The sequence below is a fragment of the Oryctolagus cuniculus genome, chromosome 20 (genome assembly GCF_964237555.1).
Source record: "Oryctolagus cuniculus chromosome 20, mOryCun1.1, whole genome shotgun sequence".
In the NCBI taxonomy this organism is placed as follows: Eukaryota; Metazoa; Chordata; class Mammalia; order Lagomorpha; family Leporidae; genus Oryctolagus; species Oryctolagus cuniculus.
In genome coordinates this window covers 36,353,025-36,639,223 of record NC_091451.1, presented here as the reverse complement: position 1 = coordinate 36,639,223, position 286,199 = coordinate 36,353,025, and the positions used below count along the sequence as shown (strand labels likewise).

The 286,199-nt window shown below is 48.9% G+C and overlaps 1 protein-coding gene, 1 long non-coding RNA gene and 1 other non-coding gene across 5 annotated transcripts; 1 reads left to right on the top strand and 2 right to left on the bottom strand.

Annotated features, from left to right (window-relative positions):
* Nucleotides 1-68,004: 68,004 nt before the first annotated feature.
* LOC138847230 (uncharacterized) lies at nucleotides 68,005-70,097 on the bottom strand. The gene is made up of 2 exons (XR_011384941.1): nucleotides 69,106-70,097; nucleotides 68,005-68,571 (listed from the first exon to the last, which is right to left on the bottom strand). It is a non-coding gene; the product is annotated as an uncharacterized lncRNA (long non-coding RNA).
* Nucleotides 70,098-87,767: 17,670 nt separating this feature from the next.
* LOC127484686 (small nucleolar RNA SNORD103/SNORD85) lies at nucleotides 87,768-87,840 on the bottom strand. Its single transcript, XR_007911851.2, has one exon. It is a non-coding gene; the product is annotated as a small nucleolar RNA SNORD103/SNORD85 (small nucleolar RNA).
* Nucleotides 87,841-111,626: 23,786 nt separating this feature from the next.
* Nucleotides 111,627-285,754, top strand: RPS6KA5 (ribosomal protein S6 kinase A5). Of its 3 annotated transcripts, none has more exons than XM_002719601.5 (17): nucleotides 111,627-112,011; nucleotides 169,152-169,223; nucleotides 201,126-201,344; nucleotides 226,585-226,700; nucleotides 230,262-230,369; nucleotides 244,591-244,674; nucleotides 247,941-248,044; nucleotides 261,386-261,536; nucleotides 264,877-265,038; nucleotides 265,932-266,057; nucleotides 266,430-266,563; nucleotides 267,862-267,955; nucleotides 271,124-271,294; nucleotides 275,582-275,773; nucleotides 280,180-280,339; nucleotides 282,227-282,390; nucleotides 284,114-285,754. In XM_002719601.5, exons 1-17 carry the CDS (start codon nucleotides 111,909-111,911, stop codon nucleotides 284,348-284,350), a joined length of 2,397 nt encoding a protein of 798 aa, XP_002719647.2. In that variant the 5' UTR covers nucleotides 111,627-111,908; the 3' UTR covers nucleotides 284,351-285,754. The 3 variants fall into 3 exon arrangements, with proteins under 3 accessions (XP_002719647.2, XP_051682093.2, XP_051682094.1); XM_051826134.2 differs by lacking the exon at nucleotides 111,627-112,011 and adding an exon at nucleotides 168,418-168,807; XM_051826133.2 differs by lacking the exon at nucleotides 169,152-169,223 and having other exon boundaries at nucleotides 111,639-112,011.
* Nucleotides 285,755-286,199: the final 445 nt, after the last annotated feature.

Genomic DNA, 286,199 nt, shown 5'->3' with positions numbered 1-286,199 from the left:
CTTTGGATCGGCACAGTGCGCCGGCCGCAGCGGCCATTGAGGGGTAAACCAACGGAAAAGGAAGACCTTTCTCTCTGTCTGTCTGTCTCACTGTCCACTCTGCCTGTAAAAAAAAAAAAAAAGTTCCGTGCAGATGAAGCCTTGGATTGAGTGCCATTTCACAGAGGTGGGCACGGCCCAGCATGTAGGTCAGCACCCTGACCCCAGGTCTCCCTGCGTCTCCCCGCACATCTTCAGGCGAGTTGAGAACAGCGAGGGAAGGTTCCGGCGTTTTAGGCGTGGGGTTAGGGACTGGCATTGCGGACCCTGCAGTTACGGCGCCCCTGGCTCTGGCCTAGGAGAGGTGCTTCAGTTGCCTCTGTGGTCTCCAGCCCACGTGTGAAGAGGCAAGTGTCCCCCGTCCGTGGGAGCCACGTGCTTGTAAAACACACGCAGCTGCTCCTGCCCCCAACTTTTGCACCACCCTGTACCACGGAGTCCTTTGGGAACTGTCTCAGCCAGCACCAGCAGGGCAAGCTGCGGTGAGAACAGGAACCAGGGTCCGAGACCCTCGAGCGCCCCTTCCTGGAGCCCCCTCCCCACCTCCCTCCTTGACCCCACCGGGGGCTTGGTTCATCAAGGTCACAGCTGCTCCTTCTTCCCTGCTAGAAATTGGACTGAGGACCCAGGACCCCAGTGGGAAGGGGCTCCCAGAGGCCAGGCAGGGCCCATGGTGGGTTCCAAGGTGGGGTGTACAGGAGGGCTCCTGCCAAGGAGCGGGGAGGGGCTCCCCCATGAGCGACAGAGGCGTGTCCCTGCCTTTCCTTCCGGGAAAGAGTTCCTAGGTGTCAGTGATAAACAGCACCGAAGCAATTTTCATTAAAAGGCCGAACTGCCTTCGCTGTCTTGGCTCAGAGGTAATGAAAGGACTGCGGCACCCAATGCAGCAAACCCCACCATCCGCCCGCTGTGTGGGCGAGACCCAGTTCCGAGGGAGGCCAGCGGGCGCCTCCCGGCCGAGCCGGCCACGCAACAGAGAGGGCAGAGCTACTTCTGGGAAAGCAGGCAGCTAAAAATATCCGTGCGCGCCGCGGGCAGGTGGAAGCGAGTGCTGGCCAGCCAGCCGTGTCCCTTCCTCCCCGCCTGCCTGGCCCACGGCTCCCCCCACCTCTCCTGGACCTAACATTGCGGGGGGGTGGGGAGGGCAGCATCCCCGGGTCCCAGCTGGTCCTTCGGCCCGTCTCCCTCCCTCCCGGTGAGCTCATCCAGGGTCTTGACTTTGGAGCCATCAATATGCCAGCAGCCGTCCCATCCGTCTTTCTGGGCCAGACTGCTCTGCTGACCCCGCCTCCCATATTTCACGGCCGTCTCGGCTTCTCCACTTAGGCTCAAACCTGCACTCGTTTAAAACGTTTTCTAATTGTGCCAAAAATACACATCCCACGGAATTATCATTTGTCATTCTTACAAGCACTGTGGCACTAAGTGTATATGCAGTCTTGTGCAGTCACCACCACCATCTACTTCTAGAACGTTCTCGCAGTCTCAAGCCAAACCTCTGCACCATTAAACAACACCTCTGCACGCCCCCTCTTTGCAGCCTGTCAATCACCAGCCTACTTGTGGGCCCTCTGAGGTTGCTGCCTTGGACAGGCTCCCACAGCGTCCGTCTTGGTGACTGGCTGACCTCACTTGGTGCAGTGTCCTCAAATGTCCTTGCTCTCTGAGGCCACGCTGTGTTCATCCATTGGTGTCAGTCAGGGTTTTGTCTGCGCAATGAAACACCTAAGACAAACCTCTCAGGAAGGGGAATGCGTATCCGGGCTCACGGTTTAGGAGGTTCGCAGTCCAGCGGTCCATTGGTCTGGCGTCTGAGGGTGGTAGACGCGGAACATGTGGGGAGGGGACCGCATGGCGGGCCAGGCAGCAGACAGACGGGAGGGAGTTGGTGCTCATTCTGCTCACCCATGTGGGCTCTCCTTGCAAAGCCCTGGTGACTCAGCCAGGGGCTCCCTCCTGATAACCTAAGCCCACCAAGTCGCCTTCCAAGGCCGCGCCTACAGACAACGTAATTGGACTGGGCCTCTATCCTGTGACTACACCCTCCCGCCCCAGGACTTTGGGACACGAGTTGGGGACCCAGGCCTGTCCAAGGGGCAGGAGGTTTGCCCTCCTCGGCCATCACGAATGGTGTTGCTGTGATCGCGGGTGTGAGAATCTCTCTCTGGTCACTGCCTGTGCTTTTCTGAGGTATGTACCGTGAAGTGGAATTGTGGGATCATACGGCAATTCTATTTAATTTTTTTGAGCAATCACCATGCTGCTTGACACAGCACCTGCACCATTTTACATTCCACCAACAGTGCACGAATGCCAAACGTGGGCTCTTGATCTACTCCCAGATCTGCTGCACCGCCGCCGCCCCTGTCCGTTAACAGCAACTCCGTCCTTGCAGTTCCTGGGGTTCAAAGCCCGAGAGCAATCCCCGATTCCATCTCGCGCTCACATCCAGGCCATCAGAGCTCACTCTGAGGACCTGCACGGTACGCAGAGCCATCTGGGTACCGCTCCCTGCAACCAGAGCCCGAGAACTGGGTGCAGGTGGTTCTGGGGAAATGGGTCCGGGCAGCAGGTGGGAGGGACGTGGAATCGTGGGGCTGGGGCAGGAGGGAAAGTGCGTCTCTAGGGACCAAGCGAGGGCTCGGTTCCTCTGGGAGCCGAGTGTCTCTGGAAAGGGGAGGCAGGGCACTTACCCTCTGGCGCCTGGCCCCTGTGGGCCGGGGGTGCCCCAGAGGCACTGGGCCCACGCTTGCTGATGGAGTGGGCTTTGCACAGCTCCAAGCACCCTGCACCAGGTCCTGCAGGTGCCGTGGCTCAGGACTTCACCCCCAGCTGAAGCTGAAATCAGAAGCGAGGCTGCAGGGGTGTGTCTTGGACACCCCCTCGCCAAACCACACTCACTCACCCCCACTTCAACCCCGTGCCCTGTCTCCTGGGAGCCCCCTCGACCCTACAGCAGCCTGCGGCCAAACCGAGCCCTCCGCTGCCAGGTCCTCTCATCTCACCCAGAAGAAACGTCCAGGACCCCCACCATGTCCCCAAGGCCCTGCTGCCTCCCGGTCCCCCTTCCTGGCCTCTCTCTTAGGCTGGTCAGCGAGCTTCCTGTCCTCTCCGGAGCTTTTGGGGCCCGTGCTCCACCCGATGGCCTCCATGCCCACATGGAGTGCAAGTCTGGGCTCAGTCACTGCCTTTGCCACAAGCACTTTCCTGACCACGCGTTTTTTTTTTTTTTTTTTTTTTTTTTGTGACAGGCAGAGTGGACAGTGAGAGAGAGAGACAGAGAGAAAGGTCTTCCTTTGCCGTTGGTTCACCCTCCAATGGCCGCCGCGGCCGGCGCGCTGCGGCCGGCGCACCGCACCGATCCAATGGCAGGAGCCAGGAGCCAGGTGCTTTTCCTGGTCTCCCATGGGGTGCAGGGCCCAAGCACCTGGGCCATCCTCCACTGCACTCCCGGGCCACAGCAGAGAGCTGGCCTGGAAGAGGGGCAACCGGGACAGAATCCGGCGCCCCGACCGGGACTAGAACCCGGTGTGCCGGCGCCGCTAGGCGGAGGATTAGCCTAGTGAGCCGCGGTGCCGGCCGACCACGCGGTCTTCTACTGCCCCTTCCTTACCTGCTCCGTAGCACCGCCACCTGCTGCTGCTCTGTCTACTCTGTCCTTGTGTGGTTCCCCGTCTGCTACGCGCCCCTGGAAGGTGGGCTCCAGGTTTGCTTGGGGACGGCTCTCCGGAGCTGACAACAGTGTCAGACACACAGTAGGTGCTCAGGACACGCGTGTTGCACGGAATGCACACACATGCACATGCACACACACAGCCTCTCTGAAACTTGTAACATAACGGGTGCACGGGGGAAAGGAAAGAACCTTCTCTGCAGAGTGAGTTTGAAAGACGTGGAGCAACAGGGGGAGGGAGCAGCTAAGAGCACCCTTCTCCCCCCAGCCTCCAGCTCACACCTAAGGATGGAGGAGCCGTGAGGACGCGAGCCCCAGGGGGAACTCAAGCTCGCATCCCCCAGCCCTTGTCACGTGCCATGGTGCCTTTGTCCCCACTCAGATCCTGACAGAGCTGTGTGCGGCTGAAGGCACGGGTGGGCTGGAGGCGCGTGGGAGGAGACCGACCGGCAGCCGAGGGGCCTGGCGAACACGGAGGGCAGAGCATGAGAACATCCAGTCTGGAACTTTCTGCTCCAGAGCTGACTCTCCAAGCTATGTGACCTTGGCCTCTTGCTTTGACCTCCCTGGGCCTCTGTTTTCCCACGTGGAGCATGGGGGTTATGGGAGGTGGTCCACGTGTAGGGGCTGTGGGGACACGGCCTCCACGTGCTGTGGCTGCTCCGTCCCGAGGGTGATTTGGGTCTTGGATTTCTGTACCACCACCACCCCCGGAGCCAGCAGCTCACATGTAGGATGTGGGGTTCCTAAGAAGGCACCGTGGGTCTGCACACCACTTCAGGCATGAGGCTGCGCCAGGTGCATGACGGGATTCTACGGGAACGTTAGCGAGGATGTTGTAGAAGACCGCCCGCTCGATGGCTGGACAGATGCCTGCAGTATATTCAAAAAGTGAGAAAAGCAAATTCTCAAATAGGATCCCAGGATTCCGGGGCCTCTCGACGTGCATGCAGAGGGTGGGGATGGAAGAAAAAACCTGAAGGGCGAACATCGACAGACTGTGCATAGCAGTTAATTGTGGAGGAATTCTGACTGCTTTTCCCTAGAGTTTTTGTTTCATTTACTTGAGAGGTGGAGAGATGCAGAGAAACACACATACACACACACACACACACACACACACAGAGAGAGAGAGAGAGAGAGAGAGAGAGAGAGAGAGAGAAGGGGAGGGGTTTTCCATCCACTGGCTCACTCCCCAGATGGCCACAGGTCCCGGGGCTGGGCCAGGCTGAAGCCAGGAGCTCAGCCCAGGTCTCCCACATGGTGGCAAGGACCCGAGGACTTGAGCCATCCCCTGCTGCCCCCCAGGGTGCCCAGCAGCAGGAAGCAGGGAGCAGAAGCAGAGTGGGGACTCAGACTCAGGCGCTCAGATGTTGGATGTGGGCGCCCAAGCAGTACCTGAACCACTGTGCCAAGGGCCTGCTTACTGCCTCTCCCCTCTCCCACGATATCTTCTGTTTCCATAAGAACACGAAGTCCTGTCAGCAGAAGGGAGATGTGCCCTGGTTCACATGGCCCGCTGGTGTGGGAGTGCTAGTGGGGTGGAGCGAGGAGAGAGCGTTTGCGAGCTGTGACTGGAGAACCGTAAAGCGGTATGGACGGGGGTGCTGCCAGACGTCTGTGGGAGATGACATCGATCGTGTTCACTTTGGTGTAAGAGTTTGGAAACCCAAGCATCGAGTGTGTGTGTGTGTGTGTGTGTGTGTGTGTATTTTTTATAATATGCATTTTCTGTGATGTTGCTGCAGATCCTTGCTCTTTCTACTGGGTTTATTTCCAGCGCACAGATCATTGCTAGAGACCCCATATCCCATTTCCTCCAGACACCCCAAAGCCAAGCCCACGTCCTCTAAGCAGCGATTGCGCGGCTCCGTCACCACGCCCACTGTCGTGAATCCCGCACCTGCCCATTCACTGCAGTGGGCTCCAAGTCCTGAGCTGTTCTGGAGGGTGAGAGACCCCTCACATACCCAGACACCAGAAATCCGTCTTCCCCGAGCCTCCTGCTTCAAGCCTGGACTCCCCGCCTCCAAGTAAGGCGAATGACCTCGGTGGTCATCTTTATCAAGCAATGGGTGCACCGTGTCTGCCACGAATTTCCTTCCCATTCCTCTTTTTATCTCAGCTAATGGCAGGTTCATGATGCATCGTTCCACGTGGTCCTGTGCTAAGTGGGAGAGCCAGTAGCCAGGATTAAAAACTGAGGGAGGAAGTATTGCAGAAATGTAAGCATATATATATGTATGTATGTATGTTAAATTTAAATGCTTTCGTTTCTGTAATACTATATATGTCTAAATATGTCTCTGTATCTATCCATCCATCCATCCCCAGGAAAGTGACCATGCTAAGGCTCTATGTATGCACGGCTGCGCACGTTTGTCCTCCAAGGTATACATGCAGTGGGCACAGAGCCCACATTCTCTGTGCCTTTAAGGAAACCCTCCTCTGCAGGATGAATGAACGCACAAATGAATTAACACTCTAGCAAAGAGCTGTGCCCGGTAGCTTAGCAGAAGCTTTGCTGTTGCAGACTCCACTGTTACCGGACACAACTTCCGCTCCCAGCCCCAGAGGGAGAAGCAGACGTTTCGAAGGCTGCTCTGCGCAGTCAGATTCTCGCCAGGAGGGGTCGGGCCCCCTGGCTGAGAGCTCTATGGCCCTGTCCAGGTGCTGTTCTCGTTAAACAGTCACTGGGATCAGCTCCATCTGGGCCTGGGGGTCGACCTCTCCGGGCTGGCCTTGACCTTCTGTGCTCCAAGGAGGTCTCCCACCAGGTTTCTGATTGGGAAGTGGGAGTCGGAAGGCCAGCGAGAGGTCACATCCGCCTTCCCCAGACATTCCAGGGGCAAAGACACCCTCGATTTAGTCACGCCCCATGAGACGGCACAGAAGGGGGAATGGGGTGAGCCAGGCTCGGCCGCTCTTCCGACTGCCCCGGTGAGACGTTCGACTCAGGTTCGAGGGTAGCCATGGCTCTGGAGTCAGCAGCGTGGCTTCGGGTTCTGCCCCGGCCGCCCACTGGATACGTGGACTTGGGCAAGGTTCTTCCCTGGATCCATCCTCATCTGCTCAGTGATGCCAAGAGCCGCCTTGCAGAGTCACCGGGAGAATCTGAGGAGCTGGAATTTGCTAAGCTTTCAGCAGAATGCCTGGCGCGCAGTAGGGCTCAGCAGGTGTCAGCCGTTGTCCTTGTCACCTGTCCCAATCCTGGGAGGGGGAGGCAACATTGCTATTCCTCATGCTACACTCATGAGGACACGGAGGTAAAATCTATACTGACAATATAGACCTGACAATATATGCAATAAAATTATACCTGACAATAAACAGAATTTAACATGTTTCATAGCGCTCCCTGCTGGGCACATGGGGTTAGAACTTTGTCTCCTAAATGTAGCTGCTGCTGGGAGTTCGTAGAGGTCTGGGTCCAAGCCCCAGCTCCTCTGCTTCCAATCCAGCTTCTTGCTAATGCACACCATGAGAGGCAGAGGTGATGGTTCAAGAACTTGAGGAGACGCCACCCATGTGGGAGACTGGATGGAGGCCTGGTGGGCATTTGGGGAGCAAACCAGTAGATGGAAAAAAAAATCTCTTTTCTCTCTTGACCCTTTAAAATAAAATGTGGATGGCCGGCGCCGCGGCTCACTAGGCTAATCCTCTGCCTTGCGGCGCCAGCACACCGGCTTCTAGTCCTGGTTGGGGCGCCGGATTCTATCCCGGTTGCCCCTCTTCTAGGCCAGCTCTCTGCTGTGGCCAGGGAGTGCAGTGGAGGATGGCCCAAGTGCTTGGGCCCTGCACCCCATGGGAGACCAGGATAAGTACCTGGCTCCTACCTTCAGATCAGCGCGATGCGCTGGCCGCAGGGCGCCAGCCACGGCGGCCACTGGAGGGTGAACCAACGGCAAAGGAAGACCTTTCTCTCTGTCTCTCTCTCACTGTCCACTCTGTCAAAAAAAAAATAATAAATAAAATAAAATGTGGAAAAATGGTCCCTCAACAAGCCCTCAGCAAACCTCTTCATTCAGCAGATGCCCAGTGGATCCACCAGCCCCAGCCCACAGCCAGAAAGTCAGCCGCGTGACAACTCAAAGGGACGTGGGAGACTCAGAAAAAATCTGTCTTCAGATTGGCCCAGCTCCGGCCATTGCAGCCATTTGGGGAGTGAACCAGTGGATGGAAGACCCTTCTCTGTCTCTCCCTCTCACTGTCTGTAACTCTACCTTTTAAATTAATTAATTAAAAACAAAAGAAAAAAAACTCAAAGGGGGTTCCCTTCCCCGTGATCACGTAGATTTGCTGCAAACAGCTGGGGGGCTGTAGCTCCAGGGTCCCCCAAGGAGGAGCAGCCAGCTTGCCCCCCCACCCCCGCACCCTTCCCCCTGCCTCTGATTTCTTACACGTGCCCAACTCCAGGGCAATGGCACAAAGAGGAAGATGAGAGACATCACAAAACACATGGGTAACTTTTCTAAAAAAAAAAAAAGCAAGATTTATTAGATTTATTTATTTGAAAGAATTACACAGAGATGTGACGAGACAGAAAGAGAGAGAGAGAGATCTTCCATCTTGTGGTTCACCCCCTAAATGGCTGCAATAGCTGGAGCTGAGTCAGACCAAAGTCAGGAGCCAGGCGCTTCCTCTAGGTCTCCCACGTGGGTGCAGGGGCCCGAGCACGTGGGCCATCCTTTGCTGCTTTCCCAGGCGCATTAGCAGGGAGCTGGATGGGAAGCGGAGTAACCGGGTCTTGAACTGGTGTCCACATGAGATGCCAGCATTGTAGGCAGCAGCTTAACCCACTCTGCTACAGTGCCGCCCCATGGACGACTTTGCAAACGTTTTTTAAATGGGGGCATTTCCTACCTAGGAACTAGACTTTTTGTTCTTACCTCCCTAAGCCCACTCGGCTCTGGATGAGAACGTGACAGCGAAGAGACTCCCCTCCCAAACCCCCACGTTCAGTGTCCAAGTGTACAACGATGATGACACCACAAGGAAGCAAACGAAAACGGCCCACAGCGTCGCTGCCCGGAGCCCAGCGCCCTCAGCGTCAGGTCCATGGGCTTCACGGCCTTCTGGGGCTCCTGCACAGCCTAAACCTTGGAGCATCCTGCCCTGCAGCCTCAGCCTGTGGCCAGCCCTCTCCCCTGCACGCCACGGTGGCGACGAGTTTCCCAGGCACTGAGGGGCAGGCTTCGCGTCTCACCTGGGTCCCTGGCGACCAGTCTCCACTTCTCCAATCTGAATGCATGTGGCAGACGTGGTGTGAGGATTTGGGAAGCGCCAATGGCTTTCTGGAGGCCTCTGGGGCGAGACAGCCAGCTGCAGCCTCCAGGCAGGTCCTCACCGCGCAGCCGTGTGCTGCAGATGGCCGCTGAGACACGCGCCAGGAGGGACGGAGCCCAGCCACCCCACTGGGTGCTGCCCCCCTCAGCCATCGCAGTGGGGAGGCAAGGTGGCGGCTCCACCTCCCTGTCCCGCTGGCTGGCTTACGGCTCAGGCAGGTGCCGGTCAACAGTGCCGTCCATGTTCAGCGAGGTGCAGAGAAGCCGAGTCTGGGGAAGGAAGAGGGGCACAGCCACAGTGCCAGGAGCTTCCACCAACTCAGCCCCTGGGTGTCGGGACGCCTCCAAGCTCCCGAAGGCGCGAAGCCATCTGGCCTTGCTTCCCAGCGGACGTGCGAGCCGGTGCCCTCTGCGAAGCTGGCTTCCGTTTCTCCCGTGGCTCCAACGTTTCGCGCTGTGCGCAGTTCATTCTTTACACCCCCTTCCCTCCCCAGCCTCCAGGCCGACGTGTGCCCAGTCACAACTGCTGAGAAGCGGCTTCCGTTCAGCAAATGCACTTGAATTTGAGCTGTGATTTTGTCCTCTCTGACCCATTAGCTCCTCCTGTGGTTGTTGCCAGAACCGGGAATGCAAAGAGCCTGGTACAGAGTCAGCACTCACCAAAGACGGCTCGTGTCGTTCAACTGGGTCCCGCTCCTTATGCATCCTTTGTCCTGTGCCCATCTTTTTTTTTTTTTTTTTTTTTTTTAAGATTTTATTAATTTGAGAGGTAGCGTTACAGTGAGAGGGAGTGACAGAGAGAGAGGTCTTCCATCTGCTGGTTCACTCCCCAAATGGCCACAATGGTTGGAGCTGTGCTGATCCGAAGCCAGGAGCTTCTTTCAGGTCTCCCACACAGGTGCAGGGGCCCAAGGGCTTGGGCCATCTTCTGCTGCTTCCCCAGGCCACAGCAGAGAGCTGGATGGGAAGAGGAGCAGCCAAGACTAGAACTGGCGCCCACAAGGGAGGATTAACCTAGTGTGCCACGGCGCCAGCCCCATGTGCCCGGCTTTCTAGGTCTTTCACAGCTACTCTGACTTCCACCTTCTCAGCGGTGTGGCTCTCCTCGACTGCTGTAACCCCACGCATCTGTGGGCCCTTGAGAAAAGGAACTGTTCCTCTCAGAACCCCTCCCACATAGTAAGTGTCCGATCAATGCCACATGAGTTGGATAAACAGAAATGCCTTGGATTTCACAATTTTTTTAGATGTAACAGAAAGCCAGGGTCAGCCAACACTCGGAGAGGAAAATCTACCGATTTACAGCCTTCGGTCGTGATGAGTCGGAAGAATGCAACCATTGTCCTCAGTGTTTTAGGAACCACCTGCAGTTGGTTGGCTGGGAGCGAGACAGCGCTTCGTGCCCATTGGCTGGGAGCTGTGCAGCAAGGAGTGTAGCGCTGAGACTTAAATGTTGACGGTTGAGAATGCTTCGGGGTTGTTGCTGGCGGTGGCCTGCTCGCAGCCACAGTGAAGTAGGCTATGCTGTTAGAACCAGAGGGCCGGCCTGAGCCCTCTGCTGCAGGGCGGCCCCTTCGCCCATGGTGGGAGAGCTGTGAGACCACCACGTAGGACGGTTACTGCCCCCATGTGCACGCCTAGATGCACACGGCCCCCAGAGACGACTGTGAACTCCTGGAAACCTCTGTCTGGACTCACACAGCCCAGCATTCCCGAGGCCTGGGCCTGTGCCTGGCACGTAGGAGGCGCTCAATCCAGGTGTGTCAGGTAGGCAAGTGGACAGAACCCATGGACTCTGGGAGCTAAGCCTCCTCGCCACGACTGACCTCGTCAGGGATAGTCTTTCCCTACCACGGAGCCACTGTGATAGCTACGTGCTCAGGAATGTGTTCAACACCAAGTATTACCCAATTCCATGCTTTAGAGTCCCAGAGGGGCTGACCACAGGCTGCACTAAGTGTCTGAACCGTCGGTCCTCCTGAGAGCTAGTGAGAGCGCCCTCGTGTGTCTCTTCCTTGTAATACCACCCTAGGCCTTTGAGACAGCACCGATGGCATTGAACACCATGAGAACCGGTTTGTTTAGTTGTGTTCCTTGGCTTTGTTTTTGAAGTCTTCCGGCTCCCAGATGGTTTCAAAAAGTCAGATTCACGGCTGGCCCTCGTTAGGACGCGCGGTGAGACTTCGGCACCGGGATGCGTGTGCAGTCAGCACTTCCTTGAGCGCTAAGACAGAACTGCTGTGGCGAGATGCAGGGTGGCGGTCAAAGGGGCAAACCTGGGGCTGGCGCTGTGGCGCAGCTGGTTAAGCTGCTGTCTGCGATGTCAGCATCCCAGGTTCAAGTCCTGGCTGTTCCGCTTGTGACCCAGCTCCCTGCTAATGCACCTGGGAAGGCAGCTGATGGCCTGAGTGCTGGGCCCCTGCACCCAGGTGGAGTTCCGGGCTTCTTGCTTCAACCTGGCCCAGCCCTTTGCTATTGCAACCGTGTGGGGACTAAACAAGTGGGTTGAAGTGCTCGCTTTCTCTCCCTCTAACTCTGCCTTTCAAATAAATGAAGGCAAAGAGATGTTCATTGAGGGTTGTAGGCCTGTTTGGTATTTTATGGCATCATTTTTTCTTTTTAAAAAAGATTTATTTTATTTGAGAGACAGAGACGAGAGAGAGAGAGAAAGAGAGAGAGAGAGAGAGAGAGAGAGAGAGAGAGAGAGAGACACTTTCCACCTGCCAATTCACTCCCCAAATGGCCACAAAGACCAGGGCTGGGCCAGGCTGAAGCCAGGAGCTCCATCCGGGTCTCCGACATGGGCACGGGGCAGCTTCATTTTTCCAGTCATCGTCCTGGGAGTTTGTGCTTTGAAGAACTCAAGGCCCACGGAACTCTTTGGTCTGAGTACTCACCCTTCACGCCCCAGGGCACTGCAGCTGCTGATGGCTTTGGGGCCAGAATGCAGGGACTACTCAGGCTGGCGCTCCACGCTGTCCCTGCAGACCCCTGTGGAGAGCTCTCTGGCGCCCGGGACTCCTGTGGGTGGCAAAGGAAAAGCAGGGTCCATGGCAGCCGCCATCTACAGAGAGCATATGGAGTGGATGCTTCTTTCTCCAATAGCAGCTCTGCTCATGGGATTACTTTAGATGGAGGAGGAGGAGGAGGGAGAGGAGGGGGAGGAGGAGGGGGGGGAGGCAGAGGACTGGAATCCAGGCTTTGGTAAGACTCAAGATGACTCATAGCTCACAGTCTGCGTGGATCGGTGGGGTCACCAGCCACTAGCTTGCCTCGGTTCCTTTCTGGTCTGGCAGCGTTCCCAGCCCATGGCAGGTGCAGCTGCAGAGTGGGCGGTCTTAGGTAGGCCCACCCTAACTGTGGCCCCTCCCCAGTCCCTGGTGCCTCATTGTCTGCCGGACGGTGGGACAGTTTCAGAGCCCGGAATCTCACATTCTGGGACATGATTTCTGGAGGGAGCCTTGGGTGCGTGGGACCAACACTCATTGCACAGACTACGAACAGAGCCTGCGTTTGTGAGCGTGCCTGGACACGGAGTCCTCTGACGTACCTGAGCCGGGCTACTTGGGGCTGACAGCATCCCTAGGCGATGGATGGCAGTGTGGATGCACTGGCCCCACCCGTGCCATGGGCGGTGACGAGGTCCTCAGACACCTTCCCAGGGCAGCGTCCTGGGTGCTCTGTATGACGAAGGCAGCTGGTGATGAGCGCGTTGGGATGGGAGGCGGAGTGTTGAGTGATTTGTTGTGCATCTGCGCGGGTTCAGATGCACTGAACTCTGGCTCACCCCTTGGGTCCAATTCCAAGCCTTCGGAGAGCTCCAAGTTCAGCCCTTCCTCCTTGGATCTGCTCCCTCACTGCCAGACGGAGCCGATGCCCTGGGGATCCGTGGATTTCAGTTCAAATCTACGGTGGGAACAAAGCCTTCTCCTGCTCGATTTCTCACTGGACAGCAGCCTGGATTAGAGCCCACTTGGAGGTCAACTCTTGGAGGAAGCCGCCCTGCCGCCTTCTGCTTCCCCCACCCCACGTTCACGTGAAGTCCACGGGAGTCTTACACTGCTCACCGGTGCCCAGTGGGGAGGCTGGCTATTCTGCACAGGGCAGCACCGTGACCCCTGACCGAGCCCCGACACTGTTGCTGGGGTTTCTGAGACTTGTCCAGGGCCCTGTCCCCTGAGACCCCTGGGAAAGAGGAAGACAAGCCATGGGAGTTTGTACAGCTCAGGCCCACGTCCAAGAAGCACCATCCGAATCATGAGTGAGAGGGCCCCAGAGCTGGTTGGCTTGTCCTGGCTCAAGCCCGCAGAGCCAGTGGCCTGCACCTGCCTTTTCCTGCTGCTCCTTGGGAATGGACCTCACTGTGGCCACCAGAGGGCAGCAAATGCCAGCAACGGTGGCACAAGGAACTGCTGTTGGACCAAATGAAGTGAAAAAATGCCAAAAAGATGGAATCCATGCAGATGCCAGCCCTGAGCACTGAGCGTTCGAGGCAGCTGGGTGTCGGGGAGGGCCTAGCAGCAGTGGTAAAAATGCACCGGCTGTGGGGATGGGGGGGCTTGCCGGGAAGGCTTAGCTCCAGGCAGGGAATCTTAGCTTTCTGTGTGCCACAGACCCTTGGTTAAAGCTACGCCCTTAACCACCTCAAGGCAAAGGCACAGGACTCCCAAGGAAACCAGGGATTCTGCAGAGTTACCAAATCACGGGAAAACGTGGCACAGCGACACACAAGCGTCCTCCCTGACGGCGCAAGGGGCAGGGGGAGACTGTTGAGCTGGCGCAAGGACTGTCACGGGACGCGGAGATGTTTGCGACTACTGGTGGCAGCCACGAGCCACACGGCCTGCTGATGCCATGCCGTCCGCGGCTCACGTACCTAACGGAAGGAGACGCTACACTTCACTCTACTGTGAGCACAGACATGATCCCCCCGCCCCGACTTCACAGACCCTCCGACTTTCCTCGCTGACCCGAGGTAGCCCAGGGACCCCAGGTGACGACCCTCTCGGGAATCAGGGGCGGGAGGAGCCGGCGGTTCCATGTGAGGGGTGGGGGCCTGTCCCTGGAGCCCCTGAGATCCCAGATGCCGCCCAGCTCCTGCCTCGGTGGGAGTCACCCACAGGTGGCCTTCACCGGTGTTGTGTTCCCCCAGGATGGTTTCTGGCTCCTGCAATGGGGCTCAGGGAAGAGCGAGGCCAAGGCCAGGGCCATGATCCACTAGGACAGCCTTGGCCGCCGCCGAGAGGGCTTGCCGTGACCTCGCTGGTGGCAGCCGGTGACACCCTGGATGAAGTGCCTGCCAGCGGCGCCTGCAGGCCAGCACTGGCGAGACGGCCGGGGTGATCGCCAGGGCCTGAGGGAGCCAGACAGCACTGCCAGAGGCTAAGTGCCTCCTGGTTTAGGGTGTGAGTAACCCAGCCAGGCTGCCCACGGGGTCCAGGTGACAGCCCGGCTGTCTCTCCCAGGGGCCCAGGGCCTAGGCGTTGATGGTCGGTAATGGCTGGGGTCACAGCCGTGCCGAGCGCACACTCAGGGCGCTGCCTTCCACCTGCACATCCTCTCATCGCGACTGCTCACGCTGGATGCTTCACAGACAGGAGCTGGCGCTCTGGCTCCCATCTGGCTTTGGGACGCAGGCCAGTCCCTTTCTCTCTCTGGTCATGGTTCCCTCTATAGAATTTATGCATGAGGAGCCAGCTCTCACCTGCTGCGAATGACAGTGTCTTCTTGGGCCCCCCAGCAGTGGTGCTCTGCTCAGCCCTTCCCCAGTGGAGAAGACATCACCCCCATGGACGGCAGCTCAGACTTGGGGGTTTGTTGCTAGCAGAGGCAGCTGGGGACCCCCAGGAGCCCCAACAGGACCCTGGATGAAATCTCCAATCTGCGTTCTAAGTACAGCAGCCCGGGGGCCTGGCCATTAGTGCTGGCTGACTACTGATGCAGCACAGAGCATTCTTGCACTTGACCAACAGGTGCCCAGGAAGGGGTGGACAAAGTGAAGGATGCTAGCTTTCGCCCCTCGATGAGTGATGGCTGGACGCAAGCCTGCAGGGCTCGGTAGGGAGGCAGCACCTAATGCAGGCATGTCCCGGGGGAGCCTGCTCTGCCTGAGTGACCCTAGCAACCGCCTCTGGTGGAGAGCACCACCCAGCCTTCCAGAGACACAACCCAGCGCCAGCGGCCTGGCCAGGACTCGGTGACAAATCCCCTGGCATTTACAGAGCCAGCCACGTCCTCCCAGAGGTCACGTTCACCCAAACCAGCGAAGACTCAAACATCTCAGAGGTACTCGAAATTAGAATAACCAAGTTCCAAACACAGCCACGTTGGGCCATGGAGAAGGGCCACAGCAGGTGCACCTGGTAGTGTTGGGCACGGGCAGGAGAGGGGCTGGTGCCAGCATCCCATGTAAGCACTGGTTGGAGTCCCAGCTGCTCCACTTCCAATGCAGCTCCCTGCTAATGGGATTGGGAAAGCAGCAGAAGATGGTCCAAGTGCTTGGGTCCCTGCACCCACATGGGAGCCTCTGATGGAGTTCCAGCCTCCTGGCTTTGGCTTTGCCCAGCCCTGGACATTACAGTTAATATTCCCCCATCATAGTTAAATAAAAGCAGATCCACATTTTCAGGCTGTTCTGAGTCCCTGCTACCAGCGGGGTCTCTGGGAGACCCCACCTTCCCCAAGAGCCCCTTCCAGGGAGAAGCTGCAGCCCAGGACAAAAGCTACCACATCCTCCACTGCTCCTGGTGCCCCTGCAGTGAGCTCTGGCTGCCTGTGCAAGCCCTATGCTTGTGTTTCTGGAATCAGGGGTGGCCCATCCTGGGGCCCAGGACACATGTACGGGCCCCTAGACTCTCAGCGTGGGCCCCACCAATGTACCTTTAAAAGGATGGGAGGAGAAGTGGGCAGGTGGTGTCACATTCCAGGCAGGCACTGGTACCAAGGTACAGAAGCAAGTCTTTGGGGCTGGCGCTGTGGCATGGTGGGCTAACCTGCCTGCAGAGCCGGCATCCCATATGGGCATCAGTTCTTGTCCTGGCTATTCCACTTCTGATGCAGCTCTCTGCTGTGGCCTGGGAAAGCAGCAGAAGATGGCCCAAGTCCTTGGGTCCCTGCACCCACATGGGAGACCTGGAAGAAGCTCCTGGCTCCTGGCTTAGGATAGACACAGCTCCAGCTATTGTGGCCAATTGGGGAATGAACCAGCTGATGGATGATATCTCTCTCTCTCTCTCTCTCTGCCTCTCCTTCTCTCCCTGTATAACTTTCAAATAAATAAATAAATCTTTCAAATAAATAAATAATCTTAAAAAAAAGAAGTCTTCAGCTGGGGCCTTGCTGGCATCTTCCAGACGTTACCCGATTGGAGTCTGTGAAATCATCATGTCTATGAGGGCACTTCAAAAAGGTCACTGGAAAATGCAATTTAAAGTTTTGGTGCGAAGGGATCCATGCATAGTTTTAAAGTAATACACGTTTTCTATGAACTTTTTGATGATCTTTCCTATGCATGAATTTTCAAAATTTTTTTGCACCAAGCTCATCTTTTAATTTCATTTTTCATGAACTTCAAAAATTTAGTTATTTTGATTTGAAAGAGAGAGAGAGAGACCGAGAGAGAGAGAGAGAGAGAGAGATGTGGCACCTGCTGGTTTACTCCCTAAATGGCGGCAGCACCAAGGCTGGGCCAAGCTGAAGCCAGGAGCCGGCACTCGATGTGGGTCTCCCACACGGTGGGGCAGGAGCTCAAGCGCTTGAGCCATCGCCTGCAGGAAGCGGGACTGGAAGCAGAGAAGTGAGGACTTGAACCAGGCACTCTGATACGGGATGTGGGTGTCCAAGCAAGCGAAGTGACTGCATGACAAATACCTTCCCCTCCACAAACTTTTTGAAGCCCCCTCAAATAATGTAGCTCCTGCCTCCGCCCCGGCATATTTCCTATAACCTCGTCCTGGGACCAGCAACAAGCAACCAGCGGCACCTTCTCTGCCATGACCACAAGCAAGGCAGAACTGCCTTATCTGGTGACAGGCGTATGCTTCACTCACTGCACAACTGACTTCGGACACTGGCCCAGCCCTGCGGAGCGTGGAGCAGGGGCTGCGTTGGAAACAGAAGCCTGCACACAGAGCAGTGGGTGTGTACAGCCTGGGCAGGGGCACTGAGGAGAAGGGAGAACACATTCCTGGTGCTGGGTCTTAAGGCACGAATAGGAGCTCAAAAGTCGGGCTAAGAGGAAGGCACATCTCAGCAGAGGGAGCAGGTGTGAGAGGCACGGTGCAGCGAGCACAGAGCTCATTGGAGGGTCTGTTCTAGGCGTCTCCAAGTTGGCAGTGCAGGAGGCTCCAGGGAAAAATACAAAGGAGCAACCTCGGGCCCAGGTGTGGTCTCCCAAGGCCGCACAACATGGTAACAGAATGTTCCCGGAGGGCTCTCCATCTGGTTGGGATCCATTCGAGTCTCAGGCGCCTGGGGAGAAACTGAGTGGAGGCCAGGTGGGGCCTTGAGATCAGGCGGGGGCCAGCGCCGCGGCTCACTTGGCTAATCCTCTGCCTGTGGCGCCAGCACACCGGGTTCTAGTCCCGGTTGGGGCACCCGATTCTGTCCTGGTTGCCCCTCTTTCAGTCCAGCTCTCTGCTGTGGCCTGGGAGTGCAGTGGAGGATGGCCTAGGTCCTTGGGCCCTGCACCTACATGGGAGATCAGGGGGAGGCACTTGGCTCCTGGCTTTGGATCAGCGCGGCGTCGCCAGCCGCAACACGCCAGCTGTAGCGGCCACTTGGAGGGTGAACCAACGGAAAAAGGAAGACCTTTCTCTCTCTCTCTAACTCTGCCTGTCAAAAAAAAAAAAAAAAAAAAAAAATCAGGCGCAAAGCTGTGAGCAGGCAGTGCTGGTTTACGTGGGGAGAGTCACGCAATCAGTTAGACTGAGAACTCACTCTGGTGGGAGCACAGAAGATGCAGGACCGGGGCAGAGCCCGTGAGACCTGGGCAACGGGACCAGGTGACACCCCTGGCTGTCCCGGCCCGGAAGCCGAGGCTGAGCTGGCGCAGAGGGTGTCGCTTCCTGGAGGGCCACCACGGAAGTGCACCCGGGGCCACTCATCAGCCGCGTTCTGCAACAGCTCCCCCTCCCCCCATCCAAGAAGGTAAGGTGCGATATTCCCAGGGGAAGCTGAAAGGCACTGGTTTTTCCTGCACGTGCACACCTACGCGGCAGTCTAGGGCGTAAATTAGGCACAGTAAGAGATGCATAGCAACCCATAGTAAGCTAGAACAGTTTTAACAATACACAGTCATCAAAGTTATCAAGGATTATGGAACTTTCCACGCAAGGTTTTCGGACCATGGTTAACCTCTGAAGCTACAGAAAGTGCGGCTGTGGGCCAGGGTGACGACTGTGGAGACCATATACCACGACACTGGTATGGCCACCTCTGGGTGTCGGGAATGCAAGTGGGGTTCTTTTCATTTTAATCCTGTGTGGGCAGCTCTCCGGCTTGGGTGATGAAGAGAGAGAAGGCAGAGCTGGTGGAATTACTCCAGGGCGGGCCCAGGGCAGGCACAGGGCTGGGGGTGGGGTAGGAGTGGGGATCTGGGGAGGACAGCTCATTGCTGGGCAGCAGTCAGGAGAGAGGCCCTGCTCCAGGCATGTGGGGTCCCTGAGGCTGGGCAGAGGAGTCTCTGAAGACAGCAGCATCTGGCTACAATCCCTGGCCACTTAGACCCCTGGAAACCCAGGCATTTGACCCAGGATCCAGGACAGCACCTAGGACAGGCAGCTTTGACTTTCCTGGCTCCTGGTAGCCCCTGTCAGCCTGGCAGAAGTTTCAAAGGCCAGAGCAAGGGACAGGTGTAGGACCTCATGCTGGTTGGAGCCCTGGGTTTGGGGAGAGAAGGGACAAATGCATGGGCAGTTGCTTTGTGGGAGACCCTTTTTAAAAAAAAAAAAAAACAAAAAAACAAAAAAACAAAAACCCTAGAGGTTGCAAGGAACCAGGAGCCAAAATCAATTCTTCCTGCCTTAAAGTACCTGGTCTCGGGTATTCTGTTCCTGCAACAGCAAACAAAGCCATGCAAAACCCATCTATTCTCCCACCTGTCACGTGGGCGTTTCTTCCCTGACAATCCTGAGAGCTGACGTTGACGGAGGGGCGCCAGCTGCAGGCTCCCTGTGTGAAGCCACTTACATTTGCTGTCACTTCTGTTTAGGGATGAGAATGTGGCTCTGATGGGGCCAGCGCCATGGTGCAGCCGCCGCCTGCAGCACTGGCATCCAGTATGGACACCGGTTTGAGTCCCAGCTCCTCCACGCCATCCAGCTCCCTGCTAATGCACCTGGGAAAGCAGTGGAAGATGGCCCAAGTGCTTGGGGACCTGCACCCATGTGGGAGACCTGGAAGAAGCTCCTGGCTTTTGCCCTGGGCACTTTCCGCATCACCAGAAAGGTCTTTTTAAATGTGAAATTTTGCTGGGACTCAGGATGGCGACAAATTTGCTCTTTCTTCTCCAGTTTCCTTCAGAGCTTTGGGTGGCACCCAGAAAGCATGACCAGTCAAAGGCAGGGGGAATGGGGTGAAATCAATCAGACTAAAATGCAGCTTGATCGGGGAAAGAGCTCATGGCTGGTTCTCCTTACGGAACCGAGGGGACCAAGCAGAACTGGGTGCTGCTGGGCCCCTGTGATGGGCTTTCCTGAGTCTGGTCCAAGGTACCAGCGACCAGGGCTCCTGTCGTTCATTCTGCTCGGCCCCAGAGGGAGGGGCTGAAGATGCAGAGGCCACCTCCTGGGCTGGTCCTGGGTCTGCCCTGGGCAGGGGTGGGGATGGGCGAGGGTGTGTGGAGCAAGTTCCGCTCCTGGTCACGCCTCGGATTCTAATGAGAAATTCCTAACGCTTGGTGGGCACTGCAAATGTCCTGCTGCTGGCCTGGGTGCCTCCCTCCCTCCCTGAAGGCCTTTCCTTCCCCCAGAACCAGCCAACAGCCTCCCGGGGCCTCCTGGCTCCCAGAGCGCCCTGTGAACCCCTTCCTTCCGGTCTGGAGTCACCGTGGCTGGATCGACTCAACTCTGCACTCCTTCCTCCCTGCCCCTCTATCCTCCCTCCCTCCCTCCCTCCCTCCCTCCCTTCCCTCTTATTTCCTTCCTTTTCCATTCCTTTTCCCTCTTTTAAATATAGATTCACTTACTTATGTATTTGCAAGACCCAGTGGGGGAGACACATCCATCTTCCATCCACTGGTTCACTGCCCAACAGCCAGAGTTGTGCCAGGCGGAAGCCAGGAACTAGGAACTCCACCGGGGTCTCCTACATAGTTGGAAGCGGCCCACATACCTGGGCCTCCTCCACTGCTTTCCCAGGCACCTGAGCAGGGAGCTGGATCAGAAGTGGAGCAGCTGGGACTTGAACCAGAACTCCGATATTGGAGGCTTAACCTGCTGCACCACCCAGCTGGCCCCTGAACGCGTTTCTCTCCCCATGCAGGGCCACTGCCTACACCTCCCCCTGGGCTAAATGCATACTTAGGACGGAATGAACAAATGAGTGAATCCTAACGGCGTCACAAGTGAAAAAGAGGCCAATCGCTTGTATGCATATGAGTTCTTTTACACTTATTTGAAAGAGACAGACACTTGCAGTTTATGCCGCGAATGACTGCGCTGCCGGTTCTGGGCCAGGTCAGGCAGGAACCGAGAATTCAAGTCTCCCACAAGGGTGGCAGAGACCCACCTGCTGAGCCATTGCTGCTGCCTCCAGGTGTGCGTTAGCGGGAAGCTGGAATCAAGAGTAGGGCTGGCGGCCACAGCGCGTTGTCCCCTGAGGCACTGCTGTGCCCTTTTCATCCAAATATACTCAGCTCCTCGAACAGTAGGAAGTGAGTCAGTGTTTGTCGAATGACTGGCTGACCACAGAATAGGTGAAAGCAGGATTCAAGATGATCTGTGTAGGGACAGTCCTGGCATTTTCCATGACTCTAATAGAAGACAAGAATCCCATGGGATTCAAAGCCACCAACACACATGTCAGCTCTAATCTTATAAATCGAAACACAGAGGGTTAAACATTTTGCCCTAGTGGCTAAGGGGCCTGCTGAGATGCCCGCATCCCACATTGGAGTGCCTGGGTTTCGGTGCTGGCCAGATTCTATTTTCTAGCTAATGCGCACCGTGGGAGGCTCAAATGGCTGGGTTCCTGCCGCCCTTGCGAGAGCCCTGGGTTGAGTTCCCAGCTTTGGCCTGGCCTGTGGTGGGCATCTGGGGAATAAACCAGCAGATGGGCACTGCTGGCCTCTCTCTGCTTCTCAAATAAAGAAAATACGGTTTTAAAAAAGCAAAACCAGTAACCCCCAGGGCCACTTTACGGGAGGATTTGAGCTGCATAAAATCCTCTGATAAACAAAGCAAGCTCCTGGCCTGGCCGGGGAGAGGAGCATTCAGGCCACAGCGAGTGCCGTAAGAGCTGCGGGAACAGAGGCCACAGAGGAGGGACGGTGCGTCCCTCGGGGCCGGGCGGGGCAGCGCGAGGGGTCAGCGGAGGCTGGATTTGAAACCCTGTGGAAGACGCTGAGGCCCGAGGCAGCTGCTCTGCGGGTCACGTCCTCGCTTGTCTGCTAGACTAAGGCAGCTGCCTTGGCCCGACAGGCCTGACCCCCTTGGCCGAGCAGCTGAGCCACCGGCTAAGGCCCTATGTCTGCATTCCTCGGGGTCACTGCCAAGGGCTTAGCACCTCTGCCTGCCACTCAGCAAAGGCCCCAGGGAGAAGCAGTCCGTGGCCCTGCAGGGTCAGACGCCAGACCGTCTGATGACTGTCCTCACTTCATGGAGGGAAGGCAGGCTACCCAGGCCCGCTGACATGAGATACCTACAGCTGCCCAGAGCTCCTGTCTTCCCCTAGAAGGCAGCAGGTGCAAGCTGGGAGCTGTTTGGCAAATAAATTGTAGCCAGAAGACCAACGTCTGAGGGTTTTTGCCTTGCCTTTCCCTTCCTTTCTTGCTTTAATATAAATGTCAGTGGGCTGCAGGTTGCTTTGCTGATCTGGAGCTAAATGAGTGTAGCTACAATTCCTGCCCCGTGAATTGCACTCTGGGAGTATACCAGGCCCCCGGATGTCGCCCACCAAGCACATCAGGAGGGGAAGGGTGGTGAGAACCCCTGCCTAAGGGTCAAACAGAGGGTGTGATCTGTGGCTCTTGTCAAAGATATGCCATTAATATACCAGAGACTGCCCACCATGGTGATGGCGCTCACCATGGTGCAGAGACCCACTGCGTGCCAGGCCCCATGAGAGGGTCTTCACATGCATCGTCACTGGTTCCGTACTGTAGCCCCAAAGAAAGGCACTGTTGATCTCACTGTAGACAAGATTCCGAGGCCTGGGAAGTCAAAGAAGTTACCTAAAGTTCCACAGGTAGTACGCAGAGCCCAAGTTCAACAGCAAGTCTAGGTTGATGGACATCTGTCTGTCTATATCTAGGTGTCTATGTATGTATTTATCCATCCATGATCCATCCACCACCCCTGCATGATGCATCCATGTTTACAGGAAGCATATCTTAAGTCTACCTTAGGCAATAACCACCCCCCACCTGCCAAAAGGTGGTTGGAGAGCCAGAGCCCCTGAGCCTGTGTGTTTCTTTGGGGACTGCATCCTGAACTTCTCAGACTTTCTGCTGGGGCCATCACAGTGGCCCAGGTGTCTCATTACCCTCACCGCCCGGGGTGGTATCCTTGCTTTAGGAGCAAGAAGAGACGAGACCCAGTCAGTGAGCCTGGCAGGAATCCAAGAAACACCCTTTCTGCTGTGTGCTCTCTTTCTCTTTGGAGAAAAGCAAAGCGTCAAACCCACAAATGTCGGTCCCCAACATCAAAGATACCAGAGAGGGACCCCACAGACAACTGACCCCTTAGCAGGATCTGACACGCTCCAAACTCCAATGTAGAAATATCCATACCTGTCACAAAGGACGGGAGCTCCACCATTTTAATGTCACTTCTCTGCTGTACCCGAGCAACGCTGCTGTGGACGTTTCCCACACACATGCTCAAAACGTGAGTGAATGGCCAGGGAGTGCAGTGGAGGATGGCCCAGGTGCTTGGGCCCTGCACCCCATGGGAGACCAGGAAAAGCACCTGGCTCCTGGCTCCTGCCATCGGATCAGCGCGGTGCGCCGGCCGCAGCGCGCCGGCCGCGGTGGCCATTGGAGGGTGAACCAACGGCAAAGGAAGACCTTTCTCTCTGTCTGTCTCTCTCACTGTCCACTCTGCCTGTCAAAAAAAAAAAAAAAAAAAAAAAAAAAAAAAAACGTGAGTGAAGTGTGAACACATGGCAGCCCCGTTTGTGAAAGAACCAATTGAGAAACAGTGCGATAGAGTGTGAGTAGATATACCGAGGGCAGGTTAAATAGGAGAGTCATCTAAATATGGAACATCCATGCCATATAGTGGGATACTATGTAGCTATCTTTTAAAGTAGCTCTATATATCTCATCTGAGAGAGTGTCCCAAAGACATGAGATGAACAGGCAAGGTGGAACATTCCCTAAGGGTTAATACACCCATGCTCCTTTAGGTCCATATAGACCAGGGCAGGGTTTAGCCTGGTGGTTATGATGGTTCTGTCCTACACAGAGTATCTAGGTTTGACTCCCAGCTGTAGCTCCTGACTCCAGCTTCCTGCCTACACAGACCATGGGAGGCGGCAATGATGGCTCAGGTCACTGGGTCTCTGCTACCCACGTGGGAGGCCTGGATTGGTTACAGAAACCTGGGGTGGAGATGGCGGAATAGAGAGGGAGGGAGCACAGCAAAGCTCTACTAAGGGAAGGTTCAAAGAGGGATGAAAATTTGTAGTTTTTAAGCCCTTCCTGAAACTGGGGTGATAGGGTGGACATGCGAGGAGGACGCGGACGCCTGAGACTCAGGACACCAGCAGGAGCGTGTACGCACCAGAGCTGGAAGCCGAGGTGAGACGGGGCGCTCGCCCAGCACTGCGGCACAGCTGCCACCGCCCCTCCCCCAACACACCCTGGGACGGACACTGAGACGTGCACAACTGAGTGGGGGAGGAAATAGAAAACGGAACAGAGTGAGTGGCGCCGGCGGAGAGAGTGCACGATTCAGGGATACTAATTGAGAGACTGAGTAAGCCAGTATCTCTTGGCGCCTCCCCGGAGCTCCAGTGGGCGGGAAGCAGCCATTTTGTTTGTTTACATTCGGGCTTAAAGGAGAACTATCTTTGCCTCCACACTAACCTTCGGAGGTGGAGCCCAAAGGTGGAGCTGAGGGTGCTCCAGGGAGGGCAGCCCAAAGCCCTGAGACCCGATACTCAAGTTACTGAATAGCGCCTCCTGGTGGGGAAAAAGCACAGGATCCAGAGCTGCAGTGGGCAGAGAGCAGCCATCCTGTCTATTTACCTGCGGGCTGTGTAGAGCAGCCTGGTTACACTGGATATTGGTAGAGACTCACAGCAGCCTATAGTAGAGGGAAATCAACCCGAAAAATCACCCAGACGGAATGCCAAAAAACAAAACCAAAAACCAAAAAAACATAGAAGATAATATAAATTTGCCAATGGAGCAGGCTAACCCAACCATAACAGAGGCAGAAGAAGAAGAAGTTGAAAACATGCCAGAAAAAGAATTCAGAAAATTAATAATCAGAATACTTAGAAATAATGAGAAACAGTGTCAAGAGCTGAATGAAAAACAAGCCCAAGGATTAGAGATCTTAAAGAGAAGCCAGAATGAGATACTAGAACTGAAAAACTCAATTGACCATATAAAAAACACCGTGGAATCCCTCGGAAATCGAACAGATGAAATAGAAGACTGAATATCAGAATTTGAAGACAAACTTCCAGAAATAATACAGTCAGTTCAATCGCAGGAAGAAGAAATTAAAAAATTAAAAAACACGGTCGGAGACCTACAAGATTCAATCAAACGGTGTAATGTTTGGATAATAGGAGTCCCTGAGGGGGTGGAAAGAGAATGGATTAGAAGGTGTCTTCAACGAAATAATATCAGAAAACTTTAAACAAAGGCAGCTGGATAACAACACACAAATACAACAGATAGCCAGGACTCCGAACAGAGTAGACCAGAAGAGAAATTCACCACGACACATTGTGGCAACACTCAGTTCAGTGACACACAAAGAACAAATCCTAAAATGTGCCAGAGAAAAGCGACAAATCACATTCAGGGGTAAGTCAATCAGACTCACCCCAGACTTCTTATCGCAAACACTACAGGCAAGGAGACAATGGCATGATATATTTCAAGTTTTAAAAGACAAACAATGCCAACCTAGAATACTATATCCTGCAAAGCTATCATTTATGAATGAAGGGGAAATAAAGATCTTCCACGACAAACAGAAACTGAAAGAATTTGTATCCACGCGTCCAACCCTACAACACTTGCTCAAAGACGTGCTACACACAGAAATACAAAAACAAGAACTTCACTGCAAAAAAAAGCGGATGTAGAGTAACCCATAAACAAAGTTCAAAATACTTAAACAGCTCGTTTCAGGAAACATGAAGGGGAAAAGACAGTACTTAACAGTAATCACATTGAATGTGAATGGTCTTAATTCCACGACAAAGAGACACAGACTAGCTGATTGGATAAAAAAAGAGGATCCAACTATATGCTGCCTTCAGGAGACACACCTCATCAGCAAAGATGCACACAGACTGAAAGTGAAAGGATGGAAAAAGATACTCCAAGCTAATGGAAATCAAAAAAGAGCTGGTGTGGCCATCCTAATATCAGACAAAATAGACTTTAACATAAAAACTACTAAAAGAGACAGAGAAGGGCACTATATAATGATTAAAGGATCTATCCAACAGGAAGACATTACTATTATAAATGTATACGCACCTAATTACAGGACGCCTGGCTACCTAAAAGAATTACTAAAGGATTTAAAGGGAGATATAGACTCAAATACAATAGTAACAGGGGACTTCAACACCCCACTCTCACCAATGGACAGATCAACCAGACAGAAATTCAACAAGGAAACAACTGAGCTGATTGACGCCATAGACCAAATAGACCTAATAGATATCTTCAGAACCCTCCAACCCACAGACACAGAGTTCACGTATTTCTCCCCAGTACATGGAACATTCTCTAGGATTGACCATATACTAGGCCATAAAGGGAGCTTCAACAAGTTCGAAAAAATTGAAACTATACCATGCAGCTTCTCAGACCATAGTGCAGTGAAACTTGAAATCAACAACCCAAGAATCTCTACACCATATGCAAATATATGGAGAATGGACAACATGATCCTAAATGAACAGTGGGTCATCGAAGAAATTAAAAGAGAAATCAAAAGATTTCTAGAAACAAATGAAAATGATAACACAACCTATCAAAACCTGTGGGACACAGCAAAAGCAGTGCTAAGAGGAAAGTTTATAGCAATTAGTGCCTACATCAAGAAGCTGGAAAGGAACCAAACAAATGAACTCTCCATGCACCTCAAGGAACTAGAAAAACAGCAGCAAATCAAGCCCAAATCCAAAAGGAGGAAAGAAATACTAAAGATCAGAGAAGAAATAAACAGAATTGAAACCAAAAAAAACAATACAAAAGATCAACAAAACCAGGAGCTGGTTCTTTGAAAAAATAAACAAAATCAACACACCATTGGCCCAACTAACCAAAAAAAGGAGAGAGAAGACCCAAATCTGTAAAATCAAAGATAGTAATGGAAATGTAACAACTGACACAATAGAAATAAAAAGAATCATCAGAAACTACTACAAAGAGATGTATGCTAACAAATTGGGGAACCTGGAAGAAATGGATAGATTCCTGGACAAATACAACCTTCCTAAACTGAGCCGTGAAGATACAGAAAATCTAAACAGACCCATAACCATGGAAGAAATTGAATCAGTAATAAACGCACTACCGAAAAAGAAGAGCCCAGGACCGGATGGCTTCACTGCCGAATTTTACCAGGCATTTAGAGAACAACTAACCCCAGTTCTTCTCAAATTATTCCAAACGATTGAAAGAGAGGGAATCCTCCCAAATTCCTTCTACGAAGCCAATATCACCTTAATTCCTAAGCCCGGAAAAGACACAGCAGAGAAAGAAAACTACATACCTATCTCCTTGATGAACATAGATGCAAAAATACTCAATAAAATTCTGGCAAACCGAATCCAACTACACATCAGAAAGATCATTCACCCGGACCAAGTGGGATTTATCCCTGGTATGCAGGGATGGTTCAATATTCGAAAGTCAATCAACGTAATCCAACACATTAACAAATTGAGAAACAAAAATCATATGGTTATCTCAATAGATGCAGAGAAAGCATTTGACAAAATACAACACCCCTTCATGATGAAAACCCTAAGCAAATTGGGGTTAGAAGGAACATTCCTCAACACAATTAAGGCAATCTATGACAAACCAAAGGCCAGCATCATATTGAATGGGGAAAAGTTGGAGGCATTTCCACTGAGAACTGGCACCAGACAGGGATGCCCACTCTCACCATTGCTATTCAATATAGTCCTAGAAGTCTTAGCCAGAGCCATCAGGCAAGAAAAAGAAATTAAAGGGATACAAATGGGAAAGGAGGAAGTTAAACTATCCCTGTTTGCAGATGACATGATACTATATATAGAGGACCCAATAAACTCCTATAAGAGGCTACTGAAACTCATAGAAGAGTTTGGTAAAGTAGCAGGATACAAAGTCAACGCTCAGAAATCAACAGCCTTTGTATACACAGACAATGCCAGGGCTGAGGAAGAACTACTAAGATCAATCCCATTCACGATAGCCACAAAAACAATAAAGTACCTTGGAATAAATTTAACCAAGGAGGTCAAAGACCTCTATGATGAAAATTACAAAACACTAAAGAAAGAAATAGAAGACGACACAAAAAAATGGAAAAACCTGCCATGCTCATGGATTGGAAGAATCAATATCATCAAAATGTCCATTCTCCCAAAAGCAATTTACAAGTTCAATGCAATACCAATCAAAATACCAAAGTCATTCTTCAAAGACCTAGAAAAAACGATGCTGAAATTCATATGGAGAAACAGGAGACCCAGAATAGCTAAAGCAATCCTTTACAATAAAAACAAGGCCGGAGGCATCACAATCCCAGACTTCAAAGCATACTACAGGGCAGTTATAATCAAAACAGCCTGGTACTGGTACAAAAACAGATGGATAGACCAATGGAACAGAATAGAAACACCGGAGATCAATCCAAACATCTATAACCAACTCATATTCGACAAAGGACCTAAAACCAACCCCTGGAACAAGGACAGCCTCTTCAACAAATGGTGCTGGGAAAATTGGATGTCCACATGCCGTAGTATGAAGCAAGACCCCTACCTTACACCTTATACAAAAATCCACTCAACATGGATCAAAGAACTAGAGATGCGCCACGACACCATGAAACTAATTGAGAGCATAGGGGAAACCTTCAAGACATTGGAACAGGCGAAGAATTCCTGGAGAAGACCCCACAGGCACGGGTAATCAAAGATAAAATAAACAAATGGGATTACCTAAAATTGAAGAGTTTCTTAACAGCAAAGGAAACAGTCAGGAAAGCGAAGAGGCAACCAACAGAATGGGAGACGTTATTCGCAAACCACACAACAGATAAAGGATTAACAACTAGAATCTACACAATGATCAAAAAACACCACAGAATCAAAACAAACAACCCAATAAAAAAATGGGCCAAGGACCTTAACAGACATTTTTCAAAAGAGGAAATCCAAATGGCCAACAGGCACATGAAAAAATGCTCAGGATCCCTAGCCATCAGAGAAATGCAGATCAAAACCACAAGGAGATACCACCTCACTCCGGTTAGATTGGCTTACATACAGAAATCAACCAACAACAGATGCTGGCGAGGATGTGGAGAAAAGGGGACACTAATCCACTGTTGGTGGGAATGCAAGCTGGTAAAGCCACTATGGAAGACAGTCTGGAGAGTCCTCAGAAACCTGAATATAGCACTACCACAGGACCCAGCCATCCCACTCCTTGGAATATACCCAAATGGAATTAAAGGGGTGAAAAAAGCCATTTGCACCTCAATATTTGTTGCAGCTCAATTCACAATAGCTAAGACATGGAATCAACCTAAATGTCCATCAACGGATGACTGGATAAAGAAACTATGGGATATGTACTCTATGGAACACTATACAGCAGTAAAAAACAATGAAATCTGGGCATTTACAACAAAATGGAGGAAGCTGGAAAACATCATGCTGAGTGAAATAAGCCAGTCCAAAGGGACAAATATCACATGTTCTCCCTGATCGATGGCAACTAAACGAGCACCTAAAATGATACCCATTGAAGTGAAATGGACACTATGAGAGACAATGACATGAGCAGCCCTTGTCTAGACTATTGAGGAACAACTTACTATTTTGTTCCTTTAGTATTTTTGTTGTTGTTGTTGTTGCTCGGTATGCTCTACACAAGACCACTGGTTGAACTCTGCAATCAATGCACAACCAATTTTAAGCGTTTAAAAATTAATAGGAAATTGATCTCTGTGGAACATGGGAGTGGGAATAAGAGAGGGAGGAGATATATAGGTTGGCACATACTCACTCAGACCTACCTCCAATGGTGGAACTGGAAATGTGCCAGGGGATTTCAACTCAATCTTACCAAGGAGGCAGGTACCAATGCCAGCACACTTGGTAAAGAGACAAATATAAATACACAACTGATCCAAAAGATAGGGTAAGTGTCGAAGAGATTACACAAATAAGACCAGTGTAAGCAAATAATGAAAGATAGAATCAAAAGGGTTGAGAATGATCCTGCGGGGGAAGCAGGCCACACAGCAGACTCATAGAATGGCAAATGCCCAAAACAGCACTCCTGCCTCAGAATCAACCCTTGGGACATTCGGATCTGACTAAAAGGTCCATGAGAGTCTCACAGGCATGGAAAGCCATGACACGGTGGCAAAAAACAATCTAAATGAAGGATCCTGGTGAACAACACCCCAGCAGAAGGATCAGCCCATCAAGGAGAGAGGCGCCTTTCTCTGAAGGGAGGAAGGAACCTCCACTGTGATATGGCCTTGACTAAACAAATTCAGAGTTGGTGAACTCAAGGGGCCTCCATAGCCTAGACAGCTCATAGCAAGAGTCTTGGGTGATTGCTGACGTCATAAATAAGAGTGCCAAGTGTTAAATCAACAACGGGAGTCACTGGGTTCATGCTCCCCATGCAGGATCTCTGTCCTTAATATGTTTATCTATGAAACTCAAAAACAACACTACTAGTCGAACAATACCCTATACCTGGTTTGGTTCTGTGAGTGCAGCCTGTTGAAATCCCTGCTTAGTATATACTAAATTGATCTTTGGTATATGAAGGTAACTGAAAATGAAACGTGATGAAGGGCGGGATGGGAGAGGGAGTGGGTGAGGGGAGGGCGACGGGAGGGAGGGAGGTAGGGGGGAAGCCACAACAATACAAAAGATGCATTTTATATTCTACTTAAAACTATTGGTTGAGCTCTGTAGTTAATACACAATTACTCTTAGGTGTTTAATCAATGCTATAACTAGTACTCAAATAGTATTTTACACTTGATGTTTCTGTGTGGGAGCAGAATGTGGTAATCTTTACTTAACATACGCTAAATTGATCTTCTGTATATAAAGATAATTGAAAATTAATCGTGATGTGAAGGGGGAGGGGAGAGGGAGTGGGAGAGGGGAGCGTTGTGGATGGGAGGGAAGACACGGTGGGGGGGGGGAGGAGGCTATTGTGGTCCATAAGCTGTACTTTGGAAATTTATGCTCATTAAATAAATTAAAAAAAAAATAAAAAAAAAAAGAAACCTGGGGTGAGAAAACGCAATTGTCCCAACAGGCACCAGAGACAGGGGAGGATCCAGAGCAGTTGCTTAACGCCAGCAGGCTCGTGGGGATCGTTCCTGAGAACTGAGCATCAAAGCCAAGTTCCTTCAGTTTTACAGGCTCATCAGCATCAGAGCCTAGCTGTTACAGCACTGGTGGGTTTAGCTGCCACCTGCGAGACTTAGGACCACACTTCCAGTGGTTGGTGGGTCTGGTACATTTATAAAAGAGATACCTGGGGCAGAATTCTAGGACAGATTTATGACTGGAGTTACAGAAGCAGAGCTTAGGACGTCTTCCCTCCCTGGACAAGGGAACTGCGCACAGCCGCTTCACCAGATAGCTGGGAGCAGCCACTTTTCAAGTGGCTGGGGGGAGGGGGCCACTTTCCTTCCTTCGTCTCTGGTTGCAGCCTTATTTCCTCTACAGATTGAGTCATCTTCTCCTGGTTTCGATCTGGCTCCATCTGCTGTTCATTCCCCACGTGCCCACAAGGGCCAGGACTGGGCGGGGTCGAAACCAGGAGTTGGGAACTCCATCCAAGTCTCCTACTTGGGTGGCAGAGACACAACTACTTGAGCCATTCCTGCTGCCTCCCCGGGGCCACAATGACAGGAAGCCAGAACTGGGAGCTGGAAGCTGGACTTGAAGCCAGGCACTCCAATACGGAACATGAGTGAGGGTCTTAACCAGCGTTTCAACCGCTAGGTCAAATGCCCACCCGACGGGGGAGTAGTTGGGCAGTCCCAGCGTGAAGGACTCACGGAGGGTGTAGGGTGAGTAGATCGGAGCTGCTCTCTGAAGAGGCAGGTGTACCTGTGATTGTGAGCAGCGTGGGGGGCCTGCAACTTCACGCACACCGTGATGGCCATCCCCTCGGAGACCATGGGCCGGGCTGCTTCTGCCTGCAGATGCAGACAGGGAAACAGCCAGAGAGGTCAAGCACGTGTGCGTGGCTGGGAGCCTGGATATGCGCTCCAGAGCTTTGAGGAAGGAGGGAGGGAGCCAGGCGCCGCTGATTTATGCCGTGGGGAGCCCTGGGCAAAAGGAGTGAACAGAGGAGACCAGATGTCTCCCCTCTGTGGCTCCTGGCCAGCGAGGGGGCCCATAACGGTGCAGACCCAAATAGAAAGCCGGCTCCCAGAAGACGGCGCCATGGGCCAGAGTGGAGGTATCAGAGGCGCCCTCCGTGTCACGGACGCCTGGGCCAGTTCCCACCTTGCTGTTTCCTTCAGCTGCAGGTCTGGTCTCAGATGTGAGCCAAGTAAACTTGGCCTCTTTGCAGCTTCAAACCCCAGGACCAGTGTTGCTGTGAGCTCTACTCCAGGAAGCACTAACCCGCCCTCCCCTGGAAGCCTCTGGGTCCCCGGGGTGGCTGTCCAGGCTCCCTCTGTGCAAGCATTGATCTCACTGCGGCCTCAGTTTCCCCATGTTGGCCTAACTCACCTGTCCTCCGGCCTCCACACCTGCCAGCAGCCTCCCTCTTGTCCTGAGACACTCGGGTCCCAGCATCCCCCACTCCCTCACGCCTATGTCCCCGGGGCTCTCGGAGCCTCTGTCCACAGTAAAACCACCCCCTCCACGCGGCCCTGGACAGTCAGGTTCACCCAGTTCTGCAGGAGGGGTCGCCCCTCCCCGCTCCCATAAGAATCCAGACTTCTCTGCCCACTGCTAAGACACTCCCCGCCCCCATTCTGGTCACTGCCCCACTGTTTTCTCAGAGGACACAGACTGGCCCCTCTACCTCCCTGCTCATTGCTGGGGCACTGAGGGAGGAGGGGAGGTGGCCTTGGTGTGTGCTCTGGAAGGGAGTGGGACTGGGAGGAGGGCTTGTACCACGTTTGAGGCCCAGTTCCAATCTCCCCCTCGCGCACCAACTATAATCACACTCCTGCTAAATTGCCAACCAGGAAACCAACCAGTGTCATCGAGGCACAATCCACCTGCACAACAACCCATCCATCCGCCCACCCCTTCATCCACCCAGCCACTCACCCATCCACCCATCCACTCACTCACCCATCCATCCATCCATCCACCTGCCCCCTCACCCACTCACCCACCCACCCACCCACCCACCCATCCATCCACCCGCCCCCTCACCCCCTCACCCACTCACCCATCCATCCACCCACCCATCCATCCATCCATCCATCCACCTGCCCCCTCACCCACTCACCCATCCATCATGCATCATGAAGAGCGGGGCTCAGGGACAGACTGCTTTCTAAACCTGACTACACTTGGGAGGCCCATTTTCTCATCCAAAACGGGGCTGCTGCTAAATGAGTTAACATGTGTAAAGGTCTTGGGCTCCTTCCTGGCCTGATCTGCAGTCAGTGCCAGGGAAGCGGTGCCCGTGTTTACCTCTCGTGCACAGTGTGGAGACCCATTGGTGACACGAGAGTCACCGTCCACACTCACAGGAGACAGATGCTACACGTGTCCTTCCCCCGTGTCTGCCTGGGGAAAGACAGGAAGTAAAGAGCGAACTGTGGCACCACGTGCTTGGTGCGCCTGGGTCTCACGGATTAGGAGAGGAGGAGAGGGGCTGAGTGTGATGGGGCAGGGAGGGGAGACCCTCTAAGCCCGGGGTAGGCAGGCAGGTGGGGGGTCAAGCTTTGTGGACTTCTGGAGCACATGATTGAAGGTGGGGGGAGGCAGGAGCTGGGGTGGGGCTGATAGGCAGAGACCAGCGTGTGCAGGGCCTTGTACCAGGCCACGGAACGTGGCTGTCCCTAGACAGCTGGGAATTCTCCCCAGGTTTTCAGCAGGTGAGAGATGCAGGGGATGCCCCTTCCGGCTGCAGAGGGAATGGACCGAAGGCTCGCAGATGAGGGGAGACCAGGCCAGACAGAGCGTCTCCCTCCCAGAGAGGAACCTTGCAGTGGGGGGGCGGCTGCTCAAGCCCTCCCCGTGCTCGGTGTGCCTGGGCGGAGCAGCCGAGGTTGTTCCTGTGAAGCGGGTGCGGGGAAACTCACACACAAGACATGATTCTCCTTTCTTAATTTAAGGGGCAGACAGCAAGGTCGCTCCCCAAAGGCCTGCAATGGTAAAGCCAGGAGCTGGAATCTCCCACATTAGCAGCAGGGACTGAAGTACTTAAGCCATCACCACCACCTCCTGGGGTGCGTATTGGCCGGAAGCTGGAGTCGGAGCCAAGACTTGAGGACTCTGGTCCCCTGGGTGGGGTGTGGGCATCTTAACCAGTGTCTTGACTGCCAGGCCAGACACCTGCCCTAGGGAACGACTTGTTATCTGTTATTCATCGCTGTGTCTCCAGCTCCTGCAGCAGTGCCTGGACGTGGACAGACCAGGAGGATGGGCAGGGCCCGTGGCTCCCACAGAGGCAGCTGAATTGAGGCAGCCACGGAGGGAGGTGGGACCCACCTGGCTCAGAAGTCACGGAAGCAAGCATCTCAAGGAGGCCTCGGTAGCTCCCGGAGGTCAAGATGACTGAGACCAAGCAGCACCCGTTGCACCATGGAACTCCTGCTCCTCCTCCCACAAGGCCATGGGGAACCGTGATGACTTGGCCAGCCAACAAGCACAGGGAGTGCCTTATTCCCATATGGGATTATATCCAGGACTCAGTGGGTCACAAAAAAAAAAAAAAAAAAAAAAAAAGAGTCCTTCCTTGGAGCTCATAGTCTAGCCAAGATCGTGTTATTCCCAAGAATGGACAAAGCCCAGCATTTCAGAAACGCCATCGTGGCTTCTGTGGATGTCCCTTGGATCGCTTCCCCCGAGTCCTACGACTCGATCCTGGCAGAGCGGAGTGAGCAGGTGTGCAGGCCTTGCGTCTGCACATTAGTTTTTGTGGTGGGAGTTGCTCGATGCTTGCCAAGAGCGTTGCTGGTGGTAGCCTAAATACAACTGCAAATTTGCAAAATAAATGTTGCCACGGGGAAGCAGGCATCCTAACTGTACAAATATTTCATAAAATAAATGTCATTACAAGCCCAGAGACAAAAGATTGGGGACGTGCTGGCAGTCGCAGTATGCGTTTGCTTTGTAGGTCAGATACCGGTGCAAAGGAATATTAGCAAAGCAAGGTTTCCAACCCAAGCAGATAGTGCGTCTTCAAAAACAGTCCCAGTCTCAAAGCCGCGGAGCGGGGGAGGCAGTGTAGGGCGTCCAAGCTATGAGCTGGGGAGCCGGAGCCACGGTGGCCCAAGGCAGGGGGCCAGAGCCCGGGTAGGGTGAGGAGGACAACCCCGGGCAGGATGGCTGGCCTGTGGTGTCGGAGCTGGGGGGTGGGTGTGCATGGGGCAGGCTGTGGGACGTGGCCTGGAGTGGACACAGCCCACGTGGAGCGAGGAGGGCAGCCGTGTGTGGCAGGCGGTGGCAGTGGAGACGGGAGGCTGGTTCTGCCCATGACCAGGTTGGTAAGTGCATTAAGGCTGAGAGAACTGTGTGAGCACATTCGCTGTCACCATAACCAATGTCTGAGGCTGGGTCATATGGAGACAAAGGAGACTGATCCAGCTCACAGTTTTGGAGACTTGAAAGGCCAGACAGCATGGCGCCAGCTCTAGCGAGGACCCCCTTGGCGGTATCACCTCATGTCACGTGAGAAGGGGAGACCCCAAGGGGAGACAGGAGACCAGAGCAGCCAGGGAGGGCAAACCTTGGTGTTTTATCCCTCTTGAAAGAACCTGCAGAAACTCATGTGCGAGTTATGTTAATCCCTTCCAAACACATCGCCTCTTTTTTTTTAAGATTTATTTATTTGAAAGGCAGAGTAACCTGGAGGAGGAGGGTTGGAGACAGAGACAGAGGTCTTCCATTTGCTGGGTCACTTCCCAAAGGGCTGGGTCAGGCTAAAGCCAAGAGTTTCATTCTGGTCTCCCACGTGGGTGCAGGGACACAAGCTCTGGAGCCATCTTCTACTGCGTTAGCAGGGAGCTGGGTCAAAAGTAGAGCAGCTGGGGCTGGCACTGTGGCGTAGTGGGTAAAGCCGCCACCTGCAGTGCCGGCCTCCCATGTGGGGTCTGGTTCGAGTCCTGGCTGCTCCACTTCCGATCCAACTCTCTACGATGGCCTTGGAAAGCAGTGGAAGATGGCCCAAGCACTTGGGCCCCTGCACCCATGCAGGAGAGCTGGAAAAGAAGCTCCTGGCTCCTGGCTTCGGGTTGGCTGGGCTCCAGCCGTTGAGGCCATTTGGGGAGTGAACCAGTGGATCGAAGATCTGACTATGCCTCTCTGTAACTCTGCCTTTCAAATAAATAAATATTTAAAAAACAAAATAAGGCCAGCATTGCGGCTCACTAGGCTAATCCTCCACCTTGTCGGGGTGCTGGATTCTGTCCTGGTTGCCCCTCTTCCAGGCCAGCTCTCTGCTGTGGCCAGGGAGTGCAGTGGAGGATGGCCCAAGTCCTTGGGCCCTGCACCTCATGGGAGACCAGGGTAAGTACCTGGCTCCTGCCACTGGATCAGCATGGTGCGCCGGCCACAGCGCGTCGGCCGCGGCGGCCATTGGAGGGTGAACCAACGGCAAAGGAAGACCTTTCTCTCTGTCTCTCTCTCTCACTGTCCACTCTGTCAAAAAAAAAAAAAAAAAAAAAAAAAAGTAGAGCAGCCAGGACTGGAACTGGTGCTCGTTCAGGCATTGCAGGAGGTGGCTTAACTCGCTGTGCCACAGCACAGCCCTAGGCCTCCCTGTCTTAAATGTCTCACCATCTCTTCGTGATACCCCCTGAGAACCAAGCTCCCAACATGTGAGCCTTTGGGGGACACCCTCCAATCACACCCCAAACATGGTGAGAACCCAGGTTTCTCCCTGTTAGAGAAGGGCTTCCCAGCTGGGGGAAGGAAGAAAAGCAGGCGTGCCCAGGGGGCGTGGAGTCAGGGTGAGTGCGAGATTTCAAGCAGAACTAGCCGTGTGGGCTCACGCACGTTTAGGGAAACTTAAGTTCCCAGCTCTGTCTGGGAGCAGCAGCCCTTCAGTAGGAAGGCGCACATCTACTGCCCAGCTCCGGGGTTCTAAATACCACGTTCTGTTAAAATGAATCAAGACTCCTCGGAGAAGCGGTTGATAGCACAGCTGCAGAGGAGAGAATCCGAGATGAGCCCAGAACATCTTGTCACGGCAGAGAGCGAGGCGCCGCTCCAAGAATGAAGAGGGCGTAGAGAAAAGACACAGATGGAAGGGGCGCTCGCTGATCAAATTGGAGAAATCCGAGGCTTAAAGGAAATCACGACACGGCGCCGGCCTTGTGGTGTAGCCGGTAAAGCTGTGGCCTGTGACGCTGCCATTCCGTGTGGGCACTGGTTCAGTTCCCGGCTGTTCCACTTCTGATCCAGCTCCCTGCTAATGTTCTGGGAAAGCAGTGGAAGGTGGCCCACGTGTTGGGCCCCTGCACCCATGTAGGAGACCCATAAGAAGCTGCTGGCTACTGGCTTTGGTCTGGCCCAGCCCAGCTATTGTAGCCATTTGAAGAATACACCAGCAAATGGAAGACCTCTCTCTCTCCCTCTCTTTCTGTAACTCGACTTTCAAATAAATAAATAAATAAATCTTTTTTAAAAATTACAGGAATGGATTACAATTCTCAGAAGAATCCACAGTTCATATAGATATGAAAAGTAATTACAAGTTGAGGAAGTACAGTTTTTATAAATTTGTTGCCACTTTGTAATTGCTTCAAATTTGTTTACAATGATAAACATATAAGCTGCAGAAAAAATCGAATGGTGGGTAAGTAAAATGTGGCATACACACACAGTGCGACATTATTCAGAAGAAATTCTGACACCTGGTATAACGTGGAGGAAATTTGAGGGCATTGTATTAACTGAAATAGGCCAGGCACAAGACGACAAAGACTCTGTGATTCCACGCTGGAGTGGCCAGATTCGCAGAGGCGGAACACAGCACGGGGCGGCCAGGGCTGGGGGAGGGGCAGCGTGGCGTCATCTTTCCACTGCGCAGTTTCCCTTTGGGAAGATGAAGAGGTTCTGGCGATGGATGGAGGCAATCACTGCACACAGTGTGGATGGACAAAGGCCATGGAATTGTATTGTAACATCACAAAAATGGTAAATAAGGGGTTGGCGCTGTGACATAGCAGGTTAAGTCTGCACCTGCAATGCCAGCATCCCATATGGGTGGCAGTTCAAGTCCCGGCCACTCGACTTCCAATCTAGTTCCCTACTGATGACCTGGGAAAGCAGTGGGAGATGGCCCAAGTCCTTGGGCCCCCTATACCCATGTGGGAGACCTGGAAGAAGCTCCTGGCTCCGGATAGGCCCAGTTCTGGCTGCTGTGGCCATTTAGGGAGTGAACCAGTGGATGGAAAATATCTCTGTCTCTCTGCCTCTCAAAGAAATATTTTTTAAGTGGTAAGTTATATTTTACCATAATAAAAAATTTAAGATTTTAATGAAAAGTTGGGGCTGCCACCTGTGATGGCAGCATCTCAAATGAGCAAGGGTTCAAGTCCTAGCTGGTCCACTTCTGATCTAGCTCCCTGGTAGAAGATGGCCTTAGTGTTTGAGTCCCTGAATCCACGTGAGAGACCCTGATGGCACGCTGGGCCCTGGCTTTGGCCTGGCCCAGCCCTGGCAGTTGCAGCCATATGGAGAGTGAACCAGCAGATGGAAGATCTCTGTTTCTCCCCGCTCTCCACAACTTTGCCTTTCAAATCAATCAATCATCTTTAACAAAAAATTTTAAAAGTAAATTGTGATTAGGATACATTTATATTCAACATTTAGTTTCCAATTGTTGGTATAAACAGTGACAACTGTTTATGTGTGTTTTTTTAAAGATTTTAAGATTTTTTAATTTTTATTTTAAAGAGTTAGAGGGAGAGACAGAGATTTTCCATCCACTGGTTCACTGTCCAAATGGCCATAATGGACAGGGCTGGGCCAGGTGCCAGGAGCTTCATCCAGGTCTCCCACTTGGGTGCAGGGGCTCCAGGTCTTGGGGTCACGTCCCCTGCTTTCCCAGGTCATCAGCAGGGAGCTGGATGAGAAGTGGAGCAGCCGGCACTTGAATCAGAGCCCGTGTGTGATGCTGGCGCCACAGGTAGTGGCTTAACTTGTTTTGCCACAATGCTGGCCCCATCAGCGTGTGTCTTGAACTGAATATCAAATAGTCTCTAAGCCCAGGGTTCCTGTTCCAGCTCCACAGACAGCAACATCTCCAGGAAAAGGCAGGCTTTGTGTGTCCACTGCACACGGCCAGCCCTTGACTTGACGACTCTGTGAAAATCTGGGAATCATTCCGACTGCCCGGCACGAATGTGAGCGCCCATTCTTAGAGAGTTCTCACATGTTTGAGAGCCTCGTTCTTCAAAGTGAATCTGCTTTTAGTTCCTTGGCCAAGTAAAGCAATCCAACCAAGTGGCAAATCTCCAAGGCATGACTGCTATGTGCAAGAAAAGCCAGCCCTCCTGTCGCCGATCGCCTGGCCTGTGAAAGCAGGACTGCATGTTTGCTCGCTGCATATAGAGTTTCTCCAACCGCTCAGTCAGGCCAAATTCCTGCAGCCACAAGACCCGCCCCATGAATCCACATCTGGGCTGAGTGCACAGGCTGCCGACTTCTAATGCTGACCAGAGCAAGCTTACTTCTCAATCATTTCTAATAACTTCGCAATTTTGCATTAAGCCAGGCAGTCGTCTTTATGCAGTAGGCTGCCCAGCCCAACCAACGGCATGACCTACATGCCTACTTCAAGGTCCCAGTGAGCTCCGCCCCCTGTTTTGACGGGTTGGAAGCCCTGTGGGTCTCGAGGGCTGAGTGGTATTGACCTGGAGATTCAGCCCGCGTGCATAGAACTCTCACTGCTCCTGCCTCGGCTTCTTCCTGGCAAATGCTACCCACGCCGGGACACAGGCTTCGTTGGCATCTTCCGGTTCTGTGATGTTCATAGTCTCCAATGACTTAACTCATTGTTTATGAGTTGGTAGTGTTATTGATCATCAAGCTTTTGTTGTTGTTTTAAAAAAAATTCATTTGTGCAGCCTGTGCTGTGGTCTAGCAGGTTAAGCTGCCATCTGCAACGCCGGCATCGCATGTGAGAGCCCGTTGGATTCCCGGCAGCCCCAATCCCCATCCAGTTCCCTGCTAATGCACCTGGACGAGCAGCAGAAAATGACTCAAGTGCTTGGGCCCCTGCACCCACGTGGGAGACCTGGAAGAAACTCCTGACTTCAGCCTGGCCCAGCTGCAGCCATTGTGGCCATTTGGGAATGTGAACCAGCAGGTGGAAAGTCTCTCTCCCTACTCTTTCAAATAAAAATAAATAAAAACTTTTTAAAAATTCATTTGTGAGGGATGTGCATGTGTGTGAATAAAATGAACTCCCATTGGTTATGCCGAGAGCCACCAGTCTCAGAGCCGTATGTCCATGCAGGGTTACACTTGACCTTCCTGGAAGAGGCACGCAGCCTGACAACACAGATGGATGGGAACAAACATGAACAGAAGAGCCCTAGAAGCAGACCTTGTGGGACACACAGGTTAGCATGGCCTTGATCTTGACCCTCTCCCGCTAGGCCTGGACAGGGCGGCTAGGGTTACAGGGTGCATGTGGTATGTATGAGTTGTGTTTCACAAGACCTATAACTGGTCTAAGCCCACCAAGATGAGCCATGCTCTGACAGGCACACGTGTACACCTCTGTCACAGCCTGGCAGAGACGCCCATGGGGGTGCCCTAAGGCTGGCTCGAGCTGCTGTTTCAAGGGGTCTCTCAGAAACAGCTGGGACTGGGCCTCCTCCTCTGCCGCCTGGGGCTTCACAAACCAAAACCTGCACTTGTGCCCCGCCCTGCTCAGTTTCCTGGGTTCGATCTTCCGGGATTTCAGATCACGAGTACACCTGAGCACCAAATGGCCTTGCCTCATCAATTCGTCATTACCCATGGCATGAGGCCAGTGACGGCCCCACACCCAGGCAGGTTGCGGGCTGTGAACCCCGAGTGTGGGGTAGGAAGCCGGGCAGGGCGAGTTTTGCGGCCACGGTTGGCTGAGGTATCTGCCGTGCTGGGCACGGGCAATGTTCCTCAGCAGAGTTCCCTGGGGGTCCGCAGAGACCCTGGACCGTCCCAGGCCGCCAGTGAGAAGCCCCTGGGGGCCGCATTCCAGGGGCCTGGAGCTGCTCACCCAGGTGCATTTCCATGGGAACGGCAGCCATCCATTTCTATGGCTCCCATCACCATGGAACCTACGTGCTCTGGAAAACACATCTAAAAACAGAACAGACAGCGCTGGGGGGCAGCAGCGTCCCCACGGGCACCTCCTCCTGCAGCTGCCCGCACACCCATGATGGCTCACATGGGCCTCTGCCGGTGCTCTGTGTCTGTGACCTTCAGAAAGGAGGACTTGCTCCTGCATCCCGGCTCGGGCAAGACCCATTCCAGCTGCTGCAGAAAACCCTTCCTCAGGGGAACCACAGTGGAAGGGGCTCCTCCGGGACTGGCTCAGAGCCTGCGGTCAGGCGTTCTGGGGAAGGGGCAAGAAGGGAGGCATAGGGCGGGGCCGGCACAGCAGTGTGCACAGAGGCCCCAAGAATGCACCTGCACTTAGTCCAACCAAGAGGCTCGTGGACTTTCCCGGGAGTGCACTGGCAATTCGATTCAGGGAATGATCACAAGGGCCCAGCCACTCCCCGAGAAGGTACCAGTTACCTTCTCAGAGAGCGCTCAGCCCAGGCTCTGCAGTCAGACAGGACGCGAGTTTGAATCCTGACTCAGCTGCTTGCTAGCCACGTGAGTTCATGGGCAACCTCTCAGAGGGCTGCAGCGCCCACCTCACAGGGACAAGCCACCAGCTGTGACCTCCGCCTTCGTGGCTGTGCCTTGGCTTTCTCATCTACAGCATGGGGAGAATAGGGTACCTGCCTCCAAGGGCTTTGTGATGGCTCCGGGATGTGATTTACGCAAAAACGTGGGGGAGTGACTGGCACACTGCGAAGGCTCAGGAGCTGCGAGAGGTGACAGCATGAGGCGAGGAGGCCACAGGCGACAGCTGGCGCCAGGGTTTGTGGCCTCCCGGGTTCTGACATGCTGTCTTTTGCAGTCTCATTCGTGAGTGGTCCCCTGCATCCGCCAGCGTCCCCTCCCATTGGAGACGAAGGTGAGGACACCTCGTGCTTCGAAGCAGGGGTCACCATGCAGAAAGAAGGGTCACCAGCCCAGACACTCGCTGTGACCTTCAGGACAGCAGAATTCTCACGTCTTAGAGAGAAATCCCGACACGGTCACCTGCCGTGGGCTTTGGGGGTCAGCGGCCCTGAGGGCTCAGGTCTCCCCTTTGCCTGTGCTTAGTCAAAGCCACTTCTCCTCCTTCCCCTTTGGTGAAACGGGGTAGAAAACACCTCTGTCCCAGCGGGAGGAGAGAAGCGGTTACAGACCCAGTGTGAGCAAAGCCTCCAGCCCAGAGCCGGCACACAGTGGGCCCTCAGGAACTGTGGGCTTCCTCCTCCCCTAGTCCCCACGCTGAATGTTTAAGGGCAGAGTAAATACCCCATTTGATGAATAAAGAGTGAGCCTTTATAATAGGAGGAAACAGGCCTGTTTCCTGAATTTGCAGCGAATGCTGGTAAACACGGCACTGACTGGCAGGCTCCCACAAGGCCATGGCAGAGCGAGGGCCCCTCACCGCCCTGGCTACTCCTCTGCACGTCCCATGTCTCACAACTCGCTCCTGAGAACATTCCACAGCGGCCAAACAAGTCTGCCATCCACAATCATACAAAACTACTCCCCCTGCCTTTTTATTTTTATGCCTTAAAACAGTTTGTAAGTTTGAGAGGCAGGAGGAGAAAGAGAGGCTAGCTCACGCCTCAAATGCCCACAACCGCCAGGGTAGGACCAGACTAAAGCCAGGAGCCCCCAACTCAATCTTGGTCTCCCACGTGCATGGCAAGGATCTAAGGACTTGTGGCATCACCTGCTACATCCCAGGGTGTGCATTAGCAATAGCAGGAACTGGGAGCAGAGCCCGGGGTTCAAATCCAGGCACTCTGATGTGGGGTGAGGGCAACCCCAGGGGAGACTTAACCACTGTGCCAAATGCTTGCGCCCTCACCCCATTTTCCCTCTTGTGATCAACGTGGCTGTTTTCCCCACTCCCACAGGAGCTCCCAGTTTCTGTTTGAGGGCCACGTGTTTCCAAGGAACTGGACTGTACGCCCAGGTGCTAGGAGTGCATCCCAGCGACAGGCTAAGCCCGTCAGCCGACTCCACCTCCTGCCTTGGGGACTGGCTCGTGTGATCTACGCTGGTCCAGTCACAATGACTCCAGGACTCTTCCTGGTAGTGAGGAACAAACAAACGGTGAGCACGGGGCACGGATATGAGGCCCGGGAGCGGCCCAGCCTTCTGTTAGGATAACTAAGTGAAGCCAGCACGCAGGCAACACTGGTGCATACATGAAAACCAACTAAAACAGCAGCAGCTGGAGCCGTGAAGATGTCAATTCCTAAACAGCATCTAGAACTTGCCATATCCCTGGATTTTTTGTTCTAGGAGTCAATAAACTCCGTTTCTTTTAAACCAATCTGAGCTGGGCTTTCTGTACCATCGGGACTGAAGCACCTGCAGTGGCCGGACCCTCCCACATTTACAGCTCAATTTCGACATCAGTTCTAGAAGGGACATCTGTTGCTTCCTTTACTTCTCCTATCCACACCCTCTAGCACGCAGGCGCCATTTACTGAGTATGAGCCAATTACCTAATCCTGATAACAAAAGCCACTGGCTTTCTGTCTTCCCAGGGAGGGTGTGGAGGCCCAGAAAGAGGTGACCTCCTTTCCTCCGAGCTACACAGTTAGAAGCTGGCAAGGTCAGGACTAGAACCCAGGCCCCTTTGTGATATGTAGGCTACTATGGAGTTTTTATTTCTTTTATTAAGATTATTAGGTTACTTCATTTTCCCAGTTGGCTTACACATTTCTTGCGTACAAGGCTACTGTTTGTTCCTGTTTTGACCATCGATTGTAGTGAGCTGGTAAGCGTTTGTTATCAAATGGTCTAGGGACCCTCCTGAGACTGGAAACGCCCCGTCCCAGGGCCCTGACAATGGTCCAAGTTCTGTTGAGCACTTAAAAAAAAAAAGGACCCTTTTACCAGGTTAAGTGCTTAACGTATGTAATCTCATTTTCAAAATCTGGTTCATTGTATTTGTTATTCTTGGACCCATGGGCTGTTAGCTTTTTGCCAGGGCCTGTGAATGGAAGCTGTTTGGATCAGAAGGGGATTTCTACAGAGAGCAGCAGCCCCTCCCCACGGCACGTGGCTGGACCGGAAGCACAGGGCCCTGGGTTCAACTGCTGGCTCCACCCCTATTACGCCAGTGCTTGTGGAGCGAGTTACTTTTCTCATCTGTCAAGTGAGGCACACATTCGAAAAGTAACTCGCTCCACAAGCACTCTGGGGCTGCTGAAATTACACCCCTGGGAGTCCAACCCCAAGTTCAGGGCCCGGCTGCACCTGGCTCCTTCCCGGCTGCCTTTCTCCTCTGCACAGACCCGCAGCTGGCCTCATGCATCAGTGTGCCCCCTGCCTTGTGGCTGGGAGCGAACCCAACCCAGGAGCCAAAGAACGAGAGAGAAGTCAGGGAAGCACTGGCCGCCAGGTGTGGAGAAGTTTCCATCCCGCTCCTCGCCAAGCATGGATTCGCTGCAGGGAAGCCAGTGCACACCAAGAGAGGCTCGCAGCCAGGGCCGCTTTGTTTCGGGCAAATTCACTGTGTTTCGATGATCACTAAGCCCTTTCCCTCTTGTCTCTGTGCAGCAAGCCATGCACACTTCAGGCCCGACAGCCAGAGCCCGAGTCTGACAGCCCGAGGAAGGGAAGGCGGTGCGCAGCTGGGCCAGGGGGTCCTTTACTGATGTGTAGTCGCTTTGCGGCTTCAGCACAGCTGCCGCTAGGTGCCTTCGAGTTCTCAAACAACCAGGAGCCGTTCCCGCAGGGTCTGTGTCAGCGAAGGCCAATGTCAAATCTTGCTGGACGGCTCAGTGTGGGTAGCGAGGCCCAAGGAACAGGAAGAGAGAGATGATATCGTTGCATTTGATCACCCTCTTCTAATCTTGTTCTCAAAGAAGGGTAACCCTGGCATTTTGTTCCACCCTGGACTGAGGCTCCTGGGGTTTGATGGTTTCACCCTCGTGTTGGGAGCACTGCTGCTTCTGTCGATGGGGCGCTGTGTTCTAGAAGCCTAACCGTCCAGGGCACCTGCATCCAAGGGCTGGAGTGCTGGTTATGAACACGGGTGCTGGCCCTACACCACTCCTGCTGATTTCAAATCTGCACAAGGGAGGGAGAACCTTGGGTGCTAGTTAAGACCACAAGGTTTTCGGTTTTTCATTTTATTTATTTCACTTAGAAAGACTATCTGCCATCTGAGAGTTCACACCCCAAATGCCTACAACAAACCAAGCCAGAACACAGAAACTCCATCCGGGTCTCCTGTGTGCAGGCAGGGACCCCCAGTTCTTGATGTGGGATACACACTGGCAGGAAGATGGACTGGAAGTGGAGCCAGGACTCGAGCCGGGCACTTGAACACGGACTGCGAACATCTCAGTCTACCCAGCAGACCAAGAGCCCAGGTTTTGGAGTTGGATAAATACAGACTGAACTCCAGCCTCCAGTTCTACTCCCTATGGCCTGCGGACCTTGGGCAGGTCACTGCAGCCCTCTGGTCCCCCTCTGTGCAGGGGGAATTGCTGAACAAAGGTTACGGAGGTCAAGCGATTGTTTTAAGGGGGATGAAATGACCCCTGTGCAGCAGCGCCTGGCCCTGTTCAAGACGTACAGGAGAGGACAACTCTTCCTCCTCTTGGGGAAGGTGCAGATTACCAGGACGTAGGCACCCATTTGTGATGCGCACATTCAGAGGAGTCCCAAAGACAAGACTGCAGGAAGGGCCAGACAACGACGGAGGCGTCCGACACCCTGAGTGCAGGAAGCAGAGGCTGGCGTTTTTGGGGGCAGTGGTGGGTGTTGCATGGGAGGAAATGCATGGTGAGCGAGAGTTGTCTTGGGGCCAGCACTGTGGGGTAGCGGGTAAAGCTGCTACCTGCAGTGCCAGCATCCCAGATGGGCGCCGGTTCTAGTCCTGGCTGTTCCACTTCCAATCCAGCTCTCTGCTATGGCCTGGGAAAGCAGTAGAAGATGGCCCAAGTCCTTGGGCCCCTGCACCCACATGGGAGACCTGGAAGAAGTGCCTGGCTCCTGGCTTCGGATCAGCACAACTCTGGCCGTTGCAGTAATCTGGGGATTGAACCAGAGGATGGAATTCCTCTCTCTCTGTCTCTAACTCTTTTAAATAAACAAAATCTTAAAACAAGCAAGCAAACAAACGAGTCATCCTGACTCTCAGTACAGCTTCTCTCGTGCGGTAAGGTCCTGGAGCAGGCCTCCCAGGCGGTGCTGCCAGGGACAAAGTCTCCTGCCACAGCGGATGGGGCTCCTGGGCGGAGACTCGGGACGATGGGTTCAGTCCTGGAGGACCTAAATCCTAAGGTACACAAGGGAACTTCAGAGGAAGCTCACCTGTTGGGGGTGAAGGTAGGAGAAAGACAGCACGAGATGGGAACACAGGAGGCCAGCGAGACCTTGGTTCCTCTTTAGTTCAAGTCACTCAGCACGCCAAATGCACCTTACTTTGGGGCACAATTTTCTGAGCCCCAACAATTACATGATAACACTTCTTTGTTATGTAATACTTATATTCAAAACGTTTCAGGACCGTGCATGAAGCCGCGAACTTGGCCATCACCCTGGCATCAAGATCCCTGCTAGTATGGTCCATTGCTACAGCTGTCAGCAAGTGTGCAGACCAGCAGTCAGGCCTGGGGGGCATAGGAGCCTCTGGCACTCCACCAGGATGCCCGTCTGACCTTCGGCCACAGGCCAGCCAGGAGAGGCTAGTGAGCGAGAGCCGGGGCCGCAGGTGGCTGTCCTAGCGCCACGCTAGGGGGTCTGGACAGCCTCTGGGTGTGTCTACGTTGGTCCTCATCTCAAAAGACACCAAACATGGGTGGGGGGAGAGGTCTGGAGGGCTGCATGGATGACCGAGGGGTGGTGACTGCTCATCAGACCCTTGACCGTCATGGGTGATCGACCAGGAAACCACAGGAGCATCAGTATATGGCAGGAAACTTCACTGAGCTGTAGATACGGCCCGTAGTGCAGAGCTGTGGTTAGTGAACTCTTGTAGGGCTTGTAAGCTAAGAACAGTTTTTACATTTTTTAAAGGTTGTCATGAACGAAGAGATGAGTATGGAATATGTGTGCTAGGCAGGTTTCTGTGTCGACTTGATGAGGTCACAGGGAAGCTGGTGATTGTGTTGGTAGAGATGGGCATGACAGAATCCAGGCGCGAGTCGGAGAGGAGCGGTCGGCAAGGTAGTGAGGTTTAAAGCAGGTAGGACGTCCGGTCAGAGCGCACAGGCACCTGCAGACGGGACCTGAGCGCCTGGCACCGAGGCTGGGGAAGCAAGGTGACACGGCTGGGTGGAGAGCACACACCTGACGGCGAGGTGGGCATTGCAGCAAAGGACTGATAGCCCAGAGATGCACCCGATGGGCCAGGCGGTCGGCCAGGAGGAGCCGAGCGCGCAGTCTGTGCAGGGAGTGGGGTCTGCCTCCCTGCATTTCTCCTTCCCTCCCTTTCTTCTCCTGGACAGAGGTTGGCTGGCTGTGAAACAGGTGAAACTCCTCCCTAGGTTTATTGCCTGATGCTATCAGACTGGGCAGCCCACGTGGCGCTGGGCAGAGGGGAGTCTCCTGGGTGCCTTCCCTGAGCTAAGCTTGGGCCACCGGGGAAGCTACTGGGGGTATGGGCGGGACCTCACAGTGTGAAATTCGGGACTGCTCGGGGCGGCTGCGCCCTTTGCACAGGTGCTTGGCTTTCCTCAGGCTCCTCCCACGCACTCATAGCTTCCTGACAACTGGTTGAACGTCACATCTGGATGTGTCTGCGGGGTGTTTGGGGGTGAGCTCAGTGTCTGCGTGAAGTGGATGGCCCTCCCGGTGGGGCTGGGCATCACCCAGGCAGGACGGGTGGAGGAAGGAGGAATCCACTCTCCGCCTGACTGACCAAGCTGGACGTTGGCCTTTCTCCCACCCTTGGGCTGGGACTTGCAGCGCGCGCACTCCTGGTGCTCTGGCCGGAGTCCCAGCCTAGAATCTCCATCAGCAGCTTTTCTGGGTCTCCAGCATATAGGTGGCGCATTGTGGAGTTCTCAGTCCCCAGAATCCCGTGAGCCAATTCCTCGTCATAAATCCCAGCGTCTCCATCTACTGCTCTTGTTTTCTGTAGTGCAGAGAGGTGGGCATATGACAGGGCCTCTGGCTCTTCCTGTCTGGTCTTTTCCTAAGAGTTTGCTGAGCCCTGGTCAAGGCGTCTCAGGAGCTGGCTGCTCGTGTGGTTCATTTGGTCTCTAAGGTCAAGATAATTCTTTTTTTTTAAAAGATTTATTGTATTTTATTTATTTGAAAGGCAGAGTTACACACAAAGGGAAGGAGGGAGGGAAGGAGAGAGGGGGAGGGAGAGAAGGAGGGGGAGGGAGAGATGGGGGAGGGGGGAGGGGGAGAGGGGGAGAGGGGAGAGGGGGAGGGGGAGGGGGAGAGGGGGAGGGGGAGGGGGAGAGGGGGAGGGGGAGAGGGGGAGGGGGGAGGGGAGAGGGGAGAGGGGAGAGGGGAGAGGGGAGAGGGGAGAGGGGAGAGGGGAGAGGGGAGAGGGGAGAGGGGAGAGGGGAGAGGGAGGGGTCTTGCATCTGCTGGTTCACTCCACAAATGGCCACAATGCCAGGACTGGGCTTGACCAAAGCCAGGAGCCAGGCACTTCTTCCAGGTCTCCCACATGGGTGCAGGGGCCCAAGCACTTGAGCCATCTTCTGCTGCTTTCCCAGGCTCATTCGCAGGGAGCTGGATTGGAAATGGAGCAGCCAGGACTCAAACCAGCACCCGTATGAGATGCTGGCACTGCAGGTAGTGGCTTAACCTGCTGTGCCCCAGTGCTGGCCCCGAGGTCAAGATAATTATGACTCCTGCCTCATCAAGACACAAGTTCTCATCCACAACCGAGTGTTACCAGGTGAGCACGTGCTGTGGCTCCACTGTTTTTAGTCAGGAGCACTGCCTTCACTCCAAGAACGTTCATCTGGATCCAAGAAAACCTCAAGACCAAGACAGGAAGGAAGAAGGAGGTAAGAAAGTGATGGGGCAATCCGGCTCATGAACGTAGATCAAAAATTCCAGACAGCATCTTAGCAAACAAAATCCAAGCAATGTATAAAAAATTAATGCATTATGAACAAATCAGAACTAACCCAGAAACAAAGACTTGCTTAATATTACTAAGGAATTCATTATATTATCAGATTAAAGTTAAAAAAATCTCAATAAATATGGGGAAAAATGAGCAGCATCTAACATTTATTAATAATAACTCATAATTAACTTGAATAAGAACTTGGAAAAGAACATCTAACAGGGGAAAAGAAGGAGTGAAAGCCTACATCATTGTACTCATGGGTGAAATGATAAAGCATTCCCTTCAGTATTAGTGGAGAGGCCTAAAACCCTGCTATCACGCCTTACACCACCCTGAGTAGTACAAGAAGAAAAGTACAAGGGGCCAGCATCGTGGCGCAACACTGGCATCTCATCTGAGTGGCCACTTTGAGTACTGGTTGCTCCACTTTGGGTCCAGCTCCCTGGTAGGCACCTGGGCAAGCAGTGGAAGATGGCCCAAGTGCTTGGGACCCTGCACCCATGTGGGAGGCCCAGGTGGAGTTTTGAGGCTCCAGGCTTCACCTTGGTTCAGCCCTGGCCATTGAGGCCATTTGGGGAGTGAACCAGCAGATGAAAGGTCTCCCTTTCTGTTTCTACCTCTCCCTCTCTGTAACTCTGTCTTTCAAATAAATAAGTACATTTTTAATAAAAGGAAAGAAAAAAGAATGAAAATCAAAGTGTGTAAGAATTGAGAAGGAAGGAAAAATAAGTTGCAAATGTTGATTATCTCCATGGAAAATTCAACATTGTCTACAAATAAATGAACAGTTCAGGGAGACTTCTGGACACAAAATCAGTGCATAAAAGTCCGTTGCAGCAGTGGGTATGTGGCACGGGGGTTAAGCTGCTGCTCGGGATGCCCACCTTCTATATCAGAGCGCCTGGTTGCAGTGCCAGCTCTGCTTGCTGTCCAGCCGCCTGGGAGGAAGCAGGTGAAGGCTCCGGTAGTTGGGCCTCTGCCACCCTGCGGGAGTCTTGGACAGAGTTCTGGACTCAGGACATCAGCCTGGCCCCGTCCTGGTTGTTGAAAGCCTTTGGGGGAGTGAACTAGCAGTCTCTCCCTCTTTCTCTGCCTTTCAAATAAGATGAAAAACACATAAATAAAAATATTAAACCAAGGATGTAAAATATCTCTACACTGAAAATTACAAAACATTAAAGAAGGAAAAGGAAGACACACATAAAAAAATAGGAAAATCTTCCATGTTCATGGACTGGAAGAACTGATATCATCAAAATATCCATACTACCCAAAACAATTTACAGATTCAATGTAATCCCAATCAAAATGCCAAGGACATTCTTCTCCAATCTGGAAAAAAATGTAGAATCACAAGATTTCTTGAATAACTAAAGCAATCCTAAATATTAAAAACAAAGCTGGAAGCATCATGATATCTGATTTCAAGACACATTACAGTTATAATCAAAACAGCTTGGTACTGGCACAAGGATAAATATTTCAGCCAATGGAGCAGATTAGAGGCCCTAGAAATTAACCAATGCCTCTATAGCTAACTAATCTTTGACAAATGAGTTAAAGTCACTCCTAGAGAAAGACAGTCTCTTCAACAAATGTTGCTGGGAAAATTGGATCTCTGTGTGCAGAAGTATGAAACAAAACCTTTTCCTTACACTCTGCATAAAAATCAACTCACAAGGGGTCATAGTCCTGAGATCATAAAATTATTAGGGGAAAACACTGCGTGGTATTAGCGTAGATGAAGACTTCATGGATAAGACCCCAAAGTACAGGCAGTAAAGGCAAAAATGACAAATGGGGTTACATCAAGCTAATAAGCTTCTGCATAGCAAAGGAAACACTCAACAAATAGAAGCAACCAACAGAATCAGAGAAAATATTTGCAAACGACACATCTGATAAAGGATCAATACTCAGAATACATAAGGAGCTCAAGAAACTCAACAGTGGGGCCAGTGCTGTGGTTCAGTGGGTTAAGCTGCCACCTGCAGCACTGGCATTCCATATGGGAACCAGTTCGAGTCCTGGCTGCTCCACTAACAACCCAGCTCTCTGCTAATGCACCTGGGAAGGCAGAAGATGCCTCAAATGTTTGGGCCCCTGCACTCATGTGGGAGACCTGGAAGACGCTCCTGGCTCCTGGCTTTGGTCTAGCCCAGCGCTTGTCATTGAAGCCATTTGGGGAGTGAATCAGATGGAAGAGCTCTGTCTCTCTCTCTATATATAACTCTGCCTTTCACATAAATAAATGAATCTTAAAGAGACTCAGCAACAAACAATTAAGTTAAGAAATGTGCTGAGGATATGAACAGGCATTTTTCTTTTAAGATTTTTATTTATTTGAAATTCGGAGTTACAGAGAGAAAGAGAGGGGAGAGGAGGGGGAGGGGGAGAGAAGGGGCAGAGGAGGCAGAGGGGGAGAATATGAGAAGATGGGGAGGGAGAGAAGAAGGGGAGAGATAGAGGAGGGGGAGAGAGGGAGGGGAGGGACACCTTCCATCCACTGGTTCACTCTCCAAATGGCTGCAGTGGCCTGACTGAAGCCAGGAGCTTCCTCGGGGTCTCCCACGTGGGTGCAGGGGCCCCAGGACTTGGGCCATCTTTTTCTGCTTTCCCAGGCCACAGCAGAGAGCTGGATCGGAAGTAGAGTAGCTTGGACTCGAACTGGTGCCCCTATGGGATGCCACTGTCACAGGCAGAGGCTTAGCCTACTATGCCACAGTGCCTGGCTCAACAGTGGTTTTTCTACTTACTACTTGTTGAATTCTTTATATAGTGGAGGGTTAAAAAGCTGTGATTATAAAGAAAACTGACAGCATGTCACTGTTAAAAGAAAAAGAAGAAGAGGAAGGAGGGAGAGTAGGTTGGGAAGTACCATTATGCTCTCAAGACTGTATATATTGGGGCTGGCACTGCAGCACAGTGGGTAAAGCCACCACCTGCAGTGCCAACATCCAAGATGGGTACCAGTTTGAGTCCCAGCTGCTGCACTTCCAATCCAGCTGCCTGCTATGGCCTGGGAAAGCTGTAGAAGCTGGCCGAAGTCCTTGGACCCTTGGACCCGCATGGGAGACCTGGAGGAAGTTTCTGGCTCCAGGCTTTGGATCAGTGCAGCTCCGGCCATTGCTACCATCTGGGAGGTGAACCGTGGATGGAAGACCCTGCCCCCCTCCCCCCCCCGCCTCTCTGCCTCTCCTTCTCTCTGTGTAACTGACTTTCAATAAATAAATGAATCTTTTAGAAAATTTATATATGACATACATACAATTTGTTCCCTTTATATGAATTTTAAGAAGTAAAGAGTCAATTGCATTTCTATTCACCAGTAACAGAAATGAACTTTAAAAAGATACCTTCTAGGATAGCAAGAATACCAAATAACCAAGGGTATATCTAACAAAACATGAAACCTCTTGATAAAGAATATAGTAAAACTTTACTGAAAGACAAAAGAACCAATAAATAGAGAACACATTCATGAGAAAGATTCAATATTGGAAATATCAGATCTCCTCCAATTGACATATACACCCTGGGTGGTTCCAGTTAAAATCCTAACCAGGCTTTCTAAAAGGAACTCTCAATAAACTGGTTCCAAAATGTCTATGTGAAAGTAGAGGGCCATGAAACGCACCATCACTTTCAAAGAAAAACAGACAAGTGTGCATGCTGGCGGAAGGCAGGCAGCTACTCCGCCAGATATCAAGACCCAAAACCACAGCAATTAATACTGAAAGAATTCCCTCAGCTCAACAAAAGCCCAAACCAGACAAATAACCCAAATAAAAGTGGACAAAGGACTGGCATGGATCTTTCTCCAAGGAGACATGCAAACGGCCAATAAGTACCCAAAATAATATACAGCGTTACTGTTCATGACAGAACCACAAATGGAAACCACAATGAGACACCACCTGCACATCCTAGGATGGCTGCTACCAAAACCAAAATCAGACCATAAGCCCCGGCCAGGGTGTGCAGCAGCTGGGACTCCTCTGCACTGCTGGTGTGCACGCCAGAGCGGGAGCCCCTGTGACGACAGCATGGAAGGGCCTCCACAAACCAAGCCTTGAAAAACCGCACGATCCAGAAATAGCACTGCCTGGGACACGCTCCGAAGCATGGAAGGCCGAGACGTGAGCAGGTGCCTGTACACGGGTGCTCCTGCAGCACCATTCACAGCAGCCAGAAAAGCAGGAGCAGCCCAGAGGTCTTGGTGTGTGGTACAAGGGAGGATCATGCAGCCATAAAAAGCCGTGCAATGCCGCACCACAGTGCTCTCTGCCTCGTTTGCCAAGGGACCACAGCAAACACAGCATTGAAGCGCAAGCATTCAGAAACTTTGTTACTTGATAGCGAATTTATGCCTGTTCCACTACTATACATCAGTCAAAACTGGGGGCATTATTTTGTGTACCACTTTCATGTCATTTTTCTAGCAGTGAGGTTTTTTTTTTTTTATAGTTGTGATATCATCAGTCTGCAGTGGCTTTGGGGAAGAACTGGGGTTTCACACAGAAAATCTGAGAGTGTGGGAATAAATCCCAAACTCAGGTGCAGACGCCTGATTTTGGACAGACGGCACTGTTAATAAGTGGCCACAAATGTAAGATCGGAAACTGACTATCTTATAACAGTCACACACATTGAATTCAGGTTGATTAAGTACTTAAACATAAAAGATTGAATACTTAAATAGAAAGGACAAAATTAGAAACTTTTAGAAGATAATAGGAAAGACAAGAATATCTTTTGTACCTCAGGTTTGACATTTTCCTATATAGGATAATTTTGACATCAAAACGAACAACTTCTGTTCAAAAGTTACCATAACTAAAACACAAAACCAATCCCAATCTGTAAGTAGATATCTGACCACATAAAACTGACACGGGATTATATTCCAGAATACATGAAGGCTCTCCGTGAATCAATAAGGAGAAGACCAACAGCCCACTGGAAAATCAGGTGAAAGATACGAGAGAGTGGGCATTTCACCGTAAGGTAAAAACAGATGGTCCATAAACATGAAATACTCTGATTCAATAATAACTAAATACATTATAACTGTAAGGAGATCCCAGCCAAAGCCACGAAGCTGACAGAAATTAAAGTTGACAAGAATGATAACAAGCAAAACGCTGTCAGAAGCTGCCCGTGGAAGGGCTGACTATTAAGACCCCTTGGGGAGGGAGCAGTGTTATCTCACATAGTGAAAGTCCCTTTACACCCAGTGGCTCCATGCATAGGCATATTCTCTTAAGAGAGGACAGATGCGTGTAACACGTGCTAACCCGACAATGGAACGCCACACAGTGGGAGAAACGAGCCGCAGGAATCTCCATAAACACGAATTCCAGGAGCAGAATGCTGCAGGAAAGACATCCAAGCAGAGTACAGAGTTGTATTCTAATACAGAGCTTGTCGGCTCTGCAAACTAAATACATGCCTTAGAGATTTAAGGCTGTGTGTGTGTGTGTGTGTGTGTCAGGGGGTGGTTAGGACTGGGGAAAATGAGCACAGAATTGGGTGTAATTTCCCTCAGCTGGAGCGAGGAGGGCATGTGATTGGGAAGAAGCACACAGAAGTTTTAAGAAACTGATCTATTTCTTACTTGGGTTTGTTTTACTATTCTTTCAGCTGAACACATGGCTTAAGTGAGGATGAGTACAGCCATGCACTGCATAACATTAGCAGTTATCATTAGCAATAGACAATTGTATTCACGATTGGCAAAAAATAATTATTGCATGCATCTAATGAAATACCTAAGGTCACCAATTTTATAAAGAGAAAAGATTCAGCTCACAGTTTTGGAGTCCAAGTTCAAGTGGCCCCATTGGCTTTGACCTCCATGAGGGTGCAGATGGCAATGGGGAGCCTGGAAGAGCGAGGGAGCAAGGGAGTCGGGGGGTGATGGGCCGATCTTGGGCTTTTATAACCATCTTTCACAAGAACTGCCTTCCAAGGGCACCTGCCCAGTGACCTAAAGAGCTCTTGCTAGCCCCGCCTCCTCAATTACATTAACCTCACCCTTAATTACGTTAAGTTTCCACCCTCTCAGTCATTAACTTAGGACTTTGGGGTTTGGGTTTAGACATCTCATGAGTCTGGGTACCAAATTGTATCCAAACTCCAGCAAGGATGTTTTAGTTAACGACAGACTGCTGGGGCCAGCTGTGGTGCGCTGGTTAAGCCACCACTTATAACACCAGCATCCCTTAGAGGAACGCCAGGTTGCACCCTGTCTATTCTGCTTCTAATCCAGCTCCCTGCTCATGTGCCAGGGAAAGCAGCAACAACGGCCCAAGTACTTGGGCCCCAGCACCTGCATGGGAGACCCGGAAGAAGCTCCTGGCTTAGGATCGGCTAAGCTCTGGCTGTTGTGGCCATATGGGGAGTGAACCAGAGGGTGGAAGATTGATCTGTTTTTGTCTCTCCCTCCATTGCTTTGCCTTCTAAATTTTATATATATATATATTATATAATATATATTTAAATGATAGACTATTTAGGACAATGATCCCAGAAGATCCTAATGGAACTGAAAAACTCCTGCCTAGGAAGGAAGCTGCCATAATGTTGCAACACAACACGGTGCTTGGGTGTTTGTGAGGGTGCTGGTGCACCAGCTACTGAGCTGCCAGGCACAGGCGAACATGTGCAGTGCGTAGCACCACAGTTTCATTGTGATTTTAGAGTGTTCTCCTTCTACTCATAAAAACGTCTGTGCCAGCAGGGGTCTCACACGTTTGTCTTGTGTTTCTGTGGCTCCCGATTCCGTCACGTGACTGGCCTCTACCCTCTACGTCTGAGAACATTCCAGCAGTCACACCTTGGCAACATCATCTCTTCTCAGGAGGAGCAGCAGCACGTGATGGTAAATGACAAAGTCCACAATTTTTGAAAAAGTGAGAAAGAGATCAAAAGCCTCTAGGTGAGGGCTAAGGATGCAGGAAGATAGTCAGGTCCCAAGTGAGCCCCATCAGAGTCACCCATGCCTTCTGTTGGAACGACCCAGAGAGAAGAGGACTGCTAACCTAGGGCTCCATGGAAGTCAACTCAGAAATGAAGTCGGGAAAGAGGAAGAGAGTGCCAGAGCCCCAGGGGGCAGAGAAAGAAGGAAGTCCCCACCCTGGCATGGGAGTGTCTCCGTCCAGCCTCTTCCAACTCGCACTCATGGAGGCGGATACAGTCCTGCTCTGGATTTCTCTAACATCAGTTGCAATCAAAAATGTCCCAAAACACCAGGGGCAGTGTTTGTAAGGGATAGTCCCTAGTCTTGGAAATACACTTGCTCGTGCCGAGGTGGGGAGGACAGCACAGAGACCCTCCTGTGCCAACTAGGAAGTGAGTGCTACCTGTCAGGTAGAGCAAAGCCACCGAACGCCCTCCTGTTGAATCTGGCCAGTCCAGCCACATGACCGGCGAGGCTGGAAATTTAGACCCAGCTAAAAAAAAAAAAGCAAGCAGCCGCAGCCAGTTTACTAGAGGTATCTGTCACTTGTTCAGCCTTCAGTCAGCTCTGGCAGAAAAGGGTGCAAATGACCCCACTTTAGTTTTCTGAAAGCGGGCAAATGAGAGAGCAAAGCCATGTGCTCCCTTACCTACCCATGGCCAGTAACTCCACTGAGCTGGGAGCCAGAAAATAATTTTTCAGGATTGCAAAAGTCAAATTCTCTGCCCCAGGCTAGCAGTGCAGGAAAAGGCTAGCAGGAGGACACACCACGGCGATAGGACAGCAACCCCCGGGCTTCTTCCTCGGGGTCCCCTCCAGCAGCTCCTGCTCTGCACACCCTGCCTGAGCAAGCTGCAGACAGCTGTCCACCGGGGAACAGCAGCAGGGCGAGTGCACCTGCTGGCGCGGTGCACCCAGGGCAGAGAGCAGAGACAGCTGTTAGGGGACATGGCAAGGACAGGGTCCAGATTCCAGAGCAGGTCTTGGCTGCGTTCCCAGCTCTGGCTGGCAGCTGCTACACTGGGGTGGCTCTGGCAATGAGACTAAAACTCGTAGACAGGGACTGGGTGGTTAGCAGGAGACTGCTCAATTGGCAAGGTCAGCCCTGGATAGCTTGCTTATGACTGCAAACCACAGCCTGCGAGAGCACACAGGTGCCAGAGGAATCTGTTCTCTGACCCTCCCCCACAGAAGGCAGAGGGTGAAGGATGGCCTTCCAGGGAGCGCTTGGCAGGTACACCTGGCTGCTGGCAGAACTCATCAGTAGCTACTCAGCAGCTCCCTGGCAATCTCCCTCGGCAGATCGCTGGGTGAGTGAAAACAAGGAGGCTCTCTCCCCTTCTCCCCTTTAGGAGGTACGTGTGGATCTTTCTTGCCAGTATCCTAGTTTTTTTCTCCACCATCAAATACTGGGGATGTTTGAATTCATCACTGAGCTAGTGGTTGGCAGATTATTAAGCGCAACATGCAGACCTGAGCAAGAAGAATGTGCATCAGCCTGCTCTGTTTCCAGGCAGGCAGCTGGTACCATGTTGGGGGTTGAGGGGTGGGAGAGGCACATTTCTGAAATGGCTTACAGTCAGCTCTCTGCGTCTGTGAGTTCCACACCTGTGGACTCAACCAACCGCATGTGGAAAATGCTTGGGAAAAAAGTGTGCCTCTGCTGAACACAGACTTGGCATTCCTAATTTACTCCTCAAATATTACTGTGATGTGACCATTTGCAGTGTATGCAGTACTATTCATAACCTAGGGGTGGCCGGAAGCATACGGCAGGACGTACACTGGCTATATAAAGCACTACCCCAGAGGTGCACACTCGGAACCGCGGTTAAGATGCCATGTGGGATATCCTCATCCCACCACAGAATGCTTGGTTTGAGTCCTGGCTTTGCTTCCGATCCAGCTTCCTCCTACGCCCTTGGAGGCAGCAGAGGGTGGCCTGAATCACTGGGTCCCTGACATTCACATGGGAAACCCGGATGGAATTCCTGGCTCCTGGTTTTAGTCTTGCCCAGCAGGTGGTGGCTTAACCTGCTATGCTACAATGCCGGCCCAAGTTTCTGCTTTAAAAAAAATTGAAATTCATTTATTTTAGAGAGAAGAAAGAAGGAGCATCCCATTTACTAGTTCACTCTCCAAATGCCTGTTACAGGCTGGGCTGGGCCAGGTTGGGCTGAAGGTAGAACTAGAATCTTCCACATGACGACAGGGACCCCACTACTTGAGACACCATGGCTGCCCCCTAGGTCCCCACTAGCAGGTCCTGGGTGTCTCAGTCGGTACCCTAACCCCTAGGCTAAACACTTGCCCAAATGTCCTTTGTTTTGAGCCACCACACTTACGGTGAGTCATTGGGACAGCCCTAAGAAATTATTACATGCCCGGGAAGTGTTTAGGGCAGGTTTTCTTCCAGCTGGGGGCTGTCAATCACTCTCTGGGCTGCGGGTGATCAGTCTGGCCAGCCCACTGCCCTGAGCACAGTGCTTGCTTTGGGGTGGCCGCGCGGCCCACACCAGGCGATGAGAGCCATCTTCCGGAGGCGGGGAGCTCTTGGAAAGAGGCATTTCTCGCCTGCAGAATTGCTCCGTGCAAGGGCAGTGTAGGCAGGAGCTGCCAGTAGTCATTCTGTCACCCCATGGAGAGAACTGGCCTGGGAAGGCAGCCAACGCATCCACAGAGCCAAGACTAGGAAGGGGGACAAGGGCTCGATGAGGTCACCGCCGACCCTGCAAACAACCGCACCGAGCCAGGGATCCAATCCCCTTTCTGCTTAAGTCAGTCTGTGACAGAATCTGGGCCATTCCTGAGAGCAGATTCGGAGCAAGCAGCTTCCAGGCTAGCAGGTGAAAACCTCACGATGATTTGCTTCTACTGAAGCACGGAATCAGAGCAAACTGGGAGGAGCCCCCGTGACACGCTCGCCTTGGCCCCCACCGCCATCACCGACCCTTTCTCCAAGCCTCAGGGGACCCGGGGTCAAGGCTGTTCACAGCTAAGTCTCATCTGCCTGGGATTAACAGCAGCGACTCCCGCAGACGACCCACTTCCACCTCCAGCCTCACGTCCTGATGAACTGTCAATCCCACAGGGCAAGTGCAGTAGCACAACGGATGAGTGGGCCGAGACAGAGGCAGCAGCAGGGAGGCAGGGAGGCGGGGGTTATGTTCCTTCTGCTTAGCTCCTTGAGAGTGCAGTCCTAGGAACAGCTAGCGCACCCCCAGCTGGCGGAGCATGAAGCTTCTGATGACCAAGGCCAAGTAATCCTCCCCTAAAAGGTTGACTGGGGTTGGGGTTTGGCCTGATGGTTAAGACACTGGGTAGGATGCTCACGTCTAGGACCAGAGTGTGCGAGTTTGAATCTTGGCTCCTAATTCCAGCCTCCTGCTAATATGCACCCTGGGAGGCAGCTGGCAACCGCTCAAGTAGTTGGGTTTCTGCCACCTGTGGGGGAGACCGGGACTGAATTCCTGGTTCCCAGGCTGGGCTCTGCGAAGACCCAATCATTGTGGGCATTTGGGGAGTAAACCAGCGGGTGGGCATTTAGTTTCTCTGTTGTGCTCCCTCTGCCTCTAATTTAGGAAGAAAATTTGGCAACACCCTGAAGAGTTGGTACAGTGGAGCCGATCTTAACGTGCCAGGCTCTGTGAAGGAGACATAAAACAGTCCCTTCCTTTACAAGCACAGAGCACCGGGAGCCTGCTGGGCACCGGGCTGGAGAGCTGGCGCTTCAAGGGGGGAGAGGAAAGTGCAAGTGCGCTAGGAGGTGGCTTGAGCCGAGCTGCACAGACAGCAGGAAGTCAGCGCCAGGAGGAAGGCAGTGCACAGCTCTGCACCCCTGGAGCAACGGCCGAGACGGGCAGGGGAACAGGGGAGACCGACCGGGAAAGGGAGGAGAGCGAGCTGAAGGGACGAGAACTTCAGGGCGAGCACCGGGCCGTGGGGGCATTGGAGGCAGCCATGAACAGGCAGCGGTGGAGGGTGACCCAGCGCCGCAGTCCAGGGGCCCTATGTCACAGCTGGATGTCATAGTCCTTTGCAAGCAGGACTCTCAGTGGGAGGGGAGTGAGAGGACATGGAGATTCCAGGAAGAGGCAGCCTCACCAGGACATGGCACCTGATTGAATACAACAGGTGCCAGGAGATGGAGGAATCCCAAGATGTTAGCAGATTTCTTTTTTCTGGCACGGGAAGCATTCCAACAGCAACACCCATGGGAATAAGGGCTAGCAGAGAGACAGGCCTTGGAAGAGACTGAAGAGGAGTTTGACCCTGAACAGAAGCAGGGGAGCCTGTGAGACGGCCGCTCACAGAGGCCCTAAGGGACTGGACATGCTGCCCCAGGTGTCAGGGAGGAGCAGCACAGGAGAGCGGGGAGCCAGCAGCTTGCCCTTGGCTGAGGGCACCAACAGGGAGGACAGAGGGCGCCAGCAGCAGTGGGCGGGCACAGGGCTGAGTGTGGAAGAGGAGGTTTCTGGGAAGGAGAAGGTGGAATCCAGAGACTAGAAGCACAGAAGGAGAGAGGCGCGAGTGTGGGCGCACCGGAGCCGAAGGTCCCAAAAGATGCGGCGGGGCATGGGAGGAAGAGCAGCCAGAAACCAGATTGCTGCGGGTGCTGGAGGACCAATGGGTGGGGAGGCGGTGTAGGCCGCCAGTGTAGACAATTCCTTCTAGAAGCTTGGCTGTGAAGGGAAGGAGGAAGAAGGGGGCTGCAGAGAGAAGGCCATCAGAAACATGGGATCAGGGACAGGGTGTTCTGGCTGGAGAGACGGGGCGGGGCGCGCGATGAGAGGTATTGAGAGAGAGGAGGCTGAAGACGTGAGAGAGCAAGGCAGGGAGGCAGGTTCCAGGGGGACGGGGTCGGGGAGTCAGCCACGGGCAAGAGCACCCCTCCTTCCCCAGAGGGACAGAGGAGCCGAGTGGTTGCCAGGTGGGGCCTCACGCCCCCACTTTCCGGACTTCAGTGTTGTTCAGTTTGTCATTGGACAGGATGGATTCAGTGTCAACAGTGAGGACCGTGACACAATGAAACAGATGTTCTGAAAGGTTGAGGAAGAGGGGCAGTCGCGAGGAGGGGTTAGTGCAGTGGAACAGGGTTATCCAGGGACTTCTGGAATGCCCACCCGGCAGCCTTGGGGGCAGAGAGCTGTCAGCGGTCCAAATAGAGGACCAAGTTCCCCCATCAGCAGCCAGCAGCCTAGGAGGATCCAGCGAAATGTTCCGGACGTGAGGTTCAGCCAGGGAGCTTCACACAGAAAGGGGTGAACAAGGGTGATTGCAAGCAGATACAGAACGAGAGAAAACCCAGCTGCCACAGCCAAAGCGCACCCTGGGTTAACAGCCGACACGTGTCCAGTTGTTGGCAGAGGGTCAACATCACTGTTGACACGCAATTCTCACTTTGGAGGCCAGTGGGGTAACAACAAAAAGCAGAATTTTAGAATCAGATGTGGGTTCAAATCCAGACTCACCATGTCCTTCTCTGAGCTCAACTGTTGTCTATAAAATATGAAAAACTCATGCTTACAGAACTTGAAAGGGCGAGATGAGAGGATTCGTGTAATATATTCTTGCTGGGTTGTCTGTCTTGTTAGCGCTTTGACTTCTGCCTCTGGAAGGTGCCTGGCACACAGCAGATACGCAAAAAGTACAGATTGTTTTCTTTATCTGTTAGGCAACGTTCATCAAAGCGCCTTCCAGGCCTTCTCTTCTCCTCCTGAACTCATCCAGCCTCAGCTAACTGCAATCGTGGGAGTGGAACACTGAGCACTAACCCTTCCACTGAGCCAGGCTATTCCTTGGCAAGTGTGGAGGGTGAACTCAGACCAGGGAGACTCAGGACCATGTCGCCTCCCCTCAACCACCAAACAGGTGCCTTGGCATCTTTGCCACAGCCTTGTGGGCTGGTAGGAAACTCCTGGGGAGGTGGGGAAGGTTCCCTCCACATACACAAGGATGGGTGCCAGTGAGATGGGAGGAATGCCGTCAGCCATCCAAACCCACAGTCACGAGGGACAGTGACGATCTACAGACAACAGCACGGATTCTACACGGCATGCGGGAGAAGCTCTTGGAAGAGCCAGAAGGAAAAAAAAAAAACCTAAGTAAAGACAGAGCACAACTCCACTCTTGCTGGGCAGTGTGGCCGGGGGGAACCAAGCTGCTCCCACCATGGGCAGTCATCCCAGCTGGCCACCGGAGCTCCTCACTCTGCCACCAGAGCTGTGTATCTGGAACATGAAGCCGAGAGCCAGCCTTGGAGTCTACTAGTGAGGAAATCCCCAGGTGAGACAGGCATGCAGCCAGCAAGAAGCAGAGCTAAGCTGGGGTGAGAAACTGGCAGGCTCAGTAGACACCAACAACCTCCACTCCAGGTCTAAAGCACGCGTCTGTAGCAACGTGGAGCCGAGCCTGCTAGCTGTTCCCCACTCCCACTTGCCCTTTCTTCCCCTAAGAGGGCCCCTCAGCTGAGCCAACCCTACTGGGGACTATTTCTCCAAGCTTCCCCTGGCACGGCGTATGGCCAAGTTCTGGCCAATGAGCCACGAGTGAAAGGGTTTGCCCAACTCCTGCATTACAGCGTTGAGAAAGGGGATGCTCACCTCCTGCTGCTTCCCTCCTCTTACTGGTAGGAATGAAAGGTGGAGGTGATGCAGCTTGTACTGCGCACAACAGGGAGCAACAAGATGGAAGGAACCCGGGTCCCTGAAGGACATGGTGAATTGTTTTCCTGTCCTGATATACCTCTTAGCTATTAGGTGAGAGAAAAATAATCTTCCATTCATTTTGGTGTGAGCATTAGGTACAGTGGTTAAATGCCGCTTAGGACCTTCGCTGCTCCTATGGGAGGGCCTGGGTTTGAGTCCTGGCTCCACTCTCAATTCCAGCTTCCTGCAGATGCACACCCTGGGATGCAGCAGGCGACGGCTCAGTAGTGTGGTCCCAACTACCCCTACCCACACGGGGGACCTACACTGGGTTCCAGGTCCTGGCTCCCAACTTTGGCCTGACCCAGCCCCAATCACTGTGGGAATATAGGGAATGTACCAGCAAATGGGAGATCTCTCTTAAATAAACTTTTAAAAAATCTTAAGTTACTGAAGGACCACAGCAAGTCCCCGAGCATCTCAAGTTGGTTTCCTCTTAGTGAGCATGGGAAGGAAACTCAACCGGCTGACCTCATGGAGCTTCTAGAAGGGTAACACGAACTTATGTGCATTTAAGAAATGTTTTGAAAGCTATAAAGTGTGACACAAATGAAATATTGCCTTCAGGAAGGTTTGGAAATCCTTAAAACTAGAATAACAAAATAGGCTCTTTTCTTTGTCTTTAATGCAAATACCATCTAGCAATTTGGCAGATCGCCTGGGAAGGCTGCACAATCTGCCAGGGAGATGGGTACATTTGGTTTTGTGCATCTGTCATCCTCCACGGAAACAGGGAGATAGTAACTGAAATTAGTTCCAAGAATGCATACCTGTGTGCTTGATGCGAGTGCACACCCATGCACACACACTCCTATGCGCGCGCGCGCGCGCACACACACACACACACACACACACGGGCTCTCTGCAGAAGAAAATCATTACCTCCAACACCAGCGGTAGCAGCTCTCACTGCCCAAGGGAACCGCGCAGGTGCAGAAGCTGGGGGCGGGGTCAAGCAGTGCAAGCACAGCACACCAGAGGGCGACTCTGGCACCTCCGCAGCTCGGCTGACATGAGAACCTGGCGGGGCCAGACCTTTCAGACCGACCTGTGAAGTCTCCCATTTTTCCAAGAGTGCTAACATTTATCAATAACACATGTCAGGGACACTGACTAATGTCCCGGCTCCAACCCTGCAGCCGGCGGTGGCATCGGACTCTTTAAGACGCTTCATTGTGATAACGCACACATTCCAGGTTAGCCTTCTTTCCGTTCACTCTGCCCTGCCCCGCCCCACCCCACCCTTTGCCACCTTTGCCGGCCTCCCCTGTCCTACTCCTAGCCGCTCCTTCCTTTCCTTTCAGATTGCACAGCGCCTGGTTACCCTGAAGGCACAGTGGCTGCCCTACCTTGCGCACCAGTCGGTGCCAACGTTCTTCCTGCCGATAAACTGCACCTGCTGCTCTCTGCGAGCACTCAGGTAATGTGTGTTCGTGTTCTCACAAGGTGAGGCGGGGTAGTCAGCTCGCCATCACCCACAGTACAGGAGGCAGACATGGATAATCCTTGAGGAGGGAGTTTCAGGAGCCACACCGCTCTGTCTTTAGCACTGGTGGAGGGGGGCACACAGGTCACAGACTCAGCACTGTGGTCACCTGTGTCACATTGGAGTAGGGGCCCCAAGTGGAGGCCGAGACAAACGGACTCATGACTGGAGAAAGCCCTGGAGAGGATGGAGCCCTGCCTCCAGTCCCACAGGGAGGCGGCCGCCCCGGCCACTGCATCGCTATCACCTTTCCTTCCTCCAGCGTAGGGAGGGACTTTGACCTCTGTAGCCAGGTGGCCAGCCTGGAGTCTCTGACCCCGCCCACCCCACGGTCACTCCCAACTTTGGCCATGCGCACCATCGCCTCCTGCCCAGCAAGGTTGAGCGACGTCTTGCACAGTCGCCACTTCTTTGCTCTCACGGAACCTTGGGGTTCTAAGGGCAGTGACTGGGACCGAAAGCCCTCGCGGGAAGGAGGCTGGGGAGGAGCCACTCTGCCCACGCTGCCGTCAGTCACCAGGAGCTGCCAATCAGAGCCCCACTTCTCAAGGCGAGAACAGATGGGCCCTAAGGAGAGTCTCGTGTTCTGCGGGGCAGCTCCCTGGAACAGGCTCTCTGCAGACCACCTGGGCCCCCCAGGTGGGCGGGGTGAATGCAAATCAGCTAGGGTGGAGGGGCTGTGCAGCGTTCTCTCCCCTCTGCAGCTACTGCTTCTTGGAACGGCTGGGCTAGGGCTACACACAAGTCCTCTTTGTTTCCACAGCCTTCCAGAATGTGTGCCCGCCACTCGGCATAAAGGCCCCCTTTCTTCAGCTCACCCACACCACGCAGGCTTGTTCTGCAGGGCTGGTCTACAAGCCCGGGCCAGCCCCAGGCGCTGACTGTCAGCTCCACGGACAGCTTGTGCTCACTCACAGGGCCAGCTCCAGGCCTTAAAGGTACAGAGCGGCTGGTGGCCGGACCCCACGAACTCGGGACTCCTGTGGAGGTAGCTTGGCAAACATAGTTCAAGGACTTGGTCGATATGGCCTGGATCTCTTTGAAAAGCTCTGAGGTCCTTTTTTCCCCAGGAGAACAGCTGGGCTCTCAGGAGTTCCAGAATCCTCCAGGTGATTCTGATGGGTGGCCCGTCTCTGGGATCACCCTGCACTGCCCAGGATTCAGGCTGCGTAGCAGTCAGGGGGATCCTGCTGAGATGTGGATTCTGAGCCAGAAGGTCTGGGGTCGGCCAGGGTGAGGTTCTGAGCATGGCTCTGTGTTCCCACCGCCCACACCCAGGGTCTCCAGGCCTTGGGGTCCTCTCTCCCCGCAGCTCAGCTGTTCCAAGGGCAGCAGGCAGCAAGCACGAAGCGCTCAGGAGGTGTTGGGAAGATGGCGCTGACCCTGACTTTCCCGATGCCTCCCTCGAGCCAAGAGCAGCCTGGTTCCTTCTCACCTCCGTTCCTCCTGCTTCAACGCCATCGGGACCGCCCTCGGGACCCACTCACACCATGAGATCCTTCACCAAATGGTCCTCACCCGCCCTGTGGCTCCACCTCCCCCCGCCTTTCACGCATCTCTGCAGCCCTGCCCCAGCACGAGTCACTCACGAAGGCCTGTGGATCGCAGGTGCTCCCTGTTGTCAGCTCCTGGCCTTTCATGCCCCTCCGAGGCCACCTCCCGCCTCCGTCCTTTCTCTCCGCTTCTTCCCTCTGTGTCAAGCTTGGCACAGGTGTGACTTCCTGGAGGCAGCCCTTCCTGGCTCCTGAGACCAGCTGAGATGCTTCCTCTGTGTTCCCAACAGTGCCCCACACTTCCCCCCTCACAGCTCTCACCTTACGCACAGTTAACGTCAATTGCCTGTACCTGTGGCTGCAGGTTCATGGGGCACCAGGCTCACCGCTCAGTCTTTACCCGATGCCTACTGCGTGTTCATGAATATTGGGATGAGTGGGTGCATGACGGAATGGGTGTACAGGAAAGTTCACTTTTATTTTTAAAGATTTATTTATTTACTTTGAAAGAGGGAGAGAGAGAGAGAAGGAGAGCGAGTGCACTTCCCTCTGCTGTTTCACTCCCTGGATGGCTGCAACAAAAGCATTGGCTGAGGCTGAAGCCAGGAGCCAGGAGCTTCACCTGGGTCACCCACGGGGGTGGCAGGGGTCCAACACTTGGGCCATCTTCTGCTGCTTTTCCCGAGTCATTAGCAGGGAGCTGGATCAGAAGTGGAACAGCCGGGACATGAGCTGGCGCCCACGTGGGATGCTGGCATGGCAGGCAGTAGCTTTCCCCGCTGTGCCTTGACGCTGGCCCCGAAATATGTCTTTTATTTTAGAATCAGAAACCCTATCCGGGGCACTGCGGGACCCGCCGGGCCTCAGGTGCAGCTCTGCAAAGATCTGCACTGGCCACAGCTGCCACACCCCTCTGTGTCCCCAGTGCCAGAGAAACAAAGTCGACCGAAAGGCTGCTGTCAGATTGGTCCTAGGTACAAAGGAGCCAAATGCCATCTGTTACGTTAAACTTGATGATGCCACAGCCAAAGCAGGGAAACAACTCCAGGGTCCAGAACAGATGAAGGAGCAAACAGGATGTGGCTTCTCCGAACGGTGGAATACCATTCAGCCATCAAAAGGAACGCCATTCTGCTCCAGGCTACAGTAAGGATGAACCTTGAAGGCTGCTGTGACCTGAGCCTTGTGCCCCATCCCCGATTCACGTGGACACCTGATCGCCAGTGTGAGGTGAGGCCTTTGGGAGGTGGGATGAGCCTCTCTGTAGAAGAGGCTCCCGAGGTGGAGGTCACGACGCTGCTTGGGACGCCTGCATCCCGTATCAGAGTGCCTGGTCTGGGTCCTGGCTCCTCCACTTCTGTTCCAGCTCCCTGCTAATGCACACCCTGGAGGCAGCAGGCACTGGTTCAAGTACTTGGGTCCCTACTGCCCACGTGGGACACCCAGCATGAGTTCTGGGCTCCTGGCTTTGGCCTGGACCAGCCCTGGCTGTTGTGGCCATGTGGGGCGTGAAGCAGTGGATGCAAGAACTCCCTGCCTTTCCAATCAAATGCAAACGCATGACAGAGCCTGCAGAGAGCTGCCCTGGCCCTTCTGCTCTGCAAGGACACAGCGAGATGGGGCAGAAGGCGAGTCCTCGCCGGCAACCTGATCCACTGATACCTTGGCCTTGGCCTTGCTTTCTAGTCTCCAGCAAGAAAGAACAGTGGTCCGAGGGCTGGAAGAGATGGGAGTCACAGTCTAATGGGCACGAAGTTTTGGTGTGGAAAGGCACAGCGGTGATAGCTGTCCACCACATGAGCACAGTTAATGCTGCTGGGTTGGAGACTTAAAGATGATTCAAGAAGGGGCTGGCGCTGTGGTGTAGCAGGTTAAGCTGCCGCCTGCAGCGCAGCATCCCATATGGGCGCCAGTTCGAGTCCTGACTGCTCCACTTCCGATCTGTTCCCTGCTATTGTGCCTGGGGAAGCAGTGGAGGATGGTCCAAGTCCTTGGGCCTCTGCACCACAAGGGAGACCCAGAAGCTCCTGGCTTCGGATCAGCTCAGCTCCAGCTGTTGCAGTCATTTGAGGAGTGAACCAGCAGATGGAAGACCTCTCTCTGTCCCTCCGTCTCTCTGTAACTGTGCCTCTCAAATAAATAAATCTTTAAAAAATGATTAAACAGTTATATTTTACCTTATTTGTGCTTTGCAACAATAAAAACCATTACAGACATCAAAAGCTTTATCAAGCAGCAGTGCTGGGGCCTGAAGGTGCCTGGCCTTTCCTTCCCATTTCTGAGGGACTGAAGGCAGAAACGCAGAGCCCCGGGTTAAGCCGTGTGGGTGACCAGGTGCTGTGGCTCGATGCTTAGTCCCACTGTGAAGTACTGAGAGGTGGGAACTTCCTCCAGCTACATGGGGCGGGGTTTGAGGTAGGAAAGGAATCGAAGGGAGATGAGTCCATGTAGTGGTGCCCTAACCCAGTGGGACTATGACTTAGGAGGAGCAGGAGGAGAGTCCCGGGCCAGGGCCATCTGTGTGGATTCAAGCCGCCCAGGGCTCTGCAAAGCCCCTAACCAGCAAGAAGCACCTCCAGAGACGCAGCCGCCCGATCTGGACCTCTCCAGCGTCCAGAGCAGCCGGCAGATTCGACCTTCATTCTTCATAGATTCCTCGGTGTGTGGTCTTCCCTGAGAGCAACCGGAAGCAGACTCGACTCGGACAGCACAGGTGCAAAGAACGAGAAATATTTATGATCAGTCCCTTAGTAGAAGGGATCCAGGCAAAGGCACTGAGGGAGAGAGAGATGACAACATCGTGAGGGTGCGACAGTGTACTCTGGAGAAGCAAGTGTTTGCGACGGGAGAATTTAGAGCGAGAATCGAGCTGTTGGTCGCCATCGTTCAAGCTGAAAGAAGGTCCCCTCCAAGCAAAAGGAATGAAACCCAGGTGACTGCTGCAAGCCAGGCCGTTATGGCTGTTTCAAAGTTAGCAAAGGGGAAGGCATGGGAAGGAGTTAAGAAGCTTGTCCCCAGGGAGGTTCCTAGCTAGGTGGGAAGCTTCTGGAAATGCGAGACGTTACAGGCTGGGTGTTTGTGTCCCCAGGACTCCTGTGTGGCAGCCTCAGCCCCCGGGTGGAGACAGAGCCTTCTGGGAGCTAATTAAGGCTCCCGGAGGGGGTAAGGGTGGGGCCCGGCCTGTTGAGATTGGTGCTTCTCCCGGAGGGCTTCCTTCCTGGGAGCCCACTGAGAGGTGACCGCAGCCTGCAGGCCGGGACGAGGGCCCTCCCCACACCCCCGCCACCTCCCCCCAATGCGGGGCTCACGGGAAAGCCGCTCCGTCCCAGGTGTTCTGCACTGCCACTGGAGCTCGGACCGTGGGGCTGAGGGGTTTGTCCTCAGAAGTGGACTTGACCTCTTGGTGGAATTGGGACTGTTAAAAGAGAGATCGAAGTCCTTTGCCTGTTCCAGCTCCGTGCAGTCCCCGCCCACAGTGCCCAGCAGCCCTTGGCGTCTCTTTGCTCTTTTTCTGGTCCATCCGAGAGGGTGTAAGGGCAGGCAAACAGCAAGTTCCCATCCGGGTGGGACTTGGACTCTGGCCTCGCCCCTTTCCTGTTGGGACAGGGTCTCCACCTGGGGGTCCGCCCCCTCCCCTGTGACCGCTGCACCTGCAGAATGAGGTCCCCTCACTGAGTCTAGGGCAGCCAGCAGGCAGCCCCACAGGCCCAGGAAGGGATGCAGGCCCGGGCTTGGCCACCACCTGGCATCTTCAGATGCCCCAAGGCACCCCAGCACCTCCTGCCACAAGTCCTCTCAGCGCCCAAGCTTTTCATTCGAAGCACTAGCCGCTTAGGGAATTCTAAATTTCTGAAATTATGCATCTGACTCTGCTACCTGACATCAGGCTGTGCAGCCTGGGCCAAAGTGACGGGTACACAGTAGGTGCTCATAGACGCTTGTTGAATGAATGACTCAACAGGAGCCAGAGGAGATGGAGAGCGAGTTCTGGAAACTGTACCCGGAGCCTGAGCGCTAACTCACTCCTGTGTTTACTTCACGTCAACCTTAAGTCGTGCTAACAATAGGGGCCATTTCCAATCATACTGGTAATTACAGTCCCTGTTTCCTGAATGCTTACTGTATACCAGCATCATAGTTTATCTAACTATTCCCATCTCAAAGATGAGAAAGCCAGGACTGGAGTCATGGTGCAGCAGGTTAAGCCACCGCCGCCACATCCCATATGAGTGTTGGTCCGAGTCCTGGCAGCTCCCTGCGAATGTACCTGGGAAAGCAGCAGAAGATGAGGCGGCCCAAGCGCTTGGCCCCTGCACCCATGTGGGCAGCCCCCCTCCCCCTCTTGCCCCGTGCTGCTGCCACTGCAGGCGTCCCCAGAGGCTGCTCTGCCTCCACCACCGATTTGCTCAGGACCCTTCCGTGGCCTTCCCAGCGTCCACAGAGCCAAGTCTAAAAACACAGGGACGGCGACCCTCCCTCTGGCCCCTACTTGCAGGGCTGAGGGTAGGGAGAAACTAAGGCAGCGTTGAAGGGGGCCCCAAACAACGCAGCGACTGAGAGGAGGACGAACTTTGAAGCAGCCAAGTGTTTGCAGAATAGCACGCGGTGCGCGAACACCCAGGTCTTCAGTGGAGACGGTGGGTGACTGAGCCTGTCCTTGTGTGCTCGCCTCCTCCCCCGCCCCGTCCTGGCCCCGGGGCCTCCTCACCTTGTCCCCAGAACCGTCTAGGAAGTTCCACCTGCTCACGGCCGCTCCTGGGTCCCCTCACCCAGGCGAGCCCGCTGCTCTGCTCACCAAAGCCGCTTCGGTGCCCAGCTGCTCTGTTTCCCAAAACCCTTCCCTGCCTTCTCCCCTCTCTGCGCGCCTTGAGTGCCCCCCCCCCACCTTTTAAGACTTACTTATTTGAAAGGCAGAGTGACAAGAAGAGAGAGTGAGAGAGAGATATCTTCCAACCACTGGTCCACTCCTCAAATGCCTGCTACAGCCAGGGCAGGGCCAGGCCGAAGCCAGGAGCCAGGAGCTCCAGCTGGGTCTCCCACAGGGTGGCAGGGCCCCAGGTGCTTGGGCCGTGATCCTCCACTGCCTTCCCAGGTGTGTGAGGAAGCTGGATCAGAAGTGAAATAGAGGGCTGGAGCTGTGGTGTGGTGGGTAAAGCTGCTGGCAACCCATGTGGGAGCCAGTTTGAGTCCTGACTGCTCCACTTCCGATCCAGCTCTCTGCTACGGCCTGGGAAAGCAGTGGAAGATGGCCCGAGTCCTTGGGCCCCTGCACCCGCGTGGGAGACCCGGAAAAAGCTCCAGGCTCCTGGCTTCAGATTGGCCCAGCTCCGGCCGTTGCGGCCATTTGGGGAGTGAACCAGCAGTTGGAAGACCTCTCTGTCTCTCTGCCTCTGCCTCCCTGTAACTCTGCCTTTTAAATAAATAAATAAATCTTAAAAAAAAAAGTGAAATAGCCAGAAAACTCCAACATGGGAGGCAGGCGTCCCAAGCGCCGAGCCCTCTGCGCCACGAAGCCCGCCCACTCCTGGGAGTTCTCACTGCCTCGGCAGGGCGTTCAAGCGCCCTTAGCAGCAGCACAGAAGTGCACAGGTTCCTCCCGGCACTGCCCGCCCTCCTGTGGGAAGTCCTCTCTGCTTTGTGCGTCTGGCCCCTGCCCAGCCCCTGGCCCCACGTGGCTTGCACTCCCCACCATCCAGTGCCCGTGTCCTTTCTTTCTCTCTGGCTGCTGTCCATCTCCCGGCCCCAGCTCTCAGCTGTGTGCCCGTGGCTGAGTTCCACAGCCTGTGACCAGGCCTGGTACGTGGCACACAGCCGGCCAATGTCGTCTAGCTGCTCTTTAGTGCAACCTCAACACACGAAGCAGGCAAGCAAAGCATTTCAGTTGGTGTGCAATCACCAGATGTTCGTGGTCACGGAGAAAGGCCGCGGGAGGAAACATGCGGGGTACTTGAACGTGAACCCTGAGAACGCACTTGTGGCCACTGGGGGCCACCGCATAGCAGCCGCTTTGCACTTGAAATTTGTGCTGTCTTGGCATAAACTCAAGAGAGTGTTTATTTGCCTCAGATAAACAGCTACACATTCTAACTGTTAAAAAAACCTGTTCAATAGGTGCATTGTATGGTGTGGGAATCGGAAAAGCTCAGAACAGTTGCTCAGGTTGGCCTCGCAGAAGCTCTTGTAACTTCAAGAAGACCAGTTCCACATGAGGGATTCTTGGCACCCCAGACACCCGTGGCCAGTGTAATTCCAGGGCGTGGGGGGCTGCCCGTGGGGGGCTGCCCTGTGTGTTGTAGCCTGCTCAACAGCACCCCCGACTTCTGCCCGCCAATGCCTGTAGCACCTCCTCCCTCAGATGTGACAATGAAAAATGTCCCAGATGTTGCCATATGTCCCTTATGGGACAAAACTGCCCTGGGTTGAGCGCTGCTGCTCCAGAGTGGTGGGCAGAAGCCAGATTGGAGTAGGACGAGGAGGGGCGGGGTGAGGGAGGGAAGAAACCCTGCACAGATGCATGTACAAACAGGGTGGGAGCAGAGTGGCAAGGGACAGGGTTGTTGCTTTCAAACTGTCATTTAAATACTTCCAGACATGATGAGAGAGAGCAGAGAAGCTGTGCAGGTTGATGGAAGAGATACAGGACAGAGTGAGAGCTTGTTGATGAAGGAGAGAAAGATGGAAATCGATGGGGGTGGTGGGGAAGAGAGAGGGTTAATTGTGAATTTCTGGGGTAGACAAAAACTGGGACCCTAGCCACAAGTCGAGGGATTCGCCTTTGCAGGCGCTGACTGCAGTGAGAGAGAGGCCTGGTGCAAGGTTGGTGTAGGCAGCTGTGTATATTTGGCAATGGCAAGAGGAGGGATTCCCATCTGCCACCTCTTTTTTCCTAGCCAAGCATGTGGCCCGGTCATCGGCAGAGCGGGGTGGGGACGGGGGCTGGGGGCAGGTAGAGAAGGCACCCTCCGCGCTCGCCCGGGACTGCAGCAAGGCGAGCTGCAGAAGGGGAGCTCAAAGGGTCCTGTGGCAGCCCCCCCAGCCCACTTGCAGCCTGCGGCCAGGAATCTGAAGAGAGGCCGCCCTGTGTGGTATGCGGATTTTCTCCAGCAACGTCATCTGCTCTGGGAACAGCACGGAGCTGGTGGATGAAGCCCTGGCGATGGGCATCAGCTCCCCCGGGCAGCCTGCAGGAACAGGGCCCAACATTTAGTTGTTTCCTCATCTGCCCGGGGAGAAACATGGAGTCTCTGTGCACCTTATAGACCAACAACCACAGGGCTGGGGCAGGCACTTGGCTCAGAGGTTATGACGTCCGTTAGGAGACCTTCCTTCTACATCCACGTGTCTTGCTTTGATTCCCAGTTCCAGGGCCTGACTGCATATTTCAGCCAGTGTGACCCTGCGAGGCAGTACAAGGAGTTGGGTCCCTGCCACTCACCAGGGAGGCCTGGGCTGAGCCCTTAGATCTCAGCTTCGTCCATGCAGCTCGTTACAGGCGTTTGGGAAGTGAACTGGCAGCTGGGAGCTCTCTCTGTATCTCAAATAAATAATTAAAAAAAAACAAAGAAAGAACCAGTGGGCCACAGCACTCCCTCATCCCCAGGACATGAGGCACAAATCTCCCAGACCGTACCCAGTTCCCTAAGTCCGTGCTCTCTTTAGGGCCTGAGAACCCCAACCCTGCCAAGACATAACCAGAGTCCACTGACCTCCCCATCCCTGGGGGTTGCCCCTGCTCCTCGCAAGTCATGCCTGCTTCCCACTCCCAATGCCACCTTCCTTTTGGCTCCTATGCCCAGTCCCAGACAGAGATTAAAGAAAAAAAGCAACACACAAAATTCTAAAGATTATGATCTCCTCATCTTAAAAAGAGGTGAGGTGGCTCCAGGACACGAAACAAAAGGAACCGTCAACACAAGGAGTTTAAATTCCCCCCTAACACCTTCTTCTGGAATCTGTCCTGTCTATCCATCTGAAGACTTGGAGAGCAAGAGGGACTTTCGGAAGCCTGGGGCACTGCTCACTTTATTGGAGCCAGGAAGTCAAGTTAGATGAACAATCTCTGGTGGTTTCCTTGGACTTGACTCAAGAGCATTTTGATTTGCTGAGTCTGCGATCTGTGTGGCATTTGCAACATCCCGGAAGTGTTATAGTGTTACTCCCCCGCAAGGCAGTGGGTGGCTTTCCATGTCCTCACGGAAATGTCTACATTGTAAGGGCAGGGGGATCTCTGGCTTCTGAGGACCTCCAGGTGTGGGTGCTGGGCGGGCTAGCACCAGGGGGCAGCCTAACAGCAGAGAGGGGCTCTTGAATGAAGTGCCAGAGCCCACACCCAGGAAGGGATCCTGCATGCTTCCATTTACATGGGGTGTCTAACATGGTCAAACTCCTAGGTTCAAAAAGGGGGTGTGGCCAGGAAGGTGGGCAGTTGCTAACCAATGGGTATGAAGTTCCAGGAAAGCCAGAGAAACTCTGGGGACTTCTAGACAACCCTGGACCTACGGCCAGCACCTGTGTGCTCAGACATCCCAGGGGGACCCCTCTCCTGTTCAGTGCTCTTGTTCCGTTGTAGCAGCAGCAGCAGCAGCAGCAGCAAGGACCCCTCCTGTAGGGTTTTGATTAAACACAGATTGCTGGGCCCCAGCGCAGAGCTGACGCAGATCTGGGGAGCGGCACAAGAAATCCAACATCTCCCTCATCTGGGGAAGGCTGCTGCTAGGGGACATGCTTAACATTTTATTCACTTACTTTTATGTATTTTAAAGGCAGAGAGCGAGACATCGATCTTCCACCTGCTGGTTCACTCCCTAAATGCATGAAAGAGCCAGGGCTGGGCCAGGCTAACGCCAGAAGCCCAGAACTCCATCTGGGTCTCCCAGGTGGGTGGCAGGGGCCCAAGTAGCTGAGCCATCCCCAGGGTGTGCATTAGCAGGAAGCTGCTGTGGAAGCGAAGTGAGGACAAGAACCCAAGCACTCCGACACAGGAGGCAGGCATCCCAAGTGGCGTCCCAAACAGTGTGCCACATGCCAGTCCTGGGAGACCACACTCTCTATAAGCGCTGGCCTCAGTGGAGAGTGTCGGATTTGACTCTGAATCCTGGCCCCAGGAGATATGCAACTTGGACAAGTTACTGTACTGGGGCCACTGACTTGAATGCTCACTTCTAAAATAGGGATCCTCATCTTGCACCCTTGGAGAAGTTGTTTTGAAAAGCAGAGAGAAGTCATGCCAAGCCCAAGGCCCTCAGCAGGCACTCAGTAAGAGAGAGCACTGGCTATTTTTGTCCCCATTGGAATACACCTCCACAACTCATCGCTGTTGGGACTTGGCATTCCGAGCAAGCTTGGCCCCAGCCGTCGCGGGGAGGTTACTGAGTTGGCAACATCGCCACCCTCTCTTCCTCCTCTTCTGAAAAGCCAGGCACCAAAATAGCCCTCGGCACCCACCAAGGCACCGCCAGCAATGGCATGTCCTAGCGGAGGAGATAACTGATCACTTACAAACCTCAAAATATTTTAAGTACATTAACTTTAAAATCTGAGTCAGGATGAAAAATGAACTTGGGCTCATAGGAAGTTAGCACTGAGAGGAAACTTGAAAACCAGTGAATTTCCTCCTGAAAGGTGAAGAAACCAAGACCAACGACTTCCTTGCCGGAGGTGGCGCAGCGAGTTAGCCGGCAGGTGCAGGCCTGGAAGCCAGTGTCCACCTGCCAGTGCTCGGCTCGGTCCTTCACATCCTGATCCTCAGCCCAGCCACTCACAAATGTTAGGATCTCAGAAACAAAACCACAGGTTCCCTGAGCCGGTGGGAGACCTGAACTTCGGAGTACTGAGTCCAAATGATTCTCACCCTGAGGCAGAACCCACGAGGCAGACAGCTGAGGATCTTCCAAGGGAACAAGGGAGATTTTTTTTATGCTCACCAGTAAGGGCCGCTGACCCCACACCTTGCCACCTCCCTTCTTAATTTGCTATTCGCTTTGGCAGATCATAGATAGAACAGTTTCTTGGTTTTTTTTTCTTCTAAAGTTGCTTCCTGCTTCAAGCAGACTCCTTCCTTGTAGCAGCGCACTTCAAAACATTTGAAATCCAAGCATGGTTTTTTTGTTCATAAGACACCTTGTCCATGAACTTCCCGAAGACCCCTCCTCACCCCACCCCCACCCCGTGCTCTTCTTCCTCTCTCATCCTCCTTTCAGGCTGCACCCTGTCCTGTGCCCAGGGCAGAATACACATCTTTTCCTCTTACTTCATGTACCAGGATCAGTAAGTCAAAGACTTACTCACACTCCATTTTCTCTTATTCTGTTGCTTTCTGTCCTTCAGTCAGCCAGCACTTACCAGGGCCAGCACGCACTCACTCAGTCAGCCCTGCTGGCAAGGATGCGCCCCTTCTCGCAATCAACACACACGGCCAGCTGCACGCAGACGTGCTGGCCGCTGTGCCGTGGGCACCAGCCCTGTCCTCGGGGCTTCTGTGTCCAGCAAGGGGCCAAACACACAGCAGGGTCAGGAGGAGACAGGTGGGGTGCAGGGCTGGTCCTACAAGCCTGGAGGAGCCGATCCTTTTTGGGAAATTTGTAAGCTGGTTGTTAAATATAGCCATTATCAGAAATGAAAGTATGCAAGCTTACAGTTAAATATATTAAAAGCAAAGGCAGACTTAAGACCCCTCACTTGCTAGTTATATTTTTGGATGTTTTACTATTATCTGTGCTCTTGAGGTTATTTATAGGCCCTGGTGGAAATGTTACACAACGGTGCCCCACTGGGCATTTCCAGCACCGTGCTCAGTGCCAGCAGGTCAGTAGCTTGACATTGGCCGTGGTGGGGATGCTGGTCTTGTGAACTCGGCAAACGTCACAAAGCGGGGCTTCCCCCCGTTCTTCCTGAGAGCTGACTGCTCGATATCTATCACCCACCCCTGGACGAGTGACATCCTGTGAGCTAGGAAGAACCTGATGGGTGATTAGAAATATTCAGAGCAGGAAGCTTTGCACCTGTCCTTGAATACAAAGTAGAGAGAGAGGAGGTGTGGGGCTGGTGGGAAAAGCTGTCTGTCTACAAGCCCGTCTCATGGGGACTGTCCACCTTGAATTGTTTGGGGAGGGAATAACAAGGCATTTTAAACAATACCTTTATTGAGATATAATTCCTAAATGGATACAATTCACCTGTTTAAAAGTGTACCCCTGAAATGGGGTCCCTACCCCTAACGGCTTTGACCTAGCCTTTCTCAGGTCCCAGTCTCTCTCCTTCAGCTTGCAGTTCATCTGTGGGCACTGTGGGGATTCCAGGCCAACTCCTGGCTAAAGAGGAACTCACTAAATTAAGGGAGCAGCATAAGGGTCAGGCTGCCCAGCAAGACTCAGAATCACAAAGACTCGGAATTCAGTTTTCACCTCCATAACGACCATCCTGATGCTGGACTCTGTTCCCAAATGCTTCACCGGAACCCCCAGCCCTGAACAAACTAATACCCAGTCTACCTGTACACCCCAGACTGGAGCCCACTTTGCCATCCACAAAAACTCATCCAAGGAAGGCCGTGAGCCCCTTGCACTAACCAGAGACCTGCCCATGAGCTGATCACATACTGCACAACCCCAGCATTAACCCGTAAGATTCATTACCTTAATTCCTTGGGGGAGTTGAGGACCTGAGTGACAGCTGTCCTGTTGTTCGCTCTGTGCACTGCAAAATAAACCCCTACTGTCCTCTACCACTCCAGTGTCAGGAACTGGCTCGCTGCATGTCGGGGAGCAGACCTAGCTTTCTTGGGGTTCTGAAACACAACTCTGTGGTTTTTAACATAGTCACAGTCACGCAGCCATCGCCACACCAATCAGAACATTTTCTTCACCCCAAAAAGGAAGCCCCAGGCCCCTTAGCTCTCCATTCACCCCAAAGCCCCCTTTCCCTACCAACCATGGGCAATCACCAACCTTCTTTCTGTCTCTGTAGATTCAAGGCTGTTTTTTCCAAAGCCAACACAGAAATTGTACTAGTTAATCTTGCAGGGTGTCTCATGGGTAGCGTGCCTTGTGCTAGCCTAGCAATTTACCCGGTTTTCCTTATGTGAACTCAGTAAAATTGCCCCTTGATCACGGTGGACCCAGCCCGCCCAGCAGGCCAGCTGGCTTTTCTGGGAAGGAGCAAAGTTCAGAGTCCCTGCAGGTGAGCTGAGCTGTCATTAGGGCTAGCCCCAGGCTGCAGGTACAAGCAGCGAACTGGGTGGGTGAGGCATTCAGAGAAGCCAGCCAGGGTGGTGCTCAGCTGGACAGCGGCTGGTGGGGCGTGGTGGTGGGCATTCCACCGGCAGACCGGGTGCTCTGCAGAACGGCTGTGGTCAGCCCACAGCCTGTGTGCTGAACAAGTGGCTCCATCGCCACCTCGGCCCCAGGAGGAGGCCCCGTGAGAGGGACTCACTCCCTGGTCTTCAGCGATGTGTCGCTCCACCTGCTCGGCTGATGCAATATCACTTGAGGGCAGGACACGGGCCTCCATCCAATGGCCCCTGAAATCCTCAGCCTTTCTGGTGAGTGTACCATTATCTCCAGAGGCCTCAGGCGAATTCTTGGGATGGAGGCTTAGAAGGGGCTGGAGGGAAACTAGCACCTGTCTCAGGTCAGCAAAGCAGAGTGCAACCTACAGGCAGTGGAACCGGGGAGCTGAGCATTTGGGATTGAGTCTCTCAGCAGTGGTGATGGTTCTAGGTGAGAGAGGGACTGAGCGAGTGTGCCTTCGGGCAAGAGGGGCTTGGGTGGAAGTCTGGGGGGGAGGGAGGGGAGGACCCCTGAAGAGAGCCATTGATGATGTGCACAAAGTTGAGAAAAACTCAGAGGGGTTGCTCTGATCTGCTCCCTTCTGCCACCATTACCCCTGCTCCATTGGCACGGCCCATTTCCTCTCTTCCCACCCCACACTATAAATAGCTGCAAGCCTCTGTCCTTTGCCTTGGGCATGGGTTTTTCTGCTGTTGCCACGTTTCTGAACTGAGTAAAGCATCTTTGGGGCGGTGGTTGAGCTGCTGCTTGGGACGCCTGCACCCCGTATCAGAGTGCCTGGGTGCAATCCGACTTTTAAAGATTGTATTTATTTATTTGAGAGATAGAGAGAGAGGTCTTCCATCTGCTGGTTTACTCCCCAAATGGCCACAACAGCCAGAAGTCGGCTGATCTGAAGCCAGGAGCTTCTTCCAGGTCTCCCATGGTGGTGCAGGGGCCCAAGCACCTGGGCCATCTTCTACTGCTTTCCCAGGCCATAGCAGGGAGCTGGCTCACCCATATGGGATTCCGGTGCCTTAGGAGGAGGTTTAGCTCACTACGCCAGAGCCGGCCCCCAACTCCTCTATTTCAGATCTACCTTCCTGCTAATGCAGATACTCAAGTATTTAGGTCTGTGCCACCCATGTGAGAGACCTTGATCAAGTTCCCAGCTCTTGGCTTCAGCCTGGTCCAGCTCTAGCTATTGGTGGTGGTATCTGGGGAGTGAACAAGCAGATGGGGAACATAGTCTCTCTCTCTCCTCTCTGCCTTTCAAATAAAATGAAAATAAATAAATAAATAATTTAAAAGAATCTCATTGGAAATCTACGAAAGAAATGGATTGAATATTGTGTATTTTTTTTTAACAGACTTGATTCCAATAGGGGAAAATGGCTCCCTTGCCAAAGAATGTGGAGTGCTTCTGACAACCATTTGCCCACCTGCAGAGATGCAGCGACACGCAAGCCCTCAGGGTGGCTCTTCCTGGCCATGGCCTTGTGGTGGCCGGCATTGAGAAGAGGGGGGGTTTTGACCCCCACCAAGACCAGCCCTCCGCCTCTTCTTCCTCCTTCCTCAGGCCCCCAGGAAGCACCAGGTCCCGACAATCTCCTGGGGACTTTTGAGGCGCAGTCCTCGCTGTCGTCATGATGCTTATGGAAAACAGTTCTGGACGACAGCCCCGCTGGGGAACGGCATGTGCCCAAGGGCTGCTTTCCTGGCTGTGAGAACTGGAGGGGACTCCTCGTGGGGAGGGGCCCCCAGCTGGAGAGGCGCTGGGGCTCTAGACCCTGCCTGACAGCCTCACCGCGAGCAGGCTTCGTCCACTACAGCGCGAACCTGTGCTGGGAGCGCGTGGCGCAGTCTCGCTGTAGCCTGTCCCATCTCGTGAGGGGGTGGCTGAGCTCTCTCCTAGGCTGGAAGAAACCCTGCCTAAATCCACAGGCTCCCCGATGCCTTCCGCCTCTCTGCCCACCCTGGCACACAGGTTGCTGTTGAATTTCTGTTTCTTGTTTTCAATAGTGGTAAAATACACACAATAGAAAATTTATCACTTTAAAAATTATTTATTTGAGGCCGGCACTGAGGCTCACTAGGCTAATCCTCCACCTTGCGGTGCCGGCACACCGGGTTCTAGTCCCAGTCGGGGCACCGGATTCTGTCCCGGTTACCCCTCTTCCAGGCCAGCTCTCTGCTGTGGCCAGGGAGTGCAGTGGAGGATGGCCCAAGTGCTTGGGCCCTGCACCCCATGGGAGACCAGGATAAGCACCTGGCTCCTGCCTTCGGATCATCGCAGTGCACCGGCTGCAGCGTGCTGGCCGTGGAGGCCATTGGAGGGTGAACCAACGGCAAAGGAAGACCTTTCTCTCTGTCTCTCTCTCTCACTATCCACTCTGCCTGTCAAAAAAAAATTATTTATTTGAAAAGCAGAGAGAGTTCCCATCTGCTGGTTCACTCCCCAAAAGCCTACGATGGCCAGGGCTGGGCCAGGTTAAAGCTAGGAGCTGGGAGCCCAGTCCAGGTCTCGCACATGGCTGGCAGGGACCCAACCACTTGAGCCGTCACCTGCTGCCTCCCAGGCTGTGCATCAGTAGGAAGCTGTAATTGGGAGCAGAGCCAAGACACAGACTCAGGCAGTTGGAGGGGGGTGATGGCGTCTTAACTCACAGGACAAATGCTGCCCCCAAATTTGCCACTTTCAGCTTGTCCAGTGTGGTGGCTTTTACGTATATGAACAATAGCGTGCAACCATTGGTGCTATCTAGCTTCACCACAAGTGGAAGCTCTGTACTTATTAAACAATCACCCCTTATTCCTGCTCCCCTAGTCCCTGACCTGCTTCCTGTCTCTAAGGATTTGCCTGTCTGGGATATTTCCTTTAAATGCAACCATACAATATGTGCCCTTTCATTACTGGTTACACTCACTTAGCATAATGTTTTCAGGGTCGCTCATGCAACAGCATGTACCAGTCCTTCATCCCTTTCTATGGCCAAATACTATTCCATTGCCTGAATCTTCCAATTTTTGCTCACCTATCGCTGTTCTGTATCTTTACTACCCAAACACAGGCATCAGCCCCTTCTTCATTTCCACTGCAATCCCCACTCACAGCTTCCTAGTAGGCACAACGCGGTCACAGCGTTCTGTGAGGATTAAATAATACACCAGAGGTAAAGTGACCAAAAGCACTGAGCAACTAGTGCCCAGTCACATATGATGAATTATTATATAACCATTATAATTATTATGCAATCACTGTGATCGTATGAATCCCTCCTACCTCTTCTGTTTGGTTATTTCACAAAATATCTTAAATGCAATCACGGTTTGATATCAGCAGAAAAAGATGCTTGGGTTAGGTAATAATCTTTAGGATGACATTACATTGCCTACTGCAGTGGTTCCCAGTCTGGGGTCTCTGTCATACTCACACACACACACACACACACACACAGGCAACCCCAGATGTGTGTAGTCACTGCTGAGAAGGGCAAAAGCCACGCCATGTCAAAGCCTGTCATCGCCATGTGTCTTCCCAATCAACCAATGCTCAGAGCACACTCTTCTCACGGAGAGCTCTTCATATCTGGGGAGAGCCGGAACCACCAGGATACAGCAGCACTCAAAGGAACATGAACGATTCGATTCAGTGTGGATATCAAACCACGAACAAGAGTTCATTGAACGCCTGCCCTTCTAAGCACCACGGTAGGGAAGTGGGCATAGGAACAGACAGAAGAAGGTAGTTTATGTCCTGCACTCTCTGTAGCTGGGAGGATCAGAGCTAGGCCTGTGCAACACTAAAGAATGTGTCAGCATGAGATCAGCTGTTGTCCATGAATCCCACGGGTGATCAGTGAAATGAACATAAGCCAAAGTCATCAGGAAATGCTTCAAGGAAGAGTCTGAAGGATCGACAAGGCATGAAAGGGGGCCGACGCTGCGGCTCAGTAGGCTAATCCTCTGCCTGCGGCGCCGACACACGGGGTTCTAGTCCCAGTTGGGGAGCCGGATTCTGTCCCGGTTGCCCCTCTTCCAGTCCAGCTCTCTGTTGTGGCCTGGAGTGCAGTGGAGGATGGTCCAGATCCTTGGGCCCTGCACCCGCATGGGAGACCAGGGGAAGCACCTGGCTCTTGGCTTCGGATCAGCACGATGTGCCAGCCGTAGCTCACCGGCCGCAGCGGCCATTGGAGGGTGAACCAACGGCAAAAGGAGGACTTTCTCTCTGTCTCTCTCTCTCTCACTGTCCACTCTGCCTGTCAATAAATAAATAAATAAATAAATAAAAGGGCTGCAGGTGGGCTGAGATGGGGGTAGCAAGGGGGATGGGCGCATAGATGTTGATTGGCCTGCTTGGCATCAGGGGTACGCTTTGGCAGATGTGTTCAATGTCTGTGAGCAGGAGGTGGGAGAACGGCGCGCCAGAGCCGCAAGAGTGATTGCCGGCAGCAAGGCCCTGGAGCTTCAGAGCAGAAGTGGGTCGAGTGAAGCAAATGCAGACAGGCAGGGATGAGTCCAGGGGTGAGACAGGCGGGGATGAGTCCAGTGCCCTCACTGGAGGCTGCGGTCACTACAAGAACTGCACGTGGGATGGAACAAGACTCCGTAGCACAAGACTGGTCCCTTACAGCAGGACCTGAGCGCCTTGCTCTCTGTCCAACCGTCCTGTGCCCAGACAGGCTGTGGGCCTTTGCCCAGTGCCAGAGCTCTGTGCCATTTCCGGGTTCAGGAGGAGGTGGGTGCCCTCTGCAAGTGGACAAATGTGCCCAGCTGGCTTTCTAGCTGTCTAACCCTTGGCATAAGCAATAGTCCATCATATGGTGAGGCCCATGCTGGCCACGCCTCCACCCTCCTTGTTGGGTGGGTGGAAGACCCAGAGGCTGGGTGCAGCCTCTGGGGCTTACCCGGAGATGGTCCCTGTGGCTTGCCCAGAGCCACCTGGGAGGACAGAGCCCTCCCCATCCTCACTGTGCAGCTCCTGGCAAGGCCCTTGTTGAAGAGACAGCCTGGCTGCACAGGAAGCGGTGGCCGTCTCCCCTAGTGTCCCCTCCATCCCATCTGTCCTGCAGAGCTGACCCATGCCATTCCTCAGCCCCAGCTAGGGTCACTGGAGGGGCTGGGGTGGCCCCCCGTGGCCACCAGGGGACCCTTTCTTGACACCTTTGAGTTCCTGCCAGTGGCTCTTGCTGGCCAGGACAGGCCTCATTCAGGGCCTCAGCAAGAGACAGAGTGTGCCCCCTGCCCCAGATGACCAAATACTGCCCAGCCCCGGAGGACGACTCTCTTGTCATCCTGGCTTAGGTGAAGAGTGGTGCTCGTGGTCAAAGCCCCACAGCAAAGAAACATATATTTAGATTATTTTTAATTATTCAGTTAATTTCCAAGGCGGAGAGAATCACCCACCCATTGGTTCACTCCCCTGATGCCTGTAATAGCTGGGATTGGGCCAGGCTGAAGCCAGGTGCCTGGAACTCAGTCTGGGTCTCCCACATGTGTAGCAGGGACCCAAACCATCACCTGCTGCTTCCCAAGGTGTGCATTAGCAAGAGGCTGGAATTGGAAGTGGTGCCAGGACTCGAACCCAGGCACTTTAATATGGGATGTTGGCATCTTTACGGCTGGGCCAAATGCCTACCCCAGGAAGGATTTTTCTTTTTAAAGATTTATTTTATTTATTTGAAAGACAGAGAGGTTGGTCTTCTATTTGATGGTTCACTCCCCAGATGGCCACAACGGCCGGAGCTGCGCCTATCCGAAGCCAGGAGCCAGGAGCTTCTTCCCAGTTTTCCCATGTGGGTGCAGGGGCCCAAGGACTTGGGCCATCCTCCACTGCTTTCCCAGGCCATAGCAGAGAGCTGGATTGGAAGAGGGAGCAGCCGGGACTAGAACCGGCGCCCACATGGGATGCCGGTGCTTCAGGCCAGGGCTTTAACCCGCTGTGCCACAGTGCCAGCCCCAGAAGGAGTTTTTTAAGAAATGGCAGAAAGTCTGCAGCTCTGGAGGCAGTGGCAGGTGGAATGGGCGAGCAGAGGGGCTGGGGACGGCGTCCCTGGCGGCCCTGGGTGCCCTCCTGCCTCCTTTCTTGGTTGAGGAAGGGTCCAGCAGAGGCGGCGGTCCTCCCTCTTCAGGGCCTTGCTTGTGGTACCCAATGCTGGGCAGCTTGGGATCCCCATCACAGTATTATTAGTGGGTTCTGAGCAGGGTGAACAGAAAGACTTCTGGCTTGTGAGGGAGGGACTGTCCCTGGTTACATCTGCAGTCCCAGAGTAATTATTGCCAATGACCCCTGCCTTGTGTGGATGGGAAATCACTTGGTCACCCTCATTACAAGGGACAGACTCATATAAAGACCTCAAGGGGTGCAGTTTGCGGCCAGAACCACGGGCAAGGCAGCTGTGATGGGTACAGGTACATGGTCCCTCACTGTGGCTTTGGCTGCGTTCCCTCGCTTCAGGACAGGCCTACCACCAGCTCCCGGGTCGTGCATTTGTCCATCTCCATCATCAGAGGGTCAACGAGTTTCTCTGTTGCAAGTCCCCAGACATCCCCCAGGAAGGACCTGACTGCCCGCTGTGGGCAGAGGGCCTCGTGGCTTCAGAGGCTTGGAGCTCTCCAGGGGACCACAGAGGGGACGGAGGTAGAGGCCGATTTTAGGAGGGGTGAGAGGTGCGGAACAGTCAGTACCCAATGCAGGCCTGGGGCGCTTCTCCCACCACTTGCTTGTGACTTACGTCCCCTCCCTCCCCACAAAGAGACGCCACTCACCCTGGGGTGGGAGATGAGAGGCCAGGGCTTCCCTGCTCGGGACGGAAGGGTCCCTGAGGAAGGGTGCTGCTTCCAGCGTGCACGTGGCTTCAGCTTGGGCCCTCAGCCCCGGAGCGCGACTCCACATGCGTGTGCACACGTACACGCATGAGTGTCTGTGTTCAGACCCGGAAAGGGCCAGGGGCCAGAAGGCTAAGGCACTGGGAGCTGAGGGTGGCCCTGGGAGCCAAGGGGCCTCTACGCCCTCTTTCCCTGACCACGGCACCTGTCTCTGCGTGGAAGCACCCCTCCCCTGGACAAGCCCTGACGCAGGTTCCGAGGGCTCAGCTGTGTCCCTGCTGGCAGCGATGGCAACACGAGCGGTGGAGGACACCCTCACCCCACCCCCGGGGACCCGTTGACTTTTCCTGATTTCTAGATTTTTAAAATTTTATTTATTTCAGGAGCGGGGAGAGGGCTCCCATCTGCTGGTTTACTCCACAAATGCCTCCAACAGCTGCGGTTGGGCCAGGCCAAAGCCAAGAGATAGGAACTCCATTCTGGCTCTTTCACATGGGTGGGAAGAACCCGAGTACTTGGGCTTTCACCTGCTGTGTGCCTTAGCAGGAAGCTGGAGTCAGAGCGGACCCTGCGCTCAAACGCAGGCACTCCGACGTGGGATGCAGGCTTCCCAAGCGGCGAGGCTGAAGAAACTGCTCCGAACATTTCACTTTTCGGTATCGCTTACTGCACGCTCCTGAGGGCAGGGCCCTGTGTTCCACCCCGGGAAGCGGTGCCTGGCACACGCGCTGACTCCTCAGCAGTCACTTGCAACTCCCCGGGGAGCCCTGTTCTCCCGGCTCGCCCCCTCTGCCTGGAACAGCCGCCTCTGGCCCTCTGCCTGCCCTGCTCCTCCTCATCCTTGGAGGCACCACTCAGTTGGCACCTCCCCCAGACACCTCCTCTGTCCCCAGCTGGGTTATAAGCCCCTTCCCTGGCTGGTTAAAGGGCTCTCTCCCCCACCAGCCTTCTGGAGGGTAACCCAGTTCCTGGCACACTGTGGGTGAGCAGTGCATATTCTGAGTAAGTGGAGATGATTTTGTAAGGAATGTCTCATTCTGGGTGGAGATGAGTAGAAGATGAGTAGGACATTGATGGAGTACAAGAACTTCTTCGGGGCTTGACTTTTCTTTCCTTCCTTCTTTTCTTTTCTTTTCTTTTCTTTTTTACAGATAGAGTTAGACAGTGAGAGAGAGACAGAGAGAAAGGTCTTCACCCCCAAATGGCTGCTACGGCTGGCGCTGTGCCGATCTGAAGCCAGGAGCCAGGTGCTTCCTCCTGGTCTCCCATGTGGGTGCAGGGACCCCAAGCACCCAGGCCATCCTCCACTGCCTTCCCCGGCCACAGAAGAGAGCTGTACTGGAAGAGGGAGCAACCAGGACTAGAACCCGGCACTCATATGGGATGCCGCCGCCGCAGGCGGAAGATTAACCAAGTGAGCCACAGCACGGGCCCGCTTTTTTACTTTTTAAAATTTATGAGTAGCCGGCGCCGTGGCTCAATAGGCTAATCCTCCACCTTGCGGCGCCGGCACACCGGGTTCTAGTCCCGGTTGGGGCGCCGGATTCTGTCCCGGTTGCCCCTCTTCCAGGCCAGCTCTCTGCTATGGCCAGGGAGTGCAGTGGAGGATGGCCCAGGTGCTTGGGCCCTGCACCCCATGGGAGACCAGGAAAAGCACCTGGCTCCTGGCTCCTGCCAGGATCAGCGCGGTGCGCCGGCTGCAGCGGCGGCCATTGGAGGGTGAACCAACGGCAAAGGAAGACCTTTCTCTCTCTGTCTCTCTCTCTCACTGTCCACTCTGCCTGTCAAAAAAAAAAAAAAAAAAAAAAAAAAAAAAAAAAATTTATGAGTGAGTGAGCGAGAAAGCAAGAGCAAGAGAGAGCACACATTTCTGACCCTTCCCCAATGCCCATAGGAACTGGAAACTCGGTCTGGGTCTCCCGTGCAGCTGGCAGAGAGCCGGCTGCTAGAGCCATCACTGCCGCCTCCCCAGATGCACAACAGCAGGGAGCTGCAGTCCAGAGCGAGTCGGGCACCCTGATGCGGGATGTGGGTGTCTCATCTGCCAGGCCAAGTGCCTGCCCCCGGGGCCTAACCGAAGGGGAGCCCAGGCCGTGAGAGCAGTGTGCGCCAACTCTGCAGCGAAGGGCCCAAGTCCCGGCATGCCTCTGACCTTCAAAGGCCGGACACGTGATCTGCAGCCGCCTGCAGACGCAGCCCTGCTGTGGGCTGTGCCCTCTGTCAGGAGGAACGGGGAAGCCTGGGTTCCTGATTGCTATAAAGTACTGAGTCTCCCTCTCAAAGGCCACCAGATCTGATGGGGCTCTGAACCAGGGTGAAAGATGGAGCCATCAGAGCTGTGGAGACAGCACTGGGGCCCAGGGAGGGGCCGGTCAGCTCTACCAGGGAAGGGGAAGAAGAGTTGAGTTGGCCCCGGAAGTCAGCAAAGAGTTCCTAGGCACAGGTCGGGGTGGGGGTGGGGGACTGCGTGGGCTGAGGCAGAGGCTAAGACTTTACAGCAAACAGCGCTCTTTAATTCATTAACTTATTTAATGAGCTGTGTATTTATTTGAAAGGCAGAGTTACAGAGAGAGGAAGAGAGAGAGACAGAGAGAGAAGAGAGAGAATTTTGACCTGCTGGTTCAACTCCCCAAATGTCCACAATGGCTGTGGTTGGGCCAGGCCAGAGCCAGGAGCCTGGAACTCCATCCAGGTCTCTCCCTTGAGCACAGGGGCCCACGTACTCAGCTCATCTTTTGCTTCTTTCCCAGGTGCATTAGCAAAGGGATGGATCAGAAGTAGACTCGAACCAGCACCCTGTGGGAAGTTGGCACCCTGGGCAGAGGCTTAACCCACTGCACCACAGGCGGGCCTTCTCATTATTTTTTTTTTTCCAGACTGGATCAGAACAATGCTGTCATCAACCAACTATGATCTAAGTGAGGGCAAGTACATATCATCCTTGCCACCCTCTCTATACTTTTAAACCCCACACTCCAGTCCCCTTGGTAAACACAAAACCTCCAACTCCCCCTTAGCAAAATTTGACACAAAAAAATTTAAATCCCGTGGGAAGAGAACAAAGCAAAGGAGTGGGAGAAGCATTGTGTTGGTGGCTTTCCATCTGCACCTCCTTCCTCCCACCCTCCTAGGGGAGCTCCTCTAGCCTCCCCGAGACACCACAGCGCGGAGCCCCTTGGTATGTGTGGAGTGGCACCGAGGCTGAGGCTTACAGAGGGGGAAGCGGTAGGGTGAGACCCAGGAGTAACACGTGGGGCAGCCGGAGCAGTTATGACCATCGCAATAGTCCCAGGGACGGAGCGGAAGAGACGGATGTGGGAGATGAAGGCGGGGAAAAACTCACACTCGGAATTCGAGAGATGTGAGGCATGCGGGAGCTTGTGCCGTGGCCTAGGCACAGCCCTCATTCATTCAGTGTGTATTGTCAGCCCTACTGTGCTCCAGGCCATGCCGAGCACGGGGTATGCAGCAAAGAGCAGGAAAGGGCAGCTCCCTCCTTCCCTGGACCTCGTACTCTTGAAGGGGAGGACAATAGGCGGCAGTCAAGCAAGGACGCATAGGAGCAAGAGGGTTTCCCAAGGTGGTCCATGCTGGGGACGTGACATCTGGGTTCTGAGATTGAGAGAGACGGGGGAAGATGGGGGAGGAGGCTACAGTAGACTCGGGGGTCATGAGCGTCACCGTAGAAGTGGCCATGCTTTAGACAAGAGCCATGGGAAGATCTGAGGCAGGACATCCAAGGCCCCAAGGAATACATATATGGCTGGCATCCTTGTTCTTGGGATGATGGGAAAGCCACAGATGTCTCCATTCACTTTGCTGCTTCCTTTCTTGCTTGCTGGTAACAGGGCATCGGGTCTGGGCCCAGAGACTCTGTGTTTGGATCCCTCTTTGCTCTGACAGTGTTGGGCAGCTCACAGCCCTCATGGTACAGGTAGTGTTTCAGGCAGGCTCACCAATACAACTCTTGTTCCTGTTCCTTCCCAAATGCGGATTTAGGGTTGGAAGGGAGGGCAGGAATGCACGCTTATAGGATTTTCTAAACTTAAGATGCAAAGCTTACTTGTCCAGCAAAGTTCACCAAAGGACTGTTTTGGGGGCGGGGAGACACGGGTGTAGTGGGTTAAGTTACACCTGCGATGCTGGCATCCCATGGGGGACTGCCGCTCCTCGATTCCCGGCAGCTCTGCTCTGATCCAGCTCCCCACTGTTGCACTTGGGAAAGCAGCGGAAGATGGCCCAAGTATTTGGGCCTCTTGCATCCACGTGGGAGACCCAGATGGAGCTCTTGGCTCCTGGCTTTGACCTGGCCCACCCCTGACTGTTGAAGTCTTTTGGGGAGTGAACCTCTCTGTCTGCCACTCTGCCTTTCAAATAAATAAAATAAATCTTTGTTAAACGTTTAAAGAATCAATCGCTTCTTGACCTTTTGGCTAAGATCAAGTTGTATGAGTAAAGTTTAAAGAATCTAGGAAGGACAAGGTTCTCCCATAGAATCTCCACCCAGGAACATAGCACTGCCAACACCTTTATTTTAGCCTGGAAGACCATTTCAGACTTCTGAGTTCTGCAATTGTAACACAATGAACTTGTGTTATTCTAAGTCACTAAGTGTGTGGTAGTTTCTTACAGCAGCAATGGACGCTAATGCACCTGCTGAACCCCCTCAGATTGCAGAAAAGTGACGCAGCCAGGCCTTAGCTGTGCCCTCAGCGATTGTTCCAGTCTAGGAATGCCTAGCACTCCCTATCCAGCTACTTGAATGCCGCCACCTCACTGCCGGGGCACGTGCCTTCTGGTTTTTTCCCTCTTCTTCCTCATCTTCCTCCTCCTTTTTCTGTTTAATGTAATGTGGAGGATTTAAAATTTTTATGTTTATTTATTTGAAAGTCAGAGAGATCTTCTGTTTGCTGGTGAACGCCCCACATGCCCGCAACAGCCGGAGCTGGGCTAGACTGAAGCTGAGACCTGGGCGCTCCATCTGGGTCTCCTGCCTAGTGGCAGGGAGCCAGCTGCCGGAGCCACCACCGCCACCTCCTGGGGTGCACATTAGCAGGAAGCTGGGATGGAGGTGGAGCCAAGGCTGGAACCCAGGCTCTCTGCTGTGGAAGGCAGGGGTCCCGAGCTGCCTTTAAACTGCTGTGCCAAACGCATGACCCTCCTGCTGTTTCTTAAACACCTCGGTTGACTTAGCTAACGTAAGACGTGTTTACATAGAACACAGAACCGGGCTTTACCCATAATGACACTTTCTTCATAAATGCTTTTGAATAGATGAATGAAAAAGGAACAGTTTTCCAAGCTTCCCTTGTATTTCCCAGGAGAATAAACAGTGCACAATGCACACAACAGGCACTCACAGATCTGTTTACTTTTGCTGACGTCTAAGGCATTTTGATCAAGACCCTCGCTTTGAACTGGTTTCATATTCACCATATAGTTGAAGCCTGGTTTGGGATGAGTTGGTGAATAAAATGTTGGTAAAATGTAGAAACATTAAAAATGACCATACATTCTCTAAATATTTAACTTAAAGCATATAACCATGTGATCATTCCACAGTCTTGATGGCAGACCAAGGACATTGAGGGCGGTCTACCCATAGGAGTTCCCCTTGGCCCTTAGTGCACAGATACCATGCAAAGCCCGTCTGTAATTTCCAGCATGGGTCTCTGTACAATCATGTGAGCTTCCTCAAGAAGTCAAACAGAATTACCGAACGATCCAACAATTCTGCTTCTAGGTATATAGTCACACGGAGTGAAAGTGGGGATTCAGATCCGTGTACACCAGTGTTTACTGTAGCTTTATTCACAATAATGAAAAGGTGGAAACCACCAAAATTTCCATCAGTAGATGCATAAACAGAGTGTGTGCTGTGTGTCTTTTTGTGTGTGTGTTCTGTGTGTCTTATTCAGCCACAGAAAGGAACACAAATTTAATATCTGCTAACTCATGGGTGGACCTTGGAAACATCATGAAATAAGCCAGACAGAGAAGGAAAAATTTGTGTGATTCCACTTCTATGAAACCCCTGGAAAAGGAAGAGACAGAAATTGGAATAGAGGTTTCCAGAGGCTGGCAAGAGAGAAATGAGAAGTTACTGTTTAATGGGTACAGATTTTATGGTGGGAACATTGAAATGTTTTTGGGACAGATAGTGGTGATGGTTATACACCATTGCAAATGCATTTAATTCTACTGAGTTACACCTACAGATGGTTAAAGTGAAAAATATTATGTTATACACAATTTTTAAAAGATTTATTTATTTATTCGAAAGGCAGATTTATAGAGAGGGAGAGGCAGAGGAAGGGAGAGAGGTCTTCCTTCCTCTGGTTCACTCCCCAAATGGCCGCAATGGCCAGAGCTGGGCCAATCCAAAGCCAGGAGCCAAAAGCTTCCTCCGAGTCTCCCATGTGTGTGCAGGAGCCCAAGGACTTGAGTCATCGTCTGCTGCTTTCCCAGGCCACAGCAGAGAGCGGGATATGAAGTGGAGCAACCGGGTCTCAAACCAACACCCATATAGGATGCCAGCGCTGCAGGTGGCGGCTTTATCCACTACGCCACAGCACCGGCCCTTATACACAATTTTTTAAAAATCCTACTCAAACCTCTTTTCTAAATCTACTAGTGCAATAAGATGAAACATTTACAAATTTTGTTTTGCGCAGGATTTTCCATCACAGTGGTGTTTATAGCTATAAAATGTCCTAAAGAACTTAAAAGTTGATTAGTAGGTTTTTTGTTAGGAAATTAGTGCATACACAAATTACAGACTATTAGGCAGTCATAAGAAACCATACTTACTAAGAGACTGCACTGACGTAGGAAATGCCTTTAATATAACATGAAGCCAAAAAAGGCAGGGTCTAATACTGTGCTTCATTTGATTCCCAGATGTGTTGAGGATAAAAGAAAAAAGTGGAATAAAATCACAGCTGACCCTGAAGTTTCTGAGTCCCCGATTCAACCACCTGTGGATCAAAAATATTAGAAACAGAAATAAACCGCATCAGCACCAGACATGTGCAGGCTCTTTCAAGTTGTCTGTTCCCCTAAACAAGAAGGTATAACAACCAAGTGCAAAACATTTGCACTGCATTAGGTGTCTCGGTAACACAGAGAGGATGGGGAGCACACGGAGCGTGTGCAGACGTTCTGTGCAAATACTGAGCCACTTCAGTAAGGAACCTGGGCAGCTATGGAGGTGGGGGGTCATTGGACGGGACGGATGTCCTGCAGACACCCAGGGGATGCCTGTCCTAGAAGGAGGTGCTCTAAGTAGTGGCAGAGGTGGTCCTTAGATGGTTGGATAAAAGATCGCTTCTCCCCATCGATGTATTACTCCTCTGTGTGCTCTTGTGTTCTTCAGAGAACATAGATTACTTTGAAGATCAAAGACCAAAACCTCAGAGCTTCAGTGTGATGTGGTTCTGGCTTCTCTGGGGCCACGGCATCCTCGAGGGTCTGAGGTTATCTGCTTTCCTAGCATCTGTTCCCACAATCCTAGACGGGGAGGGCAAACCCAGGTTTTCAGAGAGGCGTCTGCTCGTTCGCAGAAAGAGGAGCCTGATCAATTTGGCGAATGAAAGAGAGGGTGGAGGGAGAAACGAAGTGAATGGGAGAGACCTGCTGTTGAGAAATCGCTCCTACTGCAATTTATCATCATTAAAAAAAAAACAGGTTCTGAAACCGCAAGTTTTCGTTTTCAGCATAAAAGCAGGCAACCGAGCCCCTGAAAAGTAGATGTAGGCCAAGCCTGTTACGTTGGGTTTTTGAGAGGAACTCACTTGAACCACTCATTAGCATACCATTTAAAGTGGCTTGGGCTGACATTCGCACCGCCTTTGGCCCATAGTTAAGACTACAGAGTGTAGTGCGTTAGGGGCTCTCAATGCGTATTGTGCCAGGAAGACACCGCAGGCAGGGTCTGGTTTGGGGGCCAGGGTTTGTGATACTCGAAAGACTAGCATTAGTGTGTGATGGGATCTCTCTGAAATGAGAATCCTATCACAGCACCGCCCCGTCTCCCAGCTCTACAGGTCTTCCTGCATGGTGGGCCCGAGCCCAGCATGCTGCAGGCAGGTGCAGGACTCCCCACCCCGCACAGCCTAACTGTCCTGGGTTCCAGGAGTTTACAGTCCCTCAGCTCTCCCAGCTTTGTCATGCCACCCCCCCCCCCTTTTAAAGATGTATTTATTTGAAAGCCTGAGTTATAGAGAGAGATAGAGACAGAAAGAGAGAGATCTTCCATCTACTAGTTGGAAATGGTCACAACAGCCAGCGCTAGGCCAGGCCAAAGCCAAGAGTCAGGAGGCAGGAGCCTCATCTGGGTCTTCCATATGGGTTGCAGGGGCCCAAACACTTGGGCCATCATCTGCTGCTTTTCCCAGGCTGTTATCAGGGAGCTGGATCAGAAGTAGAACAGCTGGGACTCGAACTGGCACCCATATGACACTGGCTCTAACAGCTACACCACAATGCTGGTGCCTGTCATGCCTTTAAAAATTTTTACTTGCTTATTTTCATCTTATTTGAAAGGCTGAGAGGGGGAGGAGGGAGGAAGAGAGAGAGGGAGAGAGAGAGAGAGAGAAATCTCCCATCTGCTGATTCACTCCCCTAATGCTTGCAGCAGCCAGAGCTGAGCCAGGTTAAAGCCAGGAGTCGGGAACTCTATCCAGGTCTCCCCCACGGGTGCAGGGACCCAGGTAGTTGAGCCATCACCTGCTGCCTTCCGTGGTGCTCATTACCAGGAAGCTGGGTCAGAAGCAGAAGAGCCGGGACAGCCAGGCACTCCTGGAGGGGATGTGGGCAACCCAAGTGGCAACTTAGCCACTGAGCCAGACACCTGCCTCTGTGCTGCGCCTTTTTCTTCTCTTGCTGCTCCCTCTTACTGGGATGTGCATTCTATCCCCCAAGGCCCCTGCTCTCCCTTCCCAGTGGAGTTGAGCGCTTGATCCTTTTCAGGTCCTAAAGAGGGTCCTGTTAGGACTCTGAGACACTGTGGCACACACTTGGTTCTGTATCTGTCTGCTCCCGCCCTGTCATGAGCTTCCTATGGACAGGCATTGTTTGGAATTCCTCTTTCTGACCCCTATACGCGTGCCACACATCAAAGGCTCATTCAAGATTGTTAAATGGGAGGCCAGCATTGTGGCATAGCAGCTAATGACACCACCTGTGACGCCTGAATCTCATATGGGCACAGGTTCAAGTCCCAGCTGCTCCACTTCCGATCCAGCTCCCTGCTAATGCACCTGGGAAAAGCATCGGAAGATGGCTGGGAGACCCAGATGAAGCTCATGGCTCTTGGCTTCAGCCTGGCTTAGCTCTGGCCATTGTGGTCACTTGGAGTATGAATGAGCACGGATGGGAGACCTCTCTATGTCTTGCCTCTCCCTTCTCTCTCTATAACTCTGACTTTCAAATAAATAAATCAATTTTAAGACTGTTGAATGAGTGAGTAAACCACGCAGGCCAAGGCTGGCTGCTTCTTTGCTGGTAGTAAGGATTGATATCAAAGAAGAGATTATAAGACGCATGTGGTCAAGACAAAGGGGCAGCCCTTACTCCAATTCCTCTCCTCACCCTTAGCCAGTCAGCCCTAAAGTCAGCCCACCCAAGAGTCAGTTAATTATCTCCCAGTGAGCAGTTCTTCTATCATCTGTCTTTGTCCCCTGGCAGTCACCTCTATCACCAATGGACTCCGTTATGCAATATCTGGGGCAGATGAGAGGCGCCTGATAAGAATGCAAAAAGAAACATCACCTGTTTGATTTGAATCCTTATTTGATGTCTGTGAGGGTTTTTTTTTAGCACTGACTACACACCAGGAACAATCTAAGCACTTCATTTATATACGTATGTTAACTAAGCTAATTCTCACAACAATCCAGTAAAATAGACATTAGCACCCCCATTTCTCAGCTGAGCAAACTGAGGCACAGGCAGTTCTGGAGTCTGAGCAGGGCAGTTTGACTGCATGGTCCTAACTATGTTGCTTGTACACACCAGCAGTATAGTATGTGATACGTATGACTTATAACATGCATGCCCAGTTCTCATGGGTGTGTTAAGTAAGAAGTCAGAAGTTCAGTCTATGTGTGTGTGAGAAAGGCCTGAAGACCAGCACCTACCGGGAAACTCCAAAGCCCACATCTCGCACTTCAAAGTCCTGCTCAGAACCCGCTAACTGTCCAGGTGGTCTCAGCCCTTCCCCCAGCTAAAGCTCCCAGGAGAACTTTCTCTCCTCAGGACCAAATGGGTTACCTGACCTGATACCAAGGGCAATAAAACCTTCTCAGATGCCCCAAGGGAAGCCCCTCTACTCTGCCCAGCACCAGCACATCTGGGGAGGAATTTGCTAATTTTCACCCAACAAACCCTTCCCCTAGGACGCCCCATCCTTTGTCCTGGAGGAGAGGGGGAACGGGGTAAACAGACTCCCTTAAAAACCTAGGAGTCCAAACAGACTGTGTGCTCCGCTCTGCCTCTCAGCTGAGCCACCCGCGGGGCCTCCCAGGTGTGTTCTCTCCATTCAGCCACGTAACCTCGCTCTCCCCCAGTCCAAGGGACTGGGCACTCTCTCTCTCTGTCCCTTCCATTCTGACGATGCCCTGTCCCCAGAAAGCCTCATCACTCTGCTCTCTGTCTCTCGCCTGAATTCTTTCTTGCACGAAAATGAGAACCCCACGGCTTCCACGGCCTTCCCTCCAGTCACAGGTGAGAGTGTGCAATAAAAGAAAAATTGCACTTCAGGACTTGTTCTATCACTGACTTCCAGGGATTGGAAAAATGCTTCTGTGAAGGACCATATCATAAATATTTTAGGCTTTGCAGGTCTAAAGGCAAAACCAAGGATAACACACAGATGCTGCTCTAACATGAGAGAAAACAAAGGCTCACGAGTTGTATGGCTAAAACCAACATATATTAATTGGATGTGATATTTATTATACAAGTCTATTAATGGAAAGAAGGGACTTTTTATTTATTATTTTTTATTTATTTATTTTTTATTTTTTGACAGGCAGAGTGGACAGTGAGAGAGAGAGACAGAGAGAAAGGTCTTCCTTTGCCGTTGGTTCACCCTCCAATGGCTGCCGCGGCCGGCGCACTGCGGCCGGCGCACCGTGCTGATCCGATGGCAGGAGCCAGGTACTTCTCCTGGTCTCCCATGGGGTGCAGGGCCCAAGCACTTGGGCCATCCTCCACTGCACTCCCTGGCCACAGCAGAGAGCTGGCCTGGAAGAGGGGCAACCGGGACAGAATCCGGCGCCCCGACCGGGACTAGAAGCCGGTGTGCCGGCGCCGCAAGGCGGAGGATTGGCCTAGTGAGCCGCGGCGCCGGCCCTCCAAGGACTTCTGATGATAGTCTCACCCCCTTTTGTGATGTGTCTGTTATTTTAGGTGTCTTGTTATTGAAATGGGTTTAATTAAATAAGCTGCAGTCCATTGCGTCACACGGGTTGGCCTCCACCCTGACATGGCTGGAAATTTCATCACAGAAAAACCTTGGGATATTTTTGAAGTTGCTTTCCTCTCCCTACCTTGTGCAATCCAAATGCATTTTTAGTTTCTCCTATGGAGGTAATGTAATCACAACACCGCCACCTTGCACATTAACTCATTTCATTCTCGGAACAATACCAACAGCTATTTCTCATTCTCCCAGTTGCACAGATGCAGAAGCTTGGGCTCAATGATGTCAAAGAGTTTCTGGTCCATTTCTCAATGTCCAGGCAGGCCTGGAGCTGATGGCTGTGGGGCAGCAGGCTACTCACACAGCGATGGTTCGCCCTGCACTTCCTAATCTCCGTGTTGCCCAAGCCAGCCGGCAGCGTTCTCCTGGTGGACAGGGCACACAGACAGCTCTGCAAGCGCCAGACTCGCTCAGGGGTTCTCATCTCAACCTCCCTCCCCCTCCTCCTCCATACCTGGCTAGCGCTCAGGAGGAAATGTGCTACTGGCTCTGTCATCCAAAAGGGAGATGATAGCTTTGAGCCAAATGACTCAAGAGGAGAAAAGAGGAGAGACCGGCTGGGTTAGGATCTGCGAGAGGCAGCAGGGCTGTGAGTGTTGCAGAACTAGGAAGTGATCAGACGTACCTTCTGGAAACTCTGGGGCTAAGCAGGTGTGGCTGGGGTTGTCGTAGTCACCCACTGTGACAGGTGGAAGGGGCCTGCAGCCGCGTCCACCTCCGATTCCTTTCACAACCTGTTTCAGGTATTGTCTCCCATGTGCAATATCTAGAGGCAGCAAGCCAGTAGCCACAGCTGGCCTAAGTCATGGTTAGCATGAATTATTTGCCAACATTTAAATTTTTTTTTTTTTTAGTTAGAGAGAGAGAGAGAGAGAGAGTGCGCAGTTGCTCTCATCTCCCATCATCTGCTGATTCACTCCCTAAATGGCCACAATGGTCAGAGCTGGGCAGGGTTGAAGCTAGGAGCCAATAACTCAATCCAGGTCTCCCAAGTGGGTGGCAGGGACCCAAACTATTTGAGCCACCACCACTGTCTCCCAGGGTCTGCATTAGCAGGAAGCTGGAGTCAGAAGGTGTGCAGAGGTTCAAACCCAGATACTCTGCTATGGGACACCCACATCTGAGTCATTTGTCTATTATTCTCTCTCTCTCTCTTTCTCTCTCTCTCTCTCTTTCTTTTCCCTCTCTCTTTCAAAATAGAGAAAATAAAAAAAAAAGAGAGAGAGAAAGAGAAAGGGAGAGAGAAACAGATTTTCTATCCATTGGTTTACTCCCTAAGTGCCCAGGGCACTGGGATTGGACCAAACCAAAACCAGGAGCCCAAAACCGACTCCAGGGTCTCCCATGTGGATGATAGGAACCCAAGTACTTGATCTGTCATGTACTGGGTAATGCATAGGTAGGAAGGAAGAATCAGAAGTGGAACTGCCTAGAACCCAGGCCCTCTGGTATGGTGTCGCTCCCCGTCTTCGTGGGGGAACGACACTAAGCCCTGCCTAAGCTTCATATCCGAGTCACGGCACCATTATGTCGCTCCCCCTCTTCATGGAGGAACGACACAGGACCCTGCGCTGTTCTTTCGTCTGCTCGGCCCTCCCCGGGTTTGCTGCTGGTTCTTCCCGGGTTGGCTACTATCCCTTCCACCTCCGTGGAAGGGCAGTTCCCCCTGGCCACACTCCCCACTTCCGCAGGGGAGCGGCACACCGCCGGCCGGCTCTTCTCGGGGGCTGCACAGGTGTTCCCCTTAGATGTTCCTGGTGCATGCCGTCTCTCTCCTCCTTTATAGTCCTCCTCCGCCAATCCTAACTCGGCTGCCCACACGCCGAGTACGCTGCTCTCCAATCAGGAGCAAGTCCTACAGTTTATTGGTTGAACTGGAGGCAGCTGTGCGGAAGCTGTTTACTTCTCTCCCAGCGCCATATTGTGGGAGAGCAGATGCACAGAATAAGTCTTAATTCCAGTAACTCAGTCCAGTCCGGGCTGCTCCCCACAGTATGGGAAGCAGAATCCCAAACAGTGTCAGTGCTTACATGCCTGCCCCGTGCCCACATCTTAAATTACTACTTCACCTGGATTTTAATATTTCTTGGAAAATCAGAAGATTAGGCTATGGTAGGCCTGTATTCCTGGGTCGCAGCAATTGGCTGCACCTGAGGATTGACTGTCACTCTGAATGGTGCACCACCCCCTCACCCTACTACCCTGCAGCTGGCTTCTTTCTCTGGCCTCGGCAAATATTTAAGTGTGCAACCTTGGAAGGAAAGAATATGATCCTCAGATGCTGTGAGCACTTAAAAGTGAGCAATTCCAAAATTTCTGTTAGAAGTAGGCCTGGGCTTCTCATCCTTCTTCCTCTTCTTTTTCTCTTTTTTAAGATTTATTTATTTGGGGGCCGGTGCCATGGTGCAGTAGGTTAATCCTCTGCCTGCAGTGCCGGCATCCCATATGGGCACCGGTTCTAGTCCCGGCTGCTCCTCTTCCAGTCCAACTCTCTGCTGTGGCCTGGGAGGGCAGTGGAAGATGGCCCAAGTGCTTGGGCCCCTGCACCCACATGGGAAGACCAGGAAGAAGCTCCTAGCTCCTGGCTTTCGGCACAGCTACGGCCGTTGCAGCCATTTGGGGATGAACCAATGGAAGGAAGACCTTTCTCTCTGTCTCTCCCTCTCACTGTCTGTAACTCTAATAAATAAATAAATAAATAAAATATTTAAAAAAGAGATTTAATTGAAAGATGGTTATAGAGAGAGGTAGAGAGAGGGAGAAGTCTTCCTCCCATTTGTTCACTTCCTAGATGGCTGCAACAGCCGAAGCTGGGCCAAGCCAGGAGCTTCTTCCTGGTCTCCCTGGGTGCAGGGGCCCAAGCACTTGGGCCATCTTCTGCTGCTTTCCCAGGTGCATTAGCAGGGAGCTGGAGTGGAAGTGGAGCAGCCAGGACTCAAACTGGTGCCCATATGGGATGCCGGCATTGCAAGTCGAGCTTTAACCCGCTGCACCCCAGCGCTGGACCCCTCACCCTTCTTATCTGTTCTTTACTGCACTGCTATGGGAGCACTGTGGTCAGTGGCAGGCGCCTCCACTTGGGAATCAAGGAGTGGGTTTGCAACCAGGCTCCAGCGTTCATTAATTTTGCCACACCAGGGAAGACAAGGCCATGTTCTAGATGAGGGGTTTCTCCAGAGCAGTGCACACACCCCTCAGCAGTGCAACAATTCAAGGGATGGCAGGAGGTTTGGAGAGCGCTGTCTGCAGCACACATAGAAGAATGCAGTGTGGGAGGAGGCTGATTTTTCTAGCTGAATCTCAGGATGTGACAGCACTCAACGCGGCAGAGGGTTGAGACCACGGGCAGAAAACAGGGCACTAGTTGCAAGTCTGCATATAAAACAAGTAGGTCTTGCCACCCCACCCCAAGCCTGAAGTAAGATCTGTCACCTAGGAAAGACACTGTCAGATCTCACTGCTGAAAAAAAATTGAATATCTCCAAGAGAGAGAAATTAGCATATTTTAACATTCAGGACTCCTTAGTGCTTGGAGCCTTGCCATTAACAAGCCCTGCCAGGGGAAAAAGGGCCCGGACAGGCCTCTTCTGGGCTTCACTTTAAAAAAGAATGGAAGCAGTGGCCAACCCTCTGCTTGGGACACGTGCGTCAGAGTGCCTGGGCTTAAGTCTGGCTGTGCTTCTGCATCCAGCTTCCTGCTAATGCGCACCCAGCAGGCAGCAGGTGACCACTTAAGTACTTGGGTCTCTGCCACCCCCGTGGGAGACCTGGATGGAGTTTCTGGCTCCTGGCTTTGGCCTGATGCTGCCCTGGCTGTTGAGGGCGTTTGGGGAATGAACCAGTGGATGGAAGCGCTCTGTCTCTCTGTTCCTCAAATAAAATAAAAAGAAAGGCCTAAGTATGTCAGCGACGCAAAGGTGATCTATATAGAGAGAAACAAACTACAAATAGACAAAGAGAAGAGGGAGCAGCAGTGAAAATGAGTTCCATTTGCATTTGTCCTAGAAGGAGGAGCACAGAAGAGCTATGACTGAGTCAGTAAACAGCGGTGGCAGTCTGCTGTTGAAAGGGACACCCCTCCCGTTTCCCAACCCTCTCACCTTCATCTCCAGTTTTCTGGTTCCAATTTTTCTATTTCTTTCTAAATTTAAAATCATGTTCTCTAGAGCCTGCATCATGGCACAGCAGGTAAAGCCGCCACATGTGATGCCAGCCCCCATACCAGAGTGCTGGTTCGGGTCCTGGCCGCTCTGCTTCTCACCCAGCTCCCTGTAACACACCTGGGAAAGCAGCAGAAGACGACCCAAGTATGGGGGCCCCTGCCATTCACAAGAGAGACCCAGATGGAGTCCCAGGCTCCTGGTTTCAGCCTGGCCCAGCACTGCCTATGGTGGCTATTTGGGGAATGAGCCAGCAGATGGAAGACCTCTCTGTCTGTGTCCCTCTTTCTCTGTCACTCAGCCTTTGAAATAAACAAACACATGAATCATTATAAATAAATGAAATCATGTTTTCTGTGTTTAAAAAGTCAACCAGTAACAAGGTGTAACTCACATTCATCTATCTAATTCCAAACTGGGGTCTTTCAGCCATTGCACAAAACGGTCCTTTTTCCTATGGAGCATTCGGGATCTGCTCTGGTTTGCTGAGCTCTGCAGATCCAGAGGCAATCAAGAGCTGCCACAGGGCGAGGACGCCTTTGGGAGTGATGCTGATGCTAACGATGACAACTCTCTTTGCAGATGTCTGGAGCAGAGGAAAAATGTGTCCCCTTCACGTTAGCTTTCCATTGCTGTGTAACTAAAGACCACGAAATGAGCAGCTTAGAAGAATAGCTGTGTACTGCATCACAGTTCTGTGGATCAGGACTCTGCTAGCGCCAATGGGTTCTCTGCTTAGTATCTGACAAGGCTGAAGTTGAGGTGTTGAGCAGGCTGAGCTCCTGTCCGGAAGCACTGGCGAGGAACGCGTGCAGGCTCATCGGGTGATCAGCAGAATTGAGGTTCTTGCAGGTGGAAGGCTGAGGGCCTTGCTTTCTTGCTGGCTGTTAGCAAAGCCTTGCTCTTAGCTCCTGGAGGCAGCTCTCAGGGCCTTCCCTTGGGGCCCCTTCCCTTTTCAAAGCCAGCGGTGGGATTCCGCTCAAATTACCACCTTTTCCAAGCTTGGAATCTCTGATTTCTCCACCTGCCACTAGCTGGAGGGAACTGTCAACTTTTATAGGTCCCATGTGACTGGGCTGGGCACACCCAGAAAATCTCCCTATCTGAAAGCCAACTAATTAGTAACCTTGATGACATCTGCAAAATCTTTCTTGCCATGGGACATAGTCATAGGAGTAACACCTGGGGACAAGGGTCACGGGGCTGTCTTGTGGGATTTTGCTTTGCAGGCTTCTTCTATGTCAAATTAAGTTTAATGGCAAATAAAAGAAATGGAAGTACAATGGAAAGAATTTCTGAACTTCAGCTAAAAGTGCCGCTATATCTACAAAAATTTTTTAAATTAATTATTTTTGATTTTTAAAGATTTATTTATTTATTTGAAAGTCAGAGTTTCACAGAGAGAGGAGAGGCAGAAAGAGAGAGAGAGAGAGAGAGAGAGAGAGAGAGAGAGAGGTCTTCCATCTGATGTTTCACTCTCCAGATGGCCGCAATGGCCGGAGCTGTGCCAGTCTGAAGCCAGGAGCCAGGAGCTTCTTCCAGGTCTCCTACGTGGGTGCAGGGGTCCAAGGACTTGGGCCTTCTTCCACTGTTTCTCCAGGCCATCAGCAGAGAACTGGATCAAAAGAGGAGCAGCCAGGACTTGAACCCATGCCCATACAGGATTTCGGTCCTGCAGGAGAAGGCTTAACCTTCTACTCCACAGCACTGGCCCCCCAAATTCTCAAAATATACCTTTTAAAGGAAAGACAAAGTAAAAAAATAATCATTGGGAGGTTGGAATTGTGCTTGTGTAAAAAGTTGTGCTCACGTCTTCTCTTTGGAGAGTGAATTATTTCTTTGCCGTGAGAGACGAGTACATTTACATCCTTAGAAGTCTTCCCACTGCCCTCTCCCCTCTCTTACCCATGAAAGTACTTTGAAAAATTTCCAAGAATGTGGATACCTGTAGTTCATTCCCACCTTTATACTTAGGGAACAGCTTGGCAGAATCTAAAAATCATGACTCACGTTTTCCCACCCCTAAATTGTGTAGACTTTGCTTCATTGTCATTTAACAGTAAGTGTTGCTCTTGACTTCTTGATTTGATGTATTCTATTATCGATTGCTCTGTCCTCAATTCACTCTCACAGTGTGTGCTGTCTCCAGTCTTCATTTCAGACATTCCTTCTGTTGCTCCATTGTTCTGTTTGTTCTGAATGCATCTTCAGGAATGCCAATTATGCGTCTATTGGACAGCCATTGTTTATTTTCCTTAACTGCCACATTTTTATAATTATTTTAATTTCTTTGTTCTTTTTCTATGTTGTTCCATAAGAAAACAGAGTGTTTTCACTTGGGTTCATTTGGGTTTTGGTTGATTCAGAAATGCTTTTCTCTGTTCCCTTGAGTTTTGTCACTTGAGTTTCTCCTTTGTTGTTCTATGATTCTATATTTGTATCCCTGAACTTCCTCTTTGATTTTTTTTAAAAAAGATTTATTTATTCACTTGAAAGAGTCACACAGAGAAAGAAGGAAAGGCAGAGAGAGAGAGCGAGAGAGAGAGAGAGAGACTTCCATCCGCTGGTTTACTCCCTAACTGGCTGCAATGGCCAGAGCTGCGCTGATCCGAAGCCAGGAGCCAGGAGCTTCTTCCCAGTCTCCCACACGGGTGCAGGGGCCCAAGGACTTGGGCCATCTTCTACTGCTTTCCCAGGCCACAGCAGAGAGTGGAGCAGCCGAGACTCAAACCAGACCCCATATGGGATGCCGGCACTAAAGGCAGTGGCTTTACCTGCTACACCACAGTGCTTGCTCCTGATTTTTTAAAAATATAGTTTTAAAGTGAGATCAGTTGGTAACTTCTTTAGTGCAAACGAGAATTATTTGGTAAATAACACAGGAAGAGTAGAAGGAGAACCTTGAGGCGGCTGGCAGCTTCCCCTGGCTGTGTCTCCAGGTCTGCTCACTTCCTTTCCATGAAAGAGTGTCTGAGACACTCAGTTTGGGCTTTCAGGAGTAAGTGAGGTCCCCAGCACTGGCCTCCCTCTCTTTGGATTAAAATCTAGCAATGGCCCCTCCACCACTTCACTCCCTCCTTGCCAGGGCACTTGCCCATTGCTTGAGAGGCAATAAATAACTCAGGCTGGCTTCTCTTTGATTTTTATAATTATCCATGGACTTATTTGAAAGACAGAGGGAGAGACAGAGAACTGGTTTATTCCCCAACAGCCTGGGCTGGGCCAGGACCTCCACGTGGGTCTCCCACAGGAGTGACAGGGACCCAGGGTTGCCTCCAGGGCTGCAACAGGAGGAAGCCAGAATCAGGAGCTGGGCGGAGCTTGACCCCAGGCACTGAGGCAGGGTGTGTGGGCATCCCAGCTAGGCCGGATGCTGGCTCCTCTCTTTGCTCTGGCCTCCCCTGGTACTTCACAGGAACATGGCCTTTCGTCCTGTGAGCTCTGGGGTCTTATTGCTCACATCTAAATTTGCACAATGTTTACCTTATCTGCCTATCACTCATATTAAACTCAATTTCTGATTTGTACTTATTTGGAAAAGGAGGTGTATCAAAATCATAAATGAAAAATACCATCCCTTGCCACAAAGAAGAAATAATTATTAAATTCATAAAAATCGATAGCATGGTCTAGCCAGATACAGTCATCTGCAGGAAGCTGACTCTGAAGTTTATACTTGCCTTGTTAGAAAGAGAGATTAGTACCAATTATAGAAAAGCTAAGACTATTGGAACCAAACCAAGACTTTCTCCTTGATTGAATCACAAGGGGAAGAGAACTTAAAAAAAGAATCATTTTTCATTATGTTATTTAATATAACTTAATGACTGTCCATGTGTCACCTGAACGTCTCTCTCTCTGGTAATGCAAGTCCCCTTTCCCTTTGAGAAACACCACGCCAATCCAAGAATCAGGGCTTTGTCCCTTAGGACTGCGGCACTGATGTCTAAGGAATTCATTTCCTGCTTGCAGCTGGGGGCAGTGGAAGCCGGCTCGCAGCATTTCACCAATTTTAGGACAGATTTTGCAGCATTCGCAGGGCATACTTTATGGTTTGTGGTTTGAGGCTCTGAGAGTTTCCCTGTTTCATTAAAAAAAGGGGCTTTTGCTGTGTTTTTGCATTGCTTCTGAAAGATTTCAAGGGAGGAGAAAGGCAGGGAGTAAGATTGCTGTGGTGACCCACAGGTGGACGTGTCGTTTAGGTGATGTGCATCCTTTAAGGGCACTGGCAGCTGAGTGCTGGTGGGCACGGGTTCACACCGAGGTGTGGCCAGATCTCAAACCGGACTGTTCCGGCTCAGCCACGTGCTCTGTAGCATTGCCAGCATTGCGATCTGACGCTCAGCAGTGGCTGATGGCCGTCAGTGTGAACGTCACCCCCACCCCTCACCGTGTTGGTGTCTGTATCCTGCCTCTGGTGCCTGAAGCTTCCTGATCGAAACCACACAGTGCAGGTGCGGACAGGGCCAAAGCCAGCATCACGATGTCGACGGTGCTGTTCTCGACTTCCTGAAAGCAGCTCTCTTATCTGAGTATGCATCGGAGTTCTTCAGTCCAAGGCGGTGTGTCGTGGGCTTTCTGGCGTTGCCTGCATGTGGAGACGAGGGCCCCGGTCAGACTGCCTGTACAGGGAGATTATTCAGGCTCTAGCAGCTCACACTAAGTGAGGCCTCCTCCCCCTTCTTCCCCTTCCCCTACCCCAGGGAAGGGGCCATAGCTGAGGGCTGGTGAGGCCACACAGAACCGCACCCCAGCACAGGCCTACGAGGCTGAGTGGGGACCCCTCCAGCTACCAGCAGCCCGGGAGGAAGTCCATTCCCAAGGCAAACAAACTGATGTCCCAGCTCCCCAGCCTGAGCAGAAGCCTAGCTTTGTGCTGGACACTTCCCTTCCCCGGCCCATTCATGGACAGACCCTGTCCTCTCTCCTCCACCTCTGGGGGCGGTGATGTGTCCCTCACTTCCAGCCGCCACATGGACCACAGGCCACTGTCTGTCCCCCTTCCATGACGCTTCCTCCCTGACTCCATGCCATCTGCTCATACCCACTAATCAGCTTATCCCATCAGTTCACCCCTACCCAATTATTTGGTTCTTACAGCCACTGAGTATATATAAATTTTCCTATCCATATCCCTAGCATCATCACTACCTCTGAAAAGTTGCTGTTTTTCTTTCAATTTTTATTTATTTACTTTCATTTTATTTGAGAGAAGGAGACAGATGGACACAGAGAGCCTTCATCTGCTGGTTCGCTCCCCACGTGCCCTCAGCAGTCAGGCATGGTTGGGCCCGGCCAAAGCCGGAAGCCCAGAACACCATCTGAGACTCCCACACGGGCGGCAGCGATCTAAGCACTTGAGCTGTCTCCCAGGGTGCACATCTGCAGGAGGCTGGGGCAGAAGCAGAGGAGCTGGGATTCAACCCAGGCTTCAGATAAGGGATGCGGGTGTCTTAACCACTGTACCAACTAGGCGCCTGCTCCCTGTTTTCTTAAAATTTCAGTTGCTGTAATCGACCCTGCTCTAATGGCTATACTACTGAGTGGCTATACTATTGAGTTATGCCTGAAGACTCAGTTGTACATTTTCGTCATCTGAGAGCTTTAAAAAAATCCCGAAGTCCAGGCCCCCTCCCAGATGAATGAAATCATGCTCCCTGGGCATGGGAGGCTTCCTCTTCCACTGCTTCTCTCTACTGTCCAGGTGGCTCCAGTGTGCAGCCAGGTGGAAGACTCACCCCTGCTAGCTCCTAGTTTAGATGCCATCATCCTAGCCTCCCAGGTTAGCAGCTGCCTCCTGGCTTCACTGCGTCTGCACAGTTTGGGCCCCCGGGGTCACTCATCTCAACCAGGTTGTTGCCCAACTGCTCATCTCAAACCCTTGGGGGAAACGTCAGTTGCTAAGAGACATGTCACCACCAGGACACAGGCTTTCTGCCTCCAGTGCAGCCCCTCATGCCGGGCAGCAGCTGTCCAACCCGACGTGCTGTATTCACTACGGCAAAACCTTTGTGGGAAATAGAATTGAAAGAGAAGCTGGTTTTACAATGTTTATTTATTTTCAGCTACTCAAAAGGCAGAGAGACAGAGAAGAGAGAGAGAGAGAGAGAGAGAGAGAGAGAGATGGATCTTCAGTCTGCAGGTTTGCACTCCACACAGCCGCAACAACCGGGCCAAATGTGAGCAACCAGTGCCCAAACTCTTGGGCTACCACCTGCTGTTTCCCAGGATGCATCAAGGGGAAGATAGATTGAAAGCCAAGGAGCCAGGACTTGACCTGCACTCCGATATGGGATGTGGGTGTCCCACATGGTGGCTTATCCACTGTGCCACGATGTTTGCCTCTAAGCTTGTTTTTATGCCAAGAAATTTGAAACCTCTGCCTACGAGGGGCCCTCAGAAGGTTCATGACAATGTGTACTGTGTGTGGATTCTGGTTTTCTTGCACCAAAATAAATATCTTAATTCCATTTCCCCCTAATATTCTGAAGGTCCCCCGATTTGCCACAGTGGCTGTTCCCAACTGTTTGCACTTTCCTCAAATCTTAACTCAGCCCTTCCCACCTCTCTGTCACTGTGCTTGTCTCTCCGGAGAAATTCTTCTTCTCTGTGCGCACATTTGAGGGGCATAGGGCTCACTGCTGCTTTCTAAATGTTTCAATTCTGCAATTTTACAGTTATTTGAAAAGAAAAAGTAACGGCAGCAAACATACCCAAGCCCCAAATACTCCCCATATCCTTCCAGCTGGGATCGTCTTTCTCTACAGTCCCACATTGCTGCTTCTTCTTCACCTCCCATTTGCTTACCGAATGCACTTTGGAGGTTGTCATCAGTGGTGTTCAAGTCAGCAAATTTGCTGGATCTTTCCAGACCTCACCTTCTAGGCCCTCTAGGAGGGGACACATCTGTCCACCCCTTCCTTCTGGAGAGAGAACTGCATCTGCTCATGCCCCCTCCCCAGGGTCGAGACTCCTGAGACTTGGGTCCCTGGCTCCTTTTTCCACATCCCCGCCCTGGTAATCCTATTCATGATCAAGCACACCAGCGATTCCTAAATCGCTATTTCTACCCTGGATGTCTCTTCAGAGCTCCGCGCGCATACATCTCTACATAGCAACTTAATAGTGGCATTCAGTGTCTCAAACCCGAACTCTTGATATTTTCTCTGATACATGTTCGTCCTTTAACCTGCATTTCTCGTTAAATGGCGACACTGTCTTCTCCCGCTCACCAGGTGCTCAAGCTGGAAACTCGTGTGTCTTTTCAGACACCTCCTTCAACCTTGCCCACCAAGTCCAATCCCTCACAGGGTCCAAATTATACACCTGGAAATAATCCACCTCTCTCCACCTCTGCTGTACCCACTCTCATCTTCTGCCCTGACCACAGCAACAGTTTCCTAACCGGTCTCCTTGAATCCCACCTCACAGTCTTCAAACATCAACCACAGTGACCTTTTGAAATTATTTCCCCAATTATGTCATTCTCCTGTTTAAGTTCTTCCCATCACTTCCCACTTCACATGGGATAAACTCCAAAAATAAGACCGACCCCACACTTCATGACTAGGTCTCCCCGCCTACTCCCTTCCCCTCTTCCCTTGCTTGATGGATTAAGGGTCTCTCAGGCTCTCTGCCTGCCTCAGGATATCTCCAGTCCACCTCCCAAACCACCCACAACTCACCTGTAAAATAAGGTAGCCTAGATTAGGTTCTAGTGGCCAGCCATCCCTGCACCTCAGTATCTCTCACACCTACAAGAACTGATTTCTTGGGCACATGACAGCTCAGTGTTGGTCAGGTGGCCTTCACGTGAACGAAGCCTTTGTGGTCGCTGTGGAAAGAGAAGGCGGTGTGAGATTCCACGTGGAGATTTCTGGTCAGGCTTCACGATGGCACACACCATGTCTGTCCACACCCCATTGGCCGGATCCCAGTCACGTGATTCTAACCTAACTGCAAAGGAGGCAAAAAAGAAGAGGTCTTCCTGTGTGTCCAGGAAGAGGAAATGAGATTGGTGAGTATCAGGTTAGTTTTCGCCACATCCTGGTTAAAAATATTCATCTTTAAAGACTTGTCTTACCAATACCTCCGTACAAAGGCCTCTCTGCTCCTTCAGCCTAAAGGAGGCATCCCTGAAGTGCTCTGTTGTAGCACCCTGTCATTTTCCTTTCCGGCATGTTCACAATAATAATAATCACATTTCTACATGTGATTCTTTAGTATTTGTGTCTCTTCCTAGACTGTAGGCACTCTAAAAGCAAGGATTGCATCTGCTTTGCTCCCATTGTGTCCCTACACCCATCACTGTACTGGGTGTATAACTGAAGAAAAAGTTGTCGAGTGAACAACTGAACAATTGCACACAGTGGTTGCCTGGCCCCAGACAGTGCACCACTCGTGCAGGAGGAAGACAGGCAGGTGGGCGGTCATAGTTTAGGGGGATACATGCTGCCGGCAAGTGACCGGACGGAGCTGTCACAGTAACCTGAAGGGGCTCACAAGCCTCTGCTCTTTCCCCCAAGCAATGTAACCCAGAGATCTGCAAATGATGATCCCTAGGCCAAATGTGGCTCACTGCTTAATTTCGAATGGCCCATGAGCTAAGAATGTTTTTTTTTTTAATCAATTTAATTTTATTTACAAGGCAGGGGGATGGGATGGGAGGAAGGGAGATAGAGTTCACTTTCCAAGTGCATGCAATAGCTGAGAGCCAGGCCACAGTGAGGAGCCAGGAATTCCATGCAGATCTCCCATGTGGGTGGCAGGGAGAGGCATTTTCACGCCCCTCTCCGGGTGTGCATTAGCAAGAAGCTGGATTGAAGGTGGGGGAGCCTGATCAGGAACCCAGTCACTCCGACGTGCGATGCTGGTGTCCCGCTGGTGTCAAATGCTTGCCCTGGGTGGTTATATTTTTAAATGGTTGAAAAACCATGAATAGTCATATATTGTGACATGTGAATATGATGTGGGATTCAAACTTGGATGTCCATAAAAATGTTTCATTGGAACACAGCCATATGCTTACTGTCTGTGACTGCTGTTTGAGCTACAATGTCAGAATTGAGTAGTTGTGAAGGAGATCACATGGCCCACAAAGCCTAAAGTACTTACTCTCTGGGCCTTAACAGAGCAGTTTGCTGACCATGCTTAGCTTAAAAGCTGATGCCAGGCCGGCGCCGCGGCTCACTGGGCTAATCCTCCGCCTAGCGGCGCCGGCACACCGGGTTCTAGTCCCGGTCGGGGCGCCGGATTCTGTCCCGGTTGCCCCTCTTCCAGGCCAGCCCTCTGCTGTGGCCAGGGAGTGCAGTGGAGGATGGCCCAGGTGCTTGGGCCCTGCACCCCATGGGAGACCAGGAAAAGCACCTGGCTCCTGGCTCCTGCCATCGGATCAGCGCGGTGCGCCGGCCGCAGCGCGCTGGCCGCGGCGGCCATTGGAGGGTGAACCAACGGCAAAGGAAGACCTTTCTCTCTGTCTCTCTCTCTCACTGTCCACTCTGCCTGTCAAAAAAAAAAAAAAAAAAAAAAGCTGATGCCGGGGCTGGTGCCATGGCTCACTTGGTTAATCCTCTGCCTGCAGCACCACCATCCTATATGGGCGCTGGGTTCTAGTCCTGGTTGCTCCTCTTCCAGTCCAGCTCTCTGCTGTGGCCCCGGGGGGTGCAGTGGAGGATGGCCCAAGTGCTTGGACCCTGCACCCGCATGGGAGACCAGGAGGAAGCACCTGGTTCCTGGCTTCAGATCGGTGCTGTGGCTGCCATTTGGGGAGTGAACCAACGGAAGGAAGACCTTTCTCTCTGTCTGTCTATAACTCTGTCCAAAAAAAATCTAAAAAAAAAAAAAAAAAGATGATGCCTACAGGAATTATGCCCAAGTACATACACTTGGAAGTCTCTCCTTTTCCCATTCTCGTATCTGCCCCAGAGTTCTGGTCTTGTAACTGGGCTCCCGCCCTGCTTTCACAGTAGTCCGCCCTTCTTATAAGCAAAGCTAACTGCCAGAGAACAGCTTGGAGACTGCACCTACTGTGTGAAGCTTCCCACCGCGGACCAGATACAGCCTGCGGTGTCCAGCCTGGCACTGGAGGTCCCCGGTGACCGCACCACAGCTGCCCTGTCCTGCCGGGCGGCCGGGTCCAGCACTTCACCCACGCTCGCTCTCTGCTGCGGGCCTAGGCTCAGTTACTGTTTCCGCCTCTGGGACTTGCGTCTTGCCCATCTCTGGAGCTGGTTACCTCCAAGGCCTCCTTGCTCTAAAAGCCTGTCGCAGCTCTTCCCCGGGGATGGCCTGTTCCCTCTGCGGGATTCCACCACCTGTGTAGCTTGGCTTTTTATCTCACACTCTTACAGTATCGGCGTGCACACACACACCGTCGGGTTCCGCGTTCCTCTGAGAAGTGATCAGGCGCAGCAGCTGTGCTGTATGTTATTAGACTCTCCATCCTTTCGGCTCCCAGGAGGAGTCCTGCACAAAATGAAATTTTGTAAAATTTTTGCAAAATTCCTAATGGGAGGCTAGGACTGTGAATTCTTCTAATGCCCAAGAATCACCTGTATTTTAAGTCACTGAACTCGTTTAAGGCTCCCTAGTGCCAATGACGTCTTCCAGGGGGTCACGCACCTGCGGATCGCTGTCTGAGTACCAGAGGTTTATCCGCAAACACGTGGGTGACAAGCGCTTTCCTCCGGGCCCCGCCTCTGTCCACCGTGATTGGCGGACCAATCGTTCCAATCAGCCCTCCCCGCCTCTTTCAGCAGTAGCCAATCACAGGCCTCGAGCGCCTCCTGACTACTAGACACTGTTTACTAACAGATAGAAGCTGGGGAATAAGGGGTGTGACCGTTCTGGGGAGGTCAGGGAAGAGAGTGTCTCGGCTGCGCGTGCGCACCCAGGGAGGTGGGCGGGGCAGAACCTCGGTTCTCACCAATCGGAGCGGCCACGCTCCTCCCTCTCCTGCCTCCCCGCCAGGCAACAACAATTCGAGGAGCGGGGCGGGGCTGCTCGTGAAACGTCAGAGCGGGTTGCCCAATGGGAGCCGGCGTTGGCAGACGCGCGCGCCCGGCGCCCAATAGGCGGTGGCGGGCCGAGTGGCTCCTCTACCGTGCTGGCTGTGGGCGGAGCGGCCCGGCGGAGGAGGCGGTGGAGCCGGGGGCCGCTTGGTTGCGCGGTACTAGCGGTGCCCGCCGAAGGGGGAGGAGGCGGAGGAGCGAGCCGTGCGGCCAGAGCGGGAAACAGACTGGTCTCGGCGTCCGAGTTCTGAAGCCGCCGCGCCCCGGCTGCCGGGGCTGCCGCAGGGGTTGTGAGGGGACGGGTGGCCGCTGTCTCCCGCGCTCCCCCTCGGAGCGCCCCGTGGGCTCGGAGAAAGGGAGAAGATGGAGGAGAAGGGCGGCAGCGGCGACGGCGCCGCGGGGACCAGCGGGGACGGCGGCGACACGGGGGAGCAGCTCCTCACGGTCAAGCACGAGCTGCGGACGGGTGAGCGACCCCGCCCTCTGCCGGCCGGGGCCGGGGGAGGGGGCGCGGAGCGCCTGGGCCTGGCGCGCGCGGCGGGAGCCCCGGGGGTCTCGGGCGGCGGCCGCCGAAAGTTTTCCCGACCCCGCGACGAGCGCCCGTCTCCGGGGATGGCGTGGCCGCCCTGGCCGCGCAGGTGACACATCTGTCGCCGCATCCTGTCGGGGGCGAGAGGTGCGCCGTCCGGGGTCGGAGGGACCCGGCTTCTGCACCGCGCCCGCCGGCCTGCAGGTGGATCCCGGTGGGGGTGGGCGCGACCCCCGGGACGGGCGCTGGGGGAGCCTGTCCGCGAGTGATGGGGAGGGCTTGCTCTGATGTGCGAACGGCGCGAGATACTGCACTTGGCCTTGCATTTCCGTCAGAGGTCTCTTGAGACGCACGTTCGAAGCGCTTGCATTCTGCCGTCCGAGACCCCAGACTCGCCCGAGCGGCACACCTGGTAAATGCTGGCCGTGCGGGTTGTTCCTTGCGGAAAATGGCCAATGTGGCCCCCTCCATCCATCCGGTTCGGGTTTCGTCTTTGTGGAGCCCGGTCTCAGATGTAGGGACACTTGAGCATGTCGGAGCAGACCGTGCCTGCCAACCACTCGGTCGGCATTATTGTTTCAAATACTGGCCACGGCCCCACTGGCGTTTTGGGGTCGACTTCCCCGGGTTCAGGTGGGCGCCTCGCACACCTTGTTTCTGTTTTGAACAGAGTGTGAAGTTAGTCCGGGGCCGGCTCTTTCAGTTTTTGTTACATGTGCTGAGATCGCCAGGTAGCGAGCGTTTCGCCCGTGCCCTCGTGGTCCCCTGATGGAAGAGATGTCAGAGTCCTGCTGGCATTTTTACACCGTGTCCGTGTGGTCATCTGTGCCTCTGTTAGACGTCTTGAGTCGCTCACTCCGTATTTTTTAGTTCCTAACATGCCCTGTGTATGTTCCGTGTTTCGCTCTCAAAAGCCAAGGGATGTTTTCAGAGGGACCGTAAATCTTTTACCAGTCTGCATTTACCGGGTGTTGATGTCTGATCTGTGCCAGGCCCGGTGTCAGGTGCTTTCTGGTTTGAAGATTTTGGGTTTTTTTCGTGTCTTACATAATGATTCACTGATTTATGTATGTAGGGTTGCACTGTTCAGCGGCAGCCCTTCAAGTCAAATGCTCCTTAGTCACTGACCGTGGCGCAGTGAACCGCGTTTTGCTAAATGACCAAGGAGCAAACTACTTGTTACTGGGAGTCAACCAACTGTACAGTTTCTGAATTTTGCAAACAATGCTGGCTTTAGAGAAAACAATGAGTACTGCTGTATTCCCCTCCTCTACTCACAGAGTGAATCATCAGCTTCAAGTTTGCATTTTGGAAATTTTTCTGATAGAAGATGAGATTATACTGAATTCATTAGCACTGTGAACTAACGGTGAAGGGAAGTGAATAGTCATCTTGATTTATAACTGTTGAACACTGGAGTGACTGACCGGATACAGTGGTGAAAAACATTGTGAAAATGTAACTTGCAAGAATCACCCATCTTCAGCCAACTGCACTCCTGTCAGCCCAGGATGCTATAATAGGCACCAGAGTAATTTGATCTGATACAGTCCCTTCTCAGAATGGGGACGGGCATCTAGGCAGTGGGTAACTGCCCGTTTGTGCAGAACCCTGTATTGTGTTCCGTAGGATGAAGGCAAGAAGCAGTGAGAGCCGCGTGCAAGGACATGGAAGTAGCTCCAGTTGGGTAAACCCAGCAGCATGGCGTGCCTGGGCATGGAGCTGGAAGACGTAGTTCTAAGTCCCAGCCCTGACACTTACTAGATACGTGGATTCAAGCAAGTCGCCTCGTTTCCTGAGACCCACTTTCATCTATAGAATGGGAGAGTGGAAGGAGACACTTGGAGCCTTGCGGAGAAGGGTGCTTGACACGTTGAAGGCATCCATCACGTGTTGATTGAACGTACATCTAAAAATCGGGCCACGGGGGCTGGGGCTGTGGCATAGAGGGTAAAGCCGCCACCTGCAGTGCCAGTATCCTATATGGGTGCCGGTTCTAGTCCCAGCCACTCCACTTCCAATCCAGCTCTCTGCTGTGGCTGGGGAAAGAAGCAGAAGATGGCCCAAGTCCTTGGGCCCCTGTACCCTCATGGGAGACCCAGAAGAAGCTCCTGGCTCCTGGCTTCGGATCCACGCAGCTCCAGCTGTAGTGGCCAATTGGGAGTGAGCCAGCGGATGGAAGACCTCTCTCTCTCTCTCCTTCCCTCTCTCTGTGTAACTCTGACTTTCAAATAAATAAATAAAATCTTTAAAAAAAAAAATCAGGCCACAGCAGTGTCTTTAAATCGTGTAAATTAATCCAGCATAATTGGAAAGCAGGTCAGTCACCTGGTGCCTAACGTGTGTCACATCACCTGGCTGTCACCCTGTTTGTGCCTGTCCTGCCTCTCAAGTGCAGTGTAGACTCCTTGTTGTCCTTGGTGCTGCCTCTCAGCCTGTGCACGTGTCCTCGGCAACCTCCGACACTCGGCACTGTAGTAACTCACTTGTCTGCGCTGGACCGTAAGGTCCCGAGGGCAGACGCCATGTCCTTCCTCTCCTGCAGCCATGGTGTTTGGTCAGGGCTCGAGTATTTGTTGAATGAATTCATCAAGTGGGTGAGAATACAGGAGCAAGTCTAGTGAGAATGTTAAGTTGTTGATGGACTGATGACAGTTGCTACAAAAACTGAAGAATGGAAGATTGGCACTGGGACATAGTAGGCTAAGCCTCTGCCCATGGTGCCTGCACCCCATATGGGCACCAGTTCACGTCCCAGCTGCTTCTCTTCTAATCCAGCTCTCTGCTATGGCCTGCGGAAGCAGCGAAAGATGGCCCAGGTGCTTGGGCCCCTGCACCAACATGGGAGACCTGGAAGAAGCTTCTGGCTCCTGGCTTCAGATCAGCCTGGCTCCAACTTTTACAGCCATTTGGGGATTGAACCAGCAGATGGAAGACCTTTCTCTCCGTCTCTGCCTCTCTCTGTAACTCTACGTCTCAAATAGATAAATACAATATTTAGAAAAAAAATGCAGATCAATGTCACATACATTTCTTGAGCACTTTGTTTTCTAGCTTCTGTGGGACCCGATAATACCAAAAATAACTAAGAAAGTGCCATGCCCTGTGGCAGTAGGGGAAGAGCTGTGTGAGGCAGTAGTTGGGATTGATGGCCATAGGTCTAATAGAACACAAAGTATAAAGGTAGCAGAGAAGGGGTTGGGCCTTTCAGCTTTCAGATAATCGAATCTGACTCTGTTATACCGCAGTGAAAAAAGGGAAATATTATGGGAAGGATGGTAGGTCATTTGACTCTCTCTATTCAATAAGTGTTTGTTAACTCTTTGGTACTGGGTACTGGTTTAGATGCTGGAGTTACAAGGCCTACATCTCTGCCGGAAGGGCCGGGTTCCATCAGGAACGACTGCGACCAGGGACTTCGGTGGTCTGTCCCCACTCCTGTATCCCTGCGTGTCTCGATGTGGTGGATTCTCCACTATGGTCCAGTCACTGGGTGATGGGTTCTTTCTTCTCCACTGCTGTCTGGGTGTTCCCACATGCTGCAGAGAGACCCCGAGTTTTACATGATACAGCTTCAGATACTAGAAGGAGTGCGTTGTTTCTTTCTTCTCAGCATCAGTTATAAAAATCTTGGGTTAGAACTCTTTTGGCCTGGCTTTGGACAGGAGTCTACTTTTGGATCATTCAGCTGAGGCCAGGGGAAGGCATCATGTTCTACTAACACGACAGCAGCTCTGATAAATGCTTGGTTGGGGCTCGTCTCAACCCTTAGAAGTGAAAGACTTGCTGGGAAGGTATTTCCTCAGATGCTGGTCATTAAAATAGAGAGCCTGACACCGAGGAGAGTGGAACAAGGTTATCTACCGTAAACCCTAGCGGCTTAAAGTGGTGTGGTTTCTGTGGGTCTGAAATTTGGGCGTTGCTTAGTTCAGTGCTTCTGGCCCAGGGATCCTCCTGAGGTTGTGGTGAGGAGGCTGGCGAGGACTGTGTTCACTTGAAGACGTGTCTGGGGCTGGTGGTCCCCCTCCCAGGGTGTCACTCGTGTCTTCCGGCGGGATGCACTCCTTCCTTGGCCTGGGGACTGCTCCACAGGGCTGCTGGATGTCCTCATCTCAGGGCAGTTGGTTTCCCAAGGACAAGTGATCCAAGAGAGAGAGCAAGGTGACAGCCATGGTCTTTTTTGGTTAAACAACTTTATGGAGATATAACTTAAGTACCACACAACCCACGTGCTTTAAGCATACAGTTCAACAAATTTTAGATTTATAGAAATAATCATCACTACCATCTAATTATACTTATAACATTTTTAAACTTAATGCATTTTTCCAAAGTCTGTTTCTGAGAGAGAAGGGAGAAAGAGAGAGAGAGAGGAAACTGCCATCCATTGGTTCACTTCTCAAACATCCGCAGTGACCAGGGCTGGGCTTGGCCACAGCTGTGAGGCATAAACTCAATGCAGGTCTCCTAGGTGGTTGTCAGGAACCAAGTTACTTGAGCCATCACCACTGCCTCCCAGGGACTGCACTAACAGGAAGCTGGAGTCAGGTGCAGGGCCAGGTGTCAGTCCCGGGCACTCTGATATGGGGCATGGTGTCTTAACTAGTGGCTTAGCCATTAGGCCAAAGGCTTGCCCCTGCAGTCTAATTTTAGAACATTTCCATTAGCCTTAGAAGAAAACTCGTGTCCATTTACATCAGGGCCTTTATTCCCACAACCCAGCCCCAGCCCTGGGCAACCACCAGTTTTTATTTCCTCTCCCTCCATATTTGCCTACTGTGAAATTTCAGGTCGTATAATTATCCAGTTGTAGTCTTGTAGACTGCTTTGAGCATCTCTTGGTCTCTTTGTTTTCTTTTGCTGACAGATTGCTATTCGTTGTGTCAGTTGTGCTGTGTCCCTCGGTTGATTGACATTTGGGTTGTTTCCCTTTTTGGCTGGATGAACAGTGCCGCTGAGCACTTTGTGGCCTGTGTTTCCTTTTGCTCTTAGGTGTTTATCAACAGTAAAGTGCCTGGATCACGTGGTGTGTCTATGTTTAACTCTGTAACAAACTGCCAAACTGTTTCTCCAAGTGACTGTACCTGTTCCGGCCAGGGCCTGGGAGGGCTTCATCTTCGGAACAGCCAGCACTCGCCACATTTTGCTTGTGTTCATCCGAAGAGCTGTGAAGTGGTGTTTCACTGTGGTTTCCATTTGTGTTGCACAAAAGACCTTGAGTGTCTTTTCACACACTTACTGGCAGTTCCCTGTGTGTTTGTAGAGAGGTCTGTTCAGACCCTGTGGTCATTTTTTTAATTGCCTGAGTTTTGAGAATTACTGAGGTGTGGGAATTCTTAAGTGTACTCAGGATATAAGTCTCTTGTCAGGCACATGATTTGCAAATATTCCCCCCAACACAAAAGTTTTGTTTTTATTTTTTTAAAATGTCCTGAGAAGCTCAGAAGTGCAATTCACCTTTTGTCTCCTCCCCCTTTTTCTGGCTTGTGTCCTATCTCAGAAATCACCGACTAACCCAGTGTTGTAACGATCAGTGCCTCTGCTTTCTCCTGAGAGTTTTATAATTTTAGCTGTTATATTTAGATCTTTGATGCATTTAGAGTTAATTTTGCGTAGGCTGTGAGGTAGTGATCTGGATTAATTCTTTTGCATATCCAGTTGTCCAAGCACCATTTGTTGGAAACTAGATTCTTATCCCATTTTATTGTTTTGCACCCGTGTTGAAAATCAGTTGGCCATACATGTATGCATTTATTTATTTCAGACTCAGTTATGTTCTACTGATCCCCCTCCCTCCCTATGCGAGTACCATACTAACTGGACTCCTGCAGCTTTTCAGTAAGTTTTCAAATTGGGAAGAATAAATCTTGCAACTTTGTCTTCATTTTCAAGATTGTTTTAGTTATTCTGGGTCCCTTGAGTTGACATGAACTTTAGGGTGGACTTGTTGATTTCTGCAAAGAAGCCAGGTGGTAGAATTCTAATAGGGATTGCATTGATTTGTAGATCAGCTTTGGGAGGGTTGATATCTTTCGACTTCTTTAGGTCTTTTTTCATTTCTCTCAAAGGTGTTTCATAGTTTTCAGAGTATAAGTTTAACTTCTTTTGCTAAATTTATTCAGAAGTATTTTTTCTTTATGATGCTATTATAAAAGCAGGTTTTAAATTTTCACTTTTGGGTTATTCATTATGTCTAGAGACAGCTTATGTTTGTGTAGTGAACTTGGCTGTATTAGTTTCATAGTTCTGATGGTTTTGTAGTGGATGCCTTACAAAGTCATGTCATTTCTGAACAGTGATAGTTCTACTACTCCCTTTTCAATCTGGATGCCTTTTGTTTCATTTTCTTGTATAGTTTCCCTGGCTGGAGCCTGCAGTACAGTGTTCAAGAGCAAAAGAAGCCATCCTTTGTCTTGTTCCTGATGTTAGGGGGAGGAGTTTAGTCTTCAGCCTCTCAGTATTTGGTTAGCCGTGGGTTTTCATAGATGTCCTGTAACAGGTTAAGGGAGTTCCCTTGCATTGCTGACTTGGGTGCTTTTCTAAATTATGAGGATATTGCATTTTATCACATGCTTTGCCTGCATCTACTGAGATGATTGTTTTTGTTCTAGTGTTGTTATTTTTATTGTATTAATTTTGGGGTGTTAATCCAACCTTGCATACCTGGGATAAATCCCACTGGGTCATGTATCTAAGGTACTTACTACCATAAGGCTGGTGTTCTGGGAATTTCTGTGGAAATTCTGGTACAGACAGAAGTTAAGAGTAGTGACTTACTTTTAAAAATTATAATCTGTTTCACCAAAGGATATGTGTAGAATCCCATTGAAAAAGAACATTTCTGGGGCTGGTGCTGTGTTAAGCCTCCACCTGGGTGCGGGTTTGAGTCCTGGCTGTTCGCTTCCAATCCAGCTCTCTGCTATGGCCTGGGAAAACAGTGGGAGCTGGCCCCGGTGCTTGGGCCTTTGTGCCCCTGTGGGAGACCTGGGAAGAAGCTCCTGGCTCCTGGCTCCTGGCTTCAGATCAGCCCAGCTGGATCAGCCCAGCCGTTGCTGCCATCTGGGGAGTGAATCAGCAGAAGGAAGATTCTCTCTGTAACTCTGCTTGTATATGTATACATACAAGTTATCATCTATCTATCTATCATATGTATCTATCTATAACTTGTAATTAGCTCTTTAGGAGCATATAACTACTACCTACAGTAAAATACATCAGAAGACTTCAGTATCAATTCTTGTGATCTTGAGTATAATGCAGCTTTACTTCTTATAAACTATCTGAGTGTAAATAAGTACTTGTGTGTCTGCAAGTGTGTGTTTTATAGAACTTCTCCCTTTTTCAAACTTCGCTCATTCTGAGAAGAGTAGGTTTTCTAGGCTGCATCAGGAAGGTAAGAACTCAGATCTTAGAAGAAAAACCCTTTTCACTCTCCCTTGAGGTTTAGAGATTAAGAAAATGATCCCTTGAGGAGCAGAAGCTGGTATCTCAGCCTTCAAGTTCAGGGCGACTTAAGTCTATTTCAGTTATATAATCTATAAGGGGAAACCTCAAGTGGTAAGTCTGATGTTGTAGCAGAACCAAATTAACTTGTATTGCAAAGCAAGGAAGTGTGTTGAAACCTCAGCTTCCTGGCGACAAGTGGTTGGATGAGCAGGACAGAGTTGTTTCCCTGAGAGAAGCTGATCCTTGGCGAGCACTCCTCCAGGGAGAAGCTAGCATAATGCCATCATGTGTTGGTCGCAGCTTCCGCACGATGAACTACATTGTGGGGAGATGTCAGTTCCAAAATGCAGTGCGGGGGGGGGGGGGACTGTCATAGTTCTCTCCTCTGGGCTCCCATAATGATTTACAGATCCATCTATGCACCTCAAAGGTGTGATCACTCCTCCATGCCTCTTGTTTGCCAAGGAAGATGAACAGGGTCTAAAATAGAATCTTGACCTCATTGTGTGTGTTTCTAGCAATGTCCCTCTTGGTTCAGACATAGCTCTTTCTCCAAAACCAGATGAGTTCTCCGATTTTATGTATTCCTAAAGTTGTGAGTGAGCTGATTCATCTGTCTTTCTTTCTTTCTCTCTTTTTTTCTTTCTTTTTTCAATATTCATTAGACGTCTTCCCTTGTGACTATAGGGAGAGAAAGCTCTTAATTTTTAGTATTGGTATTGCAGGGATTTTATTCTACACTCAAGTTTTTGTGTAGATGTGATTTTTTATTTAATCAATGTGTTCTTGACAGAAAATTGTGTAAATATTTTTGTGTATCAGATTATTTGCAATATAGAAAGTGCACCTGGTACTTGCAAGAATTCTGTCATTAAGCCTTGTATTTAAACACTTTTTTGATTAAATTTTCCATTTGTGACTCTCACTGTTACCTTGTAGATATGCCATCTTTACAGTTTGGGTAGCTGCACACAGGTACATGAGGGAGACTTGGTGGTAGGCTGAATAATGACCCATGACCCCCACCATCCCTGGAGCCCTGTGAATATGTCGCACATTACCTGGCAAAAGATACCCTGCAGGTGTGCTTAAGCACCCGAGATGGGGAGACTATCTCGGGTTATACAGGTGGGCCCGGTGTTACCAGTGGGTCCTTCCTTGTGAGACGGGGCCAGAGGAGGTGATGTGAAGACAGAAGCAGAGGCAGAGAAAGAGAAGGAGCTGTGGCAAGGAGACAGCAGAGTGACGGCACCGAGGGAAGAGGCTGGCCCAGGGCTAAGGAATGGGGCAGCCTGTGGAGGCTGGGTCAGATTTCCCCCTGGAGTGTCCACCAGGAGCACAGCTCTGCTTGATTTTAGCTCCCCAAGATGCAGCTTCAGACTTAGGATCCTTGAAACTGTAAGAAAATACGTTTGTGTTGTGTGTAAGCCATCAAGTTTATGTTCATTTTATAGCAGCGAGAGGGAACTAGTACATCCTGCTTCCGCTTGAGGAGCCCTAGCATCTGCAACCGAGCCACGGCAGAGTGGGAAGCAGTCACCGGTTAGCAGCTGTCCTGGTAGGAGATGGGAGTCCTCCCCGCGGGCCCCCGAGGAGCCGCGGGCTGTGCTTGACCAGCTGTTCTGTTTTCCCAGGGACACTCTGCACTGGGTCTCTGAGCAGTCTTCTTCCACCAGGGCAGGCACGAGAAGGCTTCACATCTCAGACCCACAACCACGTGAAATTGGGTCTGGCTGCATCTTGAGCCATTTGTGCTGTTATTCTTGTTATTTTTCTTTCTTCTTTTCTTATGCTTTAATTAATCCTTGTAATCTGCCTTAAATATTTTCTGGACCAAGGCAGGAACAAGGTAAACATGTAATTAAGTGAGTATATTTGTGTGTAAGCATATGTAAATGTAAGTAATATGGAAACTATGGGAAGATACTCTACTTTTTATCCAGTATTTGACTTCTTAAATAAAATCTTTGTCCTGTGGTATTCATGCGATCTTTGTTTTTCTCCTAACAAGAAAAAAGCAAGGGCTGCGATTAGTTGATAGCACTTCTCCTCTTTGTACATAATGATAAATCAGTCAAGCCAGGCACACCACAGGGATCCTAGAGGCGTGAGGCAGGGACTGGGCAGGGCTGCCTTGGCCCAGCCAGTTTCCCACACTCGTGGACTGTCCCAACCTCAGCTGGCCGGGCAGTGTGGTCAGCTGAAGCACTCTCTGCTCTGACCACATCAATAAGCTGTACCGGGAACGCCTGTTTTCCCTAAAGGAAAAATGATTTAAAGTATGTAGTGAGGATAATGTCTCACTTTGTATCTGAACATGATGCTTCATTCAGAGGGCTTGAACACTGAATCTCGGCAGTGTGTTTGCGCTGACCCACTCCCGTGACCTGGAGACTTAGGTCGGTTGTTGTTAAGGAAGCATGATTGGTGCTAGAATGGGAACAAATCTAATGAGGCCACACACGATTCAAACTCCTAACTTTTGACCTAATTTTGCCATGTATCAGTTGGGCCCGACAGCTACAGTTTTGTTCGTCTTTTAAGGATTTAGTGGATTTTGCCTGTGCCTCGCATTGTCGTAGACATTGGGTATTTGTAGGGAGCATATTGGGCATAGCTCTTGCCATCACTGAGTAATACCTAAGAGAGAGACCTTAAATATGTAATCACCCAAATCTTCGGTGATTGCAGCTGGGGTAGGCCCTGTGAAGGTGCTCAGGGCTCGGTGGGAGAGCTTGGCCTTGAAAGCCATGAACTAATAATAAGTGTCAATAATAATTATTAATAATAAATTAGTTCATGATAATAAAGAATAATAATAGCACTAATAATAAGTGCCATAACTAACAACAGTGCCATTAACGAATCGAGTGAGGACTGCGGGCAGATGTCTGAAGCACCGTGCCCTAAGCAGAGACCCTGGCTGCTGTGGGATGAAGAGTGTGGAGGACAAAGCATTTCTTTCTTTCTTTCTTTCTTTTTTTTTTTTTTTTTTAAGATTTATCTATTTATCTGAAAGACAGAGTTACAGAGAGGCAGAGGTGGGGTGGGGGAAGAGATATCTTCCACCTGCTGGTCCACTCCCCAAATGGCCGCAACGGCCGGAGCTGGGCTGATCCGAAGCCAGGAGCCAGGAGCTTCCTCCCACCCTCCCACGTGGGTGCAGGGGCCCAAGGACTTGGGCCATCTCTTCTGCTTTACCAGGCCACAGCAGAGAGCTGGATTGGAAGTGGAGCATTCAGGACTTGAACTGGCACCCATATGGGATGCTGGCACTGAAGACAGCGGCTTTACCTGCGACGCCACAGTGCCAGCCCAGGACAAAGCATTTCTGCCAAAAGAAGCATCCCAGATGGTCCTGCATCGTGCAGCGGCTCGGCACACAGGGCTTCCTGCTAGAGAGGCCTCTGGCTTGAGCATCATAATGCTCAGAAAATGGGGCTGGAAATGTAGCCAGGCTGTTTCATGCAGGCTTCTGCAGGTTCCAGTAGAGTGTGCGGGCAGTGAGCGCGCTGGGACACCTTGGAGTTTTAATTGGGGAGTGATGGGATTCGGTGCTGCATTTTGAGATGTGATTCTCATTGCTGTGAGGAGAATAGGAGGAAAGACTGGAAAAGGAGGCTGGTTACGATGCCGTTGCAGGAGTTCAGATGGAACGGGGAGGTGCAGATCAGGTCACAGGGGGGATTCAGCGCAGCGAGGGTATTTGAGGTGTGTTTAGGAGGTAGTTCAGCAGATCCGGATGTATCAGTGCCGGGCTCTCTGGCTGGAGCAGGTGCTGTTGGTTGAAATGGTGCGTTAGCTTTAGGTTGCTGCGTAAGAAGGAAATCACACTCAGAGTGGCTTGTAATGACTCCCACCTGTTGGTTCAGGAGCTTAGACTTCCTCAAGGCCTGTCTGGGGTTTGGTCACTGCGTACAAAGGCTAAAATCAAGGAGTTAGCCAGACTGAGTTCTTGTCCGGAGCTCCTGGGTAAAAGTCCACTTCGCAGCTCAGCTGGCGGCATTCAGTCCGTGTGGTGGTCAGTCTGAGGCTCCAGTGTCTGCGCTGGCTGTCCATCAGAGCCGCGCTCAGCTCCTAGGGGCCACCCCTCCATTTCAGACCAGCAGGAGCGTCTGGAGTCCTTCTCGTGTTTTGACTGTCTTCTGACTTCCAGACTTTCTCTAACCTGTGGGCCCAGATTGAAGGAAGCTCATGTGATTAGTTTGGGACTGCCTGGATAATTTTTCTGTCATGAGATCAACTTAATTACACATGCCAAATCCCCTTGTCTCGAGAGTGATAGCTCATTTTACTCACTCACTCAGGAGGAGATCATATAAAGGCTGGGATCATCCAGGTCATCCTAGAGTTCTGCTTGGAATTCACAGGTAGTGAGCCAGGGGAGATGCATTTGGGGTGGGGGCGGGGGGAGGACAGAAAAGATAGGATGCCGTTTTAACCAATCAAAGTGAGCTGGAGGTGCCCTTGACATCTTCTGAGGGACGAGTCTGGTAATGGTAACCTAGGCGGTGAAAGCTTATTATGTGCTTTGAGTAGGTGCTTTCGTCAGCTCATTGGATCCACACAACCCCATGCAGTGAGTACTGTTGTTATTATTCCAAGTTAGAAGAGGAAACTGAGTCTCAGAGAAGTCAGGGTTGCCCAGGAGATAAGGAGAAGACTTGTTTTGAGGCGGTTGTGGCCCCAAGGCCACTCTAAACCACTGTGCTTTATGTCAGTGGGAGGTACCCGTCTGGAGCTTGGGAAGGAGGTCTTGGGTGCAGATAAGAATCCTGATGTCAGGACTGGTGCTGTAGTGTGGAAGGCTAAGCCTCCTCCTGCAGTGCTGGTATCTCATGTGAGCACTGGTTCGAATCCTGGCTGCTCCGCTCTGATACAGCTCCCTGCTAATGCAGCTGGGATAGCAGTAGAAGATGGCCCAAGTCCTTGGGGCCCCTTGCATCCATGTGGGAAACCCGGAAGAAGCTCCTGGCTCCTGGCCTCGGCCCAGCCCTGGCTGTTGTGGCCACTTAGGGGGTGAACCAGCAGATGGATGATCTCACCTCTCCTTCTCTCTCTATCTCTGCTTTTTAAATATAAGTAAATCTTTTAAAAAGGATCTTGGCATTGTTGGCAGTGAGCTGGCACTTAAAGCCAAGGTGGCAGGTGAAATCACCTTCAGAGAGGTTGCAGAGTGGAAGGAGAAGGAGAAGACTCAGAACCAAGCCCTGCAAAACTCCAAATGTAAGGAGAAGATAGAAAAGGACTTGAGAAGGATCCAGAGGAGAAACATCCAGAAGGAAAAGTCAGAGAAGACCTGGGAAAGTCATGGTGTTATGGAAACCAAGGGGCGAAGGTGCTTCAGGGGCAGGGTGTGCTTGTATTTGAGTTACCACCTAGTAGCTTTATCAAGAGCAATTATGGAGGCATGTGGTGGGAGCCGCCAGACTGGAAAGGGAGCTCCAGGTCTCCTATGCGGGTTTAGGGGCCCAAGGACTTGGGCCATCTTATACTGCTTTCTCAGGCTATAGCAGAGAGCTGGACTGGAAGTGGAGCAGCTGGGACTCGAACCGGTGCCCATATGGAATGCTGTCACTGCAGGCAGCAGCTTTACCCACTGTGACACAGCGCCAACCCCTATTTATTTATTTTAAGAGATTTTTATTTTATTCATTTGAAAGGCAGAGAGAGAGAGAGAGAGAGAGAGGTATCTTCATCTGCTGGTTCACTTCCCAAATGGCCACAATGGCTGGGACTGGGCCAGGCTGAAGCCAAGAGCCAGGAGCTTCTTCCAGGTCTCTCATGTGGATGCAGGGGCCCAAGTTCTTGGGCATGTTCCAGTGCTTTTCCCAGATACATCAGCGGGAAGCTGTATCGAAGTGGTGTAGCTGGGACTTGAACTGGCATTCATATGGGATGCAAGCATTGCAGATGGAGGTTTTACCCACTGCACTACCACACCGGCCCCGGGGAGGGTTTATTTTTTGCTTCCTTGTTTTAGGATGAGTGATGCTAAAACATTCTTAATTTCTTAAATATCACCAGCCTGTATCTATCACAGCTTGAGAAATTGAAACTACCTGGGACGATCCTTTAATGCAGCGGTTAAGTGCTGCTTGGGCGCCTGAGTTGTAGCTCCAGCTCTGCTTTGGATTCCAGCTTCCTTCCTGTGTGCACTCTGGGAGGCAGCAGGTGATGGCTCTAGTGGTTGGGTCGCTGTCACCCTCACCCACATGGGAAGCCTGGGTTGAGCTCTTGGCTCCTGGCTTCTGCCTGGCCCAGCCTCAGCTGTTGCAGGCATCTGGGGAGTGAGCTGGCAGATGGAAGACTGATCTCTGTCTGTCTCTGATGGGACGGTTGCTGATACTAAGATTCCTAGGAAGGGGATGGGAAGGAGTGCACACGGGGTGAGGGGAAGAGCGGCCTCTGACAAGAGAACTTCAGCAGAGAGGAGGGACAGGGACAGTTGCATTTGCGGATGTGGGGACAAGAAGAAATGGCGGTTTTATAAGAGTGGGAATAAGAGAGGGAAGAGATGTATAATTTGGGGCATGCTCGGGCTGACTTGCCCCAATTGGTAGAGTTGGAAACATACCAGGGGATTCCAATTCAATCCCATCAAGGTGGCATGTGCCAATGCCATCTCACTACTCCAAGTGATCAATTTCAGTTCACAATTGATCATAATGAAAGGACTAAGAGTCAAAGGGAGCACATAAACAAGTCTAGTATCTGCTAACACCAACCGATAGAATAAATAAAGGGGAGAGTGATCCAACATGGGAAGTGAGATACTCAGCAGACTCATAGAATGGCGGATGTCCTAAATAGCACTCTGGCCTCAGAATCAGCCCTAAAGGCACTCGGATCTGGCTGAAAAGCCCATGAGAGTATTTCAGGCATGGAAAGCCAAGACACTCTGGCAAAAAGATCTCTGTGAGTGAGATCCCAGTGGAAAGAACAGGTCTTCAAAGAGGGAGGTGCCTTTCTCTGAAGGGAGGAGAGAACCTCCACTTTGACTATGACCGTGTCTAAACAAGATAAGAGTCGGAGAACTCAAGGGGCTTCCATAGCCTTGGAAACTCATAACTGGTGCATAGGGAGATTACTGATGCCATAAACAGGAGTGTCAATTGGTAAAGTCAACAACAGGAGTCACTGTGCACTTACTCCTCATGTAGGATCTCTGTCCTTAACGTGCTGTACACTGAGGCTTAATGCTATAACGAGTACTCAAACAGTATATTTCACTTTGTGTTTCTATGGGGGTGCAAACGACTGAAATCTTTACTTAATGTACACTAAACTGATCTTCTGTAAAAAAAAAAAAAAAAAAAGAAAGAAATTATCAATTCCCAACTTGACTCTCACTGGGATTAAACATGACAATAGGTCTGATCTGATTTCATCATCATTTAAAAAAAAATCATCTATTATTTTTCACTTTATGTTTCTGTGTGGGAGCAAACTGTTGAAATACTTACTTAAGGTATACTAAGCTGATCTTCTGTATATTAAGATAATCGAAAATGAATCTTGATGTGAATGGAAGGGGAGAGGGAGTGGGAAAGGGGAGGGTTGTGGGTGGGAGGGACGGTATGGGGGGGAAGCCATTGTAACACATGAGTCGTACTTTGGAAATTTATATTCATTAAATAAAAGATTAAAAAAAAAAAAAGAAGAAATGGCGGTTTTGAGAGCATGAAACTTCTCTGTGAGTGGTGAAGGAAAGAAATTCTTTATTCAAGAAGAGAAAAATAGCTTCATTGTTTCTATAACTTGCTATTCTGATCTTTATAAAAGAGTTCCTAGCTTCAGGAGGACACGCGGAAAGCTGATAGATGCCCATGCTGCAGATGCAGGAGGGCAGCCCCCGGGGAGGGGCTCCATCTGCGCTCTCTGCAGGGGTCAGATCCCCGAGCATGGGCTCTGGACAATGCCAAAAATTCTTAGTTTTGTCTTTTTGAAGTGTTTTATATTTAGTTTGGTTCTTCTAAGGTAAATTTATTTGGTACACGTTTGGGGGGAAAAGGCTGTTTGTTACTGCTTTGTAAGCATTTGTTTTCTTATTGACTCCGCTTTCACGTTGGCTCAGTCACGTAATTCCAGAATCAGTTGGATGAGTAAACAGTGCTGTTTTATACACCACAAGTACAGTGAGTCTTCAGGGTGAGTGACCCCGGCAGTAAGAGGAAAGTGGGCAGCATTGTTTTAAAATACGCAGACATTAGATATAACTTAGCTCTGCCTCCAGCAGAATGCCGTCCAGAGCCCTGGTCTGAGGCCCGACCACAAATCTCCACGGCGTCAGCATAGCTGACCACCTGGCCGTTGGAAGGAACCCGATGTGCCTGCTGCTTGGCTGAGTTTGGAGCTCTCGTGTGTTCACTGGAGTTAGGCTGATCGGACCCAACAGGCAGCAGCTGAGATTTTAGGCGTCAGAGCAATGTGTGTGCGCTCAGCACTGGGCGGCTGCCCCCTGAACTGAGCTGAGCCGATCAACTGCCATGGACAGAATTTCCCCGCCTTACAGAAATTAAACTCAAATCACAGAGGGAGGTTTCTCTCCTCGGGCAAACAGTTGTTACCTCTCGACTGAAGCTAAATTAGTCCGAGAAGCTTATGTTTTGTCATCTTGAGTAAGAAAAGACAAGGTTTTTATAAGGAAAGCTATTTGATGGCCTTATTAGGTTGGTCCCAGTAAGTGAGATTCCGAATACCTGTTCCCCAGTTAGCGTTTGAGAAGCAGATCCAGATATAAAGATGACTGAGTCAGCGTCTGCTGGAGTTGTCCACTTCTTCAGCCACTTCATGTTTTCCTCCCCTTTCCTGGTCCCCACACTCTCCTTCCCAAAGCACACTGGAGTATTCTTGTCACGTAAAATAATCCAGCACTGGCGTTTAGCTTAGCACCTAAGGCGCCAGATAAGACACTCACATCCCATATGGGAGATGAACCTGTGTTTGATTCCTGGATTCAGCTTCCTACCAGCAAAACCCTGGCAGGCAGCACTGATGGCTGTCACCCGTGGGAGAGACCGGGCTTGAGTCCCTGGCTTCCAGCTTTGCCCTGACCCAGCCCCTGCCTGTGGACATTTGGGAAGGGAATCAGGGGATGGGAGCTCTCTCTTTGTATGTAAGTAGCTCTCTTGCTCTTTCTCTCTCTCTCTGACCTTCTAAATATTGCCTTCATTCCTTTCCACAAACGTTCTGTTTTTTTTTAAAGATTTAATGTTATTTTTTAAAATTATTATTTTTAAAATTTAGAGTTTCAGAGGGAGAGGGAGAGATCTTCCATCTGCTGGTTCACTCCCCAGGTGGCCTCAAAGATCAGAGCTGGGCCAAACCGAAGCCAGGAGCTTCTTCTGGGTCTCCCATATGGGTGCAGAGACCCGAGCATTTCGGCCACTGCTTTCCCAGGTGCATCAGCAGGGAGCTGGATCGGAAGTGGAGCGGCAAGGACACAAAGCAGTGTCCGTATGGGATGCTGGCATCACAGGTATTGGCTTTACCTGCTAAGCCATGGCGCTGACGCCTCCACTAGCTTCCACTTCAGTTCCTTTGCCTTGGCTGTGCTGTAACATCAGGCATCTGCGTCAGTCTCACCGCGCATGTGGGTCTTTCCTTATCCCTCTCCGACTTTCCAGTCAGCCATTCTCACTGGAGTTCCTAACATCCCCTCATTTTCCCAACCCAGTGGGTGGCCCCCATGGGAGTCTGATGTCCCTTCCCAGGAGCAGCCGGGACCCGCGCTGCCAGGCTGCGCTCTGACCCCGGTGCCTGTCGTCCGCCGCCGCCTCCTTCCCACGTCGTCGTCTCTCTGCTCGTCTCAGAAATACCGGTCGTCCAGTGCAGCGCCCGTTTCCTGTAGCTTTGCACTCTCTTCCTGGGAGATGAGCTGGTGTTGCGGCCCGAACGACCGTCCGGATCACCCCCTGATTTCAGCTTAGCTCTTTCCTGAGTTCCTCGTCAGGGCCTTCCAAGAGCCCCCTGAGCAGGACACATTTGGGCAGTCTGCAGAGAGCTCAGAGGCTCAGGTCCGGTGATGCCTCTGCCCTCCACTGTCCGTGTTCTGTTTCGCGGCATCGTCATGCACTCCCACTGGACACACCCTAGACTTCGTCCCTCTCGTCCTCTGTCCCCTCTCAGAGGTGTGAATTACATCTGAGAAGTCTCTGCCACTTCTCGGAGTGTTGGCTCAGTGTCTGCCCTACTGACAATATCCGTGTTGAGCTGCACTCCTCAGGTCTCTGCCCAGCATCCTGCATGTCTTACGTGATTCTCACAGCACACCTGCTGCAATGGTATCGTTTCTGACACCGCTGGTACACAGCCTCACGACCTGTCTTGCTCTGGAGTCCAGCTGTGGCCGTGGCCAACAGTTGTGTGTCAGCTTCAGCTCACTTTAGATCGATGGCATCCAGCTTCAAGCATACATACTGCACAGTGTTCACTGTCTGCTCCAGAACCTTCTACTCTGAGGCCCAGGAGCCTGGTGGAAGCACAAATGCCCATCCCAGCACCATAAGGGTGTCAGTGGCCCAGGGCAACCTTAATCATAGTGCATGGGAGCAGATGATAAACGCTGCTCTGTATCCCTCCTGGAGTGGAAACTTTCAGAGGCATTCCATACGTTCCTCAGGAGGTCCGGTCAGATCCGTCGGTAACGCCTCTTTGTATTGGCTTTTCCTTGTTCCCTATTTCAGTTTCCTCAGTTCCTCCTTGCTTCACACTGGGATCACCTTCCAGTTAAACCGCTGCAAGCACAGCCTGGAGTGGGAGATGGGAGTGGCTCAGTCGCTGGGGAAAGTGCAGCACAGGCCCCATTACAGGTGGGAGTGGGTGCTGATAACGCCTGACCTGCGTAACAGCACAGCTGCTGTCTCACCTTCAGGGGCTTGGCGTGAGCCTTGAATGGAAAGTGAAGAGCTGGGTTGTGCAGTAGCACTGGGATGTGAGTGGTGTGGGGACAGTGGCAGTTCTTCGCTGGGCTGACTTAGCTTTGAAAACCCTGAAAGCCGCGGGTTAGCCAGTTGTCAACGCAGGGCGCACAGTGAACAGAGGGCCTCCGTGGCATCCTTTGGAAAGGTCCTCACTGATGTGGCCATGAAACTGGTCATGCTGAAAATCAGGCCCAGGATTTAATCGCAAAGGGGGCAGAGCTGTGTGCCTTCTGTGCTGGGTTTGTATCCTGGGTTAGCACTGGCCCCAGAACCACTCTGAGTGAGATTTGGAGGCAGAAGTGAAGTAGTGCCATGTTTCTCCTACACAGAGATGTTGGTGATGGCACTGGTGCAGCGGCAGCTCCCACCGTTGTTGCCAGTCTGCTGTGTCCCACCGTCGGCGTGCAGCAGTGGCCAGGCCTGCCACGCTGTCATCCCCTGTTGGGTCCCCTCGCTCAGCTCCTGGACCTCCTGGGCCGTGCGTGCAGCTTTTCAGCAGGTTCTCTGCGTCACCCAAGTGGGAGATGTGCAGTGGGGATTGTCAGACAGGGGCTCTTTGTCCTCTGGGTTCCCGGGACTCCAGTTTATCCTTGCTCCTCTGGCTTCATCGCCTACTTTCCTTTCTAACTACCTGCTCTGTTGTGTGTGGGCTCAGCTCCAGGTGCAGAGGCAATCATTTAAATAGACTACTTAACCAGTCCCCACGCCCATGTGGGCCAAAGCCTTATGTGAGTTCCTTCTTGTACATCTTTGGTAGTGGCTCTGCCTCGGCTGTGCACCCCTGACAGGTGTTCAGGGCCCCAGTTAGTACCCAGAATGGAAGGAGCAGGGCCTGGAGATCTCAGAAGTGAACATCTGGGTAGAACCTCAACCTGAGAATATTTTTAAAAAATGTGTTTTATGGGGCTGGCGCTTTGGCATAGTGGGTAAAACCACCAGCTGCAGTTCCAGCCTCCCGTATGGGCGCTAGTTCGAGTCCTGGCTGCTCCACTTATGATCCAGCTTTTACTGATGTGCCTGGGAAAGCAGTGAAGATGGCCCAAATCCCTAGGCCCCTGCACCCATGTGGGAGCCCTGGAAGAAGCTCCTGGCTCCTGGCTTTGGATCGGCCCAGTCTGGCCATTGTGGCCATTTGGGGAGTGAACCAGCAGATGGAAGATCAATCTCTGTCTCTTTTTACTCTGCCTTTCAAAAAAGTAAATCTTTAAAAATGTTTTTTATTTATTTAATTTAAAGGCAGAAAGAAGGTGAGAATGAAAAGGAGAAAGCGTGTTCTTTTCCATCCACTGGTTTCCTCCCCAAGTACCCACAATGGCTGGGGCTGGGCTAGGCTAAAATCAGGAACTGGAATTCCATCCAGATCTCCCACATGGGTGACAGGGACCCAAGTACTTGAGCCATCACCTGCTGCCTCCCAAGGTGTGCATTAGTGGGAAGCTGGATCAGAAGTAAAACAGACTCAAACCCAGTCATTATGGTAGGACATGCAGGGCTCTCAAGCACTGTGTTAACTGCTGTGCCAGACCCTTTTCCCAAACCTGAGGGAAAGAAAAGGTATTGGATGGAGCCAGGGTGGCAGAATACTGAGACTGGACAGGGGAGAAATATTAAACTTACATTTATTTTATTAACATGGGAGCACTATTCATATATATATCTCAGTGTCTAAAATCCTAGTAACCTGTTCTTTTTTTTTTTTTTTTTTGACAGGCAGAGTGGACAGTGAGAGAGACAGAGAGAAAGGTCTTCCTTTACTGTTGGTTCACCCTCCAATGGCTGCCGCGGCTGGTGCACTGCATCCGGCGCACCGCGCTGATCCGAAGCCAGGAGCCAGGTGCTTCTCCTGGTCTCCCATGCGGGTGCAGGACCCAAGCACTTGGGCCATCCTCCACTGCACTCCCTGGCCACAGCAGAGAGCTGGCCTGGAAGAGGGGCAACCGGGACAGAATCTGGCGCCCCGACCGGGACTAGAACCCAGTGTGTCGGCACCGCAGGCGGAGGATTAGCCTAGTGAGCCGCGGCGCCGGCCATAACCCGTTCTTGATATGTTGCTGGGATGGCTTTTTGAAGCTTGGACGTGAATATGACATACAGTAAATTAGAGAAATATGCCAGAACTGCTTGGGCAGAGTCCTGAGGTTGGAAGTCTCAGAGAAGAGACGATTGGACTGGGTTATTATATAAGAGGGGGCACACTGTCTGACCGTGATCCTTAGGAGAGGCCGATGAGAGCCTTCCATCACCAAGGTCGTAAAGAGTGCGTGGTGACGGGACACGGGCTGGAGCTGGCGGGAGATGCTTCAGCGGTCCCAGGGATCCCAGGCTGCCCTGCTGCCCCTCTGTGTTGTTTCACTCCGCTGACCTGCAGGTGGTGGGTGCGCGTGCTCACTCCCTTGCCAGTGTGTTCCCCTCCTTCCCCTGCATCCTGCTGTCGGGGGGTGCGCTCCACCCTGGTCTCTTAGGGAAAAGTGTGGGTCCTTTTTCTTCTGTTTCTTTTCTGAGTTCAATCAACTCTCGCTTCTTCCTTTTTTGTTTGTTGGCTCATTTCTGTTCCTAGTTTCTCTGCTTTGGGATTTTTTTTTCGTATCTTAAATGCTTACTTGGAGATTTTGTAATTCAGCGTGGCGTGTTGTGTGTGTGTCCTGTTACTGTTTGTTCGGCGCTCTGGGGTTTCATCAGCTGGAATGCTCTGATGAGCACTTTCCGACGGAGATGAAGCTTTTGTGTTTACCGTTTTGGGGTCTGGGCTCCTCTCCTGGTTGGAGCCTTCCGCGGCCCCCTCTGCAGTTTCTCTTGGGGGTGGTGTTGGGGGAGGGGAGGGATTGTTGTGTCTGTTCTGTCGGATCCTTCATTTTACCCCCCTGTCGTCTTATTAACCTCACTGCCCCTTTCCCAGGGTGCCCACCCTTCTCTGTCTGCCTCACCCTCCAACGCTGTGCTTCAGCCTGTTTGCAGCCCTGGCTGCTGCGTGTGTTTTGGCTTTAACTGTTGGGTCCGTTCTGGGGATGCTTTGCCTTGCTGTGAGTCCTCGTGGCCCTGCACTCGTTGTCAGCGTCTCATGAGCTTCCCCTGCCTGTCCCCAGGCCTTGAGCCTGGCTGTGGTGGGTGCCATGTTGGAATCTGGTCTGTTTCTAGTGTTCCATCTCCTGGCACTGCTGAAGGCATGCTGTGGGTCAGTGTGGTTTTATCTGCTCCTTTGTTGGTTTGTGGTCTGTTTCCTTTCCTAAGGGTGAGCGGGGAGAGTTGAAGTCGGGCGGCCTTCCTGTTCCCACCGCCGGGAGGCGCTGTGCTCCTCCAGGCTTGCTCAGACTCCCCTCTCTCTGCCCTGATCATTGCAGCTCCACGCTCAGACACTTGCTGCTTCTTCCATTTGTTATTTACACTTTGCTTGTCTCGCCATCCCCACAAGTCTGCAGAGGTCTCTAAGCCAGCAATGCGTTTTTCCTTTTTGTGATAACATAGTAGGTAGGTACCCACTCAATGGATTAATTGACGTAAAGCAGCTTAGAGACACAGGCAGTTGATGAATGTCACTTCCCCATCAGCCGTGAATAATGTGAATATTCTTGGAGCAAATCGATCTTCAGTCTTAAAAGGAGACAAATACATAGAAAATTTGAATAATAGGTCTTTTAATATAATACTGAAGTTAAGGTAATAGGATTGCCACTTTCCCCATATAATTTATAATGTTAATTAATCTTTAAAAATTACCATGACATTCATATACCTCTTTTCCTATATCGTTGAGCAGGTTTCTTCTTCTTCTTCTTCTTCTTTTTTTTTTGAGATTTATTTGAAAGAGTGACAGAGAGCAAGAGAGAGAGGGCAAGAGAGATCTTCCATCCTCTGGTTCACTCCCCAAATGGCCACAATAGCCAGGTCTGGACCAGTCTGAAACTAGGAGCCTGGAACTCCATCCGGGTCTTCCACATGGGTGACAGGGGCCCAAGTACTTGGGCTGTCTTCTGCTTCATTCTCAGGCACTTTAGCATGGAGCTGGATTGGAAGTGAAGCAGCCAAGACACAAACGAGTCCCTGACATGGGTTGCAGCTGTTGCAAGTAGGGACAGGCCACGGTGCCTCACCAGCAGCCCTGCCTGACCAATGTAGGCTCTGGAATCTGAAATCGTTCCTTGCCCTTCCTTCTTTCCTTTCTTTTCTCTTTCCTTCCTTAATATATGTGAGAAGGTTCAGTAAAATTACTGCTTTTAGGTGGATCATTTCAATGGATAAGTGACTTTCTACCCCTTTGCTGTACAAAAGGTATTTTATGTGTCACATGGCTAAAATTCCACATTATTTGGAGACCAGGAATGGAGTTCAAGGCTCTTGGCTTTGGCCTGGCCCAGACCTGTCTGTTGCAGCCATTTGGGGAGTGAACCAATGGATGAATCTCTCTCTCTCTGTATGTGTGTGCCTCTCCCTCTGTCTCTGTTGCTCTCCTTTCAAATAAAAAAATCTTTATTTCAAAAGATGCTGTTCAGAATGCCCTATTGAAAGATACTGTTGGGGCTGGTGCTGTGGTGCTAGCAACCCATATGGGCACCAGTTCTAGTCCCAGCTGCTCCACTTCCAATCCAGCTCTCTGCTGTGGCCTGGGAAAGCAGTGGAGGATGGCCTGGGTCCTTGGGCCCCTGCACCCACATGGGAGACTTGGAAGAACTCCTGGCTCCTGGCTTCGGATTGGCACAGCTCCTGCTGTTGCGGCCGTTTGGGGAGTGAACCAATAGACGGAAGACTTCTCTCTCTGTCTCTCCCTCTGTCTGTGTCTCTACCTCTCAAATAAATAAATAAAATCTTAAAAAAAGTTACTGTTGTCAGCAGCAGATGTGTGTCAGCATTGTTTCTCATTGATGTACAGGTTAGAGGGGAAATTAGTATGCAGATTTGATCAGAAATTTTGATAGTTTTGTTTTCTGTATTCTAAAATTAATTAGGAAAAAAGCAAAAAGGGAACAGAAACAAGCGACTGATAACTTGTTGGCCATAATGTGTAGACATTCTTTTCTTTTTTTTTTTTTTTTTTTTTTTTTTTGACAGGCAGAGTGGACAGTGAGAGAGAGAGACAGGGAGAAAGGTCTTCCTTTGCCGTTGGTTCACCCTCCAATGGCCGCCGCGGCCGGCGCGCTGCGACCGGCACACCGCGCTGATCCGATGGCAGGAGCCAGGAGCCAGGAGCCAGGAGCCAGGTGCTTTTCCTGGTCTCCCATGGGGTGCAGGGCCCAAGCACCTGGGCCATCCTCCACTGCACTCCCTGGCCACAGCAGAGGGCTGGCCTGGAAGAGGGGCAACCGGGACAGAATCCGACGCCCCGACCGGGACTAGAACCCGGTGTGCCGGCGCCGCTAGGCGGAGGATTAGCCTAGTGAGCCGCGGCGCCGGCCTGTAGACATTCTTTTCAATAATTTTTTAATTTGCAAGGTAATTTTTAGTTTCACTCTTGCATAATTGTTTAACTGTCCCATCATACTTGTTTATTTTGACTATATTTTTGCCCGTACAAAAGAAATGCTAATTAAGTGGCATGGAACTAGAATCATAGTTTCTTTGGAAACATTTTAATGCTAGATAGATATTATCCCTGGGAATACATTTTGATCCTGCTATTTTTAGAGGAGTCATCTGTAAGTCATTCAAAAGATTGAGAACAAAGCACTCTGATCTTTTGAGGCAGGGTGTGAAATTTACAGTGCTGTCGCTTGGTTATGATAACAGTGACCATGTAATTCAGTCAGGTGCTTTACCTGAGCGTTCTCATGGAGTGTTCAGCCGTCCTATGTAAAGTGTGTGTCTCTCTCTCTGTGTTACAGAAGATGAAACCAAGGTTGAGGACTTTGCTCAAGCTCACACAACTTCCAAGTGGCAAACTTGGACTTCAGAAACTGCTCCGAGCCAACACTTTCTCCATGACTAATTTTTCGCCCACCAGAACAGATCATACCTTTAATTATTTATTATCAGTTAGTTTGTCACTATCCATTTTCAAATGGCAAAAGTGGTGGGGAGGGAGGGAGGTAAGCCGAAGAAGAGAGAAGCTAATATTTTTGTGTCTTTAGGAATTGCCCGTTACTTGATTTTAAGGGATCAATTAAAAAAATGTGGGGGTGGGTGTTTGGCTCAGTGGCTTGGGTTGCTGCTTGGAATGCTCACATCACACGTTGGCTGCTCCGCTCCTGCTGCATCTTCCTGCTGGCCTGTGCCCTGGGAGGCAGCAGTGATGGCTTAAGTACTTGAGTCCCTTTCACCCTTGTCCTCCAGAGAATTCTGGGTTCCTGGCCCAACCCTGACAGCCGCAGGTGTTTGGGGCGTGAACCAGCAGATGGGAGATGTCTCTCTCTCTTTCTGTATTTACCTTTCAAATAAAATGAAATTAGATAAAAATAAAACAAAAGCATAAATACTTTCTAATTTGTGTAGACAGTAAACAGGCACAAATCTACCAACTAGTGTTACCTAATCTTACTATTTGTGAGGATTAGTTCATGTCCATTTTGCAAAAAAGAAAGCATTACTAGTTTAGTTGAAACCCCTTTCTCTTTCTTTCCAGAAGTAGTCATTATTCTGAATTTAGTTTTTTTTTAAATCTCTCTTATGTTTTAATGCTTTTACAATATAGGTATATATCCTTAAACCATAGTCCCTAATAATGTTTTGTATGGCCTTCTCTTTACGTGTCTGCCACCGTATTGTTCTCACATTATTAAACACGTACCCAGCCTTACAGTCCATGTTGTTTTTACATAGCCCTCCTTGCCAACATTGTGAGAATTGTCATGTGGACATCTGTAGCTCTTATTCACTTATTTTCACTGCTCTACAGTATCCCGTTGTGTGAGTAGACTGTAATTTCTCTATCTGTCATCCTCCTGATGGAGAGTTAGATCCTCACTTTTTCATGGTTATGCACTGATGTTGGCTAGGGCATTGTCTATGTCCCCTTTTACGTTGTTTGAGAGTTTATGGAATGGTGCCGCTGCTGTGGCGCAGTGAGTTAAAGCCCTGGCCTAAAGCACCTGCATATAGGCGCCGGTTCTAGTCCCAGCTGCTGCTCTTCTGATCCAGCTCTCTGCTGTGGCCTGGGAAAGCAGTGGAGGATGGCCCAAGTCTTTGGGCCGCTGTACCCATGTGGGAGACCTGGGGGAAGCTCTTGGCTCCTGGCTTCGGATCGGACCAGCTCCAGCTGTTGCGGCCATCTGGGGAGTGAGCCAGTGGATGGAAGGCCTCTCTCTCTGTCTCTAACTCTCTCTGTAACTCTGTCTTTCAAATAAATAAAATAAATCTTTTAAAAAAAAGATTATGGTATGAGTCTGGGAATACAGTTACTGAGTTGTGGGTGTGAGTCTCTTCAGCTTTGCTCTGTATTGCCGAATGGTAACCAGTTCGTATCATCACCAACAGGACACAGGAGTTCCTTTTACTTTATTGTCAACTCTTGGTATTATCAGACTTTTAAACTCCTAGTGGTTTGGTGGAAGTAGAGCAGTTTCCCTTTGTGAATGGCCATTTCCCTGAGCACGGCTAGGTTTGCTGCCTGGATTCCTCTGTTGTGGAGTTATCTATTCATGTCATTTGCTCCCTTTCTTAGAGTTATTGGATTGCTTGTCTTTGAAAGGAGTTCATGATGCTACACACAGCAGAGATACGTGTTCCTGAGCTGATCCACGTTGTTGCCTGTGGGTACATCTTACTCATTATCATGCTTTAAAGCCATATTTATTCATTCTGCTGTCAGTGGACATTTGAGTTGGTTTGTTTTTTCCTACTAAACACCGTATTGCTGTGAACGTTCCTCTGGTGCAGCTCTCCTGATGTATCTGTGTGTGTGCTGGTGTGTGTGTATTTATGTGTGTATGTGTTACCTGCTTCTCTGGAAGTCAGATACTTCAGTGGTTGGGAGGAATATACATCTTCAGCTGTACTGAATGATAATGAATTTTTTTTCTCAAAATAGTTGTTAATTTATATCCTTACAGCAATGTATAAGTAATTTGTTCTTCATTCTGCTTGACAATGTTTATTGTCAGCTTAAGAAAAAATCTTTGCCAGTCTGATAGGTGTGAATCTTAACTCTGACCTTGTGATTTTGAATTTTTATTTCCCTGATTACTAATGCAGTTGGACATTTTCTGTATGTTATCGGCCGTTTAGGTTTGTTTTTGTGAAGTGCTGGTGTCTTTTGACTGTTTCCTAATTGAGATGTTGTTGTTGTTGTTTATCTATAGGAATTCTTTACACATTCTGGATTGTACCCTTTTGTCGACTTGGAAGTCCTGGCTTTTCTCGACAGTTCTCAGTTTCCCTGCACATCTGCTGTGCCTTTTCTGTGACATGAGCGTGTCTTTGCACCAGCTCAGATCTGTAGGACCCATGCTGTCAGCCAGCTGAAGCCTCCCCTGGTGGCCCACTCTCCTCCACATTCTTACAGCACCACATACATTTTGGGGTGTTGCACATTCTGTTTGGTGTTACAGTTTTTTTTTTTTTGTTGATTATGTCTATTCTAATAAGAGGGTAAGGTTTTGGGAAGGATCTTTTTTTAAAAAAAATATTTATTTATTTATTTATTTGAAAGGCAGGGCAGAGAGAGAGTGAGCGAGCTTCCATCCCCTGGTTGACTCCCCAAATGGCAATAGTGGCCGGTGCTGGGCCAGGCTGAAGCCAGAAGACAGGAGCTTCTTCTGGGTCTCCTGTGTGGGGGCAGGGGCCCAAGCACTTGGGCCGTCCTCCACTGCTTTCCCAGGCACATTAGCAAGGAACTGGATTGGAAGTGGAGCAGCCAGGACTTGAACTGGTGCCCACATGGTATGCTGGTACTGCAAGCAGGGGCTTAATCTTCTACACCACCATGCCAGCCTCCAAGGAACTGTATCTTCGTGGTCATTTCCCAGTGTGTATCGCAGTAACTGCATGATTTCAGCTGCAAGGAAGAGAAAACTCAGTCAACTACAATGGCTTAACTAAATAGGATTTAAAAAAAAAAAAACCTTACATTACAGGCATCTTGATTCAGGGAGCCCACGTCCTTAGGAATCCAGGCTCTTTCCTTCTGCCTCAACAACCTTAGGGTGTTTTGGCTTTTGTCCTCTGTCTTCTATGTTCAGACAGGAATTTGCGGACTGAAGAAAACACTTCTTGTTCTTGAGGTGTCTGCTTTGTATCTGGGATTTGAAGTCCTGTGCAGCAGACTTTGTGTGTGCTTAGTTTGGGGCCACATGGTGTCATATGGCCAGCATTTGTAGGGCAGGCTATGAAATGGAATGTTTGGCTTGCTAACCTCTAGACAAGGGAGAAAGTGGTTGGGAATGGAGTTAAGTAGGCCAACCGATAGTGTCTGCCACAGAAGGTTCTCAGTATTCTTTGAATTATTTTCACTTTTTAATCAAAATAATCCACAGAGGTACTTAGTCCAGTCGTACCATGGGGCTCAGACCAAGAGAAAAACACAATTGGCAGTCCTCAGCCTCGCCTACTGTTGCATTCCCAGTTTTCACTTTCTTCTAATATTGTCTCCCATTCTTTAGTCTCATTTTAAAGGTCTTGAGTCACGAATTTTGGATCTCCTCTATTCCTTTGCCATCTGCTTAATGGAACTGCGTTACAGTTTTGATTGAATCCATAGTCAGTCATTAATGGTTATATAAATTCTCTATGCTGAGCCAGATATTCTGTTTTTGTTTCCTTTCTTGTTTGATTTTCCTCCTTAAGCTCTCTGCAGTGTTTTCATTCGCTTAGTTTCCTTGAGTCTCTAGATGTTTCCACCTGCTTTAACAGCTCTGTGAAATAGTTTTTGGTCTGACACTCCACAGATCCCGTAACTCGTGAACTGTACCTCTTCTCGCGAGGACGTCTTCTGGGGCCATCTGGTCCCTCTTCCCTCAGCATCGGTCGATGTCTCAGCTGCTGCACGTTTGTCACCATGGGCTTCCTCTCATGCTCTTCCTTATTCCTGTTTCCTGGGTCCAGGGGCTTTCCCTTTTTTTGTATCTGTGGAGCATCCTCTAAGTAAATTATTGAGAAAATGCAGTAGAGATAAATTTTTCCAAGTATTAAAATATCTTCCTTATGTCTACTTTTGTCGTAATTGGCTTGGTATAACATTCTGGGTTGAGCTGTCACTTGGGGTTGTGAAGGCTTTGTCCCACTGTGCTCCGGCTTCTGTTGACGATGCTGTTGGGGGAGCTGAAGCGCTCTGACTCCCACTGCTTTGTATTGCCTTTGAAAAGACTCAGGAAGGTTTTAGGATCTTTTTCTTATCTCTGGCTTGGAGTTTTGGAATTTCACGTGTATATAGCTTGAGGCACTTATTTTGAAATTCATTATAGTGAGTCCTGAGTATATCCCTCTAAGCGCTTCTGTTCTGGGGATATTTGAGTTATATATCTGATAATTTCTTCCTTTTCGTTTTCTGTTCAGAGTGCTGTTAGATACTGGCTACACAGGAGCATTTTGTAATTTTTCTTTTTCCTCTCGGATTTTACTGTCCAGACCTTTAATATTCCAGCCCCTCCTCCCCAATTTGAACATTTCAGAGAGTTCTCTTCCTTCTTTATTTCTTTTTACTCTGTTTCTATTTTATGGATGAAATATGTTCCCTGCAGGCTGCTGATTAGCTATGCTTTCTGTGGGGCTTTATTTCCCTTGGACCCTGGGCTGCCTGGATTCCTTCCCCCTGTTGATCGTGGTGGCTCGCGGGTCTGACCGGTGAGCTTTGGCTCTTCCTGGGGGGACACTTGCCTTGCTGGCTGGAGCCGCCCCTGTAGAGTGTCTCGCTGGAGCTCCAAGTGTCAGCCTCAGTAAGTCCTTTCCCAGCAAAGAAGCCTTCAGATTTCCCCCTGGGGACTGCTGGCCTGGCCCTGTGCTTCCTGGAGCTAGGAGGGAATGTGCAGACGTCTACCTAATTCTGTGTTTTCCAACAGTCCTCCTCCTCATCCCTGCCCCTCGTGTGCCGGTTGAGCCCCAGATCTGATCCTTTCTCCTGGGGTTGTTCACCCTGTGTGTCACGCATGTGCTGGGTGACCCCCAGATGTGATCCTTTCTCCTGGGGTTGTTCATCCTGTGTGTCAAGCGTGTGCCGGGTGACCCCCAGATCTGATCCTTTCTCCTGGGGTTGTTCATCCTGTGTGTCACGCGTGTGCCGGTTGACCCCCAGATCTGATCCTTTCTCCTGGGGTTGTTCACCCTGTGTGTCATGCGTGTGCCGGGTGACCCCCAGATCTGATCCTTTCTCCTGGGGTTGTTCACCCTGTGTGTCAAGCATGTGCTGGGTGACCCCCAGATCTGATCCTTTCTCCTGGGGTTGTTCATCTTGTGTGTCACGTGTGTGGGCATCTGGGGGACATCTCCTTAAACGGTTTTCGGACATGTGCTGTGTCCTTTCTTCAACTCCTTCCTCCTGGTCTTCTGCCCTCCGGAGTCCTGAGCTATTCTGGGGTCCCCTGCTGACTCATCTTGCTCATGTGAACAGCTCCCCCTGCAGGCACTTTGACTTGAACCCTTTCTTCTCGCTTGGTCACTTAGTACTCACATGTTTTCTCTTCTCTTGCAGCGTAGCTTAGGGTTAGTGCTGTCTTCATAGATTATTTATTAAACATGTTTCTGTTTCTTGTCTACCTTGTTTGGAAGTATAGAACGGTCTTTATGACCGGAAGTCAGTTACATGACTACTTTCAGTGCATGACGGCCACAGTTAACATACATTGTGCACAGTTAATGTACGTCGTGCACTGACAGCATATCTGACACCATTCTAAGCTGCGCACCTTCATTATCTTATGTAATCCATATAACATCTAGTTTATGCCAGGCTTTGACTTTCCAAAAACATTTAAGTATTTTAACTCTTTATCCCCACAACAAACGCTAAAGGGTCTGTCATTTTAAAAGTGGTATGGAGGCCGGTGCTGCGGCTCACTAGGCTAATCCTCCGCCTAGCGGCGCCGGCACACCAGGTTCTAGTCCCGGTCGGGATGCCAGATTCTGTCCCGGTTGCCGCTCTTCCAGGCCAGCTCTCTGCTGTGGCCCGGGAGTGCAGTGGAGGATGGCCCAAGTACTTGGGCCCTGCACCCCATGGGAGACCAGGATAAGTACCTGGCTCCTGCCTTCGGATCAGCGCGGTGCACCGGCCGCAGGGCACCGGCTGCGGCGGCCATTGGAGGGTGAACCAACAGCAAAGGAAGACCTTTCTCTCTCTCTCTCACTGTCTACTCTGCCTGTCAAAAAAAAAAAAAAAACCAAAAAAACAAAAAAACAAAACAAAACAAACAAACAAACAAAAAAACAAACCGGTATGGAGGCACGGAGAGTTTAAGTAACTTGTCTGAGAATGGATAGCTAAGGAGCGGCACCTGGATTCTATCCTGTGTCTGTCCCAGAGAGCTCCACACAGCGCCTGAGTGGAATTAGAACTCGCTGGACATTTGTATGATATTTTAAAGTATGCTTGGAGTTTTAATTTTTGAGTAAATGATATCTGGATAGGCTGTTTGCTTAGCAATTGTGCCTACTTGCTGTTCTTTTCTGTGTTAAATCTTAATACCAGTTTTCCTTCAGTTATTTTCAGGGTCAATAATATCATAAATAAGGACAGTTTAGTAAAGCAAAAAAACACTTTTTAAAAACTGGTGTGTTTTTCATGCTCCTTTTAAAAGCTGTGGAAGATGCAAACAATAATAAAGTCAATAATGGGAAAGCAGAATTAAATTTTTAATGTCATTCCCCATGAGGAGTCTATGGGTGTTCAATTTTTTATTATTCCAATGTTTCTTTAAAATTCCCATTTACAAGCACACAACAAAGAAAGAATTGAAAAAAATTGCATTTTTCATTGTAATATGAGCCAGATATTATACTTTAAAACCTGCCTTTTAAGCTGCTGTAGGTGTAGCTCAAATTAAGAGTGACTTGAACCTATATATAGATTAACTTCTTTATGTAAATATATATAAATTGATACATCATGTATATGTTACTTTGTCCTTTTTGTTAAAGTCAAGCCTAACTTTCTTTATAAGGGTGTTATAGTTGCCATCATCTTCTATAATTTCAAGTTTGCTTTGGAGATAGTTAATTTTTTTTCTCCAAGAACTTTAATTAGTCTTCATTATTTGAGTGAAATGTGTGCATTTGACACTTCTTACTGCATGTCATTTGAATTTCATTAGAACTGAGCTATTTTGCATATTGAGGTGCTACAGTTTTTTATGCCAAGCAGCACATTTGCTTATTGAGGTTACCAGTGTTTTCGGGGTATTTTAGGTTTCAGATGCAGCATATGGTGGGGATTGCTGGTTCTCTGGCACAGGCTAGGGCTCTGTGTGGTTGGGTGGTTCTGACTGAAGACGCTGAGCAGAGGTCACATGTGAGGCTTCAGAGCCATTGCGTTTACCGGTCAGTGTCACTCCTTTCAAAGCTTTTGTCTCCGTTGCGTCAGCCGCTGGCAGGACCCAGCTGTCGGCTTCTCTTTGCTCTCGGGTCTTACAGTGGGTAGACGTGGAGTAGAGGCCTAGCACTGCACGTGGAGAATGAGTGAGAAATAGACTTACCTTAAGCACTGAAATTCGGGGGTAGTAGGTTCCTGCATGGCATGACTGTGAATGACAGAAAGGATTTTGGATGTTCCCAGCACAAAGGCATGGTAAATGTCTGAGGGGCTACATATGCCATTCTCCTGCGCTGGTCATTGCATACTATATTCCTGTGTTGAAATGCCACACTGTGCCCCGTAAATATGAGCAGTCATATATGTCAATTAAATTATATGTCAATTAAAAATAATATATTAAAAATGAAAAAAAAACTTTTTGTGTGGGAAGGAACTGTGTGAAACTTCTCAGGGGCCAGTTCTATGGTACAGTGAGTAAGGCCGCTGCCTGCAGCCCCGCCATCCCATATGGGCACTGGTTCGAGTCCTGGCTGCTCCACTTCTGATCCAGCTCCCTGCTATGGCCTGGGAAAGCAGTAGAAGATGGCCCACCTCCTTGGGCCTCCACACTCGCATAGGAGACCCAGAAGAAGTTCCTGACTCCTGCCTTCTGATCAGCACAACTCCTTCTGGGGAGTGAACCAGTGGATGGAAGACCTCTCTCTCTCTCTCTCTCTCTCTCTCTGCCTCTCTGCCTCTCTGCCTCTGTATCTCTGTAACTCTGCCTTTCAAATAAACAAATAAATCTTTACCAAAAAAAGAAAGAAAAAGGAAAGAAACTTCTCAGACTGTGGAGCTGCAGAGAAATATTTGTTTAAGAGAAAGAGGATGGTGGTGTTTGGTTCTGCACTGCAGGTGTGGTTGGAGAGTTTAAACCTTTGAACACCTCTAAGAGACTTCCAGGCCAACCTGGAAGCTCCCAACTTGCCTGGAGTGTTTTGTTTTTTTTTTTTTTTTTTTTTTTTTTTTTTTTTTTTTTTTTTTTTTTGCTGTTTTGTCAAAGTGACACTTAAACAGTGAGCAAGGACAGATGTTCTAGATCTGGAGCATAATGACAGACACCTGACTGCAGACCGGCGTGGATTCCCTTCCCCCAACTTAATGTCAACAGGTGCACATGAAACCATGCGTATTGCATGCCTTCAGCACTGCTGAGAGAGGGGGAGCAGCATAATCTTTAGATTACGTATTAGCGGGGAAGGAAAAGCAGTGCCAAATTCCACAGGGCTCCACTGCCACAATCCTGGTATAGGGTGGGGAAGGAGAGCCTTAGAAGATTCTATAAAAAATCCCCCAAACTTGGGCAAAACACTGGCAGTTATCACACTCAGAAAGAGAAACTGTCTTCAGTGCATGTCAAAATGCTGAACCTTGACCTGGGCCTTGTGAATTCACAGATTTGGCCAAGAAAAAGGGCTTGGGGGCCAGCGTGTGGCACAGCAGGTTAGGCCGCCACCTGCGACTCCAGCATCCCATATGGGTGCCGGTTTGAGTCCCAGCTGCTCTACTTCTGATCCAGCTCCCTGTAATGCACCGGGAAAGCAGTGGAGGATGGCCCAAATGCTTGGGCCCCTGTGCCCACATGGGAGACCCTGAGGGTATTCCGGGCTCCTGGCTTTGGCCTGGCACAGCCCCAGCCATTGTGGACAACTGAAGAGTAAATCAGCTGATGGAAGATCTCCAACTCTCCCCTCCCCTTAACCCTGCCTTTCCAATAAATAAAAAATAAGCCTTTCAAAAAAGAAAAAAGGAGAAGGACTTGGAAGGCAGCTGGACTGGAAGTGGCAGCCTCCAGGATTCGTTGCTTCCAGCGGGGAGTCGTGTGAACAGGGAGTGGCTGGGCGTCTTGCTGACCAGTGAGGAGAAAGACAAGGAGAAAACGACCTGCTTCTCCATCATCCCGTATACAAGGTGAACTTTGCGGAGTGGACAGGGGCCTTTATACCTGGAGTTCTGTGTACCAAATGCCTGTATTAGAACAAAGATTATTCTAAAGCTACTGTAAAAAGAAAACAGAAAGTGCAAATCAAGACATTCCCTCAAATCTGACCATTATGCAGAAAAAACCAGGAGCACAGTACTCCAGACTGAGTAAGTATCCTCAGAAAAGCTTGAAGCAATGTGGGGATAAAGTGCACTTGGAACCAAATGTTGAAAACAAAGCAGGAAATGCATGAGAAAAGGGAGGGAGTACAGTGAGAGTGGACTGGATTCCGTAAGAAAGGTGATGGAGGGGCCGGCTCCACTGCAGATCCAGCTCTCTGCTATGGCCTGGGATAGCAGTAGAAGATGGCCCAAGTGCTTGGGCCCCTGCACCCACGTGGGAGACCAGGAGGAAGCACCTTGCTCCTGGCTTCAGGTTGGCGCAGCTCCGGCTGTTGCGGCCATCTGGGGAGTGAAGCAGCAGATGGAAGACCCTCCTCCCTCTCTCTCTCTCTGCCTCTCCTCTCTCTGTGTAACTGACTTTCAAGTAAATAAATAAATCTTAAAAAAAAAAGGAAAGATGATAGAAAAGAATCATATTAGAAACGATGACTATGCTTAGAAGGTCTCCAAGTAAGGATAGGTTCAAATAAGAATTTAATAAGGGGCATTGGAGAAAAGCAGAGAAACAACTTCTTTTTTTCTAAAATTAGGTACAGAAGGAAGAGAAAAAATGTCAGAAAAAAATGTCTGAAATGGAAAGTGGACAAAGAAGATATAGTGTATGTAACTGGAGTTCTTAAAGATGAAAAATAAACTATCCAAGAAGTTGAATTCTAAGAATAATAAAAGAGGCTAGTGCTGTGGCACAACAGGCTAAGCCACCACGTGAGATGCTGATGCCCATATCAGAGCACAAGTTGAGTCTCCACTGGTCCACTCCCAGTCCAGCTCTCTGCGTATGCAGTTGGGAAAGCAGCATAAGACGGCCCAGTGGCTCCCTGCCACCCGTGTGGGAGATCCAGATGAAGTTCTGGGCTCCTGGCTTTAGCCTGGACCAGCTGAGGTGTTGCAGCTATCTGGGGAATGAACCAGTGGATGGAGAGCTCTCTCTGTCTTTCCTTCTCTTTCTGTCATTTTGCCTATGAAATAAATAAATTTTTAAAAAAGATTATTTATTTGAAAGTCAGAGTTACACAGAGAGAGGAGAGGCAGAGAGAGAAAGAGAGAGAGAGAGAGAGAGAGAGAGGTCTTCCATCTGTTGGTTCATTCCCCATTTGGCTGCAATGGCCAGAGCTGTGCCAATCCAAAGCCAGAAGCCAGGAGCCAGGAACTTCTTCCAGGTCTCCCACATGGGTGCAGGGACCCAAGGACTTGGGCCATCTTCTGCTGCTTTCCCAGGCCATAGCAGAGAGCTAGATCTGGAGAGGAGCAGCCAGATCTCGAACCAGTGCCCATATAGGATGCCAGCACTGCAGGCAGTGGCTTAACCCTCTATGCCATGGTGCCAGCCCCTTTAAAAATTAAGAGTAATAGGGACTGGCACTGTGGCTCACTTGGCTAATCCTCCGCCTGCAGCGCTGGCATCCCATATAGGCGCTGGTTCTAGTCCCAGCAGTTCCACTTCCAGTCCAGCTCTCTGCTGTGGCCTGGGAAAGCAGTAGAAGATGGCCCAAGTCCTTAGGTCCCTGCACCCATGTGGGAGACCAGGAAGAAGCACCTTGCTCCTGGCTTCAGATTGGTGCAGTTCCGGCCATTGTGGCCATTTGGGAAGTGAACCAGCGGAAGGAAGACTTTTCTCTCTGTCTCTCCCTCTCACTGTCTGTAACTCTAACTTTCAAATAATATAAATAAAATCTTTTAAAAAAATTAGGAATAATAAAAAACTTCAGTCTACACTTTTAAATAGCCTACCAGGTATTGGGAAAAGTTGATAATGGTACAATGATTGGATGACATAATGATCAACTCTGAGAAATATCCTAGTAATTCTATGATTAGCATTACTATTAGATTTTAATATGTAGTATAAGTAATATTATTCGACTTGAATGATTTTTAAAAAAATTCTCTGTGCTTCAGGCAAAAAGATAAGATAAATTATACATATCAGTATAATTATCACATCAGAATTCTCAAAAAGCAACATACAGAGTAGGCCATATGGGGGCTACATGGTTTTTTAAGAAAAACATGAGCAAACTGCAAACCAAGCATTTTACCTAGCCAGCTGCCTTCCAGGTTAAGGGTGTAGAAAGTCTTGGGCATAGAATACCCTATACAAGTGGTCTTTCTGAAGAATCTATTAGACGAATTTCATTTAAATGGCGAGCACTTAATCCATTGACTTACAGAGCTGGAACCGGCTGTGGGAGCAGTATGTAAACCTTGCTGCAGCAGAAATCTAGTCCTCGAGGTATGGCCCACAGCAGCAGAGCTCAGAAATCCTGCAAGCCATGCAAGCGTTGCAGATGCAAGCATTTGTGCCCGCCCATGATGCACAGGTGGTAGGAAGGAGGTAAAGGCTTGGCTCCTCTAATGCTCAACCTCTGCTGCTTCTTTAGCTGCCACCCCGCGTCCTGCGTTGCTGACATTCTGCTGTTCTTGGGAAGATGTGGGCAGATGAGCATGCAGGCTGCTTGATGGGAAGTGGTTTAGCGATGGAGTGGCAGGCTCGGCTTTTGTGCTGGCTAGAGACGTGGACGTTACTGAATGCTCACGTGGTCATCGTGGACACACTCGCCAGTCCACTGATGTAATGTTACAGTATTCGGGTCTCATTGTTCAGTTGCATCTTTGCTTTTGTACTCATTACATTCCTTTTTGTTTGAATGAGTTCCCTGATATTTATTGGCTCATTTGGGATGCCTTAAGCCAGTAAACAAGATTAAGGTCAAATGATTTCACATTCACATATTTTCCTACATGAGAAAAATTATAAGCAAATGGTTATAAGCCAGCTAAATGAGGCATCCCTTACCATGTTTTGAAATGTAGATGCACATACATATATAACCTTAAGTCTGTGTGCAGCCTGATGTGTACAGCAGATTTAAATATATGTATATATGTATAGTGACCTAGTATGCATTCCTAGCTTTGGTCATGAGGTCATAGAAGGCCGAATATCCCAGTAGTAATAAGCATACTTGGCATCCAGATTTGTATTCTAATACCATTTTCTTTTTATTTTTTATTTTTTTGACAGGCAGAGTTAGACAGTGAGAGAGAGAGAGAGACAGAGAGAGAGAGTTATAGACAAGAGAGACAGAGAGAAAGGTCTTCCTTCCGTTGGTTCACTCCCCTAATGGCCACTACGGCCGGTGCGCTGCTGATCCGAAGCCAGGAGCCGGTGCTTCCTCCAGGTCTCCCATGCGGGTGCAGGGATGCAAGCTCTCGGGCCATCCTCCTCTGCCCTCCCAGGCCACAGCAGAGAGCTGGACTGGAAGAGGAGCAACCAGGACTAGAACCCAACGCCCCAACTGGGACTAGAACCCGGGATGCTGGCGCTGCAGGCGGAGGATTAGCCTAGTGAGCCATGGCACCGGCTTACTATTTTATTTTATTTTATTTTATTTTATTTTATTTTATTTTTTATTTTTGACAGGCAGAGTGGACAGTGAGAGAGAGAGACAGAGAGAAAGGTCTTCCTTTTGCCGTTGGTTCACCCTCCAATGGCCGCCATGGTTGGCGCGCTGCACCCAGCGCACCGCGCTGATCCGATGGCAGGAGCCAGGTGCTTCTCCTGGTCTCCCATGGGGTGCAGGGCCCAAGCACTTGGGCCATCCTCCACTGCACTCCCTGGCCACAGCAGAGAGCTGGCCTGGAAGAGGGGCAACCGGGACAGAATCCGGCACCCCGACCGGGACTAGAGCCCGGTGTGCCGGCGCCACAAGGCGGAGGATTAGCCTAGTGAGCCGCAGCGCCGGCCTACTATTTCCTTTTAAAAGAAATTAAGAATACTTGCAAGAGAACTCGGGGACTTGTTCAACAGAAGAAAAGAAAGGGGGCAGACATGTTAGGGCAGTGAAGCCAGCTTGAAGGGACTTCCATGGACAGAATCTGGGACAGTTTGTACCCTAAGATAATTAAGGACAGGAATGAATTTTAAACTGGTGAAAATGTAGCAATCTGAGTGGACTAGTAGACAGATGGGTAGGTAGGTAGTAGGTTAGTAGATAGATAACTGGGGAGAAGGGAGGGGTCTTCGCCATGGTACAGTGTTGACTGATAAACTGATGTGTGCACCAATAGAGGATGAAGACCCCAGGAAGCAGAGACTGTTTGTGGTGATGGTGAGTGGTCCTCTTGACTCCTGGACCTGTGGATGCTGGCTCTAGGAGAAAAATAGCACCATTTATTGGATGCCCATCCAGAGCATATACAGTCTCCTGGTGAACCACCTTGCCACATCCCTGCAAGGTATTGGCAGCTCGCTGGTACTGTCGTTGAGTCTTCCCAAGGCCATTCCACAGTTCTGTCGATCCAGCTGCTTCAGAGTGGTGGAGAGCAAGTTACCAGGCGAGAACAAGTTAAGACCAGTGAATTCCCGGAGCAGGGGCTCACTGCCATACATTTCCTGGGAAGTGAATTCCTTGATCTCAGGCAGTGCTATGTGGAGTACCATGACAGTAGATAAGGCAATCTGTAACGCCATGGCTGGTAGTTTTGGCAGAAGCATGGTGTGTAGAGAAGGCAGATCTGTACCAGAATAAATGTCTGTTACAGCAAAAACAAAACATCGCCCCTTCCGTGATGTAAGCAGTCCATTGTTATCAAACTGGCACTCGCTGGCTGGCTTATCGCTCTGGGCAGTGGTGCCATATCAAGACTCAGCGTTGGTGTCTGCTGCTGGCAGATTGGGCACTTGGTATCAGCTGTTGCCAGGTCAGCTGTCGTAAGCCGAAGTCCATGTTGCTGAGCCCATGCAAAAACTCCATCGTTAACCACCACGGCCACTTCATTCATGAGCCCATTGGGCGGTGGCAAGGATGGCTAGGGGAAGAGGTTGAGTGGTGTCCGCAGAATAGGTTGTCCCATCTACTTCGCTGTGAAAACCCTTCTCTGCAGAGGTCACCCTCTGATGGGCATTGACATGAGTCATAAATATTTCTGTGTTCATTTTTTTGGGTGCTTATTTAGAAAGCCTTAGCCACACACCTCTTCCCCAGACTGCTAGCCATCCAGTTTTCCAGTTATGTTCCTTCCAAGTCCCTGATCATCCAGCCACACTACTGGCTGTGGCCTCTGAGTTGGGGTGCAATCCCACGTCTGGTCTCTTCTGCTTCCAAGCAAAGTGAAAAGCCAGCTGCACTGCTCAGATTCTGCCCACCGTGCCCTTCTGCAGTGTCCTTCAGGGATGTCCCAGGCAGTGGCTGTAGTGCTGCTGCGGTCCACTTAGGTGTAGCCCCTGCATGTCACCTGGGGGCCATCATGAGCCCGTTTCCCGAGTTTCGTCTTCTGTGTCAGCTGAGTGTGAGGAGCTCTGCCTGAGGCCCTCGGTGCAGGCTGGTCTCAGAGGGAAGGCAGCATTGCAGAAGGCGAGACCGTGGGCATTTGCGCTACTTCCTCACACAGCTTTGCCCTCAGGGCCTGCTTGACCGTCTTGTATATCCCACTTCCATTTGGTGATAGAATGCTGCTGTGCATGCCCGACTTTGTAGAGGGGACTCTGCTTTCCTTGAAGGTCAGTGATTTAAATATTAATCTCATCCAGAGAGCTCACAGAAACACCTAGAACAACGTTTTGCCAGGTTTCTGGGCACCCTAGATCTGAAAAAAAAAATTATACATGTGTGAGTGTGTGAGTGTGAGTGTGTGTGTGTGTGTGTGTGTGTATGTAAGAGAAAACAAATGTGACAGAATGTTAAAAATTACTGATTGCAAATGAAGGTTTTTTTGGTTATGAATTAATCAAAAAGATTATAATATGAAAATTGCCTATTATTCTTTCAACATTGGATTTTAAAACCGTTTTAAAAGTACATTAAAGAAATTAACCAGTGTACTAGAATTGTGTTTGAGGCCCCAGAGATCTGTGCCTTTTTATATGGCTACTTAATTGTGTTGCTACCCCTGTGATGACACTGGCAGCACTGACTGCCTAACTTCAGGGGCGTGGGCTGCTGCACTTCACGTTTACAGTGAGACAAGGAGGGACACTGGGGAGCTGACCTCTCCAGTGCCTCGGGTGCCTCCTGACCCCGCATCGACTTTTCTTATAAAATCACCGAAGCTGGGTCAGAGCACAGTTGCAGCTGAGAAAGCAAACTTAAAGCCTGAGGTAGGAGAGGACAGATGGGACAAGACGGGATGAGTCTCCTTTCCTGGTCCCCAGGTCCCCCAGTGTTAGATTGCGTAGTTCTCTGGGAGTTAAAAATTTACATTTTTAAAACAGGATTATTCTTGGAAATTGAGTTGGCAGTAACCTTATGAAAGTTTATAGCTGTAAGCATAAATTAATACACACTGATATGTGATTCGAGGCTCTGCGTTGTTGTGCCAGTAGAAACCGAAGTGGCACTACTAGCAGCGTGCAGTCTGGGAAACAGAGAAGAGGAAGGGTGTTGACGAAGTGCTTCCGCACGGTGGGATTCCGTGGGGAGGTGACAGTGGCATTGCAGGGAGATGAGGGTGTCACTTAGGAGGAACAGAGTGCTGCTGCATTTTCTTCAGCAAGTTGAAATCCCGGCCCTGGGAATGCTGCTCTGCACTGTTAAAAACTCTTTTATATCTTACGTGAAAAGTGTACTTCAAAATATGCCAAAAAACATAACAATGATTTTGGTAGCGCTTTGGAAACTGGACTGTTTGCCTTGTTGTAATGATTTAATTCTTCTCTAATTGTTTGGAAGTTATTGGGTTTTTGCTTATCAAAATACTGAAGTCTGACTTGTATTTGTCAGCGGGGGAAACGCCTTAGCTGAAGGCTAAGCAGTGCGGTGTGGCGTCTGCGTGGGGCAGATCTGCTCTTTATGTCTAGATTCGGGTCCTAGGCAGGGCTGTCTTCAACCTTTGTGTCTTAGGGTTAATGATTTATAAACTGAAACTAAGGGAACTTGCTTTGGAATATAAGTCTTTTTAAAAACCTCTACAGAATCCTTTTGATTTACTATATTGCTCCCTAAATTATCTTTTTCTTCACATTTTTGTGTGTGTTCAGTTCAGTGATAAGACATGGCCAGGAAATTAAGTATTCAAATACACTGTTCACTTAAATAAAGCTATATGTTTTGCTAGTTTTCAAATAATCTGACTACAGTAACATTGTTTGGTGTCCACTGGCCATCTTCCTTTTGGATCCCCACAATTCATGTCCTTTAAGAAAGTTAATGAAGTTTATGCTCACCAAATCTACACCTGCACAAGCCTGCAAATAAAACAATGATGTGGGGGTTGGTGTTGTGGCTCAGAGGGTTAAGCCACTGTCTGTGATACCAGCATCCCATAACAGTCCCAGCTGCTGCGCTTCCAATCCAGCCCTCTGCTAATGCACACTGGACAGTGGTAGAAGATGGCCCAAGTGCTTGGGCCTCTGCCACCCACCTGGGAGACCTGGATGGTGTAACGGGCTTCTGGCTTCAGCCTGGCCAGCCCTGGTTGTTGGGGCCATTTGGGGTGTGAACCAGCAGGTAGAAGATGGATCTCTCTCTCTGCCTCTTCCTTTGTCACTCTGCCTTTCAAATAAATAAGTACATCTTAAAAAAAGGTGATGTGCTCTTAAGTAACATGCTATTAAAGACATAAAAACAACACAAGAATAATGCGTTAATAAACAAATCATGTTTCTATAAAAATGAGTAACTTGTTTTTAGATGATGTATAAGATTTATCCAAACTGCATGCATTTAAAAATAACTCTTAGAAGCTTTATATTGCTGTTTAGAAATATGGTTTTTCTAATAAGAATTTAATAAGTAAGTAAATATAAAACAGTGACAAAGAAACTCCTCCTTGAATTTGAAAATTTCTGTTATACAATATTCATGTTTTAAAAACTCTCATGTTCTTTTCTCTTTAGCTTCCTTTTTAAATTGAGGTATAATTTTTACATAGATTAAGGGTCACTCTCAGGCATACAGGGCTATGAGTGTTGATGTGCATCCAGTTTATGCACAACATTTTGAGTTTATTTTTCTTTTTTAACTTTGCAAGGTAGAGTTGGAGGGAGGGGGAGAGAGAGAGAGAGATGGAGAGAGACAGAGACAGAGAGACAGACTCCTAATTGCTTGTTTACTCCCCAAATGACTGCAATAGCTGGGGCTGGGCCAGGCAGAGTCTAGGAGCCTGGAACTCCATCCAGGTCTCTGACATGGGTGGCAGGGGCCCAAGTACTTGGGCCATCTTCCGCTGCTTTCCCAGGTTCATTAGTAGGGAGCTGGATCTGAAGTAGAGCAGCCAGGACCCAAACCCATGCTCATATGGGATACCGGCATCACAGGCGGCAGCTTAATTGGCTGTCCCGCAGTGCTGGCCCCAAAAGTTTATCTAAACTTGACTTTTATCGTTGGTACCTGGTGACCTCACAGTCACTCAAGGATTACCATTGTGAACTTTGGTGATTGCACTGTAGCCATTCAGAATGCATTTATTTTGATAACTTCCAGTGTTTTCTCCTTGTGCTTGGTAGGATGTGAATGAGAGACTAAGGAACTTATTTTCCTCCCTTGCCTTACTTAGCACCTCTGTGTAGCCATCCGCATTTCTGGTCTTGATTTTTGTGTCGGACTGTGTCCTTCTGTCTCAAGTCCTTCCTAGTCCATCTTCCACAGTGGTGCTGGTCTTTCTAAGGGGTGGAACTGATTACCTTAATCCTTTGCTTAAAACCTCCCACTGGCTCCCCAGTGCCTTTAGAAATATGTACTTTTTCAAACCAGAAACAAATTCTTGTAAGAATAAGTGTCTGCCTGGTGTCTTGCTGTGTCTTCCTTCCCCTTCCCGGATCGGCCTGTATACATTAATGGCAGATTTCCAAATGTGCTATGTTCTATGTTGTCTTTAAAAATTTTTTATTTATTCATTTTTATTTATTTGAAATGGGGAGGGAGATAAACATAGAAAGATAGATGAATAGATAGATAATGTCTCTCATCTGCTGGTTCACTCCCCAGATGTCTGCGACTGCCAGGACTGGAAACTCAGTCTGGGTCTCCCATGTGGGTGGGAGCTGAGCTGGCACCTGCTGTCTCCAGGGTGTGCGTTAGCAGGACGCTAGAACTGGGCGTGGAGCTGGAGCTCAACACAGGCACTTCAGTAGGGGTTGCAGGCATTCCAGGTAGAGTCGCAACTGCAGCCCTGTGACTGTTGTCTTGATGCTTTTTCCTTCTGACTGGTGGGGCTTTCTTCCCACTGTGCGGTCCATCAGCTGCCCAGTTTCTCCCAACCTCCAGATGCAGTGAGAGCCCTCTTAAACACTTCTAATTCTCCGTTTATCCCAGACATCTCTAAAGAGTCCTCGCTCCCTTGTCTCCTTTGGGTCCTGTGCTGCTTGGGATCAGGCATTGTGTGTTGGCACAATATTGGCTACAATTCAGGATGTTGGTTCAGTTAGTAGACTGTGGAGTCACAGGTAGAGGATTGTGAGCGCCAGAAACCTATGAAATAGGCGAGGAGAAGACAAATGTATTTCCACGGAAGTGGACGCCAGAGTTCTTTGTACCGAGGGAATTGCACTGGGGCATTTTTTTTTTTTTACAGGCAGAGTGGACAGTGAGAGAGAGAGACAGAGAGAAAGGTCTTCTTTTTGCCGTTGGTTCACCCTCCAATGGCCTCTGCGGCCGGCACGCTGCGGCCTGCGCACCGCGCTGATCCGAAGGCAGGAGCCAGGTGCTTCTCCTGGTCTCCCATGGGGTGCAGGGCCCAAGCACCTGGGCCATCCTCCACTGCCCTCCCTGGCCACAGCAGAGAGCTGGCCTGGAAGAGGGACAACCGGGACAGAATCCGGCGCCCTGACCGGAACTAGAACCCGATGTGCCGGCGCCGCAGGCAAAGGATTAGCCTATTGAGCCGCGGCGCTGGCCGGCATTTTCTTTATATCAAGTTCACATGGGGACGAGGAGTGCTGTGAGTGTGGGTGGTAGTCGGGCTCAGAAGAAACAAGGGAGACAAGAGCATGGATTTGCTGGTTTTATTCCTAATATGGAGGGCAGGGGGACAGAGAAAAGCCAGAAAAATGATGTGAAGCCAGAGATAGGAGAGAGAAAGAGCCACTTCCCCTGCGGCTGGATGGTGGAACTAGGGAGTAATTCTCCTCCTAGTCCCTGTTGAGAGCATTACTTCATTTTTGCCTGCTGTACCCCTCTTCTGGCTTTCTCTAGAGATTTTCACTGAGGTCTGGCGTGCTAAGGAGTGAGTTTTGTGTGTGTGTGTGGTTTGGGTTTTTGTTTTTTTCTTAGGAAGAAGGCCAGCAAGGACCCATGTTATGTCTGGATTGGTGCAGCATAGAAAACAGATGGTGGCGGTGGCTGTTTGGCATAGCAGTTGAGACTTCGGATGCCCGCGTCCCACATCGGAGTACCTGGTTCACATCTCAGCTCCACTTCCAGTGCAGCCTCCTGCTAACGACGCCTAGGAGGCAGGAGCTGAAGGCCCAAGTAACTGGGTCCCTGCTACCCCTGTGGGAGACCCAGATTGAAGCCTGGCCCTGCCCTGGCTGTTGTGGCTTCTGGGGGGGTGAGCCAGCAGATGGAAGATCTCTACCCTTCTTTTCCTTTTCCTTTCACATAAAATGAAAATAAATTTTTTAAATAGAAAAGAAATGCTGGTGGAGTAGCTCCAAGGGTTCTGAGGTCAGCCTTGCTCAGACCGGAGGAAACCCTGGTTGACAGCGGCAGGCTTTGGGCTTGCACAGCCGTGATGTTTAGTATCCCGGTCCATTTAGCCTAGACCGCATGGAGCTAGCAACTGGGGTGTGCACGCAACAAGAAAGGCCCCGGGAATAGACACACCAAAATGAGGGCAGCTGCTATTAGGAGCGGGGGGTTACTGCTGCACTTGTTTCCTTGTTATAGTTTGTAATACATGAAAAGTTTCAAGAAGAGGAATATATTTACAATACACAGATGCCAGAAAGGGGAAAGTGAAACTAATTATTGAGGAATAGGGAACAGGGCTGGGACTGAAACTCCTTTCTTTACCAAAAACAGGAACTTTTAAATTAATGTTTTTTTTTTTTTTTTAATTGCTGGATTAATGTCTCAGGAAAAAAATCTGTTAGGTACGGAAAACTGGACAAGTGTTTGAATCAACAAAGTTTACATTTAGAGATGGATGGTGTTCTGTAGGTGATGGTTTTGCAGTCAAGTGTGGCTTAATTATTTTAGTTTAGCAACAACCTGTAAGCTTCTGTTTTTTTAAGTTTATTTTCATCTACCTGAAAGGCAGAGAGGCAGAGATAGAAAGAGAGACATGTCTTCTATCTACTGGTTTACCCCTGAAACGCCCGCAATAGCTAGGGCTGGGCCAAGCCAGAAGCTGAGCCTCCCGTGTGGTGGCAGCCACACAAACACCTGGGCCATCACTGCGGCCTCCCAGGTGCATTAGCAGGGAGCTGGGTAGGAAGTGGAGCACCTGGGCCTTCAACTGCAGTCCAGTGTGGGATGCAGGTGTCCTGAGTGGTGGCTTAACCTGCTGTGCCACAGTGTCCACCCCACGTTAAGTTTCTATACTTTCTGGGGCTGGCGCTGTGACATAGCAGGTAAAGCCGCCACCACCTGCAGTGCTGGCATCCCATATGGGTGCTAGTTTGAGTCCTGGCTGCTTCACTTTCGATCCAGCTCTCTGCTATGGCCTGGGAAAGCAGTAGAAGAAGGCCCAAGTCCTTGGGCCCCTGCACCTATGTGGGAGACTTGGAAGAAGTTCCTGGCTCCTGGCTTCAGATCAGCACAGCTCTGGCCGTTGCAGCCAATTGGGGAGTGAACCAGTGGGTGGAAGAGCTCTCTGTCTCTCTTTCTGCCTCTCTCCTTCTCTCTCTGTGTAATTCAGACTTTCAAATAAATAAATAAATCTCCTCAGCTCTGGCTGTTGCTGCCATTTGGGGAGTGAACCATCAGATAGAAGACCTCTCGCTCTGTCTCTACCTCTCTCTCTACCTCTGTCTTTCAAATAAATAAAATAAGTCTTATAAAAGGAAAAGAAATTCAGCTGACTTTGAGAGTGGGGACCCTGCCCCGTGTGTTTTTATGATCTCAGCACCCAGGACAGATGCTCAGCGGATGCTTTCTGCGGTGTACATTGTAGTGAGTTTTGGACTCATCCTTTCCCCATCAGTCGCGTTCCTGCTCGGCTCTGATCCTCACAGCTCACAGCCCACAGCTCACTGCTCACAGCTCACAGCTCACAGCTCACTGCTCACTGCTCACAGCTCACAGCTCACTGCTCACAGCTCACTGCTCACAGCTCACTGCTCACAGCTCACAGCTCACACACAGCTCACTGCTCACAGCTCACTGCTCACAGCTCACAGCTCACACACAGCTCACTGCTCACAGCTCACTGCTCACAGCTCACAGCTCACACACAGCTCACAGCTCACAGCTCACAGCTCACAGCTCACTGCTCACAGCTCACAGCTCACAGCTCACAGCTCACAGCCCACAGCCCACAGCTCACAGCTCACAGCTCACAGCTCACAGCTCACAGCTGGTTTACTGCACTCACATCGTCTTTTAAGACGAACTTTTCCTTGTTTCTAACCACACAGCACATGACTGCCAGAGTAATTTTGCTAAAACATTATTTTCACCCTGTCAAAAACCATTATTACTTATGGATTCAATTAAAACTAATTAGTCTGCTATTCCAGGTTTTGAATCAGCTCGTTCCACATACCTATCTTACATTAAGTTTTTGCTGTTTTTCCCACATAAACTCATTATGGATAATTAGAGTGGTCCTCTTCTAATTCTCTGCTAGGAAAACGGTAATTTCCACTTAGGCCTCTGCTCCAGGTATTGATCCAGCCCCAAATTCCTGGCCATCCTCTCATTTTTGCCAGTACACATCCTCTGCTTCTTGGTTCAAGTCCCAACTCCTTGGTGAAAGACCCAACACCCATTGGTAGGTATTTGTGAATTTAAATGAGTAGATGAGGACCTATATTCTCAATGAGCTTTTCTTTCCTTTTTTTTTTTTATATATTTATTTACTTATTGAAAGGTGGAGTTAAAGAGAGGGAGAGAGGCAGAGGTAAAGAGAGAAAGAAGTCTTCTGTCTGCTGGTTCACTCCTCAAATGACTGCAACAGCCAGAGTTGAGCCAGACTGAAGTTAGGAGCCAGGAGCTTCCTCCAAGTCTCCCACATGGGTGCAGGGGCCCAGGCACTTGAGAGCCATCTTCTGTTGTTTTCCCAGGTCACTAGCATGGAACTGGATCAGAAGTGGAGCAGCCAGGACTTGAACCAGTGCCCATATGAGATGCCAGCATTGCAGATGGCAGCTTAACCCACTGCGCCACAGTGCTGGCCCCTCAATGAGCTTTTTTTGACAGGAAGAGTGGACAGTGAGAGAGAGAGACAGACAGAGAGAAAGGTCTTCCTTTTGACGTTGGTTCACCCTCCAATAGCCGCTGTAGCCGGCGCACCTCGCTGATCCGAAGCCAGGAGCCAGGTGCTTCTTCTGGTCTCCCGTGCGGGTGCAGGGCCCAAGGACCTGGGCCATCCTCTGCTGCACTCCTGGGCCATAGCAGAGAGCTGGCCTGGAAGAGGGGCAACCGGGACAGAATCTGGCGCCCCGACCGGGACTAGAACCTGGTGTGCTGGCGCCGCAGGCGGAGGATTAGCCTAGTGAGCCGCGGCGCCAGCCCAATGAGCTTTTCTAACCAGCATCTCATGATAACAATGCTGTCCTTCAGGTACCCACACTCCATGAACCTGTTTATTAAATTGTTTCTCTTATGAAATGATTAATTCATTGCATAAATTCTGGTATTTGAATGCCTTTGTAATATACTGAGAAATATATTTGAAGTGGCTCAAAAGCACTGTCTCTTTATTTGTACTTTAATTGTAAAAGTGCTTTTAAATTAAGCCTTTTCTTAGCTTTAACACAAGTGAATCATTGGATCTAATCGAATGATTTCAGCACATGCTCTATGCAATTACATTTGTGCAGCTTAGCAGAAACTATGGCAACAGAATGAAAATGCGTTTTACTGATTGTTTTCTTCCACAAGACTAGGAAGTTCCAAGTTAAACATCTCACAAGTTTAAAAAAATAGGTAGTATGCATTACATGCATTACAAATTATGTTTGATAATTGAATTGCCTAGATGGTTGGGTTAAGAAACCATTTATTGATCATAGGTTTGTGGCTGAAATCCTGATAGAGTGTGTAAAGGATTAACAGTAGTTATCACTGGGGCCAGCATTGTGGCACAACAGGTTAGGCTGTCTCAGGTAATGCCAGTCTCCCGTATCGGAGTTATGATTTGAGTCTATCACTCTGCCTTTCCAATACATAAATAAATCTTTTTTTAAAAAACAGTAGTTATAGTTGAGTTGTGGGATTATCAGAGATTTTCAAGGTCTTAATCTTTAGGCCCATGTGTTTTGTATGTTTTTGTTTTTTAAACAGTGAATCTGGATTATTCCATAACAGTAAAGTTATTTAAATCTGAGTAAGAGATAATTACTCTATTAGCCTAAATGTACTGTTGTTAAAATTCTGTTGTCATTACTTTACATCCGTTAGGATGGTTACTGTCAGAAATTAGCAGGTGTTGGGGACAGTGCAGGGAAACTGGAGCCACTCTGTGCACTGTTGGTAGGAATGTAAAATGATCCATACAGCTCTGTGACAAACAATATGGAAGTTCCTCAAAATGTGAAAATTCAGATGAACATTTGACTCAGCAATTCCATTTCCCATAAGATCTCAGCTCTTCTAAGTATTGAAAGCAGAGCCTTGAGCTGTACCGACACCCGTGTTCATGCAGCATCGTTCACAATTGCCAGTGTTTGGGAGCTACCCAGGTGTCTGCGAACAGATGGATACCTGGTGTCTGCAGGGGTGAAGTCCAGGGTTCCCTTGCTGTTGGACACTCAAGTCCTCTTTATAAACTTTGCATATAACTTATGTAATCCTGTGTATTTTAACTCATCTCTGGATTACTTTTTTTTATTTTTTATTTTTTTATTTTTTTGACAGGCAGAGTGGACAGTGAGAGAGAGAGACAGAGAGAAAGGTCTTCCTTTGCCGTTGGTTCACCCTCCAATGGCCACTGCGGCCAGCGTGTTGCGGCCGGCGCACCGCGCTGATCCGATGGCAGGAGCCAGGTACCTATCCTGGTCTCCCATGGGGTGCAGGGCCCAAGTGCTCGGGCCATCCTCCACTGCCCTCCCTGGCCACAGTAGAGAGCTGGCTTGGAAGAGGGGGCAACCGGGACAGAATCTGGTGCCCCGACCGGGACTAGAACCCGGTGTGCTGGCGCCGCAGGGCGGAGGATTAGCCTAGTGAGCCGCGGCACTGGCCTCTGGATTACTTTTAATAGTTAATACAGTGCAGGTGCTATGTAAATAGTTGTATTTTAAGGTAATAATCAGAAAAAAAGGCTGTACATGTTCAGTACAAATGTGATTTTTCCCCAAGTATTCTGTCTCTGCAGTTGTTTGTATCTGTGGGACCCGTGGATACAGAGAATCAGCAGCTCTCTTCATGTGTCTGTGATTTTGACTGTGTATCTCTTATAAATGGAATTAGACTGTGCTTGCCTTTTTGCAACTGGCTCAGTTCACTTAGCATAATGTACTTAAGAGTCATCCCTGTTTTGCATAGATCAGAATCTCCTTCCTTTTTAAGCCTGAATGATATTCCATTGTATCTGTAGGCTATACAGTAGGCCATCTGTATACCTGAACATGCCTATTCCTAGGCTTAAAAGGGAGACTGTACTAGTGAGTGAACACCAGGGGTCCTACTTCAGGCTTCTGTAACAAAACTGCCAGAGATTTTATGGTTTCAATAACAAAAATTTATTTCTTAGATTTCTGGAGACTGGGAAGTTGGAGGCCAAGGTGCTGGTAGATCCACTGCCTGGTGAGGGCCTACTTCCTGGTTTGCAGATGGCAGTTTTCTCATTGTACTCTGACATGGTAGAAAATGAAGACAGGAAGTGTGCTGTCTGGTCTGTTTTTATGAGGGCACTAATTCATTTTATCATGAGGGCTTTGCCCTCATGACCTAATTATCTCACAAAGGCCCCATCTCTAAACACCATCACATTGGAGATTGGGGTGTCAACATTTGAATTCTGGAATTACACAGACATTGACCATAGCACCGTGTCCCAAGACACGTGTCCTCCGTTCACTTAGCTAACTACCGTATGTCCGAAAGGAGAGCAGTATGGGGGAAAGGACAGTCTACCCCAAGGGGTCATGCTGTGCCAGATATTCAGGCAAAAAACCCCAGAGTCCTCGCGTGGAGCTTGCTAATCCTGATGACGCTGCCTACTGCACACGGTGTCTGTTCAGACTTCGGGACTGGTGGCTGATTAGGTCCGTGTTTCTCCTACCTTTGGGGAACCAGGAACTGGGCTGGGCAGAGGCAGGCCTGACAGAATAAAGAACCGGAGTCCCTTGTCTCCTACAACCACAGTGGACGTGAAGAACGGCAGTGGACAGTTGTGTGGGTCAGCGGGGCAGTCTTATTTCCGGTATGATCTAATTCCAGGATTTAGGTAGCCTCCTCTCTTCTGAACAGCATATTGTGGACTTCATTAAAGCATGTGAATGACTCACAAATTCTGCTTGGCTCATGCTTATTTCTCCTTTAGGGTGAAATAAAATGTGTAAATATTTTGTCTTGTTCTAATAAATGTTAGTATTGTTGCTGGGAAGTTTGGGCTTTTGTTCTTAGGGTAACAATTTAATTAAGAGAGATGTCTATTTTTATCATGCTCAAAGTTTTTAATCATGACAGTAGCATGAACATCAGAACTATTTAGACACCTGGATTCATGTTTTTCATTGCTTGGGATTCTATGTAGTATGATGTTTACCATTTCGATGTGTTTTGTCATTATAACTGAACAAATCTTTATAATTTAAACAAATACTCCCCCATGCTTCAGTACGATCCAGCTTTCTGTTGATCTGGTACTGTATTTATGGTCTTTCTTTTTTTTTTGCCTAGTGGATATAATATAAAGGAAATAATTATGGATATTTCAAGGTCTCTGAGATGGGCCTGTGTCATCTCACCTTTGCAATTTTATTTTACTTTTTTAGGTTAATTGTGAGGTCAGTGGTTGAAGTCTAAGTAGAAACCACCATTAAAATACTGACTGTTAGAAGACTTTTGCTTTTATAATTCCGAATAAAACCCACTGCTGGAGGATTCCTTTTCAAAAAGCAGCTTTAAAACCCGAGCAAGGCTGAACGCATGGCACAGCCACCTGAGAGCACTGGAGAGCGAGCAGAAGCGCACACTCCCGGGGCGCGGGGGGGGGGGGGGGGGGGTGCGGGTGCCCCCTGGAGGGGGCTGTGAGAAGTCTCTGCCTTTGCATGAGTATAGGAGACTCAATAGCGCAGGTGTGGTCTGGGACTAGGGCTGCCTCCCAAGAAACAGGGTTTGTAGTTCAAGTCCAATCTGACCTTTGCTGGTTAAAACAGTAACTTGCACTGGAGAAAAATAACGACCAAGGCTCTGCACGGGGTACCACTTCCCATGCTCAGGATGCAATGAAAAATTATCCTAGATATGAAGAATCAAGAAAATGCATCATATCCCAGGCAGGAAGAAGGTCAACCGATTGTACCCTGAGGCAATGAGGTACTGAGAAAGCCAACAGGAATTTTGGAGCTGCTCTTACAGCATCCTCAATGAAATAAAACATACTCTCAGTGACTAAAACAATAGGAGATTTTACCAGCTAAATACAAAATATTGAAAAAGGAGGTCTAGAAATGAAAAAATGCAATACTTTAAAAATAAATACTGGATGGATTTAATAGCTGAATAGAGAGGTCAGAGGGAAAAGTATGGGAACTGGAAGCTAAGGCAATAGAAATTAATGTCAAAAGCAGAGGAAATATATTGAAAACAATGAGCAGACTCTCAGGGAATCTCAGGTAGTATCAAACAGTCCAACATACGTGTAATTGGAATCACAGAAGGAGAGGCGAGAGAGGATAGAAAAATTATTTGAAAAGTTGAGGCAGAAAATCCCCAAATTTGATGAGAAACAAATTTACAGCTGGAAGATACTCAATGAATAGAGGGTAGAATAAACCAAAGAAGTCTACCCCAAGGCACACCATGGTGAAGCTGTTGAGTGCCAAGCAGTAAGAAAAAAATGAGGAGAGGGTGTTCACTTCTCAAGGCAATGTGTTCTCAGCTGGATTTCTCACTGTTGGAATACTATACTATACCATAATGTCATTTGCATAAAGTAATGTATGTTTATACAAAAAGAGAGGGATTGGAGAAATGACACATCTCTGAACAGAGGAACTGCGATCCACTTCGCGAACAGCTGACTGCTCCTCAGAAGCCAGGCAGGCCACGAGAGTGGAGGACACGTTTCAGATTCTGGACGAAATGATCCAGAACTGTGTCTCAAGGAAAAATGTCTTTCCAGGGTGAAATTGATTCTCCAGTTAGTGGTGACCATAGCATCTAAAATCACTGAGTTGTACACTTTAAAAGGGTGACCCTGGCCATTGTGACCAGCTGGGCCATGGGCGTGAAACACCAGGTGGGAGATTTTCTCCCTCTCTCTCCTCTTTCTCCTCTCCCCACCCCCATACTCCCACTCTCTCCCTGTCATTCCTCTCTCTGTAACTATGCCTTTCAAATAAAAATGATTTTTTTTTTTTTAAAAAAAGAAATAGTTCCTTGGCCAGTGCCACGGTTCCCTAGGCAAATCCTCCGCCTGTGGCGCCGGTACTCCGGGTTCTAGTCCCGGTTGGGGTAATGCATTCTGTCCCGGTTGCCCCTCTTCCAGTCCAGCTCTCTGCTGTGGCCCAGGAAGGCAGTGGAGGATGGCCCAAGTGCTTGGGCCCTGCACCCACATGGGAGACCAGGAGGAAACACCTGGCTCCTGGCTTCAGATTGGCACAGGCGCCAGCCGTAGTGGCCATTTGGGGGGTGAACCAACGGAAAAGGAAGACCTTTCTCTCTGTCTCTCTCTCTCTCTCACTAACTCTGGCTGTCAAAAAAAAAAAAAAAAAAGAAAAGAAAAGAAAGAAAGAAATAGTTCCTTACCTTTCCAATCTAGCAGCAAATAGCTAGATATGAAGAAAATATATAGTATATGGACAGAGTTTTTGGATAGCTGGGCTTTTACATGCTTAAGTAAATAAAAATTGAGTCCCAATAGAACTAGGTACATTTTTTTCAACACAACTCTTTAACAGTAGCTTAAATTGTTTTGTATATTAAAGAATTTAACATCTAAGTAGAAGAGAGCCAAGTCATTATTTCAAGAGTGATTGTCGGGCAGACCTTTGGCCTAGTGGTCCAGGTGCCTGTGTCTCACATTGGGGTGCCCAGATTTGATGACCAGCTCTGGCTCCTGGTTCATAGCTTCCTGTTAATGCAGAACCTGGGAGGCAGTGGCGATGGCTCAAGTATTTGGGTTCCTGCCACCTGTGTGGGAGATCTGGATTGAGTACCTGGCTCCTAGCTTCGGCTCAAGCTTTTAAGGGCATTTAGGGGGTGAACTAGCAGATGGGAGCTGTCTTCCTGTTTCTGTCTTTTTGCCTCTCAAATTAGTGATTTTTTAGAAAAAAGATTTACTTATTTGAAAGAGTTAGAGGGAGAGATAGATCAATTGATTGATCAACTGATCTTCCAACTGCTGGTCTACTCCTCAGATGGCCTCAATAGCTAGAGCTGGGCCGAGCCAAAGACAAGAGCCATGAGCATCTTCCAGGTCTCCCACATGGGTGGCATGGGCCCATACACTTGAGCCATCTTCTGCTTTTCCCAGGCCATTAGCAGGAAGCTGGGTCAGAAGTGGAGCAGCAAGAACACAAACTGGCACCCATATAGGATGCTGGTGTCACAGGTGACAGTTCTATCTGCTACATCACAGTGCTGGCACCAAATAATTTTTTTTAAGTTATTACTTGCAAACCTGGCTTTCAGTGTAATGTGCTTGACATACTAGAGGAAGATATGCTATTGTATGTTTACTTTAAGATACTGCCTATGTTTTCAGTATTCCTTTTTGATCTATATTGATGTCAATGAGAGCTATGTCATGTTCATTGATTTGTTCCCATTATAATCCATTATAAAATTATGCATTAACAATCAAACTTTTTTAAAATTTATTTTTGTTTATTTGAAAGGTGGGGTTAGAGAGAGAGAGAGAGAGAGAGAGAGATCTTCCATCCACTGGTTCACTCCCCAGAATGGTCACAATGGCTGGGCCTGAGCCAGGGCCAGGCTGGATCCAAGAGCCAGGATCCTCCTGCTGTGCTGTTCATGGCTGTAGAGTTTCCTTTTTTTTTGTTACAAGATGGAAAAGTTCCAGAAGTTGTTGCACAATCATACGCATATAGCCATACACTTAAAATGCTGATAATGGGAAATATTATTTATATATTTTTAACCATGATTAAAGACTTTTTGCCGGCGCCGTGGCTCAATAGGCTAATCCTCCACCTTGCGGCGCCGGCACACCGGGTTCTAGTCCCGGTTGGGGCGCCGGATTCTGTCCCGGTTGCCCCTCTTCCAGGCCAGCTCTCTGCTATGGCCAGGGAGTGCAGTGGAGGATGGCCCAGGTGCTTGGGCCCTGCACCCCATGGGAGACCAGGAAAAGCACCTGGCTCCTGGCTCCTGCCAGGATCAGCGCGGTGCGCCGGCTGCAGCGGCGGCCATTGGAGGGTGAACCAACGGCAAAAGGAAGACCTTTCTCTCTGTCTCTCTCTCTCACTGTCCACTCTGCCTGTCAAAAAAAAAAAAAAAAAAAAAAAAAAAAAAAAAAAAAAAGACTTTTTAAAACTATGAACTTAGTTAAACATTGGGAAAACATTGAAACTGCCCCTAAAACTCTGAATTCTAGAAGTTCTATTTGGGCCCAGTTTTCTTAAACTTATAGTCCCAAAGCATCAACCTATTTATGAACTCCTACTCTAGTGCTTACTGGTACTCAGCAAGCACTATAAATTCAAGTCATTTAACCCTTTCACAACCCTGTGGGGTGGTATTATTTTATTACAGACATTTTCAGATCCACAGAAAATTTGAAAGCATTGTATGTTGAACATCCTTATACTTATGCTCTAGGTTTTATAATTAACATTTTGTTGTATTTGCTTTGAGATGCATTTGTTCATACCTATATTCATCCATCAACCCCATCTTACTTGTTAATAAATTGCAGATGCCAGTACATTTTGGGGTAGGCATTTTTACTATCCCCATTTTACATTATTGGAAATTGAAATAGTGAAGTTAAGTAACATGATCAAGATCATACAATTTTTAAGTGGTAGAACTAGAATTTGGAACAAGCTTTTCCTTTTTTTTTTTTTTTTTTTTTTTTTTTTTTTTTTTGACAGAGTGGACAGTGAGAAAGAGAGACAGAGAGAAAGGTCTTCCTTTGCCGTTGGTTCACTCCCCAGTGGCCGCTGCGGCTGGTGTGCTGTGGCCGGCGCACCGTGCTGATCCGAAGCCAGGAGTCAGGTGCTTCTCCTGGTCTCCCATGTGGGTGCAGGGCGCAAGGACCTGGGCCATCCTCCACTGCACTCCTGGGCCACAGCAGGAGCTGGCCTGGAAGAGGGGCAACCGGGACAGAATCTGGCGCCCCGACCAGGACTAGAACCCAGTGTGCCGGTGCTGCAGGTGGAGGATTAGCCTATTGAGCCGCGGCATCGGCCCTTTTTTTTTTTCCTTTTAAGATTTATTTTATTTATTTGGCAGGCAGAGTGAGAGAGAGAGAGAGAGAGAGAGAGAGAGAGAGAGAATCTTTCATTCACTGGTTCACTTCCTAAATGGCCACAATGACCAGGGCTGGGCCAGATCACAGCCAGGTGCCAGGAGCTTCTTCCAGGTGTTCCATGTAGGTGCAGGGGCCCAAGCATGTGGGCCATCTACTGCTGTTTTTCCAGGCGCATTAGTAGGGAGTTGGATGGGAAGTGGAACAGCCAGGACTCAAACTGGCACTCATATGGGATAGCAGCATTGCAGGGGCAGCTCTACCTGCTGCGCCAGAACCCTGGCCCTGGATCAAGCTTTCTTAGCCGCTCCTACAGAATGCTGGTTCACATACTATTAATAGCTATTAGCATGGAAGTAATTTTGTGATGAAATAAATCTGACCAATGCAGTATCTCCATCTTGAAGATCCATGTGCATCTTTTCATAGTATAAGAGCTGAGGCTGAGGGGTAAAGAAATGAGCTGTTAGCTTAAGCTAACCATTTTCAAGTGTATTTGCCCAGAACACCGTGCATCTAACCTTTGGCCCTAACAGAACACTTGTCAACATCTTGTGAAATTCAGTGAAAAATGCTCATTTACAAGACACTGATCTTGTTTTCGACAGAATGCATTTTTGAAGAGTTCGTATTTTGAAACAGTTCTAGAGTTCATTGAGACTGGTGCTTTTATTTCAGAGCTGAGACACAGGGTGTTCAAGTGCTGAATGAAAACAAACTCCTGTCCCGGACTTAGCAGCAGGACAGGGGCTGAAAACCCAGCCTGGAGCCTGGGGACGGCACTGAGCAGATGAATGTATCTTCTAAGTCTGTCCAGTTTTCTTTTCAGTTTGTGTCTATTTACATATTAGAATTTGGGGGGCCGGCATTGTGACATAACAGGTAAAGCTGCCACCTGCGACACCAGCATCCCATGGGCACTGGTTTGTGTCCCAGCTGTGCCACTTCTGATCCAGCTCCCTGCTAATGGCCTGGGAAAAGCAGCAGAAGATGCCCCAAGTGTTTTGGGCCCCTGACACCCATGTGGGAGCCCCGGACAAAACTCCTGGCTCCTGTCTTTGGCCTGGCCCAACCCTGGTTGTTGAGCCCATCTGGGGAGTGAACCAATGGATGGAACAGCCCTCTCTCACTGTAACTCTGACTTTTAAATAAATAAGTTTTTAAAAGAATAAATGGAAGTAGAATTTTTGTTCATTTTTGTATTATGTTGGTTAGTAGAGATTCTATTAACACTTTGTGTTAAACTTTGGTATGAATGATACATAGTTCTTAAATCCTAAGAAAAAGTTCTACTGTAATGTGCAGCATACAGAAATTTCAGAAAACTTAGCTGTATTGTGTAGAAAATTATTTGGAAGTGAATCCCGATTTAGCCACCCATGTAAGGAGGTAGAACTTTGGTCCTCCAGAGCCCCTTGGTTCCTCTTCTGTTGCTGATTCCCTTACGTATTTTCCTCTCTCTCTCTCTCTCTCAGCTAATTTAACAGGACATGCAGAGAAGGTGGGGATTGAAAATTTTGAGCTCCTGAAGGTCCTGGGAACTGGAGGTGAGTCAAGTTTATTCCTATGGCAAAGGATTGATGTCCCCAGTGCAGAAATCAATGAGAAAGTCAAAAAGGGTGAGAATCGAATGGGTGAGCTGTCAAGGAACATGAACAGCCACTCATAGGAGAAATAAAAAAAAAGAATCTAAAGATTTGGCAAGGATTTAAGAAAACCAATCCTTTTTACTCTGCTGTTGGAAATGTAAATTAGTTCAAGTTTTACACAGAGCACAATACTTTAAAAATCACTAGCATTTATCAAGAGCTCATTACATGCCAAGTACTCTGTGAAGTGCTTTGTATTGATGACTTATTCAGTCTTCACTCAACTCTATTGATATTCACTGCACATCACTTACAATAATGAAGAGCTCAGGACCTCTCAGAAGTCCAGCAGCAGGGGTTTGGTTAAATGGAACATGGGCTGACATATTCTATAATCTCTGTGTAATGGGATTGAAATGATCTGTAGTTCCTAATATTTTGGAAAGCGTTCCAAATAGTAATTGTTCAAGTGGCTACAGAAGCACATGTTACAGAATGTCAACATGTATTTTTCTATGTAGAAAGATCTCTGGGCCTTACCCCTGAATGGTAGCAGTGGTGGTCTCTGGGTGGTAAGGCTATGGCTAAGCTTGGCTGTCTGGTGTGTACTTTGCCATGTCTGAGTATTTCCCAGCACTGTGCTTGCGACTTGGGGTTCAGCGCTGCCTCCCGAGCATACAGCCCGCGTGGCTGCAGATCCTCATGCTGAGACGAGCCCTGTGCTGATGTCACACTTTGCTGCCACTGTTGCTGAAAATCTTAATTCATGAACAAGGAACCTCACATTTCAAAAAAAAATGATTTCAGAGGCAAAGAGAGAGAGAGAGAGAGAGAGAGAGAGAGAGGCAGACAGAGAGAGAACCCCCATTTGTTCACAACTGCCCACAACAGTCAGGGCTTATTTAGCTGGAGCCAAAACTGGGAGCCAGAAACTCAACTCAGGTCCCCCACATGGGTGACAGGCACCCAACTACTTGAGCCACCTCCTGCTGCCCCCCAGGGTCTGCATTAGCAGGAAGCAGGAACCTGAGTAGGGACTTCAATCAGGGTACTTAGATATGGGATGCAGGCATGTTAAGCACCAGACCCCTGCCCTGACACCTCCTGTGTACCTTTTTCCCTGGCCCTGTTCTGGGCGTGTGCCTGCCCCTCCTCAGCTCTGCCCTGGCATGTGCTGCGGTCCCCACTGCTGTGAGAACAGGCTTCTCTCCTTTTCCTTCCATCAGCCGCAGTGCACAGGGTAGCTGTGAGCTCATTTCCTCCACCCTCATCAGGCCCAGGGCTCTTTACCTGGATGGGGAGGGAGAGCCTCAGAGGACAGACGATTTTCAATCCCCACCAAAGTTTAGCTTTGTGTTCTGGGGGATGCTGGTCCTGTCTTAGACTTGCAGGCCCTAACAGACCAGATGGCAGCTGTCCTTAGTAAGGGTGCCTTGCAGAATGCCAGACCTTCTCCTGGACTTCCACAATCATTCCCAGACCTTCTCCTGGACTTCCACAATCATTCCCAGACCTTTTCTCGCCTCCCCTGTGTGTGCTTAAGCTCACATGGGCCCCTGTGTTTAGGTCATTCAGTAATGAGCTTCCATGCCCGGGACTTAGCTGTCTGAGTTTTCCTTATCTCACTTAGCAGTTTAGCCCATCATGTGGAACCAGCAGCTACCAGTGGATACACCTTAAATTTATCCCTTCCAACTAGAGCATTTTGTTGTCAGGAAGAGTTTAGCGTAATTGTCAACTGGCAGAATTTACCATGCATTCTCGCCTTCGGAGCACCCACCCGCTCCCTAAGGGGCGGGGCTTTAATGTCAAACGGGCTGGGACCGTGGCACAGCGGCTTAAGCCGCCACCTGCAACACCCGCATCCCATACCTGGGAGTTGAGTTCCAACTGCTCTGCTTCTGATCCAGCTCCCTGCTGATGTGTCCTGGGAGGCAACAGATGACGGCTCAAGTGCTTGGGCCCCTGCCACTCATGTGGGAGATCTGGATGGAGTTCTGGGCTCCTGGATTTGGCCTGGCCTAGCCCTGGCTAATGCAGGCATTTGGGGAATAAACCAGTAGGTGGAAGATCTCTCCACTTCTGTCTTTCTGCCTCTCTCTGTTGCTCTGCCTTTCAAGTAGATTAAAATAAATAAAATAGAAAATAAAGTCAAAACAATGTCCTCTGTCCTACCTTTATTTCCTACTTCAAAGGCAGTATCTATTCCAAAGAGAAAGAGGTCACAGTCCTGTGGTGACTCAATTCTCTTAAAAATAGTACTTGTGACATGTTGTCAAGTTTTACCTGTCAGTTATATGCACAGGATTTGTTTTGTCTACAGGGTTTTTTGGTTAACAGTGTTACTGAGATGAAATTCACATACTGTGCAGTTCCCCTGTTAAAGTGCGAAGTCCTACAGTGCTTCAGGACGTTCACAGAGTTGTGTGACCGTCACCACAGTCAACGTTAGAACTTTCTGCTTACCTCACAAAGGAACCCTGAACCCTTTAGCTGTTGCTTCCCAGGCTACCACCCACCTGGCCCTGGACCGCCGCTCAGCTGCTTTCTCTGTGTGCATTTCCCTGTTCTGGACGGTTCCTGTGGCTGTCAGACCACAGCGGGCTTGGGCCGGCTCCTCCAGGCGCCGCGCTGCGCTCTGGGCTCATGCGTGTTGCAGTGATCGGAACGCCATTCCCTTCATGGTTGAAGAATGTTCTCACTGGGTGGATGTGCCTCATTTTTATCCATTTATCAGTTGATGGACATTTGGATTACTTCTTTTTAGCAGTTATGAATGAATGTTGCTCTGAATGTCCACGAACGATGTTTTATGTGAACATGTTTTCATTTCTCTTGGGTATATACCCTAGGAGTAAATTGCTCGTGCAAACAGCAGCTCTATATTTAATGGCTTGAGAAGCTGCCGGACTGGCCTCCAAGGAGGCTGCACCTCACACGCCCCGCCAGCCTGTACAGCCATACAGCCTGTCCTTAGGCTGTACCTCACACGCCCTGCCAGCCTGTACAGCCATACAGCCTGTCCTTAGGCTGCACCTAGTACCCCCTGCCAGCCTGTACAGCCATACAGCCTGTCTTTAGGCTGCACCTCCTACCCCCTGCCAGCCTGTACAGCCATAAGCCTGTCCTTAGGCTGCACCTCGCACGCCCTGCCAGCCTGTACAGCCATACAGCCTGTCCTTAGGCTGCACCTCCTACCCCCTGCCAGCCTGTACAGCCATACAGCCTGTCCTTAGGCTGTACCTCATACCCCCTGCCAGCCTGTACAGCCGTACAGCCTGTCCTTAGGCTGCACCTCGCACGCCCTGCTAGCCTGTACAGCCGTACAGCCTGTCCTTAGGCTGCACCTCGTACCCCCTGCCAGCCTGTACAGCCGTACAGCCTGTCCTTAGGCTGCACCTCGCACGCCCTGCCAGCCTGTACAGCCATACAGCCTGTCCTTAGGCTGCACCTCACACGCCCTGCCAGCCTGTACAGCCATACAGCCTGTCCTTAGGCTGCACCTCCTACCCCCTGCCAGCCTGTGCAGCCATACAGCCTGTCCTTAGGCTGCACCTCGCATGCCCTGCCAGCAGTACACGAGGCTTCTGCTTTCCCCTTGGCCTCCTCAGTGCTCCTTGTCTCTTTTGTTTGTTGTCGGACGACTACTGGATATGAAATCACTTAGTTTGTAAGGATGAAATTCAATAAAACCTATTGTTGTCTGGCTTAAACGATTACATCGCTCCGGCTGGCTCACTGATTTTCTGTTTTCAGAATGTTCACATGAAGTCATGTACACTTTTAAATATTTTGAATGCTACCTTACATAACTTCCCTCTTAAATGTATTCCCATTGTAAGGAATCCTTGAGGTAAGAATGAACTTCTTGTCCCCCTCTTTTACTACAGGTTTGGTGATGGAAAAATATTACTTGGATAAATTTAAATTATAATCAGTGTTGCCTGGAGTGTTTTAGGGTCTTGATGTTTTCAGAGTCTGCCAGACAAGTTAGAATTCTAGTACCAGAGAGGCCTGCAACCCTGCCCAGCAGGAAATGAAGGGGAGCTGGACACAGGTGTTTGCAGGATGCCTCTTGAGGAGTGCTTTTACCTGGTGGACAGCCTGAAGCCTCGTGTGAGTCCCTGACTGGGGTCCTGCACACAGGAAACTTCTTTATACTGGCAGATGCCCTTGGGGTCCTTGCCTGAGCCAGGTCCAGTTAGGCCTGCTCGACCACCCCTGTGGTGCTGAGAGCCTGACCTTGTGTTCTCCCTGTCTCCTGGGAGAACCTGGCCTGGGGAGCCCCTAATTCTTCCGCTGGAGGGTACAAATGGACACTGAGGTGACGTAGAATTATAAAAACCCATCACACGTGGCTTGTTTCTTTCCAATCAGAATTTATCTATCATTCAGTATTATAAGTCACCAGGAAGGCAGGATTTGGATAATCAGGCATGTTCTTAATGGGTAGATTTTCAGGAATAATGCCTTATACATTGTAATGTTTCTCTAAATATTGTTGAATCAATAAAGGAAGGAAGTAGTGAGTTCACTTATCCTATATAGTTAAAGGATTTCTGTAAACGATTTCTGTAAAGATCCTTGACTATTTGAAAGCTAATTGATATTTTTTATTTGCAATATTTTGTCTTCCTGTGTTCTAGAGTTTAGAGCTTACATTCTTTTCCATAGAGATATTGTCTGCTTTCATACTATTTTACCAAAAGTAAAAACTTAGTGAAAATATTAACACATTCAAATGAAATTATTTATATATTTTACCTCTACTTTTAATTAAATCAGTAGTGCCAGTTTTATTCTTTTTTTTATTTGTTTAAAGACTTATTTATTTGAAAGGCAAGGTGAGAGAGAGAGAGGGAGGGAGGGAGGGAGGGAGGGAGGGAGGGGGAGGGAGGGAGGGAGGAAAGAGGAGAGAGATATCATCCATCTGCTGGTTCACTCCCTAGCTGGCCTCAATGGCAAGAGCTGGGCCCAAGCCAGAGCCAGAGCCAGGAGCCAGGAGCTAGGAGTTTCATCCAGGTCTCCCATGTGGGTAGCAGGAGCCCAAGCACTTGGGCCATCTTCTGCTGCTTTTCCCAGGCCATTAACAGAGAACTGGATCAGAGTGGAACCCATATGGAATGCTGGCATTGCAGGCTTTATATCCACTATGCCACCCTGTCGGCCCCCCCAGTTTTATTCTCAAAATAGATTTTCAGTCATTATTTTGTAAAAGCAAGTTTTTTTTAAAAAATATTTATTTAGTTACATGAAAGGTAGAGAGAGAGAAATCTTCCATCCTGTGGTTCACTCCCCACATGTCTGCAGTGGTCGAGGCTTGTGTTGACCAAATGCAGGACCTAGAACTTCATCTGGTCTCCCATTTGGGTGGCAGGGGCCTGAGTGCTTGGGCCATTACCTGCTGCTTTCTTGGGGAGCAGATAAGAAGCAGGGAAGCCAGGATTTGAACCTGCACTCATATGGGATACCTGCATTGAAGGTAGTGGCTTAACTCCTTGCACCACAATGCAGGTCCCAAGAAAATAAGCTTTAAGAACTTAGACGGTGATTATGTTTTATTTCAAACGTGGTTGGAGTGAAGCAGCATTTATTGCTTAGTGATAGACAGCTTCTTTCTAGCAAAATAGAATGTCTACTGAACATCTCAAGCATGCTTTGTGATATTAATTTTCATCTCTGAATTTTAATATATGTAGCAAGAACCATGCAACTAAAACTGGTTCTTGATATGTTAACTTTTTATGTTGTGGTATATTCCAAGTGCAGAAGAAATAAAATAAAAAGAATATTTTCCTTTTCTGAGTAGATGACAACTTAGATAATCATTCTGGAAAACCAGTTTCATTCTTAAGCCCCTAAAGTATAATACCTTTTATTTATTTATTTTTAAAGACTTATTTATTTATTGAGAAATCAGTTACACACACAGAGGGAGAGACATCTTTCATCTACTGGTTCACTCTCCAGATGGCCATGAGCTTCATCCAGGTCTCCCACATAGGTGGCAAGGGCCCAAACATTTGGGCCATTTTCCGTTGCTTTTCCCAGGCCATCAGCAGAGAGCTAGATTGGAGCTGGAACAGCCGGGAATTGAACTGGTGCCCATATGAGTTGCCAGCATTGTAGGCCATGGCTTTTACCCTCTACACCATAACACTGGCCTAGTAAAATACCTTTTAAAAACTCTACTCACTGCATGGATCGGCTAGCAAGAATTAAGGAAAAACCTCAGAGTCAAAAAAGAAGGCAGAGATTTTGCCAGGGAAAGCCACCAGTGACTTGTGAACCCCTTCTTAGAGCTCCATTGCCCTGCTTGTTGTGGGAGTCTGCATCTAGGCTCCATGAGGTGGAGGGGGCTGCTTCTTAGTAAAAGGCAAAATTAGAAAAGAAACCCAGCCTGCACAGGGGACAGGGAGGAAACTTGTGGCTCAGCTTTGGTTCTGGGTGAACACAACACAAATAAATAAAAGCTCTCCCTGAGCACTCGCAGTCATAAGCCACGCATCAGGAGCTTTGCGGCTTGACCTCATGTACACCTGTGTGATCCACAAAAATGTTATATAAAAAAAGAGTCCAAATGTAGTTTATGTAGCATTGAGTTGCTAGTGTTCTCATGTGCTGGCAAAAGCAAATATAACTCCTCATGGAGGGATGAGCCCAGATCTGAAAGAACTCTCAAAGTTTCATCTTACTACCAAAATTAGAAACATCTATGTGAAGTACCATGAGAGAATGAAGTGGAAACAACAAAGCAGAATTAATCCCAAAGAGACTGTTGAGATTATTCGATCTCAAATATGATATAAATGTTTACATGTTTTTTTATTTTATTTATTTTTTATTTTTATTTTTTTGGACAGGCAGAGTGGACAGTGAGAGAGAGAGAGAAAGGTCTTCCTTTGCCGTTGGTTCACCCTCCAATGGCTGCCGTGGCTGGCGCGCTGCGGCCGGCGCACCGCGCTGATCCGATGGCAGGAGCCAGGTGCTTCTCCTGGTCTCCCATGGGGTGCAGGGCCCAAGCACTTGGGCCATCCTCCACTGCACTCCCTGGCCACAGCAGAGAGCTGGCCTGGAAGAGGGGCAACTGGGACAGAATCCAGCACCCCGACCGGGACTAGAACCCGGTGTGCCGGCGCCACAAGGCAGAGGATTAGCCTAGTGAGCCGCGGCGCCGGCCTACATGTTTTTAAATTTGCTTTTTTATTAATTTATTTTTATTGACAAATGTATATATTTATGGGGCACAATATAACATTTTGATCTATATATGCATTGTATGAATATAAAAATTTTGAATTAATACATCTATCACCTCTCCTGCTTAGTGTGGTTTTTTTGTGTGTGTGATGAGGATGTTGAAATTAGCATTATATTTTGAAACTGTGGTCATCATACAGTGTATTAGGACACTAAAGTTTGCTACTGCAGTCTAATTGAAACTTTGTGTTCTTTTATCACCATGGTACTATTAAGGAACAGGAAAAATGAGTAGGCAGGTTTTAAAAAGAAGCAATACTAGTTCTAGAAAAAAATTTGTTCACTATCAGGTGAGATGCAGTTACAGAGAAAATCAATGAATTGAAAGATTAAGGGGGCCGGTGCTGTGGCTCACTAGGCTAATCCTTCGCCTGCGGTGCTGGCACCCCTGGTTCTAGTCCCGGTTGGGGCGCTGGATTCTGTCCCGGTTGCTCCTCTTCCAGGCCAGCTCTCTAATGTGGCCCAGGAAGGCAGTGGAGGATGGCCCAAGTCCTTGGGCCCTGCACCTGCATGGGAGACCAGGAGAGGCACCTGGCTCCTAGCTTCGGATTGGTGCAGGCGCCAGCCATAGTGGCCATTTCGGGGGTGAACCAATGGAAGGAAGACCTTTCTCTCTGTCTCTCTCTCTCACTAACTCTGCCTGTCAAAAAAATTTAAAAAAGAAAGATTAAGGGAAATATGAAGAATGTAGAGTAAAAGGCAATAAAAAGATGACATGTATAATAGATTGAAATGTGGATGATAGAGAAAATAGGACATTTGTCTAATCAAAGTTCCAGAAGGAATTAATAGAATTAGGACTGATCCTGTTCAAACACAAAAAGCAACCAGAGAGAAAAGACTCATTTCTTAAGAACCATGATTAGATTAACAGCTGGCTTTCAGTGACAGCTATGGAAGCTGTAGGAGAGTGGAATCTGTGAAATGTTCAGAGAAAATAACTATGAATCCAGAATTACACACCTCATGGAGAAGCAGTCCAGACAGTGGGGGAATCGTGACTCCTCAGGTGTCTGAAAGCTGAGTGTGTTTTCTGCCCTACAAGATGTACTTCTAGGTTGAAGGAAAATGATGCCAGGAGAGTTTCTGAGATAGAAAAAGGATCAGTGAACAAACAAAATCTAAACAATTTGATGATGTAAAGCAATAGTTATAAAGTTTTGTGTTTTGTCAAATTCAGAGTTGGTGAACTCAAGGGGCTTCCATAGCCTAGACAGCTCATAGCAAGAGTCTCGGGTGATTACTGACGTCATAAATAAGAGTGCCAATTGTTAAATCAACAGCGGGAGTCACTGGGTTCATGCTCCCCACGTAGGATCTCTGTCCTTAATGTGTTTAACTATGAAACTCAAAAACAACACTACTAGCCGAACAATACCCTATACCTGGTTCGGTTGTGTGAGTGCAGCCTGTTGAAATCCCTGCTTAATATATACTAAGTTGATCTTTAGTATATGAAGGTAATTGAAAATGAAACGTGATGAAGGGCGGGATGGGAGAGGGAGTGGGAGAGGGGAGGGTCACGGGAGGGAGGGAGGTTGGGGTGGGGGAGCCACAACAGTACAAAAGTTGCATTTTATATTCTACTTAAAACTATTGGTTGAACTCTGTAATTAATACACAGTTACTCTTGGGTGTTTAATGCTATAACTAGTACTCAAAAAAATCAAATAAAATGTTCAGTTATTAAAAAAAAGTTTTGTGTTTTGTGTTAGAAAAAGAAGTGTTGGACAAAATAGCGTATCATCTGGACGCTGTAGAAGTTAGTGTTCTGAGGTGGTATTCCACAAAGTTTGGTATACACATGAATCTTGGATTGTGCAAATTACCAAACTAATTGAAAAAGGAGTAGAAAGCCTGCCTAGTCCTATGACTGTTAAAGAAATTGGTCAGAAAGTTTAAAATGGGCCGGCACCGCGGCTCACTTGGCTAATCCTCTGCCTGTGGCGCTGGCACCCTGGGTTCTAGACCCGGTTGGGGTGCTGAGTTCTGTCCCGGTTGCTCCTCTTCCAATCCAGCTCTCTGCTGTGGCCCGGGAAGGCAGTGGAGGATGGCCCAGGTCCTTGGGCCCTGCACCCACATGGGAGACCAGGAGGAAGCACCTGGCTCCTGGCTTCGGATTGGCGCAGTGCGCCAGCCGCAATGCACCAGCCGTAGCAGCCATTTGGGGAGTGAACCAACGGAAGGAAGACCTTTCTCTCTGTCTCTGTCTCTCTGTCTCTCTCTCTCTCTCACACACACACACACTCTAACTCTGCCTGTCAAAAAAAAAAAAAAAAAGTTTAAATTGTTCCCACTGGGAAAACACCTGGTACAGTTTCAAGACTGAGTTCTGCTAAACGTTCAAGTTACAGCTAACTCGTTCAGAGCACAGGAAAACAGGGGTGCTTCCTCTAACTCATTTTCTAAGGATGATATAACTTCAATTCCAAATATATGTAAGGAGAGTGTGAGGATGGAGAATTATAGTCCCATTTCACACATGTGCAATTTGAATATCAGATTTATAAAATTAAACCCTGTGTGTATTTTCTTTGATGCGCTAAGTGCTTATTGAATGCTTTCACCCGTTGTCGGCCTCACCCTTGAATGCTTGGGTCACAGGCCTCCAAGACAGGCCTGTGGCGGTGAGGGGCCGTTTACAGTGGGTCGCACTTCTGCACTTCCATCTCACGCTGTTCCCTGAGCTATAATGGGTCTATTGCCTGCCGTGGGTGCTGCTTTTCCTTCTTAGTTGACTGTATCCTGCTCTTAGGGGAAGATGGGATAACTAAGAAATGTCATTGTAGGTATTTCTGTATTTAAAATCACAGTTTTGATGACTAAATGGAGTAGGTGGAAACTTTTATTATGAATATAATAAAATCTCAATTTTTTATTCAAAAATTTCACCACTAATCTTCCATCATTACCTTTTTAAGATAATTTTTTTCAGCACTACTTGCAATAATAGAAAAGCCTCATCAGATGTCTTCATGTGTCATGTAAGGTTTTCTTTGGAAGTGAAACTGAAAACTCTTCTGATGAATTAATTTTTAATATATTTCAACTAGAAAAAATGCTGTTCATCAGATATACTGATGGAATGCTTGAATGTGAAAGATTTACTTTTCGGTCTCATGCTTAAATAAATACAATATTCATTAAAAATCTCATTTACTCAGTGTGAATATTGTTTTGTTTCTCTTTTCAGCTATTTCCTTTGGTCTTTCAGTGTTCTGTTGATCATTTTCCAAAGTTTGAAACTTTGAAATAATTTTTTAGAATTTATTTTTATTTATTTAAAAGGCAGAGAGAGAGAGAGAGAGAGAGGGAAGGCAGAGCCAGGGAGGGAGAGAGAGAGAGAATGTGTGTGAGAGAGATCTTCCATCGGCTGGTTTATTCCCCAAATGCCCACAAAAACCGAGGCTGAGCCACACCAAAAATAGGAGGCCAGACCTCTACCTAGGTCTGCCATGGGGGTGGCAAGAATGCAACTGCTTGAACCATCAACTGCTGCCTGCCAGGGTGCACATTAGCAGGGAGCTGGACTCGGAAGCCAGGTGGGCGTCAGACCCAGGCCCTGCTGCGTAGGATGCGAGCATCCCCGAGTGATGGCTCAGCTGCTGTGCCGGGTACCCATCCTTGAAATAATTTTTGATTCTTTATTTTGATCTCTTGATTTCTAGTTTCTCATAAAGCCTTGTAATTTTTCTTTCAAAATGACCCTTGCGTTTCCTTTCTCTGGTCTTAGTGGCATCACTCATTTTACTGTCCGCATGGATTGTTGCGAGGGCTTTCTTCACTCAGCTGCCTTCCTGTGCAGTCTCTTCCATTTCTGGTGTTTTGTTCCATATCCTATAATTATTTTGCAACCTGATTAAAACATGACATCGTTGTGCAGTTTTCCTATTGAAGAACTTGTGGTTGCCTTTTGCTTCTGTTAATCATCCACGCCCGGATTCTTGCTTTGCGCTCATGTTCCCTGTCTTTCCGCTGCCACCCTGATCCCACCTCCTTTCTAGTGCTGCTGCTGCGTTCCCTCCACTCCTCTACAGTCACGGGTGCTCTCCCACCCGATGCCTGCTGTGTGTGCTCCCCCACAGGAGTGGGGCTTCTCACTTCGAGCTGGAAAATCCTGCACGATTTGCTTCCTTCTCTGAGCTGTTGCCCTGAGAACCCTCCCCAGAGGCTGTGGCACTGAGTAGTCCTCTGGATTCTCCTTCTCGTCGGCTGTCTTTCTTCTGGATTCCAGGCTGTCAGGGTGGGCCCCACACTGTATTTCTCCAATCGCTCCATTGCCCTCTTCCCAGAAGGATGGTAGAAGGTATTATTATAATACTCTGACAACCATATCATTTAAACTGATTAAACTCTACCATCATTCTTCCAGATAGACATCCCAAAGTGCTTGATGACCTCTGGCTCATTTTTTTTTTTTTTTTTTTTTTTGACAATTATAGACAGTGAGAAGGAGACAGAGAGAAAGGTCTTCCTTCCGTTGGTTCACTCCCCAAATGGCCGCTATGGCTGGCGCTGCGCCGATCCGAAGCCAGGAGCCAAGTGCTTCTCCTGGTCTCCCATGTGGGTGCAGGGCCCAAGGACTTGGGCCATCCTCCACTGCCTTCCCAGGCCACAGCAGAGAGCTGGACTGGAAGAGGAACAACTGGGACAGAATCCTGTGTCCATATGGGATGCCGGTGCCACAGGTGGAGGATTAACCAAGTGAGCCGTGGCGCCAGCCCCTGGCTCATTTTTTAGTAGTAGTTTATTTCACAGTGAAAGTTATTTATGGGAATGGTGCCTCTGCTCTTGTTTCTTCCCTGTTCTCTCCTGATACCTTAACTGCTGCCTTCCTTTTGACCATTTCCTTTCTTTGAGATGTCTGGCCAAATACAGGGGAAGAAAGTCTTCATGTGTGCATTATTCTGATAATGAAATGGAACTTGAAAATCTCAACTATGAGACTCAAGATTGTCTGAGTTGTCTCTGTTCATCACATGTGAGCATGGGCTTTGGAGATCTGGTAGGGTCTTATCTCACCATGAGAGAAAGAAAGATGGTGCCATGTAACTGTAGGGTGCTGCCGCGTTGGTTCACCGTCTTGTGGGTTAGCTGCTGCCGCAGTGAGCACTCACTGTCTGGCTTTAGTGCTTTCACAGTCATGGAGTACCTGGGTGCAGCTTGGTCTGTTTTCTGTGGGGCTGGGTGAGCCCTAAAGATTAGAGGTGTTTGGCTGACGGTTCTGGAGGGTCCAGGAGGAGCACTGGCATCTGCCTGCCTCTGGCGAGGGCCTCATGGCACATGGCATTGCACGATGAAAGCTTGGGGACGAGTGGAAGTGGGCGTGTGCCTGTGTGAGAGGGAGAAGTGAGGACAGCAGGCCCAGCTCACTGGGTGGCAGGGTGCTCTGTGGAGAGTAACCCTCCCTGGAACCGCGTCAGCCCTTGCATGAGAGGGCCCCCAGGATCGGATTCTAGGAAAGGCCCACTACCTCTCAGGCTCTGCTTGGCGACCAAGCCTCCAGCACACGAACCTTTAGGGGACAAACCAGGTCCACAGTATGCAGGTATCAGGGGTGACTTGCTGTGGTGTAGCAGGTAAAGCTACCACCTGCAGTGCTGGCATCGCGTATGGATGCCAGCTCAAGTCCCGGCTGCTCCTCTTCCAGTCCAGCTCTCTGCTGTGGCCTGGGAAAGCAGTGGAAGGTGACTCAAGTCTTTGGGCCCCTGCCCCGCGTGGGAGACCTGGAAGAAGCTCCTGCTTCTTGGCTTTGGATCAGCCCAGCTCCGGCCGTTGTGGCCAACTGGGGAGTGAACCAGTGGATGGAAGACCTCTTTTTCTCTCTGCCTCTGCCTTTCTATAACTCTTAACTTTCTAGTAAATAAATAAATCTTTAAAAAACAAAACAAAAAAAGAGGGTGACTTGGAAGACCCAGAGTTGAATCCTGACATTGTTATTGCCCACTTGAGTTATTTGAGTAAATCATATGAATTCTGTGAGCCCAATTCCTTTTTGATGTAATTAGACCTATCTTACAATATTGTGTAAGATTGACGAGGTAATTGAAATGATTGACCTATTGCTAGATAAGCATTGTTTGTGGTTATTTTTTCTACAGGGGACTCCACTTGGAAGTTTTCACTGGAATTGGAATAAACAAAATTATTTAGGATTATTACTCATAAGGAGTGATTATTCATTACTTCATTTAGTCACTTTGTTGGCATCTTGAAGTAATTTCAATTAAAGAGATGTTCAAAGAATAAAAATTAAAAAATATGAATGAAATGTTGATAATTGGAATTTATTAACATTTATGAGAAATATTTGTATGTTACCTTTAAAATATCCTCCCTCTCTCTGTCTCCCAAATAAAAAATAACTTTTGATGGAGTGGGTATTTTTCCTAATGGTCGAGGTGCTGGTTCAGTGCCCACATTCCACGTTGGAGTACTTGAGTTTAGCCCCCAGCTCTGGCTTCGCAGGCAGGAAGGAACTGCCAGGAAGGCAGCTGAAGGAACTGGGCTCCTGCCACACATGTGGGATACCTGAACTGAGTTCTGAGCTCCTGCTGTTGACCCCCAACCCAGGGCCATTGCCCACGCTTGGGGAATATACCAGAGTCTGGGAGGTCTGTCTCTCTCTCTTTTTTAATTTAAATTTTATTTATTTATTTGAAAGGCAGAGTTATAGGGAAGAGGGGAAGAGAGGGAGATAGAGAGACCTACCATCTGCTGCTTCACTCCCCAATGGCTGCACCAACCTAGGCGGGGCCAGGCCAAAGCCAGGAGCCAGGAGCTTCTTTCGGGTCTCCCACAAGGGTGGCAGGGGTTCAAATACTTGGGCCATCCTCTGCTGCTTTCCCAGGTGCATTAGCAGGGAGCTGGATAGGAAGTGGAGCAGCTGGAACACAAACCAACAATCATGGGACACTGGCCTTGGAGATGGCCATAATGTCAGCATCCTCTCTGCCTCTTAAATAAAGAAATAATGAAAGGCAAATATGCACATGAAAAAAGAGGTATGTAGCATATCAACTCACAGACTGAAGAATAAGGTCCTGGTCTTTGTGTAGTAGTATTTTTGAGTTTATGAAACCCTGAAAGAGTATTGGCAAAGTGCCTTTGTCATGTCCAGTGAGCAATGACCGGTCCTCACCTCAGTCCCTGATGCCCTCGTGAGAAGGGCTCCTTTTCCGCCCAGTCGCGGCGCCGGATTCTGTCCTGGTTGCCCCTCTTCCAGGCCAGCTCTCTGCTGTGGCCAGGGAGTGCAGTGGAGGATGGCCCAAGTCCTTGGGCCCTGCACCCCATGGGAGACCAGGAGAAGCACCTGGCTCCTGCCATCGGATCAGCGCGGTGCACTGGCCGCAGTGCACCGGCCACGGCGGCCATTGGAGGGTGAACCAACAGCAAAAGGAAGACCTTTCTCTCTGTCTCTCTCTCTCACTGTCCACTCTGCCTGTAAAAAAAAAAAAAAAAACAAAACTTTTTTACAACAGATTTTCAAAAACATGTTTCATTTATTAAATAAGACATACATGTATTCTGGGTAATTTGCCACCAGAGGGTGCTGGTAATTGCACTGGGCAACTTAATGACATTGCTGGCTACTTTTTGGTGACATAATAGATGGAAAAAGGCCGGCGCCGCGGCTCACTAGGCTAATCCTCCGCCTAGCGGCGCCGGCACACCGGGTTCTAGTCCCGGTTGGGGCGCCGGATTCTGTCCCGGTTGCCCCTCTTCCAGGCCAGCTCTCTGCTGTGGCCAGGGAGTGCAGTGGAGGATGGCCCAAGTGCTTGGGCCCTGCACCCCATGGGAGACCAGGAGAAGCACCTGGCTCCTGGCTCCTGCCATCAGATCAGCGCGGTGCGCCGGCCGCAGCGCGCCAGCCGTGGCGGCCATTGGAGGGTGAACCAACAGCAAAAGGAAGACCTTTCTCTCTCTGTCTCTCTCTCTCACTGTCCACTCTGCCTGTCAAAAAAAAAAAAAAAAATAGATGGAAAAAAGTCATGTAAAAGTATGATGACTGAATAATCATTTGTCATTTTATTCTTTTAAGTGTTTGGAAAGTATCCCTATAAAATAATACATTTAAAAGCATGTATTCATTAAATTGTCAAAATTGTCATTCAAAAAACTTACAAACTTGTGTGTCTGTATACCCAGTATATCTTATGCTTCTGTGTAAGCCTATGATGTTTACGTAAATCTTAGTGGCTAAATGTTTGTGTCATTAATTGTAATCAAAAGATGATTCCATATGCAAGTATTGATTGACATCATCTCTCTAATAGAAATACAATTTATTATTGTTGTCGTTATTGTGAAAGAGAGACAGATGGAGTTGTTCTATCCACTGATTCACTCCCCCAAATGCCTGTGACAGCCAGACCTGGGCCATGCTAAAGCCAAGATCCTGGAACTTAATCTGTGTCTCCCACATGAGTGGCTGGGACCCAAACACTTGAGCCATCACCTGCTGCCTCCCAGGGTGTGCATTAGCAGGAAGCTACATTGGAGGTGGAGTAGCTAGGACTTTGAATTAACACTCTAATGTGGGAAGTGGACATCAAAGGCAGTGACTCGACCAGGCACCTCATGTCCACTCGATGTATTATTGATGTTGTGTTAGGTGTTGTTAGCTAGAGGCAGAGCCATGACAGTAGCTGCAGGTTGCTTGCTGGGTTGGGGTTGGGGAGGTGTTGGTGGCACAGCTGAGACAGCTCCTGTCTGCCTTGGGCCTTTGTCCAGAGGCAGTGTGGGCCATTGGCTGTCAACACTCACAACACCTGGGGTTTGGGTGCACCTGTCTGTAGAGGTTGTCAGCATCCACTGCAGGTGGTCTATACCCCTGCCAGTGAGGCCCACTGATTTGTTAGGTAAACAGTGTGTTGAGATTTGGAGTGATTTCTGGGTATGCCTCGTGTGGTCTTCCTTCATCATTGTTTTCTATTACTTTTCTTTGAGTGAGATCCTCTTGTAATCAAATCGGTGGGTGGTTATCTCCAGGGTCAGCCCCTACTGGAGGACATGTTTTCTTGCAACTCTTTCTTGGAAAGAGAAAGAAAAAGAAAGCCACCCTGGTTTCCAAATCCTTTGGGACTAGGCCCAAGGAACAGCCAGGCGTTCCATGGGTCATCCATGTGGGGGCAGCCAGGATACAGGCTCTGGGCTCTGTGGCTCTGTGCAGCTGCAAGCTGGTCTGATTTGTACCGTGTCGTAGCTTTCTGTGACTCTTAACATACTAGAAGAAAGATAATTATACCTTTTGCCTTTAATTATTCAAGCTAATGCCGTCTGCGTAAGTAGTCCCTTAACTATCTTTATTTTCAGCCCTCGTGTATATCAAGGCTTTTCAGGAGCTGACACCATCCATGAGAAACGTGCTGGTGGGTATCCCTGCTTCTGCTGTATAGCAGTTGCTGATCATTAAAACGGCTAAGTGAGTGATTAGTTTAAGAACTATGATTGGATCACATCTGGAGTAATGGCACTCATTATCTATCTCTTAGCTAGAGACAAATGGCCTACCTTAGCCTATTTCAGAAATGTTTGGCTTATAATTTCAAAGGTTTTATTGTTTCTTTTTACTTTTGGCATTGGTTTTTGTAACCAAACCTGTTTTAGACTCATTGTTTGCTTTCCTTCCTTCCTTCCTTCCTTCCTTCCTTCCTTCCTTCCTTCCTTCCTTCCTTCCTTCCTTCCTTCCTTCCTTCCTTCCTTCCTTCCTTCCTTCCTTCCTTCCTTCCTAAGATTTATTTATTTATTTAAAAGGCAGAGTTACAGAGAGGCAGAGGCAGAGAGAGAGGTCTTCCATCTGCTGGTTCATTCCTCAAATGGCCACAGTGGCCAGAGCTGGGCTTATTCGAAGCCAGGAACCTAGAGTTTCTTCCAGGTCTTGCACATGGGCGCAGGGGCCCAAGGACTTGAGCCATCCTCTGCTGCTTCTCAGGCGCATTAGTAGGGAGCTGGATTGGAAGTGGAGCAGCCGGGACTTGAACTGGTGCCCACGTGGCAGTGCAAGCAGCGGCTTTACCTGCTATGCCACAGAGCCAACCCCTCATCGCTTTTCTATAATGTTAGAAGACTAATCTATTTTTAAGCAGTCTAACTTTTTTAATCTTAGAAATTTTATTTTTATGGTTTTTCAAAATCTGGCCATCATGATTAACTTAAAATAGTCAGATGGCTCGAATTTTTCATCTTTATTTTAAAATTATGAAATGATTTGTTTTGCAGATTTTTTAATGTTTAAAATATAGTGTGCATTTGAGATCTCTATTTTGCAAAGAAATTTAGGAATCATTACTTTTTTGATAAAAATATAAAATCAAATGCATTTTATTTTAAATGTGCTTTGAAATTTACATATTTAAAATATTTAAGTATTTAAAGGAGATTTTAAAGTCAACAACAAAAAGAAGTGGAATCAGTGCAAGAGCCAGGTTAAAGGACAGTGAGAGATCTTGCAGACCTGGGGGTGAGACAGTCACTGTGATGAGTCTGCAGGGTAACTCTGCTCCTAAGAAGTCAGGCGAGAGAAAAACCTCTTCGGCTACATAAAGATGAATTAATCCAGAATGGTCCCTTTCAAGCCTTTATGACTTATTTTTATGCTGCTCAATAATGTGTATTTATGCATTCGTATAGACATGCGGACACACTTTTCCCACTAATACACAGTATTTGTTATCTGCCAGGCCCTATTCTAGATGCTTGTATTATTTAGTCCTGAAACCATATGACACTGGAACCATGGCTGTCCCTAATAAGGACACAGACTTAGATATGTCAGGTATTTTGTCTAAGGCCACAGGGCAAGCAGCTATCTAGAATTCATACTGAGGCAGCCTGTTGTTCTGCTCTGACTCCTGTGGCTCAGATCTGTCTACATTCACATGCGCATGCAGACGTGTATATGTTTTGTACAGAACAAGGAAACAGAAATTGGATAAAACACTTTTAGTTTATTGAGTTTTATTCCAGTTTTTAAATTTTTGCTAAAGATACATATGTATGTATGTATTTGAAAGGCAGAGCAGCCCTGCGCCATGTTAAATTACATTTGAGAAGGGGATGTGACCAGGCATTCTCATTAGTTGTGGCAGATGACAAAACTGGCCATATATGGACGTCATTGTGTTAAGATATTTTCCTGTTCTAAAACAGTGTCAGCTGTTTCCTAAGTTCACTTTCACTGGAGAATGTAGCCAGGACTCAGATTTAATAGCAAAATCAAAATTAAAAGAGGATACTTTGTGTAAGTTAACTGTTCCTTCCTAAGACGGAGAGGAGAGTGGTGGCTTGGCTCTGGGCTTTCCATCTGAGTTACTGTGTTCTCTTGCCAAAGACCCAGCTTCAACTTTAGGACAAAAATATCAGCTGAGGGAGGGTGTTCGGCAGTCCATGATGGAACCCTTTCTTTCATTTTGTCCTGTTTTCTCATGTGTGTGTTCTGTTTCTGCCCCCCAACCTTTTTCTAAAAAAAGATTTATTTTATTTATTTGAAAGGCAGAGTCACAGAGGGGGTGGGTAAGATAGAGAGATCTTCCATTCGCTGGCTCACTCCCTAGGTGGCTACAACAGCTCAGAGCCAGGAGCTTCATCCAAGTCTTCCATGTGAGTGTAGGGGCCCAAGAACTTAGACCATCTTTCTCTGTTTTCCCAGGCGCATTAGCAGGGAGCTGGCTCAGACGTGGAGCAGCCAGGATTGAACTGCTGCCCATATGGGATGCCAGCATTGCAGGTGATGACTTAACCCATTAGGCAACAACACTGGCCCCTCTGTCTCCCTTTTTTATGCCTTCAACATTATTTGACTTTCTATGGTTTGCCAACTCCAGAGTTATTTGCTAATGATACTAGAAGAGTAAAATCTGATGTAGTCCCTGGTTTTGTCAAGTTTTATAGTCTAGTGGAAGTTAGATAGTGAAGCAATACACCAATAAATGTAAAATCATGTGTCTGATTATTCGTATGATAAATACATGAGCCTATGAAAATTAGAATAAGAGAAATTGTCCTTGTCTGGGATGTCAGGAAAAGATGGTTGAGCCAAGGATGAAGGAGTTACCTAAGCAAAAGGAGGGAGGGTGGAGAGAGGGAGGTAGAAGCCAGATAATGTAGAAACTTGAGGTTATTCAGAATGCTTGTTGTCACAAGAGCAATGAGAGATCAAGAGCTTTGAACCAGAGGATTTTTTTATCAGTTTAGAGGATGGCACAAAAGGCCTGTTTATTAGAATAAAGGTGAAAGCAAACTCCGAGGCGTAGTGAGTGTGCCTGGGGACCCCTGTTCACCACGACTGTGATCATCTGGAAGGAGGAGAGGGACGGTGTCAGCAGTGGAGAATATGGTGCTTGAGTTCGCAGACATTTGCTGTATTACACCGTGGTACTGTGGTTAATGAAAGGAAGTTGGCTCAACTGGGAGGCCTCGAAAAAAGGATACATGTGAGGTGGGTGAGGTGGGCTAAGTTGCTATTGGGATGCCCACATCCCATATCTAAGTACTAGTTTGAGTCCTGGCTTCTGATCCAGTTTCCTACGAATTTGCCTGGGAAAGCAGCAGATAATAGCCCAAGGGCTTGGGCCCCTTCTGCCCACAGGGGAGACCTGGATGGAGTTCCAGGCTCCTGACTTTGGCCTGGGCCAGCCCTGGTTGTTGTGGCCATTTGGGGAGTGAACCAACAGATGGAAGATACATTCTCTCTCTGTTCCTTCACTTCCATCTCTCTGTCTCTGTCACTCTGTCTCTCAAATAAATAAATCTTTTTAAAATTTGTATTTTGGGCAGAGCACTATTTTTTACATAAATATGTGAATATGCATTCACTTGCCTTCAGATGAAGGTACAAGATCTGTAAGGTTGGTCCATAAGAAGTAGTTTAGTCTGCACAAGTCTGTTTCTGTAATGTGTCATCTAAACACCTTCAGGTTCTTTACAGTAAAGTGAAATAGACACATTTGAAGTAACCTGAATACAAAATCCTTTTAGATCTTCACAATTTTCCCTCTAGCCTTTTATAGTTGTTTCACCCACACCTGAGTTTCAGTCGTTGCCTTTTTTAAAGCATCTTGCTTTTATCTAGTCCTTGCAAAGCACTCAGCCTCATTCTCCTCTTTTCATCACATGCATATTTCAGTGGTTTACATAATACTTAATTTCATTATATAAGAATAACATATACAAGAAGCATCAACATGGCAACAAGTATCAGTGACTAGTGCCAAGCCTGCCGCCGAACTGCAGCGGGGCAGAAGCGTGTGAATGAACTACTCATAGGCCTTCAGTGAGCAGCTGCCCTGTTCACAGAGGGCTGGGGATCAGTCCTGGGCGCTGGCTAAGTGGACGTCTCTGAAGAGACATTCTGCCAGGATTTTTTTTCCCTAAAGGCAATAGTTTATCTGTTAGGTATGAGCCCAAAGTGTGGCATCTCTAGTAAGCAGTGTGTGCCATATATATGATTGGAAGCAGCTTTAGTAGAAGTTTCAGCGACGGAAAACAGTGGGCTCGAGGTGACTGAGCCACTTAGGTCCCAGTGACAGCAAGTTGAGCACCAGGAGGAAAGATAGAAACCAGAAGCCTTTCAACAGTGACTCAATAGTTTTTTTTTTTCAACTTTTATTTAATAAATATAAATTTCTGAAGTACAACTTGTGAATTATAGTGGCTTTCCCCCCATAACCTCCCTCCCACCTGCAACCATCCCATCTCTCTCTCCCTCTCCCATCCCATTCTTCATCAAGAAGAATAGAAGATCAACTTAGTATATACTAAGTAAAGATTTCAACAGACTGTACCCACACAGACTCACAAAGTATAGAGTACTGTTTGAGTAGTAGTTTTACCATTAATTCGCATAGTACAACACATTAAGGACAGAGGTCCTACATGGGGAGCAGGTGCACAGTGACTCCTGTTGTTGATTTAACAATTGACACTCTTATTTATGACATCAGTAATCACCCGAGGCTCTTGTCATTAGCTGCCAAGGCTATGGAAGACTTGAGCTCACCAACTCTGATCTTATTTAGACAAGGCCATATTCAAAGTAGAAGTTCTCTCCTCCCTTCAGAGAAAGGTCCCTCCTTCTTTGATGGCCCATTCTTTCCACTGGGATCTCACTCACAGAGATCTTTCATTTAGGTCATTTTTTTTTTTTTTTTTTTTTGCCACAGTGTCTTGGTTTTCCATGCCTGCAAAACTCTCATGGGCTTTTTAGCTAGATCCGAATGCCTTAAGGGCTGATTCTGAGGCAGGAGTGCTGTTTAGGGCATTTGCCATTCTATGAGTCCGCTGTGTATCCTGCTTCCCATGTAGGATCATTCTCTCCTTTTTAATTCTATCAATTATTATTTGCAGACACTGGTCTTATTTATGTAATCCCTTTGACACTTAATCCTATCTTTCTGATTGATTATGAACTTAAACTGATCACATTAACAAATAGGGTGGCATTGGTACATGCCACCTTCATGGGATTGAATTGGAATCCCCTGGCACATTTATAGCTCTACCATTAGGGATAAGTCTGAGTGAGCATGTGCCGAACTGTACATTAAAGAGTTCAACCAATGGTATTAAGTAGAACAAAAAAATACTAAAAGGAATAAAATAGTAAATTGTTCCTCAACAGTCAGGAAAAGGGTTGATCAAGACATTGTTTCTCATAGTGTCCATTTCACTTCAACAGGTTTCCTTTTAGGTGCTCAGTTAGTTGTCACCAATCAGGGAAAACATATGATGTTTGTCCCTTTGGGACTAGCTTATTTCACTCAGCATGATGTTTTCCAAATTCCTCCATTTTGTTGCAAATTACTGGATTTCATTTTTTACTGCTGTATAGTATTCTATAGAGTACATATCCCATAATTTCTTTCTCCAGTCTTCTGTTGATGGGAATTTAGGTTGATTCCATGTCTTAGCTATTGTGAATTGAGCTGCAATAAACATTGAGGTGCAAACAGCTTTTTTTCTTTTTCTTTTTCTTTCTTTTTTTTTTTTTTTTTTACCAATTTCATTTTCTTTGGGTAAATTCCAAGGAGTGGGATGGCTGGGTTATATGGTAGGGTTATATTCAGGTTTCTGAGGAATCTCCAAACTGACTTCCATACTGGCTTTACCAGTTTGCATTCCCACCAACAGTGGGTTAGTGTCCCTTTTCCCCCATATCCTCGCAAGCAACTGTTGTTAGTTGATTTCTGTACGTAAGCCATTCTAACCAGGGTGAGGTGAAACCTCATTGTGGTTTTGATTTGCATTTCCCTGATTGCTAGTGATCCTGAACATTTTTTCATGTGTCTGTTGGCCATTTGGATTTCCTCTTTTGAAAAATGTCTATTGAGGTCCTTGGCCCATCTTTTAAGTGGGTTGTTTGTTTTGTTGTTGTGGAGTTTCTTGATCTCTTTGTAGATTCTGGTTATTAATCCTTTAACTGTTGCATAGTTTGCAAATATTTTTTTCCCATTCTGTCAGTTGCCTCTTCACTTTCCTGACTGTTTCTTTTGCAGTACAGAAACTTCTCAATTTGATGTAATCCCTATTGTTAATTTTGGCTTTGACTACCTGTGCCTCCAGGGTCTTTTCCAAGAAGTCTTTGCCTGTGCCTATATCTTGCAGGGTTTCTCTGATGTTCTGTAAGAATTTGATGGTGTCGGGTCATAGATTTAGATCTTTAATCCATGTTGAGTGGGTTTTTGTGTAAGGTGTAAGGTATAAGGTAGGGGTCTTGCTTCATACTTCTGCATGTGGAAATCTAGTTTTCCCAGCACCATTTGTTGAATAGACTGTCCTTGCTCCAGGAATTTGTTTTAGATCATTGAGCAAATATAAGTTGGCTGTAGATGTTTGGATTGATTTCTGGTGTTTCTATTCTGTTCCATTGGTCTATCCATCTGTTTTTGTACCAGTACCATGCTGCTTTGATTATAACTGCCCTGTAGTATATCTTGAAATCTGATATTGTGATGCCTCTGGCTTTGTTTCTGTTTTCCAAGATTGCTTTAGCTATTCAAGGTCTCCTGTGCCTCCATATGAATTTCAGCATCACTTTTTCCAGATCTGAGAAGAATGTCTTTGGTATTTTGATTGGTATTGCATTGAATCTATAAATTGCTTTTGGGAGAATAGACATTTTGATCATATTGATTATTCCAATCCATGAGCATGGAAGATTTTTCCATTTTTTGGTATCCTCTTCTATTTCTTTCTTTAAGATTTTGTAAATCTCATCATACAGATCTTTGACCTCCTTGGTTAAATATATTCCAAGGTATTTGATTTTTTGTAGCTATTGTGAATAGGATTGATCTTAGAAGTTCTTTCTCAGCTGTGGCATTGCCTGTGTATACAAAGGCTGTTGATTTTTGTGCATTGATTTTATATCCTGCTACTTTGCCAAACTCTTCTATGAGTTCCAATAGTCTCTTAGTGGAGTTCTTTGGATCCCCTAAATAAAGAATCATATCATCTGCAAAGAGGGATAGTTTGACTTCTTCCTTCCCAATTTGTATCCCTTTAATTTCTTTTTCTTGCCCAGTGGCTCTGGCTAAAACTTCCAGTACTATATTGAATAGCAATGATGAGAGTGGGCATCCCTGTCTGGGACTGGATCTCAGTGCAAATGTTTCCAACTTTTCCCCATTCAATAGGATGTTGGCCATGGGTTTTTTCATAAATTGCTTTGATTGTATTGAGGAATGTTCCTTCTATACCCAGTTTGCTTAGAGTTTTCATCATGAAAGGGTGTTGTATTTTATCAAATGTTTTCTCTGTGTCTATTGAGATAAACATATGGTTTTTCTTCTGCAGTCTGTTAATGTGGTGTGGTGATTTAGAACGTTGAACCATCCCTGCATACCAAGGATAAATCCCACTTTGTCTGGGTGGCTGATCTTTCTGATGTGGTGTTGAATTCTATTGGCCAGAATTTTATTGAGGATTTTTGTGTCTATGTTCATCAGAGAAATTGGTCTGTAATTCTCTTTCTCTGCTGCATCTTTTTCAGGTTTAGGAATTAAGGTGATGCTGGCTTCATAGAAAGAATTTGGGAGGATTCCTTCTTTTTTGATTGTTTTGAATAGTTTGAGAAGAATTAGAGTTAGTTCTTCTTTAAATATCTGGTAGAATTCAGCAGTGAATCCATCCAGTCCTGGGCTTTTCTTTGTTAGGGGGGTCTTTATTACTGATTCAATTTCTGGCTCGGTTATTGGTCTGTTTAGGGTTTCTATGTCTTTCTGGTTCAATTTAGATAGGTTGCATGTGTCCAGGAATCTATCCATTTCTGATAGATTTCCCTGTTTGCTGGCATACAACTCTTTGTAGTAATTTCTGATGACTGTTTTTATTTCTGTGGTGTCTGTTGTTACACTCCCTTTTTCAACTCTGATTTTATTGATTTGGATCTTTTCTCTCCTTGAGAGAGTTATAGACACTGAGAGAGAGAGAGAGAGAGAGAGAGAGAGAGAGAGAGAGAAGGAGGTCTTCCATCTGCTGGTTCACTTCCCAAATGGGCACCATGGCTAGCACTACACTGATCCAAAGCCAGAAGCCAGGTGCCTCTTCCTGGTCTCCCACACGGGTGCAGGGGCCCAAGCACCTGGGCCATCCTCCACTGCCCTCCCAGGCCACAGCAGAGAGCTGGACTGGAAGAGGAGCAACCAGGAGTAGAACCTGGTGCCCATATGGGATGCTGGTGCACTTTCCCCCATGGGGCTTCAAGCCTCGTTCCCTCTAGGGTCTTCCTGCTGCTTTTCCGCCAGTGTCTCAGGCTACTCTGGTTTCGCCTCACCTCTCTTTCCAGCGCTGGTGCAGAGGAAACTCAGCAGCTGGGCTCCTGAGCCATGGGCGCCTGTGTCCTCCATGTAGATCCACCGTGTCCCTCTAATTCTGGAAGAGTTTCCTCTGCCGTTTTTTCCCTCACTCTTCCCTGAGTCTCCACTTTTATTAAACTGTCTTTTCCTGGACTATCAGTGAGCGTCCTCCCTGTTCCGCCATCTTGGAGCCAACCCCCGACTTAATAGTTTTATGACTGGTGGCTACTTCTGCCAGAATAATGCGTGGAGACAGGTGTATGTACAAAATTTTGCATGTATTTAATTATATTGCATATAAATTGATTGCTTTTGCAGATAGACTATAAAATTCCTTTTAACAAATAGACCTTGTCATTTTAACACAAAGATTAAAGTCTTTTTTTAAACATTTGTAATAAACTTAAGTTTTTTTTTAAGTGAAATGAAAAGATCCATTTGATTATGCTCAAAATAAATTTCAGCAAGAAGACTGCTTTTGCTCGACTTTAAAAAGATTGCAATTGTATGGTGAGTTCAGGGGCCCAAGCACTTAGGCCATCTTCCACTGCTTTCCCAGGCCTTTAGCAAGGAGCTGGATCAGAAGTGGAGCAGCTGGGACTCTAACTGGTATCCATATGGGATGCCAGCGCTGCAGGCAGAGAGGCTTAACCTACTACGCCACAGCACCTTTCCCAAACATATTCTTGTTTTAAAACTACTTAAAATTTTCTTCATTGTGACAAGAAGAGCTAAAAACTTGATCCACAATGATAATCATGGCAAGTGGAATAAGAGCCCCACATTTGGAAAAGCAAACTAGAAAGAAATCTACTCCAAGAAACCAGAAATTTCTCCATGACACTCCATTTGCTTCCTTTGTTATCAAGCCACTTAGGTCATTATCAACAATTTTGTCCATATTATGCTGTCTCAGGTAGATTAGAATTAGAAATCCACCTTTCAGTTTGAACCAAAATATTACCTTCATAAGGTATCTGTAGTGTTCCTCCAACCTGTAGAGGTTTTTCTCTAGCTCTGGGTCATGATCCAGTTCTCACTTATGAAATGGCTGCTGGGCCAAAGAACACACAGATTTTCAGCAGCATCCAGAATGGTGCCTGTAGATAGGGTCTTGAAAGATATACCAGTAAGGTCATAGGTCCATGCCAACCTAAGTCAGGAAGTATTCCTTCCTGTTACTTGTTCGTAGAATTTACTCTCAGGCCGGTGCCGCGGTTCACTAGGCTAATCCTCCGCCTGTGGCGCCGGCACCCCGGGTTCTAGTCCCGGTCGTGGCGCTGCATTCTGTCCCGGTTGCCCCTCGTCCAGGCCAGCTCTCTGCTATGGCCAGGGAGTGCAGTGGAGGATGGCCCAGGTCCTTGGGCCCTGCACCCGCAAGGGAGACCAAGAGGAAGCACCTGGCTCCTGACTTTGGATCGGCGCAGTGCGCCAACCACAACGTGCCAGCTGCAGTGGCCACTTGGGGGGTGAACCAACAGAAAAAGGAAGACCTTTTTCTCTGTCTCTCTCTCTCTCACTGTCTAACTCTGCCTGTCAAAAAAATTTACTCTCCATCAATCTCCAAATGAGTAAAGCTCCCACCTCAAGTGCAGTCGAGCCGGCACTAGTCCTGGGAGGCCAGTGCCCTCAAGCCCTCCCCTGCTCTGGGCAGAGTGTCTTGGAAAGGCCCCAGCGCTGATGAAGTTGCTGAGGTTCACAGCGACAGACAAGGCCTCCATGGGGTTGCTGACAGGGCAGCTAGTGCCACTGGGTGTTGATACAGAAATCTGTTGCCTGGCTAGGGCAGGAAGCCAGTCTCCTCACCTCAAACCCAGATGCAAACCCAGCTGTGCTGCCTGCTGTCCATCTCGGGGCCCCCATCTGAGCAGGACGTACAGCTCGGTATCTAGCTTGGCCGGAGGAGTTTCCTCTGACGATTCCCGACCGTCCAGTTCAGGATGGGGTCACTTCAGAGACCATCCAACAGGCGCAATGGATGAGGCCAGAAGTTGGCTGCACTTAGGAGCAGTGCATCATTTATCTGGTCGCAAACTAAAAGCAAATCTTATTGCCACCAATTCCAGCTTCAATCACCTCTCTTAAAATATTGAAAAGCACATTCGCAGTCCCTGGGCGGGCGGCGGCCGTGTTCCAGAGAAGGATGACTTCACTCTCGCTGTCTGCCTTGGGCAATAAACTGCTGCAGCCCGTGCGGTCCTTCTCCAGGTTCTTTGCAGCAGGGAGTGTCTTCTCCCCCACTGGGGCTGTGTGGAGGCAGCTGTGTGTCGGTGATGCAGCCTACTCATGAGTCAGGACCCTTGTCTGAGATACTTGTTGTCTGCGACTGTGTGAGGTGCTGCTTGAATTTTATTGACCAGCATCACCAGGAGTTACCATGGATCCAAGTGCTGAGGCTTTGGTGCTAACCATGGCAGCTGGGGAAGTCAAAACAAGAGATTTGTGAGCTTCCTCACAGCTGTTTTCTCTGGATGCTTTCTGAGAGGTGAATGTAGCTGCATTGGCAGAGGATGTGAGCTTGTGTTCATATCGCCAGGAAGCTTCCAGACGCCTTCCCGTGGCAAGGAGGGTGACCCCATTATTTGACCACACTGAGGGTAACATGGCGCTCGGAGTGGTGTTACGTTACTTGACCATGTATGTGAACTGAGTATGCCACTCATGCTTTCCTGGAATGAAATACAACATTTTGGCCAGCGCCGTGGCTCACTAGGCTAATCCTCCGCCTTGCGGCGCCAGCACACCAGGTTCTAGTCCCGGTCGGGGCGCCGGATTCTGTCCCGGTTGCCCCTCTTCCAGGCCAGCCCTCTGCTGTGGCCCGGGAGTGCAGTGGAGGATGGCCCAAGTGCTTGGGCCCTGCACCCCATGGGAGACCAAGAGGAAGCACCTGGCTCCTGCCTTCGGATCAGCGCGGTGCGCCGGCCGCAGCGCGCCGGCCGCGGCAGCCATTGGAGGGTGAACCAACGGCAAAAGGAAGACCTTTCTCTCTGTCTCTCTCACACTGTCCACTCTGCCTGTTTAAAAAAAATAAATAAATACAACATTTTTTTTAAAGTAATAGGAAAGAATCAAAGAGAACATTTTTGCAAACACAAAGAACACTTCAGCGGAACCTCCTAGTGATGAGAGGTCTCTAAGTCCTGTTACTGGGATTGGCCTAAAGATAAGGCGATGGCATGGCAGTGTCTTTAATATTTGAAAAATTATTCTGATGGAAGAGCAGTGTTCTTTGTGTGTGTACAGAGGGTACAGAAAGACCAATGGAAGAAGATAAGGAAGCCTGTTTCTGCAAAATATAAGGCACAGTTCCTGATAGTTAGCCCCATCCCTCACCCCTGTCCCAATGAGCAAAATGGGCTACTTTGCCAAAAGTACTCCTCTGAGAAGTAGTAGCACTGGGTCCATGCCGTGCTTACAGTTCACTTCCACCCTGGGACTTGTGCCTGGCTCCTAGGGGAGGCAGCCAGAGCACAGCTGTTGGAGTAGGCCCTGACCAGGGGCTGTCGGAAAGTGCGACCTTGGGCATGTGACCCAAGTCCTCTGTGCTTCAGTTCTCATGTATTAAGTGGAGATGAGTGTCCTCATGCCCTGGAGGGCTGCTGTGGGAAGTGGCTGCTTTACTGCGTGTCTGAGTGTGTGACAAGTACCCAGTGCTAGTGCCAACACCCAGTGGTCTGTCACCTTAGCAGCACCAGCGCTGGAGGAAACAAGTGGAGGAGGCGGCTGGGCAGCCAGGTCTCACTGAGCTGGTGGAAAGGATCCCAGCAGTTGTGAGGACCAGTGGGTTCCATAACCTCTGGGGACCATGGCGCTGTAGAGATAGGAATCTGGGAAGACAGGAGTTTGGAGCAGGGCCCTGTGGATGGGAGGAGCACCAGAGCTCCTGGGCTGCTTGCAGGGGACCTGACTTCTCCCGTGCACACGGTGGCTTCTCCCGTGCACACGGTGGCTTCTCCCGTGCACACAGTGGCTTGCTCTGTCGCAGATGCAGTGTATTTCATTAGAACACTTTCTAACCTCATTTCGTTGCTTCTGGATGGATAAGCTTTCTCGTTGTTAGACTTCACTGTGTTAGGTTCTGAAAGCTTTTTCCATATTTGCTTCTTTTCTGCCTCACTAAGGTCTCAACTTAGAATTGCTGTGTTTACAGTGAGATAAGACACACACTTCTGTGAATTTTTGCACTATTTCAGAACATGTTCAGTATGTTTACAGTGCTGGTTTTACTAAAGTCTAGGAGCTGGTGTTTAGCCCAAGTCCAGCTCCTGACTCCAGCTTCTTCCTAACGGAGACTCAGGAGGCAGTGGTGATGGCTCAGGTACTTGGGTTTCTGCTACACGTGTTGGGGACCTGGATTGAATCCTCAGCTCCTAGTTTGGCCCCAGCTGGGAGGCTGTTGCAGGATTTGGGGGAATGAACAAAGGGATGGAAGTTCTCTCTTTCTCTCTCATATAAATAGAATTAACAGTTTTAAAAATCCAGAATATCCACTTCCTAGCATTCATGAGGAATTTTTTTTTATTTTATTCATCTGTAGTGAAGACTGTGGACCTTACAGTCACACTGCTTTCACTGGAGCCGGCTCTGCCATTTCTTGCCCGAGTCTTCTGTCCGATTCCTTCACTCTTCTGAAGCCATTTCTTCTTGAGTGACTGGGTTTATTGAAAGTTCCAGCTTCCGCGGCCTTTGTGAGGGCGCTACAGTGGAAGAGGCTCCCTGGGGCTGGTATGGCCTGGCGCCATGTGTCGTGTGTCGTGCCCAGCCAGCTCCTGATGTGCTGAACTGACAAATGTGCAGGACACGACAGCCTGTCATTCAAGGCTCCTTTATTCTAGTGGGTGGATTGTAATGAACCATATGCTGAATGCTGTAGAGGTGTGAGCAGAGGGTGTGGAAGCAGTAGTCGGGGTCAAAGTTCAGACTGACTTGAGAGAGGTTGAATCAGCATTGTGACAGTGGGTAAAGCTGCTGCCTGCAGAGCCGACATCCCATATGCATGAGGATTCAAGTCCTGGCTGCTCTACTTCCCATCCAGCTCCCTGCTAATGCGCCTGGGAAAGCAGTGGAAGATGGCCCAACTGCTTGGACCCCTGCACCCACATGGGAGACCTGGATAAAGCCCCTGTTTCCTGGCTTTGGATTGGCCCAGCTCCAGCTGTTGTGGCCATTTGAGGAGTGACCCAGCGGATGGAAGATCCACCTCTCTCTCTCTCTCTCTCTCTCTCTGTAACTCTGCCTTTCAAATAAATTAATTTATCTTAAAAAAAAAAAGAGAATGGTTGAATTAAAGCATTTAATTTCAGAAGAGGGACTGGGCTTACCCATCCCTGGGGACATTTGCATTTTTTGATTCATAATTGTAGGGTTGGACTGTGACCTCCTGTTTCCTTCTTGCAGTGGTTTCCTTTGCTTTTTTTTCCTTTTGTTTTCTGCCTGCCTTTATTCCCACCTCTTCCTGCTCTCCTTCTACTCCAGGGAAATAAACGCAGAGAACTTGATCTGCTAGCGGGGGCAGCATCCACCTGGCCACAGCCCCTCTGCTGGGGGAGCAGCACACATGGGATTGCGTCCAACAGACCCCTTCCTTAGGGAAAGTGTGGCCGGGTGCACCCAGTAAGCCGTGAATTACTGCCCAGAGATACAAGTGGATTACAATCTAGGATTTTTTCATGTTTATTACAGTCTCCTTTGTGTATATATTGTCAGCTGATGTTACTTTAGGCTTGTTTTTAATAAGTATACAGGAGTCCTTCGGGTATCTGATTTATATGTGTGTGTGAGAGTCTTATTAAGAACAGTCTTTGTCTAGAGCAATAGCAAATATGAGAGTACTACAAAAAGTTAGTGGAAAATTAAGAAAAAACTGCACATGGATTTCCAAAATGAACTTATCTGTTAATTCCATTTCCTTGTGAGCTTTTTGAAGTGCTTTTAGATACACATAAACATGTGTGGACGTTTATGTGTGCACACCCATGCACACACACATACACACACATATACTCCTCTAGAAGTTTTATCTGATGGCAGAAATATCCCAGGTGTTCTAGAATTGGATTGTGGCTGGTTGATTATAATAACAGCTAGTTTCCTTCAGCTAAAAAAATTGAGGAGAAAATAACAGTAAGAGAGTGAAAGCATAATTCTGTTAGCAGTGGCTGGATATGTAAAATACAGAAGGCTAAGCCTAGAAATATATATAAAAAGGTATAAAGGTATAAAGGTGAAGAAATCCATCAGAGAGCTATTTGAAACAGCACCAAGGATACTTTTTCCTTTAAAGAGTTTATGTGTGTGTGTGTGTGTGTGTGTGTATTAAATACATTTATTTCCAGGGGCTGGTGCTGTGGTGCAGTGGGTTAAAGCCCCAGCCTGCAATACTGGTATCCATCCCATATGGATGCGGGTTCGAGTCACAGCTGCTCCACTTCCAGTCCAGCTCCCTACTAATGCGCTTGGGAAGGCAGCAGAGGATGGCCCAAGTCCTTGGGCCCTGCACTCATAGGGGAGACCTGGAAGCAGTTCCTGGCTCCTAGCTTTGAATCAGCTCAGCTCTGGCCATTTCGGTCATTTGGGGAGTAAACCAGTGGGTGGAAGATCTCTCTCTCTCTCTCTCTCTCTCTCCCTCTCCCTCTCTCCCTCTCTCCCTCTCTCCCTCTCTCCCTCTCTCCCTCTCTCCCCCTCCCTCCCTCCCTCCCTCTCTTTCTGCAACGCTTTCAAATAAATAAAAAAAATTATTTCCAATAACTCACCATTCTGCCTCTATACATGTTAATTCTGTGTATTTTTCTTTTCTCGCTTTCAGCGTATGGGAAAGTATTTCTGGTTCGTAAAATAAGTGGTCACGACACTGGAAAGCTGTACGCCATGAAGGTTTTGAAGAAGGCGACCATCGTTCAGAAGGCCAAAAGCAGGGAGCACACGAGGACAGAGCGGCAGGTCCTGGAGCACATCAGGCAGTCGCCGTTCCTGGTGACGCTGCACTATGCTTTCCAGACGGAGACCAAGCTCCATCTCATCTTAGGTGAGTGCCGCTGGTCGGCGGGCCGGCACGGATGCCTTCCCTGGGCCCTGGGCTGTCTTGCACGCCGAGCGCGGTGTACTTTGGACTTGCAGGACGTGGAGCCTCGTCTTCTCTGTGCGGTGCTGTTCCCTGGAGAGTGGGCCTGCCTCCATTCCACCCTCCGCTGTTAACCTCAGGAGACGCCTGAGCCCTCGGAGTGCCTGCGCCTGGGCAGCCTGCTGACGGGCGGAGGGGCCGCAGCTTCTGCCCTCCAGTTCTCAGGAGTGCACAGGGCTGGGCTGTAAAGGGGGCCTTTATGGAAACCAGGGATGAGGACAGATCAAAGCAGGAAGAAAAGACGGCTCAGAGAAGCTTTGCATTTCTTGGTTAGAAAACAAAGCCTCCATGTCATGGGTTTGCCACGCATCGGTCAGCCCTCCAGTACCTCCCGTGTCCACCAAGTCTTTTCCTTTCCTATTAGGGTTGGACAGTTCTGGGTGTTGGCAACTGTGCTCAGCCCACGCTGCCTGGGTGCTCTGCAGGGAAGGTTCACCACCTTCCATTCCTGCTGGAAGTCCACGGCAGCGCCTTCTGGTTTGTACTGTACCATGGTTGAATAGTCCACCTGTTACCGTTTTGGTCCCGTGCTTGTTTTGGTTTGCATATGCAGGTTACAGTTCCCTTCTAGAACTGTGTTGAGCAGTAGATGAGCTAGGATTTCATGTCGAGTCTGCAAGCATGAGCTGTTTCCCAAAGGCCCACAGTAGTCCACTATCTGTGGTGTCACTGACCCTGCAGGATGCCCTCGTTAGTGATGTTAAAGATTCCAGAAGCTGCTTAAGCTTGAAAGTTAAGGTTGGAACACAGCTCTGACTCATTGCAAAGTCTGTCTTTCGTTTGCCATCCATTGCTGTTTGTATTCTTTGACTATTGATGGTACAAACTTCTTTTTTACATATGTGGCAATCTTGTTGAAAGCTCTCATTTTGGAAACTATAGTGTTGTTAATAGGATGTCAATTCCATCACTTTTTGAACCATGAGGTTACTTGTCAGGCTCACTTTACAGTGCTTACCATTGCTAACAATCCTTAATCTTTTTTTTTTTTTTTTTTTTAAGATTTGTCTTATTTATTTGAAAGGCAGAGTTAGAGAAAGAGGGAAGGACTGAGAGAGAGATCTTCCATCCACTGGTTCACTCCCCAAACGGCTGCAACAGCCAGGGCTGGGCCAGACCAAAGCCAGGAGCTTCCTCCAGGTCTCCCACATGGGTACTGGGGCCCAAGCACTTGGGCCATCTTCCACTGCCCTCTAGGCTCATTAGCGGAGAGCTGGATTGGAAGTAGAGCAGCCAGGGCTTGAACCAGTGCCCATAATAGATGCCAGTGGTGCAGTCAGCAGCTTAACCCGCTGAGCCACCGCAGTCCTTAATCTTTTACACATATTGGGCACGGTCTCTTCTGTCTTGTCCATGTAGTTCATGTCCTGAGCCCTGAATGTACCCGTCTGCTGCAGGGTGAGTGAGTCACTGCCATCTGTCGCCATTGTGTCATCCCGTCGCCTTGTGTATCTGCTGGCTGTGACTTACTGGTTTTTCCACCTGTATTTCTTTAATGCCTTCACTTGCATGATGAGAAGGAATGTTGTAGACAGAGCATTTTCACACAAAGGTTTTGGACATTTTCTTTCTTTCTTTCTTTTTTTTTTTTTTTTTTGACAGGCAGAGTGGACAGTGAGAGAGAGAGACAGAGAGAGAAAGGTCTTCCTTTGCCGTTGGTTCACCCTCCAATGGCCGGCGCACCACGCTGATCCAATGGCAGGAGCCAGGAGCCAGGTGCTTTTCCTGGTCTCCCATGGGGTGCGGGGCCCAAGCACCTGGGCCATCCTCCACTGCACTCCCTGGCCATAGCAGAGAGCTGGCCTGGAAGAGGGGCAACCGGGACAGAATCCGGCGCCCCAACCGGGACTAGAACCCGGTGTGCCGGCGCCGCTAGGCGGAGGATTAGCCTAGTGAGCTGCGGCGCCGGCGGTTTTGGACATTTTCGGCAGCAAGACTCTTCCCTCAGCAGCACCAAATGGAACATAGCAGCGCCAGGGAAAACCAAATAGAAACGAGAGCCCCTGCTTGAATCCCATCTCAGGGGCCACCAGGTCCTGCGAGTTCATTCCTGTTCCTTACCCTGCACGAATTTCCCAGGAAGCCATGGGAGTCTGACCACTGGTTGAGATGGGACTATCTTGTTCAGGCTTCTCCTTAGACAACAAACTCATCAAAGGTAATTCATATGCTGAAGGCCCTTCCAGGCAGGAGCTGGTCAGAACCCAGGCTGCTCTGTGTGTATGTGTGTGTGTGTGTGTGTGTCCCTCTTTGTTCTCTTATCATAACTGTACACAATATGATTTTTATTGCAAGTAGTGCAGTTTGTGTAATCATGCTTTTAACTGAAAAACAGAAGAATGAAATTTTTTTGTGTTGGATTAGGCCATTGTCTATAGTCTTGTTGCTTTTTCATTGTTGGCTCTGCAGGTGTAACCCTGTTGCTTTTGTCACCTCTAGAGTGGAATGTAGACTAGACCACCTGTTCGTCCCACGGTGAGGCGAACCATCAGAAGGCATGCCCTTCTACCTCCTGCCCACGCAGATTTATCTGACACTGTTTCTCTCTCTGTCTATAGTGGTTGTTATTTGACTTTAAAAGTGAAAATTCTTTAGAAATTTAGAACAGGACTTTGTTATAAACGATTTCTGTGGTCCAGTTGTTCGTTTGCAGTGCTCCAGTGTGCAATAGGTCAGTTTTCCAAATACTGTGTTGTGCATGTAGCTCCTGTGTTGGTTTGCTGGGGCAGCCGTAGATGGTGGCTTAAGGGAGCTCATTGTCTTCCAGCTCCAGAGACTGGAAGCCCACGAGCAAGGAGCTGTAGAGCTGGTTTCTCCTGAGACCCCTCCTTGACTTGTAGACTTGTGGATGGCCTCGCCCCTACTGCCTGCCCGGGGTCAGCCCTGCTGCTCTTGTGCGCGAATTTCCTGTTGCCGGGAGGACACCCGTCAGACCGGCATAGGGCCCACTCTAATGGCCTCATTTTAACTCCAATATAGTCACATTCTGAGGGCTTCAACCAATGAGTTTGGGGAAGATAGACTTTAGCCTGCAACAGTCCCTAAAAGTTTGTTAATTGACTGTATCTAGTGGGTTTTTTTTAAAGATTTATTTATTTATTTGAAAGGCAGAGTTACAGAGAGGCAGAGGTAGAGGCAGAGGCAGAGGCAGAGGCAGAGGTAGAGAGAGAGAGAGAGAGAGAGAGAGGTCTTACATCTACTGGTTCACTCCCCAGATGGCCGCAATGGCTGGAGCTCTGCTGATCTGAAGCCAGGAGCCAGGAGCTTCTTCTCCCACGTGGATGCAGGGACCCAAGGACTCGGGCCATCTTCAACTGCTTTCCCAGGCCATAACAGAGATAAGGATCAGAAGTGGGGCAGCCGGGACTCAAACCAGTGCCCATATGGGATGCCGGCGCTGCAGGAGGCGGCTCTACCCGCCACGCCACAGTGCTGGCCCCCCCAGTCATTCTTAATTGGCTGTGCTAAGCTGAGATTACATAGATGACACCCTGAAAGTAAAAATATTCTCTGGTGTCTTGACACTGTGGATTTATAGAATATATAGTTATAATACAAAGCATGAACTCCACTTCATAAAGTCCTCCCTTGTTCTCTTTTATTTCCGCACAGTGCTTTATTCCACTGGGCTCCCTGGCTCCCTGTGGCTGTGTCCTTGCGTTACTGTTTCTAGTCTTTTCTCAGGATGGTACTTCAGGGTCTGTCTTGCACAGACATTAAGTGGAAGAAAGATGTGTGCTGGATTCCTGGTAAGGATGTTCCGTGTCTGTGTTTTTGCCATCTGTAATTTTGCAAAATATCCTTTCTTAGGAGTTGGGCCATGCTGACTCCAGAGCACTGCACGGGAGTGCCTGCTTCTGTGCAGAGTGTGTTGTTGAACTGGGGGATGCTTGCCGGTCAATCAACAAGAGACTCACTGTAGAGCTAATTTTCACTTTATTTTCGAGTGAGGGTGAGCATCTTTTCATATGTTTGAAGGGCTTTTTGTATGTTTTTGAGAATTACCTGTTTAAGCCCTGTGCCCACTGCTTTCACCTCAATTTTGGGAGCTCTTAGATTAAACATCTGTGATAGGCATTGTAAATATTTCCCCATTTTCCTTTTGTTTTTTACTTTGTTTATGATGTTTTTACTGTGCAAAAAATTTAAATTTGTGTACCGTGGAATTCATTTCTTAAGTTATTTTTATGGTTTGTGGATTTTGAGTTGTAGTCAAAGTTTATAAAGGAATTAACCATTTTTTTCTTTTAGTATTTGCATGGTTTTATTTTTGCACAGAGAACTTTGGTCCATGTGGAGTTTTTCTTTTAGTGTGATATGAAATGAGTTGGACTGAATCTTTGGAATAACTTCTTAGTGTCCCCAGCACTCTCTAGTACAGAGTCTGTGTTGACACCTGACCTGAGGTACTGCTTTCTTCGTGCGTTAAATTCTCTGATTTATTTAGGTTGATTTCCTGGCTTTCTGTTCTATTAAACTTGCTGAATATTGTTCTGGAGCCATGCTGTTCTCATGGATCAAGCTTTTCTTGTGTTTTAATTCCTGGCAGGGCTAGTCCTCCCCTTATCTTTCTTTGCTGTTGTTTTTCGGAGGTTTTCGGAGGACTCTGCTTGTTGGCTTACTGTTGAACATGTACTATAGAATCAATTGTCTGTTTATAGATGAAGAAGACATTATGGTGTTTTTATTGGGATTGTTTTACATGACAATTACTTTAAGGAGGATTGACATTTTATGATGATGGCGATTCCCGTTCAAGAACATGGCACCTCTTCTCATGTTGAAATCTGAGACCTTCAGGAGTATTTTAGCATTTTCTTCCTCCCCATGTGTCTTGTTAATCTTCAACATTCTTTCACTCCTTGGTCTTGTGGGTGGAGTCGTCTCTTCCGCCATAACTGTGGCTGAAAGCCGTTGGGGTTTCTAAGCCACTGTCTTACTGCTGTTCCTCACTTCCCACAGTCCTTGTAGCTAACCCTGCTCCTGCCCAGCCTGCCTCACCCTGTGTCGTTTGGCACAGATGAATTTTCTTTGCCTCTTGGTTTTGCTGAAGGAGTAAGTCGTGGAATCTTACATCGTTCTTGTTTTTTCAGAAGATGTTGTGAGAGCAGAGCAGACATGGAGATTTAAGTAGAGGCTGCTTTCGCAGTCCTGCTGGCATTCATGGTTCGCTTTAGACTTGCCACAGGGCTTGTTCCATTGGGACGGAATGTGCCTGCTTGGCACAGGCTCCTCCAAACGATAAGATTATTGTAGCGATGCTAGCGTCTTGCCAGATGCTTGCCTGTGACACGGCTGTGAGTAGCTGGTAATGGAGCAGACTTAGATGTCTATCAGAACTGTGTTTGACTGTGTCCTGCACTTGGCTTTACTGAGTTGTAGTTCCCTTCCATTCATTTGTATTCTGTCTGCCATTGTCTAAATCAACAGTTAGCACTTTCTCTGACCACTAAAGCGACTTGCTGGTAGGTATTTTAGGCTTTGCAGGCCTTGAAGTCTCTTTGATCATAAGGTAATGGGCATGGTAAAATTCCAACAAAATTTTATTTACAGAGAGGGGTGGTTGGCTCGAAATGTACTCAGGGCTGTAATGTGTTGCCACCCCCTCCGCTCGTAAACTCATCTGTTGTAAATCACATTTTTTAAAATTTCTACAGCATTAGTATCTGTTTAGGCTCTGTTTTCCCAATCTTACAACTTGGAAACCATAGGTCCTTTATGTTTTTTTCTGTACTTGTATATTGTACAGGAACAGTAAGAGGTATAAAAATATTTTCATCTCTTCTCTCTTAAAACTCACTTTTATTTCAATGCAGTGGGAGGAATTCTGTGTGGGAAAGAGCCTGTAAAAACTGTTTTCGTTGGCTGTTGTCTGGTCTCTGTTAGTGGTGATTTTGTCAGAACATCTGCAGTAGGCTGTCAGATGCAGCAGTAGAATTCCTAGATGCTGGGAAGCAGCTCACAGAGATGTTTACAGAGGTGAGGCCTTGTGTGGTGTCAGTGGCGAGTGCCACCCCGGCCTGTAGACAGCTCTGTCTGTCTTTGTGAGTCATCCCTGCAATGGGAGTCAGACGGTTTCAAACATCAGTTTCACTTTTGAGTATTAGTTTCATGTCAGAATTTGCAAGGGCCAGGAGGCTCTCTGGGATGGAAACAGAATATTCCGGATGCCTTGCAGAGCAGTAGTATGAGATGGTAGAGAGTAACTGAAGGAAATCCTCACTTTTGAGTAAATATGACTTACTCACAGACTTTAGATATCCCAGGTGAGAACTCTGCAATGATTTTGATAAGCTGGGGTGCTTTTACAGAAATTGCTATTGGAATGTTGAGCTTTTTTAAAAGCAAAAAGAAGCAAAGAAGGGAGAAGGCTTTGGCTTGATGTTAAAAATGAAATGGCTTTCAGATGTGGCAGATACAAGATAAGAAGGCTGAGCAGTCAGCAGGGTTGGAGGAGGAAAGGGGGGAAGAGGAGATGGTGGGGAGGGGGGGGGGAGGAGGCAGTGAGAACCAGCCTGGGAGGGAGTTCATGTCTGTGAGGCACAGCTGAAGGCCGAGGAAGATTTGTACAAATCACTGAGCAAGCAAAGACCAAGTAATGATGCAGAGGAGAGCGCGAAAGAGATGTGGTCTGATTCATGGGGACATATGGAAACCAGTAACAGAAGACGCTTTTATGTTTTTAAAGATGGATTTATTTTATTTGAAATGCAGAGAGACAGAAAGATTCTTCTTCCTCCTCTGGTTCACTCCCCAAATATAACAGCCAGGGCTGGGCCAGACTGAAGTCAGGGGCCAGAAACTCCATCTGGGTCTCCCACATGGGTGACAGGGGCCCAAGCACTCGGGCCACCATCTGCTGCCTCCTGTGTGTATTAGCACCGAGTAGCTGGGACTCGACCCAGTGTCCCAAACGGGCTGTAGACAGCTTAACCCACTGCGCCCCAGTGCCCACCCCAGCAGTGGACTCCTTGGCAGGTACCACCTTAAGAAGAATGTGAGAGATGCAGTTGTCCTTAAGGGAATTTGAGGTAGAAAGGTTGTGTGGCTGGAGGTCGGTCCAAGGATTACTAGAAGTAAGTGGGATTTTGGAGAGTGGGGGCAGGAGAGACTCTCTTGAAAGCAGATGGAGGCTTTCTGTGTGTGAGCGCGGTGACTGCCCTCCCCAGGGTGGCTTGTGCGTAGCCCGAGAAGCTTCCAGCTGCTCCGTGGCCGTCCCTCTGAATCCTCCTCAATGGACGCAGTGCAGAAGAGGCTGCTTCTGCAGTTTTCAGTTCTTCAGGGCTTTTCTAACTCGGTGTCTCCATGGTTTTCAGTTTCTCCTTCCGCTGATGGGAGCACACAAACTGCAAAGCACTGGGAGGTAGCTGAGTTTCACTCTGCGTCCAGTCCGACTCGCAGAGGTGTGGAACGGCCGAAGCCGTCCTGCCAGGCGACAGTGTGCGCTCCTGTTCAGCAGGTGGCGTGTTCTCGCTCTTACTGTCTGGCTCTCAGGGCTTCTCTCCAGGGATGTGAACAGTGCAGTTAGCAAAGGTTGTCACATCTTGACAAGGTGATTTTGACCACCTAATTGCATTGTTTTGCAGTGTACCAATGTAAGTAAAGAGTCTATGCTTAGAAAGTCATGATTTTGACTGAGATCAAATGCCATTTTACCTACTGTCAATCATGAGATATTATCAGAACTACTCATATTTGGGTAATTTTATCTGAGGGAATTGCTAGAATCTTGGGAATTTTGAGGACATCATCAGTTCAGATTTTCAGGATTTTTTTCACTGTTGTAAGAACCAAGTTTAGGGGCCGGTGCCGTAGTGCAGTAGGTTAATCCTCCACCTGCAGTGCCAGCATCCCATATGGGCGTCGGTTCTAGTCCTGGATGCTCCTCTTCCAATCCAGCTCTCTTCTGTGGCCTGGGAAAGCAGTAGAAGATGGGCCAAGTGCTTGGGCCCCTGCACCTGCATGGGAGACCAAGAAGAAGCACCTGGCTCCTGGCTCCAGATTGGCACAGCTCCGGCCATCGTGGCCATTTGGGGAGTGAACCAACGGAAGGAAGACCTTTCTCTCTGTCTCTCCCTCTCACTGTCTGCAACACTACCTCTCAAATAAATAAAAATCTTTAAAAAAAAAAAAAAGAAGAAGAAGAACCAAGTTTAATGAGCAGTGTCAAGACTACTGCTCTGCCCTCTAGTGTCCCGGCTTCCCATCTCACACACAAGCACACATGCATCTGTGCCATGTGCTATTCTGAATGGTGAAGAAGGAAGTGTGATTGAAGGTGTGGTGACCCCATCACAGTAAAATGAAATCTGCTTGCTGTTAAATATCTGGGTAAATTAGGTGCCATTGAAATGAGATAGAAGTTGCATCTGTGGTCCGATGGCAAAAATGTAACCTAAATTAAAGGAATATCATTCTGGTAAAATGGCAAAGAATTTTTTTAATGAACAATAAAGAATCTGGATTATAACATTATAATTTTAATTTTTTTCTAGAAGGACATAGTACTGTGTCCTGCATGTTAGTAAGTCTTGAGCATTCTAACTTGTAATTTCTCTAGACTTAAACTTTACCCAAACTTTTTGGTGAAGATTTCTTTTTTCCCCTCACAATCGTGGGTCTGATATTCACTCCGTGTGGAGGTACAAGGAACCTTAGAGAAATCCCTTGTGGAGTAAAGTATGAGTCATCTGATAAATGATGCGTGGTTTCAGATTCAAGTTCTTCATGTAGACTTCCTGCAGGACTACGACATTGGCCCCTTGGATGCAGCAGGTGAACTGTATGAAGATACTGGTGATTTAAAGCTCTTCTTTTATTCAACAAATATTTGCCGACTTACTGCATGCCAGGTGCTTATCTGGTGAAGTTGCCAACAGCCTAGACAAGATTCCTGTCCTTGGGGCCATACAGTCTGAAAGGGGGACAGACATTAAACAAGTCAGTACACAATTGATAATTACCACTGAAATAATTATATGGAAGGAAATACAAAGGGTACTAATGAGAACATATAATGAAAAATCCTAAATCTAATCTGCATTATCAGAGAAGACCTTGGAAAAGGGATGTTTAAACTGTTCACTAAGGGGAAGAATAATTGTTACCTGAGCAAAAGGAGGGGACAGGGAAGAACATCTCCAGGCACAGGGCCCACAAAGCGTATGTGACAGCCTGGAGGTAGGAAGGTGTGGGGCATTGGAGGACTGCCAGAAGGTAAGGGTGAGTCCAGGCAGAGAGCCTGCTGCAGCGTGGTAGTAAACCAGTTCACAAGGGTCTTGCGAGTCTGGAATCAGATGAACTGGGTTGAAATCCCACCTTAGTCATTCATTGACTGCATGGTCTTGAGCAAGTCACTTAGCTACATATATGATCTTCTTTCTCTTCCTCCCTCCCTCCCTCCCTCCTTTCCTTCCTTCGATTTATTTACTTATTTGAAAGAGTTACAGAGCGAGAAGGAAAGACAGAGAAAGAAAGATTATGTATCTGTTGCTTCATTCCCCAGAAGACTGCAAAGGCCAGGGCTGAGCGAGGCCGAAGCTGGGAGCCAGTCCCTGACATGAGTGGCAGGGGCTCAACCACTAGGGCCATTTACTGCATTTCCCAGGCCATTAGCAGGGAGCTGGATCGGAAGTGGAGCAGCTGGGACATGAACTGATGCCCACATGGGATGCCAGTGTCACAGATGGTGACTTTCCCTGCTGTGCCACAATACTGGCCCCTCAACATTCAGTGGCTGCACACAGCTGTGTTTCAGGGGCTCGATTTGGGCTGGTCTACAGGGAAAGTTCTTTCTCCAGTTGTGCTTCGCTCTTGAAATAATCTTTGTCTTGGTTTGCAAAGTGCAGCTGCAAAGTTAAGAGCTATGACGACCGAATAGCACTCATTGACTTGAGTAACGTGAGGACTTGGGCGATGGGGAGAGTATGGGAATGGGAGTTCTGCTGGTGTCTTAATGAGTGAGTGCAGGCTGTGGTGAGCACATTTGCAGCCTGCCAGAGATGCGTACATCCTGCCCGCGGGACCCGTGAATATGCTGGGTACATGGGGGTTAGCTTTTCATTACTGTAGCACATCTGAGAGGAGCTGTTAGGAAGGAAGTCTATTTCGGCTCAGCCTTGGGGGTTCACAGCCTCGTGGGTCTGTCATGTGGTGAAGCTGCAAGAATGATCACATGGTCAGCCGGGAAGCAGGGACGGGAGCATGTTGGCCATCTACCCTCTGTGTGGTCTCTCTTCATAAAGTATCCATGATTTGATCAAGGGCTGCACCCTGACTGTCTAATCTGACCGGATCACTTTGCAAAACTCCACTCTCAGATACCATCATTGGATTAAGTTCCATCCTTAATCCATTAACATTGGTTGTGGGGATCAAGCCCTTGCCACATGGGCCTTGGGGCACATAACTACTGCCCAAACTGTAAGATACAGCCAGTGGGAATGAAGGTTTCTGATCGGGGCGGGCATTGTGGTGCAGCAGTTAAGCTGCCACTTGGTATATCTGCATTCCATATTAGCGAGCTGGTTCGGGTGCCGGCTCCTCTACTTCCAAACCAGCATTCCTACTAATGCGCCTGGGAAGACAGTGGAGGATGGCCCAATCCTTGGATCCCTGCCACCTATCTGGGAGACCCAGATGGAGTTGAGGACTTCTGGCTTTGGCCTGGCCCAGCTCTGGCTGTTGTGGGCATTTGGGAAGTAAACCAGCAGATGAAAAGTATTTCTTTTCTTCCCTCTCTCTCCCCTCCCTATCCTTCTCTCTTCCTCCCTGTCTTTGGGCCAGAGGTGAGGGAGGGAGGGAGGAAGGGAGGTAGGGAGGGAGAGAGAGAGAGAGAGAGAGATTGCTCATCAGTTGTGTTTGGAAAGGAGAGAGATCCTGCCTGATGTGGGTGTGCCTAAGGTAGCTGTCAGGCCCTCCGGAGTGAAGAGAGGAGAGCATGAGGGAGGTGTGACTACAGAAGAGGCCAGGCTGGTGTAAGATGAGAAGTGTGACTCCACCGCATAGGGGCCTTGAAGATGAACACGGGTCCTGGGCCAGGGAGGCCAGCTGCTCCACCAGCGGCTGGAGACTCCGGGGGCCTCCCTGCTGAGAGCCTCCAAGAGGAAGGCAGCCCCGGTTCACCTCGGGGTTCACCTGGTGGCTCCCGCGCCAGACTTCAGCGTCCAGAAGCACCCATGGGTAAACATAGGTGACCTCCGCCACTCAGTAACAGTAGGAAGTGAACAGCCGGCCAGGGTGTGAGCTCTGTAGGCCATCTCTGTAGAAGTCTGAGGACAAAGGGAAGAAAGAAGAGGCCCACAGGATTCAGGGAGGCTGGCAAGCTGCTTTAAAATGGAAGAGTTTGTGGCTTTGAATGCTCACATTATTTGTGTGATTTCTGTGTTATTTTTGTGCTTCTTAGAGACGCAGTATCACAGGGCTTCATCTGGCACTCCGAATCCCAGAACATAAAAATCTTTACAAGCCAGTTAGCTGCACTTGAATAAAAACCCGATTTCTCTCTGTAATTTGAAAACTTGAGGATTGCTTCAAAATATCAATTATATAAGAAAATTTCTCTTTAGCTTAACAACGGCAAACTAATTAGACCCTAGTAACACTTCAGGTTTTTAAAATGATTTATTTATTTATTTGAAAGGCTGAACAACAGAGAGAAGAGACAGAAGTGAGAGAGAGAGAAGTCCTAGTAGTACTTTCTAGAAATATATGTTCAGCATAGATAAACCTCGAAATTTTGCCTACATTGAGAGAGAGTACGTAAGTCAAGCCACCATAAATTGGGTTTTTATGTTGTCACTACAATTAAACTTGACAGTGTTTTTCAGTTCTATAAGTTGTAATCTATGTCTATAAATAACAGTAGCCATTAGTTACCATTTCATAAGTGTCTGTGGTACAAGAGAATTTCACGGAATTTGTGGAAGATGGTATTAAAAGGTGATGTGAATTTTCCATGAACTTTGTGAAGCTTCCTTATATGTGTGGCCCAACTCATTTGTTAGTCCTGATAACAATATTATATGGGATTTAGGGTTATTTATTGTAATAATATTTTGCAGATATAGAATATGAGCTATTATACCTATAAAGATAATTATAAAAATACAAAAAAAAACTGAGCTATACCAATCATATTCGTGTAACAGAGAAGTTCCTTTTTGTGTAACCAGTTTTCTATACAAGGACCAGATAAGGTATTCTATTGTGTGGGCTGTAAGTAAATTTCAGTATAATTGTAATTTATAATGATATAATTTCAGTATGATTATATAGATGTAATTATAACTTGATAAGTGCTTTTTTGAAGAGTCATGATTAGTGGTATTTGATTGACAGCTTCTAAGAACAGGTGTCGGATTTCTTCCTTGTTTACTTCTAATCATTGTCATGAAGAGGGAGCGGTGAAGGTCTCTTCAGGAATCAGTCTCTAGATTTGTCCGGAAACTTCCGGGGAGAAGGAATCGAGGTTGAGAGACTTGCCCCTCAAGGGAGGTTTTCTTCCTGTGTCCCTGCTGCTGTCCCTCTCTCTTCTCCTCCTCTTTTCTCTGCCTGTTGGCCCGTGTCAGTTGCAGTTTTAGTGGCACATGTACTGTCCTTCTACTCCGTGTCAGTGTTAGAACTCCTAGATGAAGAATCTGCCCTAATGCTCCTCTGTGTGTAGTAGTCAGCAATGCTTGTAGCCGGCAGTAATTAGTACCTTCTGTGTGCTAGTGCTGGACCCTGTGCGTGCGAGGGAAAATTGCCCTGGCATTTGGTTTGCCTCACTGGTGGCAGATGGCAGCTTTGCTTTCTGCCAGAATACGTGTAAGTTCACTTTTGGAATCAAATGGGAGATCCGTAGTTGGAGGTGTGAATCAGTTGCTGGACTGCACTCTCTGTAAAGCTTCATTTTGTGTACTTGTTGAACACACAGCTCTCAATCCCACCTCCCCTTTCAACTCAGGCCTTTACAACCTCAGTGTCTTAGAGTTGCCTATCAGATCGGCAAACATGAGCAATATTGGTAATAACAAGAGTTGGAACTCTTTTCCTAAGGCATTCATTCGCTGTTGTTGGGTACATCAGTGGCGTAAGTGTTTTTGAAGAGCGTATTTCTGAAAAAGAATGGCAACAATCATAAAAATTTAAGATGTACACATGCTGCGACTCAGAAATCCAAGTTTAGACATCCGTCCTGCCGGTCTGTACCTGCCCAGGTGAACAGGATGCACACACAAGGATGCATCTCGTGGCCTCACTTCCCTCTTGCTTGCATTACTGTCCTGATTATAAGAATGACAGTGTCGACACAGACAGAGACTGTCGTCCCGAGAATCCTGAACGCCAGCGCCCTGGATCTGTAAGGGACGTGAGGTGAAGGTAGCAAATGACTCTCCTTTGTGGCTTTTGGGATGTGTACTACTTAACGAGTTTCAGGCACTGCTCTTGCTGGTTTTTGTACATGATCTCATTTAGTCATTGCAAGCAGCCCTTCTGGGAACGAATTCGTATCTGTGTTTTACAGATGAGGGATCTAGGAGTCCCGACAGACTCCAGGGCACAGAGAGCAGAGTGTGGGGCGGTGGGTGCCTCCTTCCCATACAGAGCTGCGCCCCCATGTAGGGCCTTCTTTGCTCTCTATTGAAGAAGCAGCACAGTTTCTAGTAGCAGAAAATTAGAAGCAGCTAGAACCTCCGTTTTTTGAACTCTCTCAACCCTTTCCGGTCCATCTTTTACATTATTATTAGTCGTCTTGCCACAGAGCCAGGATGAGGTCACTCCTCTGCTCAAAGTCCCCCTGTTACTTCCGTTTCCTAAGATAAAGTCTACACCCCATGGTCAGGCTCTCAGGACGACCTGACCCCAGTCTCTGCCCATCCTCCCCACTTGGCCTCTCCTGCCTTGTGCTGCAGCTGAGCTATAGGCTCCGCCCATTGCCCTGTGCACATTCAGCCTTCTTTCCCCCTTGAATGCTGAAGTACTGACTTGAGAACAACTCTGGGTGTTGGCATTTCCTAGCTGCAGGATCCTAGCCATGTCGCTTGATCTCTCGTGGCCCTCTGCCATCCCAACTGTGGGTTGTTTGGTGTAAATGGACTGATATGTAAAGTGCTTAGTCCACCCCGGCACACGGTGATCCATCAATGTGGCTGTGCTAAAATAAAGCCCAGGGGTGGGCGTTGTGGCACAGCAGGTTGAGCCACTGCTTGGGTCGCCCACATCCCGTATTGGCATCGAGTCCCACTTCTACTTCCAATCCAGTTTCCTGCTAATCTGCCAAGGAGGCAGAAGATGGTGGCCCAAGAACTTGAGTCCCTGGCACCCACATGCGAGACCTGGATGGAGTCCTTGGCTCCTGGCTTCAGCATGACCCAGCCCTGGCTGTTGCAGGCATTTGGAGAGTGAACCAGTGGATAGAAGATCTGTCACTGTCCCTCTCTGCCACTCTGCCTTTCAAATAAACAAATACATCTTTAAAATTCCTTAAATAAAGCCTAGAAAAGTACAAGATGAGACTGGAACATCTTGTTGTGCTAGAGAGAAAGAAAGTGTGATAATGGGGGCGAGGGAAAACTCTTCCTTAGGGGAGAATGCCAGCCAGCGTAGAGAAGGAATTATGGAGCCAGAAAATCCTCGCTGGATGCTAAAACGAGTGGGTGATAGTTTGGTGCAGAGCATGTTTGTGCGTAGTCTCAGTTCATCTCCCAGCAGTTTACCAGTTGATTACAGAGGGAGACGCAGTGACTTCGCAGTGGAGAAGCCTGGCCAGCCCCTCTCAGTGACTGCGCCTTAATGACAACCATCAGAGTTAACACAGTGTGGAGTAAACTCACGAGCATGCTTCATGGTAGCTAGTGAGAGGGTGATGTCCCTGCACTAATCCTTGTTCTAGGAATGTACAACCTGCGTCTAGCCATGAGAAAGCATCCTGTGAAACCCAGATAGAGGGGTGGTCCACCCAGTAGCAGGCCTCTTGAAAGACAACAAGGTCAAGACAGGCAGACGACAGACAGACTTCTACTGCCCTGTGCATCCTAAACTAGCTCCTGGACTGTGAAGAGCATGACTGGGGCAAATGCCACAATTTGAATAGGTTATTATAGATAGGTAATACTGGTTTTTTAAATCAGAGTTAAATGTTCTGCTATTGACTGTTACACTGTGGTTATTCCAGAGAATGCCCTTGGAGTGGGCGCTGTGGCACAGCGAGTTACGCGACTGCTGGGGACACCCACATCCCATCCTGAATTTCCTGGTTTGAGTCTTTGTCTCTCCATTCTTCTGATCCAGCTTCCTGCTAATGTGCCTGGGAGGCCCAAGTACTTGGGCTCCTGCAGCCCACATGGGAGACCTGGGTGGAGTTCTTTGCTCCCGTCTTCAGCCTGGCCTAGCCCTGGGTGTTGTGGGCATTTGAGGAGTGAACCAGCAGAAGCGTTTAGGAGTAGAGGAGCACAGTGTGTCCAGTGTAATCGTAATCAGTTCAGGAGAACTAAGTGCATGCATGTACACAGAGGGGAGGGAGAGAATGCTAAAGAAGAGGAAGCGGAAGTGCACAGTGGGTGACTTTTCTTATCAGGCACGCCAGGACTCCTTGCATCATTCTTACAGGAGTTTTTTGTAGTTTGAAATTGTATCGAGATCAGTTTTTAAAAAATAAAGTCTGCAGATCAGGCATTGTGAACTAGGAGAAATGTCCGCCAGAAGCCACTGGTGGGGGGTGAGGTTTGCTCCAGCTTCCCAGACTGCAGGCCGTGAGCAGGCTCAGACCCCTCTCCAGCTTCCCGATGTAAGCCGGTGGAACAAGAGCTAGTGTAATTTTCCAAAACAGTGTTCTTCAAGTGTGTCTTCTGGCATTGTCCGAAGCTGAAGTAGCGTATGGAGAAAGACGCGTAGATTCCACGTGTGCTGTTTCTCAGAACCAAACATGCGGTGATACTCCACAGTTTGAGGTTCTGATCTCTGGCAACAGCCGTGCCTACAGCTCTGCTGCGCTGCCAAATGAACATCCACCTGCTGGAACAGACACTGGGCTAAGATGAGGACCCAACAGGGAGAACACAGGCGCCCTTCGCAAGGTGAAGGGAGGCCAAGTCCGTTTGTCAAGAAAACAGCCCTGGTCCACTAATGCAGATATAAGCTGCTGCCCTCCAGTTCTGTGCCATATAGCCTGCCAGCAATAATCTTAGCTTGGCAAATTTGGAAAAGCAAAAGATCACATTGTTTACAGCCCCATTAAAAACCGAGAACTCAGTCAGCTCGGGATAGGCCTTGCAGAGCGTCTCCAGCTGGCTACTGTGACGTGCCGATGAGCCCTCCAAAACCTAACCGTTAGTTAAGCATAGAAGACAGCGAAGGTCTGTGACAGATACACGGGACTGTAGGCTCCAGGACACGTAAGTAGTTGAAGGACGGAATAGGTAAGACAGTTTTTCTGACAAAAATGAGCAAGACCATTAGTTGCCGGGTGGCCGCCCCAATGGCTGACAGTGAAGCCGTCTCGGGAGGGGAAGGAGCGCCTGTGAGAGTGTGAGCGAAGCTGTGGCTGACGCTGCAGACTGGGGGCTCTCACTGGCGGGGGTGCTGCCTGCACCCTGCCACCCAGTGAGCCGGGCGGCCCGCTAGTTAGCAACCAGCTGACCTGCGAGTTCCTCTCTGCTCTGAATAGTGTCTTCTTTCCTTCGGGGATTATAGCATCATTGTAACAGTAGTTACCTTGTGGCATTGTTGATGAGGATCAGAGCTCTCCTATCTAAAGAGAACAGGCACCAAACAAGTGCGCAGTGTCTCTGGTTCCAGTGTCTGTTCTTTGGTCTCAGAAGCTCTGGGCTGCATGAAGACACAGATTTTAAAGGAGGTCAGCCAAAACACTTGTTTATGTCTCTGGATTCTCGTCTGCCAGGACCCTTGCGCACCTGCCTTGCTGATCTGGGATGGTTAAGATGCTGCTTCTGTGTGCACATCTGTGGCCGGCAGTGTGTATGGACAGTGCCATTGAGTCCACCGTCATTGTATGACCACCACTGCAGCAAGCGAAATGTCAGTAAAAACTGAGTGCTCACACGCTAGTTCCAACATGCTTTTGTAATAGAATAAAAAGAACATACATTTAAAGAAAAATAAAGAAACTACTCAGGCTTGTGAATGAATTTCCAGATACCTACTGGATCTAAACTTTATTTATTTAAAAGCAGACTTGGGGGGGGGGGAGGGAGGTAAAGAGAGAGAGGGAGGGGAGGGGGAGAGATGTCTGCAGGTTCACTCCCCAAGTGTCCTCAACAACCAGGGCTGTGCCAAGCCTAAGCCCAGAGGTGGAAACTCCACCTGGGTCTCCTGTGTGGGTGGCAGGAACCCAGCACTTGGGCCTTATCTGCTGCCTGGGTGCATTAGCAGGAAGCTGGGTCAGGAGTACAGAGTTGCTGGACTTGAACCAGGCGCTCTTATACGGGATGTGGGTGCCCACTGTGCCCCACATCCAACTGTCCACTCCTGGATCCATAGTTTCATGGAAAAGGCATCCAGGGAGATGCTTTGGCACCAGGCGGACGGCGCTGTGATCCCGGCAGTAGACCGTTTGCAGTCAGGTGCTCAGGTGCTCTACTCAGCCTGAGCCTTCTGCACCTTCTCGGTGAAGAGATGGAGTCATTCCCAGCCAGTGTAAGAAGGCTGCGAAGCCCCTGCCCGTTGCTGTCAGCTGGGGTCTGGCGTCTGCCCTGCTGACTCTGGCCTGTGATCTGCCTGTGTTCCTGACGCTGATGCACCTTTCTAAGAGAATAAAAATGTAGCAAGTCAACTAGGAGTAAGAACAGCCCCGACGCTCTTGTCCACATTTTGTGTTATTTATTGTTTGACTGCCTGGCTAAGTTGTTCCTAGTTTCAAGGGCAAGCCCTGACCTTATCCCGCCAGAGTCGCCAGATCTCTTGACAAAGAGGCACCAAGGCACCAGGGTCAGCCTCAGCACACTCTCCGCTGTGGAAGACGGAAACGCTGGGCTCTGGTTCACTCCCCTAAGCTCCAAACCCCACCGTCCAGTTCTTGGAAAAGAAGAGGGTGTGTGGCAGACGGGAACTTGCTGATTCCAGAACGTACCTTAAAGTTAAGGTGATCCAGACAGCATGGTGTGAGACCTGGATCAGCAGAAGAGAACAGAACAGAAGAGACTCCAGATACACACTCACACTCAGGTGATCATTTTATTTTTGACAAATGTGGTGAAGCAATTCTGCGGTGAAACAAATCTCTCTGTCCATGTCGCTGGGACCAGTGGATATGTGTGGATACAACTAGATAGCGTGGACAGTGAATCTCGGTCCTTACCTTGCTCTGTTCACAAAAATTAGTTTGAAAAAGATGGACCTAAGTGTAAAAGTTGAAGGTGAAAAGCCTTTACAAGAAAGTACATAAGAAAATAAAATTATGTGAAAATTAACATACTCCTAAATAACCAATATATCAGAGAGTAAATGAGAAAAATCAGAACTTTGATAAGAGAAAATTAAGATACTACAAAGTACAACTTTGGGATGCAGCTAATGCAGTCCTTGAGAAATTTATAGTTCTAATTGCTTGAATTAAAGATTTCAAATAAATAACTCAATCTCCCACTTTAAGGTGCAACAAAAACATCAAATTAAACCCTAAGCAAATAGAAAGGAGGGAAATAATAAATATCAAAAAAGAAATTTATCAAATAGAGACTGTGAAACCAAGAGAGAAATCAGTAAAAAGGTGGTTCTTTGAAATGATCAACAGATTGACAAACATTTAGCTAGACTGAGCAAAAAGAAGAAGAAAAGGGAAAAAAAAGACTCAAATTGGTAAACTTGGGATGAAGGAAGGGACATTACTCCTTAAGGAATTGAAAGACCTTAAGGAAAATACCATTAACAGCTGTATACCAGTATACAGTATGTTGTTACGTGTTTTCATGTTAGATTACTTGCATAACATTAAAAACATCCTGGTGGCCGGCGCCGCGGCTCACTAGGCTAATCCTCCGCCTTGCAGCGCCGGCACACCGGGTTCTAGTCCCAGTCGGGGCACCAGATTCTGTCCCGGTTGCCCCTCTTCCAGGCCAGCTCTCTGCTGTGGCCCAGGAGTGCAGTGGAGGATGGCCCAAGTGCTTGGGCCCTGCACCCCATGGGAGACCAGGAGAAGCACCTGGCTCCTGGCTTCGGATCAGCGTGATGTGCCGGCCGCAGCGCGCCAGCCGCAGTGGCCATTGGAGGGTGAACCAACGGCAAAGGAAGACCTTTCTCTCTGTCTCTCTCTCTCTCTCTCACTGTCCACTCTGCCTGTCAAAAAAAAAAAAAAAAAAAAATCCTGGAAAGACACAAACTACTGAAACTGACTTAAGAAATATAACTGTTGAATAGACTGTAATAAAGAACTGTTACTACTGATACTATGATAACAACTATATGCAAGGGACCAGCACTGTGGCAAAGCAGGTGAAGCTGCTGCCTGCATTGCTGGCATCAGTATGGACACTGGTTCATGCTCGGCTGCTCCACTTTGATACAGCTCCCTGCTCTCACTCCTGGGAAAAGCAGCCGAGCATGGCCCAAGTGTTTGAGCCCCTGCTACCCACGTGGGTGACCCGGATGAAGCTCGTGGCTCCTGGCTGCTGCCTGGCTCAGTGCTGGCTGATGCAGCCATTTGAGGAGTGAACCAGCAGAAGAATGATCTCTCTCTCTGTGTCTCTCACTCTTTCTTTGTAACTCTGTCTTTCAGAAATAAATAGATGAATTTTTAAAAAAGAAAAGAAAAGGTATGTGCAAAGAAGAGCTGAGGCCCAATTGGCTTCACTGGTAAATGTTATCAAACATTAAAAAAAAATAATAAAAATACCAATGCTTTACAAACTCTTCCAAAAAGTAGAAGAAAAAAATCCTTCCAATGCTTCCCAATTTATCCAAAGAGGGCAATATTACCCTAATATCAAAGCCAAACAAAACAATTATAAGAAAACAACAGAACAATATCTCTTGATTATAAATGCAAAAATACGGAACAAAATCCTATGAAACTGAATGCAGCAACACACAGAAAGGATCATATGCTGTGACCGAGTGGGATTGATTACTGCTATGTGGGCTTAGTTGAACAACCAAAAGCCAATCAGTTTACTATACCAGATTGGTAGAATAAAGAATGAAAACCTTTATTATAGCAGATAAGCCTCTATTATACCAGATTATATAGAATAAAGGACAAAATTTAACACTCCATAGTTTTTTAAAAAAGGCAAACATTGCCGGTGCCGTGGCTCAATAGGCTAATCCTCTGCCTGCGGCGCAGGCACACCGGGTTCTAGTCCCAGTTGGGGCACCGGATTCTTTCCCGGTTGCCCCTCTTCCAGGCCAGCTTTCTGCTGTGGCCAGGGAGTGCAGTGGAGGATGGCCCAAGTGCTTGGGCCCTGCACCCCATGGGAGACCAGGAGAAGCACCTGGCTCCTGGCTTCGGATCAGCGTGGCGTGCTGGCTGCGGTGGCTATTGGAGGGTGAACCAACGGCAAAAGGAAGACCTTTCTCTCTGTCTCTCTCTCTCACTGTCCACTCTGCCCTTAAAAAAAAAAAAAAAAAAAAAAAAAAAAAAATTGAACAAAGTGGAGATGGAAGTGAACTTCCTCAACCTGATAAAAATGCTTCGATGAAAAACTTCATATTTAATGGTGAAGACTGAATACTTTCCCCTGAAACCAAGAACAAAAAAAATGATATCAGTTTTCACCACTTTATTCAACACTGTGGGCAAAAAATGGCCACAGCAGTCTTCATGTTGGAAAGGAAGAATAAAAACTGTTTGAAAGTGCCATGAGCTTGTGAATACAGAGTGTAAATAATCCACAGACTAACAACAAGAACTAGAAACAGATTTAGCGAAGCGGCCAGATGTGAGAGCCACGTACAGAAACAATCGGGTTCCTGTATACTTGCCGTGAACAATCTGAAATAGAATTAAGAAGACAATTCCATTTACTCTAGAATCAAATAAGATAAAACTCTTGGGAATAAATTTAACCAAAGTACAAAATGTATACTCTGAAAACTGTAAAATGTTGTTGAAAAAAATAAAAGAAAACTTAAATAAATAGAAAGATATTCCTAGTAGGAGCTGGTGTTGTGGTAAAGCTTCCACCTGCAACACTGGTATCCCATATGAGTGCCAGTTCCTGTCCCAGATGCTCCAGTTCCAATCTGGCTTCTTGCTAATGGCCTGGGAAAAGCAGTGGAAGATTGTCTGAGTGCTTGGGCCTCTGCCATCCACTTGGGAGACCTGGATGAAGTTCCTGGTTTTGGCCTGGCTCAGCTCTGGCCATTGTGGCCACTTGGGGAGTGTGGCTGGAAGATCTGCCTGTCTCTCTCTCTCTCTCTATAGTTCTGACTTGAAAGACACCCGTGTCCATGGGTTGAAAGCCTGAATATTGTTCAAGTGGCACTATCTTCCAAATTGATTTACAGATTGACGCAACCTTTTATAAAGTTTGGCTTATGTCTTCATAGAAGTTGGCAAGGTAACCCAAAAAATGTGCATGGAAAATCAAGGGCTAAAAACTCTTATGAAAGGGAAGAATAAACTTGGAAGAGTCATATTTCCTAATTTCAAAACGTACTGCAGAGCTGCATAATTGAGGAAGCATGGTGCTGGCCTAAGGTCAGCACGAATCAGTGGAATAGAATTGAAATTCTAGAAATATGCACACTGAAAGTCAAGTGATTTTTTTTTTACAAGGGTGACAGTGAGGAAAGAACAATATTTTTAACTCTTGATGCTAGAACAGCTGCATGCAAAACTGTGATACTGGACCCATACCTCACAGTGTATATAAAAGTTAACTCAAAGTAGATGAAAGACTAAAGGAAAGAGCTAAAACTGTAAATCTTCCGAGAAAATCTCAGGGCAAATTTTTGTGACGTTGTTCTATAATTGGCTAGGGTGATGGTTGCACAACTCTGGATATACTAACAAAAAGGCAGTGAATTTTACACTTCACATGGGTTAATTTCATGGTATGTGAATTATACCTCAATTAAGAAAAAAAAAACCAAAATGGGTACTTGTGCAAACGCACACACACAAAAACCTTTAATGGGCAATTAACAACAGAAGATAAATGTCCAGTGAAACAGGGAAGGATGAAGAGTATCAGTTATTCGGGAAAATTGCCAATTAAAACCGTAATGAGATACCATTGCATGCCAAACAGAATAGTATAAGTACCAAGTGCCTGCCTGATACAGAGATTCCCACTAACCTCTCTTATCTTTGCCATGGATTATTGTACCTCATAATGACACTCCAGGGGCCATCACGTCTGCTGTTATCTCCACCACTGTTACAGCCTGGACCACGAAGACTTGTACAGTGTTCAGCACGAACCTACAAAGTAAATAAATATATGCTTATCTTAGGACAAGCCTTCATGCTGGCTCGTCAGGTCAATCCACTGTAAACGCAAGAAGTGGGTTCCCTCACGTTTTAGGTCTGTCTCCTTAGATTTGTACTTTTCCCAACCTCCTCGTAAATGTAAAACAGAACCCTTTCTATACCCCGAGCAGCAGTCATCGCTAGGCTGTTGTTATTCTGTTGGTAAATAGCTGAAGCTCGGAGACTGATCTGCTCGAAGCAGGACAGCAGTGGAGCCAGTGTCTCTCTAGTTCAGGTCCAACAATTGCAAAGCCCTGGTGGTTCTGACTGTGTCCCCTTGCCTCAGGAGACAAGAGGACATGGCGTTTCCTGTAAGAAAAAAATGGACTGGCCTTTTGAGTTTCAGAGCGATCTTTTTCAGAAGCCATATTTAATGTATATCCCAGTATTAAGAATCTGTGTTCAGTTGTTAATGCAATAAGCCACTATTGAGTGCTTTCTGCATGCACACACCATGTTGGGTATTTAGTAGAGAATATATTGATCCTGACTTTTAAAAACTGAGTTTAGCGAAGAAAGCAAGTCTGCAAATAAACATTTGCAGTGTGGCAAGATAATTGCAGTGGTAGGCGTCTTTAATAAGTAGGATGGTAGCATAGGAGGAAGTGATCAGCTCGGCTGGATGCCCATAGAAGGTGAGCTGGTTGAATTGGACACTCAAGGCTGTGTAGGAGTTTGTCACTTGATACATGGCTGCCTCTTTCTGTGCTGTGACTGACTATGGAACCATTTATGCATAATTTATACTTCAATATCTTAGTGGTAGGGTTAGGTAAATAACCACTTAAAAATAGAAAAAAAAATCATTGTTACTTTGCAGGAATGCTGTGTTCCTTTACACCTTTTTAATAATTAGCTTTGTGTTCAGATATAATTAAAACCTCTTGGCAAAATACAGCAGCCTTAGGAGGGAATGCTTTTTGCTGACATGTGCTTTGAAAAATACATTGCAAAACAGCCAGCTATTAGAGTTCTTTAAATTCTGTTGCATCTGCGTTTTTTCGGAATTTAAAGCTTAACTGGGAAGATAAAGGAAGAAATTTGTGAATTCATGAAGAATTTGCCTGTTCTTTTATCAAACTCTGGTAAAATTGACAAATTAATATACTTTAGGACATATGCTTTTCATTTTTCTAGAAAATAAAGCTTTAAACTCTAGTTGTGACTGTAGTTTGTATATAAATGGTTTCATACAAATGCAGCAGTGTTTAATTTCTAATGAAACTATAGTTAAAAAATTTTGCAACATGTACTTAGCAAAAAGTTTATTAGCTGGGGCCGGCACTGTGGCATAGTGGGTAAAGCTGCCGTCTACAGTGCCAACATCCCAAATGGGTGCCAGTTCAAGTCCCTGCTGCTCCACTTCCAATCCAGCTCTCTGCTATGGCCTGGGAAAGCAGTGGAAGATGGCCCAAGTCCTTGGGCCCCTGCTCCTGCGTGGGAGACCTTGAGAAAGCTCCTGGCTCCTGGCTTCGGATCGGTGCAACTCTGGTCCTTGCGGCCATCTGGGGAATGAACCAGCAGGTGGAAGACGTTCTCTTTCTGCTCCTCTGTAACTCTGCCTTTCAGATGGATAAATCAATCTTAAAAAAAAAAAAAAAAAAAAAAAAAATTGGGGCCGGTGCTATGGCGCAGCAGGTTAAAGCCCCAGCCTGCAGCACCAGCATCCCATATGGGCGCCAGTTCGAGTCCCGGCTGCTCCACTTCCAATCCAGCTCTCTGCTGTGGCCTGGGAAAGCAGTAGAAGATGGCCCAAGTCCTTGGGCCCCAGCACCCATGTGGGAGACGCAAAAGAGGCTCCTGGCTTTGGATCAGCTCAGCTCTGGCCGTTGCAGTCATTTGGGGAGTGAACCAATAGATGGAAGACCTCTCGCTCTCTCTGACTCTACCTCTCTCTCTGTCTTTCAAATAAATAAACAAAAAATCTTTAAAACAAAAGTTTTTAGCATGAATGATTTTGAGCAATTGCTAATAGTCACCTGTGTGGTTGTTACCTAAAAGGGGGAGCATTCAGTTATCACTTTATCAATAGATGTCACCTTAGAGCCAGTTTTCAACATCATTTTATTTAAGTAACATGCTCTTGTTTATTTCCTGTTAGAGCCCTTTTGTCTCCATTTCATTGTTCCATACCCTTGGGGCAGACAGGGCAAACTGCAAGGGAAATGGGGCTCTTCTAGGTGCAGGTGCTTTGATTCGGCCACTTTTACTCCTTTTTCTTTGGGGCCCTGTGGGGCAGTCAGAAGGCTCCCTGCTGCCTGTTGCCCGTGTGTTGAAGTGCACACAGGTAGACCTAGAACACAGCGTGTCTGCCTACAGGTCCTCAGAACAGTGACTGTCAGCCATCACAGAAGCAAAGCTGGGAGTTTTGTTTTAGCTACTGTAGCAGCTGAGGGGCTGCTAGTGTGTAGTAAGCCAAGTGTTTCTTGTATGAGGATGGCAGAGGTTCCTGATGTGTTGTATTTAGGAACATATGTTTAAATATCTGTGAATTTCATGTAATGTGAATTTCATGTAATGTTTAATGGCATTACTCTGTGTAATCATTACCTTATGAAACTATTACTGTATGAATCTAGTCATATATTCTATGTGAAACCATGTGCTAAGAATTGTACAACAAACCATATTTCCAAATCAGGGCCTCGTGGTGAATCCAGAGTGATAAAAAGGAAATACTTCCTTTCGTTTATGAATGCAAGTCAAAGAAAGAAAACTGTATTTCGTTTCTAGATTATATAAATGGTGGAGAACTTTTTACTCACCTTTCTCAGAGAGAGCGGTTCACAGAGCACGAGGTGCAGATCTACGTGGGAGAGATCGTACTCGCCCTGGAACACCTCCACAAGGTAAGACGCCTCGCAGGGCGAAGTCTGCAGCCCAAGGAGCTCGTGTTCTGCATGTCCTTGTCTAGGTGGTGGTTGTGAATGCACACTTCCAGAATGTTCCCAGTTTTCTCACTCTAATAGTTCCTTCTTGAAAAATCTAATTTCCTATTGTCGTTGTGGTGCAGATTAAACCTGAGCAGTGTTTTGGCTTTCTTTGTGAAAAAAAAAAAAAAAAATCCTAATCGTTACTACAAAATATCAGTAGGATTAAAATATTTTAATGCTTAAAATAGCCTGTCAAATTAAACCACAAGTCATAATGTGTGTTTCCTCACTTGTGACATACTCCATTGTAGACTCTGCCTGTCCATCTTCATGGTGTCTCCTGATCAAGTGGGGAGTAACAATTATTTCTCACCCTTCACCCTGGCTTTCTCTTCCATTTGGTTTTGTCCCTAGTACCCTGTGTGGTCCAAAGCCCCACCTTTCTCATCCGGTTAGCATGAACTCAGTGCTGAAAACTTTTAAATAGAATTTGTATCCATGACAGTTTGAACTCTGTAAAAACTGATTTAGAACTTTTTTTTATTATGATTACCATTACTAATCTTGATTCATGAAATTTTGACCATTTTTTTCCTTAATGAGGCAGTATTATTGTAGAAGCGAATAACCATTATGTGGACTACTGGCCTGTGTGTTTTTCCTCCAAGATAAAATTACCAACATGATTTTTCCCAAAGGTATGTCAGACCCTGTGGAGACCAATGAGACCTGAGTCACTAAATTGGGAAATACGGGTCCATCAAGAAGCCACTCTTCTCTGTCATGTTGTATTCAGGTCCTACCCAAGCTTAAAATAAACAGACTAAAGTGCTGATAATAAAGCAGAGAGAGAGAGAGAGAGAGAGAGAGAGAGAGAGAGAGATGAAGGGCAAAGGCAGGGGAGGATGAGGTTTTTAATGGGACAAGAAGGTTGGAGTAGCCAGATGGAGGCAACAGTGGGAGAGGCTGTGAGGAAAGATGACGGGAAGATAGGAGATTAGGGGGCAGAGGACATTTGGCTCAGCAGGTGGGATGCTGCCACTTGGGATCCACGCACCCCATATTGGAGGAGTTTGGGCTCCCTGTGCCGCTGATCCAGCTCCCTGGGTGACAGCAGGTGATGGCTTAAGGACTTTGGGTCCCTGCCACCCATGTGAGAAACCTGGATTGAGTTCTGGACTCCTGGCTTCAGCCTGACCCAGCCCTGGCTATTGTGGGCATTTGGGGAATGAAACCAGCAGATGGTCTACACCTGTCTCTGGCAGTCTCTGTCGCTCTGCCTTTAAGTAAAAATAGTGAAAACAAATAAAAATTTAAAAAGAAAAGCAAAATGAAAAGTAAAAGAAGTTAGAATCAAGAAAAGGGTTCTTCTCACTCCAAACAGAAACAAAACTACACAGAGGGAGGAAGATGGTTCAGAACAGAAGAGTGAGAGAAAGGACAGCAGAACAAGGAAGGAAGGAGAGAAAAGGCACCGGGTGGAGAGAGTGGGGAGGCAGGCTGAGGCTCAGTGGAGAGGAGAGGGGCAGCCAAGCAGGACTTTGTACCAAAATCCTGGCACCGACCTTGGTCCTTCTGCTGGGATTATCCATGTAGTGACAACCTTCATGCTTACGGTTGTTTTTGTGGGATATAAAATAGGTAAGACATCTTTATTCAAGAAATGGATCGGACCAGGAGTAGTCTACAAAGACCTTTGAAATGTATGCTTGGGGTTATTGTATGTAATTAAAAATAGATTTTTTTCATGTATTTGAGAGACAGAGCGAGTGCTCCCATCTGCTGGTTCACTCCCCAAATAATTACAAAGGCCTCAAGGGCTGAAGCCAGGAGCTGAGCGCTCAGTCCAGGTCTCCCACATGGCTGCAAGAACTCAATGACTTGACTATCACTGCTGCATCCTAGGGTCTGCATTAGCAGGAAGCTGGAATTGGGAGCTGGAGCTTGGCTCTTCACTGTGGGACATGGGTATCCAAACTAGCACCTTAACCAGCTGGGCCAGATGCCTGGCCCAGAGGTAACTTTTTGTAATATAAAAATGATGGTATGAATCATCAGAAATACTGGAGTAAAAACAATAAAATACAAAGCCCTGATTAGGTAAGCAAGAAAATTCAGGTTTTGATGTGTGAAACTTTAATTCTTTTAAATTTATTTATTAAAGGAAAGTCCATGAATATTCATTACTATTCAAACACAGAAGTAAAGAGCATATATACACATATATATAGAGAGAGAACTGAATGTATTTATATAATTGATGTGGAGTGAAAAGCAATATAGCTCGGCTGCATGTTGCTTAGTCTCCCTGTCCTGAAAAGATACAGATTCATACAACACAAAGCCAGCAGTATTAATCTCGATGTAGCTACTTATACAAGGTTTCACAGGAAGAGACAAAAATGGAAGTCTCCCAGGAAATGATGAATTAAGCATATAGGAGTTTAGTTTTCCCGTAATTTTTTTCTAATGAGATCTTTTTTAAAAAATATGCTATTGGTTGTTAGATGCATGTAATGTTTCAGGCCAAAGTATCTGTTCAATGTAGAGTCTGTATGTTTTCCATGTAAAACATTATTAAAGTTCTTGGAGGAAAATTCCTAGTGTTTTTCTTTGTGTAGTTCTGTGTCTAATTTTAAGAGATTATAAAAAAACCTGCTTTTTCATATAGTACTTAGTGTTGAGAAGAGCAATATTTGTAAGCTTAAAACATTTAATTCAAGCCAACATAACTAAAAGCATGAACCAAATTCATGCAGATCAGGCACCTCTTACGTGGCTAGATTTGTTTATATAACATAGCTGATGTATTAGCTGATGTGCTTTGGCAAACTTACATGCAAAATGGAATAGAGAACTATAGAAAATGTTATTTGATTGATTACCTCTGCTTTTTTAGAACCAAAGATTGGCTAAAATTAACTTGTTATCTTCAGTCTTACTGTTTAAAAGCCTGTTATTCAGCAAGGCTTTCTTAGTCCCCTATTTGACACATGGCATTGTACTCGGTACTGGATGAATGCATAAGAAATGAAGAGTAGTAGGGTAGGAGAACAGCTGGCAAACAGGAAGGACCCCGCGAGTATCAGTCACTCGTGGGTAGGGGCCGTGCAGACCTGGGAGCCACGGGACTCCCCAGGAAGGGACGGCGTGGGAACTGGTTGCACAGGAGGGCCTCCTGCAGCCCTTGGGAAGTGAGGGACACTGGTGTCTTGGTGACACAGACACCAGAGGGCCATCTGGAGTGAGAGCCAGGAAGAAGCCTAGAGCCAGGAAGAAGCCGTGGTCACCAGGAAGCCACCGAGATGCTGCTCCATCGGGGGCGGTCCCTCATGGCACTGCGAAGGAAGACGTAACGTTGGGGAGGTGCAGGGGGCCAACTCCTGAACCGGGAGAGAGGGCGTGGCCCTGACTGGCACCGAGAGCCACCCGAGCATGCCGAGAGCAGTGCCTTTTTGTGTTAATGTAGATTCAAAAGACTGTCCTAATGCATTTTTTGGAAATTATTTTAAAATACCTATGTGTTTGTTTTCACAGTTGGGCATTATATACCGTGACATTAAGCTTGAGAATATTCTACTTGATTCTAACGGCCATGTGGTGCTGACAGATTTTGGTCTGAGTAAGGAGTTTGTGGCTGATGAAGTGAGTATTACATTTCAATTTGAAGTTAGTAATAACGGGATGTAAACAAGGATGAAAAAGTAGCTACAGAACAGACATAGACATTTCACAGACATGGTGATGTGGGTTATGGGCTTGTGTGCAGGTTTGTCTAGGGAAACATTTTGGCATCAGTTACTATAAATATTTTCAGTTTAAAATGACCATGGAACAGCCTGTTGGAATACAAATAAAACTTTCATGGCTCTATCAGAATTTGTCAGTTAGAAAAACTATGCATTTACCATTCCCCGTGTAAAATATAACTGAAAAGTCAAATAACCTTCCAGTTCTTTGGGGAGAATAGTGGCTTAGATGGTAGCCAAGAGATCATAAAACGAAGCACAGAGTGACATTACAGTCGCAACGTAGGACGTGCTAGAATGGCCTTTTAGATTCACTTGACAGGAATGAAAAAGCTCTACTAGTTCTGATTCTTTAATAATCTTGTTGTCTTTTGCTCAAAATGAAATAAGATATAGTAGCTAATATGCAAATTTTAAATGTAGAGCACTTTATGTATGCAGTATTAATTGGAACTTGTTTAATATTATGAATACATTTAATGACATGTAAAATTGTATATCTGTAGTGATTAAATACTATTTATGTAGCAGTTATAACAAAATTACATTATTATAACATTAGTTACTCAATATAACTAAGTAGATTTGAATTCCAATTTAACTTTTATCCAGGAGTTTGTTGGAATGGAATACAGGATCATAGTAAACTTTTTGCAGTGAAGAAGTTTGTTATTGTAAAACATCATTCTTTGGTTCCAAATTAGGTCTATTTGTTTATTTCTGATTGCTTTTTGGGATATTCCCAAAGCAATCCTAGGTGAGTAAGGTAAGTGCTGAAATTATAAAAACTAAAGGTCTCAATTACTTAATAAATATTTACTGACCATTGCCACTATGCTAGGAACTGGACAATACAATGATAAGTAGAATCGAACTGATATCTGCCTTCGTGAAACTGTGGTTATAACAGTAAATGGCTTGTCTTTGATTGGTGACTTTAAGGAACTTACTTTCAAGTTTGGTCTGTAAGATGTCTTGCTCCCTTGTAACAGCATGGGTGGCTGCTTCGGCAAGCCAAGCACCTTTCCTGTGCTTCCTGAGGGAAGCCCTCTGCGGTGAAAGCCAGGGGCCAACAGCGGGCAGCAGGCAGGCACCCAGAAGGGAGAGAGCAGCAGCCACAGTCTGGAGCAGGAACCAGAGGCTGGGGGGACAGTTTAGGCTCCCGGAAGCCCCTGAATCCTTTGCCATGTGTGAGAAGCCCAAAGCTGGTTAATTTGCACCCCTGGCGCCTGAGAACTGCTGCGTCCCTCAGAGCAGGAGGGTAGGTGCTCTAAGGGCCCAGCGGGTTGGCTGCAGGTGTCTACAAGACAGGGCAAGCCCCCAGCTCCCTTCCTGCCCCTGTTCACACAGACAGAGGCACCCTCTCACCCTCAGAGAAGACTGAGAAGGTCCAGTAGTCAGAGAGGGTTCAGAGATGGGCACCACTGAGGCTGGCAGCACAGGAAAGTGACCCACAGTACTGGGCTGTGCCCAAGGCCTCTTACCACCGCTTTGGGCCTGATGGCTTCCAGGGAGGGCGAATGGAGGATTCCTCTCTGAGAGCAGGAAGAACCAAACACCCATAGGAGCTGGTGAACTCACCCAGCCACATCGCTCTACAGAGAAGCCTGCCGCTGGATAAACCAAGCCCATTTGTGGTGATGTCACAGTTTCTTTTTATATTTTCCTATAACTGTGTGTTTACAGCATTACTGAGAGGGGGCCATAGACTTCAGCGTACTCTCAGGGGATCCTTGGCTTGTGGAGGTGTGGGAGTCCCTGGCACAGAGAGAGGTGCTGGTCACCTTTGGATCTCCGCAGAGCCATTCCTTCTCTGCCCATTCACCCTGTCCACGTTTCTTGAGGACTCCTGTGTGCTAGGTGTTGCGAAAAATCGCCCATAGAGTCCTTATCTGTAGGCATTGTGTGTGTGTGTGTGTGTGTGTGTGTGATCCTTTGGAATCGTTGGAAACAGAACCAAAACCAAGACTAAACAGAAACAACTCAAAGTCGATCAATACAAATTAGGCAGAAGTGCCGGGTGCCTAAATCAGCCGTGTCATGACTCTGGTGTTTCCTGCTAGTCAGGCCAACAGCCGTCTCTCCCGGAAACGAAGAGGCTCCCAATCTGAATCCATAACTTTTGAGCGCTTAGTTGTGTGGGTGCAAGCCCAAGTGGGGAAGTGGTCATTAGGTCCCTTTGTTGTTTGCTGAATACAGCCCAGCTGTGTTCAACCTAACTGTTAAGCCGGCAGGTCTGCTCCCAATCCGTCTTTCCTCCTTAGCCCTGGAGGGCATGCTGGCTTCAGGCTTAACACTCAGGGCAGCGGTGGGAATTCTCTTCTGAGTTTCCTAAAATTGGATCTAATGACCCTTTACTCCCCTGATTCCACCAGCACGTATTTAGCAAGTCTCCCTACCTCGGCAGTCTCTACCGTAAAGTATCCCCAGAAAACGATTTCTGTTTGATTATCCAGTAGTCCTTTCTGGTTCACATGTCAGCCCTGCTCCCTAGTGTCCAGACACCCTCTTTCATGGAAGGGTTTCTTTTTTCTCCATCCTTCCTCTGCCTCCTTGGTTTCTGTGTGGATCTCCAAGTGCCTTCTGTCTTGTTCATCCTCTTCCTCGTAGACCCTCTCTGGCATTCCAGCACGCCTACTCTCCTCTATCTTAAAATCCTAAAACTGGAGAGGTGGACGGGTGGGTGGATGGGCTTCCCTCAGAATCTGTCCTGTGACGCTGTTGTCCCTTCCTCTAGTGTCAGCACCTGTCCCTTTGCCATCTCTGCTTACTCAGACATCACTTTTTTTTTAAGCATTTTACTTATTTGAAAGGCATAATTACACACATAGAGAGAAAGAGAGACAGAGATCTTCCATCCACTGGCTCACTCCTCAAATGGCTGCAGCGAACAGGATTGGGCCAGGCTGAAGCCAGGAACCAAGAACTTCTGGGTCTCCCATGTGGGTGCAGGGGCCCAAGGACCTGGGCCATCTTCCACTGCTTTCCCAGGCCCATTGGCAGGGAGCTGGATTGGAAATGGAGCAGCCAGGACTCAAACTGGCGCCCATATGTGATGCTGGCATGCAGGTGACAGTTTTATCCACTACGCCACAACGGCAGCCCCATCACTCACTTCTTCATCCAGTCCGCTTTGACTTGCGCCTTCTAGCAACTTAGCGACACTGTGCTTGCCAATATCGCCTTGACCTCAATTTTAATGCTTTTTATTCCTTCCCTTACTTGACTGCCTAGTGATGACCTCGATGCCTCCTGCCCTGGCCGTGTGACTCGACGCTCCCTGACTTCTTTCTCTCACTGAGTTTTGCAGGCTCTTCTCTCCGCCCATCCTCGGTACTCTTGTTATGCCGTACTCTCTCCTCCCATGCTGCTGATCCCAAGATACACGTGACCCTGACCTCTGCTGGGCTCAAGACCCAGAGGTGCTGTAGTGTGTCTCCACCCAGGTCCTCAAACTCACCGTTCCCTAACCCGAACTAATGTTCTCCCACCCAGGTCTACTCTGTCAGCATATCACCACTTTAGATATAAAAATGCTGGCCTTATTTGGTATTTATATTTAATCTCCAGGAATTTTAAAAAAATTTAAAAAAAAAGAATTATTTATTTATTTGAAAGGCAGAATTACGAAGAGGCAGTGGCGGGGTGGGCGAGGTCTTGGATCTGCTGGTTCACTCCTCAGATGGCTGCAACGGCCCAGAGCTGCGTTAATCCAAAGCCAGGAGCCAGGAGCTTCTTCTAGTTCTTCCACGAAGGGTGCAGGGGCCCAAGGATTTGGGCCATCTTCTGCTGCTTTTCCAGGCCATAGCAGAGTTGGATCGGAAGAGGAGCAGCCGGGACTTGAACCAACGCCCATATGGGATGCTGGCACTACAGGTGGCTTTACCCGTTATACCACAGTACTGGCCACCAGGAATTTACTTTTATAGCTTTTACATTCTTTGGTATTTCTGCTCATGGTACAATTCTCATTTCTACATATTCATTAATAATTTAAAAGGTATTCACCGGGTTCTAGTCCCAGTTGGGGCGCCAGATTCTGTCCCGGTTGCCCCTCTTCCAGGCCAGCCCTCTGCTGTGGCCAAGGAGTGCAGTGGAGGATGGCCCAGGTGCTTGGGCCCTGCACCCCATGGGAGACCAGGAAAAGCACCTGGCTCCTGGCTCCTGCCTTTGGATCAGCGCGGTGCGCCAGCTGCAGCGCGCTGGCCGCGGCGGCCATTGAAGGGTGAACCAACGGCAAAGGAAGACCTTTCTCTCTGTCTCTCTCTCTCACTGTCCACTCTGCCTGTCAAAAAATAAAAATAAATAAATAAATAAAAAATAAAAAAAAATAATTTAAAAGGTATTGATTGAGTACCTACTGTGTGCCAGGTATTATAGTAGACCCTAGAAATGTGGTGGTGAACATAACAAATTACTTTCCCTCTATATTCTAGAGTTATTTGTCAAGTATTAACTATTAATAGATAATAACTTACTAAGTAGATTTATATACAGGGTAAACTGGCTTATTTTATAAATTTTTAAAACAAAATTTCTATTATAATGAACACCTTATAAAATTTGATACTTTACTGATACTTTCTTTTCTCAACTGCAGAATTTGATGAATCCCTTGAGATTCTGAGAATAAAAGAAGACACTTCTGAATATCTGCAGTGTATGTCTTCCAGAACTTTTTTGATCGTATGGTTTAGCAGACATGTGTTGAGTTCTTACTGTGACTCAGACAATCTGCTAGATGCTAGTATTTGATTCTAACACTAAAGACTTAAATTTCTTTTTGAGTCAGTTACTATATTGTTGAGGGGAATTTTATATTTTGTTTTTTAAATTCTTTGATATTAGTTTATAGAATTTCCTTATTTTTTAAAAATCTCTTATAATGTTTGCTTTTAAATCACCAATATTATTATTGATTTGCGACTTTTCTTGATCAGTTAGCCAGAGGTTTATCTCTTTTCTAGTTTTTGATAAGGAATAACTTTAATCAAGCCTCTCAGTTTGTTTTCTGTTTCTTTGGTGATGCTCCTCTATTCCTTTGTTCCTGTTACTTCCTATAAGTTTCTTTCATATTCTTTGAAAAAATTTATTTATTTGAAAGGCCGAGTTAGAGATGGAGAAAGCATAGGGAGAGAGAGATCTTCCATTGGTTCACTCCCCAGATGGCCACAATGGCTAGAGCTGGGCCGATCCAGAGCCAGGAGCCGAGAGCTTCTTCCAGGTCTCCCATGTGGGTGCGGGGGCCCAAGTATTTGGCCCATCATTTGCTGCTTTCCTAGGACTATCAGCAGGGAGCTAGATTGGAAGCGGAGCAGCCAGGACTCGAACCAGCACCCATATGAAATGCTGGCATCGGCCTTGCACGCTACACCACAATGCTGTCACCTATATTCTTTTTTCTAAACTTTATGGAGTTAGACATCTAGCTCACTGACATTTAATCTTTCTTTTTTAATAAAGCTGTGAATTTCTAGGAACAGCTTTAGCTGCATCCCACGAGTTCTGATATGTAGCATTTTAATTTTTACTCTAATATTTATTTTTCATTCTTTGGGCCATGAATTATTTATAAATAGACTTTTAGGTTTTTAAATTCATGAGATTTTGGGTTACCTTTTTCTAAGTGAATTCTGATGTGTTCTGTGATTAGAGAACAAAATGTATAAAATTTAATTTCTGTAGAATTTGTGATTTGCTTTGTGACCTCAAACATGGTTGATTTCTGTAAATATGCCACATATATCTGAAAAGACTGTGTTCTCTAGGTGTTGGACTCAGACTTCTGTACGTATTCATAGCATCGATCCTGTCTTCCGCATCTTCACTGAGGTTTTTCCTGCTGGATCTGTCAGTCAGGAGAGAAGATGTTAAATACTGTGATTGCAGATTTGTCCATGTGCCCCTAATGAGATCTCCGTTTTTGTTTGATGTATTTCCAGGCCCACTTTGAGTGTGTCCGATTGTGACGATGGTGATGACTGCGTGACCCTGTCTGGTTGTAATAATTCTGCCTTGCGCTGCGTCCTCCTGCTGTGAGTGAAGACGCTGCAGCTTCCTGCGGACCAGTGCTGCTTGCGCATGGCTTTTTCTCTCTCTACTTTCAGTCTTTCTTACTCATTACATTTCAGATCCCTTTTATTTATTTATTTATTTTTTATTTTTTTTGACAGGTAGAGTGGACAGTGAGAGAGAGAGAGACAGAGAGAAAGATCTTCCTTTTGCTGTTGGTTCACCCTCCAATGGCCGCCGCGGCCGGTGCACCACGCTGATCCGAAGCCAGGAGCCAGGTGCTTCTCCTGGTCTCCCATGGGGTGCAGGATCCAAGCACTTGGGCCATCCTCCACTGCACTCCCTGGCCACAGCAGAGAGCTGGCCTGGAAGAGGGGCAACTGGGACAGAATCCGGCGCCCCGACCGGGACTAGAACCCGGTGTGCCGGCGCCGCAAGGCGGAGGATTAGCCTAGTGAGCCGCGGCGCCGGCTGAGGTCCCTTTTTTTAATCTAGAAAGTTTCTGGCTTTCAGCTAGTGAATTAAATCTGTATATTTTGATTACTGATATATCTTATTTATTTCTTGCGTTACTTTATCATCCTTTCTCTTTGCTTTCCCGCACTCCTTCCCTGTCTTTTTATTTAAATGATTAAGATCGCTTTATTTCATTTCCCCTAATGGTCTAGAAGGATGCACTGGTGCTGTCCATTAGTGGTTTTTCTCCCTCTGAAACTTTCAACCTGTGTACTGATGTCACAGAGCCGGAGCTATCCATTCTCTCTCAGATAGTTGTGATCATTATAAAAGCGCTAGAATGTCTTCACTAATGGGTTCTTGAAATTCATGTTGTTGTTGTTCAGTAGCTTAGTCACACCTTGTGTTATATTTCCCCAAATTAACCTTCATGTAATTAGTGTTTGCATTTTATAAATTCAGTGCTTGTCTACATAAGCTCACTTTTCCTTGTTTTCTGTGTTCACTCTTCTTACATCTTAGTCTTTTCTTTTGAGTTGTGTATTTCTATAGCACAACCTTTAGATTTTTTTTTTTTAATTTTATTTTGACAGGTAGAGTTACAGACAGTGAGAGAGAGAGACAGAGAGAAAGGTCTTCCCTCCGTTGGTTCACCCCCCAAATGGCCGCCATGGCCGGTGCTGTGCTGGCCCGAAGCCAGGAGCCAGGTGCTTCTTCCTGGTCTCCCATGCGGGTGCAGGGGCCCAAGCACTTGAGCCATCCACCAGCCTTCCCAGGCCACAGGAGAGAGCTGGACTGGAAGAGGAGCAACCGGGACTAGAACCTGGTGCCCATATGGGATGCTGGCACCGCAGGCAGAGGATTAACCAAGTGAGCTACGCCGCCGGCCCCTAGATTTTTTTAACAAGGATCAAGGAATAGTTAATTCTGTTGTCATCCTAAAAGGCCTTTATTTTCCCTGCACATTTAGTCATCATCTAGCTGGGTATAGATATGTATAGAAATGGACTTTGGCCTTTAAAATTTTTTGTGTATTTCTCAAGCGGTAGACATAGAAACATATACACAGAAAGAGTCGGGTGCTGTGATTGTGGTACAGCAGGTTAAGCCACCACCTGTGATGCCAGCATTCTTGCAGAGGATGCTGGTTTGAGTCCTGGCTGCTCACCTCCAGTCCAGCTCCCTGCTAATGGGCCTGGGGAAACAGCTGAAGATGACCAGAATGATTGGGCCCCTGCTACCCACTTGGGAGACCCAGATGGAGTTCCAGGCTCTTGGCTTTAGCCTGGGCGAGCTCTGGCTGTTGTGACCATTTGGAGAGTGAATCAGCAGATGGAAGATCTCTCTATTTCTCTCTTTGTCTGTCTCTCCCTCTCTCTCTGTAATTTGGCCTTTCAAATAAATACCTAAATCTTAAAAAGAGAGTGAGGGGGCATGCACTCATCCACTGGTTCACTCTCCGAATGCCCAGTGGCCAGTGGTGGGCCAGGGCAAAGCCAGGAGCCAGAACTCCAGGGAGGTCTCCCAGGCAGACAGCAGAGCCCACTTGCTGGAGCCATCACCCCAGCCCCCCAGGGTCCGCATTAGCAGGAAGCTGGAATCAGGAGCCAGAACTGGGTATCAAATTCAGGTACTCTGTCAGACACAGGTGTCTTAGCTGCTAGACTAAAAACCCACTCTGCCTTTTGCTTATACATCTTTCTGTTAAATGAAAGATTTCAGAACAAAATAATTCTAAGGCTTAGGGACTTATTATGAGACAAACCCTCTTGTGACCCCTCCCAACTGAAGAGGTAGAAATTTGGCACTCATGAATATACTCACACTTTTTTTAATCTTCCTGAAACTTCTGCAACATTGTGGATAATTTTGTTAAAAGTACCTTCTAAGTTACTAATCCTGTCTTTAGAGAATCTAGTTAATCTACTTATTTTTAATGCTTTTTAAAATTTCATATGTTCTACTTGATTCCTTTTCGTATCTTTATAAATCTGTGCTGCTCCATTATTTTATGATGGCTTCCTTTCATATCTTCTACAACATACTGGTCTTTTACAGATTTTCCTCCAGCACCTCCAGTAACCCCCTAGTCCTTGTGTCTGTGGATTGTAGTGACACTGAAACTTCAGGGCTTATCTCTGGGAGTCCTGGGCCAGCCTCTGAGTCTGGCATGTGCCCAGGGAATTGCCATGTCTAACCAGATTTCTCGTTTGTCGTCTTTACTCTTCTGTGGGGAGAGAGCATTCAGATCCCAACTCTACACGAGGCACGAGCCTGGGGTTTGGAAGTCCTGGGATGAGCACTTTACTTGCTTATTGTTGAAGCTCAGGCAAAAACAAACCTGTGCCAGCGGGTGAATTTATTTCTCTAGAGTTTGCCTTCACTGAGGGCTCAGCTTTCTCAGGTCTCAAGGTTTATGCAGGACTGGTAATTCTAGTCCACCACATCTGAGCCAGGGCCTCATGATTTGCTCTCAGGGGGATATTAAAACTTGAGACCTGTAACTCACTTCCCTCCCTCTGTAGCCATAGCACTGGGCCCTATTCCCACCTCTCTCATTGTCTGCACCCTTCTCCTGGCTGGCACCCACGGATCTCCCTTCCTGTCTTGTGAGCGTAGTCGTGGGTGATTAGCAGTGCAAAATTTACTTCTTTAAAAAAAAAAACAAAACAAAACTCAAACATAAGAACTATGTCTGTGTTGCGGGATTTGCCAAAACTGGAAGTCTTTCTAAATACAGGATGGGAAGAAGACATCTTTTCGTTGGTAATTTTGCATTTAGCTCATAAATTTATTTATTATAAGTGAATGAGCTTGGGACGGAACATTCGGAAATGAATGGTAGGGCTGGCCTGATCAGTTCAGTTCTGGTGAGAAGCATCTGCAAGCTGGGCAGTGGAGTTCCTCCTGGACCTCCCCTGGAGGGAAGCCAGTTTATTTCCAGTGTTTTGTGATCCTGATCACCGAGGAACCAGGAAGCTTCCCTGATTGGCTAATCGTTCAGGGCAGGGTGGGCTCACACGCTGCATTGGCTCTTCTCTTGGTCCAGTGGATTTTCACTCCCAGTCTGGAGAGCTGTCAGTCTAAGTCCTGCTGCTTATAAAATAGTGTGGGCATAAGGGTTAAATTGTAAGCAAATAATAAGCCATAATCATAAGATGATTTAGCTGTACTGTCTTAGCCTTCTCATAGCATAGTTTACGAGCTACTACCTGAAACCTTCCCTGCCTGGACCAGAGATTTTGGGTTGCGTGTTAGGGTGTGTCCCTCCTCTGTCACAGCTCCTCGGTTTGTCTTCTTGGTAGAATTATTTGTTTAAGACACTTTTTAATTAATTCACTTTTTATTTGAGGGGCAGAGAGAAAGAGCTCCTGTCTGCTGGTTCACTACTCAAATACCTTCAGTGGCTGGAGCTGGGCTGGGGCCTGAACTGGGAGCTGGGGAACTCAGTCCATGTGGATTTCAGTAACCCAATAAGTTGAACCATCACTACTGCCCCCCAGGGTCTGTGTTATCAAGAAACTGGCATCAGGAGCCAGAGCTGGGTATCAAACCCAGGTATTCCAGTGAGAGATATGTCTGTCGTCACTGACATCTTAATTGCCAGCTGAACACCTGCCCCGGTGGAATTAATTAAAAGGCATTCTTTATACACTGAAGATAACATACATTTTTCTAGGTGGATAAGTGAAGATTTCAAAGTTAAAATTGGTAATATTTTTACAAATAGAAGATAAACTCTTAGGAAATTGTGGTGGAATTAGAAACCAGTGGAGATAACACGAGAGAAAGCAACCGGATTTAGAAAGGGTGTGATGGCGATGTTCAGGAATAACAGGCTTGAGCAGGATTTGTCTTGGCTTACTGTTCTCGGTAACCGGGACTTCCCAACACTTAAGCTTCAATTTTTCTGTCCCCTGAAATTTCTATCAAGTGATTACCTTTTATTATTAATGTGTATCCTACCCACTTCTCCTCCCTAATCCCTCCCCAGCCTGAAACCAGAGAAGCTAAAATGAATTAAAAGTCCAAAAACCAAATGGAGGGGTTGAAGGAAATATCTTTCAATATTTGATTTGATTCTGAGCTTCCTCCAAGTTGAGACAATAAAGAAATGAGGTACAGCCCAGCGCTGTGGCATAGTGGATAGAGCCAACGTCTGCTGTGCTGGCATCCAATATGGGTGCTGTTTCAAGTCCTGGCTTCTCCACTTCCAATCCAGCTCCCTGCTAATGCACCTGGGAAAGCAGCGGAAGGTGGCCCAAGTCCTTGGGCCCCTGTCCCCATGTGGGAGACCGAAAGAAGCTCCTGGCTCCTGGCTTCAGATCTGTCCAGCTCCGGCCATTGCGGCCATCTGGGGAGTGAACCAGTGAATGGAAAATCTCTCTCCCTCTCTCCCTCTCTCCCTCTCTCCCTCTTCTTCCCCCTCCCCCTCCCTCTCTCTCCCTCAGCCTCTGCCTAAGCCTCTCTGTAACTCTGCCTTTCAAATAAATCTTTTAAAAAAATGAGCTACATAGCTCTCATTGTTAGATAGAATAAAACGCAGTAACCAGTGGTGATTATCAGACTTTTCCAGTACCAGTAGTAAGATAAGTATTTCATAGATCTTTTACATCAAGTTTAGGAACACCAAAAGAAGAGTCCAGATTTTCATGACTCCCAATTTGTAACATTTAATCTTTGCTTCTTATTGAGAAATAAATATGCATAGTTTCAAAATAATGGGGGGGGGGTGGCGCTGTGGCTCAGTAGGCTAATCCTCTGCCTGCAGCACCGGCACCCCAGTTTCTAGTCCCAGTTGGGGCATGGATTCTGTCCCGGTCGCTCCTCTTCCAATCCAGCTCTCTGCTCTGGCCCGGGAGTGCAGTGGAGGACGGCCCAAGTCCTTGGGCCCTGCACCCGCATGGGAGACCAGGAGAAGCACCTGGCTCTGGGCTTCGTATCAGCATGGTGCGTGCCGGCCGCAGCAGCCATTGAGGGGTGAACCAATGGAAAAAGGAAGACCTTCCTCTCTGTCTCTCTCTTTCTCACTGTCCACTCTGCCTGTCAAAATAAATAAATAAATAAAATAATGGGGGGGGGGCCGGCACTGTGGGTTAACACCCTGGCCTGAAGCGCCTGCATCCCATATGGACACTGGTTCTAGTCCCAGCTGCTCCTCCTCCATCCAACTCTCTGCTAAGACCTGGGAAAGCAGTAGAAGGTGGCCCAAGTCCTTGGGACCCTGCACCATGTGGGAGACCCAGAAGAAACTCCTAGCTCCTGGTTCCTGGCTTCAGATCAGTGCAGCTCCGGCCATTGTGGCCATCTGGGGAGTGAACCAGTGGATAGAAGACCTCTCTCTCTGTCTCTACCCATCTCTGTAACTGTGTCTTTCAAATAAATAAAATAAATCTTTTTTAAAAAAATAATGGGATTGTCTTAAATGGAAATGTTTATATTTGCTAAAAAAGATTAGTTTTCTAAATAAAATTCTGGAGTTACTTTTATTTCGTTCAGTACAGCAAAACTTTTATCTTAAAGGTGTCTTAAAAATCCCATGTGGATGCAGGGGCCCAAGGACTTGGGCCATCTTCCATTGCTGCTATCCCAAGCCATAGCAGAGAGCTGGATGGGAAGAGGAACAGCTGGGACTAGAACCGGTGCCCATATGGGATGCCGGTACTTTAGGCCAGGGGTTTAAAACCTGCTGCACCACAGCGCCTGCCCCTTAAAAGTATTTTTTAAGATGACAACAAATGATGTCAGTAATTTTTATTTTATTATAGCTATGTTGTGATTTTTGTTTGATATCTAAAAAAGAGCAATTACATAAGATACAGTAAACTAACCAAAAGCACTTTAGTTTTAACAAGCTTAGAGGGTTTTTTTAAAATAATTTTTGAGGTTTTTAAACAATTCAGTAAACAGATAAATGCTTCCTAGTGTATAATTTTTCCTTCTCTAAACATATCCAACAAAAGGTTAAAAGTCATTTACTGTCTTTTGTACACCTATTAATGTGGACTAAATTTTATTTACCATTTGTCCTTCTGGTAATTTTCCACGTAATTAGCATTTGGTCCTGAAATGAAGTAAAGAGATCATGATATTTGGTTTATGATTAATATCAATTATTTAATAACATGGTTCTGCCAACCTAACAAAAAAGAACATTTCTTTATAGACCTAAGTATACTTCAGTTATTTCTATGGTTTCTAGAGGGAATAGTGATCTTTCAGTGTTTGTAGAACTTAGGAAGAATACTAAGCCATAATTTTATTTTTAGTTATAGAAGTATATACCTATTATATCGATAGTTTTAATACATTTAATGCCATGGTATATATATTCATTACATATAAATTCACTGCATTCCTTGTTTCTGTGAGATTGTGTAACCTTGAGCCAATGAAGCAAGAGACTTCAGCAACTTCGTTAGAGTAGTATTCTTTATAATAAATATTTTTATATTATTATATTCTTTATAATAAATATAAATAAATAATAAAATGATAATAAAAAGGAGTGTTTACTCTCCAGGAAACCTGGCTGGTGGAATCTATGAAGGGTCAGTTTTGTGGAGTTTTGTAAGATATTTCATGGCGCCAAAGTGCCTTTAAAGGTTCCCAAGGCAGCTGTGGGGACATGCAGGGTGTACACTCCTTTTACAAATGCTTGCCACCAGGAGTGGCTTAGCTTTCAGATTGTTTGGGATTTTGGAAGATTTGCATGTGTAGTGAGACATCTGGGGGATGGGATTTGAACCTCAACAAAATTCATTTATATTTTATGTACTCCTTAAGGGCATAGCCTGAAGGTAATTTTATGTGATATTATTAATAATTTTGGTCACGAAATGGTTTCCTGGTGTGTAATTTTCCACTTTTGATGTCATGTCCATACTCAGAAAATTCTGGGTTCTGGAGCATTTTTGTATGTCAGATTTTAAAGTAGGGGTCCTCAACCTGTATGTATATTACTATAGAGGGATTCTTTTTTCCCTGTTTAATATATATGTGTAACTACTTATATTTACTCCCTTTTATCATGTTAGGGTAAGTCATGTGACACAGTCATTTAAAAAATTACTTATGTTTATTTTAATTAACTTTCAAGCCCAAAATATTAAATTGGCTCTTGAATTGTTACAGTTCTACAGAAGAGAAACATCTGTATTTAAGAGAGTCATTTTGTCCATCAGTAAAATCTCCGTTCTCAGTGCCAGATCTACACTGTAGATGGAAAGCCACAAGTGAATTTTTTCCATCCTTTTGGATTCCATGTCTCCCCTTCTTGGCATTGAGTCTTCCTTCCCCCTTCAGGTTTCCCAGTCTCCTATCAGAAGAGGAAGTCACCCACACTGCAGGGTTACGTCAGCTTGGGTTGCCCTACTAGGACTATTTGCATTCTTTTAAAAAAAGTTTTGTTTTTTTAAAAAACTGAAATGCATGAAAGATGATGGGTGAATGGATGGATGATGGTAGGGTTTCAGGCGGGGAAGTTTTTCTGACAGGATGTCTGTCCAGGACGCGTGGTCCCTCCTGGTGACCAGTGGGTTTGTAGGTCAATTCTACTTTGCGCTCACCACTGATGCGTTAACGACTTTCTTCTTTGGTCGCTCACCCTGGTGGCTTGAACTGAATCCCTCTTTTGTTTGTTTGTTCAGACTGAAAGAGCATATTCCTTCTGTGGAACTATCGAGTACATGGCTCCAGACATCGTCCGAGGGGGAGACTCGGGACATGACAAGGTACGATCTGTTTTATGTGCTTCTTTATATATTTGTATCAAACACGCAGTGAGGACCGTAGCTACTAACAGAGGTTTATCTTCAACAGCAACTCTGCTTCTTGTTAAACTTGATACCTCAAAACTGACTAGCCCTTCAGATAATTTTTATTTTATTTCCACATAAAGAGCCTATATCTTCAGCAAAGCACCAACTATGACACTCTTAAGAAAGTACTCTTTTTCGGTCGCGTGGGCCCTGGTGTTTCACAACACTGGTGAAGCACTCGGCACCGTGGAGGCGGCACCGAGCCCGGGGCATGTGCACGTTGTGCCTGCCTGAGTCGTGATGGTGATTCAGGACGGTGCTCTCTGGCATTGCTGATGTCTGGTAAAGAGACAGAGCTACATAATCGTTGCATCTCCTTGACTCAACTCAGGCTCCTCACCTGCAGGGTCCACATGTGTGGATTCAGCCAACTACAGATTGAAAATACTTGGGAAAAAATTCTGTCTGCACTGAGCAGGTGCAGACCTCTTTTCTCTTGTCCTTATTCCCTAAGCAGTACAGTGTAGCAACTATTTATAGAGCACTTCCAGCCTATTAGGTATTATAATTAATCTAGCTATGACTTAAAATATACAGGGAGATGTGCATGAGTTACATGGGAATTCTGAGCCACTTCGCATAAAGGCCTTGAGTATCTGCGGACTTTGGCATCCCCAGGGGTCCTGGAGCCCGTCCCTCAGGAGTCCCTAAGGCTTTCTCATTGCCAGTTTCTGCCTGTAATTTTGCAGAGGTCCAAGGGACCATGTTTGTCCCTCCAGCAGAAGCAAACATCGTACAAACCTTGGAAAAAGAGAAACTAAGTCTGTTTTCCTAAGCCCTCTTTTTTTGAAGACTTATTTTATTTTATTTGAAAGACAGAGAGAGATAGAGACAGAGACAGAGAGAGAGAGAGAGGTCTTCCATCTGCTGGTTCACTCCCAAACGGCCAGAGCTGAGCTGATCTGAAGCCAGGAGCCAGGCGCTCCTTCCTGGTCTCCCACGTGGGTGCAGGGGCCCAAGGACTTGGGCCATCCTCTGCTATTCCCAGGCACATTAGCCGGGAGCTGGATTATCAGATGCCGGCACTGCAGGCTGGGGCTTTAATCCGCAGTGCCCCAGTGCTGGCCCCCAAGCCTTCTTTTTCTTTTTCTTTTTTTTTTTTAAACAAAAACCTCCAGTTTTTGGCCTCTACATTCTCCCTGTGCAAAGTGAAGATGATAGAGGCAGCTTTCTCAGTAATTATGCTATAAAATGTAGGTCACAGGGCCTTTTCTTTTATTCAAGGGTACAAAGTTTGTTCAGTTTTTCATAACACTTTTGCTTTATTAATAACTTTCTCCAAATAAGGGAATTCTGACTGTTTTTGGTCCTGCTCTTCCCCTCTCCCACATCCTCTTTCGGTATCTGCCTGTGGGATTTTCTGGTCTCCCCTCCAATGACTAATCATACGTTTAAAAGCCCATGTTTCCAGTCTGTGTGGTATTGGTTTAAGGCCCATGCTGGAATCTGATTTTGGTCTCTGCATCATTTCAAATCCAGCAACAGATTATTCTGAGAGTTGACTCAAATGACAGTGAAATGGCTTCTGCAGCCAGATAACCATCCACTGGCCGGTTTTGTTTGTTTTGTGATATTCTTTGAAGCTGTTGGAGGATTTTCTGGGATTTAACTGTTAAAATTAGAAAATTATCTTCTAAGATTTCATGGAATTAAGGAGTCAACTTTCAGAGAAGACCTTCCATCCTTTCTAGAATTTCTGCATCCATGGGTGCTAAGAGCAGTCAGTCAGTATTCTTTCCCACAGAGGAACACCCTGGTGACTGTGAGTTGATTAAATGAGATAATGTATGCACAGCGCCCATTAGTGTTCAATAAATTCCTTTCCTCTCTTGATTTTGTTCTTGCACTTCTGTGTCATGTGTCAGCGTCCAGTGTTTTCTTTGAAATAGCTTCAGCCTCACACATTCTGTGTCACCTCTCTGAAAATTCAGCCCTGGAATTTAGAAGCTGGCAGTTTAACATTTTAATAGCCAGTGAATGTTTCTTATTGGTATAAGCTTGTAGGTTCAGCTGTTACTGACATCCTGATTTGCCTACTTACAAAAGAACTAATTTTCAATATATCAAGACTCTTTAAGCCATATGTAATTTGCTGTGCTCACACTTCAGGTAAGTGCAGTTATAAATTGTTCCAATGTAGGGCACATTTTATTTTCTACTGTTTGAGATCTATCCATCACATAGATTTATGTGATAGGTTCTGTAAGAGGAATTGATTTAGGCAGTTAGGAAAAAATTAACACCCTTGGATGAGATATTTTTCATCATTTTTGTTCTGTGACTTTAAGGAGTTTCGTAAGGTCCATAGGAGTTTAATACTCATAAAAATCACTAATTAGTACTCCCCCCCCCACCACCACCATCATATGTCCAAATATTTCACCTACTTCAAATTTCAAAAAAAATTAATTAATATTTTTTTGAAAAGCAGAGGGAGACAGATCACGCTCCTGGCTGCTGGTTCACTCCTCAAATGCCTGCAGCTGTCAGGTCAGCCTGGCCCTGGGGTTGGACCCAGGGGCTGAGAACACAGTCCAGGTCTCCCAGGCAGGGGCAGGAACCCAGGTAGATGTTCCCTCACCACTACCTCCTGGCATCTACATTGGTGGGAAGCTGGAATCAGAAACCAGGGCTAGGAATTGAACCTTAGCACTCCAGTGCAGGTTGTGGGCATCTTAACCACCAAACACAGCACCCAGTCTTCTTCAGAAATTTCAAAATGGATTTCAGGTTAGAACTTCTCTGAATGAGGTGAAGCTTACTAGTTGAGGAAATGATTCCAAAGCTTTCTGTGCTGCAGTCGCCTGGATATTTTGTTCTCTAAATGTCTTCATTGTGTGTGCTAATTTAATTCTTCTTGCACAGAAAGTTAGTGTACAAAATCTTTTGTTACAATATTTTCCAGGGGCCAGAATGCCAGTTAGGACTTTTCCATATTGGAGACCTGGACTGAGTCCCAGCTCGTGGCCTCGGCCTGGCCTGACCCCAACCATCGCAGGTGTCTGGGGAGCGACCAGCAGATGGGACTGCTTCTGTTTGTGTGTGTGTGTGTGTGTGTGTGTGTGTCTGCCTGTCTCTCAAATTACAGAAAGAAAAATGCTTTTTAAATGCATAGTTTTTTCCTTCTTTTAAAAAATGTTTTAGTTGATAATGTATAAAACGGAGTTGCTGTTTTCTAGGCCGTTGACTGGTGGAGCTTAGGGGTCCTGATGTACGAGTTACTGACGGGAGCGTCTCCTTTCACTGTGGACGGGGAGAAGAACTCCCAAGCTGAGATATCCAGGTAAGACCTAGCAAAGTGAACGGACTGTTTTCTTGAAAGAGCTGATTAAAATTTCTCTCATTTCTTAACAGGAATGGACAAAATGATGTTTAGGTGATAAGTTTACACTTATTCATATTCATATGTATTTTTATATTTCATGTGTTCCATTAGCTCTTAAGTTTCATGGGATTTTTGTCATAACTTCTGTATGTTCCAAAGCACATTATCTTCAGCTGCTAGGTTCATCATATATTGAGAAGTTTATCGAATAGATACTTTTTCTCCCCTGTTTTCATTTTTCAACTCATGAACTTAGGCTCAGCAGAAAAAATACCATAAAATCTTTGGGTCCTCGCGGCGTTATTCCACCTGTGTCCTTCATGGTAGGTACTGCAGCCCCATTGTTCCCTCTTTGCTTGGGATGAGATCTGTCTGCCCACTAGATTGTGAGCTCTGTGAGAGCAGCAGGCATGCCTGCCTTTGATCCTCAGTACGTACTGTGTGGAATTCGGAATATTTGCAGAATAAAATCAGTAAATGAAGGACTAGCTCAACAATGGTAGGCACTACACTAAGACTCATTTTGTTTTTGTCCTGTTTTTACTTGGATTTTATAACTTTGAGAATGGATTTGACATAACATTATTTTCAACTGAGATTCCACATGCAGCGAAGATGGAATGGCAGGGACTGGATTTACCCTGCTGCCTGCAACAGCTTTAACAGTAGGCAGACACGTGGCACCGTGGTTTGGAAGACACTGGACACCTCCAGCAAAGGACAAGTAGCCCTGAGCAGATCAGTGAGGGGAGTCCTGTGCTTGGCCAGCTTACTGCCTTGAGGGAGTCCAGGCTGCAGCACAGGGAGGGGAAGCCCAGATGGGGATGAAGACGTGGACTAGGAGTGCTCAGAAGATCCAGGCGGCTGGAGTTGGCAGGACAGAGTGTGGGAGAGGAGAGCGCTGCCCAGGGGTGTGCGGCAGTCCTGTACGGAGGGCTGATGAGCCCTGTGAGGGAGCTCCTCGGCACAGTTAGGAAACTGCTGCCCTCCAACTGCTCTGCGGTTTTGTAGCTTCAGTCTACTAGGCTTTTTCTCTTTAGTGGAAATTGACAACCTGAGTCTGAAATTCTCATGGAAATGCAGAATACTTTAAAAAGTTCTATTTTTTTTTTTAAGAAATAGAGGCCGGCACCGCAGCTCACTAGGCTAATCCTCCGCCTGCGGCGCCGGCATACCGGGTTCTAGTCCTGGTCGGGGCGCCGGATTCTGTCCCGGTTGCCCCTCTTCCAGGCCATCTCTCTGCTGTGGCCCGGGAGTGCAGTGGAGGATGGCCCAAGTGCTTGGGCCCTGCACCCCATGGGAGACCAGGAGAAGCACCTGGCTCCTGCCATCGGATCAGCGCGGTGCGCCGGCCACAGCATGCCGGCCGCGGCGGCCATTGGAGGGTGAACCAATGGCAAAAGGAAGACCTTTCTCTCCGTCTCTCTCTCTCACTGTCCACTCTGCCTGTCAAAAAAAAAAAAAAAAGAAATAGAACAATGTTTCAAGACTTATAAGCTATAATAAGACACTGTTGATATCAAGGTAGGCAATCAATGGAACAGAATAGAGTTCAGAATTAGAGCTATACATACAAGGCTACTTCAGAAAGGTTTATGGAAAATGGAAGTAGAAGTTGATTTTGGTAGAAAAAATTTGAAATCTGTGCATATTGATGGTCTTCAGAAAGTTCCTGGAAAGTGAATATTAGGAAAAAGCATGGCTTTCAAATTTAGGGGCATCAAAATAAACTTACATTTCAATTCTAGTTTTTCATGAACTGGCTGAAGGCCCCTTTTATGTAGGCAGCTGATTTTTGACAAAGGTGAAAAGTCACTTCAGCAGAGAAAAAAAGCACGCTCTTCACCAAGTGCCAGACCATTGACTATTCTGATAAAGCAAAATGAACTTCAGTAAATACATCTGGTTCTCAAACGGACCGTATATCTAGACAAAAAGCCTAAAGCTTACCGAACTTCCTGAAGAGCACGTGAAGAAAAGTCTTTTTGACCTGGAGTTAAGGTGAAGATTTCTCAGGTCAAACACAAAACATGCACTCCGGGAAAGAAAATATTGATGAGTTGGACCAATAAAAATTAAATACTCTGCTCTCTGCTCTGTTAAAAGAAAGACAAACCAGAGAGCACAGACCAGGATTTTAAATCATGACTCTGATCAAGGACTGCTATCCACAGTATCTAAAGAACTCAAAAAAAAAACGAACACCCCATGTAAAAGCAGGTGAAAGGTTTGAACAGTTTCAGCCCAGGAAGGTGTATGAGCAGCAGATGAGCACCTGTAAGGCGATCAGCGTCGTCAGTGTTAGGGAAGTGCAGGCTGACCCCACAGCGAGATTCTGTGATGTGCTCGCAAGAATGGCTGCAGATACAGAGTCTGACCGCGCCACGAGCTGGTGAAGCTGCAGGGGCCGGCTGCTCCCACCCAGCAAGGGGAAAGGTGGGGTGGAGTAGACTTCCAGCACTACTGTCTCACCTATCTGTTCCACTCCCAGGTAATCCCCAGAGAAATGAAAACAGGTCCAGAGAAACACTGTACATACCTGCTGGCAACTTTATTTGTAATAACCAAAAAGTGGGAATAAATATCTGTCCACAAGTGAGTGGTTAAACAAATTGTGATTTATCCATACAAGTGGAATATTACTTAGCAATAAAAAAGGAATGATCTTTTGATATCCACAGCAACATGAGTGGTTGTCAAAAATAATTAGAGTGAAAGAAGACAATATAGGGTTTATGCTGGATGATTCTAGTTCTAGAAATTTCCAGCTGATCTGTAGTGGCAGAGTCCTGGTTGCCTGGGGTCAGGAGAGAAGGAGGGCAGAAGAGAAAGGAGTGGGGAGTGACGGGCAGATTCGTAATCGTGGCTGTGCTGATGGTTGCACAGGTGTATGCCTTGTCAACTGTATACTTTGTGGAAAGTTTATTGTACTAAATAGTTAAAAACTTTAAAATACACCTTTTCTAGGACAGGTTAGGAGGTAAATTCTATTTCAGTTTATTTAATACTAAAGTCAAGTGCACAAGACTGTTTTGTTTAAATCATAGTGGCTTAAAATCATACCTATTACAAAACTCTATAGATACAACTTTTCTTATTTTAAATGGATTTTTGGACAATTTGAAGATGCCTCAGGATTATTGGAAACCTTGGTGACGGTCTTGGGAGTCTGGGTACCACTGCAGTGTCGTACATGTCATGGGGACAGAGGCCAAGGGCGCCCTTAGCCCTACGACATTCAACAGTCTCCGCTGACCAATCCACATGTACACATAATCATTTTTATAGTCTCCTTTCCACACCAGGTCGGGTGATTCTGAACCAAGTGATGTTCAAATCAAAATTTTTTCCCATTTATGTCAATCAGTTAGCATTCTGATTTTAGGAAGAGAAAGAGATACTGAATCAGGTTGTCTAAAAATCTTAAAACTAGAGCAAATAGGTTTTTCAAGAATTTAAATAGGACTTCTTCCTTTAATCAGTTAATTATCCACTTTGTAATGTTAATAACCGTGTTTAAAGCTTAGTGTTAACCTGTGATTGTGTGTATGTGTGACTGAAATTTACAAACAGTATAATAACTGAATTATCCTAAATTACCTTTTCCTTTCAAGGTAATCATTCTGACTGTCTTTCCTGGTACAAAATCTCTTAGTCTGTTCTTAAAATATGTATCATTCAGATAAATGTATCATTATCTTGTCCCAAAATGTCTTAATTAGCTCAAGCTTTTTCTCATTATTGAATTCTTCCACTACCTGATTATCATGATCGTCTCTGAACTCTGCATACATCCTTTATTTTTAAAATTTGAGACGCTTCAAAATAATGTGCTATTCATGTCATCAGTGCGCCATCATTGTCCGCAGGTGAGACTTCAGGTTCCGGGTCGTAATCAGATCTTACAATGAGAAAACAGTCTGCAGCCTCCTTTCCTCCCTGAGCCTGGTGGCCCCGCACTGTCCCGGAGAGGTGGGTCCTGCGTGTGACCCAGTGGCCAGGAGGCCCTGGCTGTTAGATGGAGCCCCCTTACGATAAACTCCAGCTGTCTTCCCTCATTCCTGCTGGTTAAGCTGTCCTCGAGAACATGGAGGAATCCTATGACTTCTTTCCGCACGTGGACTTGGGGTTTGGAGAGTGTTATCCAGTTCTGGTCCTGGTTCAGGCACAGTCGTTCCCGATTCCTCACATCCTGGTCCCGTTCTGGACAGATGCTGAGGTGTTGGTCCTGGAGACCCGAAGCCTTGCTCTCGAGCTTTCCTGCGTATCCGTTTCTTATTCTCACGTCGTGTCTGTAGCACGTGCTTCTCTGGTGTGCTTTCCTCAACCTTCTGTTGCCTTTCTCTGTGGAGTCTCTTCTCCCGGGGTGTGTGTGGGTGCTGCCGGGCAGGCCTACCCGGTCCACGACACTGCAGGACGACCCTGTGTCCCTCAGGCTTCAGTAGCTGTGCTGACCCAGTGTGCCCTGCCTGAGCACCAGGACATACAGGTTCTTTGCATCTTTTCCATCCCCCGACAGATTCTTTCTTTGTCTTATTTCTTCTGCCTTTTGAGATGTAGAAAATATTTGCCAAAAAATTTTTATTTGGTATTTTGTTATTCATTAATAAAATATGCTCTATGAATATTTCATTGTATTATTATAAGCATAATCTTACGTAAGTCCAGGCCTAAGTGTTACCAAAGTACAGGCATTCCACCATACCTGCAAGTTTCACACCTGTGGATTCAAACAACTCTGGATTGAAACAGTTGACCCCCCCACCCCGAAAAATTCTAGAAACCTCCCCTAGCGCAGAACGTGAGTGAGCCACATGCGAGCAGTGCACTGAGTCCATGCTGGTGCAGCGACAGCTGCGCACCCCTCTGTGGCCTCCGTGTCTCTCCAGCACTCAGCTGAGCACTAGTTGCTGGTGTCTCCAGGTGTTCATGAGCTGTGTCATGAAGCCTGCGATGGCGGTGTGCGTGCTGAACATGTACTCTTCTTTTTCTTGTCTTTATTCCCCGAAAAGAACAATGCAGCTGTTTGTGTGGTGCTCACACAAAGCTGAAGCTACGTGCTGTAAGTAACCTGGGGGTGATTCATAGTGTACGAGAGGACTGCACGGGCTGTGTGCAAATGGATCATCGCCTGCGTTAGGGACTTGAGCGTCCTTGGACTTTGGTATCCAGGGCGTCCTGAAACCCTGCCCCGCGGTTGTGGAGGCACAGGGCTCTCCTTAGTGCTGCTCAGGTCAGGCTCAGCAGGCTGTAGCCTGCAGACCACATTCTTTCTGCCACCTGTTTGTGTGAGCTAAAATAGGTTTTACCTTCCTGCAGGCTGAAGGAAGATATCGATGCAGAGTGTTTTGTGACGCCCGAGGATGATGTGAGTCCAAGCCTCAGTGTCCCTCAGTCAAGTTTTGGCCGAGCACAGCTGTCCTTGGGTGGCGGGTGCAGGCTTCGTCTCCAGCCCAGGGAGGAACTGGAGGATGAGACTCGGCCAGCTACAGTGGAGGAGAAGGATGTATTTGCAAAGTGAACGTACACGCTCAAGAGGAAGGGCGGGCACTCCTGGGAGTGAGCTGCACCAGTGAGGTTCAGGCTCATCCCTTTACGTGATCACAAGAGAGCAGAGGAATTGAATATTCTGAGGGGACGATAGTCGGGGCAGGCTCTGAGTACCACCCGTTTTTTCTTTTTCTTTTTCTTTTTTTTTTTTTTTTTTACAGGCAGAATTAGACAGTGAGAGAGAGAGCGGCCCCAAATGGCCGCTATAGCCAGCGCGCTGAGCTGATCTGAAGCCAGGAGCCAGGTACTTATCCTGGTCTCCCATGGGGTGCAGGGCCCAAGCACCTGGGCCATCCTCCACTGCACTCCCGGGCCACAGCAGAGAGCTGGCCTGGAAGAGGGGCAACCAGGACAGAATCCGGCACCCCAACCGGGACTAGAACCTGGGGTGCTGGCGCCGCAGGCGGAGGATTAGCCTAGTGAGCCACGGCGATGGCCCCATCCATTTTTCTTTTTTTCTTGAAGTCTCCAAAGTGTCATGCTGTCAGATGCATGATTAGTAGGAATGCTGGCCATGGTGATTTTATGATAATGTTATTATTTTGATGGTTAGCTATAGGTCACCACGGGGCCACAGCCTGTAGCCACGGTAGGTGTGTCCAGCTGACACCAATTCTGAGCAGTGGTTTTGAGGTAACAGCAGTTTGGGTTACCTGAGCCACAGCACGAAGCAGGCCAGGGTTTGGGAGGGTGCTGGGGAGCCACCGGCGGGAACAGGGAGAGGCTGCTGCCCACAGCCCCCTGCTCGCCTGTAACCCAGCCATGCTCGCTCCTGTGTGTGCCAGAGCTGAACAGTTGTCAGAGACCAGATAGCTTGTAAACCCAGAACCGTGTCTGGCCCTGTTGTTCGTTTTCCACTGTCCATTGCCAAGTAACAAATTACTGCACGACTTAGAGGCTGAAAGGAACAAGCATTTCTTACCTTGCAGTTTCCGTGGGTCAGGCCGGCCCCTCGCGGCTGCAGTCAGGTGTCGTCGGGGCTCTGGTCATCTCAGGGCTCCGCTGGGAAACGATGTGCTTGCACACCTCTGCGGCTGTCGGCAGGATCCGGTGCCTCGGCATCGTAGGGCTGAGGCCTCTGTTCCCTGGTGGCCACGTGGCCTTGTGTAGCGTGGCAGCTTGCTCCATCAGAGGCGTGAGCTGGATGGCAAGCGGGAGTCTGCCAGGAAGAGGCACTGTCTTGTTCTCAGTAATCAGTGGGGTGGCCGCCTCTCCCTGCGCTGTGTCACACTGCCTGGGAGAAAGGCGCTTGGGCCAGCCTTCGCTTAAAGGGCTGTGGGTACAGAGGTGCAGCCGGCCCGGCGACCACCGACCACCCTGGAATTCTGTCTGCTGGGGGCTCCTTACCAAAAAGATGGCCCTGTGCAGTTCAGGTGATCACTTTATCATTGTCCTCCCAAGGAGTGCTTCTCTTCAGGTGGTTGCTTTATTTTTTAGGTGATTACTGTAATACAGTGGGCTCATGTGAGTTACTACATTCTTCTGAATACGAAGTCAAGATAGCAACTCCGTTGTATTTTTGAATTCTATCCAAGTCAGCCCATCAGTTAACACCTTGTGTTAACCCATTTGTATCTTTTAAAGCTTTGTTTATGGATGTCTTGCTTTTGGAGTCATGTATAGAATAATTGCAGGTATCTTTTTTTAAACTCTGCTTTAATTCTTATTTAAGAAGAAATCAAATTTATTCTTTCCTTGGCCTTTTTTTCTTCCATCTTCAGGATAGAATCCTGCATCAGCAATTTTATGAAGCCTCTCTGATTCTCAGTCTGCTCTTCATTTTTTCCCTCATTTTAGGAAGAAGGAAAAAATGTCAGCATCTGATTTTGCCAGGGCTTTTTTTAACTCATAACACCCCAAATCTATTCATGTTTGGCCCCATAACTATTTATCTACACATTCTGCCTTTTTTTTTTTTTTTTACAGACTTATTTATTTGTTTGAAAGACAGAGTGACAGAGAAGAGAGAAAGAGATCTCTATCCGCTGGTTCACTCCCCAGACGCCCACAGCAGCCAGGGCTGGGTGCATTAGCATGAAGGTGGACTGGAAGCCTAGGGCAGTTGGGACTCAGGGAGGAGGGCGACTCAGATGGCAGCTTACCCACCAAGCCGTGGCACCCGCCCCCAGCCCTTTTGTAATTTTATGTATTAGAGAGGCAGAGTTACAGTGAAGGAAAGGTCTTCCATCTGCTGGTTCACTACCCAGTTATCCACAACAGCCAGAGCTGTGCTGATTCGAAGCCAGGAGCAAGATCTCCTGCGTCTCCCACGTGGGTGCAGGGGCCAAAGGACTTGGGCCATCTTCTACTGCTTTCCTAGGCCATAGCAGAGAGGTAGAGCTGGATCGGAAGAGGAGCAGCTGGGACTAGAACCAGAGCCCACATGGGATGCCGGCGCCACAGGCAGAGGATTACCTTGCTGGGCCACAGAGCTAACCTGTCCCCCAGCCCTTCTGCAGGGTGCAGTAAAACCCTGTCCAGATTCAAGGGTCCAAGATGGAAGAGGTGTGGCCATGAGAGAGAAGGAGGCCCTTGGCACTCACAGCCCCAAGCTCTGTGTCTTCTTTTCTCTCAGTTTCCTTCTGATCCTTTTTCTCCTGCTTTGGGCAGTTAGATAAATAATCCTGTAATTCTGGGAAGACAAGGAAACCAGAAAGTGAGAGTCAGCAGCTCTACCTCGTGAGCTAGGAAAGACTGTGAGTGTTTCAGTGGAGGACAAGTAGAGAGCCTACCCCGGGAGAAGGCGCGCCGCTGGCAAAGCAGTGAGGGGCCATGTGCAGGCATCGCGTTCAAACTGTGCCCAGAGGGAGCAAGGCGCTGTCCGCGGGGCCCGGCGAGTCCCTTCGTTCATTGACTGTGGAGGGCTTGAGTGTGAGCCCCTGCTCCCTTGGAGTTTGCACGGTCGGCTAAGGAGAAACAATAAAGAAATACGTAAGATGCTATAAATGGATGCCAGGACGCCAGATAGGACAGAGGAAATGGGTAGAGTGGAGTGGGACGGCTCAAGACAGCTCCTCTGACAGACCCGTGAGCAGAGGCCGCAGTGGGGTCGGCGGTGGGCGATGCCCCGTGTCTGCTGCGTTGTCCTCAGGCGGGGACACTTGTTATAGAGACAGTTCCTCCTGTGTATTTGTGAACGTACAACACACGTGGACAGAGTTGCCGTGAGCACTTTGTCACTCCCTTGCCCGCAAAGGAACGACACTGCTCCCAGCTGATCGGTCTTCAGTAGACTTAATTTAAACAGGATAGAAAGAGAAACCCTTGAGCAAGGGGAGCTCTGAAAGAAAGGGGAAGCTCCCATTACTATTTCACAAACAGCTTATATAGTATATCATTGCAGAAGCATGTAATGCAAGCTTAGTCCATGCTACAGTCCATGCGGCGGCGCTCCAATCGGGTGCCTGATCACGCACAGTCCATGCACTCCTTGTCCAACCATAAAGGTGATCACGTGTCTTCATCCAATCAAGCTCCTGGTCACGTAGCAGGCGACTCGGGTGCTAACAACAAGCTTCCACCTGGTGTTTTCTCAGCCTTGGTCAGTGGGAAAAGAAGTACGGGAAGCCCCAAGGCCGTAGTTGTAGACTCAACCCTGGGGTCATGGAAGGGTCCCGATATCGCAGCTCAACAGAAACCATAAACATCCACACGGCAGTAACTATTGCAAACGGTCAGCAAGCTAAGCCTTAGCATGTGGGCCCATGGCCGGCTCATGGGTCCCCACACACTTCTAAAGCATTTTATTATGAAAGCATTCAAACATCTGTCACACACACACACACACACACACCCACCCTTGCTTCCTATCAGCCCTGCCATTTAGCCGTCGAGTCTCAGCATAGCCTGTCTCACTCTTGTGTCCTGACCCTTTATCCGCTAAGATCTTAAGCTAACCAGTTGTGCTTTTCTCTAACCAGGTGGGTTTTCAGAAACTTTAACATTCAGAAATAGGAAGAAAGTTTGTATTCATTTTATATTGATACAGATTTTTATTTCATTTTATTTTTCATGCATAGTTCTTCAGTCCACTTGGACTTTATTTGGGGTTGTGGTATAAGGCTATAAGGCAAGGGGTTTTGCCCTTGTGCTTTTACTTTTCCACATAGCTGGTTTCTCTAACGTGTGTTGAACAGTGCAGCCTGCCTTTAGTTAACCGGCCACTCTTTAAGAATGTTAACTGAGTTTTTATATATACCTGGGTGTTTTTTAAGGTGTCTCTTCTCTTCACTTGATTTGGTTGCTGTCTCACTTTTATAACTTTGCTTTATAACACATCCTAATATGGAGCTGGGTGTCTTGTCCCCAACTTCATTTCTCAGAATTTTCTTAGCTGTGCTATGTGCTTATTCTTGCAAATACATATTAAAGTCAACCAGGCTGTAAAATACCTTGCTGCCATTTTAATTACTGGTTCTATTTCCTGCTTTTTGGAAGGCAGTCTTTCCTTATCTAGAAGACGGGATAATAATAGCAGTCTTTTGATCAGTGTTGTGTGGAGTCAGTGATCCACGCACGTGCAGTGTTTAATGTGTGTATCTACTCAGAGCCTGTCCTGATTTTGCAGAAGGCTCTAAGATTTATTTGGGCCCTACCTAATTGCAATTCATTTCTGATGTTTCTCGGATCAAGTTTGAAGCAAGAAAAAAATAACTTTGGGTTATTACCACGTTAAATCAAATGGAGCTCAATCAGCTTCTGCTCATGTTGAAACGATGCAGAAATCAAGTGCATTGGAGGAAGTGACGCGGAACACCCCAGAAGTGGCTCCCTGCCTGTGTTGCAGGGCGTCCTCCACTCCCGTCCCCACGTCTGCAGTGCCTGTTCTGTGTGGCCAGCCGTGGTCGGGTTCAGAAGGATTCTCACACCCACGCACCACCAGAGGCGGGATCTGGTGTGAGATTCACTTAGCTGTGTATTAGGGTCAGGACAGGAAACAGTGCATCAGCGGGTCAGCCTCAAACACGTCTTTCTCAGGGATCCTTCTGACTGCCCGGGCTTGGCTTGCCAGCCAACAGAGGGCACAGTCAGCCCTTGGAGAGGAGATGGAGCGGGTGGGTGGCTCCCTCCAGCACGGGGAAGTCACCACAGTAACTGCAGCTTACACGGCTGCCCCTTGCACGGCATCCGAGGCCCCAGAGAGACACCACTGGGTTGAAGAGGGAGCACACGGAAGCTGGGGCTCCCTGAAAGCCCTGGAAAGTGTCCTGGAGGAGAAGCCCCTGTGGGCCTGTTCTCGCTCTCATGCACAGGCAGCGGTCTTCCAGTGGTAGCCGTCACATCCGGGCGCAGCTGCCGTGTCAGGCTTGGCGTTAACCTAGACCGCCTCACAGAAATGTGCCATAAAATTAATAAAAAGCGAAATCCGAGGTGGTCTTCACACAGAGGCAAGGTTTAGCCTACCGTGAGCCCTTTCTCCTCACCACCCCATCCCGGGTTTCTGATTCTGTTGTGGCGCCGCACTTTCCCACGGGAATAGTTTCAGAACTGTGAAGAGCGCTGAGGAAGCCCTGTGCTGCCCTGCAGCCCGGTGAGGTCCCCCGGCCTCCTGGAGCCCCAGTGACGTCCCCCGGCCTCCTACAGCCCCAGTGAGGTCCCCCGGCCTCCTACAGCCCCAGTGAGGTCCCCCGGCCTCCTGCGGCCCCAGTGAGGTCCCCCGGCCTCCTGCGGCCCCAGTGAGGTCCCCCGGCCTCCTGCGGCCCCAGTGGGGTCCCCCGGCCTCCTGCGGCCCCAGTGGGGTCCCCCGGCCTCCTGCGGCCCCAGTGAGGCCTCCCGGCCTCCTGCGGCCCCAGTGACGTCCCCCGGCCTCCTGCGGCCCCAGTGACGTCCCCCGGCCTCCTGCGGCCCCAGTGAGGTCCCCCAGCCTCCTGCAGCGCGAGTGAGGTCCCCCGGCCTCCTGCGGCCCCAGTGAGGTCCCCCGGCCTCCTGCAGCCCCAGTGACGTCCCCCAGCCTCCTGCGGCCCCAGTGAGGTCCCCCGGCCTCCTGCAGCCCCAGTGACGTCCCCTGGCCTTCTGCAACCTGAGTGAGGTCCCCCAGCCTCCTGCAGCCCCAGTGAGGTCCCCCAGCCTCCTGGGCGCTTACTGCTTTCATTTCTCATCTGCTGGGCTCACGTCCTGCTGGGCCTAGCCATGTATTGCTGCTTAGGAAAGGGAAGGATCTGGGGCTGCCTCAGTGGTTTTCCATGCTCGCCCATCAGCACTGTGTTCAGAGTTGGACTCCAGTTCTGCCCGATGTGGTCCCTGCCCCGTCAGAGGCTAAGACCTCCGCTCCCCGTCTGCTGCACTTGCCAGCCAGAACTGCACAGCACAGCTGCTGTGTGTGCCCGGGACAGCCTCGCCAGCTTGTGTCTCTTCTCTCTCTCTCTCTCTCTCTCTCTCCCTCTCTCTCTCTCTCCCTCTCTGCCCCCTCTGGCCGTGGCACCTGTGCGGAGCCGCCCCTGGTCTGCGTGCTCTTCTTCTGGAGGCAGCTCCCTGCCTGCCCCTGCTGCCATGGTGGACGTCGTTGTCTTCCCAGGACTGGCTCTTCCTTTGCCCAGCGCCCGCCCTGGAGCAGGCTTTGAGTAGGGTTGCATGGCTCTAAGGTTTATGAAATCACAGATGACGCAGAGTCGGTAGCCTAAGAGGATGACAGCCAAGTGTACACCCCCCTGCCCTGATTCAGCAAAAGTGAGTATCAGCGGCAGTGTGTTCCCCTATATCCTGATCCTTTGCCAAAAGTTGAATAAAGGTGAAGAAAATGGGAACAGCTATAGTTATTTTCTCCTGAGAAACAGTTCCGAGCATCACTCTCACATATGTCTGTGCCTGATCTGGAAAGAGTCGTCTCTGTCATTGCTGGAACCCCTGGCAAGCGGTGAGCCATGGGAGAATGTTAAAGTACCCAGAAGAGAGGATATTGCTTGCTTCTTTGCTCGAGCTACCAGCATTTTCTTTATTGAGCATAAACGACATGCCAGGTGCTACGTTGAACACCGCACACATCGTAGATCGTCAGAGCATCATAATTCCCATTGGAGGTAGATGGTGTTTACAGGTGAGGAAGCTGAGGTTCAAAGAGGTGAATTAACTGCGCGTGGGGCTGGCGTTGTGGTGCAGGGAGTTAAGCTTCTGCCTACGACACCAGCATCAGCTCCCTGCTAATGCACCTGGGAAGGCAGCAGAAAATGGCCCAAGTACTAGGGCTCCTGCCACCCACGTGGGAGACCCAGATAGACTTCCTGGCTCCTGGCTTCTGCTGGCCCAGCCCTGGCTGTTGCGGCTATTTGGGAGGTGAAACAATGGATGGAAGATCTGTCTTGGTCTCTCCCTCTCTCCCTCTCCCTCTCTCCCTCCCTCTGTGTGTGTGTGTGTGTGTGTGTGTGTGTGTGTCTTTCTGCCACTCTACCTTTCAAATAAATAAATAAATGCTTTAAAAAATAATAACTGTGCCAAGGTCACACAGCCACTGAGCGGCAGAACCAGCCCTGGACTTGGTACAGGCCTGATGATAATCCCTGTTAGGACTGACTTATACTGAAATGTGATCCAGTATTTTTTTGTTCATACTCATTTGAGTTTCAGATATTTGATTTCATGGCATCTCATTTTAAATATCGGTTTTCAACTTTATTGGGATCCTGTTGGTGCTTTTAAAATATTTTTATCTCTCTGCCACATGTGCTTTCATTTCAGAGTGAGTTTCACCTTCTACTAAAAATACTGTAGCGTCGTCCCCGGGTTGTTTTCACAGCGAGTTTTGTCTGCCCACAGGAGAATATTAAAAAGTGAGCCTCCATATCCCCAAGAAATGAGTGCGTTAGCCAAAGACCTACTTCAGCGCCTTCTGATGAAGGATCCCGAGAAGAGACTGGGCTGCGGCCCGCGGGATGCAGATGAAATCAAGGAGCATCTCTTCTTCCAGGTGCGTCTGTGGGACAGGGTGGCCCCTGCTGTTCGCAGGGTGATGGATCGGCTTTCTCGGGAGGTGAGCGAGTGCCGTCCCTTCCTGGGGACCGGCTCTCCCGTTTCCCCTTGCATTGTGCCTTTTTTGCTTTCCTTTCTTGTCACGACAGGGAGGGACCCTTTATGAAAGACCAGAATTGTACTTGCATAGACTACGTGGAGTGGGGGTGGGGAGGTCCTAATCGCGTTCTGTTTCCTGCGCGCTGGCGGGTTAGTTTCTGAGTAGTGATTTCCATTGGCAGTCTTGGGATTCAGACACGTGGACCAGGGAGGTTTTGTTCTATTCTTGACTTTTCTTGGTTCATGAGCTATTATGGCCACTATGTTTCACCTTTTGTTTTTTAATTTTTATTTCTTTGGGAGATAGAGGGAGAGAAAGAACCAGAAAGAGGTTTTCCATCCAAGGGCTCACTCTCCATATGCCCACAACAGCTGGGCCTGGGCCAGGCCAAAGCCAGGAGCCCGAAACTCAGTCGGGTCCCCGCGTGGGGGCAGAGACCCAAGTACTGGAGCCATCAGCTGTCGCCCGGGGGTGTGCACCAGCAAGAAGCTGGGCCTGGAACCCGTGGCCTGGGTGTCACCATCCCAGGCAGCGTCCCTTCCGCTGCGCCGGACGCCTGCCTGCTTCACTCTTTAGGCGGTGGTTTCGTGTCCTCCTCGCTCAGAGCCTGCGATTCTCGGTGAGGCGTCCGTGCGGGCAGTTACGCGTGTGCTCTCGTCCTCGTGCCGACGCTTCCTCATCCTGAAAAGGCTGCGTGAGGCCGTCTACAGGACACCCAGACGTCTGCTCAGTTTAGTGCGCTCAGCGTGCTCCCCCCAAAAACCCTGCTGTTTAGTAACTGTGGGGAAGTGAACGTGGCTGAGTTTGCTGGCCGTTTCCATCTAAGTGGTCAACCTGGGCGCCCTCACACCCCGAGCGAGTAATTCCGTCGTATCAACACATGCGCCTTCCGTGTGTGAGGTAGAAAGGGGCCATCGCACGTTTATTCTGTACTCTATAAAGCAACCTGTCACATTCCTTGCATCAAAACAAATGAAAAGTCTATGCCAAAAAAAAAAAAAAAAACTCTCCTGTCAAATAAGTTTGCATGTTGCTATGTATTGCTTTCTAAATATTTAAAACGTACTGACTAATGTTTAGAATTATCTCTGTATTTCTGTGCTCAAAAAGACCCATTTACTTCTCTCACTTTACCTGTTTTTCAAAATACCACTGCACATCTTGTAGAAGTCCAGTAGCTTAGTGAGAAACGCATTGAGAATAAAACCAACGTCTCAGTGTGCACATTTCATAAATGATAGGACTTGGAAAGATCACTGTTTGAACAAACTGTTTCAAATACCTTGTTTAGAAGTTTGGCTAAAACATTAACAATCAAGTAAAATTCAAGAAAGTATTCAAACAAAAATACCCCCAATTATATTTTCCTAGGAACTTTTGCTCCATTGTTCCTTGTGTTTGTGAATATTATATAGTATGTCATTAGTATTAGAAAATTTTTCCTTTGTGTTAACTCAGAATAGTAATTTGAGATTATCTACTTGTGTTGACTGTTTAAATCACAGGGAGACTTTCGTAAAGAGCAGAGTTTTGCTTGTAACTCTAAATGGAGGCCGGCGCCGTGGCTCACTAGGCTAATCTTCTACCTGCAGCGCTGGCACCCTGGGTTCTAGTCCTGGTTGGGGCGCCGGATTCTGTCCCGGTTGCTCCTCTTCCAGGCCAGCTCTCTGCTGTGGCCCGGGAGTGCAGTGGAGGATGGCCCAGGTGCTCCGGCCCTGCACCCGCAAGGAAGACCAGGAGGAAGCACCTGGCTCCTGGCTTTGGATCGGTGCAGCGCGCCGGCCGTGGTGGCCATTTGGGGGGTGAACCGACGGAAGGAAGACTTTTCTCTCTGTCTCTCTCTCTCACTGTCTAATTCTGCCTGTCAAAAAAAAAAAAAAAAAAACTAAATGGATTTTTCTCCAAAAGAGGAAAGGAGGTGGAGGGGTCGTAACAGCATTCAGATTTCTGTTTTAAACGTTCGCCTGCCAACGGCGTGTTTCCTTCGATTGCCCCTTCGCCCTAGGAGTTGCTCTTCATGTGTGTGCAGCAGCCAAGCACAGCTCCTCTGCTGCTGACAGACGGGGTGGGGGTGGGGGGCAAGGCGAAGCCCAGGAGACAGTGCCCAGTCCTGGCCCCCCCACGCTGGCCTTCCGCTGACAGCATCGGTTCTTACCCCGGCCTCCTCTTCCTCTGGGTGAAATAACGGCGGTGACCAGAGGCTCTCTGAGACCCAATCCCACGGGAAACTTGGAAGATCTGTAGTTCAATGGTTTCCCATTTCCATTGCCTCCACACGGGAGCGGAATACATTTATGGTGGTTGATTGAACCAGGCATTGGACGGAGTCACATTTTGCCATCGCTGAAGTCAGCAGGCGTCTTAGTTACTATTCTAGCTGGTAACGCTTTTTCTCTCTTAATGGTACATGAAATAATGGTTGTGTCACCATCCGTGGTGACATCTGAAATCTGAAGAAATGTCACAGATCTGTAGGACTCAACTCAGTGAGTGTTATCTGAGGTTTTAAGTGACAGCGCATGGGAGTAGAATTGAGTGATGGAAAAACATCAGTTGCTCAGTACAGAGAGGGTTACTTCAAAAATTCATGAAAAGTTTATTTGGGTCCAAAAACATTTTAAAATTCACGATTTTTTATATATAATATGTACTTTCCACGAACATTTTAAAGACCTCCCATAGGTGGAAGAGGGATTGGCTTATCCCGTGGGAGAGAAGAGAGGCAGTGTTCCGAGTGCTGGGTAAGATGAGAGGGAGGAGCCAGCACGTCCGTGGGACCGGCTAGGTGCGGGGCGAGCGGAGCAGCACTGTTGATAGGAAGTAAGAAGATTCCCCTAGCTGGCAGTCATCGGGTCCGCTGCAGTTTCTGGTTTTCTTTTCTTTTCTTTTCTTTTTTTTTTTTTTTTTTTCCTTCACACCTTTTTCAGGCCAGCTCAGGATGAGTCCTTTATCTGGCATCTCTAAGGGGAAATGAGCATGTCTTGGCGCCCCCTAGAGGACACTGTGAGACTCTGCAGAGATGGAAAGCGGTCACCCTCAGGGCTCTGCCTGGGCAGGCGCTGGAATCTGCTCAGAAACGCGGGCTCTTGCTTGGAAAAAGAAATTCTTTCCATCATTGCTCTGAAATATCTGCCCTTCGTTTTAGCCCTGTCTGAATCTGTCTGTCTTCGTTATTCTTAGAAAATCTATTTTGACTTTGTTGATTTCTCTTTGTACCCATTTTCTTTCTCTGCTTCAGAAAATCAACTGGGACGATTTAGCTGCCAAAAAAGTGCCCGCGCCATTCAAGCCGGTGATTCGAGACGAACTGGACGTGAGCAACTTCGCCGAGGAGTTCACAGAAATGGACCCCACCTATTCCCCCGCAGCCCTGCCCCAGAGCTCCGAGAGGCTGTTCCAGGTAGCGTCCGCGCAGCCGTGCTAGAGCTGGTGGCTTTGTACCTGAGAGTCTGTGTATGCCCAGGCTCTCCCGTGGGAGTTACAATAGTGTGTTACTTTTGCCTCTTGTCGTATAAAATACCCTTCAGTCCACAGTGTTACCTGGTGCTTTATATTCAGGGAATAATGTTCATTACTTTCCAACTGCTACAGATTTAGAAAGGGCTCTGGATTTGGAAAAGGCTCTGTAGCAGACTGACGGTGAAATGCTGGACGTCCTCAAGCTCTGCTGCTGCTGCTGCTGCGTGTGCTCGCACAGTGGTTAATCTGGCCCCGGACCTGTCTTGTCCGTCCCATGTCACGACCCAGCCGATGGCTGGACACGTAGTAAACGATTTACAGAAGCGTTCGCTGATGAATTAGTGAGCAGATTCATCGGCTTTGTGTCACTTCATTAGATTTTCTCCCCTCCCAACGGTAATTATGCTGAAGAAATAGACTAAACGTCAAATCGTTGCAGAATTCGAGACCCACTTTAATGAAACTTACGTTTTCCCAGCCTGAAACCAGCAGCACTTCAGACTGCTTTGTCGTAGCACCTCAATGACATCTTTTTGAGGAAGTCAGTCGTGTCTGTAAGTGAACTTCTGTCAGCAGCACAGAAGTCAGATTTTGAGGGTGGAGTAGGGAGAAACTCTTGTTCTCCTTTATTACTGAATTGGTTGAATTCTGCCAGAAGATGGCATTATCTCCCTCTGTAAAGCATTTTTCTATTGATCTGAAATAACACCACATTTGGGGCTGCAAATAAGATCAACTCGGATTGCATCTCAGCACAGTCTGACCTGCCCCAGGGGGACAGCCTGCCCCAGGGGGACAGCCGCAAGTCTGTGGTCCTCGTCTCCTCTCTCTCAGGGCTATTCTTTCGTGGCTCCTTCTATCCTCTTCAAGCGGAATGCAGCCGTCATCGATCCGCTGCAGTTCCACGTGGGAGTCGAGCGCCCTGGAGCGACCAACGTTGCCCGGAGTGCGATGATGAAGGTACACAGATGTGGGTGTTAGTGATGTGGTGGTGGACCACATGAGGGTTGAAGTGCCAACAGTGGTTATGGTTAATACTCTCAAGTCCAGTGAATTTGACCAATGAGCAGTTTTTAAAAATGAATAACAGGAAATATTTCCTAGAGAATTATTACCAGTTTGAATGAGCTCCCTTTTATAATAATAATTATGTATTTTAAATAAAAGTGATAGATGAAAATAGAAATGAGCTCAGTAAGAGACAGTTTAGATTTTACATGTATTTCACAAATATTGATGAACGCTAACAATCTTACATTGCTCTACAGCTGTATTTATCCCTTATACATAGCTAACACTTTCTAAAGTTGAGCGGTATTGGCTTCTTATCAGGACTCTCCATTCTACCAACACTATGACCTAGATCTCAAAGACAAACCACTGGGAGAAGGAAGTTTTTCTATTTGTCGAAAGTGTGTGCACAAAAAAAGTAGCCAAGCATTCGCCGTCAAAATAATCAGCAAGAGGTATGACCGTTCCTAGCAGTCTTTCTTTGTATGTGCATCCTGGCCGGTGAATTCTGTAAAGTAAAAGCTGTCTGTTGAAAAGGAAGTCAGCAGAGGTTAGAAGGCTTTCACCCACAGGTTTAGTCACTGTACTTCTGGCTCTGTTAGACAGGTAAATCCTAGCCTGATATGCTTTGAGTTTATATAGAAAACTTTCTTGTGATGGTCATGTAGTTAATGTATTAATTTTGTATTTATTTAGTTAGTGATTTCAGCAGTTACTTCCATCTCTGTTAGCTACATATTTGAAGTGTTTTGTTTGAAGTTATTCAGTAAACTGCTGATTGCTGTGAGAGCCAGCTAGTCTTTTTGGTGACTGACCATTACCTTTGTGATCTTTTTTTTTTTTTAATATTTATTTATTCATTTGAGAGGCAGAGTTAGAGAGAGAGAGAGAGAGAGAGAGAGAGAGAGGTCTTCCATCTGCTAGTTCACTCCACAAATAGCCACAATGGCTGGAGCTTGGCTGATCCTAAGCCAGGAGCCTCTTCCAGGTCTCCCACGTGGGTGCAGGGGCCCAAGCACTTGAGCCGTTCTCCACTGCTTTCCCAGGCCACAAGCAAAGAGCTGGATTGGAAGAAGAGCAGCCATGTGGGACGCTGGTGCCACAGGTGGAGGCCCAGCCCACTACACCACAGTGCCGCTCCCACCTTCATGATCTGCATGCTTAATCCCAAATTGCTGGGCAAGCAGGGCGTCCATCTCTTCATATGACTAGTCTTTTCTCACTCAGAGATGAATGTTCCAGAAAAATGTATTGCTTTTCCTGGTGGTTGGTTTGATTCATTAAGTATAGAATGTGCATTCTGAATTTGCTGTAAGTAAAAACAAAATTAGGGTTGGAGCAATACCAGCATAGACATTTCAAGAGAGGTGGGCATTTGGCCTAGTGGTTGAGACTCCTGGATCCCACGTCAGAGTACCTGGGATCAGTACCCAACTCCAGCTCCTGACTCCAGTTTCCTGGGAAACAGCATGGATGGCTCAGGTGACTGGGTGCCTGCCACCCACATGGGAGACCCGGAGCCTGCCACCCACGTGGGAGACCCAGATTGAGTTTCCGGTTCCCAGCTTCGTCCCTGGCCATATCCAGCCTCAGTGGCCATTTGGAAAGTGAACTAGCAGATAGGAGCTGTGTGTGTGTGTGTGTGTGTGTGTCTGTGTGTCCCCCTTCCTCTCCCTCTCTCTCTCTCACATAAGTAGAATTTAAGTATATATATGTACTAGAAGAGACATGTAGACCTTGCTTCATCTTGCAGGATGGAAGCCAATACTCAGAAAGAAATAACAGCTCTGAAACTCTGTGAAGGACACCCCAATATCGTGAAGCTGCATGAAGTGTTTCACGATCAGGTATCCCACCCTGTGCTGCTGCATGTGCCGATTCACATACGAGCTTCTGCTGTTCATCACTTTGGTTGGTGGCTGCAGGATCAGAATCGGGGGTGTGGGACATCACCTGACCACTAAGAAGGCAGAGAAACCACCTGCCACTCACGCTCTTAGCCACCCCCAGGTCAGCTCACGCTCTCACGCCTGCCATCTCGCTCAGGAGGTGGCACGTGGGACCTGGGAGAAGGTCCCAGGCCAGCGCAGTGGCCCTGTCCCCAGCTACAGTGCGCATCACTCGTTAACTTTCCTCTCAGCTCTAGAACAGACCTTAGCGAGGCTTACGCTAGCCCTGCAGGCTGAAGGACAGCCAGCAAGCAGATGGCCCGGGACCCTCCCTTGCTTCCTCGCTCCAGGTGGCAACGCTGCTCACAGCCAGGCCTGGCCGTGCTGCTCCTTCTCCCCACCCCCCACCCCCAAGCCCTGCTGTCCAGAGGCGTGCCACTCTGACTGGGGAGGAATGCCGTGGTGTCAGGCTCACGTCTCCTCTCATCCCGTCCCCCGGCGTCTCTCGCGTGTCGGAAGTTGCTCCATTGAAGTGCTCTTTGTCCCAAGACTGGGTGGGATGACACAGTCCTACTGAGGAGCCAGAATCAATCCTGAATGCTCAGTTTTTCCCCAAGAAGAAGCTAAGATCCCAGTGGGTCGTGTGGTTTGTGCAAGGTCACACAGCAAGTCTGTGAAAATCTCGTGGGGAGAGCCTGGTGCCCAGTTCTGGGCTCTTTGTGCTGGTGTAGAGGCCCAGTTCTGTAGCACACTGAAGCCTCCCAGAGAACAAGGGCCCGGGCATCAGCAGCGTCATGCCTACCGCGATCGCTGCCATCTATGACCAGGTACCTTACGCCGCCCGGTGCTGTGCCCGACACTCCCCGTGTGCTTCCTTTCTCAGACCTGACCTCTGGGAGGGGGGACAGCGAAACTCGCAGAAGTAGCAGCCAGGTCTCGCCAGCTGTAAGTGGTCAGGCTGGGATCTGAGCCCGACAGCTTGGAGCTGCTTTTCTCTACTGCCTTAGGGGAGCAAGGAACAGCCGGGTCTTCCTATCAGGTAGTGAGTGCCCAAAAATGGCGTCATTGTCTACCTGCTCTCGGCTTCTCAGAGTCAGAAAAAGAGCGCCTGTGAAGCAGGGGTGCAGGGCACCTGCCCTCCCGCTCACCTGCCTCCCCCCTCATCCCACGACTCCAGTGGAACAGCTAGTGAGTGCCCTGTCCAGGAGACGTGCGCGTGAGAAGATGGTGGACACTGTCCTGTCAGAGCAGATTTAGAGGAAGCTGGCGTATCAGCCAAGGCACCGATGGGTGACCCTCGACAACCCTCTGTGTGGCTTTGCGGTCGTGCCCGGAGCTATACCCCAAGCCCGACATCTGATTTCTGTCCTTAGGACTCGTGGCACATCTCAGGAATGACGTCCCTCATTTTTTATTTACATTAAGTTGGTTGGGTGCTGTTTTTCTGTCCGAGACTTCCTAGAGTATAAACTGTCCCACGATGTACTTCTGTGTGTACCAGCGTAGATGTGTCGTGATTCTGATACGCAGTTGTTGAAGGACACTTAGGTTATTCCTGTCCACTGTGGGGTGCGACTGAGCATGGATGGCCTCCAGCCTTCAGCTGTGAGACAGCGGTTCTGTGTGCCCTCACCTCTGCCTCACAGAGATAAAGGGGTTCCCAAGGCAGCCGAAACAGAGCGCTGCACACTGAACACAGATTTATTGTCTGAAGTCCAAAGTCAGTCTCCGTGATTTAAAGCCAAGATGCCAGCCAGGCTGGTGCCTCCCGGGGGCTCTAAGGGGCCATTCGTTTGCTCGCCTCTTTCAGTGTCTGGAGGCTGCCCACAGCCCTCGGCCTGTGACCCTTCCCTGCCTCACTGTCATCTCCTGCTTCCATTGTTCATCCCATTCTGCTGACCCCAGCGACATTCAGAATCATCTTCTGTCTCAAGACCTTACTCACGTCTGCAAAGCCAACAGCTGCAGGGGCTGGGCATCTTGGAGGGCCATTGCTCGGCCTCGCACACGTACACTTTCTCCTGGTCACCCCCATTTGACTGATGTGGGTGCTGACGTTCACAAAAGTCCAGCACCGTCCTCAAGACCCTGAGTCACAGAGCTGGCTTCAGATCCAGCTTGGACTCCACGCTGTCTTTAACCCCGCAGGTGCCACCTTCATCTACACTTGTAGCATTCCTTCCATCTTGACTTTGAGGTAGAAACCCGAATTCGTTCTATCTCTAGTGGCCTACGAGCCATTTCTTATTAAAAATGTTGTCCAGCCTTCACAGCTTGTCCAGTATGTTTGCAGTGATATGCTTAATAATGTTTTCTTTATGAAGAAATTTTTCTGAGATTCGCTGACTCAGGAAATACATTTTGTTTGTTGGGTGACATTGGTCTTGCCGCCTGACTCTGAATAGTGATGTGACTTCTTTTTCTAGCCCTTTTGTGTTCCTGTGAGATCTGATAGAAACCCTTTGCTGTGTGATAGCTGCTGTGTTATTTATGGACATGGATGCAAAGCATAGTAAATATATAACTCACAAGGGTTAGTACTCTAATGAAGATAATGCCGTTTGGATCAAAGCAATTACTTAAAAACAGCACTCACGTAGTGGGTTATGGATGTTTGCAATGGTGGTCACAGGAACCCTGAAGCTGAGCTTCTGAACCCTACCAGGAGGTTCAAAGTGGCACCCTCAAACAAGACTTTTTCAAAAAGGTAATTTTGCCGTGAAGCAGGTGTGCCAGGGCTGTGTGGGCAGTCGTCTGTGCTCAGTTATCTTCTCTAGGATTTAAAACTGGCGATTTCACTTTATTGTCAGCACTGGGTCACCATTTAGAAAGCAAGCTGTGTACACTTCGATAGAGAAGCTGAGTGGAATTCACATGAAAGAATCAGTCCAGGAAAGGTTATAAAAAGCTTGAAGTTTTCCATTACCAAAATAGAAATCTAAGAAAGCCGCCTTGTCCTTCAGCTCCTTCCTCCCAAACACAAGGATTGCTGTGGATTATTTTGACAATGGCTTCTCTAAAGTTGCTGGCGATAGGTCATCGGCCACACCGGTTTTCCCTGCTGGCCGGGGTCTGCCCCTCTGCGGTGCGGCTCGCCCTCCCTTCAGTCCCGTCTCTCTCCCCCAGCTTCACACGTTCCTCGTCATGGAGCTGCTGAGCGGGGGAGAGCTGTTTGAGCGCATCAAGAAGAAGCAGCACTTCAGCGAGACCGAGGCCAGCTACATCATGCGGAAGCTGGTGTCCGCCGTCAGCCACATGCACGACGTCGGAGTGGTGCACAGAGACCTAAAGCCCGAGGTAGAACATCGGACAGTGCTCGCTTGTGTGATTCAAGGTGGCGCCGTTGTTCAGCGCCCCCCAAAACGTGTGGGCCCTGGGGGGGGGGGGTGCATTGTCAGGGCTGTTCAGTTGATAATTAAAAATACGTTTCTTGGATTTTTTTTTCCTTTTCTATGTCAGTCTAAAATAAATCTTTTTTTTTTTTTTTGCCAGCTGATCATCTTGAGGTTATATTTGTAAGTGTGACAGCCTTTTATGGAAAAAATACTTTATGCAACTGTTGTGGACTAAAAATAGCAATGGGAATTTTTGTAGCAGAAAATAATATCCCTTCTATATGTGTATCAGCTTAGAGGTTTTTTTATGCTGTATTCTGAAAGTTTATTTCCACATTTGTCATAAAATTGATTAGTTTACATGTAGAGAGGGCTATAATTTTTATAAGCACTTAAAGAGTTCCTTGATTTAATTAGTTATGTCCTCTTTATGCTTTTTAATTCTCATTATTTTGATACTTATAGAACTGTGTAGTGATGTAGAAGCAGCGGCTTTTTAAATGCTTCTTCTTTCAAAAGGTTAATAAAGAAGGTCCTAACTATAGAATGATCCCTTTTTAGCATCAAAAATATGAAAATTCCTCCCTTTTAGAACATCAGTGAAAATTAAAAACCAAAAGCCAGTAATTTATAAAAAGATAACAATGACTCATCCTTGGCCATATGCAAAATTATATATATTTCCTCTCTAAAGCAGAGCTTTGTCTTGACTTATCATCTGATTATAATACATTTTCAGGTGTTTTTAACATATTGATTTGTTTGATGGTCCTCTAAGATATTTCTAGAACAGTTCTCTAAAAGCATTATTTTCCCTTTTACTGAGTATCTTGAATTGTTAGAGGAATGTGTTTTAAAAATGGAACTTGGAGCTCTCAAACACACAGTTGTTCTCGGCATGCCCTGGAGACTGCTCCGGGGCCGACCACCAGTCCCGACGTCTGCAGCCGCGCAGGTCCTGTGTGCGAACCGGCCTTGCATTTGCATAGAACCCCTGCATCCTGCCATGATGCTTTCCGTCAGCTCTAGGTTACTTGTAATACCTAATGCAATGCAAATTCCACGTGTAAGTAGTTGTCACCCTGTATTGTGTAGAGAATAATGGCAAGAAAACGTCTGTACGTGTTCGGCACAGACACATTTTTCGTGATATTTCGAAGCCGCAGTCGGTCGAGCCTGCAGATGCAGAGCCTGCAGGTGGAGGGCTGACTGTGATTGACTGACGTCCTGACAGTGTTTGGACGTCTGCCTGTGCACTCCCAGTCACTGGTCCCCATGTGACTGGCCATTAACCAGCAGTGGGTGGTGGTGTATGAGGTTGCATCCAGGAAGCGCCCCCTCTGCTTCCCGCCCCATACTTCTCACTTTCCGCACGCCGCCCACTGCAATGTGGCGCTCCGTGCATCGGAGATTAGCTGCCTATTTTTAAATGTGAAAGCACACCACTGAAATGTTTTCTTGATAGACAAGGAGCACGCATGCATGTTTTAATTGAAAAGATCTGCTCCCTGACTGTATAGAATTCATTTTCACATGTTTTATTCTTTGATAACTGGCCATCTGTCATCTCGTGAGTCCGAAATGAGGCAACTGTCTTTTCTGGCGCAGAGCAGCTTCGCTGTCCCTCCTCCCCAGTGCGGAGACTCTTAGGTAGCTACTCTGGTCTGTTAGAAGGCTCTCTTTCCAAATAGTCCTTTGAAGTGAAGCAGATTTGTCAGATTATCTAATATAATCTGCAGTTAAAGTCCTTAAATCAAACCAGATTATAGAGAGAGGAAAATGCACTGCTGAGCTCACATTTCCACAATAAAATGCTTTTCACTCCGACTTTCCAATGGCAGAGTATGCTGTCTCCAAACTAGACGTGTAATCCCTCTCCAGGTAACGTTTTACGAGCTGATGATCCGTCTCTTGCTGGTGGTGATGTGCGTGTGCTGCTGCACTGGCAAAATCTCCAGCTCTAGGTGAGCGTCAGATACATTTAGAAGCTGGCTGACGTTCCTGGTAGGCTGCTGTGTGTTTCAGAGTGATCCTGTCCTCTTGAAAGGCGGAGAAAAGTGACAGGTATCATATGAGTTCCAGGCAGAACTGGAGAGGAGCGTGAGAGGGGCTCGAGTGCTTACCCCACCTTCCCTGACACGAGCGCTCACGTCCGGGCAGCGTCGTGACTCTCCACTTCTGCTGTACTGGAGGAACTAGGCAAGTGGGCACTGTCCTCCAACTTCAAATGCTCCGAAAGAGGAGGAATGAGTTACGTCCCCACGTTAAACCTAGTGACCCACCCCACTCGCTCCACTTTCAGAAGTCCGATCACGGGGAGGCCTTTGGCATCAGGGTGGAGATGCTGCCTGGATGCCCGCATCTCACACTGCAGTGCCTGGGTTCAAGTCTCAGCTCCACTTCCAGTCCAGCTTCCTGCCAGTGTGCGCTCTGGGGAGAAGCCGTTGAGGACTCAAGTACATGGGTGCCGCCACCATGTGGGAACCTGGCTGGAGCTGCAGGCTCCTGGCTGTAGCCTGGTTCAGCCCCAGCTATTGTGAACATTTGGGGAGTGAACCAGTGGATGAAAGATCTCTCTTGCTCTCTCTCTTTCTCTCACTCTCTGCCTTTCAAATACATGAAAATAAATTAATTTTTTAAATTTGAAGTTATTATAACAAGAGAACCCAAATCAGGGAAAACTAATTTATTACTGATTTGTATATTTATTGTATACTAATTACTTATTTTTGTTACTTATTTGAAAGACAGAGCAGCAGGACGAAAGATCTTCCCCATGCTGGTTCACTCCGCACATGGCCACAGCAGCCAGTTCTGGGCCAGGATGGAGCAGGAGCCGGGAGCTCCGCCTGGGTCTCTCCCGTGCCCATATAGAATAGCAGCACTGCAAGCCTGGGCTTTAACCCACGCACCACGGTGCTGGCCCTCCGTTACTCTTTTCACTTCACTTTCCTCTCGCTGTTGATTTTCAGCTTTTAAATGGAAGCTTGAAAGGTTTTTCCGTGGGTCAGTGAAGCCTTCTATCATGTCATTCACTTCAGCTAGAATAGTATTAACAAAACAAGTGATGTTTCAGAGCTGGAAATAATCTGATGAATAAAAAGCATGACAGATTTTTCTGGCTGTCTAGAGACAAAATAGTCAAATGCATTTATTGTGGGCACTAGCCTGATGTACTAAGTAAAATGATGATTTGTGGGGCCAGCATTATGGCGTAGAAGGTTAAGCCACCGCCTGTGATGCCAGCATCCCACTTGGGTGCTTGTTCAAGTCCCAGCTGCTCCACTCCTAATCCAGCTCCCCACTAATGGCCTGGGAAGACCCCAGAAGGTGGCCTGAGTGCTTGGGCCCCTGCACCCACATGGGAGACCTGGAAGGGGCTCTGTGCACCTGGCTTTGGCCCAGCCCATCCCCAGCTGTGTGTCCATTTGGAGGGTGAACCAGTGGATAGAAGATCTCTCTGTCTGTCTCTCCTCCTCTCTCTGTAACTCTGCCTTTCAAATAAAAAGAAAACTAATTGAAATTAAAAAAAAAAGATGATTTGTATATCAGTACAGTTAGCGTTTATTAAGCATGTGACAGATAGAAGAGTAACCCAGGAAACCTCAGTGACCTCAAAGCCTCGGTACATGAATGACTCAGAAGAACAAAGTTTTCTGAATGTTTGAAGAATAACATCTCTGAACACCAAAATCTGGTTAAGTATTAACTGGTTTGGAGAAAATATTTCTGCAATGTAATGGATATTTTCACCCTGTCCTTTTAAATGGTATCTACTAGATATTAGAGAAGAGTTTTACTAGTGAATTTAATTAATTAATTACCCAGAGCCCTGGGCAGAGGTTCCTAGGTTAGGGAGGCACAGGGTCCCTGCCCTTCCTGTCTGAGAGGCGATGAATGTGTCAAGTGAGTAACCCAGAGGGCTCGCCAGCCGGCAGGGGACAGGAAGTCGTGCTCGGAGAAAATGGACAAGTTCTGACTTCGTGTGTGGGACAGTTAGGGTGGGAAAAAGCTCCGACCCCCTCCCCCAAGTGTACCTGATCCCGGTGGGCAGGTGCGCTGGTGGAGCGCATAGGAGACGGGGCAGGGGAGAGCACAAAGGGGCTGATGTGAGAAGAGGCCTGGAGAGCGGGAAAACGTTTCCCATGGGTGCAGAAATCCAAGTAACGCGAGAGGGGTGAAGCAGAGAGCAGCCGCGCAGAGAGGCGCGGGGTCAGGAGAAACTCAGGTGCGTGCCGGTGTCTTGCAGAATCTCTTGTTCACGGACGAAAACGACAACTTGGAAATTAAAGTGATTGACTTCGGGTTCGCCCGGCTGAAGCCGCCTGACAATCAGCCCCTGAAGACCCCGTGCTTCACGCTGCACTACGCCGCCCCCGAGCTCCTGAACCACAACGGCTACGACGAGTCGTGCGACCTGTGGAGCCTGGGCGTCATCCTGGTGAGCCCGCTCCGCCCCTCAACGAGGGCTGTTTCCCTCTCTTAACACTTAGCTCAGTGACCATCCCATGATACCCCATAATGCGCAAGTTTTATGTATCTATCACAAATACAAATGTTTAATCAAACTAAACACCCATATATTAGAGAAAATATAGGAATTTTTATTTTGGTTTCTTGTAATATTTAAGGTAGCTGCATTTTATATGAGAGTTATATGTTTTTTGAAGGAAGTGATAGTATATTTTCTTTTTTTAAAGATTTATTTATTTATTTGAAAGTCAGAGTTACACAGAAAGAGGAGAGGCAGAGAGAGAGAGAGGTCTTCCATCCGCTGGTTCACTCCCCAGATGGCCCCAACGGCTGGAGCTGTGCCAAGCTGAAGCCAGGAGCCAGGAGTTTCTTCCGGGTCTCCCACATGGGTGCAGGGGTCCAAGGATTTGGGCCATCCTCTACTGCTTTCCCAGGCCATAGCAGAGAGCTGGATCAGAAGTGGAGCAGCCGGGACTTGAATTGCGCTCATATGGGATGCCGGCGCTTCAGGCCAGGGGATTAACCCACTGAGCCACAGCACTGGCCACAGTAATAGTATATTTTCAAAAATGTGTATTATATTGGATATAATGTAAAAATAGCCAAGTGATTCAATAGGAAAACATTTTTAAAAACTTGTTCAATGGATTCCAGATGAAAAGTTTAATTAAAGAATATCAATTAGGATAAATTAATAATTTAATAGATATAGTTAGGAATATTTATAGTAATTTCTCGTAATTGTGGTAAGCCTGCTTTTCACAAAATGTCCCCCAAGCTGCCATGACCAGAAACTGAATATTAAACTAGAAAAATCTCAGTGTGTTTTCCTCAAAATAGCTTTGCTTTTTCTGCACAGAATTCATTATGCACACAGGGGAATTTCAGACAACATACGGGAAGGTAGAACAGAGAGAAAATCAGTCATAATCTCCCCACACTAAGGTGGTGGTGCTCACCTCCCTGGGGCCTCTTCTCACCGTCGCTACTTTGTATCTTTCCTACAGGGTTTTCTATGCATGTAGATATTTCTGGATTTTTTTAACAGAGTGGATGATGGTGTTCTACATGTGGTTTGAATTTCCAGAATGTAACCATTTCTTTTTACTAATGAGCGGGTAGCACTTTCCCATGAGCTGCACTGACTGTTTCATATTTGTATTTCTATTTGCCTCACGATCTCCTAGGAGAGATGTGTACTCGGTACCTGGCGTGCCTGCCTAGACTTCCTTCTGGAAGGTTCACCTGTTACGCCACCCCCACTGTGTGCACGGATGCTGGTGCTGTGCTGTTAGCCTCCCCTCTCCCTCCGTCACCACGGTTCTCATGCGTCTCTGTGTGCGTGGCCAGCGTGAGCATCTTTCCTGCGAGGACGTGTTTTTGTATTTTCTCTTTCCTGAATTACTCTGGTGAACCTCACCCATTTCCCTTTGGGGGAGATTTTTCTTACTGAATTTTTTTTTTTTTTTGACAGGCAGAGTGGACAGTGAGAGAGAGAGACAGAGAGAAAGGTCTTCCTTTGCCGTTGGTTCACCCTCCAATGGCCGCTGCGGCCGGCACGCTGCGGCCGGCGCACCGCGCTGATCCGATGGCAGGAGCCAGGAGCCAGGTGCTTCTCCTGGTCTCCCATGGGGTGCAGGGCCCAAGCACCTGGGCCATCCTCCACTGCACTCCCTGGCCACAGCAGAGAGCTGGCCTGGAAGAGGGGCAACCGGGAAGAATCCGGCGCCCCAACCGGGACTAGAACCCGGTGTGCCGGCGCCGCTAGGCGGAGGATTAGCCTAGTGAGCCACGGCGCCGGCCGATTTTTCTTACTGAATTTTAAAACTGGTTATTAAGAATTTTAAACGTCAGTGTGCCGTTAATGTTCTTTCTGGCTTATCAGTTATTTCCCAGCTTTGTTCATAGTAACGTGGGATTTTGACTCCGTGTTCAGAGGGGTTTGAAAAGGGAGCTTGAAAACAATTTCTGTGTAGGAAGAAATGTCAGTCTCCTGTGGTCTCTGGCGCTGATGTCAGATGGCCGCTCGACCCCGCCCCCAGTCAAGCCCGTCCCAGGGCTCTCTTAGAGTTCTCACATTTGATTTTCATCCTCCAGTCTGTCCTCCACCTGGGATTTGTGCCGGTGTCAGTCTGTCCCTCCCGGTGGCGGTCACTTGTCCCACAGGACGGTCACTTGTCCTGCAGGACGGTCACTTGTCCCACAGGATGCTCTTCTTTATTTTTAAGCTTCACATGCTTTTCACCTCAGCAATTTTAAGTCATCACTTAGAATTTTCAAACTAAATTTACACACTTAGAAATATGATTATTTTAAATTAAAAAAAAATAATCAACCAACTTCTGAGGTTCCTTTTTTTAAGGGACTTAAATTGGCAGCATTTCTGTGAGAGGCATTGTCCGTACAACACTAGTCCCACCAGCAGAGAGCATTTCGTTGTCAGCTCTGATTTTCCCTTCCACTGTAAGAGGACGCAAATCTAGGCCAGTGGTGAGCGCTCGCTGCGTGAGGCTGCAGAAGGCGGCCCCAGGCACACGGCAGTGTCTAAGAGCCTTGACTCCCTCCACGGAAGCAGCTTTGTGTGGCGGCATGGATAGGGGAGGTACTTCCTTCTTGCTCTGTCACAATTGGAAGGAAAACGTTACAAAAAACAGATTCCACAGGACAGACCACGTGGTTTCAGAAGCAAATGCATTGTAAGAGAAAATGGGGCCCGGAGACTAGAAGGCCCTGAAGAAGCAATATTTGTACCTTACTTGGATCTTTATTCAAGCAGCTCTCACTTTAAGTTCTATTTATTGCATTCAGTTCTAAACCTAGTTCATATAATTATATGCAATGTGTATAATACCTATAGGGAAATAAAAGTACTGATTAGATATGGGCGATACAAACGAATTTCTGCTACTTGCTTTAGGTATGATAATGGCACTGTGATTGCGGTTCCTTAGAGTCCTTGCCTTTAGGTATTTGACAAAGTAGTTACAGATGAAAACCAGCAAGACGCAGACGCATTAACTGTTGAAAAAAAAAAAAAAAAAAAAGAATGCTTTGCAGACTTTCCATGTGAATGAGTGCCTGTCCCCAGAGCAAGCACAAAAGCTGCATGGAGTCTTCTGATTTGCCTTGGAAATCCATGGCCCTTCCGCACTTTACATCTGATAGATTCAAATGTGGCCATTTTAATATGAAATCAAATTATATTACCCTCATTGAGTAACACAAGTACTCCTTGTTTACAACCCAGAATACTCCATGGATGTACAATTAATTCCTGTCTGAAGATACAAAACTTTAATTAAAATAGAGCTGACACAGTTTACTAACCTGTTTCGGCTGCTATCACAAAATACCACAGACTGGGTGGCTTCAGCAAGAAAAATGTGTCCCCACACAGTTCTGAAGGCTGAGTCGTCTGAGACGGAGATGCCAGCAGGGCTGGCGTCTGCAAAGGGCCCTGCTTTGGGTTACCAATGTGGGTGGCCCCTGCCTGCTGCGTGCTCCCAGAGCCTTCCTTGGGCATGCTCACACACAGCCAGCTCTCTGGTGTCTTTTCTCTTAAGGACACTAATCCTATTGACTTCACTTAACCTTAATTATCTCCATAAAGGCCTTGACTCTAACTATAGTCACATTAGGGGTTGGGGCTTCAACATAGGGAAGAAGGGGGCCATTCAGTCCACAGTCCACGCAGTTAGCACATGTAGGACAGGATGGATAACCTGCTGAGCAGCATATAATGCCACTGAAAACACACTTTCTTCAAGTGTTTTATTCCAGAGACCTTATTTTTCCACCTTTTCCCAAAAATTTTATTTTGAAAAATTCAAAGCTAGAGAATACAAGAGTGTTCTGTGAGCATCTAACATTTCGCTGTTTTTGCCTTTTCTCTTTAATCCCCTCTTGAATGCATGCCGTCTCACTCCATATGTGTGTGTGGGTGTGGACATACATAATGCATATGTAGACGCACATGTATGTATATATATCATATCGAATGGACATATTTCCTTGTAGATGTCTATCGATACTTTCTGCTACACCATTTGCAATCAATTTGTAGAATAAAATCATTCTTAGCAGAAGCTGAATGCTAAATAGTCAACTCAAATTGTAACACGTTCTCCTCATGTGTAAAGGGGGACTACAGTAATTACAGCAGCAGCGTTGAACCTGGAAGCGTAGCGAGGCATCTCGGCCTAACTATTTACCAGGCCTGGCACGCGCTCCCTGCCTCAAGGATAGAAGTTGGGTGACCTTTTAGGCTCAATACGGCCGGATGTAACTGGTGGTAAATCACGCTGCTGGGGTTGCTGGCGTGCCGTTGACGGTGGCTTTGGCAGTCATTCCGTTTTGTACTTTTCTCTGTGACAGTATACGATGCTGTCAGGGCAGGTTCCATTCCAGTCCCATGACAGAAGTCTGACGTGTACCAGTGCCGTGGAGATTATGAAGAAAATTAAAAAGGGAGATTTCTCCTTTGAAGGAGAAGCCTGGAAGAACGTATCCCAAGAGGCTAAAGATTTGATCCAAGGTAATCATCTAAAGAAATGTGACGTTTTATTGCTATGTAAAGACTGAGGAGGAATCGCATCGTTATACCCACGTTTGTCTGTTAATTACCCAGAGTCTAGGTGTGTTCTGAATGCTGGCATGGGCTCTCTCCAGCCTCATTTCCTATCAGAACGCTGTCACTCAGTAATCCTACCCATCCTGCCAGCTCAAAGACAACTTCCTGGCCTCCTAGTCTTACACAACCAAAACAAACCTTTTTTTTTTTTTTTTTAACCATTCTCTCTCTCAAACATGGCCCTCCTCCCATCACCCTTCCTTTGGTGGGAGCTCTGCAAAGAAGCCAGATCCCTGAAAGACACGTGAGCGCCACCCTCTGCCTGCGCCTGGAACAGCAGCCCTCCGAGCCCACCCCTCCTTCCCGTCATCCACATGCCATTACCTCTGTCCCTGTCGGCGCTGTTCCGCTTCTGCCCTGCAGCCTCCTTCCAACTTGTCTCACTTCCCTGACTTGAGAGTGACCCTTCTGTTAAAAATCCTTTTGAGTGGGGTTGGCATTGTGGCATAATGGGTTAAAACACCGCCTGCAACGCTGGCATCCCATATGAGTCCCTGGCTGCTCCACCTCTGCTCCACCTCCCTGCTATGGCCTGGGAAAGCAGCAGCAGATGGTCCAAGTGCTTGGGCCCCTGCACCCACATGGAAGACCCAGAAGAAGCTCCTGGCTCCTGGCTCCTGGCTCCTGGCTGTGGCCTGGTCCAGCCCTGGACATTGGGGAATGAATGAGTGGATGGAAAATTGCTCTCTGTGTCTCTCCTCTTTCTCTTTGAGACTCTGCCTTTAAAATTAATAATAATAATAATGATGATGATGAAATCTTCAAAAAGTCCTTCGGATAGTCTGTGAGCTTCAGATCAAACTTCTAAGCATTCAAATTCAAACCTCTGCTTCCTTATCACCCAGCGCTGCCATTGCAGGTACTGGAATCCCTCAGCTGGACCAAGCTTCCAGAGTCCCCCAGACGTTCAGACATGCTCTTCTTAACCCCTGGAGCACGCTCGGTCTCTCTCCAGCTCCCCTCATTTTCCAGATTCAGCCTTTCAGGGCGCCCACACTGCAGGCCACGCCCCTGCCCTGGGCCTGCTCACGCACTGTGCCTGTGTTTCCCCATGGCATCTCCCCCAGTGTGTAAGAGCTCAGCGTTTGTCCCTGTATTTCCTAAGAGCGAGTCTCCACCTTCGCACCCTCAGTGCCTTACCACACTCCTTGACGAGAACATGGCCAGGAGACGTCTGGAGCTAGCCGTGTCACCAGAGGGAGTCTTTGTTTCCAGTGGTTATTTTCTCTTGCATGAAAAGCCAGTTCCCATAAGCCTCCCAGGAATAGGCTACCTATCATTAGCGTCCGTGTTCACGCAAGGATTTAAGTGTATACAGAAATACAGTTAGAGGCCGGTGCTGTGCGGCAGCAGGTAAAGCCTCAGCCTACGGTGCCCACATCCCATGTGGGCACCAGTTCAAGTCCTGGCTGCTCCATTTCTGGTCTAGTTCCCTGAATCGTCTGAGAAAGCAGCGGAGGATGGCGCAAGTGCTTGGGCCCCTGCAACCTCGTGGGGGGCCCAGAGGAGACTCTGGGCTCCCGACTTCAGCCTGGCACAGCCCCAGCTGATGCCGCTATTTGGGGAACAAGCTGGCCGGTGGAAGATCTCGCCCTTTAGCTCTCATTCTCTCTCTGTAACTCTGCCTTTTAATAAATAAATACTACTTTTAAAAAGTTAGCTCTGTAGGAATTTGAAGACTTATTAAAACCATCATGTCACTGTGAACATAACTGAGATTTATGTCTGAGACTGCTTTTAAATCACAATTATAGTGATAAATCATAAAACTGGAATATCTTATTCCCACAGGACTTCTCACAGTTGATCCAAATAAAAGGCTTAAAATGTCTGGCTTGAGATACAACGAATGGCTTCAAGATGGCAGTCAGCTGTCTTCCAACCCCCTGATGACGCCCGACATCCTGGGGTCTTCCGGAGCTGCCGTGCACACCTGTGTCAAAGCAACCTTCCACGTAAGGCCCGCGCAGGCTCGGCACACGCGGGGCGGCACGCAGAGGAGTGCGAGGTCTCGCTCTGGACCTCAGAGGTGCACTCAGTGACACATCTGAAGTAGCGCAGGTGTCCCCTTAGCTCTCGCCGTGCTCCTCTGAATCGCTTCCTGGTATGACCGTTAGGGACATGAAGTGCTCAGGGGTCAATCACAGCTGTCCTACAACCACGCGCTGAAACTGAGAAGAATCCGAGAGCAGACGATCATCTGGTATTTGACCAGTTGACGTTTTCAGTAATGAAAACATGCATAATAGAACTAGTTTTCTAGAACCAAATCATTTTTAATGATTATTTAAAAGGTAGAGTTCCAGACAGAAAAGAGAAACAGTGGGGGGGGGGGGGGTCTTCCATCGCTGGTTTACTCCCCAAATGGCTGCATCCTGTCTGAAGCCCAGAGCTTCCTCTGAGTCTCTCACTTGGGTGCAGGGACGCAGGGATTTGGGCCATTTCCACTTTCCCAGGCACATTAGCAGGGAGCTGGATCCAAAGTGGAGTAGCCGGGACTCAAACCGACACCCACATAGAATGCTGGCACCACAGGCCATGGCTAACCTGCTGCGCCATAGCACTGGCCTCATTTTCTTAAAAAGAAAAAAAACAAGCACAGATTGGAAACTAAGGCTTGTGTGAAAGTCCATTCAGCAACCCTCTAGGGCACAGGCTATCCTAGGGACTGGAAGAAATGAGGAGCTCCTTGGTGGTAAGTGTAGAGTGCAGGTCTGAGAGGCGAGACCACATGGCAAGCTCTGTGCTGTGCACATCCGTGCCAAGCAGATGCGAGCAGATGAAGAGAGTGTAAGGGGGGGATGAGTTAGGGAGAAGTAACATGACCGCTGATAGGATTATCTTAGGGGAGCCAGAGGAATGGCGCGGTTTCTTCACCTGCAGAAATGGATTTGAAAAATGGACAGCAGTGGGCGTTTGGCCAGGGGTCAAGACGCTGTTTAGGACATCCGCTTCCCACGTGAGAGGACTTGGGTTTGACTCCTGGCACCAGCTCCTGACTCCCGCTTCCTGCTGCTGCGGATCCTGGGAGACGACAGTGCCGGCTCACGTAGCTGGCTCCCTGCTCCGCAGCTGTCCCTGGCTTCACGCTTTGCCCCCCAGCTGTCAGGAAGCCCCCCGCTGTCAGGAAGCCTTTGGGAAGTGAACAAGTAGATGGAAGTGCTTGCTCTCCCCCTCCCCCCTCTCAAATAATCTTTTAAACAATTAATAGGCCAGGAGGTGTTGGGTGTGGAGCGAGAATGCGGGGTGATGGATCCTCCGAGGACGAGGCCGTCAGCAGTGACCGCGGCACTGCCCGAGCCTGAGGCTGACACGTGAACACCGGGCTGTGGGCAGGTGGCAGCAGGGACCCCGGATGGGCCTGTCGGCTCTGGGCGGGGCTCTGCGGTCACAGGGTTACAGCCCAGGCTCTGCAGACGCGGCGGGAGGGCTGGTTCTCAGGCCGCTGATGCTACTCGGAAGCTTCCGGAGGGTGGAAGGTTTCTGCTTGAGCTGCAAGACGCCTTAGAGTCCCGACACCCGGGCAGTCCGGCTGGCTGGATTTAAACAGATGTTCCCGGACTGCTCCAGGAACTCCTCTGCCCCGCAGGGAGGCCGGGGTGTGCAGGCTGAAACGGCTTAGCTGCCCAAACCCCACGCAGCCGGGACCGCCTTCACACGGCTCCCTTCTCTCCCCAGGCCTTCAACAAGTACAAGCGAGAGGGCTTCTGCCTGCAGACGGTGGATAAGGCCCCGCTGGCCAAGAGGCGCAAGATGAAGAAGACCAGCACCAGCACCGAGACGCGCAGCAGCTCCAGCGAGAGCTCCCACTCGTCGTCCTCGCACTCGCACGGCAAGACCACGCCCACGGCGGCGCTGCCGCCCAGCCAGCCCGACGGCGGCCCCAGCGACGGCCTCTTCCAGTTCTCCGACTGAGGACCGCGCCCGCCGGGGCCGAGCCCTGTGCTTCTGAACTCCCGGCCCGGGGGTCTCCTGGGATCTGCCTCGCGGGAAGCTTTTCCGGAAAACCTCTGAGGTTATCCTCGTCCCAAAGCACTGGAGCAGGAAGGTTACTGTGAACCGGGCGCCGTGGCGCCTCGTGGCGGCCGAGCATGGCGCCGCCCGAGGGTTTGGAAGGAGCAAGGCGGGTCTGCCGACTGCGCAGGCGCGGCCGCCGCGGGGCCTTGTGGGCGTCACGTGGGGTGCGCGCCCTGGGCGGCGCGGAGGTCCTCGGAGGCGGTTGCGTGAGGAACTGTATGTGTGACTTTTGCCTATTTCTCGAGAGAGAGTTTTAACTTATTTTTATTTTATGGTTATGTATGATGGTAACTTGCTATTATTAATCTGTTTCTTAAAAAGTTTTAAAAAGATTTAAGAATTTAGGTCCCGTGCGCCGTGTCGGGGACCCACGTGAGATGCATGCTAAGCGCCGTCTGTTTTTAATTTTGCACTGTTCTTTCCTGGCGACTGGGTTTAATGGCTGTTGCAAGAAATTAAGGTACATGTCTGTTGTAAGTAATACTGCACTTTATAGAGGAGCGGGAGTAAAGAAAACGGACTGTAAAGTGCCCTGTTGGAAGCGTATGTACTGTGTCTTCGCCATCTCCTGTCATGTTTGCATCTGTCTCCGGTCCCTCTCCGCTTCGTGCAGACCGGGCGTGTGTGTGACGCGCTCTCGCCCTTCGACACCAATGTGAGGAAAACCTAAAGGGAAATTTACTGAACACTGTGCTCATATTCGTACACTGTGTTGTACTACAGTGAGCGCTTTCCTCCTGTAGTCGGATATTATGTACATACTATTTTAGGATCATACCTATGACTTGTTTGGACATTTTGCTGTTAATTTTTAAATCCAGAAAGCATATTTTATAAACTTAAGCAGAGCACTTTTACTGCTCAAGCTCTGAATTCATATAGCCAAGTGCTGTGCGATAGACGTTAGACTGAAGGTTGCTGCATTTAAAACACAGTTCATTCCCTATGCAAAAAAAAACAGTGACAGGATTTGTATGTTGTGTTTCTGTTAAAGCCATCACACGAAATATCAGGACTGAGAAGTGATCTTTGCTGTGTGTTTACAGGAATTGCGTTTAAACATATAATGCCCAATGTGTTCATTTCATAGTTTTTGTCAATGATAACCTCTTGAGCATTAGTTTGGAATTTGGGCATGATATTTATTTATTCCTTTCTTGACGTAATAGCAGCATTAATTTCAATCAGTTAGGAATACTAAAAAGGATTGCACTCTATGTATTAGTGTATTTATTACTAAATCAATGTATATATTAATAGCTCAGGCAAAAAAAGGCAAATATTAAAATATTTTGAAAATAATGTATTATCCTGTTCACATTTTTGTCCACAGTGCTTGTTGGGTGTAACTTTTTTATACTTTTCACTGCCCCAAATGGTTACATAATTCTGATTGAATTAATGAAAGTTTTGTGCTCCTGGCTTTCAGTCATTCCTAGTAATGATGGGAAATTTTGTGTGAATTATTACCAAAACAATGGCTGATTCAGAAAATGTGATGTCATCAGGCACAGATTTGTAACAATCAAGAAAGCATCTATTGATATTTACATTGGCTACATCTAGAAATGTGTAAGTGAGCTCCTCAAGTCTTGCTAGAAAATGCTAGTTGGAAAGTCCAAACCACAGAGACTGTTTTGATAATAGAAGTTGGTCCCTAAAAAAGCAGTATACCCCTGATGGTCAGGGATGAGATCCACTCACTGTGATGGTGGCAACTGATGGGGTTGCTTGTCTTTAATTTCCC

Excerpts from the sequence above, each read along its gene's own strand:
- RPS6KA5 (XM_002719601.5), top strand. The coding sequence starts at position 111,909 with ATGGAGGAGAAGGGCGGCAGCGGCGACGGCGCCGCGGGGACCAGCGGG. Across the intron at positions 226,701-230,261 it reads CCCTGGAACACCTCCACAAG|TTGGGCATTATATACCGTGA; the intron begins GTAAGACGCCTC and ends TTGTTTTCACAG. Across the intron at positions 244,675-247,940 it reads GAGACTCGGGACATGACAAG|GCCGTTGACTGGTGGAGCTT; the intron begins GTACGATCTGTT and ends GCTGTTTTCTAG.